A 288,358-nucleotide genomic window follows, 5' to 3' on the forward strand; every position below is an offset into this window, starting at 1 on the left:
ATCTAAACAGTCTTGAAAGACACAAAAGAAGAGCAATTGAAAAGACATGCCCTGCTCTTGGATAGGATGAGTCAACATTATAAAGATGTTAGTTCTCCCTATGTTAATTTGCAATTTCAATGCAAATTAAAAATATGCCCATTAAAAATAACGGCAAGCTATTTTACGAAGACAGACGAATTGATGCCAAAGAGCATATGGAAAATAAACATGCAAGAATAGGCAAGAAAACACTGGAAAAGAAAAAGCGAGGTCTTACCAGACTCAAAATGTCAGAGCACCTGCTGGCTCAGTGGGTAGAGCGTGCGACTCTTGATCTAGGGGTCGTGAGCTCGAGCCCCACATTAGACATAGAGCTTACTTAAGCAAAATCTTTACCAGACATTAAAATAATAAAAGCTTCTGTAATTACAAATGGGCGGTACTGGTGCGTGAAGAGACAAATTGCAACAGGCTAAAAATTTAGAAATAGACCCCAATACGTCGTCCCCCGGTGATTTGAGATGCATCTTTGTTACATACCAAAGATAGACTTTGTTATAAATGCTACTGGGTACCATCTGGAAAAGGAGAAAAGTAGACCCATATGTTACGCCCAACAAAAGAATGAGCTAGGTGGCGTAGGGCTCTAAGCGTAAAACTGAAACCACACAAGGACCAGAAGGAAACATGAGTGACCTCCTCAAGTGTCATGGTTGGGAAAGGCTTTCCAATGATGATTCAAAGCTCAGAGGCTGTAAAAGAAAAGATGGATAAATCTGACCACATGGAAATAAAAAAACTTTAAATGACACAAATCACCATAAACTAAGTACATAGACAAGTGACAAACCAGAAGAAAATATTCCCAACATTATACCACAGACAAACGGCAGATCTCCCTAATACATAAGGAACTCTTAAAAGTTGAGTGGCAAGACCCCAAAATCCAGTAGTAGAATGAGGGGAAGGGCAGGACAGACAATTCACCAAAAAAGATATAATAAATGGCCCTCAGAGTCATTGGTCCACGTCAGGCTCCCTGCTGAGTGCTTCTCCCTCTTCCTCTGCCCCTACCTCCCCCCTCCCACCCGCCATGGCCGCCCCCCCACCTCAAATAAATAAAGTCTTTTTAAAAAATGGCCTTCACACATATGGAAAAAAAAATGCTCAAGGACACTCACTATTAAAGAAAGGCAAATTAAAACACTCTGAGAAAGATTCCATTTCTCAGCTACCAGACTGACAAAAAATAAAAAAGATCACAACACATTCTGCTGGCAAGGTTGTGGGGAAACAGACATTTGAACACATTTGCATACGTCACTGGTGGGAATGCAAATTGACGCAACCCTCTGGAAAGAACTTTGGCAATACCTCACAAAATTAAATATGCACTTACGCTCTCACCCAGCAGTTCCACTTTCATGAATCTCCCCTGAAGATGGGACTCCAGCCTGTGAAGATACAGATGCAAAAGTTTTTCCGTGGAAGCATTATTTTTAATTGCAAAATCTTGGAAACAACCTGCCGTACTCGGGAGACTGTTGAATATAACCTATAGTTGAGCCATACAAAGAAGTACTGGGCAGTTGTAAAAATATAGTAAAATGAAATGGAATGAAATGGAATGAAATGAAATGAAATAAAATAAAATAAAATGAAATAAAATAAAATAAAATGAAATTGAGGACCATCTCTGAATTGATATGGTATGAATTCCAGAGACTCTATTAAGTGAAAAAAAGCAAAGGCCAGAAGAGTGTCTCTATCGTATGCTACTCTTCATATCAGAAAGAAGAGAATATAAGAACACACACAGGGATCTGCTTATTTGGACAAACGAAATACAGGAAGGACAGACAGCCTGTGGAGACTGGTTCCTGAGGGGCAGGTGGGAAGGGGTGGGGAGGGGGGGGGAATGGGAACAGAAGAGGAAGGAAGTGGAGAGAGTGCTTTGTCTCCAACCCATCTTTGTAAATGTGTGTTATTGAGATGCAATTTACATACCATACAATTCACCCTTTTGAAGTGTAAGATTCAGTAGATTTTAGTCTATTTGCAAAATGGTGAGATCATCACCATGATCTCATTCCAGAATATTTTCATCTTCTTGTTAGCAGTCACTCCCCTTGCCTCCCCCCAACCCCTGGTGACCACAAAACTACTTTCTGTCTCTACGGACTTGTTGTTCTGGACGTTTCATACAAACAGGCTCATACAATAGGTGGCTGTTGGTGTCTGACCGCTCTTGCCCAGCAGAATGTGTTCACGGTGCCCGCATGTTGCAGCATGGATCAGTCCGCATACACATTCCATCTCACGGCTGGCTCATATTCCACTGTATGTATACACTGCATTTGCTTATCCATTCATCTGTTGACGGACCTTTGGGATTTCTCCACTTTGGGGCTATTATGGATAATGCTGCTATGGACATTCACGTACAAGGATTTGTACGAACCCATGTTTTCAGTTCTTTGGGGTTTATACCGGAACAGAATTACTGGGTTACAGAATTACTCCAGGTGACATTTTTTGAGGAACTGCCAGACTATTTCCCAAAAAGCCCAGAGCATCCTCCTAAGAACCTTGACCCTCCCCACCAAGCCTGTGAAGTTGAAGTTCCTGGGTGAGACCGAACCAGCCTTGCTCCCTCCCATGCCTTCTGCTAGCACTCCAAAGCTCCAAGCCCTGCCCATCACACCTGCCATGACCTCTGCTTTGGGCTCCCTCTACTCCTTTCTCCCTCCCAGGTCAGGCATTCCCTTGCTCCCCTGCTCCCCATCTCTTCACTCTCCCCGGGAGCCCCTCCTGACCCTCAGATCCCTTCACCTGCAGCCGAATGAACTTTCTGAAATATAAATCCAATCTCCTACTCTATTGCTTCAAACTCTTGAGAGCAGCAGAAAGGAATAAAGGATGACATTTGACAAACTAATGTCATTTCTGGGTTTTGGGGGGCATCAGAATTGACCTTCTAGAAAGACTGCTCTTCTACTGGGCAAATATGTTCATGAGCCTGTTGATTACTCAAAGGCCAGGCTGAGTCTAGGCGGGAGGGAAGAAGAGGGTCACCAACCCTACAGAACAATTCTGTAAATGACCGTCCTGGGGTGGAGAGGGGCCAGCTCTAAAGATCTTTATAATGTTGATTTAATGCAGAGAGATTGGCAGTGTCCCCTGGTGGCCTCCAGGAGCAGGGGCGGGGGCACCCAGGTGGGGTTCTGGAATTGAAGGAGTGGAGGGCTGGGAGGAGAACAGGAACAGGAACGGGGGATGGTGAGGAAGCTGGGGTGGGCCTGACCTTGGAGCTCCACCCTCCCCTCCCCTCCTGCCTCAGAGGGCTGAGGACTCCCGCTCCCAGTGCCACCGAGATGGGTGGGGCTAGGTTTCCCTCCTTCCCTCCCCCCCCTCCCTCCCTCCGTGTGTGTGTGTGTGTGTGTGTGTGTGTGTTGTGTGTGTGTGTGGGCGCGCGTGCACATACACACAAATTGCTGTTTGCCTCCTTCTCTCTGGAGCCCAGAGACCAGGCTCTGGCCGCGTGCAGCTGCGGCTTTGGTCTGGGTGTGGCTGCCATCAGCATGGCAGCTAGGGCAGTGGTCAGGGCCCAGGAATGGCAGGCAGGAGGCCTGGTGTGACCTTGAGCAGGTCATTCTCCTACCTGGACCTCAGTCTCCACATTTGGCCAGGGGGGATGATAATAATCCCTGTTCCCTGCGTGGGGCAAGGAGTCAAGGCAGTCAGGGACTTAGAGGTGCTTTACAACCCGGTATCTCTCCGTGTTTATTTAGACATTAAAAAAAGAAAAAAAACTATTAAAATAAGTTTTTGTTATTTTCTCGCAGGTCTTTTATTTTCATTCTTAGGTAGCTCTTTGTTTCTATTATGGTTTTTTTTTCTTTTCTTTCCTTTCCTTTTCTTTTTTTTTTTTAGAGAGAGAGCATGTGAGTGGGGGGGGGGTAGAGGGGAGGAGGTGCAGAGGGAGGGGGAGAGAAAGAATCTTAAGCAGGATCCCTATGTGGGGCTCGATCTCACGGCCCTGAGATCATAACCTAAGCTGAAATCGAGAGTCGGACCCTTAACCAACTGAGCCACCCAGGCGCCCCTCTATTTTGGCGGTACTTAAAAAAAATGGACTTTTCCTGACTGCTTATTACTACTATACAGAAATTAAATGGATTTTTGTAGGTTGATTCTGTATCTGGAAAACTTGGTACTTTTAAAAATTAATCCTCAGGATGTTTTTGTATGTGTGTTTTGGTGGGTTTTCTCTATGTAGACTAATGGTTCTCAGTGAGGTGTACTGCCCCCTGGTTAAGAGATTTGGAAATCTGTAAGGGTTTTTTGTTGTTGCTGTTGTGCTCAAGAAATTACACATTACAATTCATATTATCTTATTTTAAAGTATTTTCTTACATTAATCTAATATTAAAATTAAAGAATTGGGGCGCCTGGGTGGCGCAGTCGTTAAGCATCTGCCTTCGGCTCAGGGAGTGATCCCAGGGTCCTGGGATCGAGCCCCACATCAGGCTCCTCAGCTAGGAGCCTGTGTCCTCCTCTCCTGATCCCCCTGCTTGTGTTCCCTCTCTCGCTGGCTGTCTCTGTCAAATAAATAAAATCTTTAAAAAGAATTAAAGAATTATGGTGGTTTTTGGAAAATACGTGTGTGGACAGATTAAATTATCCACGAATTTCGCTTCAGGACAGGGAGTATGGCATTCATTTGTTATAGAAAGGGGAAATTGGAGCTGATAGGGTTGCAGACCTTGAGGTTTTGATCATTTTCTTTCTTTTTTCAAGTCATTACATTTTTTAATCTTTGTCTTGCTTTGCTGTGCTCTCACGTCTTGGACAGAAGTGGTGATGGTGGGCACATCTAGTCTTGTACCAAATCTTAAAGGAAGTGCTTTCAAATGCTTTCACCTTTTATAAAGTTTTTTTTTTTTTTTTTTATCACAAATGGCTGGAGCTCCTGGGTGGCTCAGTTGGTTAAGTGACCGACTCTTGATATGGGCTCAGGTCATGATCTCAGGGTGGTGAGATCCAGCCCCCCCCCACTCCCTACTGAGCATGGAGTTGGCTTGAGATTCTCTCCCCCTCCCCAGCTCGCGCCCTCTCTCTGTATCTGAAAAAAGAAAAGAAAGAAAAGACAAGAGAAAAGAAAAGAAAAGAAAAGAAAAGAAAAGAAAAAAGAAAAGAAAAGAAAAGAAAAGAAAAGAAAAGAAAAGAAAAGAAAATCACAAATGGATGTTGAATTTTATCCACTTTTTTCTCCTGCCCTGGAGATACATTTCTCTTGATATGATGTGCCCCATTGACAGATCTTCCTTTTCTAGCCATACACAGTGACTGCTTTTCTAACGCTAAATAAAGCCACCGGGAATTTCTGGGATAAACCCATCCAGATGCTGCTACATTTTCCTTTTTTACGTATCGTCGCGCTCCATCTGCTGGCATTTTATGTAGGATTTCGCAAGCGTGTTTGTGAGACAGGCCCATCATTTTCTCTGCTTCTGTGGTCCTGTCAGCGCCAGTGGGGTAACGGTCGTTGGGAGCACCCGCCCCCGGGGCCCAGATTTTCACCTATGCAGGAACCCGCCGCCCTCCTCACCACCGAAACCGTGTGCGGGGCGCGCCCCCTGGCGGCCGTGGAGCGCAAGAGCCTGAGGAGCCGGGCGGGGTGAGTGGTGGCGGGTGGTGGGTTGGGGCCCTACCTGAGGGCCAGATGAGGCGAGATGGTGCCAGGGCTCTGCGGGATGCTGCTCTTCCCTGGGCCTGGTGACCAGAGCAGCTCAGCTTCAGAGGAGGGGTGACCAGGACCCAGAGTGACACAGCCGGCTCGTAACTACAGAGTTCTAACCCTCTGAGCTGTGAAGTTCCTGAGTCTTGATCTCTTTACCTGAAAAGTGGGGATAATCTATCTGCTTGTCAGGAAAATGGGAGGAAGCTGTCAAAGCACAGAAATCAGACTTTCTAGAGAATAAGGAAGGTGTCCTCTCCCAGCCTCAGCATCCTTGTTTTCTTGTCTGTTACAAGCCCTTGATAAATGGAAGCTAGGAAGAAGGGAATTCAGGATTCGTGATAATGGTGCAGCATGAGAATCTGCGTCAGGGAGATCTGTGTTCCTTTGTTCATTTATTCATTTCAGTTTATTATTTAATCATTGTTCATTTATTCAACAAATATTTATTGGACACTGGCAGGCAGAATAATGTCCCCCAAGAGAGGTCCACACCCTAACCCTTGGCGCTTACGAATAGTTTAGGTTACAAGGGAAGAGGCAAGTAAGGTTGAGGCGGAATGAAGGTTGCTGATGAGCTGACCTTAGGATAGGAAGATAATCCTGGATTAGCCAAGTGGGCCCAGTGTGATCACAGGGTCCTTAAAAGCAGAAGGGAGAGCAGGAGAGTCAAAATTGCAAGACTGCTGCTTTTGAAGATGGAGGAAGGGGCCTCTAGAAGCTGAGAAAGGCCAGGATAGGGATTCTCCCCAGAGCTCCAGTAAGGAAAACAGTCCTGCTGACACCATGGTTTTAACTCCGAGAAGCTTGTGTTGGGCTTCTGACCTACAGAACTGTAGGAGAATAGATGTGCATGGGTTTAAGCAGCCCCGTGCGTGGTCGTTCGTCACAGCAGTGGGAAACTGTTGCCGGCACGGTGGCAGGTGCTGGGACTCTGGGGAACTCAGAGCTGGAACAAGGTGGAGTGTGAGGGGCCACGTGTCGAGTAGCTCTGTGTCCCAGGACTGGGGGGTTGGGAAGGGCTTTTCCACGGAAGTGACATTGCACCTTTATCTCAAGGTTACATCGAATGAAGCAAGAGTGGGGGGGATGCCTGGGGGGCTCCGTCAGTGAAGTGTCTGCCTTCAGCTCAGGTCATGACCCCGGGGTCCTGGGATCGAGCCCCGCATCGGGCTCCCTGCTCAGTGGGGAGCCTGCTTCTCCCTCTGCCTGCCGCTCCCCTTTCTTGTGCTCTCCCTTTCTCTGTCAAATAAATAAATACAATCTTTAAAAAAAATATGAAGTGAGAGTGGAAAATGTTTCGGGCAAGGCAACAGCATGGTGGAAGGCCCAGGGGCAAGAGAGAGTGCACCGAACCTCCAGAGGGACAGCAGAGTGAGGGGAAATCAGGCCGGAGAAGTCAGGGGTCCCAGAAAGCGTTTGCTTTCTATCCGAGGACAGTAGGGCTAGATTTTGAGAATGGCCACGTTATGACCAGATGGGCCTTTTGGCTGCTGTAAGGTGGAGAGTGGATCCCTAGGGGGCTCTGGCCCACGTGAGAGCTGGTGCTTACCAGGCCGGACTGGCGCCGTGGAGAAAGAGATGGACAGATGAGAACCGACTGGAGAGAGATTTTGGAGGGCAGATCAATGGAACTTGGTGATGGAGCAGATGGGCTGTGAGGGAGAAGGAGAGTCTGAGAGGCATCGTTACCTCCCGCCTCCTGGCGCGGACAAATCAGGGGATGATAGTGCTGTTTACTGAGCTGGGACCATGGGTGGGGGGCAGGCCCAACGTGTGCCCGCAGCACGTTCAAGCTGAGGTGACCCTCGAGGCGCTAGGATACGCATCAGGAGTTGGGTGAAGGTCTGTTGGGGATTCGGGGTAGACTCTGGGTCCTTGCAGAGAGAAAAAGAGGTTTCTCAGCCTCAGCGCTATTGACACTTTGGGTAGAGCAGTTCTTTGTTTTGAAGTAGGCCTGGAGCGCCGTCCTCATCGGCCGGGTCAGAGCTGGGTCACGGGCCCACCCATGCTCCAATCCAGGGGAAGGGGAAGGCGAGCGCAGGCGAGGCAGGGCTCAGGTGTGCTCCTCGTGGCGTCCACAGTCATCTACGCCTGGTCACAGGGCCAGGCCTCCTTGCGACGTTAGCTGGGCAGTGTAGTCTAGGCGTGCACGGGGAGGGACGGAGGGAGGGAGTGGCAGGTTTTGGCGCACAGCTGGCCACCACGCTGCAACAGACGTGGATGGTGGCCGTGGTTGGAAGACGTTTCCTGCGAAGGGATGAGAGCTTGTGTGGACACGCAGAGGCAGGAGGAGCCCCACAAAGCAGGACACTGCATGTGCTTCTGTCCGGATGGACTCCGCCAGCGGGGAGGAATGGACCTTGTCCTGAGCGCAGGGAAGGCCTTTGGTCAGCCTCCTGACTTCCCACCCGGGCTCCTTCCTCCTTGAAGTTGTGTCCCTCCTGTCTGTCTCCCACAGCTGGGACCTTGATACACATTTCTGCCTCACCCTGAACGGGTTTCCTTGATTTTCCAACTTTGCCAAGATGGCTGACAGCTCCTGGAGGTCAGGAGCACCGCCCGATCCCCAGAGTCCTGATCACTGAGCCCCCAGCCTCCTAACTGAGGCTCACAACAGACTCCAGTCACCCCTGCACACTCCCTAATCATTGTCCCTCAAGGCTACTAAGCGGATTCCCCACCCCCGACATAGTTCCGTACAGTGACCTCCACAGGCTTTCCAAATACTGTCCAGATTTCCCAATCAGCGTCTTTCACAGTTTCACCATCACTGACCCCCATGCTGATCCCACCCTGAACCCCCAGCTTGGTTCCCCAAGGCTGACCAACCCTGAGGCCCAGACCCTGACAAGAAGCCTATCTGTGCCCCCAGCCCCACCCCCATCCCGGGAGTAAGTGCTGGTGGGGCAGGTGTGCGTCGGCAAGGCCATTAGAAGAGGCTGTTAGCTGGGGTCCGTGAATGTGGAGGGGACCACAGCAGTAGGAGGACTGGGAATGACCGCATGGCCCTGGATCAGTCACTGTTCTTCCTGAGCCTCACTTTGCACAGTCGGGAATTTGACCTCACAGACGTGTTGGGGGGTGGGGGAGTGGCGGAGAGAATTGGGTGGGAGGAAGGCTGTCAGACCCCCCAGGCTCTGACTTGGTTGCTTTCCAGGTCCCAAGTGTGAACTGACTTCAGGGGGAGGGGATCCGTCTGCTGACCGTCCGTCCAGCTCGCTCCGTACTCGCTTGCGGAGCGAATGATGGCAATGACTCCCGTGTACTGCACCCAGCAGGTGACGTTCCATCCTGGCTCCTCACACGTGTCTTGCTCCACGGTCCGCACTGACAGCGCAGGAGCCGGCGGCGGCAGGCTCCTAGACGGGGCGATGGGGCTGCGTCCGGAAGGTTCAACGACATGCCTTGCCCAGTGGCTTCATTCCCAGCTGTACATGCGGATCGACTGAGGAACTTAAAAAATATCCGGATGTCTGAGGACACCCCAGGCCGATATAGTCAGAAGCTGTGGAGGCGGGGACAGGACGCCCACCTTTTCCACCCCACCCAGGTGACTCCAGTGTGCAGCTGGGGATCGGGGGCCCCGAGCCGGGGGGATAGAAGGTATCCATAGCGGGGAAGACGCGTTCTCAGCTCGGAAAGCGTCACACGTGGAGGCTGCTCCCCCTCCCGCAGTCCGGCCCAGCCGTCCTCAGGAGATCCTCCGGCCGCGGCCGCAGCTCAGCCCGGGGTCGTGCAGCGCCTTCCCCATGAGCAACATCTCGTAGGGCGCGGAGCGGTGCCGGAGCACCAGCTCGCGGTACAGGCGGGGATGGAAAGAGGACTGCCAGGCAGCTGCACGTCGAAGGGCCGGATGGATGCGCTTGCGACTGCTGGCGCCAGGCCCGCGCGCTTCAGACACAGGGCGTCTTTGGTGGGGAGGGGCGTGGCGTGGCGGGCGGCCGTGCGCGGGGCCGGACAGCAGGAAGCCGCCGCGGTACACCGCTTAGGCCTGCCCGGCGAAGAGCTGCGGGCGCACGGACTGCTTGCTCCAGCGGTCGCGGATGGGCACCGAGCCGGACAGGAGCCGTCCCGCGAAGAGCTGGCGGTCCGGCCGCGGCGTCTCCAGGAAGGGGAGCCCGTGCACCAAGACGTCGTCGTCGCCGCCGAGCAGGAAGCGCGGGCAGCCCTCGGCCAGCCACTTGAGCAGGTGTAGGTGCTGGAGCGTGAGGTTGAGGAAGGTGAAGGCCCCCTGCAGCACGTCGCCGTGCTTGCGCGCCTCCAGCCCCACCAGCGCCGCCAGCCACCCCGCCCGCAGGGCGTCCTCCGGCTCCCGGGTGCCCAGCAGGGAGAGACGGCGCACCTGCCGCCACGTGCGGCGGATGAGCTCGCGCTGGTCGTAGTTGGCGGGCGACGACTTGACCGCCAGCGGCAGGAAGACCCCGCGGCAGCCCAAACACTTGGCCTGCGCGTCCCGGAGCAGGGGAAAGGGGCGACAGTGGCGGTACCGCAGGAAGTCTTGGATGCGCGGGCAGCTGCTCGAAGTTGACCGTGGGGTTGGCTGAGTCGTTGGCCACACCTCGGAACCCTGAGCCGAACGCCGACGGCTGTATGGCCACAGGGGCAACAGGGGCAGCCTCCGCAGAGCCATCCCTCTTCTTCTCCCGCTGGGACCTGGAGGCTTGGAGGAACCAGAGATGCAGGGCCAAGAAACTCACACCCACCAGAAGGAGGGTCAGAGTCTTGGGATTCATGGACCTGCGGCAGGGAAAAGCCATCTGTGGGGGAAACCGAGTCAGAGGTGAGCCAAGAATCATGTTTGACATCAGTGGAAGGGCGTTCTGGCCCCATCACGTCTCTCCCAGAACCAGGCCCTTCTCAACTTTGCTGCTACAAGGTCAAAGGAAATCACAATTCAAGATTACAGGGAAGCATCTCACGGCTCCCAGTCTGGAGTGGTCCGACCTTCAGAATCTGATTGTCTCCTCACGTCTCCCTGGGATGCCACCTAGGCCAAGCAGACTCACGTCAAAGTCAAAATTTTCATTTCCCCGTGGATTCATATCCTGCTTTTCCACTTCAGTAAATGGTACCACCAGCCACCCAGTTGCTCCACCCAGAAGCCTTGACTCTCTCCCCCCTGGACTTATATCCGCGCTCCATATCCTGGAGTCTCTCCATGCTTATTCCCTCCTCTCCATCCCTGTCAGCCCTGACTCTCTCTGATCTATTCCCCCCTTCCACCTTAGTCAAGGAAGCATGAGGTGATAGCACCGGACTCAGACCCAGGTCAGATTCTGGTGTTCCCACTTCCGCGTATCCTCTTGAACAAGTCACTTCCGATCTCTAGGGCTGAGTGTTGTTTGTAAGAAAGGGCTAGTAGCTTCCTACTTTGCAGGGTCGTTGAGAGCATTAAATGAGCATAAAGTAGCCAATCTGCGAGTGACACTGATATTATGACTTCTTCCACTTCCTCTGGCCCCACTTCTTTTTCTTCCTGCCTGGCATTATTTTCTGTTCCCCAGACATGCCAGGTCAGGCCCTCTTCGCTGTGTATCTAACTCCTGCACCTGCCCAGCGGCCCCTCGAGCCCTGCTCTCGTGACAATCCCTGCAAGATGAACTCCAGATCGCAACAGCCTCTCTTGTATTTGCTCCCTGCGAAATTCCTTCGCACTGGGTCCTGTCCTTCTTGAAACACACTCCACTCTGTTTCAGAGATGCCACTCTCTCCTGCCTTCCTCCTCCCTCTCTAACCATGTCTCTCAATTCCCTGTGCTCATTTCCTCCTCTCCACCTAGCGGACGTCCTCATCTCCGTCCAAATGCAGCAGTAATTCTTGTCTCAAGGAAACTTGCATTTACTTTGATAGAGCTGATCCAGGAAGCTGAATCAGAGCCACTTTTTGATAGGAGTAAGGAACAGGTTGGGCGGCGTCCTGTTCCTGAGGGTGGCACTGGTGTGCAGAACTCTGTTCCTAGATGCTGACACCGTGGAACCTTGGGTGTCCTCCGTGGTTCTTTTTGCTGGATGTCCCCCTTTTCTCAATGCACTCTTCCGATCTCCTGGAGTCACCACACCTTAGGCTTTCACAGACTCTGCCGGCCCTGATCCCTTGTCCCTCAGGACCCAGCCCAAGTACCACCTCCTGCAGGAAACCTGGTACTACGAGCTCAATTCAACTGTGTGTCCTTGTTACCGTGGCTGCTGAGTAGCCAAGCTGGTAGAAGAGGACAGACCCCCACTTAGGTGACCCTTTTAAGCCTCACGTTCCTCATGGTGGGAACATGGGCAAGTCCTTTATCTCAGTGCCTCGGAGGATGATAGGACTTGATTCGTGTGAGGTGACCCATGCACGGCACGCAGTAAGTGGGCACTATAGCAACATTAGCAACTAACACAGGAATGTTTATGGGGCAGAGGAGGATCATATAAAGCTCCTCTGTGACCCTGTCACTTCACTTCTTTCTCCACTTATTGCTCCGCATGTATGTGTCCTTTCCTTTGCAATGCTATTTACTCTGCCTGGGATTCTCTTTCTTGTGTTCCTAGGAACAGGAAGTTTCTCTTGGTTATTCCCTCTGGTTTCATGCCGAGATGGATGAATGGAACATGGATTCCTGGGTCATCCACCAGCCCCCTTCCACCCTAAGGTATTCCTGGGGAATATGTGCACAGTGGAGATGGCAGGCAAACACATTTTTTATTACTCTTGTCCCCAATTCCAAGCATGGAGCCCTAACCCAGAAGCTTTGTCCTGCTTCCTTTCCCTCCCTGTCCTCCCTCTGGTTCTTGCTTCACCCTCTAAGGAGAAGGGTGCAGGGAGGGGGAGAAGACGCACCTCCTTGCTGATGGGAAGCAGCCCAAGCCCCCGTCTTACCTCGAGTGTCTGAGAGAGAAGAAATAGACAGGAGCCGTCCCCAGACTGGGACCTACCTTTAACCCCTGCTTTCACATGCTGAGGCCCCACCCCCAGGACTGGGCTTGGTTCCATATTCTTGAATCTGACCAATCCATGACATCCGTCCTCCTTGGAGGGAGGGTGAAGCGGGGGACAGCTACAAGCTTCCTCCCTACAGTGACTGCTTACCCTTTGTGGTGAAGCTAAATGCCAGCTCTCCTGGTTTTTTGACTCCACCCACGACAGCCTTGGCCTCTCCAGCAGTATGCCTGACTCAAATGCTTGAACACTCTATTTTCATGATCAGTTCTCCCTGAGGGACTGCAGGCAACTCTAGGGCCTGGGGCCTGTTCTGTTAACATAGTATGTGCTCTGGGATGCCTGGGTGGCTCAGACAGTTGGCTTAGGTCATGATCCCAGGGTCCTGGGATAGAGTCCTGCATCTGGCTCCTTGCTCAGCAGGGAGCCTGCTTCTCCCTCTGCCTGCTGCTCCTCCTGCTTGTGCTCTCTCTCTGACAAATTTATAAAATCTTTAAAGAAATTTAAAAAAACATAGAATATGCTCTGAAATTTTTGTTGGGGAAATTGTATGTAAAATGTTCATACAGGCATATTTTCTAAACACATTAATGACATCCAAGCATACAGTATTTGGCAAATGACCATGGGCTTCATCCCATTATCACTGTGAGGGGTCAGGTGAGAGGTGATTCAGACTTGGTCTTGGTCCTCAAGAGCTCACCGTCTCTTGGGAGAGCCAGATATTGAATAATTATAAAGGGTTGAGATGCATACAAAACACAGAGAGGGAGCTTGGAGAAGGGAACCTGAGCGAGCCAAGGAAGACTTCACAGTGGAACTGGATTATATCAGCGGCGCCTGGGTGGTGCAGTCGTTAAGCGTCTGCCTTTGGCTCAGGGCGTGATCCCAGCGTTCTGCATCGGGCTCCTCCGCTGGGAGCCTGCTTCTTCCTCTCCCACTCCCCCTGCTTGTGTTCCCTCTCTCGCTGGCTGTCTCTCTCTCAAATAAATAACATCTTAAAAAAAAAAAAAAGAACTGGATTATATCGGTTATCTAGTGCTGTGTCACAAACCATTCCTAAATGTAATGGCTTGAAACTACCAACATCTAGTATTTTTCAAGATTCTGTGGGTGGCCTGGGAGGCTCTTGTGCCGGACCCGCCTGGCTCTCTCCTGTGGCTCCAGTCAGTTAATGGGTCAGCTGGGGACAGCCGGGCCTCGAGCTCTTTGTGCTCCTTCATCCTGGGCTGCCTCACGGCACGGCGGTCCCGGGGTTCCAAGATGAGAAGGGCAGCAGCCACAAGGCCCCTGTGGCCTGGCCTTCAGAACTTGCGTCGTATCACTGCCACCACATTCTGTTGGTCAGAGCAAGTCACAAGACCAGCCCAGATAAAAGGGATGAGGAGGGGCTCCAAAAACCGATGGCCCTGTTGAACCTACCACATGGGTTTTGAGATGGTAAGGACTTGTGCCAGCAGGCAAGGAGAGGGCACTCCCGGGCAGAGCTACAGAGGTGGGAATACACAGGACATTTCTGGGAACATTTCAGGCTTAATGTGGTTGGAGGGGTAAATACTGGGAGTTGAAGATATAAAGATAGATTAGAAGTACCCTGGGAAGGACTTTGAATGCCATACCTGCAGTTTTAATTTGGTCCTTTGACGGTCTTGACAAGTCTCTGTTTTCAAGAGTTCATTATAGCACCCCAAATGGTGGTGCAGTGGCTGGGAAGGGGAGACTGAAGGCAGGGACCCCAGAGGCAGATGGTGATCCATGGGAGCGAGGGTAGCCCAGCCTAAACTGGGCAGGGTCTGTCAAAACAGCAGGATGGTGTCCTTGGACACTGGTGCTTTACTGGATATTCTGTGAGAGTGTTCACCTCTCAGGCTCCTTGTCCTTCTTGCTAATTTAGAGGGTCCTGGGTCGGGGGGAGTGGCTGGATGAGAGAAGAGTGTGGGATGAGGATGAGGGGCAAGCGAGCAGTGGTAGGAAGGAGGAAAAAGGGGGAGGGGGCTTGAGTATAGGTTTCAGTGGTGATGGTAAGAGATAGCTGGAGGATTACGGAAGCCCAGACTCCCTGGAAACTCTCTGGCAGGTGAAGGCCGAAAGAGGATGGTAGCACCAATTAAATCTGGGGCACACGAGGCCAAAAGTACAGCCCCAGGGAGGGACCTGACTGGATTTTTTCCCAGACTGAGAACTCCTGTCACACTCGATGGCTGAGAGTCCAAGGCCTGGCATGGAGCACACGACCATCCGGGTGGGCAGAATGACATAACGTTAACTCATCTTCTTTAAGCCCCCTAAAGACGCATCTTTTTTCCTCAGCAGAAATGTCTTTGGGGAAGTTTAGGGGATGAATCGAAGTGGGGAGAGAGTTAGACAGGGGTTAAATTTATTGGAGTAAATTGAACAGACTTCAGGACAGGCAACTATGACCTCTCAGGAAGGTTCTGGAGTGGCCAGGGAGAAACCTAGGGAGCTGTATGTAGTGGATATGCGTGGCAGGGTGACCTCAGAAATGTGTGTGCTGTTCAGAGGTCATAACAATCTTAACTCCCTTCCAGCCCACCTCTTTACAATGGGTGGGTGTTTTACTCTAGTGTAAGAAGTCTCAGTCTAGTGCTTGTTCAGCCACACCTGAGTCTGAAAAACGAGTGGGATAAGGCAGAGGAACCGTCCCCACCTCTAAGACAAACAGGTTCTGTGAGCACAAGCTGGCGCCTGACGACCAGGAAGGGGAGGAAAGTTGGTTGGTCCCTTGTTCCAGGACAGACTGGTCAATGGGAGAGGGACCTAGAAGAGAGGCTGACTCCTCAGGGCTGTCCACCAGTTTTGAGGTACCCCTGGCAGGCCCAGCCCAGACATTCTTCCAGGAAGGATCCTATTCAGAAAGCCCACTATAATTACATACACGTTACACCATGGTTCTAACCCTCTAGACAGTCCTACATTTTACAGATCCAGAATCCAACACTGAAAGTTAAGTGACTTGGCTAAAGTCAGACACCTTTTCGGTGGGGGCCCAAGATCCTAAGCCAGGTCTTTAGACACCAACGAGGACACGGAGTACGTCAGGACTCAATGCCAATGGGCTACCCTTGGAGCTGCTGCCTCAGGGCAGTGCTGGGTCAGGGCTCCTGCCTCTCCCCCCACATGCCTCGTGGAGCAGAGCTAGCCTTGCCAGCAGCCACGGCTGCGCCAGCCCAGCCTCTGGCACACACAGACCCTGAGGAACGAGAACTCGGGCTCTCGCCCCCGGATTCCTTCCCGAGTGGTGATTCTCTTTGGTTGGAGGTGCCCCTGCCCTTCATGATTCCTCTACCTAATCCTTAAATGCTTTGGTTTAGAGGACTCAGCCCGAGACTCTCTTCTTTCCTTCCGTGATCTCCTCCACACTCATGGCTTCAAATATCATGTGTTTTTCTCAGAGTTCTGTTTTCAACAAAGTTGCTCAGCTGAGCTCCTGATCCATAGTATTTTACTACCTTTAAGCTCTCCGCCAGGATTTTCTCTCACACAGACCTCAAACTCAATGAAGCCCAAACTCACTCACGAACTCACCCCAAATCCGCGACTTCCCATATAACTCAGATATATTTGATCTTCTATCTGGTACCCCTGCACCCACACTGGGTCCCTTTAGTCTATTCTCCACCCTTTCAGGAGCTTTCCAAATTCAGGTTCTCAACGTGGCTTTGAAAGCCCTGCGTGATTTAATTCCTGCTCATCTCTCCAGACACTCACTTCTTGCTCTGCTGTAACCAGCCTTTCTTTTCCTAACTCCTCTTACTCTTCAGTTAACATAACGTTCCTCTTCAGAGAAGTGTCCCCATCTCCAGTTCCCGCCTGCACACTCCCAAAGCTCTGTTCCCTCCCTCCATGACACTTACCCAAATGTAACTGGCACTTACTTGTCGGGCACTACAGTGTAAGTGCCTAGGGCAGGATGTCTTGTTCTCTCCACGTGCTCCTAGCACCTAACATGGACACAGCATTCCAAACTTTGCTGAGTGCATGGCACAGTGCCATATGGTTCCCACATAGCAAGGTTCGAGAAACGAATTTCCTTTCTCTTTATATGCTTTCTCCACATTTGAGAATCAGCCCTATTTTGGGACTAGGCTGGCTTACCAAGTGAGACAGGTCCTGCTTTCTCTAGCACCTACGTAGTCCTGTATTCCAGTCCAGGGCTAAAGGAAAAAAAGGAAGGAAAAAAAGCTGGGGGATGGTAGGGGGAAAAAATCCCCCCCCCCCCACCCCGGCCCCGGCATGCTAGAGCTAAGACCCATCAGCTCAACAGAAATTCACTCCAACGGTGAATGCCTGTGTTTGGAGGGTGTATGTGGCAGGCTGGCTTTAGAAAGACATAAACTGCTCTGAGGTGGAATTAAAGCTAATCCCAACCCCTGAAAAGTCCTTACTTTTGCAAAGCAGCGTCCAAATCACTTTGCTAATTTGCAGCTTGTTTTCGTTGGCAGCCTGTTGATTCAGGCATGGATGGCCCTTCCTGACACAGAAAGGAGGAACCAGTTGACCTATCTGCCATATGGTCAGCAGCGATTCAAACTACGCATTCCAGCGGGTTTGGTTAGGAAAACTAATATTTGAAAAGCCATGGATTACTGAGTGAGAAGTGGGAAATTCTAGTTGCGTTTCACGTCTTGCTGATGGCACTTTGGCCATTGCTGAAGACAGAAACCACGGAAACCACAGACATACAATGGCTCGTGCAGCATGTTTTTTCTTTTTCTTTTTTTTAAAGATTTTATTTATTTATGTGACAGAGAGACAGCCAGCGAGAGAGGGAACACAGCAGGGGAGTGGGAGAGGAAGAAGCAGGCTCCCAGCGGAGGGGCCCGATGTGGGACTCGATCCCAGAACGCCAGGACCACGCCCTGAGCCGAAGGCAGACGCTCAACAACTGCGCCACCCAGGCGCCCCAGTATGTTTTTTCTGTTTTTGATCTGTACCCCTTTGTTGTGTGAAGCTGTAGGGTTCCTGTGTTTACTCCAGAGCTCCTAAAGTTGAGAACGCTGTATATTCATAAATGTTTAACTAGCTTTTGCTTTGCAAATTATCTAGGCTTGGAGTAGAAAGGTACTGCGGCATAGTTCAAAACGCTAAGGATAAAGAAGATCTTTCCCGTGAACAGGATTGCTGTTGGCCTATACAGACCGTTTCACCCAGAAACTGGAAAAGGGTGTCCCAAGATGCAACCCTACCAAGGCACATACCTCGACAAGCTGAGCACAGGTTAGATTTTGGCCTCCACTAACCCCCCTCCCTCAAGTGGGTGCTTTGTGCAGTGCACAGACCGTACAACTAAACATGGTGGCCCTACCTTTATATAAATGTATATATTAATATAAACCAGGGTAAAACATTACCAGAAGTCTTATTTCAAAAGTTATCATTTTAATACTTTCACCTAGAGAGATAATGAAACATAGCCTAGATTATAGCAGATTAGATAAAAATACATAATTCTATCTTCTAGAAAAATGATTGTGGTATTGGCAAATCAAATGGAAAAAGTCAATAAGCAGATCTGAGATCATCTGAAAATGGTTAGTTCCTTGTAAAGGTTCAGTACAACCTATGCTTAGTAAATAATTGCTAGTAGAACAGACACATGCACCAAAAGGAAACTAGGAACCTTTATATTAACGTGAACGGTTTATCTGTCACATTAACAACTCAGAAATACTACATGTGTGGAAATGGTGGACAGTAGACAATGCCTCATCAGTACATTAAACAGAAACTGATTTAATAATACCTATTTATTGAAACAGACTTATTAATTGGTATTAAGTACTTAAGCTCTAAAAAGAAAAGCCAAAAGGAAACAAGGACTAATGGTGGAAAGGACTTTGAACTTTTCCTTTTAGAAAGTTAAAAAAAAAAAAAGTACCCATGACTGTGAGAGCTTATTAGTTCCTTGACAGCTGCCACACGACATATTTTATATGGCGTGAGGGAAGATGGTCAAAAGATCTCAACTTTTTGGAAGTCAGCTTAAAAAGTGAATGCAACTAGCATCTTTGGACTTTACAGTATGGAATGTAATTCCCTTCATAATGAAAACAAAATCATGTAACTTTATTCAAAGGTTTAGGCACTTTGCAGCAGGCCATTAAAGATCTAGTAAAACTGGTACGAAAAAATAATTTTATGGTGTAAATATTTAAACACAAATGCTATTACATTCAACAAAGAAGCGAGAGAGGTCTTAAATATATAAAATATTTTCATTCTGATGAATACACACTGGAACCATCCTGCAGAGAAGTGCACTGGCAAGTACTATACTGTATTTCCATTATGGAGTTATTTGCTGAAGGCCTAGAGAAGAGGAGGCAAACTCCCAGAACCAGATAGTGAGTATTTGAGGCACCGCAGGCCACATACATCTCTGTTGCATATTCGTCTTTCTTTTTGAATGTTTAAACAATTTTAAAATGTAAAAATCGTTCTTACCTTGCAGGCCATACAAGTGCTGGGTTGGTCTGTGGGCTATAGTTTGCCCACCCCGGTCTAGAGCCATATGATACCATAAAACATTTTTATCATTTTCTTTAAGGTGCAGATGACCTCAGAATGAGTATCTGTAGTGAACTATATTTACGTGCTTAAAGATCTCCCTAAGAAATGTGCTCTGATGCAATCTTAGTTACTTCTCCAAACTCAGTGTAAAAGTGATGTTCTGCAAAGACATTGTCAGCAGTTTCAAAGAAAGCTTCTTTTATGACAATTTTGTGAATAAATCACCAGCGACTAAATCTAGTTCAAGTATCAGCATTGTATTCTTTAAAGCAATGAAGCAGGTCTTGTTAAGAAGGGTTGAAAAGGAGTTGTGAGCAAAGTATGACCTGTGGCTGGTGCTGTAATAGCAACAGCTGCTGAGCTAAACAGAGTGGGGCAATTTTAGGTCACCCGTGACAAAGTTTTTGTTTTTAGGGTCTTCTAGGAGAAATATTCTTGTGATCATTTTCTACACTAGCTGCCAATCAAAACAGGTAGTCATTTGCTGGATTTGATAATAAATGAAGGTCTCGTGAAACAACACTGGCTATTGAAAGTGAACTAAAATGGGGATTGGTACTGCTTACTGCAAATGGCCAAGTCTACGTCTGTTACAGCAGAAATTCTGTAGCTAATAATTCCACTTACATTCTTTAGTGCCCGGTCTTCTCCTTAGCTGCTCTGATTGCCTATCAGGGAAAGAACTGTTGCTTGGCGAAACTTGCTATCCCTTACACGTTTTCCACTTTTCCCTCAATGATGTGAAGGTTTCATTATCCAACGTCAAAGTTTACTGTCTCAAGCCAGGGTTTTATCTTCAGTTCGAATTTCAAGTGAAGCAGTTGTTTGTGTCTGTGTCTAGGTCATTTCCAAATAAAATAAAATACTGAAATGTCAATTACTAAACATAAGTTTATCTTCTGACTTATTTTTGATTAAAGATATTTGGACCTGTTATTTGGCTTAAAGATTATTTTGACTAAAGATATTTGGGCCTGTTAATAAACATGTTCTTTCATCACATGAAGAAACTGTACTATGAAGACACATATGCCTCTAGAAATTGAAGTGGGACATTCATAAATGTGCTAATGCACAGAATGCTGGTATGTGACAATTCACAACTGATGACTTCCTCATTTTCACTGGAAATAAAGGTTACTAAGGGCTAAGAATGCTAATCAATACATGTAAGTCAAAAATACTAGAAACAATACAGAAAGGAAGCAATCTCAAAAGGCCTGAAAGAAATGAAGGATGTGTTTTTGTTAAGGAAAAAAGAAGAGCAATTTTGTCCTCAAGTAGGTGCACAGAGGTTGTTGAAAGGTTGTTCCAGAATGAGGAAGGGGAAAGGACAAAATCCTGCATGGGCATAAAGTTGTAAAGGGTCTGCCGAAAAGGGCAGGGGGCAGGGGGTGGAGGGGAGAGAGAGAAGGAGGGGGATATCTTATTCATGTGGGCAAACTGGCTGAGATTGAATACATTTATTTATAATCTATTTTTTTTAAAGAAATGAGCTCAGTAGTATACGGATGCAAAACTACAGGTTGAAATTCCCCATTAAAAGGACACCGTTTCTTGGATTATTGGAAATTTGTCAATGTCCTAGCTGTCCATATCCTGGCAGAATGTGATCATTCATAACTTCCATTATCTTGAAATGTTGAATGTCACAGAGACAATTACATTTCCTTGTCAACTGCATTATAAAGAACTCTCATCAAATCTTAAACCATGGCCATTTAAAGCCTTTTGTCGCTCACAGATACTATTCTATTCTGATGTCTTCCTGAAAACTCTTGTAATCAGCTGCAGGGCTTAATCTTCAATAAAAAAGGATTGTCTCAGGGACCCACAGTAAGACTCTAGCATGTGCTCTGGGGTACAGGCTTCTGATGTCATTGTTCAGGTAATTTTAAGATCATACCCTGGATTAATGATTTTTAGAACAAATAGAAAAGCTCATAGGTTCATAAAATCCCAAACTAAGAAACACCTGAATTTATCACATGGCACTGAGTAGCCTGATAAAGAATGACCTTTGTTCAGAATATTGCTGGTTCTTTAATGTTTCATTTTCTGGATTTAAGAAACCCTCTTTCTCTTAAGCTATCTATAAATTATAGCAATTTAGTAGATTATGTCTTTGTAAACAAAAACAAAACATTTACCTTTTTCTCCCTGCCTGATCCATCCAAAATTTGGAAACCCTTTCTGAAATTATTTTCATGGCAATATAGTTACTTAAGTTCAGTAAGAATTTGTTCTTCTAATAACAGGACACAACCGGAAACACTGGTTATATTAGGCTCTGATGGAGTGTCATGTATGAGAATGGTGTGCATAGCATCAGAGATGACCAGGTTTAAGAAACTAAGATGGACTTTAAGGAGCCAGTGCTTATAAAGCCTTCCTGGAAAACCCACCTGGCACCTGGCTTACAGGATTCCCAGCCTTACAGTTGAGTAAGGAAGGCTACTTTCTGGCAGGCTCAGAAAACTTAGGATATTTTGGAGACCTTGAGAAGGAATTCATCCAAATCTGTGGGTACTACAAGTGAAGTCTGATGGCAAATTCTCCTAGCCTTGAGCCTTTTAAAAGTCCAATCTGAGATTCCTAATAGAAGTTCCAGCGAAACAAAATTAAAAAGGCCTATGTTGTCAATTACCATTCTTGCTACATTTACATAAACAATCAGGCCAAGTTTGATGAGACGACTTGTTTTGCTAACAAAAATAGTCTTACCTTGATTATCTTTGATAAAAATGGGGGTGATTACAGAGAAATTTTATGTTTCAATGGAAAACTATAACCCACCATTGCGGATTATCAGATTCTAGTCCTGTTCATTGTCCTTGAGCTATTTTCACCTCTTTGTAAGCTGAATCCTGCCATCTTGTGCACTTTGTCAGCACTTAACTTTTCCAACTTTCTTCCGCCCTCCTGACATGGCACCACTAAGAACTAAAACTGTTTTCCAAAGCCCTGCAAGCTGAAGGGAACCTTAAAGGCTTTATCCCAACAGTTTGGGCCACTCGGGAAGTTCACCAGAACATGGTCCTCTGAGCTCCAAGAAATGCCCACGACTGTGAGATTGCCACTACCATCGTGACTCTGCCACTTAAAGACACTTCAAGACTAGTATCTAGAAATCATTTGGGTTGACTCTCTCTGAACTCAAGAAACTGAGTTTATAATCCACTCCAACTATTAGTTTTGGTTTTTCCTTTTCTTTATCCATATGTCTCTGCCTTCTTTCCCTTTGCATATCTCTTACCTCCCAGCTTTTAACCTGAATCTCTTCTCCACAGCCACTACCTCAGCTTCTGCTCCTTGAAACACCTTGGGAAGTTTTAGATGGGGGAAATAAAGGGGTCCAGAATACACCACTGTGGCATTAATATAATAATAATAATAATAATAATAATAATAATAATAACAATTATTTTGAGCTAAGGGCATCTGAGACTCAGCAGATGCAGGAAGAAGCTCTTCTGCACTCCCTCTATCTGCCCCAAAGTAGAACCTCCCCCAAAGAACTCAACTGTTGCAAATTCTCTCCCTGAGACTTGTGGGGCCACAACTAAGCAGACATTGTCATTGTCACAAAACTATCATATCTCCCTTCTTTCTCCAGAGGACCTATTTATCCTTTCTGAAAGCCATTTGTTCTCCCCTAAGTGCCCTTTCTCCCCTCCCCTTATTGAGAAAGCACACGAGCCCGAATTATGCCTTGTTGAGTCACCCTTTCCTCTGAATTCTTGTGCACAGATATGAATAAAAAATCTACATTTTCTCTTGACAATCAGTTTAATTCACAGGCCCCTAACTACTAGATCTAAGAGGGTGGAGAGGTTTTTCTCCCCAGCAGGAGAAACTGTTAAATCAAGTGGCATGTTCACATGAACCTCAGCAAAACTGCCAACTTCTCATCTACAACCACAGTTAGACATTTAGAAGTTTCTTATTCTTAAAGGAAGTCCAACAGCATAAAAAACAGTGTTGAAGTTTCCCATTCAGGTGGGTCATGACTTTTTTTTTCCCACTTTACAGCCCCCTCTACAAAGGGGTTTAGCTTTTAGCCAAATTTTACTCATTATTTCCAAATGTTTACAGCATAGTGAATAAGCTGTAATTTTAGACACTGAAAAACAAGACAAAGTCATCAAACTAATTATATTACGGCACTGATAAGATGCAAAATGTAAGACCCAGGCAGATCTACAAACTGCCACATACTTGCAAATTCCAATTATAACGGATTCTCTTGGAAACACCCGTTTCATATAAATATGTATCCAGTAGCACATCATAAACCACAGGGTTAAAAGAATTTCTTCTGTCATGGAAATGTGGACTTGAGAGCTACAACTGTGCAACTTAGCAACAAATTAGTTTTTTCAAGAGCAAAGTGATATGGAACCCACAGGGCTCATAAGAAAACCTTAAGCTAGATCATTATACTTTAAGGGGCATTGGCTAAATTCTGAAGGAGTTGGCATTAAAACAGAACTTAGTTTTGGGGCACATGGCTGGCTCAGTCAGTAGAACACATGGCTCTTGATCTCAGGGGTGGAAGGTGGAGCCCCACGTTGGGTATAGAGATTACTTAAAAATAAAATCTTCAGAAAAAAGTAGAACTTAGTTTTTTCAGGCATTTAAAGATTTTCACGCATTGTGTACCTAAAGTTTTTGGTCTCTTGATATTGACTCCTACCTCCTCTTTAGTATTAAAAAAACCTTCTTAGTGTAATGAAAGCCTAGTTTAACAGTCCTAGAACTTGTGCATTTAGGGTAAACCATAATATTTTATCTAATTCTGCTAAACCAAATACCACTATTTGGGGTTCTCATTTGTAAATTATTCCAAAACGAATGTTTCTCATCAATTTATCACCAATCATCAATTTATAAAATAATGCAAGGATAAAAGAGATCACTTCGGGTGTTGGCAACGTTTCATGAAAGCACCAAGGTGGGGAGGGGTGGCGAGAGTGACTAACCAGATGAGTCCAACCACCTTTCACACAGTTTTTCCTTAAAAAAAAAAAAAAAGTCAAATTGCTTTCAATTTTTTTGAAAATGGCAGGACATTAAGATGTGCAAGCAAACTGCTTCTTTCAGTCTTCTTAAGGTATTAGTGTTTTCTGGAAGGTAATTTGCTATAGGACTCACAGGGGAGCACCTTTCCCATCAGATGATGTGTAAACAAACTACTGTTTGCTCAGCAGAAAACAGGTTTTCAGGAAGTCTGCCAAGAAAATAAAGGGAAGTCGGGGGCGGTAGTAATCCAACCCTATAATACCCACCCAGAATCCTAGAAGGGAAAAATAAAGGCGTTGAAATAAAGTCGATGTAGTGATATCCTGAAGGTCAGCAGTATTTCCGTAATACTTGCTACGGCACAGAAACAAAGTCTTGAGTGTGCAAATACTTAGGCTGCTAGAAAGAGAGCCGTATGTGAGGCACAGACTAACTTGGAGAGTTAAGAGTCTGGATTCGGTCTCTGCTTTCTGCTCAACACTTCTAAGATGCTTTCTGCTTTCATGTCACTGTTTTCACAGCAGGAACAAGGGTCTCTGAAGAACTGGCCACAGCAATACAAGTCATCCAGCAGTGGCCATGCTTCTCCAGAGGTGCTGGACAACTTTCTTCAAGCGACTACAGGGGGTTGTGGCTGAACTGCTCATTCAGCAAGCTGCTGGAAAGGACCCCCGTGTCAGTGGGGGGCTCTCCACGCCCTGTGTGACTGGGACACACAGAAACTCAGCTGCACCTCACTAGCTGCACGGTCAGGAAGGCTGCGCCTTTGCTGCCACATAGATTCTTTACACAGAAGTGTATCTTGAGTGAAAAGTACGAAAAGACAATGGTGTGAAACAAATGAACTTAATAAAAAAATGTAAGATGGCTGATAGCCCAGGTAGCTGCATGTGAAGCGTAGCCAGCAGTCAGAATCTTGTGGCAAAAACAGTTTTGCGGGCTGTGTGTTGGAACGGCTTAGACTTAGATTTTCTTAAGGCACAACCAAAGGTCTCTAGATCTGTTTTGGCAAGGGTTTTTCTTGCTGGAGGATCATAAAGGTAGGCAGAAGTATCAGCCTAATGGCATGTTGGCATGCTAAGGTAAGGAAAATACTATTTCGACTAAAACTAAGGCTAGTCGGTGAAGAAAAACAACAAAATTTGTATTGGTTTTTAATTTGTACCAAGGAGACTTACTGGATACTGGAGAAATGACAGGAGTGTTTCATACCTTTGCATAAGAAAAAAAATGACTTTCCCTTTGAAGCTGTAGCTTCAGGATTTAACCTGGTCAATGTCACCACGTGGTAAAAACAATCTGGATTTTATAATGCATGAGCAGGAAAAAGTTGCAAAAATGCTAAATGGTGTGGAGCTACAAATATGGTGATACATCAGCAAAGGGGTCAAATAAGCTTTTTACTCCAGATAGGTGTTATACTTGTGAAAAGTGATCCAATTTGTTATACATTCAAACCCAAATTAGAACTAGCTGCCTTACAATGATATTTCACTGCCATTTCTTAGCACTTTAATTTTGGTGAGTTCTGTTACAAGTTCAAGTACGTTAGAGCTGTTCTCAACTCATATCTATTTCCTTCAAAAAATGAAGGTGCAGATATCCTAATAAGCTTTAGGTAAATAGGATCCTGGGTCATTTTAGCTCTAGTTAACCCGAAACATTTCCCTGGGCATAACCATAGCCTCTCCAAAAACTGGAAAATATGGCATAATTTAAAAAGTCAAGAGTGTAACAACATTCACAGGTAACTTCAAGTAAGTTACACTAAGAGGATGGAATATGGGGGGTAGGCCAGACCACCAATCATGTTTGCCTAGCCATAAAGCCAGTGAAAACTTAAAGATCTGCAAAGATCAAAGAAAACTGAGAAAACACCTTTAGCTGGCTGAAGGTATAACATTCTACAGGTGTCCTCATGGTCATCATAAATATTATAAGGTGACCCACCAACTCAGATTGGCTGTGGCCGCACCCAGACACCTCAGAGCAAACTGCAAATCTGGGATACGGCAGGTATGGAACCTGGTGGCAGGTTGGAGCTTGCTCACGACATACTGAGGAGCACAAAGGCAGACAGCGAAGAACTACCAGAATCCCACAGATGGCTCTTTTTCACCTTGGAAAACCATTCATGAGGTTACTATGACAAGAATATAAACCAAGGCTGACAGCACTAAGTGCTGGTTCCACGGCTCACCATCTGGATATGGGGTTTTGCCAGTACTTAGCTGTTTTGATTATTTAGTCAACTATTAAGCAAAGTATAATTCACATGCAAACTTTATCAAAAAAGGGAAAAAAGTTAATTTCCTATGACCCGCACAAATTGTTAACCTGTTAAGAAAAGCCTCATTTTTCCAGCACTCAAGTATATACACACACATCATGTCTGTGTCTTTTTAAACATCTTAGGGTGAGGGTGAGGAGGAGAAGGATAATGAGATAAAGACACTAAACATCCAACAAGCCCCATTCCTTATTCTCTGTGTGACTGGCAGCATTACTCAGAAAGTCACTCCTTTGCTCTGATGGTCATGATATATTTGAATGTGTAGATCTTTAAGGATTTCCTTATTCACTTGGCCAGACCTATGGTAGGTGCTTTTTTGTTTTCTTGGTGGAATAATTCATCAGTGCTTCCTTAGAGGCTCAAACAGGATCACTGGCCAGATTCCGAAGAGAAACTGTTTGGAAACAAGTGAGGACAAAATGAAAGAAGGTAACTGCTGCGTGTTATCCCTGAAAAAGAACGTATGAGCTAGGTGTGCTAACAACTGTCCTGGTATTAGTAGCTTGAGTATGGCATGGTCTTTCCAGACTTGCACCAGATCTCAGAAACTATTTTTATTTAATTTATTTAAATGGATTAAGCTTCTATTTTGTCAGGCATGGAGCTGGGCATTTTAATCATCTCAGATTCTTAAAACAACTCTGTAATGTAGCTATTAACAGCTTCATTTTATTGTTGAAAAACTAAGGCTTAAAGAGAACAGACTTGCCCAAGGTCATAGAGCAGTACATGCAAGAGCTAGGATTCAAGAGCATCTGGTTCACTCTATCTACTACCTTTCCACCCCACCCCCTTCTTCCATCTGTGGCCCATCCTCCCAATACCCTGCCTCTCCCAACACATCCACATGCGGGCACACACGCACACACACCCACCCCAGGAAGGGAACTTACCTTTACTTTTGGCCTGTATCTCAGGTAAAGAGTTCTTGTATATAAACTGAAAGAAAAGGGGAGGGGGGAAAGCTCTTCAGATTAATTTTTAATTAATAAAAACTGGCTTACTGACAAATTTAACCATAGTGCCTCTGTACAAAAAAAAAAACAACACTAGCAGACTCTTTGTTCATTTAGCAACCGTCTTCTGAGCAGCTACTCTATGCAGAACACTTGGCAAGATGCTAAGGAAGGCAGAAATGAATATTCTCAGACTGTGACCTCAGGATGTTTGTAGTTTAGTGGGGAGCACTCCACTCATACTTGATGATTCATATCATAATTGCCAGTTTCATCTTCGAAGATATATGGTAGCAAGGATTAAAGTAGAGTATTCTTAGAATATTTTGGAAGTGGTTATACCAGCTCCAGAAGGATTACAATACAGGTATGAGATAATCAGGAAGGCCACGAAAGTCTTCCTCACAGTAGCCTTTAGAATAAGTAACCTATGAAGACGAGACTGGATTCTAAATCAGTGCAAGTAAATAACTTGGCTAAGATCGTTACACAGTTATGAAGGGATGGAGCAAAGCTCCAAGCTCAGATCTTTTTACTTCCCTGTGTTAACTCTTTGTTTGAAACAAACATTTGTACAGTACTTAAGTCTTAAAAGGGCACATGTGTTGTATTATTAATAATTCTCAAATCATCCCTCTGAAATATTATTTGCATACTTCATTCAATGAGGTACCCAAAAAACCAAAATTTCCAAAACTGAAGCTTCAATACCCAAGCTTCTTTTATTTTAGTTATTTAGGATGAAATATGTCTAAAACATATTCTATCTTCGCTGCCTCCTTAAAGAAAAATCAAAGTAAAACATTTTAACATTAATAGAAAACAAAACAAAAAAAAAGTAAGTCAAAATGCTGCCACCAAATATAGTCAAAATGCTTTATTTTTTTTCTGTATTTACTTTAACCCTTGTCTCCATACAAATTAGTTTTTACACAGGATTAATAAATTACCTACATATGATTTTAGTCTGTTTCACTTAAAAGTCAAAATTATGCAAATATCTTTCTATGTGTTATAAAATTTTCACATTTATAATTTTAAACGGCTGAATAAAAGATATACTATAATTTACTTTATAATTCTACCTTATTGGGTAATTTATTTTTCTTCTGTTATCATTGTTGCTTTGCTAATTAAGTGACACTGTAATAAACGTATTTGAGTGTACACACACATTTTCACTTTTCTGGGTTGTTTAGGATAAATTCCAAGGAATATAATAACTGGGATAAAAAATATAAATATTTTATTTTCACAAACACATATAGTATCGAATTTCTTTCCAAATGGGTTACATCAATTTACAATGACAAGTAATGGGTGATCATAGCATTTCACTGCAACTAAAGACTGCAGTAGGAAATTTCAAAATACTACAGAGCTCACTTAATGGTTATAAAAAATATCTCACTGTTTTATTAAAATTTTTTTTTCAATAGGTAATATAATCATTTGGTAATGATTTGAAAGAGTACATAGTAAAAAGGTCTGTCTCCTACCTGGTACCTTCACTCGAGAGATAAATGCTGGTACTTACCAGTTAACATATACCCTTACAAAGATAATTAAGTATTTTTGAGCACATATATATATTTAGCTGTCACTTTTTCACAAAAATGGATATTCTGTTTTAGAAGGCATTTTGATTACCATTTAGACGATCAGTTTTCTATTTGCTTATTTACACCAAATATCCCCCCTCACCCCCCTCATCATCTGGAGGACTGGCCTTTCCCTCTCCTCTGTTATTTTTTAAATTTAAAAACAGTTTCAAACTTACAGGGAAGTTGCAAGGTTGGTAGGAAGAATTCCGTATCCCTGTCTCCCAGATGCCAAATTGTTATCATTTAACCACATTTGTTTTACACACACACACAAACACATGTCCAAGTGTATATATTATCCTATACATGTATGACATGTTGTCCATCTTTGTATGACATGATGCCCATCACCCCTAAATATTCCAATATGTATCACATAAAACAAGGACAGTGTCCTAAATTACTATAATACATACAACCCTTCCACTCAGGAAATTAATACAATGCTAACATCCAACTCAAGACTTCATTGTAACTAATTTTGTTGACTGTCCCAATAATTTCTCCTTTTTGTCCTTTCTGATCCAGGTTGCTATCCAGAAACACGCACTGCATTTAGTTTTCATATCTTAACACTTTTTTTCTAACTAGAACAGGTCTTCAGTTTTTCCTTGTCTCATGAACTTGATAGTCTTAAAAAGTATAGGACTTTCATTCTGTAGAAGGACCTTCAACATAGGTCCATCAATATTTCCTCATAACCAGACCCAGGCCATGCATTTTTGGCAGGAATACTAAAGCAATGATGCTGAGCTCATTTCAGTGCATTTTATCAGGAGATACATACACCATAATGACCTGCTCTGTCATGGGCAATGTTAACCTTAAATGCAGGGTCAAGTTGGTTGCTGCCAGTTTTCTTCACTGTAAAGTCACCATCTCCCCCTTTGTATTAGTATTTCATAGGGAGAACATCTAAATTACACCAGTATGTGTTCCTCATCATACTCCCCCCTCTCAGCCAGAGCATCCACTGATAAATAATACATATCAACTATCCCTAAGATGGTTGCCAAATGGTGATCATTCATGTCCATTGTTCCTTCTACATTTGTTATTTGGCATTCTTTTGTAAGGAAGAGCTTTCCCTTCTCCTCATTTATTTATATTAGTATGCACTCACAGATTCTCATTTTATTCAATGGGTTGTAACTTGAAACCCTTGCTATTTAATTTTGATACTGACACTATCTCTGGTTTAGAAGGCCAAAGCTTGCCTTTCAGCCCTCACAGGGGTTCACAGTGCTAGGCAATACATGGATGTGTAAACATACGTATACACATATATTTATAATTTATACAACACACACATCTTTTTCCATATCTGTGTGTACATTTATGTTCGTGTCACACACTCATGAGCTCACGCTAATATTTTTTAAAGATTTTTATTTATTTGAGAGAGAGTGGGAGTGAGGGGAGGAACAGAGGGAGAGGGAGAGTGACAAGCAGACTCCTCAGTCAGCAGGGAGCCTGATGTGGGGCTCAATCCCAGGACCCTGAGATCATGACCTGAGCCCAAGTCAGACGCTTAAATGACTGAGCCACCCAGGTGCCCCTGATAGTTTAAATTCCAGTCTAACCTCTTCAAGATTCTGTCTAGCTTTCCTTCCTTCCGTATTTGTAAATCCTTTCTGAGACAGTGGAGAAATCAGGTTTTGCTATCCCCAATATATTTACTTACTGTTTAATCAATGATTTACTTGTTCAGTGTAACCCATTTCCTAACTCCGGCCACCTCCTCCACCCACCCTGCCATATCCCTTCCCCTCAACACTGTGCTTCCGTGCAGTGCACAGCAGCCACTTCCCCGTCACCATCAGATCTTCTCGGAAGCTCAGCATGCTGCTACCTCTGACCTCCTTTCCTCGCTCCTTAGACACTGAATGTTGCCACCTCAGCACAGCACTTCTTCCCCTCATTACCCCACTTCCCTGAAGGGTTTCCATATCAGGACAGAAGGAGAAAGTGAAAGGGAGATGGAAAGGGAAAGGTGAAAAAGGGAAGTGGGAATTGGGAACCCTAACCTTTTAAAATAGCATGGGATGAGTAGACTTTCACTTATTTATTAGAGACCTTTATTACTGTATTGTATCACGCGGCAGTAATGTCCTCGGGACCTCCCGGGCAGTGTTACGTTTGTAATTGTCAGGCTCATTTTATAGTTATTCTTCTTTCTCCTTTTCCATCATTTTTCAATTTCCTCAAACATTGCCTATCCCTTCCCTGTTAAATTAGCTATTTCTAATGTGCTATGGGCTGAGAATCCAAATAATCAACGTAGTAACCGGTTGTAAAAAGTAAGAGAAATATACTGACAGTCAGAGTCTAAGAGCTCTTTCATGATTAATAACCTTGAGCTCTTCACAGCATAAATGCAATGATTCTTATTTAGCTGCCCAGAAGTTCTTTTTCCATAATTCTCAGGTAGTTGTATTTTAGATAAGTCAGATTGCCTAAATAAGTTGATCTCCAGAGAGGTGCGATGCAAATGTTATTTTGAGGAAGTATTCTACAAATTTCAGTTGAGTAAATTTTCACATTGGTTCAAAGGAAAATTTTCTTTCCCTTTCTAGAAATATTTCAGCTCTTTCAACTCTTGAGAAGAATTTGAGATTAAACATATTCTGATCCCCTAGTAAAGAGATCAGTAGGTACACATTCATTCATTAAATCATTTAACAATATATACTGAATGCTTACTATCTGATAGGTATTGTTCTAAGCATTTGAGAGGGTAGCAGTGAATAAGATAAAGTCCCTTATCTCAAGGAACTTTAAGTCTAGCTGGTGGAGGCAAACAAATATATATAACTGTTCATAAATGTTTTGAAGAAAAATAAGGCCTGGTAAAGGGAGAATGATATGGAGGCATTATTTGAATAGTGTGATCAGAGAGAATTCTAATTTCATTTTTGTTGTAAATGATTGACCTCCAACAGACTCTTGAGCAAGGGAAGAGAAGTGGCAACCAATTTTATCTCGGGGAAGGAGACAAATTAAGCTGGGGACTTCTGATACTCATGCTTTCCCAGTCTGCTACTCTGGCTGCTTTTTCCCCTCTAAATTTGTTCTCTATAAACAAAGATATGTTGATAAACAAGAAATGGAAATGTTTACGTACTACTTGCTCTAAAAAAGGAAATGAATGATTACTTAAAATGTAGATCACGTGTCAGAGGTCAGTTAGTATAACTATCTCACTTTAAGGAAAACTAGGGACACTTGGGTGGCTCAGTCGGTTAAGCGTCTGTCTTTGGCTCAGGTCATGATCCCAGGGTCCTGGGACTGAGTCCCACATCGGGCTCCCTCTCCCTCTGCCTGCTGCTCCCCCTGCTTGCTCAGCCTCTCTCTCTCTGACAAATAAATAAATAAAATCTTAAAAAAAAAAAAAAAAGGATGAGAAAACTAACTAAGCTTCGGAGAGGGTAGGGACTTGCTTAAGGTCACCCAGGGGCAGAGGGAAACCTAGAACATCAAGTTCTTGATATTTGTCTCTGACGTTTTATGTTTACACCATCCTATTTGAAGGGTAAAGGAAAAAACACTTCAATACTATGTTAAAAAAAAAAAAAGTCTCTATTTCCTACCTGAAAAGGATGTGAAGATAAGAACCAAGGCCAGTTAAAATATGCCACCATGCATGAAACTGTGTGGCAACCCCTATGACAGGTGGCACCTTCTTTCGAAAGTTCCTGTGTAAAGAGGGGAAAAGAAATCACCGTATTATTATTTTTTCAATATTTAGCAACTAATGCTAACAGCCTTTTAGCATTTTGAAATGTTATTCTCAGATATGGCAATTATTTAATTTCCTTGTTAGCTGTAGTCTGCATATTGTTTTCCAAAGTATATTTTGAGGAATAGTGTTCCTAGCAGAAGTTCCATGAAGAATTGATTCTGTGCTCAAAGAAAAAATATAGAAAATAGTACATAGTTTATTGCCCTCTTGGAGACTGCAATGTCTATTAATAGAATGAAGGTTTTGAGAAGTCCCAGCAGAACTATATAAGAGTTATTTTCATTTTCTTTTAGGTAATGTGCTAATGGACAGAACCATTTTTTATTTTTTTTAATGTTAGTCACCATACAGTACTTCATTAGTTTTTGATGTAGTGTTCCGTGATACATTGTTTGCATGTAACACCCAGTGCTCCAGGTAATACGTGCCCTCCTTAATACCCATCACTGGGCTAACCCATCCCCCCACCCCTCTCCCCTCTGACACCCTCAGTTTGTTTCCCAGAGTTCACAGTCTCTCATGATTCGTCTCCATGAGATGAGCCATATGATAATTGTCCTCTGCTTGACTTATTTCACTTGCATAATCTCCTCCAGTACTATCCACGCCGATGCAAATGTTGGGTAATCATCCTTTCTGATGGCTGAGTAATATTCCATTGTACATATGGACCACATCTTCTTTACCCATTCATCTGTTGAAGAGCATCTCGGCTCCTTCCACTCCAATAGTTTGGCTATTGTGGACATTGCTGCTATGAACATTGGGGTGCATATGGCGTTTTTTTTTTCACTACATCTGTATCTTTGGGGTAAATACCCAGCAGTGCAATTGCTGGGTCATAGGGTAGCTCTATTTCCAACCTTTTGAGGAACCTCCACAGTTTTCCAAAGTGGCTGCACCAACTTGCATTCCCACCAACAGTGTAAGAGGGCTCCCCTTTCTCCACAATCTCTCCAACACTTATTGTTTCCTGCCTTGTCAATTTTTGCCATTCTAACTGTGTAAGGTGGTATCTCAATGAGGTTTTGATTTGAATTTCCCTGATAGCTAATGATGTTGAACATTTTTTTCATGTGTTTGTTATCCATTCATATGTCTTCTTTAGAAAAGTGTCTGTTCATATCTTCTGCCCATTTTTTGACTTATTTGTTTTTCAGGTGTTGAGTTTGAGAAGTTCTTTATAGATCTTGGATACCAGCCCTTTATCTGTAATATCATTTGCAAATATCTTCTCCCATTCCATGGGTTGCCTCTTTGTTTTGTTGACTGTTTCCTTTGCTGTGCAGAAGCTTTTTATCTTGATGAAGTCCCAAAAGTTCATTTTTGCTTTTGTTTCCCTTGTCTTTGGAGACGTGTCATGAAAGAAGTTGCTGTGGCCAATGTCAAAGAGGTTACGGCTTATGTTCTTCTCTATGATTTTGATGGATTCCTGTCTCACATTGAGGTCTTTCATCCATTTAGAGTTTATCTTTGTGTATGGTATAAAAGAATGGTTGAGTTTCATTCTTCTGTATATGACTGTCCAATTTTCCCAGCACCATTTATTGAAGAGACTGTCTTTTTTCCATTGGATATTTTTTCCTGCTTTGTTGAAGACTAGTTGACCATAGAGTTGAGGGTCCGTATTTGGACTCTCTATTTTGTTCCATTGATCTATGTGTCTGTTTTTGTGCCAGTATCATGCTGTCTTGGTGATCACACCTTTGTAGTATAGCTTGAAATCAGGCAACGTGATGCCCCCAGCTTTGTTTTTCTTTTTCAATATTTCCTTGGCAATTCTGAGTCTTTTCTGTTCCATACAAATTTTAGGATTGTTTGTTCCAGCACTTTGAAAAATGGCATTGGTATTTTGATCAGGATGGCGTTGAAAGTATAGACTGCTCTGGGTAGCATAGACATTTTAACAATGTTTATTCTTCTGATCCATGAGCATGGAATGTTTTTCCATCTTTTTGTGTCTTTTTCAATTTCTTTCATAAGTGTTCTGTAGTTTCTGGAGTATAGATCCTTTACCTCTTTGGTTAGGTTTATTCCAAGGTATCTCATGGTTTTTGGTGCTACTGTAAATGGAATCGACTCCCTAATTTCTCTTCCTACAGTTACATTGTTAGTGTATAGGAAAGCAACTGATTTCTGTGCACTGATTTTGTATCCTGCCACATTACTGAATTGCTGTATGAGTTCTAGTAGTTTGGGGGTGGAGTCTTTTGAGTTTTCCACATAAAGTATGATGTTATCTACGAAGAGACAGAGTTTGACTTCTTCTTTTCCAATCTGAATACCCCTTATTTCTTTTTGTTGTCTGATCGCTGTTGCTAGGATTTCTAGTACTATGTTGAATAATAGTGGCGAGAATGGGCATCATGTCATGTTCCTGATCTTAAGGGAAAGGCTCTTAGCTTTTCCCCACTGAGAATGATATTTGCTGAGTGCTTTTCATTGATGGTTTTTATGGAATTGAGGAATGTACGCTCTATCCCTACACTCTGAAGAGTTTTAATCAGGAAAGGATGTTGTATTTTGTCAAATGCTTTTTCTGCATTAATTGAGAGGACTGTATGGTTCTTGTCTCTTCTCTTATTATGTTCTATCACACTGATTGATTTGCGAATGTTGAACCACCCTTGTATCCCAGGGCACCTGGTCTTGATGGATAATCCTTTTAATGTACTGCCGGATCCTATTAGCTAGGATCTTGTTGAGAATTTTGGCATCCATATTCATCAGGAATATCGGTCTGCGATTCTCCTTTTTGATGGGGTCTTTGCCTGGTTTTGGGATCAAGGTAATGCTGGCCTCATAGAATGAGTTTGGAAGTTTTCCTTCTGTTTCTATTTTTTGAAACGACTTCAGGAGAATAGGTATTATTTCTTCTTTGAATGTTGGGTAGAATTCACCAGGGAATCCATCAGGCCCTGGACTCTTGTTTTTTGGGAGGTTTTTGATAACTGCTCCAATCTTATTACTGGTTATTGGTCCATTCACGTTGTCAATTTCTTCCTGTTTCAGTCATGGCAGTTTATAGGTTTCCAGGAAGGCATCCATTTCTTCCAGGTTGCTTAATTTATTGGCATATAATTGTTAATAATAATTTCTAATAATTGTTTCCATTTCCTTGGTGTTACTCATGACCTCTCCTCTTTCAATCATAATTTTATTAATTTGGGACCTTTCTCTTTTCTTTTGGATAAGTCTGGCCTGTGGTTTATTGATCTTATTAATTCTTTCAAAGAACCAGCTTCCAGTTTCCTTAATCTGCTCTACTGTATTTCTGGTACAGTAATCTTAATTATTTCTAATCTTAATTATTTCTCTTCTCATGCATGGCTTAGGCCTTCTTTGTTGTTCCTTCTCCAGTTCTTTAAGTTGTAAAGATAGATTGTATATTCCGGATTTTTCTATTTTTTTGAGTGAGGCTTGGATGGCTATGTATTTCCCCCTTAGGACCGCCTTTGCAGTATCCCATAGGTTTTGGACTGATGTGTTTTTGTTTTCATTGGTTTCCATAAATTGTTTAAGTTCTTCCTTGATTTCCTGGTTGACCCAGACATTCTTAAGCAGGATGGTCTTCAGCTTCCAAGTGTTTGAATTTCTTCCAAATTTTTTCTTGTGATTAAGTTCCAGTTTCAAAGCATTGTGTCTAAGAATATGCAGGGAATAATCTCAATCTTTTGGTATTGATTGAGACCTGATTTGTGACCCAGTATGTGGTCCATTCTGGAGAAAGTTCCATGTGCATTCTAGAAGAATGAGTATTCTGTTGTTTTAGGGTGGAATGTTCTGTATTTATCTATGAGGTCCATCTGGTCCAGTGTGTCATTCAAAGCTCTTGTATATTTGCTGATTTTCTGCTTAGGTGATCTGTCTATTGCTGAGAGTGGAGTGTTGAGGTCCCCTACTATTAATGTATTATTATCAATATTATCTCTTTATTTTGGTTAACAGTTGGCTTATGTAGCTGGCTGCTCCCATGTTGGGGGCATAGATATTTATAATTGTTAGATCCTCTTGTTGGATAGACCCTTTAAGAATGAGATAATGTCTGTTTGTATCTCTAACTACTATAGTCTTAAGCTTTAAATCTAATTTTGGACAGAACCCTTTCTTCAAGTAGTATCTTACTAACACTTTATGGAACAAGTGTTTCTTGGAACACAATTTGGGAAACATTGGTCTACTTAGCTATTCACTCAAGAAACCAAATACATGCTTTTCCTTGCCCTACACACAACCATCATCTTAGATGAGCACCATACAGTCTATAAAGTGCTTTTGTAAATATTATTTCACTTCATAGTAAGTCTTTGAGGTAGCTATTACTACTTTTGCTTTACAGATGAGGAACCTAAAAATCAGAGACCAAGCTGCCCAAGTTACTAAGCCAAGTGGCACAGCTGAGTCTCAAATTCTACATCTTTTGATTAAGTGTGTACTATATTAATATTCTCATTTATTAGAAGGGAAAAAATCAATGTAAAACTATTTCTCTAGATATCCTATGAATTTTTGAGAAAACTACCATCTCTAAGAACCTACTTTATTTCTTAGTGGCTCTTACCCAGAGGATGATGACTATCTCAGCAGTGTAAACACTGGGGCATCTGATGGGTAATTCTGATTCAGAACCACTCATTCAGAACTTAGTTTTCTAAGCAGGGTATATTACTTGTTTGTTTGTATACATTTAAAATATACATTTACTTATTTAATTTTTTATTATGGAAAATTTCAAACATGTGCAAAAGTGGGTAAAATTATAATGAACCCATAATCCAGCTTCAACAATTATAACTTACAGCCAATCCTCTAGACTCTCATCCACTTCTCCCCTTCCATATTTTGAAGCAAATCCCAGATATTATATCATTTTAACTCTAAATATTTCAGTATGTGTCTCTAAAAAATTAAAACCTCTTTAAAGGGGTGCCTGGGTGGTACAGTCAGTTGAGTGACTGACTCTTGGTTTCCGCTCAGGTTGTAATCTTGGGGTTGTGATCTCAGGGTCATGAGATCAAGCCCCAAGTCGGGCTTCGCACTTAGAATGGAGTCTGCTTGGGATTTTCTCTCCCTCTCCCTCTGCCCCTCCTGCTTGTGCACGCTCTCTAATAAATAAATAAATAAATAAATAAATAAATAAATAAATCTAAAAAAAATCTACTTTTTAATTTTTTTTACGAAGAACTTTTCTTATAAAGATTTTATTTATTTATCAGAGAAAGAGAGAGAGAGCACAAGCAGAGGGAGCAGGAGGCAGAGGGAGAATCAGGCTCCCTGCTGAGCAAGAAGCCCGATGTGGGACTCGATCCTAGGGCCCTGGGATCATGACCTGAGCCGAAGGCAGACGCTTAACCAACTGAGCCACCCAGGTGACCCAAAAAAACCTCTTTAAAACATAACAGTAATACCATTTTCACACATAAAATATTAACAATAATCCCTTAATATCACAAAATCTTCAATTATAGATTAAAGTTCCAATAATCTCATAAATTTAAAATTTTGTTTTGCAGTTTGTTTGCTTGAATCAGAATTAAAGAAAATCAACACACTTAAGTCTCTTATTTATTTTTAAATTCTTTCTTTCTTTCTTTCTTTCTTTCTTTCTTTCTTTCGAGAGAGGGAGAGCACGTGCACCTGTAGGGGGAGGGGCAGGGGGAGAGAGAGAATCCCATGCAGACTCTGTGATGAGTGCAGAGGCTGACACACAGGGCTCCATCTCACCACCCTGCGATCATGACCTGAGCCAAAATCAAGAGTCAGACACTTAACCAAATGAGCCACCCAGATGCCCCTTAAGTCTCTTTTAATCTATATGTTCCTCTTCCCTTTTTTACCCCCTCTGCAATTTATGCTGAAGAGACCACGTCATTCATCCTGCAGATTTCCCACAGAATTCTGCTCATTGCCTCTCTCTTGTGCTTTTCAATTTATGTGCTTATGCAAAACTTTAGGGCACAAAATTTTGAGTTGGAAGGACCCACTAGTTTAACCTCTTCAACATGTTCAGTTTATGGAAACTGAGGCCCAGAAAGATATTTATCTTAGTGACAGACTAAGGTGCAGAGACGCAAAATCAAACTCTAGTCAATATATTATTGTTGACAAGATGGTAAAAGAAACACTTGCCTTTCTTAGAAAATAACATTAAGTATACTAAAGTACAAAATTATATACATGTATCTTATTATTTTTTTTTAAAGATTTTATTTATTTATTTATTTATTTGACAGAGAGAGAGACAGCCAGCGAGAGAGGGAGCACAAGCAGGGGGAGTAGGAGAGGAAGAAGCAGGCTTCCAGCGGAGGAGCCTGATGTGGGGCTTGATCCCAGAACGCCGGAATCACGCCCTGAGCCAAAGGCAGACGCTCAACGACTGCGCCACCCAGGCGCCCCGTATACATGTATCTTATATGCTTCTTACAAATCATTAGTATTTCTTCAACACAGCAGATTAGGGAGATTTCAGAGGCCTAATTAACATCTGATCAACTCTATAATTCTGTGGTACATACACACAAAAATCCCTACAGATATTACAAAATTGTCTTAGGTCCAAATTTTTAGGTTAATTAAACAAGTATTCTCAGAATTTAACTTCAACAACGGCAAAAATTCACTTCATGGCACTAACAATTCTATATGCCTATGAAATTTTCTGCTTAATAGATTGCTTCTAAAAATATTTCTCAAAGATTGAAAATATATCTTACCTCAGTGAATCACAAAAGATGTTATCTATGTTCCATAACAGAAATCCCATTAAAAATATACCCAAGGATGTATAACCCAGTCCTCTGAGCCATGGATAAACCCTGTGGGGAAAAAAAGGAAAGCAAACTGAAATTTTGTTAAGTCGTGTCATGATCAGAGCTTGAAGCCACTGCTTTCATGAGAAGGAAAGGTTTTCGTTAGTATTAAAAGCAAACCTATCTATTAAATTCTCTAATACATTTGCCTATTACATTTAGCCATTAAAAAAATGAGAAAAAATGTGCCATTAAGACTTTGCTAAGTGTTTCCAAAAAGTAATCTGAAGGCCCCCAATAACTTCAACAGTCCCCTGGAAGAGGCAGCAGATGCTGGAACAGAACTAACATTGACTGAGTCACCTGCTTGGTGTCAGGCAGGCACCATAGTCAATTAGATACACAAGCAAATGAATAAAATCTTCAGATAAACCCTGTGAAGAAGGTATTATAATCTTTGCACTTCACTGATAAGGAAATTGAAGCTTGGTGAGTTACCCAAAACAAGAACAGTAGCTTACATATTTTTATAGCTTCAATGATGTATCACTGACTTACACTTACTGAATATAGTTCAAGTGTACATTTTATCGGTACATTTGTATATATTCATGAAACACTACAATCAAGGTGATAAACATATTTATCATTGCCAAAAGCTAGTTTGCATTTTTCAGAATGTTATATAAATGGAATAACACAGTACATCCTCTTCATTGTATGCCTTCTTTCACTTGGCATAATTATTTAAAAATTCATCCATGTGGTTATGTGTATCAATCCTTCATGTCCTTTAATTGCTTAGTAGTATTCCATTGTATGGATATACCAAATTTGTTTATCTGTTCAAATGTTGGTGGACATTTATATTGTTTCCATTTTTTTCTGTAACAAATAAAATAACTATGACCACTGATAAGTAAGTTTTTGTATGAACATATGCTTTCATTTCTCTTGGGTAAAAAGCTAGGACAGGAATAGCTGTATTGTACAGCAGGTGAATGTTAAACATTTTTAAGGTACTGTTAAACTGCTTTCCTAAGTGACTGTATCATTTTACATTCCCACCAGCAGTGTACGAATGTTTTTTGTTCTATATCCTCACCGACATTTGGCATAACATGGGTATTTTTTTTTTCATTTTAGTTGTTCCTCGTAGGTGTTAGTATCTCACTGTCGTTTTAATTTGCATTTCCCTAATGACTAATGTTATGAAACATCTTCTCATGTGCTATTTGCCATCCATGTATCTTCTCTGATACAGTTTGTTAAATCTTTGCCCGTTAAAAAAATTGTTTGCCTTCTTATTGAGTTGTAAGAGTTCTTTATATATTCTAAATATAAAGTCCTTTGTTGGATATATATTTTGTATTTTCTCCAAGTCTGTGATTTGCCTTTCACTTTCTTAACAATGTCTTTTGAAGAAAAATTTGTTATTTTGATGAAGTTCAATATTTCAATTTTTTCATTATAGTTTGTATTTTTTGTATCCTATTTAATAACTTTGTCTAACCAAAGGCTGCAAAGACTTCTATCCTTTCTTCTAGAAGTTTTATAATTTTAGCTTTTACATTTAGGGATATGATTCAATTCTAGCAATTTTTGTAATGGCATTAAATTTTGTAATGGCATGAGTTTAAGTTCATTTTGAAAATAAGAATATCCAGTTGTTTCAGCACAATTTATTGAAAAGATTATCCTTTCCTCTACAGAATTACCTTTGAATGTTTACTTAACATCAGGTCAGGATGGATGAACGGTTTACTGTTGGGTGTTTTATTGATCTATATTTCATTCTTACCACCAACACCACATTGTCTTGACTAGTGCAGCACAGAGTAAATTAAGGAGTGTAAATGCTTTTTGTCATTCATTTTTTTTTTTTAAAGATTTTATTTATTCTTTTGAAAGAGAGTGCTCGTGGGAGCACGGCGGGGGCAGGGGAGGGGAAGGAGACAAGAGAAGCAGGCTCCGTACTGAGCAGGGAGCCCCACACGAGGCTTGATTCCAGGATTCCGGGATTATGACCTGAGCTGAAGGCAGTTGCCTAACTGATGGAGCCACCCAGGCGCCCATGTCATTCTTTTTTACAACTGTTTTGGTTCTTCTAGATCATTTGCATTCCCATGTAAATTTCAGAATCAGTTTCTCAATTTTTACCAAAAAGCCTGCAGAGATTTTGATTGTGACTGCATTAAACCTATAGGTCAGCTGGGGAGAACTGACATCTTAACAATATTGAGTTTTTGAATCCATGAAAATGGTACATCTATCTGTTTATTTAGGTCTTCTTAAATTCCTCTCAGCAAAAAACTGTTCATTGTTGTTTCCCATATGCAGGTCTTACATACAGTTGCTAAATTTAATCCTTAAACCTCTGATGTTTTTTGGTGCTACTGTAAATTGTACTTTTGAAATTTCACTTTTCAATTGTTTGCTGCTAATATATAGAAATATGATTTTTGAATATTCATTTGAATTCCATGACCTTGTTGAATTCCAACTTACTACTTCTAGTAGTTTTTTGGTACATGTCCCATGACATTTTCTGTACATGATCATGTGATTTGCAAATACTATATTGGACAAGCCTTCAACCAGTATAATGTTGAATAGAAGTGGTGATAATATTCTTGTTTTATTCTTCATTTTAAAGATAACTTTTTAAAACATTTCATGACTATATATGTTAGATGCTGTAGAGTTTACAGGTTAAGGAAGTTCCCTTCTATTAACTAATTTGTAAAGGGTTCTATTTTGTTTTTAGTTTGTAAATAGCTGTTGAATTTTACAGAATGCTCCTTCTAAATCTACTGCTATCTTCATGTATTTTTTCTCCTTTTAAGTATGGTGAACGACAAGAATAGATTTTCTCAAATACTTTCTTTTTTTAACTGGAAGTATCTGTATATAAATGAATGAAAAAGGGTAATTTAAAAACCATCAGGAAAGCACAAACCTGGCTGTGTGTGGAAAAAGCATTACTGCCACTGTCTGATGAAGGTTCTCAGAGAAGATTAGGTTAAAAGAGTCACAGTCTGTCTTCAGCTTTTCAGAGTTTATCATAACCCCATTTAGGGGAGGCAAGAATGAGTCCCAGGAAACAAGGCTCAACATAGTGAAGGCATCTGGCAGAGTTGCAGTGTGGGCCAGGTGCTGAGATGTGACAGAATATGCTCGATGGGAGTAGGGTACTCTCTATTTTCTGCTTCTAAGCTTACTTACCAGGGCCAATCTTCAGCTCTCAGCAGTAGTTCAAAGCAAAATTCTTCTGTGGGGTGAAATGAATGTCTTTGGTTATCCAGGCAGCAGGGTACACAGGAGAGAGCAAGAATTTCTCAGGACATGGTCCCTATAAGCTAAGTACAGATAAGATTCTGGGGACAGACTACCCATTATTATCAGGTATAAGAATATAAAATACAGAAGGCCCTCAACATATCTGGGTCTGGAGTCACACTGCTTCATTCTGGACTGCCTTCCTCACTAGTGTATAGCTATAATATGAGAAGTCCCTTCCCCTCCTCTTCACCCTGAGAATTACCTTTACCCCTCTCGACACTGGATTTCCTATGTCTTTTATCTCATGTCTTCCTCCTTTTTGGTTTACTCTCTCATTATACAGCCTTCAGTAGGTTTCTGAGTAATAGTTTATAGGCTATAAGCTTTTTTGAGAACTCAGATATATGAGTTGGTAGTTTGGTTGGCTGCAGGATTCTAAGTTAGAATTCTAGCTGCCAGTTTTGTTTTGATAAGCTCCAAACCATTCTGATTCCTGACCCTTTGTATGTATGTCTGCCTTCTAACTCTACAAACTTGTGGAATCTTCCTTATCAAGAATTCTGAAACTGTCATGGGTCTATTTCTACCCATTGTGTTGAAGAGCCAGTGGGTTGTTCCAATGTAATAATTCATGTCTTTCAATTGCAGGGTATTTTCTTAAGTAATTTTGATAATGGATTCCTTCTCTTCCATTTTATCTGCATTGCCCCCTCCCCTTTTTAATGTTGGTCCTTGTATCTGGCCCAGTAATATTTCTATTGAGTCTCTTCTCCATTTCTTTCTCATCATCCTGATGGCACCCAGGTGTGTGTGTGTGTGTGTGTGTGTGTGTGTGTGTGTGTGTTTGCTTCTGCCTTTTCTGCTGTGAAGCCCACAGACTTGAGGAAACACTTCATTGTTTCTCCACAGCACTGGTGATGAGTGGGCCCAAGGGTCCTGAGGCCTCGTGTTGTCTTATTTACTCTGGAATATACCATGGGTTTAGCGTCTTTCGTGCGGTAGATTCTTACTGGTGGATGGGGGATGATGGACCATAATGCAATCACAATGTGTGTTCACGAGAAGGAATTCCAGTGGCTTCTTTAACTGTATTTTTCAAACCATTCACTTCAGTTTTCCATTTTACCATATTTTTAGTATCTTTGGCAGCGGGGGGGGGATCCTCTGAATGTTCCTTTTTTTATATTGCATTCCACTCTTGACTCATAGATATAGTGTATTTCTAGAAATATGAATGGATTAATGACATTTGTTGTTTTGTTATTTTTGAAGTTTTCTTCTTCATGCATAAGTGTTTCTCCTAAGTTGACCACCCCCCATTTGTTTTGGCCTCTATCTTTCATATTGGATGCATTCATCATGTCTGGTACTGTTTCCTCATTCTTTAGAATGGGAAACGAAAAAGGTGACCACAAGCTCTAAGTATGTGGTTGAGGCCCTTAGGTAAGTAACCTTTATTGTAGGGCTATTTTGCTGGGCCAATTCTTGGGGAACCCCTAAATCAGTATCTTTAAGTCTTTTAGGCTTCTCATATTCCCTAAAAGAAGATTCTCTCAATTTTCTGCTTAGAGGTTTCTACATTCAACATTCAAAATGCATAAGGTCACCCAATTTCTCTGATTTCACCATGATATTCACATGCTCAGTTGTGTTTGGCAAAACCCCATCCAGAGACATCGTTCACCCTTCCCAGAGAATAAACCTATAGGCTCCTGGCATTGTTTAGTGGTGTGGAGTAGGTGAGGGGATGTAAGCATTTAACAGCTTAAGTCTTTTAAGCAATTGTCTTTATTTTAGAGCCCTCTTCATCTGCTTTTCCAAACTGTCTGTTGCTGTTAATGCTTGATACTTGATACCTGAGAAAATTCTGATGTAAACTGGAGGTTCTTTGTTTAAAATTAGCTTTCTTGGGTTAGCAGTAATCCATTTACTTTCCAGCTTTTAAAATTTTATTGAGTCTTCTTGTGGGTTTATGATTTATAAATAAATTCCTTTGTTGGAGTCTTAGTAGGGTTTCAGAAGGGAGCAAAATTAGATTGAAGATGTTGATCTTCAATATTATATCTGTTTTAATTTCTGCCCTTTATTTCTGTGTGGATTGATTCTACTGATCCATTTTCTAATTATTGAAGTTGTATGCTTAGTTCATTATTCTTCAGCTTCTCTACTTCTAAAGTAAACATCTAAGGCATAAATTTCCCTCTAAGAACCAGTACTTTGTAGTACTTGATTTGTAGTACTTTCACTATGATTAGTTTATAAGTATTATTTCTACTGTGATTTTTTTTTACTTGTATTTACAAGTGTGGTTTTAAGTTTCCAAATATATGGGCTATTTTGATGAATCCTGTTTTAACTAATTGTACTATAGTCAGAGAACATGTTATACTTTGAAGTTTGCTGAACCTTGCTTTTAAACTAGTGTCTGGTAGATGTAATAACTACTTCATGCCTGCTTGAGAAGACCACCTTCTTTAACTTAAATATATTAAATCAACTTGTTATTGTATTATTCAAATTTTGTCTGTATACTTGTCCATATGGTTACTGTATTAAAATATTTCAGCATGATTGAGCACTGATATACTTCTCTGTAATTCTGTCAATTTTTGCTTAAAATTTTCCATACAAGGTTTAGCACTGCCTTTTTTTTTTCCTGGTAAATCAAATCTTATAATAATAATGTAGCAAACACATTTGTTTTAAATAATGCCTTAAATTTTTTCTGTTATTAAAATAGCTAGTCCAGCTTTCTTTTAGTCAGTATTTGTGTGGCACATATTGTTTTTATATTCTTTTCTTTTAAAAGTACTGTGTATTTATGTGGATTTTTTGGAGACTAATCAGGTGGGTTTTATTATCAAATGCAATAATTCTATAAAAGCTCAGTAGTATTGTAGTATTACTTTCTATCTTAAAGTCTTTCAGAGCTTTGGGCAGACAGCATCTTAAGCATTAAGTATAAACAGCTCTTCTTCTGATCTTAAGTGCCAGTTGTCACCAATTTTCATAGAAAATGGTTTTTTTGTTTTTTCCTACTGCAGTTAAATGACCATTGCTAGTCAGCTGAAGAGAGAATCTCTGGCTCTCCCCTCAAGGTACTAAAGTAATCCTAAGTAAATGAAAATAGCAGCCACATAAATCTGCATGACATTGCAGCCAAGCCAAGGATAATAGCAGTTACTTAAAGAAACGAGCACTTAGTCAAGTCCTGCTTTCCCCTTTGGAATTACGTAAGGCAGCAATACTAGCTAGCTAGAGTCTAATACTACACTTTCGTACCATAAACACAGCTAAACACATAGTGCTAAACACTGACAGCATCAGTACCTGCTCTAACCACTTCAGTGTTTACCTCTCGGTCCAGCATGCTGACTATTAATACCATGCTTTTAAAAGTTTTCATCATTAGACAGTTAAGGCATTAGAGACAAAGGTTTAACGCTATATCTTAATATATACAAGCATTCACTTCAATTAGTATATTGCTTTCTAGAACATACTGTTGAATATTCTCATTTTATGATATTAAAAACTATGGAATTTCTTTTATTAATGCCCAAACTATCAGTGATGGGAAAAGTATAATATAAAATAATACATATAAAGCCACAATGTTCAGTTACAGTTTAAACTAGAAATTACTAACTACACGTGGCTGCTTCATTTTTGGTTTCACATTTTGGCTCCTAGTTCATTCCTATTTACAACTGGTACCCACTGAGAAAAGAGGTACAACTCTTAAGCTATGTATGTTTTGTGGTGGGTGTGCAACATACTGTGTATTTATGTTTTAGTAACACTTTTTATGAATAGCACATAGCTGGATTTCTTTTCCCCTGCTTGAGAGTCTTTGTTTTTAATTGCTTAGCTTTGTCCACTAATATTTATTGTGATTATCGATATATTTTGAATTATTTCTACCCTTTTATTTTCTGCTTTGCATTTGTTCTGACTTCTCTCTGCTTCCCTTTTTACTCTTCTTTTCCTAATTTCTTTTGGATTGAGTTTATATAACTCCATTTATTCCCTCATGTTTTTGAAAGTCACAAGAAAATCAATTACTGTTTCTAATGGTTGTCAAAAATACACATGTAAAATCTAAAATTAATCACTGTCTGTACCTTCTTTCCAAATAAAAAGGACCTTAGGAACTAACTATGTAACTAAGATTATCCTCTTGTATCTCTTATTATTTTGTCCTTCACTTTAGTTTCATTTAAAAATATCTCAAACTAGATATTAGTCACAATAGTTTGTTCAGATAATCCCACAGGTTTATTATTTTTTCTCTATCAGCTAAAGTAGTTTCTAAAGGGAAAGTCTTTCAGTGAGGTGTATTGGTAAACTTTCCCCATTACTGTTTGTTTTTAAATGTCTTTATCTTGTGCCTGTTTTTGAAAGATATTTGGGTATACAATTCTGAGGTGACAGTTAATTTCTCTCAGCATTTTGAAGATAATAGTCTACTGTGTTTTGGCTTCCACTGTTGCTGTTGATAAGTCTGCTGTTGACTATTCCTTTGTTGGCAATATAGCTTTTATCTCTGGTTGTATTAAGATCTTTGTCTTTGGATTTCAGCAATTTCAGTATGCTTTTTTTACAGGTAACAATCAGGATTCAACTGCAAATAATATCTCTTTTTAGAGCAGAAAAGCATTTAATATTCAATTCCAACCAAAAGATGAATGAGCAAGGATTAGGCTCTCTAGGAATGACTCATGAACACTACCACAGAATTATCTTGCCAAAGGAACTTTTTTCTTTTTCACATTAGGAAGCTGGAGAATTGGGAAGCCTCTGGACCACTGCTGCACCCAGCACCATACTGAAACCTTCGCTATAATTCATAGATCAGGAAGCTATCATCACATTTGTTTCCAGAGTCATGATGCACACCCTAGATCCACACCAGTAACTGGATGCCTTATATACTACCATTTCTCTCCCTCACTTAAATTGGTTCTGAATTCAATCTTATGTGAATACATGTGATTGGCTGAACCTGAAGGTATCTGGAAACTTATCGGCAAAAGAAATAAGGGAAATACAGCTTTTAGCTTTCTAATATCTACATTACACCTACTGTCTCTTTGAATACTATTCTGTCCCAATTTTTGCTATTCCTTCCCTTGGAACTGCAATAAGAAGTGTTATTTCTCTATAGTGCTTTCTGGCTTATTTCTTTAGATTTGCCTTCCAATTTAATTAATTCTCTCTTCATCCGTGTCTAATCTACTTTTTAGCTTATCCATTGAGTTTTTTATTTCAATATATATTTTTTAATGTTAGAAGTTCTTTGATTCTTTTTCAAATTTGGAATTTCACTTTTGATAATTTCCTGTTCCTTGGTCACCTTTTCATTTTCTCCTTCATTTCATTAAGTATTTCCTAAATAGTTACTTTATATTTCAGCATCTGATTTGGGGGGTTTATGTCTACTGATTTGTGTTTCTCCTGACTTTTACTTATGGTAGCTTATTTCCTCTAGTTTTGGAACTGATTGTGTACACTTGTTTGATCTCCATTCAATCTGCAGAAATCCTAAGGGCTTACATGAAACTACGTTTCTTTAAAGATACTTTGCTTTTGCTTCTCTCCGATATACTGGGGCTCTAGGAATGTTGGATCAGTTTAAGATAATTTAACACCTTGAAGTTTCCCAGACAATAAAGGTAATGTGTATTTGAATCCAAAATCTGTGGGAAGGCAGAACAGTGATTATAAATTCACAGGGGAGTCATTTTTCCTACCTAAAAGTCCATCTTTCCTGAGGCTGAAAGACAAGGTGCCTTGTAACTGCTCATGATCTCAGAACTCATTTGTCAGTTTAGTTTTCAGCTCCTTCTTTGCATTTGATGCTTTAGAATTTTCTTTACATTTTTTTGAGTTCAGCTATGCATTTAAAAGGATGTTTGTTGTGCTTTATCCATAATTTCTAGATGTTTTGTTATAAAAGAGATTTTCAGATATATCTCGTCATAGTAAAAAACAAAAACAAAAACAAAAAACAAGTTCTAGAGTTTCAATCTGATTTTAAAATATCTTTACTGATAAGCACTATTCTGAGTTCCAGGGGTTACTATGATAACTAAGACTTCATGAAACATAATCTAGATGGACAAGACAGGTAAACAATGAACAACACTAAAAAAATAATCACCAAATGGACATATAAGAAAGAAGCTGTGGCAAGACAGATAAAAGAAAGATGTTTTATCTCCTAGGACTTCCACTGTTACACACTTTTTACAGATCTGTCATTTGTGTTTCTAAAAGTATTGGTATCCTATCTTTTGGACTTGATTTAAGGCAAGAACTGTATTTTATGCTTCTTTACACTTCCCTAAGGTGCCTAGATTAAAAGCAGAATAAATTAGGGACTTCTGCTTCTGGGAAGATGAAACAGACACACTTTCCCCTGCTCTTCCCACTAAGTACAATTAAAAATCCCGAACAATATAAAAACAAACATAAGAAGACTCTGAAAGGTGGAGAGAAGAAGGCCAACTGGCTAGAGACTTTGGGACCTGAGTTACACTACAGTGGTAAGTTCCATGTATTTTCTTTTTTACCTCACATATCCCAGAATTGGAACTGAAGATGCTAGCAACCCAGAAACGCCACTGGGTATAGACAAAAAAACAGCCCAACAAAAGCCTGCTCTCTCTAGCCAAATGACCAGGAAAGAGGCAGCCTAGCAAGAGCAAAAACTTACATAGTAACTACTCTTCTATAGCCAAACACCTCAGAAAAAACTCTAGCCTCACCCCCATCCATGCTGCAAAGATGGAGTGGGGAGTCTAGACTTCCTTCCTCATCGGGCCATAAGAAGGCAGGACTGTAACAAAAGATCTGGCATTCATATTATTGGTGTACTGGAAGGAGAGAAGAAAGAAGGCAGGGCTGAAAAGTACTTGAAATAATGCCGGAAAACTTTCAAGTTTAGCCAAAAAAACTCCTCCCCCCATAACAAAATAACATTATAAACCCACAGATTCAAGAAGCTGAGCTAACCTCAAATATGTTAAACCCAAAGAAATCCACATCAAGACACATCACAGACAAAATCTGAATACTAAAGACAAGGGGAAATCCTGAAGAGTGAGAGAGAAGCAACACTTTTCCTATACTATAAGAAATAAACTATTTGAATGACAGGATCTCTCATCAGAAAACCTGAAGAGAAAGTTGCACAATATTTTTCAAGTTCTGAAAGAGAACTGTCAACCTAGAATTCTGTATCCAGTGAAGAAATCAAGACACATTCTCACATGAAGAAAAACCTAGAGGATATAATGCCAACAGATCTACCCTAAAAGAATGGCTAAGGAAGTTTTCTAAACAGAGAGGAAATGAGGAGAGTAGGAATCTTAGAATGTTAGAGAGGAAGAAAGAGAAATGGAAAGAGTAAAAATATAAATATAATACATTTTTCTTTCCCTTTTGAGTTTCTAAATTATGTTTTATGGTGGGGCAAAAATCATAATACTGTCTGATGTAGTTATAAATGCATGTAAAATGCATATTTTAAGAGGTGCAGGGAAAAGCACTGCTGTAGGTTAAGTTTTTCCCCTCAAAAAGGATAGCTGAAGTCCTAAGTCCCAGAATGTAACCTTATCTGGAAATAGGGTCATTGAGATATAATTAGTTAAAATGAGGTTATACTGGAGTAGAGTGGGCTCCTAATCCAATATGACTGATAATCTTATAAGAAAACAACCATGTAAAGACACGGAAACACAAGGACAACACTGTGGCATAACAAAGGCAGAGACTGAAATTATGTGGGTAAAAGTCAAGGAGTGCCAGAGATTGCCAGCAAATCACCAGAAACTAAGAAGTAAGGATGGATTCTCCTACAGGTTTCAAAGGAATCATGGCCATACTGACACCTTGATTTCTGACTTCTAGCCTCTAGAACTGTGAAACAAAAAATAAAACTATAAACAATACCCTTCATGATTATAGATGTAAAAATCCTTAACAAAATATTAACAAGTATCATTTGGCAACATATACAAATAATTTTATACCATGATTAAGTTGGGTTCATTCACAATACAAAGCTGGTTCAATATTTGAAAATCAATCAATGTAGTAACACCATACTCATAAACTGCAGAAAAAATCATGATCAAATCAATTTATATAAAAAAATTTCTGATGAAATTGAACAACTTCTTCAACTTGATAAAGAATATCTACAAAAACCATACAGCTAACACTGCACTTAAGTTAATGGTGAAAGACTGAATACATTTCCCCTAAAATTGAAAAGGATATCTACTCTTACCACTCTTATTCAATATAGTCCTGGAAGTTCTAGATAGGACAATAGGCAAAAATGGAAATCAAAAGCACATACATTAGAAAGGATGATAAAAACTGTCCCTATTTGCAGCAAATCTCAAGGAATCTATAAGTCTTCTAAAACTATTAAGTTCAGCAAGGTGGCAGAATACAAGATAAACATAAAAAAACCCAACTGTATTTCTATATAATAGCAATGAACATGCGGACACCCAAATTTAAAAATAAAATACCATTTATAATTGTTCAAGAAAAGTAAACTCCAAAATGCTGAGGAACAAAATCAAAGACGATCAAAATAAATGGAGAGACACATGTGTTTATAGACTGGAAGACTCAACATAGTAAAGATGTGAATTCTTTTGCAAATTGATATGCAGGTTTAATGCAATTCCTATTAAAATCCCAACAAAAATTTTAAATATACACATATTTTAATATATATTGTAAAATTTATATGGAAAGACAAGGAACCTAAACAGCTGACACAATTTTGAAAAGAACTGAGAGGAGTCAGTCTACATGATTTGAAGAGTTGTTTTATATACAGCTACAGTAATCAAGAGAGTGTGGCACTGGTGGAGGGACAGACACACAGATCAATGTAACAAAATAAAAAACCAGAAATAAATCTACACAAATGAATAATTTTTGAGGAAACAGCACAAACAATACAGTGGAGAAATTTCAGATAGCCTTTTCAACCAGTGGTCCTGGGGCAGCTGGATATTCATAGGTAAAAAAAATGAACCTTGACCTAGCCTTATACCTTATATAAAAATTAACTAAAAATAAATCATGAACTCAAATGTAAAATGTAAAACTATACAAAACTTTTAGAAAAAAAAAAACAGGATAAAATCTAGGTTTAGGGAAAGAGTCCTTATATTTGACACCAAAAGTATGATCCATAAAATGAAAACTGATAATTGAACTTCATCAAAATTTTTTGCTCTATGAAAGACTGTGAAGAGTATGAGAAGACAAGGTGTAGATGAGGAGAGAAAATATTTGTGAGCTACATATTTGATGAAGGATTAGTATCTAAAATATATAAAGAACTCTCAAAACTCAACTAAAAAAAAGAGAGAGAAACAATACCATCAGAAAATGGGTAAAGACACGAACAATCATTTTAACAAAGAGGATATACAGGTGGTAAATAAGTATGTGAAAATATGTTCATCTTTAGACATTAGGGAAGTGAAAATTAAAACAAGAGATCAGTGCATACCTGAAAGAAAGGCTAAAATAAAAAATAGTGACAACACAAAATGCTGACAAGAACGCAGAGAAACTGGGTTACTCATATACTGCTGGTGGAAATGTAAAATGGCAGACCACCCTTGAAAACAGTATGGCAGTTCCAAGAAAAACTAAACATATAACCATGATACAACTCAGCAATTCCACTCTGGGCATTTATTCCAGAGAAGGGAAAATTTACATTCACACAGAAACCTATAAGCAAATGTTCATAGCAACTTTATTCTTTATAGTTAAAAACTAGAAACAATCCAGATGTCATTTAAGAGGTCAATGGTTAAACTGTGGTACATCCATATCACAGAATACTACTCAGCAATAGAAAGGGATGAACTATTGACACAGTCAACAACTTGTACTTATCTCCAGTAAATCATGCTGAGTGCAAAAGGCCAGTATATATATATTATATATACTGTATGATTCCACTTATATAATGTTTTAAAATAAAAGAATTATAGAAATGAAGGACAGATTAGTGAATGCCAGGGGTTAAGGATAGGTGGTAAAAGGATGGGGTGGAGAGAAGTGGGTATGGCTATAAAAGGACAACACAGGGATGCTTGTGGCAATGGAATTGCTCTGTATCTTGACTCTGTCAATGTCAAATCCTTGTAATGTTGTACTATAGTTTTGCAAGACATTATCACTGGAGAAAATTGGTAAAAGGTATAGGAGATTTCTATTATTACAATGCACGTGCTTCTATAATTACCTCAAAATAAAAAGCTTCATTAAAAAAGATATAAAAGGAAAAACCCATAAATCATATCATTTGTTTATTGAGCATATACTATATGGCCAGGTTCCATGGAAATTACTCACATGAATATTTATTATTTAATTTTCATAAACTCTATAAAGATTATGACTATTTCCTAAATCATCTCTTTGGAGTACTGATTCTCTGTGACACTGTCTTCCTTATTTATTGTTTTGTAAGAAGGGTCCTGAGTCAAGTAGCTTGAGAAACACAAAAACAATTTTTGTTTTTACTGTAGGGATTTTTCAAGGCAATATACTAATGTACATTACAAATATTCAAAAGGAGGCCATCATACAGTTTTCCTCAAATTAATGTTGGAATTTTTGTTTTTACAGGATGCCAATTAACACCTTGCTTAAAGAACTAGTATTCATTAACTTATACCACAATAAATATTGGCCTAAAGTTTTCTATCAATATCACTGCTAGAATTGGGTTTTATTATTTCAATTTAGGCTATAGATTTATTGCTTGAATGTAATCTAATCATACCATTGATCCGAACCACTTACCATGTAACAATATAAATAGATCGAAGTACTAATGTGAAGACCAACATTCCATACATGACCTGAATAAGAAAGGGAAAATCAAGTTAGTAAAATCATTATTCTTTGGCAAAGGAAGTCTATTTTGCCTATAAAAACAGCCCTCTCAATAAAATGTAAATATTTTTTATCTTTTGTTTACATTTTAAAAAACAGACTTTTTGCAAATATCTTCTCCCATCCATAGGCTGCCTTTTAGATTTGTTGATTGCTTCCTTCACTGTGCAGAAGCTTTTTATTTTGATGAAGTCCCAACAGTCTGTTTTTGCTTTTGTTTTCCTTGCCTCTGGAAACATAACTAGAAAGAAGTTGCTATGGCTGATGTCAAAAGAGGTTACTGCCTGTGTTCTTCTCTAGGATTTTTATGGTTTCAAGTCTCAGATTTAGGTGTTTAATCCATTTTTAATTCATATTTGTATATGGTATAAGAAAGTGGTTGTTTTATTCTTTTGCATGTGGCTGTCCAGTTTCCCCAACACCATTTGTTGAAGAGACTGCCTTTTTCCCAGTGGAAATTCTTTCCTGCTTTTTCAAAGATTAATTGACCCTATGGTTGTGGGTTCATTTCTGGGTTTTCTATTCCATTCCACTGATCTATGTGTCTATTCTTGTGCCAGTACCAGACTGTTTTGATGACTACAGCTTTGTAATATAACTTGAAGTCTGGAATTGTGATGCCTCCAGCTTTGCTTTTCTTCTTCAAGGTTTGCTTTTGCTACTTGGGGTCTTCTGTGGTTCCTTATAAATTTTAGAACTGTTTATCTGATAGAGGGTCAGTATCCAAAATACATAAAGAACTTATAAAACTTGGGGCACCTGGGTAGCACAGTTGGTTAAGCATCAGCAATCTTGGTTTCAGCTCAGGTCATGACCTCAGGGTCATGAGATCAAGCCCCAAATTGGGCTCCATACTCAGAACAGACTGCTTGAAGTTCTCTCTCCCTCTCCCTCTCCCTCTGCCCCTCCCACTTATGCTCTCTCTCCCTCTAAAATAAATGAATAAATCTTTTAAAAAAACCCATAAAACTCAATACCTGAAAAACGAATAATGCAGTTAAAAATGTGCTGACGACATGAAGAGACATTTCTCCAAAGAAGTTTACAGATGGCCAACAGACACATGAAAAGATATTCACCATCACTCATCATCAGGGAAACATAAATCAAAACTACAATGAGCTATCACCTCACACCTGTCAGAATGGCTAAAATCAACAATATAAGAAACAATAGGTGGTAGCAAGGATGTGGAAAAAAGGGAACCCTTGCGCACTATTGGTGGGCATGCAAACTGGTGCAGCCAACTGTAGAAAACGGCATGGAAGTTCCTCAGAAAGTTAAAAATAAAACTACTCTATGATCAAGCAATTGCACTACTATGTATTTACTCAAAGAATACAAAAAAAGTAATTCAAAGGGATATCTTTACCCCCATGTTTACAGCAGCATTATCTCCTATAGCCAAATTACAGGAATAGCCCAAGTACCCATCGACTGATGAATGGATAAAGATGTGGTATATAGAGGGACAGCTAGGATGGCAGCATAGTAGGAGGACCCCAGGCTTGCCTTGTCCCTCGAACACAGCTAGATAACTATCAAGTCATTCTGAATATCCAAGAAATCGACCTGAGGACCGATACAACAAATTGCACAATTAGAAGAGAAAAGGCCACATCAAGGAAGGTAGGATGTGTGGAGACATGGTTTGGGGGAGAAGCACTTCATGGGTGCTGCAGAGGGGAGGGAGCCCTGGTCATGGAGAAAGGTGAGAGAGAGAGAGGAGCGCACATTGACACACCCAAGGAGAATACCTCCCCAAAGCTACTGGCTGGGAAAATGAGAGGGGCAGATTTTCATGAATTTTTGCAACCAGCAGGGCTCAAAGACTGGAGTTATGGAGGTCCGTAGGTCTGTCTGGTTAGAGACTGAGGGAACTGCCCTGCTCCTGGAGAGAAGGCAGGCAAGTGTCTCTGGGGCAGAAGGCATGATCTGAGGATCACCTGGGGCACATGGCAGGAGTGTATGTGACTATTCCCTCTTCTTGGAGTGCATCTGTGAGAGGTGGCATTGCCACTGCAGGGACAAAGGAGCCAACAGGTGCCATTCTGCTCCCCTTCCCCTCGCCATAGGCCCAGAGATACCTGCTGAAGGTGGCTAACCTGGACACTGACTGTTTAGCCTGTGTTGCTTCTGGTCTGGTGCAGCTGTCCTGGGTCAAACCTGCACTGGTCCCAGCATGTCGTGACCCTCACCCAGAAGCCCAGCATGGGTCCCTGCCACACAGGTACCTAAAGTCTGGAGTTTTGAAAGTCAGCAGGCTTCACTATGATAGAGCCCAAAGTGCACTGTGCTGCTCCAGGCAGGCAAACAATGTGGAGACAGAGTGTGTGAAAAGTGATTGAAAAACACACAGGATGCATGATGGGAAATTATTCCCTCTTCTGGGAGGGCTTCCTGAGAGCAGTGAGCATGGACTATTCTCCCAGGGGACAAAGGAGCTAGCTGGCACCATTCCCACCCCCCCACACCCCTTAGCATAAACCAACTTCAGTAAACAGCACAGCACCAACACTGGTTGCCTAATGCTTATACCAGGTCCCATCCCTCTGTACTATGCTGGTACTGCTTTTCATGGGCAGGTGTGCCTAAGGACCAGCACAGTGGGCCCCTTCCCCAGAAGACAAGCACACCCGCCCCCAACACATCTACTAACCAAAGAGTTCTGCAAAGCTTCAGTTCTAGTGGAAATGGCATCAGGTCTCATTTAACAAGAGGACCAGAGCACACCTTGTTAAAATTTGCCACACTCTGGCCAAGGTCCAAACACTGTCCACTACAGGCAAGGAGAGCCTCTACAGACAACTGACCTGAAGGACAGAGCAGCCAAAACACAGCAGCAGAGTACTCACAGCACACAACAGAGACACTTCCTGAAGTGCCAGGCCCTGGACATTATATGACCTCTTCTTCATAAAGCCATTACTCACCGAGGCAGTAAACATAACAGGATTTTCTAACACACAGAAGAAGACAGAGACTTCGATAAAATGCCAAGATGGAGGAATTCATCCCAAAAGAAAGAACAAGAAAAGGTCACAACCAGAGATCTAATCGAAAGAGATATAAGTAATATGCCTGATGCAGAATTTAAAGCAATATTCGTGAGGATACTTGCTGGGACTGAGAAAAGCATGGAAAACATCAGGGGGACCCTTACTGCAGAGATGAAAGAGCTAAAAACCAATCAGGCAGAAATGAAAAATGCAGTATCCGAGAGAAGCAGAGGAACGAGTAAGTGATACAGAAGACAGAATTGTGGAAAATAATGAGGCTGAACAAAAAAGAGAAGGTAGAATGATGGATGACAAGAGTAGACTTAGGGAACTCAGTGACTCCATCAAATGTAACAACATTCCTATCATAGAAGTCCCAGAGGAAGAGAGAGAAAGGGAGGAAGGTTTATTTAAGGAAATAATAGGAAAGATAACGTCCATAATCTGGGGAAGGAAGCGGACATCCAAATCCAGGAGGCACAGAGAACTCCCATCAAAAGCAACAAAAGCAAGCCAACGCCAAAACATATTGTAGTTAAATTGGTAAAATATAGTGATAAAGAAGATGTGGTGTGTGTGTGTATGTAATAGAATATTCTGTGTGTGTGTGTATATATATATATCATATATGTGTGTGTATACACACACACAAGAATATTATTCAGCCATAAGAAAGAATGAAATCTTGCCATTTGCAATGACATGGATTGAGCTATAGTATAATGCTAAGCAAATAAATTAGTCAGAGAGACAAATACCATATGATTCCATCCAAATGTGGAATTTAAAAAAATGAGCAAAGGGAAAGGGGGTGGGGGAGAGAGAGAGGCAAATCAAGAGTCTCTTAACTGTAGAGAACAAACTGATGGCTACCAGAGGGGAGGTGGATGGGTAAAATAGGTGATGGGGATTAAGGAGGGCACTTGCTGTAATGAGCACTGGGTGTTGTACGGAAGTGTTGAATCACTATATTGTACACCTGAAACTAATATTATACTGTATGTTAACTAACTGGAATTTAAATAAAAACTTAAAGAACAGATTTTTTTTTAAAAAAGATCTATTTATTTTAGAGAGGGAGAGAGTAAAAGCCTGAGTAGGGGGAGGGGCAAAGGGAGAGAATCCCCAAGCAGACTCCCTGCTTAGCACAGAGCCCCTCTCAGAGTATCAGGGATCCATATCACAACCCATGAGATCACGGACCTGAGCCAAAACCAAGAGTCACACACTTAACCGCCTGAGCCACCACCCGGCACACCCAGATTTTTTTTTAATGTATAATTATGTAATTAAGAGTCATGCTGATCTTTGAGGAAAAATTAAGAGACTGCTTCTGAATAACCAGTATCAGAAGTCCTATGCCAATTTTAAATCTGAATGGTTACATGAAATTTGAATATCTGGTAAAATCTGAACAGATGCTCTAATTTTGCCTCAAACTCCGTAGATCCTTCCTTTTTCTTTAGCTTCACTTTCAGCAAATGAGTCTACTTCCCATTTTATAACAGTATAAATCTGAACTTTTATTATTATTATTATTATTTTTAGAGAGGGAGAGAAGGGGAGAGGGAAAGATGCAGAGAGGGGGAGAGAGAGAATCTCAAGCAGGCTCTGCACCCAGTGCAAGCCTGAGGTGGCACTCGATCTCACAACCCTGAGATCATGACCTGAGCGAAATCAAGAGTCAGACTCTTCACTGACTGAACCACCCGGGTGCCCCCTGAACTCTTTTAAATTCTCCTTCTAAATATTTCTGCAGTCATATGCAATTTCTCTTTACATTCTTTCTCCCATTCCTCATCTCCAAAGAGATGCCCATTTGTTTTTCATTGATGTTAATGTATTCCCGTGTTTTTTTATTCTATATGTTCCCACATCTTCCTAGACTTGGCTCCATCAACTCTTTCTCTTCTATATTGAGCACTGGATAGGTTCCACTATCAGGAAAACTGAACCTAGTGGAAAATTTTAACTTTTAAAAGTGTGAAATAGTAAATGTTAAAAATTACATAGAATGGAAATGGACAGCTTTACAATTATTTATAAAGTCAATAGCTGGGAAAGTACGATTCAGGTCAAAAACAGACACCTGTTAACATTCCAGAAGTACCAATCCTCTTAGAGGAAACCACTCTCTTGATTTTTATAATAAACATTTTTTTGCTTTTCTTTACATATTTACTAACTTAAACTGGTCTCCTAAATATGAATTCCTAAATGCTGTTTTTTGAATTTTAATAGAACTGAATTTTAATTTACAATAGAATAATAATGCACACATTTGTTTTCATCTTGTTTTTTTAAGATTCACTTACATAGTGTATGTAGCCATATTTCATTCATTTTTTATATTAAATACTACTTAACTGGATAAAAATACCACAACATTCTTATGTTCAATATTTTGGGGTTATTTCCAGTTTTCACTGCTATGAACATTCTTATATATCCTAGTACACAGTACACAAGTTTATCTAGGGGATGTACTTAGGAGTGTAACTGCTGGGTCAGAGGTTATATGTATTATCAAAATAACTAAAAAAGCCAAACTGTTGTCCAGAGTGGTTTTATCAATTTTTACTCCAACCAATGTGTGCTTCTTTTGTGCTACATTCTCACCAACTGATATAGTCAGATGTCTAAATTTCTGTCAACCCATGAGGTTTTTAACATATATTTTCCAGGTTACAGGTTGAACGCTGTATGTTATGTTTACTGGCCGTTTGATGTCCTCTACTGTTCAAACCTATGTTCTCATTTGGTTGCCTATCATTTTATTGTTCCTTTAAGTTTAAAAAACTTTTAAAACTGAAAACACACACACACGAGTGTTCAAAAGATAAACATGGTTTAATGATTATCACAAAACAAGTACCTTTGTACTTTTTGACTTCGTAAGTAAAAAAATGGACCACTGACAGCATACCATAAATCAACCTCAATACCCCTCTCAAGCCTTATACCCTCTTCCCCAAGATTCACCACTATCCTCACTTCTAATATTAGAGTTTAATTTTGCCTATTTTGAACCTCATTATAAATGGAACCCTATAATATACATGTGCCAAGCTTCCTTTACTCAATATTTTGTTTGTGAGCTAATTCAACTTGTTATGAGCTGTGGTGTGTCAATTTTCACTGCTATTTAATATCCACTTCATTTCTATCTAATAATTAATAATGTCTAAAAATTAAATATAATTTATTAATAATTATGCTTTATTTAAAATATTTAAAATGAAAATAAGTTTACTAATATTTCATAAAATTAATATTATTTAAATATGCACATTTTATTTTTCTTGGTTATCATATCTATCTGATAATGAGGGACCTATTTCAATAAATAGGGAATAATTATTGCAAAAATTACTTCAGGTTTTTTTTTGTTTAAACAACAGAAATTTATTTCCTTAGTTTTGGAGGCTGGAAATTCAAGATAAAGGTGCCAGCAAGTTTGGTTTCCTCTGAGGGACTTTATTTTAGGCTTGTAGATGGCCATCTTTTTCTGATGTCTTCATATGATCTTCTTCTGTAATCTCTCTTTATAAGGACACCAGTCATACTGGATTAGGGCCCATCCATATGACCTCGTTTTACCTTAATTCTTTCAAGGACCTGTCTCCAAATACAGCTGCATTCTTTTCTTTTTTTCCTATTAATTCCAGTATAATTAACAGTGTTACATTAGTTTCAAGTGAACGATATCACAATTGTTGAATCAGTATTCATCAATTCTATACATTAGTCAATGCTTATCATAAGTGTACTTTTTTTATACTAATTTTTTATTATGTTATGTTAGTCGCCATACAGTATAGCCTTAGTTTTTGATGTAATGTTCCATGATTCATTATTTGCGTATAACACCCAGTGAACCATGCAACATGTGCCCTCCTTAATACCCATCACTGGCCTACCTAGTCCCCCTCCCCCTCCCCTCTGAAGTCCTCAGTTTGTTTCCCAGAGTCCACAGTCTCTGATGGTTCATTCCGTCTCTGTTTACCCCACCTTCGTTCTTCCCTTCCTTCTCCTACCGATCTTCCTGCTATTTCTTATGTTCCATAAATAAGTGAAACCACAGGATAATTGTCTTTCTCTGCTTCACTTATTTCACTTAGCATAATTTCCTCCAGTCCCGTCCATGTTGCTGCAAATTTTGGGTAATCGTTCTGATGGCTGAGTATTATTCCATTGTGTATATGGACCACATCTTCTTAATCCAGTCATCTGCTGAAGGGCATCTTGGCTCCTTCCACAATTTAGCTATTGTGGACAATGCTGCTACGAACATTGGGGTGCATATGGCCCTTCTCTTCACTACATCTGTATCTTTGGGGTAAATACCCAGTAGTGCAATTGCTGGATCATAGGGTAGCGCAATTTTTAACTTTTTAAGGGACCTCCACACTGTTTCCCAAAGTGGCTGTATCAACTTGCATTCCCACCAACAGTGTAAGAGGGATCCCCTTTCTCCACATCCTCTCCAACATTTGTTGTTTCTTGCTTTGTCAATTTTTGCCATTCTAACTGGCGTAAGGTGGTATATCAACGTGGTTTTGATTTGAATTTCCCTGATGGCTAATGATTTTGAACATTTTTTCATGTGTCTATTAGCCAATTGTATGTCTTCATTGGAAAAGTGTCAGTTCATATCATCTGCCCATTTTTTGATTTATTTGTTTCTCATGTATTGAGTTTGAGAAGTTCTTTGTAGATCTTGGATACCAGTCTTTTATCTGTAGTGTCATTTGCAAATATTTTCTCCCATTCCGTGGGCTGCCTCTTAGTTTTGTTGACTGTTTCCTTGGCTGTGCAGAAGCTTTTTATCTTGATGAAGTCCCACAAGTTCATTTTTTCTTTTGTTTCTCTTGACTTTGGAGATGTGTCATGAAAAAGGTTGCTGTGGCTGATGTCAAAGGGGTTGCTGCCTATGTTCTCCTCTAGGATTTTGATGGATTCCTGTCTCACATTGAGGTCTTTCATCCATTTGGAGTTTATCGTTGTCTATGGTGTGAGAGAGTGGTCAAGTTTCATTCTTTTGCATGTAGCTGTCCAATTTTCCCAGCACCATTTATTGAAGAGACTGTCTTTTTTCTACCAGATGTTTTTTCCTGCTTTATCAAAGATTAGTTGCCCAAAGAGCCAAGGGTCCATTTCTGGGTTCTCTATTCTGTTCCATTGGTCTATGTGTCTGTTTTTGTGCCAGTACCATGTTGTCTTTGTGATCACAGCTTTGTAGTATAGCTTGAAACCCAGCAACATGATGCCCCCAGCTTTGTTTTTCCTTTTCAACAATTCCTTGGTGATTCGGGGCCTTTTCTGGTTCCACACAAATGTAAGGGCTGTTTGTTCCAGTTGTTTGAAAAATGTCATTGGTATTTTGATCAGGATGGCATTGAAAGTGTAGATTACTCTGGGTAGCATAGACATTTTAACTATGTTAATTCTTCCGATCCATGAACATGGAATATTTTTCCATCTTTCTGTGTCTTCTTCAACGTCTTTCAAGAGTGATTTGTAGATTCTAGACTATAGATCCTTTACGTCTCTGGTTAACTCTGAGATAACATATGATTTTTGGTCTATTGTAAATGGAATGGATTCCCTAATTTCTCTTTCTTCAGTCTCATTGTTCGTGTATAGAAATGCAACTGATTTCTGAGCATTGATTTTGTATCCTGCCACATTACTGAATTGCTCTATAAGTTCTAGTAATTTTGGGGTGGAGTCTTTTGGGTTTTCCATATAGAGTATCATGTCATCTGCGAAGAGAGACAGTTTGACTTCTTCTTTGCCGATCTGGATACCTTTTATCCCTTTTTGTTGTCTGATTGTGCAAGGACTTCTAGTACTATGTTGAATAATAATGGTGAGAGTGGGCATCATTGTCGTGTTCCTGATCTTAACGGAAAGGCTTTCAGCTTTTCCCCATTGAGAATGATATTAGCTGTAGGCTTTTCATAGACGGTTTTTATGAAATTGAGGAATGTACCCTCTATCCCTACACTCTGAAGGGTTTTAATCAGAAAAGGATGCTGTATTTTGTCAAATGCTTTTCTGCATCAATCGAGAGGACTGTATTGTTCTTGACTCTTTTCTTGTTGATATGATCTATCACACTGATCGATTTGCGAATGTTGGACCACCCTTGCATCCCAGGGATGAATCCCACTTGGTCATGATGGATAATCCTTTTAATGTACTGTTGGATCCTATTAGCTAGGATCTTGTTGAGAATTTTGGCATCCATATTCATCAGGGATATTGATCTGTAATTCTTTTTGATGGAGTCTTTGCCTGGTTTGGGGCTCAAGGTAATACTGACCTCAAAGAATGAATTTGGTAGTTTTCCTTGTTTCTATTTTTTGAAACAGCATCAGAAGAATAGGTATTATTTTCTTCTTTGAATGTTTGGTAGAATTCCCTGGGGAATCTGTCAGGCCCTGGACTCTTGTTTTTGGGGAGGTTTTTGATCACTGCTTCAATCTCTTCATAATTAATTGGTCTGTTTAAATAATCAATTTCTTCCTGTTTCAGTCTTGGCAGTTTATAGGTTTCCAGGAAGGCATCCATTTCTTCCAGGTTGTTTAATTAATTGGCATAAACCTGTTGATAAAAGTTTCTAATGATCCTTACTATTTCATTGATGTTGGTGTGACCTCTCCCTTTTCATTCATAATTTTATTAATTTGGGTCCTTTCTCTATTCTTTTGAATAAGTCCTGCCAGTGGCTTATCGATCTTATTTATTATTTCAAGGAACCAGCTTCTAGGTCTGTTGATCTGCTCTACTGTGCTCCTGGTTTCTAATTCATTGATTTCTGCTCTAATCTTGATCAACTGCTTTCTCGTGCGTGGGTTAGGCCTGTTCTTCTGTTCCAGCTCCAGCTTCTTGAGGTGAGAATATAAAAACTGCATTTTAGATTTTTCTATCCTTTTGAGTGAGGCTTGGATGGCTATGTATTTTCCCCTTAGAATTGCCTTTGCAGTGTCCCATAGGTTTTGGACCGTTGTGTTTTCATTCTCATTGGTCTCCATAAATTGTTTAAATTGATTTTTGATTTCCTGGTTTATCCAATCATTCTTGAGCAGGATGGTTCTTAGTTTCCAAGTGTTTGAGTTTCTTCCAAATTTTTCCTTGTGATTGAGTTCCAATTTCAAAGCAATGTGGTCTGAGAAAATGCAGGGAATAATTTCAGTCTTTTGGTATCGGTTAAGACCTGTTTTGTGACCCAGTATATGATCTATTCTGGAGAACGTTCCATGTGCATTCAAAAAGAATGAGTATTCTGTTGTTCTGTGGTGTAGTGTTCTATATGTATCTATGAGGTCCATCTGGTCTAGTATGTCATTCAAAGCCCTTGTTTCTTTGTTGATTTTCTGCTTAGGTGATCTGTCTACTGCTGATAGTGCAGTGTTGACGTTCCCTACTATTAATGTATTTTTATCTATATGTCTCTTTATTCTGGTTAAGAGTTGGCTTGTGTATCTTGCTGCTCCCCTGTTGGGGGCATATATATTTATAATTGCCATCTCCACTTGTTGGATACATCCTTTAAGAATAATATAGTGTCCTTTTGTATCTCTAACTACAGTCTTTAGTTTAAAATCTAATCTGTCTGATATGAGAATTGCTGCCCCAGCTTTCTTTTGAGGTCCATTGGCATGAAAAATGGTTTTCCATCTCTTCACCTTCAGTGTGGGTGTATCCTTAGGTTCAAGATGAGACTCCCGTAGACAGCGAATGGATGGGTCATGTCTTTTTATCCAATCTGCAACCCTGTGTCATTTTATGGGAGCATTTAGGTCATTTACATTGAGAGTGATTATTGAGAGATATGATTTTAATGATGTTGTGTTGCCTGTCAAGTCTTTGTTTCTATAGATTGTAACTTTCTGTTCTGTATCACTCTTGGGGCCTTTTTACTTTTATAGAACTCCCCTTAATATCTCTTGTAGATCTGGCTTGGTGGTCACAAATTCCTTCAGTTTCTGCGGGTCTTGGAAGGTCCTTATCTCTCCATCAATTCTGAATGACAGCCTTGCTGGATAAAGGATCCTTGGCTGCATGTTCTTCTCAGTTAGAGCTTTGAAAGTACCTTGCCAACCCTTCCTGGCCTGCTAGGTCTCTGTAGACAGGTCTGACGTTATTCTGATATTCTTCTCTTTGTACGTAAGGATTTTCTTCCCCCTGGCTGCTTTCAAGACTGTATCCTTGGATCTAATATTTGCGAATTGCACTATGATGTGACGTGGTGTAGGTCTGTTCTCATTGATCTTGGCAGGGGTCCTCTCTGCCTCTTGGACACGAATGCTTGTTTCCTTTGCCAGATTAGGGAAGTTCTCAGCTACAATTTGTTCAAATATCTCTTCTAGACTTCATTCTCCACCCCCTCGGGGATGCTGATGATTCTGACATTGGAACGTTTCATTGAGTCAGTATTCTCCCGTAATCTACATTCTTGAGATTGGATTTTTTTGAGCCAAGTTTCCGTTTTTACTTTCTCTTCTACCATCCCATCTTCCAATTCACTAATTCATTCTTCTGCCTCATTTACCCTGGCCGTCAGAGTGTCTAGTTTAGACTGCATTTGATTCATAGCATTTTTAATTTCAGCCAGATTCACTCTCATTTCCTCCCTTAGAGATTCTATAGTCTTGTTAATATTTTCATTAATATTTTTTTAAGCCTACACATCATCTTGACCATTGTTACTCTGAACTCCATTTCTGACAATTTGGTTATATCCATATCCATCAGTTCTATGGCAGAGGCCACAGTCTCTGTGTCCTTTCTTTGCTGAGGATTTCTCCTCCTCGTCATTCTGATGAGGTTAGGTTGTAGGGATGCACAGAGCCCAAATTATTGACCAGGACCCAGGCAGCGTGCACTTGTTTTATAGGGACCTTAGGGATGTGGGCTTCTTGATTTTTCAGCGTGCCTTCTGGGGGAGGGGCCTGCCGCGCTGATACTCAGGCAACCTTGTCTGGGTAGAGTTGCCCCATACCCTGCGAGGGGGGATGGGGATGGGCACAATGTGAACCGGTATTTCCGGGCTTTTGTTCTCTGGCGGCTTTCCCTGGAGGTTTTCTGTGCCTCTTCTGAGAGTCAGAGCAGCAGTGGCTGTATCCTAGCCTCTGCCTCAGAACAGGGAGATCACAATCTGCTCTCCACTGAGCTCTTCTGGCCACTTAAACTGTTTCCGTCGGTGCTGCTAAAAGCCCTGCAGCTTCCTGGGGTGTGCGCCCCAAACCCACTCTCCCAGCCCTCGCTTCGAGGGCTGGCACGTCTCTGTCCTTTGTGCTTCTAATACTGCCAGCTGCCCCTGCTTCCTGTGCAGACTCCTGAGCACCCTGTTTCAGTGTGGTTCGCACGCTCCTGAGCTCCTGGTTTCAGTCTAGTTCGAGTGTGCACTCCGGAGTTCCTGGTCTCAGTCCAGTTCTAGTGAGCGCTCTGGAACTCCGGTTTTCAGTCTGGTCGCATGCTCGTTCCTGGGCTCACAGTCTCAGTCTGCTTCCTTGCAGGTGCGGGTCTGCGAGTCTGGCTCCCCAGTGCAGGTGGCTACTGCTTCCCGGCGCCCGAGCACGGCGGCTCCCTCCCCCTTCCGTTTATCTTCTGATATCTGTGCGTGGATTCACGGCTCCCCGCTTCGTACCTCAATACTCAGCACTGGAGATGTTCATTTGTAGAGATCCAGATGTATCTTCCTGCGTCTCAGGCTGATTCCGTGGGTTTTCGGGATGGTGTGGTAGATATCCAGCTCGATTCTGGGGACCGGCTAAAAAAAGGGGTCCCCTACTCCTCCACCATCTTTTCCCCCTCCTCCCATAAGTGTATTCTTTTTTTTTTTTTTAAAGATTTTATTTATTTATTCGACAGAGATAGAGACAGCCAGCGAGAGAGGGAACACAAGCAGGGGGAGTGGGAGAGGAAGAAGCAGGCTCATACCAGAGGAGCCTGATGTGGGGCTCGATCCCATAACGCCGGGATCACGCCCTGAGCCGAAGGCAGACGCTTAACCGCTGTGCCACCCAGGCGCCCCCATAAGTGTATTCTTAATCCCCCTCACTGATTTCACCCATCCCCCCTCCCCTCTGGTAACCATCAGTTTGTTCTCTATAGTTAAGTGTCCTTTTTTCTTTTTTTTGCTTTGTTTCTTAAATTCCATGTATGAGTGAAATCATATGGTATATGTCTTATGATTTATTTCCCTTAGCATTATACCCTCTGGGTCCACCCATTTTGTTGCAAATGGCAATGGTTCATTCTTTTTTTATGGCTGAGTAATATTCCACTGTATATACGCCACTTCTTCATCCATTCATGAATGGATGGACACTTGGGCTGCTTCCATAATTTGGTCATTGTAAAAAGTGCTGCAGTAAACACAGAGGTGTATATGTCTTTTCAAGTTAGTATTTTCATTTTCTTTGGGTAAATACCCAGTAGTGGAATTACTGGATCATACAGTAATTCTATTTGTTTTTTAAGATTTTATTTTATTAGTAATCTCTACACCCTATATGAGGCTTGAACTCACAGCCTTGAGATTAAGTCCCATGCCCCACTGACTGAGCCAGACAGGCGCCCCCAGTAATTCTATTTTTAATTTTTTGAGGAACTTCCATATTGTTTTCCACAGTTGCTGCACCAGTTTGCATTCCCACCAACAGTGCCTTTTTCTCCACATCCTTCCTACCACCCGTTGTTTCCTGTATTGTTGATTTTAGCCATTCTGACAGGTGTGAGGTGATATCTCATTGTGGTTTTGATTTGCATTTCCCTGATGAGGATCACTGATGTTGAGCATCTTTTCATGTGTCTCTTGGCCATCAGTATGTCTTCTTTGGAGAAATGTCTGTTCATGTCTTCTGCCCAGTTTTTAACTGGATTATTTGTTTTTTTGGGTATTGAGTTGTGTAAGTTCTTTATATATTGGATAGTAACCCCTTATTGGATATATCACTTTCAAATATTCTTTCCCATTCACTAACTTGTCTTTCTGTTTTACTAATGGTTTCCTTTGCTGTGCAAAAGCATTTCATTTTGACATAGTCCCAACAGTTTATTTTTGAAGTTTATTTTTTTTGTTTATTTTTTTTGCTGTTTTACTAATGGTTTCCTTTGTTGTGCAAAAGCATTTCATTTTGACGTAGTCCCAACAGTTTATTTTGAAGTTTATTTTTTGCTTTTGTCTCCCTTGTCTCAGGAGACATATCTAGAAAAACGTTGCTATGGCCAATGTCAGAGAAATTACTGCCTATGCCCTCTTCTAGGCTTTTCAGGGTTTCAGGCCTCACATTTAGGTCTTTAATCCATTTGAGTTTATTTTTGTGTATGGTAGAGAAAGTGGTCCAGTTTCATTCCTATGCATATAGCTGTCTAGTTTTTCCCAGCATCATTTGTTGAAGAGACCTTTCCCCATTGCATTGAATATGCATATTTTATTTATTTTTTTAAAAGATTTTATTTGACAGAGAGAGAGGGAGAGATAGCAAGAGAGGGAACACAAGCAGGGGGAGTGGGAGAGGGAGAAGCAGGCTTCCTGCTGAGCAGGGAGCCCGATGTGGGGTTTGATCCCAGGACCCTGGGATCATGACCCAAGCCGAAGGCAGACACCCAACAACTGAGACACCCAGACACCCGAATATGCACATTTTATATATCCATTCTACTGCTGCTGGACATTGGGGTCCAATTTTAGATATTTATAATAACCCTGATATAATCACTTTAATATGTATTTTTGGAGTACATGTTCAGAGATTTCTATTCAGCATAAGCCTAGGAACCAAATTGCTGGATCAGAGTATGCATAAATTCAACTTTAGTAGTTTATACAAACTGTTTTCCAAAGTGGTTATGCCAATTAACATTCCCACCAATACTGTATGATGGTTGCGTAATATCCTTGCCAGTGAGCACTAGATACTGTAGTCTTTTTGATTTTAGCCATTCTGTTGGGTTTGTAGTAGCATCTCATTTTGTTTTTAATTTTTACTTCCATGATGACTAATAGATTGAGCACCATTTCACATGTTTACTGGCCATTTGAATACTATCTTTTGTTAAGTATCTCTTAAAATCTTTTGTTCATTTTTCTATTGGGTCTTCTACTTTTACTGGTTTGTAAGGGGTCTTTATATATACTAGTCTTTGCTTGGTCATATTTGTAAATATCTTAATCCACTCTATAGCATTACGTTTTCACTCTTATGATGTCTTTTGATGAACCCAAATTCTTAATTTTAAGATAGATGATTAGTGTTGTGTCTTGTAATGATGGCATAATTACCCATTTACTTAAGTACTCTTTAATGTCTTCAAATGTTTTATCACTTCTTCCATTTATAAGTCTTAGACGTTTATGTTACATTTATTCCAAGGTATTTCATATTCTTAGATGATTACTATTAAGTAGTACTTTCAAAAATATTTTCTACCTGTTTGATGCTGTTTTATATATATAAATACAACCATTTTTTGCATACTGTTTTCATATCATGTGACTTTGCTTTGTAAAATCTCTTCAAATTTTAGAATTTATCTGTAGATTTAGATTTTCTAAAGATACACATTTGTGTATCACTTGTGAATATTTACCATTTTATTTCATCCTTTTAAATTTAATTGCCTAACTGAGCCAAACCCTCCAGTACAATGTGAATAGAACTGCTGATAACAAGTTTGCTATCTCATGCTCAATCTGAAAGGAAAACTTTCACTGGTACATCACTAAGTGTAATATTGGTTGTAGGCTTAAAAAAATTTTTTTTAAATACTCTTTATCAGTTAAAGAAGATCTTTTTTATTTCTAATTTGCTCTGTTTTTTAAATAATAAATTAACATATTTTATCAAATACTTTTTTCTGTATCTCTTGAGATAATTACACAATTTTTGCCATTTAATCTTTTAATATGATTTTTTTTTCTAAAGATTTTATTTTATTTATTTATTTGACAGAGACAGCCAGCGAGAAAGGGAACACAAGCAGGGGGAGTGAGAGAGGGAGAAGCAGGCTCCCAGCGGAGGAGCCTGATGCAGGGCTTGATCCCAGAATGCCGGGATCACGCCCTGAGCCAAAGGCAGACGCTTAACGACTGAGCCACCCAGGCGCCCCTTTTAATACGATTTTCTGATATTAGTTAATAGTCTACCCAACTTAACATTCCTGGGATATAACCAACTTAGGCATGATGTTTTATCCGTGTGTGTGTGTGTGTGTGTGTGGACAATCTGGTTTACAAATATTTTGCTTAGGACTTCTGCCTAATTAATTTTAACTCTTTCCTACTGTTCTTATTGGTATCAAAGTTTTGCTTGCCTCATACATGAGTTGGAGAATATCTGTCCCTTTTGTTCTGTTCTCCATAAGAATCTGTTTAAGACTGGAATTACTTCTTTTACTGTGTGGTTGAATATTCTAGTGAAGTCATATTCGTGGGAAGATTTCTGACTACTGATTCAATTAATTTTAATGGTTATAGGGCATTTCAGATTTTCTATTCTTTATTAAGTTTCTGCAGGTTATACTTCTAGGAAATCTACTTAAGAAAATACAACTTTAAATTTATTGGCATAAAGTCCCTCATAATATTCACTTAACTTTTTAATGCCTCTAGGATTTGATGTAATATCCCCCTTTCATTTCTGATATTATTTGTGCTTGCTTTTTTCCTCCTTGATCAAATTCGCTAAGGATATATGTTAATTTTACTTGTCTTTTTGAAGAAGCAACTTACGGCTTTGCTTATTTTCTCTACAGTATATTTGTTTTCTGATTGTATTCATTTTTGCTTTTTATCTTTGCCTTGTTTCTTGAACTATATGCTAAAACTTCCCTTTTGGGCCTTTCTTCTTCTTCCTCTTTTTCTTTTTTTGCTATACACATTTTAAGGCTAGATATTTCTCTCCAAGTGTTAATTTTGCAGAATCCTACAAGTTTTAACATGTATTTATTTTCATTATGATTCAAAGTATTTTCCAGTACCTATGATTTCTTTGATCTATTATTATTTAGAATTATATTACTTATATTTAACATAATTGCATTATAGTCATAAATTATATTCTGATTTTAATCCTTTGAAATTTAAGACGCTACATGGGCAAATGTAATTTTTGTAAATGTTCTCTAAGGGCTTGAAAAAAATGCGCTTCTGCAATTGTCGGATGCAGTATTTTACATTTGGCTTATGGGTCAAGTTTATTTTTAATTAGTTAATTAATTAATTTCAGGGAGAGAGAGAGAGAGCAAGCATGAGTGAGGAGCCCAACATGGGGCTGGATCCCAGGACCCTGAGATCATGACCTGAGCCAAAATCAAAGAGTTGGCTGCCCAACTGACTGAACCACCCAGTACCCCATGGGTTAAGTTTCTTAAATACGTTAACTATTTTACATCGTATATCAATTACTGAGGGGTATGTATTAAAATCACCTAAAATTACAGATTTGTCTATTTTTTCTTTTAGCTCTGTCAATTTTTGCATTATATATTTGAGACACTACATGTATTAGAGATACATATAAATTTTAATTATAATTTTCTGATGAATTGAATATTTTTAACACTACAAAGTAAACCCTTAGCAAGAGAAATGCTTTTTCCTTAAAGTCTATTTTGTTCTATAATAAAACTATATCACATATACATATGACACAACTATGCTTAGTGTTTGCATGGTATATATACCTTTCCATACTGTCACTTTCACCCTTTCCATATCTTTATATTTCTGGTGGACTCTTTTATAAGGCCTTGATATATCTCCTGCCTACTACTTGTAGTCTCTCTACAATAGTAGAATCCAACAAATATTTATTGAGCATTGTATTAGACCCTGGGGATATAATGGTGTGGAGTAAAGGATTAATATCATGCATCGTCTTGATGTAGGCCTGGTTAAGAATGACCTCAGTCTCCCAGTTGAATACAACAGTTAAGATAAATGGAAAATATTATGTCTGTTTTGGTTGTGAAGGACTACACCTAGGTTGGAGGCTTGGGGCCTGCGTGAGAACAGTATGAAAGGTGCTCATTATAAAGAATGGTACAAAAAGGGGCTGTAGCCTCTATGTGTTACAATGACCTCCACCACACTTAGCTCTCATCCCTGGCAGCTGTACATAACTTATGTGGATGAGAGAGCAAAAGAATCTGTGTATATAAATAGCTCTGGATCTCCTGATTAAATGGAAATGTTATACCTGCTGTATTTGCACCATGTATCCCTTTATAGAGCTAAGTAAACAAAGCATTAGATTAGAGCTGATTAGAGGCTGATTGCCTGCTTAAATCTATAACTGCAGCCATGATGCTCTAATCGTGAACAAGGCAGGCAAGATCCCTGGCCTCACAGCCATTACAATCTAGTGTGGAAAGAGGTAAGTTATGAGGGAATTAAAAATGTAGTACTTAACTCTGTGACAGGGACTGTACAGAAGCCACTGTGAAAAGCCACCTAATCTAGACTTATGCAGATCAGAAAGACTTTAATGGAGGATATAATTTTTAATTTTATAATCGAAGCATTACTAGAAACATCATTAATAATCACTGAAATATTATTAAGAGAAGCTAGAAGTTGGGACGCCTGGGTGGCTCAGTCAATTGAGTGTTGGACTCTTGATTTCGGCTCAGGTCATGATCTTCCGTTTTGAGATTGAGTCCCCATGTCAGAGTCTGCTCTAGGTGTGGAGCCTGCTTGAGATTTTCTCTCTCCTTCTCCCTCTGCCCCTCCCCACCCTGTGTGCAAGCACTCTCAAAAAAACAAAAACAAAAACAAAAAGCGATTGGAGCTGGAAGAAAGTAACTGGCATAGCTTATAGGAAAAAAAAAGGACAACTAGACTATATTGTTGGAGGGAAGAGAGGGAAAAATGAAGTCAGAAAAGTACAACCAGAGGTCAAGTCTGGCTTTTCAAGTCACTTGAGTTGAACTTTATCTTATTAAGCAAAGGGAAGTCAATGAAGTTTCAGCAACAGCACAACATGATCACTTCGTGCATTAGAAAAATAACCCTCTCTTGCTGGGTGGAGAATGTAGGCAAGACCAATGGAAAACAAACCAATGATGAGGTATTACAGTAACCCAGGTGAGTGATGGGGCCTGAACCAGGTAATATCAGTGGGAACAGACAGAAATAGATTACAGAGCTATTTAGGGCTTGGACCGATAATAATTTGATATGGCAGTCAGGAAGAGCTGGGAAAGTCAATGATGGCCTGGTTTATGACTTTAGCAGTTAGGTGCCATGGTGAAATTGTTCCTTGGGTTAGGGAATACAGGAAGAGAAGAAATACTGGAGAGAACATGGTGATTTCATTTCTAGATATGTTGAGTTTGAGGTGGCAGTCAGATATCCATGTAGATATCTCTGAGAACAGATGTTAGATAGCCGGGTCTAAATCTTAGGAAAAAAAAAAAATCTAAGCTGAAGAAACAGATTTACGAATCATCACCATACAGAAGTCAAGGGGAACAGATTGTTCAAGGAGTATATTAAACACATCAAATAATGGATAAGTTCAAACCTATACTCTGGAAGTGCACTGAGTCTTTTCCAAATTAATTTTCTTCTTTTCACAAGCACCTCCACCCCATACATTCTGATTCTCTCCTAGGATCTGTGGCAGACCCTGCTAGTGACCCACTCAGTATCCAATCTCTCCTTTTATTTATTTTTTTGTCTTTATAGAAGACTGATTTTATTTGGCTGACAATGTCCAGCTGTAAATTTGATTTCTCAGTCTCTCTTGCAGCTAGCGGTAGCCACGTGACCTTCACAACTTTTTTCTGTGCATATTCCTGTGTTAGTCATTTTTTAAATAAAAAAAGATAATAGAATGCATACTTTTTGCTCCTTGTAATTTTCACTTAAAAATATTTTCATTCTGATAATAAATTAAATTCCAAAGTAATCTACTACATCATCATATCACAGAAGGAATATGGGCTTTGGAATAAAAAAGACCTGGGTTCAATGTTCAGCGCTGCTGGTAACTAGGTGAGAAACACTGAACAAATTATTTAACCTTTCTGACTCTCCCTTATCTCATCTATAAAATGAAGATGGTAATTTCTATACAGGTTTGTTGATATTTAGTAAGATAATAGGTAAGTCAATCTATATAAACTACATGAAAGCACGGTGCCTGGGTGGCTCAGCTGGTTAAGTGTCTGCCTTCGGCTTAGGTCATGATCCCAGCTCCCTGCTCGGTGGGGAGCCTGCTTCTTCCTCTGCCTGCTGCTCCCTCTGCTCGTGCACTCTCTCACTCTCTCTGTCAAATAAATAAAGTCTCTTAAAAAAATTACAGAATAAAATTTAAATAAATCTGCTTAAGTTCCTGCTTTTCAAATTGTTTATTGTGTTCTTTCTTACAAACCGTGAGAGTTAAATTAGAAGGGAGAGTAGTAAAATACTGATATGTCATGTCTAGAAATAATCTCTAGGAGATATCTACTTCAGTGAGAAGATTTTAAGCAATAGTACTCTCTGAGGTAAACTGCTTTACCAATTGGCTTAAAGAGGGTTCATTAACTTCTTAAAAGTTCTTTTAACCTATTTTCATGTATACTTTTTTTGTTGTTGCTTTCTTTTTTTTTTTTTTTAAAGATTTTATTCATTTATTTAACAGAGATAGCCAGCGAGAGAGGGAACACAAGCAGGGGGAGTGGGAGAGGAAGAAGCAGGCTCATAGTGGAGGAGCCTGATGTGGGGCTCGATCCCATAACACCGGGATCACGCCCTGAGCCAAAGGCAGGCGCTTAACCGCTGTGCCACCCAGGCGCCCCTGTTGTTGCTTTCTTACTTAAGATATATTAGTATTTCTACTGAACGTCGCAGGCATATGATTTTAGTATTACCCTTGGAGAGGCCATCGAATTAAATAAACAGCATTTGGCTCTCTTTTGGAGATGTCGGATCACCTTGGATTTAATACAGAAAAGTAGAGCTGTTATCAGTATTTTCTCCCTCAGGGAAGCTAACTGATTAGCAAGACAATCATCCTGGCTGTGACAGATACTTTTAAAGTGTTTATTAACTCTTTCCTTCTAATTGTATATCACCACCACTTACCTGTCTAGTCCCTACTCAAGTATCTCCTTTCAGAAGCCTTCTGTGATTATCACAGGCAGAAACTTACCCGTGTCATCTTACACCTTCGTATGTACTTTTAGTGACGCACTATTATTGGATTTATTGCCTTGTGCTTTACCTTATATAGTATTTTTATATTATCCTTGTGAAATAAAACCTCTCCTCGCTTCAAACATTTCATAGACGAGGAAACTGAAGAACAGGCACAGCATGTCCATGGATAACGAAGCAGCAAGAAATTGAGATCTCAAACTTCAAGAAATCGAAGTGGTAAGAAATCAAGATTCTAAACTCTCAAGCCAGAGTTCCTTTATATTAGATAACATTGCTCTTCCCTCCTTTTCCATTATTTCTAAGATCTTGACACTTACTGTAAATCTAGTTACAAATTCCAAAACAATTTTTCCAATTACAAATTTCAAAACAATTTTTCTAAATTTCTGTACGTAATATTAACAGTGACATAAAAGAATGAGAGTGAGGGGCGCCTGGGTGGCACAGCGGTTAAGCATCTGCCTTCGGCTCAGGGCGTGATCCCGGCGTTATGGGATCGAGCCCCACATCAGGCTCCTCTGCTATGAGCCTGCTTCTTCCTCTCCCACTCCCCCTGCTTGTGTTTTCTCTCTCGCTGGCTGTCTCTATCTCTGTCAAATAAATAAATAAAATCTTAAAAAAAAAAAAAAAAAGAATGAGAGTGATATTCCACAAACTTAGAAAAAAACAAGATTCTCAGAAAAAGCAGTTCTCTTTTCTAAAGAATGATATGCAGAAACTCATTAGGAATAGATTTTTGAAGTCATTAAGTATAAATAAAAAGCATTGATTCTGGGGAACCTGGCTTAGGTGAGTCGGTAGAGTATGACGCTCTTGATCTCAGGGTTTTGAGTTCGAGCCCCACATTGGGTGTGGAGCTTATTAAAAAGAAGAAAATCAATTCTAATTACTTAACAGGACAGCAAAGAATATTCCAGATTAGACTTTCCTCTTCAAGTAAAACACTACGAATAGCAAGAAATATTACTGCATCACAATAGTAGGCCATCTTCCCTATTTTGTTTTTCAATATTAGAAGAAGTAATAATTTAGCTATATGCAATAGTTATATTTTGTAACCCTATCCTGAGTCATCTAAGCAGACAGACTGCACACTTGTCTACATTAGCACTGCTTTTACATACTGTATTATAAATATTTTTTTTACAGGTCTATCTTCCTGACCAGTGAGCTCCTTGAGACCAATAACCATGTCTTATTTGCCTTGGCTCATTAATATTAGTTAATATTTACTGACTACTTAGCATGTGGTAGGGGTTTTATATGCATTATCTCATTTATTTTTAAATTTATTTTATTTTTTAGAAGATTTATTTTTAAGTCATCTCTACACCCAACATAGAGCTCAAACTTACAACCCCCCAGATGAAGAGTCACATGCTCTATTGACTGAGGCAGCCAGGCACCTCTGCATTACCTCATTTAGACATTACCTCATTCAGACAACCTTAGGAGATTATTATACCAATTTTAGAGATACAGTATAATGAGCTCCTCAAGAGCAAAGACCCTGTTATTTTATTCACTAATATCTTTCTTATGCCTAGTACAGCACCTGGCATACTGAAGGCACTTAAAAAGTGTTTGTGGAATAATGAGGAAACCAAAGATCAAAGAAGTAAAGTAACTTGTCCAGGGTATACAGCTAATAAGTAGAGACTTGATTTGAATCCAGGCCTGCCTGATTTTAGATATTTAAATTTTTGCTCCACTGCCTCTCTATTTCCAACTTCCAGCTCAGAATCTGGTACGGAGAAGGTACACACTGGACATCTGTTGAATGAATGAATGTCTTCTTCCTTCAGATTAATTACCTACTTCACCCTACCAGTTCTCTACTTCTTCACTTCTCTCCTGAGAAGGCCTAGTATATAACCCATAGCTATAAGCTTTCATCCTCCCTCCCTCCCTTCCTATTAGCAAACATTTACCACTATCTACAGAAAAGAAAATATGTATTACTGAAAAAAACACATGAGAGCTGCAGCATGGGAAGTTAGATGAATAGTCTGTTACTTTTATTACATAAACATAGTGTAAAATAGGTCTAAAACACAAAATGGAAAATCGATGGTCATAAACTTACAAAAATTAACCCCAAATTTCTGAATTTTGTTTTTTTGTGCTTATGATTTTTCTTTCTTATGAAGACAAATAAGAAATTTACAAAAGCTGAAGTATTCTTCATATAAATAAACTTCATCCTCTCCACTGTATCAATAATAAATAAAGAGGTAATTCCATAATGACATACTTCAAGCTAAAATAAACAGAAAGGTGAGGATGTCCTCTCTTGTAACATCTACTTTCAGCTTGCCTATAGAAAAGCAAGGCACAATAATGTGGTTTTGGAATTCATTTTAAGTAACAGATTTCAGTTAGATGATTATTATCTAGCTTAAGTTTAAAAAGATACAGGGACACTTAACTTTTATATAAGCACAAAATATTCTAAAACTACAAGGCTTCTGATATTCCTGAAATGTGTCCTCATTTATTGTTTTCTAGTTTGTTAAAAGAATTGTGATAGGAGTCAAACAAATCTAGGTTATAATCCTGGCTGTGCCCTTGAATAACTGTGTAACCACTGGGCAAATTCTTAGTATCTCTGAGCTCATTTCCTTTAAAATGAGCTCAATAATACCTAACCGTAGGACTGCAGGGGAGATAAGAGTCTGTGCAGTAATGGGCATAGCACCAGGCACATGATAGCATTCAATTAACAATGGCTCTATTTAGGGTCTGCTATTTTATTTTCCTCTGGTTTCATTATGGGATGCACTTAAATTATTATTTCCTACAGCAAAGTTTCCTATGTCTGCTTTCCTCAATGTAAATAATCTTCCACCTTAAAAAACTCATAAAATATTAGGGGGGAATATTCAAGGAATTTTCAGTCTATCTTTTCTAGAAATAATGTCATAAAAAGGACTCTGTATGTGTATGTGCATGAATGCTTTCGGGTTTTTCTGTATAAGAGCAATGCTACACCTGCATTACTGACTACCAAAGCCAGTTGGGCCTGGGCATTGGCATCCTTTAGGCACTGGAGTTTGCAAACTCTGTTTCATTTTTTTATTTTTTAAAATATTGTATTTATTTATTTGACAGAGAGAGAGTGAGCACAAGCAGAGGGAGTGGGAAAGGGAAAAGCAGGCTCTCAGTTCAGCAGGGAGCCTGACACAAGGCTCAATCCCAGGACCCTGGGATCATGACCTGAGCCATATTCAGAAGCTTAACTGACTGAGCCACCCAGGTGCCCGGCAATCTGTTTTAAACACTTTCATAGGATATCTGCCATTTTATTTTCAGAAATTGTATTGCATATAATTTATCAGAAAAGGAAACACAATGCAGGTAAGTACTATTAAACAATCAAGTGTATAATCATTTTTTAAAATTACCTGATGGAATACAGGCTCCTTTACCTTAAGGTAAACCTACAAAATATTGAAAGAAACAGCATGTGAATGAACTGCATTATTGAAGGGGAAGAAAACTTATTCCAACAATTCTGCAAATCCCAAACCTCTCTTGCTTCCCTACTCCTGCTACTTAGATCTGACTCTAGCCATGTAAAACCAATCAGATTAAGGTGGCGTGCCAAAAAAGGGCTGGTACCTACAGGTGGGTCTCCCCCAGGGCTAGCTTTACCATGGTAAACTAAATGTTTCAAAGCTATTACGGATTACTCTGGCCTCTTGGTTGCTATATCAGCATCAAGGAAGGGCAATTAAGTAATTTAATGTTACTCATGAGGGGTGAAGAGGTTCTGTTGACAATGTCTATGACACATTTTTTTCACAACAGAAAGAACAGTGGACTTAGAGACAGGTGATAAATTTCAGAGTCTGCCACTTACTTGCCATATACCTTGAGCAAGTCACTTAACCAAAAGACTCATTTTTTTCCTTATCTGAATAATAGGAATAACAGTAGTGAGGCATAATAAGCTAAAATACATGAAAGTTTTTAGTATATAATGCATGCTCAATAACTGAAAACATTTAAAACAAATTTCTTGTGCTTTCTTTTACTTCCAAAACCTCTAACATGCTCACCTAGATGTATAACTCATCACCTAAATGTATTCCCAATTACACATACCCTAGTTTTAGGCTCCAATATCATGTGGGTGATTAAGTTTGATGCCTTTTTAAGATTTAGCATGCATTTACTGTCCTGTAGGAGTATGCCTTTAAAATGACATTGTGGAGAGGAATCAAAATTCAATCATAATCCTGAAATGGCTTCCATCATTTACAAGACAAAGTCCAAATTTCAAAGCTTTCCATGATTTCACTCCTGACCTTCTGCCTGGCCTCGCTGCTCTCCTCTTGTTCCCTTTTCATCCTAGGCTCCAGAAAGTACAGTGCCTCCACATCTTTAAACATGCCGCTCTTAACTTTGTTCAGAAATCCTCCCCTGCTGGCAAACATTCATCTTCCAAGATCCAGCTCAAACTATCCATCTTTCTTGAAGCCTTTCCTGGTCCCTTCTCCATGCAGCAGAAGCAGCCATTTACCCTCCTTTGTGCCCTCACTGACCATGTATAAACGTCATGTAATTTACTGGTTTGTTTCTCTACCCTACAAGGCAATCATCTCTTTGACAGCAAAGGCTGTGTTTAGATATCTCTATATACTCAGTTAATGTAGTGCTAACCTCACAAATTTAATGTATTTTTTCAATGTGGCTACAAAATTTCTTATTCCAGGAGGAAGTTCCTACCCTCACCACAATAAGAGCAGATTATTTCCTTTAGGCACCCACAGAGCTTTAATAGTAAGATGTATATGAGCCACTATATATCTGTAACTCTAAACTCAGTAAGGAAGAATGCTTTTCATCTCTGAAACGTGTTGTTTCAAAATGCTAATTTCCCTTTGTATAGTTTCATATCCCCATTGCTATTAATAAAAGAAATGCAAAAGGATATGCCTCTTAAAGACATTTTTTAAGGCAAAAGAATTATGGAGTCCTTACTGTGTGCCAGGTATTAATTTTCACAACTAATATGAAATGTATGCTATTATTATCTTCATTTTACAGACAAGGAAATCAACACAGAGAGATTAAGTAACTTGCCCAAGGTTCCCAGTTATTAAGTAACAGTGTTGGTCTAAACTCAGATCTGACTGACTCCCAAGCCTATATTTCTGACCACATCAATTCTAAACTTACAGAGGGGTCCAGTTTTGACTCTGCCACAAATTCTCCATATAAACTTGGTTGGACAGGCAAGTCACTAAAACTCTCTGGACTTTAGTCTCAAGTCACTAAAACTCTCTGGACTTTAATCGCTTCTTCTTTTTCTTTCTTTCTTTCTTTCTTTCTTTCTTTCTTTCTTTCTTTCTTTCTTTTCTTTCTTTGTAAGATTTATTTATTTGAGATAGAGAGGGGGGAGAGCACAGAAGGAGAGTAAGAAGAAGCAGACTTCTTGCTGAGCAGAGAGTCCGACATGGGGCTCGATCCCGGGACCCTGAGATCATGACCTAAGCCCAAGGCAGAACCTTAACCAACTGAGCCACCCAGGCGCCCCCTAGTCTCTTCTTTTATACAGTAATAAGCTTTCCTTTCACCTATGAAACACTAGGATTCTCTAATGATCAACGAGTATGTAGTTTATGTGAAGGACTATACAGTGCAGTGTTGAAGCATAAGAAAACAGTGTATCTGTTCTTTCAACCTCCTATTCACCTTCTCAGCTAACTTCTGCCTCCATCAACCTATTGTTGACAGTATCTTTATTACGGTCACTTGGTCTTTTAATTGAAATTTTTATAGGTCAAACCTCAATCTTTATTTTACTCATCTTCTCAGAGGTAACTAATACTGTTACTCCTTCTAGAAATCTCTTTGTACTCTGTGATATCGGGCTCTGCCTTTTCATAGAGCTCTGATTACTTATTCTAGGTCTCATTTGCTGGCTCCATTTCTTCTATCTGACCTTCAAATGTCAGTGTTCCCATGTACAGCATGGTGATTATAGTTAATACCGGGTTGAATACTGGCAATTTGCTAAGAGAACAAATTTCAGGTGGTCTCATATCTCTCTCTCTCTCACACACGTGAGAAGATAGGTTAATTAGCTTGAATAATCATTTCACTATGTATATTTTACACCTTGAATGTATATATAGTTTTTATTTTTAAAGTGATGACTTATTGAAATCCTTACGCATACTGACAGGCTGTGAATATCAAACAGACAAATCAACTGTAACTTTTAGGGTAAAGTATCATAACTGCATACTCTCGTTTATCTCTGTTTAAAAAAAAAAAAGTGTTCCATAGGGTTGCATCTTTGGTCATCTTAATGGTTCATGTTATCTCTGTGTCAGTTCATCTATTCCCACATTTCTAGTACTACTTACACCCTGACAATTCTCCAATCCACATCATATTCTTAATCTGTTAGAAACAAAATATGACTTACTGTGGTTACTATTAAACTGAATAGAACTAAGATAAAAAGCAGGTGGTAGTTTACAGAGTTCTTCATCTTGAAACATTCAAACCTTTAAGAAAACAGAGAACGAAAGAAACTTGTTTTAGAATACATAAGTAGTAAAACAAACAGAATGCTGTATTACCACTTATACACACACTTCTGGGTCTAGTGATGCCCATCATTTCCTCCTACCCAAACTCTTATCTCAGAGAACTTCCACCACGTACAGCCTCCAAGAGGCTGGGGAAATCAGGAGAAGGCACCTGGCTTAAACTGGGTACAATGAGAGGCTCTCTCCTGAAAACTTCGGAGTTTAGGAGTCAGAGACTAAATCAATTAAGTGTGAGGGTCAAAGTATAAAGCCTCATGGATTGAAAGTCTTATGCTGATATTTGGGCATTTAAATTGAGTGAACAAGAAGATGAATGAGCAGAGAAGTGATCTGCATGGAGGGAAAAATAAAGCAAATTCAAAGAACTGAGACCATGCAGAGAAGAAGTGATGGAGATAAAAGGGTGGGAGAGAGAAGCTGCCCTTGAGTTGTAGTCAGGCTGCACTTCCTGCTATTGGGTTTCATACAATTTCCTCATGTGCTTAAAATAAATAAATCTCTCTTACCTCAAGCTGGCTTGAGTAGGTTTCTACATCTTGCAATGAGCCATCCCTGACTAAGGCACACTATTACAGAAAATACCACTCTATTAAAATTGTCTCTTTATAGTCTCCTCAACCAGACTGTGAACTCCTTGTGTGCAGGGATAAAATCTTTTTCTCGTGTATCTAATCACTTGGCTAGCAAATACTCAGTAAATAAGGAAATATGAACAAATATTTCACCATCAGTTAGGTATCCAACCTTTGAACCTATGTTTTAGTAGAAGCAGCAGGAGAGTTTTCAATTTACTAATTAACTGGCTGCAGGATTTGGACCCAACTCCTATTTCCTTATCTCTACAGAAAGGCAGTTGGGCCCAGATGATTTCTAAGATCTCTTTTACCTTCCAATTCTGTGACTTGATGACTTATTTTAAAAAAAGCTCACATGAAAGTATTTTTGAGGGGGCAGCAAACTATTGCCCAAAGGCCCAAGCTTGTTTTTGTAAATAAAATGTTACTGGAACAGTCACACTCACTTGTTTACATATCATCTATGGCTACTTCAATGCTACAGTAGCAGAGCTAAAGAGCTGCAACAGAGACCATAGGCCCATAAAACCTAAAATAATTACTACTATCTGTTCCTTTACAGGAAAAGTTTCTGATGAGCTCTTTTATTTTTTTTTTTTAAGATTTTATTTATTTGAAAGAGAGAGAGAGAAAGAACAAGAGCAGGGGGAGGGGCAGAGGGAGAGAGGGAGAGAGACAGAAGCAGACTCCCTGATGAGCAGGGAGCCCAACACAGGGATGGTTCCCAGGACCACGGGATCATGACCTGAGCTGAAGGCAGATGCTTAACCAACTGAGCCACCCAGGTGCCCCCAGATAAGCTCTTTTAAATAATACATTTTCTCAAATGATCCTGATTTTTAGATATCTTTAGAAGAAAATATTCTGGGGGTGCCTGGGTGGCTCAGTCAGTTAAGCGTCAGACTCGTGATGCTGGTTCAGGTCATGATCTCGGGGTCCTGAAATCGAGCACCACATCAGGCTCCATGCTGAGTGTGGAGCCTGCTAGGGATTCTCTCTCTCCCTCTCCCTCTGCCTCCCTACCCACCTACTGCTTGCACTAGCACACTCTCTCTCAGAAAAAAAAAAAAAAGAGAGAGAGAGAGAGAAAGAGAAAGAGAAAGAGAAGAAGACGAAAATATACCTGAGCTAGCAATAATGATCATATTGAAAAGGGATAACCATCACATAAGGGGTTTGGAGAAATTTTAAGCACTAGTGCTAGGGAATGAAACGCATACTTAGAAAGTAAGTTTATTAAATTTGTAGTTTAATTTCCAACTCTGACACTTACCAACTACATGGCCTTAGGCACGTCACCTAAGCATAAGTTCTGCTTATATCCTCAGACAAGTTACTAAATCTCTCTGTGCTTCACTTCATCATCTATAAAATGGGGATAATACCCATTTACCTTGCACAACGGAAAGAATTAGAGATGATTGTATAATACCTACCACAATTACAGGTAAAAGTACATAACTATTATTTTTATGGCATAATATATAAAATTTTTATCTATATTTATATACATTCATAACTCAAGGGAAGGCAGATTACACAAGTCAAAGTTAAGTAAGAGTATCTAAACTGGCCATAGGGTTTTGAGATCATAAAAGTTAATAAGCAACATGATTATAACTTCCCACAGATTATACTCTACATGGAGATCACAGAAGTTATAACCTTTTACACTATTACCATCTCCCAGTATAATGTAACAGGGTTAACTATGTTACTTAATCCCCTATGAGGTGAAAATAAATTTTAAAATATATTAAACAACTGAATTTTAACCATAAGTACTTACATGCAGTACACAAATATACAACAGCTGTAAATCATTGGGAGTTCATCCAATAGCTATAAGAAACAAAGAAAGAGGACTTGAATATAGAGGTGCAATTATTATACAAACCAAAATAAAACATCAGAATGATTATGATAGTCACCTCTTATTATCTAATATCTTTTACCAAGTCTTTCGTATATTTCACATCTAAGTACTCTGAGTGTTGGGGAAGGTCACTGGAAGGACGTGAGTGTCAGCTGGATGTGAGCTGGACTCAGGTGACTGGAGGATCCTCACGCCCTCCTATCCTTGGAAGAGGAGTCCCGCTCATCTTTCTTGCTCCCAGAGGCTGTTCCAAGGACAGAGTCTTGAGATAGTGATGTGGTGTTGAAAACACCTGTATGGTATACTTGACTGAACCGACTTAAGGCCTCTTTACAAACTTTTAGGGTTTGGTGGGCTGGTGGGGATCCATTGTGGCCACCCAAGATGAGCCTTGTATGTAGGTACTCTCTGCTTATTAAAACTGCTATCTACCAACCAGGAGTGGCCTGCCTCTTTCTACCACCTTTCCCTGCCCTCTCCTTATGAGGGCTGGTTTACCGTCACTTAACAAACAAGCTTGTCCGTCTATCTATCTATCCTAATGTACACACCTAAGTAGGATGCCTGACTCACTGGACCACTCAGATCATTCAGTACCACAAACTATGATGTCATACCTCCAGGAAAGAATGTCTACCATCTATAGGTCTGTGGGTCCTATCAATATTCTTTTGCATTTTCCCTTTTCCTAGAACACCTAAGATGGATAAAATGACCACTAATATATATAAGAAGGGATATTAATGGCTGGGAAAGTCATTTAGTTAATCTAAGTAACCTATGTTTCTGAAAAAAATTATTATTAGCAGTAATAATAACAGCTATTATGTATTAAACTACAAGCTAGATTATGTATTAAACTACAAGCTAGACACTAAGCTAAATGTTATTTAGGGTTATTTCTAAGGTTATTCACTAAGGTTATTTCTAATCCTTAAACCAATCCTATAAAATTTACTTATTCAGTAGATATGCATTTAATTAATTATTTAATAATATATCTAATATGTACCAGACAATGTGTTAGTTGCTGAGGATATAATGAAAACAAGACACAGTCAATGCCTTCACAGTCTAGTGAGGGAGGGAAATGAAAAACATGTGATTAAATATAAAAGATTCCAACAAAAGGGGCACACACAAGCCAGAGAAGGTGGTGGCAGGAAATGAAATGGGGTGGTAGAGAAATACATTCTAGGAAGAAGGAAGAGAGTTTACGCAGAGTAATTTATTCTGGTAAATTACTGGAATAATGAAATAGCATATGTGCAGGGTCTGACGGTTAGGTGTTTTGCATTCATTAGCTCATTTAAGTTTAACAACAATTCTAAGGTAGGTCCTATTATCTCCATCCCAAGACGAGAACTCTGAGGTTTAGACAATTTTAGTAATTTGTTCAAGATCACAGAGCTAGTAAGTAATGGAGCCAGATTTTAAACTGACTCTGGAGCATACCTCTATATTATGTTGCCTCCAAAACCTTTCACTTGAATCACCTTCACATGTTCAAAAAAGTTGGCACAGTATCACAATATGCTGCAGATAAATCTACCACAAGGTTTATGATACACAGAAGATTCTTCTATTTAAAATTTTGAACCATGATCTCCTGGCTTTATATTAAACATCTTCTGCATTTATATCTTCTTTATTTCAGTTTTCGTGTGCTAGCAAAATAGTTGTGTAATTATTTGGCCTTTCCACAATGTATTACTGGGGTATTTAAATGGCCCACTTTGGGGGATCGTCTATTCCTGTATTTGGAGGATAGGACATAAAAAGATCTGCTTTCTCCATATTATCCCATAGGTCTATCTATACAGTCTATAAAGGCAGTTGAAATAATTGTCATTCTTTTATTCAATCGTTGGACAAATATTTATTAAGCACCTACTATGTGCCTGAAACAATGCTATGTGCAGGAGACAAGATAACCCTTGCTCTTACGATGTTTTTCAATCTAGCCAGGGTGAAAGACACTAGACAGTTAACTGCACAAAAATAAATATTTAATTACAATTATGATAAGTGCCATGATGGAAAAGTACAGAGTACCATGACCAAAAAACAGTGGTCCTCATGTAAGGAGTCATGAAGATTTTCCTTAAAGAGGTGACACATAAACTGAGTCCTGAAAAATATGCAGATATGAGTAAGGTGCAGAGGGTTTGAGGGGAAGATGAGAACCCCTAAGCAGTGGGAACATAATGTGCGAAGGTCCTGCTGCAGGAAGGGAATTTAAAAAAACTGAAAAATGTCCATTGTGATTGAAGCTTAATTAATGATGAAGAGAAAGGATATAAAATGAGGCTGGAAAGATAAGCAGCAAATAAATCAGGCAAATGTTATACGCTGAAAGGGATTCTTAATTTTATCTTAAAAGTAATGGCAAGCCACTGAAAAGGTTTAAGCTGGGTGGCGATCTTCATCAGCTTGGGCAGCAACAAAATACCTTAGACTGGGTACCTCAAAAACAGAATTTATTTCTCACAGTTCTGGAGGTTAGGAAGTCCAAGATGATGGCACAGATTTGGTGCTTGGTGAAGTTTCTCTTCTTGGCTTGCAGACAGCTGCCTTCTCACTTATTCTCACATGGTAGAGAGAGGGGAGAGAGAGCCAGCTCTCTGGTTTCTTCTTAGAAGGGCACTAATCCCATCATGAAAACCCCACTTCATAACCTCATCTAAACTTATGACTATCTTAAGGCCCCATCTCCACAAATACTGTCACACAGGGGACTAGAGATTTAACATATGAATTCTGAGGGGATACAATTCAGTCCACAGTGGTGGTAGCAGTGTGTTTAAAATACATGTTTTATTATTTTTCAGGTATGGTGAAGCCAACAGATCAGGAGATAACTGCCATTGAAAAGAGAGTTTGTTATTCACAGTTCCTAAGAAGAGACATGCCACGCCAAGCAGGGCCACATGGGAAAGCACCAGCATCAGTCAGGAGGCAGAACGAGCAAGGGGAAAGCATGGATGACAACCTTTACTGTGGTTTCCCAAAGAAAGGCCACGTAAGAGAGGGCAAGCAGGCTTAGCATTGGCTAATTTGAATAACTGCATCAGGCTGTAGGGTCTAGGGGCTATCTTTAGTTGTCTGGTACCTGGCCCTGGGGTGATTAGAGCAGAGGAATACTATCTCCTGGAGTGTAAGAGTCAGAAAAAGAAGGTGGTTTAGAGTATAGGCTCCGGATTGGTTAGTCTGAATATGAAAGGTGCCATCCAGGGTGAGTTATTTGCTATATCTAAGAAATGGCCACCCCTGGAAGGGACAGTCTCTCCCTACTCAGTGAGGCTCCAGATGCCAGAGTATCAAGAATACAAAAAATAAGAAAATACAGTTATTACGGAATGAATGTTTGTGTCCTGCCCAAATTCACATGTTGAAACCCTAATCCCCAATCCAACAGTATTTGAAGATGGGGCCTTTGGGGGGTAATTAGGATTAAATGAGGTCAAAGGGTAGGGGCCCTTATGATGGGATTAATGCCCTCACAGGAAGAGATACCAGACAGCTTGCAAGAACCCAGAGAAAGACAAATACCATGATTTCACTCAAATGTAGAATTTAAGAAACAAAGCAGAAAACAAAGAAAAAAAAATAAAAGAGAAACAAACCAAAAAACAAACTCTTAACTATAGAGAAGAGATTGTTACCAGAGGGGAGGTGGGTGGGAGGATGAATGAAATAGGTGAAGGGGATTCAGAGTACGTTTATGTTAAAAATAAATAAATAAATAAGAGTACAGTTATCTTGATGAGCACTGAGTAACATATTGAACTGTTGAATTACCATATTGTATGCCTGAAACTAATAAAACACTGTATATTAACTAAACTGAAATTACAACAAACAAACAAAGGTCATTTAACCAAAAAACAAACCAAAACAAAACAAAAACGAAAAACAAAAAGGAGTGGCTACCTGTAAGCCAGGAATACAGCTCTCACCAGACCCAACCATGCTGGCACCCTGATCTCAGACTTCAAGCCTCCAGAACTATGAAAAAATATATGTCTATTGCTTAAGCCACCTAATCTACAGTATTTTTGTACGGCAGCTCCAGCTGACTAATACAATAATAAACATCAGATGCCAGATCAGGTACGTGTGGAGAGCGTTCTGCAGGGAAAGAGCACAGTTGTGGGAGGGCTACCTAGTAGGTTATAGCAGGCCAGGTCAAGGAAAGTGGCTACTTGGATTAAGGTCGTGGAATTGAGAATAGACATAAGTAACTAGACTTGAGAAATATTTAGGAAGTAAACTAATCAGGGATTTGTGATTGATCTGATATAAAGGTGAGGGAGAAGAAACTCCCAAGGATAACTCCTAGGTTTCTTGCCTAAGTACCACAGTTGATGACAGTACAGTTTACTGAGATTGTGAGAACAGAGAAAATTACAAGAACAATTTCGACATGTTGAGTTTGAGGTACCTGTGAGACAGCCAAGTGGAAATGTCAATCAGGCAACTAGAAATACAAATCTGTAGCTCAGAAGAAAAGTCTGGACTCCAGATGTTGGCTGCTTGTTTATTTGTTTAGAGAAACTAAATTAAGCATATGTTAAAAGGGCATGGATTTTAAAATCTGGGTAATACAAATACAGAAGTCTTATTTCAAAACTGTAAGTAGCAAAATTATGACTGGTAAAAGAGCACAGAGTTCCAGGTTGAAGGTGGGGCGCGTGACTGAAGGTGAGTCTGGAGAGGTAGGCAGGGGCCAGATCACAGCCTGAGTTTCAAATTCATGAGCCTGATCTATGGGAAGTATTAAAGATGGTTTAAAAAGTGGTATGCAGGGGCGCCTGGGTGGCACAGTGGTTAAGCGTCTGCCTTCGGCTCAGGGCGTGACCCCGGCGTTATGGGATCGAGCCCCACGTCAGGCTCCTCCGCTATGAGCCTGCTTCTTCCTCTCCCACTCCCCCTGCTTGTGTTCCCTCTCTCGCTGGCTGTCTCTATCTCTGTCAAATAAATAAAATCTTAAAAAAAAAAAATAAAAAATAAAAAAAATAAATAAAAAGTGGTATGCATCCTGGAGAGCAGAGACTGCATTTTACATGTCTCATGTCTAACACTTAAACAAAGCCTAGCAAACACTGCTCAAAGAATGAAAACTATTAGTTTTGTTTGTAGGAACAGTATTTCTGTTCCGGTGTGACAAATGGATAGGGGACGCAGGGACACCAATTAGGAAAGAGTTACAGAAATCCGGATTGGAGATGATGGATTAAGGTCGTGGCTGTTTAGATAGCAAGAGCTAGATGTATTTCAGCTTTCAGTGTTTTTAGAAGTGAGAAAGCCGAAGAAATTAAAGATGAATCATGAGTTTTAGGCTTGGGCTTTCAGTGTAAGGTGGTTCCATTCACTGAGATAGAGAGCAAAGGAGGAAGAAGGATAATATTTATAGCCAGAACATCTGTTATTTACATTATAAAATCTGAATTAGCTTACATGAATTACCTAGCAGTTATGCAATTTTTGTTTTTGTATTACAAAGAAAATTATAGGTGAACACACATTTTTCGTTGGTTTTATTTTATTTTTACTTATGAGAAGAGGGTGAATACATTCATTTTTTTAACTAGCATCTACTTCTTTTTTCTAATATCAAACATATATGCTCAGTAAAGAATACTTAGAAAAAGCAGAAGAACACAAAGAAAAATTCCACATGGCTGAAGAAATTAAGAAATTGCCTTTAACTTTACCCTCCCCAGGGTTATCGATAACTGTATATATGTCAGTTAGTGAAAGCAAAAAAGAATGAGTTGAATGAGTGAATAGATGAAAAGAAAATCTGGGAGAAGTCTCCTAAAAACTTGAAACTTTTATACTCCAACCACCAGCAATGCAAGACAAAGTCCTAAGATAGGTAAAGGAAACACAAATAAGTAAGACAAAACGTAGGTCCTCATCTTGTCTCTAACTTTCTGTGTAACTTCTAGTCAATTTACTTCACCTCTCCTGGGCTGTTTTCCATTTGTAAAATTTGTAGATTGGATGACATTTTAAAAATCCCTTCTAGGGGCAACTGGGGTGGCTCAGTCAGTTAAGTGTCTGCCTTTGGCTCAGGACATGATCCTAGGGTCCTGGGATTCAGCCCCATGTTGCGCTCCCTGCCCCTGCTCAGCGGTGAGCCTGCTTCTCCCTCTATCCCGTGTTTGTGCTCTCTCTCTTAAATAAATAAATAAAATCTTAAAAAAAATAAAAATAAAAATCTCTTCTAATATTAAAGTTCTATGATTCTAAATTGTTCTTTGGCACCTTTTACCCCTTACTTGAAGGCCATTCCTGGTGTCTCTATTCCTTCTTTAATGTTTTCCTCAAACCCATTCCCAAATGCATTGCTCTTGGCTAGTTGCCAAAAGGATGTGACATATTAATCAAGAGAAAGGAGTAAGTAATAGCTTAAAATATTACCCTTCACAGGGCACACATAATAGTACTCAAAGGAATGAATTACTAACAATTAATCAATAATGGTGGTTTCAGACATTCTAACTGGCTAAAGAAAAAGGAAGGAAATTAATACTTATTAAACACTTATTTACCAGATCCTATGATGACACTTTCACATATGCCAATCAACTGATCCCTACAATACTCCTACAGGTATTATTAAATCCATTAGATAGATGAGGAAACAAGCTCAGCAAGATTAAGTGGCATATCTATGCTCAAACAGCCAGCAAAGTGGTAGCAGAATCGGAACTGGAGCGAAAGCAGCCACTTAGCAATAGTAAATCTGGAGAAAATACCATCTAAGCTCCAAATCACTCTTAAGACAGAACTGTTAATATCTGCTTGTGCTCAGTTTAGGCAGAAGTAAAGAATGGGCATCCAAAGACAGCTATAACCAGCTAAGTTCAGGCTGGTGAAATGGTTCACTGACCACCAGGGTCTAGTAAGTGACAGCACTGTCATTTTGGACTTTGCGTCAGTGACTGTGCATAAAAAATAACGGCCTAACATAGCTGAGGCAACTTTATCCTGAAAGGAAACAAGAAGCCTTCAAGGAGTATTTACAATCATTTTATGTTTAAATTAGAGAGATGGGGAAGCTGTTTTAAAAAGCCCTTTAATACTGAGGATTCTTCCTTCCTAAATCATTGGGAAATTGGGTCATATATCATTTCTGTCCAGATAGGCAAGCACATAAAACCACAACTTTGTAGACCAAAAGAGGCAAGAAATAAGGCATCTATATAATCTGTCCCCAAAGTTGACAGAGTAGTATTACACTAATGATAAAGCACAAAATCAAAGATCTCAGGATGAAAGGCCATCTGGTCCATCCAAATGCTGTGTTATCTTGGTAACAATCTTATCACCAATTAAGTTTATATACCAATGAAAGTGTGCTTTCACTTCTGCTCCAAATCTGTTAATGGCTTACAGGGGATAAAGTCCAAGAGGCTTAGATCTGGCCTCTGATTAGCTTCCTAAACCACATCTCTTACTATTTAGTTCAATGGCTACTCAGAGCAGGTACTCAATAATGTAACAAATGTTAGCTATTATTACTGTTAGAACTGTCACCATCATCACCACATATTCCCATTCCATCCATGGCCACGACCACAAAGTGTTATTTGCAGTGCCCTGAGATGCCAGACATACTCTCAACTCTGTAGGTTCGAGTTGGCCTGGCAAACTCCTATTCATCTTTGAAGATGCAACTCAAACATGTGTCTGAGTCACCTGCGTGAAACCCGTTCTCTCACCTCCCTTCCCTAAATAATTTCTCTTTTCATTTCCATAGCATACTGTAGGTCCCTTTACTACTGCATTCACTAGCATAGTACCTTCACTCCGAGACCACAGATTCCTTGATGAAAGGACTATATCATCTTTACCTATGCATACCTCTTGCCCAGGTACTAATTGCTGAACTAATAAAAGTGTCTGTCCAGCTTATGCTTGGGCACCTCCAAGGACAGAGGACTCAAGATCTCTGAAGGAAGCTCTTACCGTCTACTAGCTCAGGAAATTCTTCCTCATGTTGAGCAAGATGTCTCTTTACCTTTAATACCACTAGGACCACAAAGAATAAATCGAATCCTTTTCAACATGTCAACCCTTCAAACACTGATTCATAAAACATTTATGTAGTGCTATGTGCCGGGTAAGTATGGGATACGTCAAGGTCAACCAGAGAGAGTCCCTGCTCTTAGGTAACTCACATTCTGATACAGAAGAAAGATTTAAATATATTTATAAAACAAAAGATAAGGGCAGTAACAGAGAAGCACAGAGTGTTGTAGAACATACGAACGGTACATATCCAACCCCAGGGCCATGGAAGGCCTCCTAGAGGAGCTGCCACTTTGGCTAAGACTTTAAAGGATGAACAGGAATTGTCCAAGGGAGAGAGGGCAGTGCAATAGGGCCAGACATGAAAAATGCATAGAACTGAGAGAGAGTCTGATATGTACAGCTGAGTGAGTGGCATGTCTTCTCGTCTTCAGGCTAAATGTTCCCAGTTCCTTCCCCTCAAGCATCATGACTGGAGTTTTAGTTCTTTCACCATTCTGGTGTTTCTCATTTGAGCACAAACCAGGTCAGTCCTCGGAAGTGAAATATTGTCATGATCTACTCAGCACACAGTAGGGGAGCCTATCCCTTCCCTCACTCAGATACTTAGTCTAGCCTTGTCTCTGCACATTCATGCAATTGCTTCTTTATATATGTGATAGACACACACTACCTTCCAGGGTTTCTGTTTTAGGAATAACATGATGGACAACAGGAATGATCCTAGAAATTTAAAAACTTACCTAAGTCTTAGAAAATATGTGTTAAAGAAAATGTCACAGGTAGCCATATGTACAGAATTAGAATAGATATGTTTTGTAAATTGTTCTGGTTATCTGTTACTGTATACCAAACCACCTTAAAACTCAGTGGCTTAAAACACCAATAAATACTTTGCTGATTAACATGCATTTTGAGCAGAACTGGGAGGGAGTAGTTCATCTCTCCTTCATTCAGGGTCAGCTGGGACAGCTCAAAGGCTGGGCGTGGAATCATCTAAAGGTTTACACACTCAAATTTGGGGTAGTTGATGCAGCTGCAGCCTGAGGACTTCAGGTGAGGTTCTGGTAGGAACATCTATACATGGCCTTTCCATATGGCTCACTGGCTTCTTTACAACATGGTGCTGGATTCCAGGGTAAGCATCCCAAGAGGATGAAGAAGAAGCTCTATTGCCTTTAGTGACTCACTCCTGGAAGTCATATAGCTTCATGTCCACCATAGTAACAGTCTTGCCCAGATTCAAGGGCAAGTAACAAAGATCCCACCTCTTGAGGAGAGTCAATATCACATTGTAAGAAAAGCAAGTGGGAGATATATTGGTGTTAACATCTCTGGAAAATACAATAATCTGCCACATAAATAAAACTTAAAATTGAATTAAATACCCACCTCCCAAGAACGGAAGGTAGTCTGCTCTAGGATGAGGGGTATTCAGATTGGCTTATTATCATTACTATTCCTCCAAAGCACATTTGGAGTCTATTTTAAAGTCCCTTTTCTTTTAAAACAAGCACAAACATGTATTTTTCTTATTAACAAAACTATTTCATGTTTATTACAGAAAATCTGAAAAACATAGAAATGCAAGAGAGAAAGAAATATAATTCCCTGTAACCCCACAATCCAGGGATAACTACTATTTAATACTTTAATGGATCTCTTTAGTTATTTACTCATGTGTTTAAATAAATGTCCTTCCTTCCCTCCTTAAACCCTTCCTCCCCTCCATTTACATATTTATTGGGCATATACCATGTGCCAGCACTAGTCTATATGCTACAGTACAGTAGTATTTAAGAGAAGTGGGATCTCTGCTCTCAAGAAGTCTACATTCTAGTCGGGGGAGACCGCGCAGTGTGACTGGAATGCAGTAAACAATGCAGAGGAAGCGTAAAAACTGAAGTTGTAGAACTAGACCAGGGCCAGATCAAGTAGGCCAAGGTGAAGAATTTAAATTTCACTTTAAGTGCAAAAGGATGTCTTGGAGAGTCTTCAGCAGAACAATGCGATCTGATTTAAAATTTAAAAGACTACCTTGGATGGCTGCATGGGCAACCTATGTCTATTGCAGCACCCAGGAAATGAGATGGTGACGGCTTACACAAGGGTAGGCAACGTGAAAACAGAACACATTTTGCAGTTATATTTTTAAAATAAAACCAGAACAACGGCTAACAGATGTGATGTGAGGGATGAGGAGAAGAAAGCAGTCAAGGATGATCCCAGGTTTTTAGCTTCACCAACTGGGTGGATGATGGCATCACAGTGGATACTAGGGGAGGAACTGGCATGGAAAACGCAATAAAGAATTACATATTGCCCATATTAAAGGTTGAGATTTCTACTAGACATTGAAGTGGTATGTCAAACTTACACTTGATTATACAAATCTAGAGCTCAAAGATGACGTTAGAACTGGAGACGGATGTTTTGAAATCATCAGCATAAAAATCATACTTAAGGCCATGATATTATATAAGATCACCTCGGAGAGAATACAGAGAAGGTAGCCTAGGACTAAAAGAGCAGCCAGGGGTCCTCTCTACCTCAGCGCTGCCTGCAGAGGTGGCAGCCATCTCCTACTCAGCATCATGGCTGCCCTCAGACCTCTGGTAGAGCCCAAGATCATTAATTTTATAATGGACCAAGAAGTTCATCTGGCACAAGTCAGACTGATATACAAAAATTAAGCGCAACTAGTGGAAACTCAGGGGCATTGACAATAGGGTGCACAGAAGATTCAAGGGCCGGACCTTGATGCCCAACACTGGTTACAGGAGCAACAAGAAAACAAAGCTTCCCAGTGGCTTCCTGAAGTTCCTAGTTCACAACATCAAAAAGCTTGAAGTGCTGGGGTGCCTGGGTGGCTCAGTCGGTTAAGCATCTGCCTTTGGCTCAGGTCATGATCCCAGGGTCAAGGGATCTAGCCCCTCAACCAGCTCTGCACCCAGCAGGGAGTCTTGCTTTTCTCCTCCTCCCTCTGCTCCTCCCCCTACTTGTGCTCATGTGTGTATGTGCGTGCTCTCTCTCAAATAAATAAAATCTTAAAAAAGAAAAAAAAAAGAAGTTTGAAGTGCTAACATGCAACAAATCTTACTGTGCAGAGATTGCTCACAATGTCTCCTCTAAAAACCACAAAGCCATTGTGGAAAGAGCAGCCCAGCTGGCCATCAGAGTCACCAATCCCAATGCCAGCGAAGACAATGAACAGACAGCTTCTGTGCATGTCATATTTGTTTTAATACAACCATAAAACTACACACACACACACACACACACACACACACAAAGAGTCCAGTGAGGTCAGGAAGAAGGCTGAGGGAATTTTCTTTTATATAAAGGAAGAAGGCTGAGGGAATTTCCTTTTACATAAAGGAAAAGTGGGAAGGCCAAACAAGTGCTTCACAAAGAAAAAAGCAAATACTGTGTGGAATGCTACTGAGAGGTCAAATAAGATAGAAATGTATTTATTGGTTTTGGCAAGATGAAGGTCACTGGTGACCTTGACAATAGCAGTTTCTGTGAAATGAAGGGAATACCTAACTGGAATGGGAAGAAAAGAGAGGGAGGTTATGTGTAGACAGAGCAGAGACATTCAAGTGCTTTTGATATGAAAGGGAACCAAAAAATGATTCAATAGCTGGAGCTGGACACAGTGTCAGGGAGAAGTAATTTTTAAAGAAGGGGAGTTATTTGAGTATGTGTGTAAGCAGATGGCAGTGAATGAGTGTGGTGACTTTCTAAAGACTGGGGGAGCAAGTGACTGGGCTGGAGCATGTAACTGCAGGCTTGAGTCTTTGGCTTGAGTCTTTGAGATGGAGAGAGGGGACACTGGCCTTTGAGAGGAGTTGGGACATTTCTTCTACAATAATAGGAGGAAGATGATAGTGGTAAAAAGACGAGGGAGTTTTTTATTAACTTCTTCTATATTCCTGGTGAAATATTGAAGATATCAGTGAGGAGAAGGGGATATGAGGCAAGAAAGACATAAATAGAAATCTAAAAAGAGCAGCAAGTGTGAAATAATAGTTCTGAAGAATGGAAATTGAAACTGTCAAGGAAATGTAATGGTACCATCTTATGGCACTGAGTGGTTATTTGAGATTTTTGTTCAATAATTTAAAAGTGAGATCACTTAAAAAAGGGATATAATTTCTAGGGGCGCCTGGGTGGCACAGCGGTTAAGCGTCTGCCTTCGGCTCAGGGCGTGATCCTGGAGTTCTGGGATCGAGTCCCACATCAGGCTCCTCTGCTATGAGCCTGCTTCTTCCTCTCCCACTCCCCCTGCTTGTGTTCCCTCTCTCGCTGGCTGTCTCTATCTCTGTCAAATAAATAAATAAAATCTTTAAAAAAATAAAAAAAATAAAAAAAAACAAAGGGATATAATTTCTAAAAGCAATATTTAGCTACTCAGTTCAGACACAGGATACACAGATAATTGAGCTTGATCAGAGCTGAATATTGCTCAGAAAGCAAGGGGCAAGGCTTTACAGATATTTTATGGGTGGGTGGGAGTTATTATAATTTTGAGCCACACACAGATTACATACTTTGTAACAAAGGAAAAGAAGTGAGGCAAAATGTATTTCCTTCCAGTCTTTTTTCTATTGTTTATAAAACTGAGATCACATTACATAAAGTTTTGTCTTTATAACAATAGTTATAAAGTTTTCAATAGTTTTCAAAATATTTTTTTAAAGATACTCAACCAGAGATCATGTTTACTTTTTTGTAAGATCATGTTTATTTTTAAAGTTAGCTTTATGACCAATGTGGGGCTCAAACTCATGATCCTGAGATCAAGAGTCACATTCTCTACTGACTGAGCCAGCCAGGTGTCCCTTAAAATATTATTTTAAATGGCAATAGTACATTTCAACACATAGATATATCACAGTATATACAACAATTTCCCTTTTGTTAAACGTTTGGATCATTTAAAAATCTTTACCATGTGTAACACTCTCACATATGTAACATACTTGTAAAACATCTTTTCTCTGTCTCTGATTACTTTTTTAGGAAGTATTCCTAGGAGTGTAATTACTGGGGTCAAAGAACATGTATACTGTTTTTTTTTTAATTAAAAAAAAGTAATGTTTTGAAACAACTTCAAGGTACAGAAAAGTTTGAAGGACAATATAAGGAACTTTTTTAAATCTCTGAACCGTTTCAGTAAGTTGCTGACATGAAGTTCTATTACTCCCAAATACTCTAGTGCATGTTTCCTACAAAGATACTCACTTGGATTATATGCCTTGACCAAATGGAACTTATCACTGGAATGCAAGGTTGGTTCAACATATGAGAACCAATGTACTAGACGATACTAATACAATAAAGGAGAAAAATCACATGGTCATTTCAAGACATTCAGAAAAAAAAAATCTGAAAATTTCAACATCTTTTCATGATAAAAACACTCAGCAAACTAGGAATAGAAGGGAGCTTCCTCAGATTTAAAAAGGACATCCACACAAAACTCCAGCCAATACTATAATTAATGGTGAAAAACTAAAAGCTTTTTTCCTAAGATCAGGAACAAAACAAGGATATCTGCTCTCTCCACTTCTATTCAACAGTGTACTGGAAGTTCTATCCAGGGCAACTAGGCAAGAAAAATAAGTAAAAGGCATCCAATTGTTAAGGAAGACATAAAACAATCCTTATTTGCATATGACATGATCTTGTACACAGAAAGCCCTAGCAAATCCACATATGCACACACACAAAACTACTAGAGATAAAAAACAAGTTCAGCAATGTTTCAGGATACAATAACAATATGCAAAAATCACTGTTATTTCTATAAATTAGGCACAATAAATCAAAAAAATGAAATTAAGAAAATTCCATTTACAATACCATCAAAAACTATAATGCTTATTTATACATTTAACAAAAGAAGGTATGATTTGCAAACTATAAAACATCACTGAAAGAAATAAGAGACTTAAATAAATGGGAAGACATCCCATGTTCACGGATTGGAAGACAATATTAAGAACAGTATTAAATTTATAGTCTGCATAAAGTTATAAATTAGCATAAAATCATCTAATTAAAAGTTTTTAAAATATTTTATTACCAAAATGATGTTTATTGTAGATCATATGCAAAATAAAAGTAAATACAAAAAAAAAATAAAGATAGCAATACTCTCCAAAGTGATAAATTCCAGTTAAGTTTTGGAAAAATTGATAAGCTGATCCTAAAATTCACAAGGAAATTCTTCAACAATTTTTAAAAAGAACAACAAATCTGGAGGACTCATAGCTCCTGATTTCAAAACTTACTACAAATCTACAGTAATCAAGGCTGTGTGGTACTGATACTGACATAAATAGAGACATACAGGTCAATGGAATAGAACCAAGAGTTTGAAAGTCAAGAAATAAATTAATACATTTATGATTGCTTGAGTTTAGACAGGGGTGCCAAGACAATTCAATGGGGAAAGAACAGTCTTTTCAGTGAATGATTCTGGGGCAACTGGATACCCACATGCAAAAGAATGAAGCTAGACCCGGACCTCATATCACATTTTAAGAAAAATTATTTAAAATGGATTAAAGAATCAGGAGAATATTGTTAAAATGTCCATACTACCCCAAGTGATCTATAGATTTAATGCAATCCCTGTCAAGATATCAACAGCATTTTTCACAGAACTAGAAATGGAAAAACAATCCACAGAACGGAAGAAAACTGTGAATTATGTATTCAGGAAGGGTCTAGTATGCAAAATACATAAGGTACTCTTACAACTCAATGATAAAAAGGCAAACAACACAATTTAAAAATGGGAGAAGGATCTGAACAGACATTTCTCCTATGAATATACAAATGGGCAATAAGCACGTGAAAAATGTTCAACATCACTGGTCACTAGGGAAATGCAAATCAAGACCACAATGAGATATCACATCACATCCAGCAAGATGGCTATAATCAAAAGGAAGAACAATCACTAGTATTGGCAAGGATATAGAGAAAATCGCTGGTGGGAATGTAAAATGGCATAGCCACTTTGAAAAGCAGTCTTGTAGCTCCTCGAAAGGTTAAACGCAAAAAAATAAAATAAAATAAAAAATTTTAAAGGTTAAATGCAGAATTACCATGTGACCTAGCAATTCCACTTCTAATAAATATATATCTTAAATAACTGAAAACATATATCCACATAAAAACTTGCACACCAATGTTCACAGAAGCATTATGCATAAAAGCCATGGAGTGGAAATAACCCAAAGTCCATTAATTGATAAATGAATAAACAAAATGTGGTATATCTATGAATTGGAATATTATTCAGCCTAAGTCAAAGAAGCCAGACATAAAAGGTTACACACTATATGATCCATTGTTATGAAATGTCCAGAAGAGGCAAATCCACAGAGACAGAGAGTAGATTAGTGGTTGTCAGAGGCTAGGTGGAGGGAGTAATGAGGAGAGATAGTTAATGGGCATGAGGTTTCTCTCTGGGGTGATGAAAGTGTTCTGTAATTAAATAATGATAATGGCTTCACAATTTTGTAAGTATACTTAAAACAATTAACTTACATACTTTAAAATGGTTAATTTTATGGCATGTGAGTTATATCTTTAAAAAAAAAAAAGACACTCATCTACATATCCACAATACTACCAACAAAATCAGGGTATGAAGATTGATTTACTACTACCATATAGTCCTCGGACCTCATTTACGTTTTTCTAAGTGTCCCAATAATACCATAAATGAAAGCATACACACACACACACACCCATCCAGTCCAGAATTGCACACTGTATTTAGTTGTCATGTCTTTTTGGTCTCCTTCAATCTTAAACAGTTCTCTAGTCTTTTATTATTTATTATAAATATGTGTTGAATATCAGAATCAATCCTAAGAATTAATTCTTATACATTTAAATAGTGTAATCAATAATTCACAAATCCTTCTGGAATAGCACTATCCTATATAGCAGCCACCAGCCTTATGTAGCTACTGAGCACTAATCTAAATTGAGATATACACCTTATTTCAAGACATGAAACATTTCATTAATAAATTTTTATACTGATAACATGTTGAAGTAATATTAGAATATATTGGGTTAAATAAAATATATTATTATAATTAATTTTACTTATTTCTTTTTAACATGGACTTTCTTAATGCAGCTATCAAAAAAATTTTAATTACATATATACTCCCATTATATTTCTACTGCACAGTGCTGTTCTATGAGTTTCTGGGTTAGCGATGGGGAATAAAGACGTCAAAAGATTGAGGACTAGATATATGGCCTCCTAGAGCAAGGACAGTAAATAAAAATCCTTGCATAGCTCTAAAACTTTGCTAGCTAGAGGAACTAACCACTCAAACGGATGCCATTAGAGAGACATGAGGAAACACAGGCATCACAGAATATATTATCTTAGTGAATTGTCTTCTTAAAATGTCTCCAGGGGTCTCTACTCTCTAATTCTGCTCTAACATACATGTCTGCACAGAGGAGGTCAAAAGCTATAGTGCTCTCACTTGTTTTCTCTATGGACAACTAATTTATTTGCTTGCCTCTTTACTTCACTTAGCCAATTTGAATCCTCTGGCCTGAAGTAAAATCTCCAGAGATTTGCAATCTCTTTTTTTTTCCTTTGGTCTCTTATCTCAATAGCACCCTCTAGCAATGTACTCTTTCCTCACATCTGAAGTATCTCTGGGTGAAGAGAAATAAGCATTTAGTTAATTTTGTCATTACTGACCTGCATTTCATATTTCAGAGTCATGTGGAAGCACCAGGATCCCATTCCTACCACTGAAATTAAAACAAATAAAAGAAGACGATTAGCATGAAATTCTTTGGGGATGGTCAGAGTGACGTGAGAAGATAATAAGACAATACAAAGCACTGAATTTTAAGAACAAAGTTTATGAAATCAATGGCAGGATACAGCAGACTCTGCATAAGTTCTATAATTGATGAAATTTTGGTATAGAAAAAAAACCAAGAAATTCTCACAAATTCCCTCCACTAAATGGACTTACTGGATTAATCAACATTCTCTATTCTTCCTATAAAATATACTACCTGATACTCAGGATAAGCTTTTTTTTTTTTTTTTTTTTTAAATAAAGGAGACAGAAGTTTATTGACTACACCACAAGGGAGCAGTGGACAGGACAAGCAAAGGAGAAACTGCCTGCCTCCCAGGATAAGCTTTACAGCTTAAATATTACAGGATAATGTTTATAGCTAGTTAGCTACTCTAGAACTTTCTTGTACTTTTATCCAAATAGCTGAATTGTATACTTACTAAGAGCCAGTTACGTTTGTTATAGGACATCTAAATACGACTGCAAAAAGAGAACTGCTGTTTCTACAAAAACTATTTAAAATGCTTAAAACAGACTCAATAAAAGAGAGTTGCTAACGAAAATTGCTGTGAATTAAGTGTGGGTAAGATACCTGTTAAATTGAGAAAAATGGTAAAAATCTAAAGAGTCCACATTTAGGTCTCAAAGTTCTTCCCAAGTGCCTCCATTTTAAATAAACTGTTTTCATTTTAGGGTTTTTAAAAATTTTGTTTTTTAATGCAAAAAAAGCTAAGTAGAAATATAACTAGGATCCCATATTTAAAGGCCACGCCAGATTATATAACTGTTTTAATTAAAATAAAATTTTAAGGTAGGTACATACATAATTTAACGATAACTCTGTTTTGAATTTTTAAAAATTAGCTGGCCAAATATCAGTCCCTATTACACCTATCCTATACCCTGTCTCCAATCCTGTAGTCTATGTCTCTGCTTATTGAAATGTTACACAACTTTGGGGCACCTGGCTGGCTCAGTCAGAAGAGCATGAGACTCTTGATCTTGGGGTAGTGAGTTTGAGCCCCACGATGGGTGTAGAGATTACTTAAAAAAAACACACATAAAAAAACCCTTTAAAAAAAAACCAAACTTTAAAAAAACCATGAAATCTTACACAATTTTTAGATCCAATTTGCTCATTCCTGTTAGCTTCTTCTTTTGAAACAATTTCAAACTTCAGAAATGTTTAAAGAGTAGTAAACTGCTGTGTATGTTCTATTCAGAATCACCATTTCTTTCTTTTTTTTTTTTTTTAAAGATATTATTTATTTATTTGACAGAGAGAGCGAGCACAAGCAGGGGAGCAGCAGGCAGAGGGAGAGGGAGAAGCAGGCTCCCTGCTGAGCAGGGAGCCTGATGTGGGGCTCAATCCCAGGACCCTGAGATCATGACCTGAGCCGAAGGCAGACACTACACCGACTGAACCACCCAGGTGCTCCAGAATCACCATTTCTAACATTTTGATATCTATATCCACATACATATGTGTGTGTATAAATGTATATATGTATATATATGTATATGTACATATATAATTATTTTTATGAACCATTTATGAGTAAATTAGATACATCATATCGCTTTACCCTTAATACTTCAGTGTGTATCCCATATCCATTTGAAATATCACCTCCTAAGTCAAATCTTCCTCTGCTTCCTCCTCCATTCAGACAACCATATAAGGCATGTAAGAAATAGTGTTTGGCTAGGCCAGTAGTTACCAGATTTGGAGAATTCTATTTTACCTAGAGCCCCTTGTTCTAGAAACTTCTGACTCAGTGGCTACTCTGGTACCCGTATTTTAAAGGCCCACCAATGATTTTGCTGAACATCAAAAGCCAAAGATCACTGTTAAATTCTAAAATTCATTAAGGGCAGGGTCCAGGTCTCTAGAGTTCACTAAAGAATCTCCAGAACCTAGCACAGTGCTGAACATATAAAGAACGCTTATTAAGTACTTGCTAACTGGTTGATTTTTTTTCTTCCTCCTCAATGATCCAGCACTTCACATTAGAGTATGTGTATTGGTAGTAGAGGGTGGTAAGGAATGTCCCTGAATTGAGAAAATAATAGAAGAAATGAGTTCCAAAGAGGAAAAAATGTTATTTGGGTAGAATGTGCACAATAAGAACAGAAAGGTTTGCCTCACAAGGTGACATTTGAGATAGAACTTAAGAGAGATTTGCAGGCAAATAAGGTGAGTGAGAACATGCAAGTGGAGAATATACATACAGTTGGAGTAAAGGTGTGGAGATATGGACAATATTTAGGAATAAGCATGTCATTCAATAGGGCTGGAGTGAGTATCAGACAGGAACAGAAAAAAAGGCAGAAAGGTGAGCTGGTAGCATAGATGGTGTTTTTTAGGTTGCACCTGTAATACCAGTGCCAGGTATGGTACTTTATATACTCTACCTCCAAACGTTTCAAAATATCTACAAGGTATTCCCACATTATTATTCCCATTTTGTAGACAGGAAGAAAGTGATGTTTGGAAACGTAAATAGCAAGTAGCAGAGTTCAGATTAGAAACAAAGACTGTCTGCCCTAAAGCCTTTCCTTGTATCACACCTACTCCTGGGAGCAATTAAGAGAAATATCAGAATTTTGATAAGGTTCTAGGGTGGCAAGTGTCCAAAAGAATAGAATTTTTACTTAGGAGAAGAATGCACAGTGTCCTGCGCCACCTGTGAAGTTAGTAAGGAGAAGTCTAGGTAAGAAAAAAATACAGATTCTCAATTAGAATGAGGACGATAAAAATGGAAATAAAGAGGCTGTTCTAGAGATCACAAAGATAGAACCCGAAGACTTGGCTTATGGAGGGATATGGGAGTTCTGAGAGTGGGAGGAAGGGGACTAGTCAAGGATGAAATTGTGGTTTTGTGCGCAGGACCTAACGAAACTTGCAGCACAGGAAACGAGAGCAGGAGGTGGTTTGCAAAGGGAAGGAGAAAAATAAACGAGGATGCCCAGAAGCGTGCCTCTGATGTGAGCCAGATGGGCAACTCAGCCACATGCCCACATTCCACAAGAAATCAAAGGAGAGTTCAGGAAGCATTTTGGTTACTTCCCCTCTAATCAGTGGTTAACCTAGGTGCTCTCCAGACACATTAAAATACTGGAAAGAAAATGAGGAGTGCCTGGCTGGCTCAGTCAGCAGAGCATGGGACTCTTGATCTCAGGGTTGTGAGTTCAAGCCCCATGTTGGAGGGGCTTGTAGAGATTACTTAAAAATAAAACCTTCAAATATACAGGAAAACGAGACCAAGAGGATTAACAGTGATAACTGAATCTCTTAAAATAATTTATCATACTGACTATACCCAGATCCCGGGGAAAACTATGACGTGCTTATATGCTTTAATGGGGAAAAATGGAGTAATAATCCTTTTAGCTGTAAATCCCAAGTAGTTACAAAAGCAAAAGAACAATTTTTAAAACCCCACCAAAATTAGTAATATCTACATAGTTTATTTTACTAAAAACTTTATTTATGAATATGAATCTTAAAATGAAAAATAAGTTTGTAATTTAAGGCTGTACATAAAATTGTCTTGACAAGATACAGGTATCTAGAAATTATTCTCCAGAAACTACTGGTTCTGCTGTATAAACTTTAATAAGTCAAGGCTGATCCAAAACTTAAGAAGAGATTATTTTGTGGTAAGAATATGAATCAAGACAGAATCAGAGACACCAAATAAAATCCTTTCAAAAGCAAGATGTGGAAATATAAGATTCAAACTTATTTTCAGTAGATAAGAAATGAGAGCAAGGTATGATTTCAGGTTTTGTTATTCAACTCAGGAAAAGACAGGAGAAAGTATTCTGTAGATTTTCAATATTATCTTTTTCTCAAAAGAATACATTTTCTATGGTTTTAAGAAGGCTATCGAAAGAAAAATCTCCAAATCAGCCTTGGAACCTGTTTTTTCCTTTTTAAATTCTGAATCACAGAGGTGGTAAAAAAACAAATTCAGTGTAAGCATATTCTCCCAACCACAATGCTCTCTAAAACCTGATAAAAAAAAAAAAAAAAACAATTAATGTTCCCTTAAGATTAAAGTACATGGCTAGTTCACTTAGATTTTAGGTAAGTAAGTTAGAGATATTGGTATGTCAGGAAGAATGTAAGACTGGAACTCGTGATGACTAGGGGTTGAAGCCCCACTTCTGCTCAATGGGCAATCTTTTTTTTTTTTTTTTAAAGATTTTATTTATTTATTTGACAGAGAGACAGCCAGCGAGAGAGGGAACACAAGCAGGGGGAGTGGGAGAGGAAGAAGCAGGCTCATAGCGGAGGAGCCTGATGTGGGGCTCGATCCCAGAACGCCGGGATCACGCCCTGAGCCGAAGGCAGACGCTTAACCGCTGTGCCACCCAGGCGCCCCTCAATGGGCAATCTTAAATCCACATATCTGATCCTCAGTTCTTACCTATAAACCGTAAAGTAATATTCTCTTTTTCAATACTATTAGAATACATGTGACTATTATGTGCTCTTTAAGAAAAGTAACAGAGTTTTACAGATTAAATTCCAAAATCCATGTTTAGTCTAAATAAATCTATATAAATCTATAAATCTAAATGTAAGTCTAGGGGTCCCTGAGTGGCTCAGTCGGTTAAGCGACCAACTCTTCATTTTGGCTCAGGTCATGATCTCAGGGTCGTGAGACAAAGGCCCAAGTCAGGGTACATGCTGTGAGTGGAGACTGCTTAAAATTCTCTCTCCCTCTCCCTCTTCCCCTCCCCCCACCCATCTCCCCCTCTCTCTTTAAATGAACGAATGATTGAATGAATAAAAGTCTGTATTTAGTCTAAATCTTTAGCCTAAGATAATTCTCTGGCTCTGTGTGAACACTGAAGATTCTCATTTTTATCTATCAGTATTCCATATTGTCATCACCTCAGGACCGACACTCTCCTTCATTCCCTGAAGCAGCATGTCTCCTTCTAGCAAAGGCCAATCAGGCTCTCTACGATATCATCTGTTCTCCTAAATCTTTATTGTCACCTTTCTCTCCTGCATCATTAATGTCTACTTCTCTAGTGGATTGTTCACATATCCGCTAATATCTCCAAAAGCCACCTTGTGCCCCATTACCTACGCCTCTTCACTTTCCTGAGTTTTCAAAAGAACTGCCTCCATTTCCTCACCTCTCTTTCCTATCTAGTCCTCAAACCCATTCACACCACTACAACAGCCCTTTTCTGTCTTCATCTTACTCAATCTCTTAGTGGCATTTAGTAGCTGAAACACTTTCCTATCTAGTTTTCAGTAATGCCCTATTCTGGTTTTCTTATCTCATGACTGCTTCTTCCTAGGTTCCTCTGTTAGCTCCTTCTATCCTTAAGGTCTAAATCAGGGGCTGTAAATTCAAATAGAGGCATTTGAGTAAAATAGCTAAATGAAGAACAATAAGGGAACAGTAGAGTTTGTGGTCAACTATTCAGACCATTTGAAAGAGAACAGCTTGGGCTGATTGCTCCCATGCAGAAACACAGGCTCAGTGATGTTGCATCTTCTAATTATTCAGAGAAGGCAAAGACCTGGATTTCTTTTTTTTTCTTTTTTTTTTTAAGATTTTATTTATTTATTTGAGAGAGAATGAGAGCACACATGAGTTGGGGGAGGGGCAGAGAGAAAGGAAGATGCAGACTCCCCCCTCCCGCTGAGCAGGGAGTCCCACTTGGGGCTCAATCCCAGGATCCCGGGATCATGACCTGAACTGAAGGTAGATGCTCAACTGACTAGGCCACCCAGGCACCCCAATGATCTGGATTTCTATGGGAACTCTCTCAATTTTCCAATATGGGCAACTAATTTTAAAATGGTTAAATTTTAAATATGGGCCAATTAAGACATGTCTGCATGTCAGATTCTACCTTTTGGGTGATGAACTTTTGATGTTATTTATATTCACCTTTGCCCATTTTTCCTTCCCACATTCCCTGGGTGATCTCATCAGTTTCCACAGCTTTAAACACCAACTTTATGACAATGATGCCTAAAGCCCCCTCTGAACTCCAATCTCACATATTTTAACACCTTCATTTAATGTCTCACAGACATTTCAAACTCAACATAATAAAAACAGAATGCCAGATCTTCCCTCTACACACTTGCTCAAACTAGAAACCTAGAAAGTCATCTGAAAATCTTTTCTTTAACTCCCACACTTAACATATTAATAAGCCCTATAGGCACTATCTCCAAAATATGTCCCAAGTCATCTACTTCTCTCCAGTGTCTCCACTGTCCTAGTCTACACCACTATCACCTCTCACTTGCACCGCTGCAACAGTCTGTTAACTGGTTGCCCAGCTTGCACTCTTACTGTCCACCAATTCATTCTCCACTAAGCAGTCATGGTGATCTTTTAAAAACATAAATAGGATTATGTCACATTCCTGCTAAAAACCCTCTAATGGCTTTTAGAATAAAACCCAGACTCTTTACTCTGGTCCTGCATGATCTGGCCCCTGCCTAAATCTCTCCAACCTCATATTCTGCCACTTTCCCCCTTAACTACTAAAGAACATTAGGGGAGAGTCAGAAAGTAAACAGATAATTACAATATGGTATATTAAATGGTATAAACATGGTCTATTCAATAGTTATTCTAAATGTAAATGGGCTAAATGCCCCAATCAAAAGACACAGGGTATCAGACTGGATTAAATAGCAAGACCCATGGATTTGCTGTCTGCAAGAGACTCATTTTAGACCCAAAGACACCTCCAGATTTAAAGTCAGGGGGTGGAAAACCATTTTATCATGCTAATGGACATCAAAAGAAAGCTGGGGTGGCAATCCTTATATCAGACAAATTATATTTTAAACCAAAGACTGCTTTAATAAGAGATGAGGAAGGACACTATATCATAATTAAAGGGTCTATCCAACAAGATCTAATAATTGTAAATACGTATGCCCCTAACAAGGGAACAGCCAATTATATAAGCCAATTAATAGCAAAATTAAAGAAACACATAGATAATAATACAATAATAGTAGGGGACTTTAACACCCCACTCACTGCAATGGATAGATCATCTAAGCAGAAGATCAACAAGGAAACAAGGGCTTTGAATGACACACTGGACCAGATGAACTTCACAGATATATTCAGAGCATGCCATCCTAAAGCAACAGAATACATATTCTTCTCAATTGCAAATGGAACATTCTCCTGAATAGATCACAAGCTGTGTCGCAAATCAGGTCTAAACCAATCCCAAAAGATTGGGATCATTCCCTGCTATTTTCAGACCACGATGCTTTGAAGCTGGAACTCAATCACAAGAGGAAATTTAGAAAGAACTCAAATACGTGGAGGCTAAAGAGCATTCTAGTAAAGAATGAATGGGTCAACCAGGAAATTAAAGAAGAATTAAAAAATTCATGGAAAGGGCAACTCTTACCCAACATTTCATCACGGTGTTTCCTTAAAAAGTCTGAGGCATCAAAGTTAAGATCATATTCACGTTTTTAAAAAATAATAAAATAAAATTCACATTTGTAGGAATTATCTAGAACATCCCAAAAAACAAGTAGGGACAAGTTTCCCTACATGGCTATGGCTAAAGTGAAAGCTGAGGCAGTCGAAATAGTAATGAAATTAGAATAGAAAGGTCACTGTACAGGGGCGCCTGGGTAGCGCAGTCGTTAGGCGTCTGCCTTCGGCTCAGGGCGTGATCCCAGCATTCCGGGATCGAGCCCCACATCGGGCTCCTCCGCTGGGAGCCTGCTTCTTCCTCTCCCACTCTCCCTGCTTGTGTTCCCTCTCTCACTGGCTGTCTATCTCTGTCAAATAAATAAGTAAAAAACTTAAAAAAAAAAAAAAAAAAGAAAGGTCACTGTACATCTTCTAATTAGATGTTTATATTCACAGCACTTCAGTACAGTTTTAAGAGTCTCTCAAGCATATAACAGAATTTCACTGAGTTGGAACCTCTTGATTCAAATATTTTGGCATGCTACCAAAGTTTTTCAAGGTTATAAGAGAATACAGATATGTTCTGATAACCATTTATTTTGATCCATTTGACTGACCACACCGTGGAAAGTGTACAAGGGCTTTGGAATCAGATCTAAACTAGAATCCGAAGTCCATCACTTACTATTTATCAGCTTTGGCAAGATGTTAACCCTTTTTGAGACTCAGCTGTCTAAGCTGCAAAATACGGATAACAATGTTTATCATGAAAGGTTGCTATGAGGATTGCCTAGCATGTACCTGGCATATAACAGGCATCAACAAATTTTATTTTCTAATCCCTAACTCAAGCTATTAAAAAATTCATGTACATAGAGAACGGAGTCATTAGATTTTAGAAGTAGGTTAGGTTATTTGCCACGACAGAAAATTAAAGGCCCAGGAAATACAATGAGTTCTTTTTCAAATTCCATCATGATTTACCAAAATGTATAAGAAGGGACCTAGAATAAATGAAAAAGGAGAAGGGCATATTACTATAAAGTATCAAAGGCATTACTGGTATAAGGTGTGATTATTTAAAATTATGACCTCGGGTTAGAGATTTTGGTGTTATTTGGTGGTGTCACAACAATGCCAGCTACAATTACAGGGCATGCATGATCCTACTTTACTTGTGAAGTTAGCATTCACATGAGAAACAAAATCTCCTACCATATTAGAGAGGAAGCAGAGTGTAGTGATTAAGAGAATGAGCTTTGGAGAGTTGTCCTAAGAAGTCTGGACTTTATCCCTAAACTGATGGGAAGCCATTTAGGATATTTAATAAGAGCTTTTCTAATTGTTTCCCACCTATCCTAAGGGGAATTGATCACATTCTCTTTTCTAATCTACTCCTTACCTAGTATATAACCTTATTATAGTAACAAACATATATACAGAGGCCAGTATGTCCTCTTTAGCCATATCAGTGTATTCTGGATTACTTTCTCCCATCCCATCCCACTCCCATCCCACTTTGCAACATTAGTAGCAGATGGGCTGCTACATTAGTTTTTTTTCAGAAGATAGTTGCCAATCAATTATTGTCAATTTAGTCTCCAGCCTAAAACACTTAAAATAAGTCACAACTGAGGCCACAGGAACCAGATGAAGAGTCATTACAGCTGCCTACTTTCTGCCTTAGTCTCTATCCTTTCAGGCTTTCTACTGGTTATTTTTACTTACTACCAGGCTACTTTCCTGGCCACATTTCCTCACTTCCTGTTCACTAACTACACAGGCTACTTAGCTATCTCTGGTTCCTGCTTCTCTGGTTGAGCCTGTCCCTGGGTTTTGGTTACTAGGCTGGACATGTTCATTCAAAGTACAGTCATGTAAAAACCACGACTGCATACATGCAAAGATAAGAAATATTAACCAAAAAATGAAAACACTGTTTCTGTTGGGTGATGTTACTATCACTTTACTTTTTCAACAAATTAGAAAAAAAAAGATCACTGGTGTTTCTGGCAGTGTCTGAAAAACTGGAACTAAAATAAAGGGTAATAAATAAGTTATAACCTGGTTATAAAATGATTTCCAAAGGTCTTTTCCACAGCACATTGATTTTATGTCTGTTTCACTGCTATAATCTAAAAGGTTATTAATCTACTATGCAATCCACTTACTTCCCCCTAGACAAAAAGCATAACGTTCTTAAGATCATTTCAGATGACTTTGACTTAGCCTGGTAGTGACAGACTATAGGTAAGATCATACTAAAACTTAAGGTACTCCATACAAAGAGTTTTCAATGGTCCTTTTCACAAGGAAATGACTTTGTATTTCTGTGACATTTTTATTTCAGTAGAAATGGACTTAGAATGGACTTTGACATAAAAATCTTTAATAGACTTTTTCCTGCTCTACTTTATGTTTTGACTATTTTACAATTCATTTTATTTTTCTTGTTGCCAATTACCTACTTACTTAGATAAACACACAACAAATACATTTGTGCAACTACAAATAGATTTTGTAGATTTAGGGGTAAAGAGAAAAATTAAATCTCATATGAGAAAAAATTAAATCATGTGAAAAAAGTTTCTTTTGGCATGGTTCTATTTTAGATTATGGACAGTTTTAAATTATTGGTTTATGGTATAATGATTAAAAGTCAGATCTGAATATAGATCTGAATTCAAGGTATTGTTCTATTTTCAAATTCTGTGATCTTGGTCAAATTATTTCTCAAAAATTGTTTCTCAAAAGTATTGTTCTACTATTTTCAAATTCTGTGATCTTGGTCAAATTATTTCTCAAAAATTCATTTATAAAAGAGGTTAAAGAATTCCTCATAGGTTGTGGAGAGTTTTAAATGACATAATATAAATTAATATACTTCCCACAGAACCTGGTATATTATAAATGCCCTGTAAATGATAATTACTATTGTCTCTTCAAACTCCACCAATGTTAACAGCAAATTTTATGGCCTCATAAAAATTAATGACTAAGCCATAATCACATGAAGCTTTGAAAATTCTAAGAGTCCTAATATCAAACAGTAAGTAGCAACCAGGCAGGCAGAACTCAGCTTCAAAGAACTTGTCTTTGCTTTTCAATTTATTCTCCTAGTTTTATCATGGGACAAGGAGTATTAAACTCATTTGAATTCATTATCATCTCTCTATATAAATAATTTTGCTGGTTTCAAAAATATTTACTTAAATACTAGGTTCTTATTCTCCCCTCAATTTAATAGCATTCCTACTTTTCTAATAGACTTATCAGAAAAATAATCAGAGGCGACATTTTTGATTCTCCTATTGATCTTTACGAGCATCTCTTCCTTTCATAAAATATGTATACTCAGACTATACTATAGTAAAAAAATAAACAAAAAGAGAAAGAAAGAGATTTTAGACAACGGGACTGAGTGGTTCCAAAGCAGCTATAACTGGGATGGTAAATTAAACTGAAATCAGGCTTACCAGAAGAACTGGCAATTGCTCAGGGACACAAGATAAGAAAAAATATGAAAAAGTAACATTTTAAATTCTTCTTTATTCTTCCTCACTGTAGTTGATATCTTTTCTTCACAATACTGAACACAACTGTTAGTATATACTTAATTATAAAATTATGTAATGTCTATCTCTGCTGCTGAACTATTAAGCTCCGATGAACAATGATCTGACAATGATACCTAGCACATAACAGATTCTCAGTAAACATTTGTTGAATGAATTAAATGACTAAATTTAGTGGATTTAGGCTCCAAGCCATAACACAATATACCTCATGAATTACTAACAGTTTGTCCCTAATATGCTTCAACACAATGCCAAAGTTCCCAATTCTTTCTGTAAAATCTCCCTCAACTCCAAAAAGTGCATCTCAAGCAGTTATTAAGGATTTTTGATCACAAAATTAAAATACTGAAAATCTTATTCAAGTATTTACTAAATTTCCTTGGGATTTGTTAATCAAATCTTTATTTCCAGGTGAAGTCTGTTCTGTGTACATGTGTGTGTCTCTCTCATATACACACATATTTTCAGTGGGGAGACTTATCTCAGTGAAAAATTCAAACAAGTACATATATGAAAAAGTCTTAGCAAAACATGCCTGCTGTTCAAAGCGTTTAAAAGAAAGCACTCATTCACTCATCGAACATTCTCACGTGTTTAGCTTGCACCAGGTATTGCTGAATGCCAGACACCCAGAAGAGTAAGACTGAGCCCTGCTTTCAGGAAGCTCAGATGGAACAGACACTTAAAAACAGATTATAACAGTTAATATGTACAGTGATAAGACTGCAATCACAAAAGCAAGCAAAATAAGTCAAACAGAGAAAGATAATTATCATAGGATCTCACTCATATGTGGAATTTAAGAAACAAAACAGAGGATCATAGGGGAAGGTAGGGAAAAATAAAACAAGACGAAATCAGAGAGGGAGACGAACAACACGAGACTGTTAATGACAGGAAACAAACTGAGGGTTGCTGGAGGGAAGGGGGGTGGGAGGATGGGGTAACTGGGTGATGGACATTAAGGAGGGAGGGCACATGATGAAATGAGCACTGGGTATTATATAAGACTGATGAATCACTGACATCTGCCTCTGAAACTAATAATACACTACATGTTAATTAATTTAAATTTTAAAAAAAGAAAAAAGACATTGCAGAATTTATAAAAGTATTACAATGAACTCCTATGTACCTTAACCTAGATTTACTAATATTTTGCCATATTTTATCTCTATATTCATTAAAAATGTACATAAAACAAAGTAATACACACATTAGTGTTATTTTGTTGAACTATTTAAGAGTAAGTTGCTGAGACTATGACCTTTTACCCTTAAATTCTTTAGCATTTATCTCCCAAGCAGGGACATTCTATTATATAATCACAATGCAGTGATCAAATACAGGAAACTTACGTTAATACAATATTATTATCTAATATACAGTCCTTATTCAGATTTCACTGATTTGCCCAATACTGCCCTTTAGACTTTCTTCTCATGCTACAAATCCCGTATTTCATTTAGCTGTTAGTCTGGAACAGTTCCTCAGCCTTTCTCTGTGTGTCATGACTTTAACATTATTTTGAAACTTGAACATTTTTTGAGTTGTTTCAAGAATGCACCTCAATTTGTTGTGGGGGTTTTTTTGTGATTGTTTTCGCAACATTTGATTCAGGTCATGCACTTTTGGCAGTAATACCGTATAACTGGTGTTTCCTTTTCAGCGCATCACACCACGAAGAACCAGTTGTTAGTTTGTATCGTTATTAATCATGTTAACTTTAATTTCTTGAATAAGGTGGTATCTACCAGATTTCTGTGTTGTTACCATATTTTCCATTTGTGATTGATCAGTAATCTGTCAGAAGATACTTTCAGGCTGTATAATTATTTCGCAAACACTTTCACCCAGTATTTTTAGCATTCACTGATGACTCTTGTGTGAATCAACCATTACAATGATGGTTGCAAATAGTGATTAAATAAAAAAAAAAACAACTGTATCATTCTGTTTACATTTATTAGTTGGCAATTAAATTTTTATTTAAATTCCAGTTGGTAAACATACTAATATTAGTTTCAGGTGTATAATATAGTGACTCACACCTCCATACATCACCAGGTGCTCCTCACAAGTGCCCTCCTTAATCCCCACCCCTCCTCTGGTAACCATCAGTGTATTCTCTATAGTTGAGTCTATTTCTTGGCTTGGCAATTCTACTCTTAAAAAAAAAAAGTTTCCCTTCCCATACCATTTGTTTGTTTGGTTGTTAGTATCAGTAAAACTTGTGGATTCTTTTCTCATACCATTTATTGTAAACCAATTCTGTTATTTTTCATTTGGAAGTTTAACTTGTCCTGGCTTGGCCAACTGCCTTCTGTGTTATTTTGACATGATTCCCTCATTTTTTGGACACTCTCTTACTTTCTGGCATCACAAGATGTGTCAGACTCATCTTGTATTCTTCTTGCCTCACCCCAGAAATGGTCATTTCTCCAAGAAGTCTTCATTACTTCAGTGAGGAAAGATTTTTAGAAACCAAGACCTCAACTAGATGTGTTTGCTCCTACTTAAGACTCCCTGCTTTCAGGCCCTTTCAGAATATGCAATCTTTTTCGGGGCGCCTGGGTGGCGCAGTCGTTAAAGCGTCTGCCTTCGGGTCAGGGCGTGATCCCGGCGTGCCGGGATCGAGTCCCACATCGGGCTCCTCCGCTATGAGCCTGCTTCTTCCTCTCCCACTCCCCCTGCTGTGTTCCCTCTCTCACTGGCTGTCTCTCTGTTAAATAAATAAATAAAATCTTTAAAAAAAAAAAAAAAAAAAAAAAAGAATATGCAATCTTTTGTTTGTTTAATTATGCGGATACCAAAATCCAATCGAATACTACAGGGTTCTTCCTTATCTTCCCCCATCGAAATTTATATCTTTCTTCCATATGAGAACCCTCACCCAACAATACAATTTCAATAAATTTCCTCATTTGCTTAATCCTAAAAGGCATACAAAACTAACTTCAGAATTGCCATACTCACTCATACCCCTACCAATAATAAACAGTAAATAAATAAATAAAAGTTAATAAAGTTAGTAAAGTAAGGTTCAAGATTTCATTGAATTTCCGTTTGTTTTCAAACTGGGGACATACAATGAAAATAACATTCAAAGTTAATTGGATTAATATTTTCACTTTCCTCCTTTGTGGTTATGTTCTCTATTCGATAAAGGGTACAGTACTTTTTAAATTATTATCACGACTTTTTCTTTTTACACAGGATTTCATTTCACGGCAAAATGGAGCAGAATGTACAGATATTTCCCATATAATCCCTACTCACCCACGTGCATAGCCTCCCCTATTATCAACATCCCTAGAGGCACATTTGTTACAACTGATGAAACTATATTAACACAACATTATCACCCAAAGTTCATAGCTTACATTATAGCTCACTTTTGGTATTGTACATTCTATGGATTTAGACAAATTTATAATGGCATGCACCCAGCATTACAGTATCATAGAAATATACAATAGTTTCACAGTGCTAAAAATCTCTGTGCTCTGCCTATTCATCTCTCCCTCCCCCAAACTCCTGGCAACCCTGAACTTTTAACAGATCTTTTCACTGTCTCTATAGTTTTGCCTTTTCCAGAACATTCTAGAGCTGGAATCATATAGCAGGTAGCCTTTTCAGACTGGCTTCTTTCACTTACTAATAGACATTTTAGGTTCCTCTTTGTTTTTACATACTTTGATATCTCACTTCTTTTTAGCACTGAATAACATTTCATTGTCTGGAGATACCACAGTTTATCCATTTACCTACTACAGGACTTCTTGTTTGCTTCCAAGTATTCGCATTATAAATAAAGCTGGTATAAATATCTGTGTGATTTTTGTATGGACATAATTTTTCAACTGTTTTGGGTAAATAACAAAAAGCACAACTGATTGGTATGGTGAAATTATGCTGAGCTTTTGCAAGAAACCACCAAACTGTCTTCCGAAGTGGCTGCTCCATTCTGCATTCCTAGCAGCAATGAATGAGAGTTCGTATTGCTCCACATCTCAAAAGTGTTTGGATTTTGGCCATTCTAATAGATGTATAGTGGGATCTCGTTATTTTAATTTGCATTTTTCTGATGATATACGATGTAGAGCAACTTTTCATATTATTTACTATCTATAAATCTTTGGTGAGGTGTCTGTTAAGGTCCTTGGTCCATTTTTTAACCAAGTTGTTTCCTTAATGTTGAATTTTATATTTACATTTTGTATACCAAGAGTTCTTTATATATTTTGGATAACAATTCTTTATCAGATGTATCTTCTGCAATTTATTTTTCTTTGTATTCGAAGTCAGGGTCCCTCCTCCTAATTTCCACTACTCCTGTTCTGCCAGATCTAATTGCATTTTTTGAGTATGTGAAAACACACTATGGTTCCAAATATAAAAACAATACTAAAAGGTATACTCTGAGAAGTGTTAAACACTCCTGTATCATTTTACAATATACTTTTACACTCTGCATCTTTAAAAGCATATATGGGTTTTATGTTTAAAGCTTATATGGGATCTTAAGTTGTAATAAATATCCATGTGTCCATTTAATTTTGAATCAAGAGTATACATCCTAACAGAAAATTCTTTAAAATGTGAACGCTGAGGGACGCCTGGGTGGCTCACTCGGTTAAGTGGCTGCCTTCAGCTAGGGTCATGATCCCAGGGTCCTGGGATGGAGCCCCATGTTAGGCTCTCTGCTCAGGGGCGTTGTCTGGTTCTCCCTATCCCTCTGGCCCTCCCCCCGCTTGTGCTCTCTCTCTTCTAATAAATAAATTCTTTTTAAAAAAGTGAATGCTGAGTCAAAGGGTAATTGCATACATAGTTTTGTTAGATATTGCCAAATTCACCTACAAAAATTTTGTGTTCTCACCAGCAATATCTGAAGAGTGCCGATTTCTACCACAGCTTTGCCAAGAATATGCTGTCAAGCATTTCACTTTTTGCCAATCTGACAAATGAGAAATAATACATCAGTATAGTTCTCATTTGCATTTTTTTTATTATGAGTGAACTGAGTATCTTTTCTTAAATATGTTGGCTATTTTTAATATATATTTTGGAGAATTTTCTGTCTGTCTCTGACGACTTATTTCTATTGGATTTTTGGTCCTTTTTATCCTCAATTTTAAAAGTCATTTTTGTGTTAGGGATATTAAACCTCTACCTGTAGTGTACATCATAAATATTTTCACTGTTTGGTCTTTTGCTTTGAACTTTGCTTATGGTATTTTTTTTGCCAAGCCAAAGTTTTTATTTAATTGGTCAACATTTTCCTTTATTACATCTGGACGTCAAATCACAGTTACAAAGACTTTCTCCACACACTGGATATAGAAGAATTCAAATGTATTTTCTTCTAGTGGTTACAAGACTTTAGTTTTTATAATTAGGTCTCCGATCAATTTAGAACTTTTTCTTATGTATAAGGTATACATACATCCATTCTATTCTTCTGAATACCATTTATTAAAATATTCATCTTTCTCCCAGTGATTAGAGATACAATCTTTATCAACTCTAAGATGGACTTGGGTCTATTTATGCCTTTTTATTTTTTTTTAAGATTTTATTTATTTATTTATTTACTTTAAAGTGAGAGAAAGCACAAGTCAGGGGGAGGGCAAGGGGGAGGGAAAGGGAGGATTCCGTGCTGAGCACAGAGCCCCACATGGGGCCTGATCTCACGACCCTCAGATCATGACCTGGGCTGAAACCAGGAGTCTGACGTTCAACCAACTGAGCCACCCAGGTGCCCCTATTTATGCCTTTTAAAAAAAAATTCCATTGTACTATCTATTGGAATACCAGTACTATATATACACTATTTTACCAATGCAAGTTTTAAAGTATACTTTAACATATACAGAAGAGTTAGTTTATCCTTATAGCTCTTCCTTTTTAAAGATTTCATAAATATCTTTGCATGTTTATATTTTCCTATGAACTTTAGTATCTACTTGTCTTAATGAAAACAACTTACTGGTTGCTCTATTAGTATTATTTATTTTAATAAATTAACCTAGGGGCGCCTGGGTGGCTCAGTGGGTTAAGCGTCTGCCTTCGGCTCAGGTCATGATCCCAGGGTCCTGGGATCCAGCCCCTCATCGGGCTCCCTGCTCAGTGGGCTACATGCTCAGCGGGAAGCCTGCTTCTCCCTCTCCCTCTGCTGCTCCCACTGCTTGTACACTCTCTCTGTCAAATAAATAAATAAAATCTTTTAAAAAATAATAATAGATTAACCTAGACTAACAGACATGTTTAAGTTGTCTATCTAGAAACAACTTTTTATTTTTTCATATTTACTTTCATGTCATCAAGTGTTCTAGTTTTTTTCACACAGATATTACATATTTCTCATTAAATTTATTCCTAGGTATTTTATCTTTTGCGATTATATTTTAAATGGGGTCTTCTTTACTATTATATCTAATGGGATATTGTTTGTAGTATGGTTATTGCTTTTTATAATTTTAAACCTGATACCTCACCAAATAGTTGCACTGAGTTAGCTTGAGAATTGATTCTCTGGATGACAGTTTTCAGGAATACTATGGTATCTATTAACAGAGATAGTTTCCTTCTTTCCCAATTCCTAGGTCCTTAATCATTTTCTCTGGTATAAATGCACTGATTAATGTCTCTAGTGCTTCTAGTGCTTCCACACTGAGTAAAATGCTGGCTTTAGGACTGAGGTATTATATTACCATATTAATACAGTATCCATCAATTCCTAATTTCTTGAGTTTTCTTTTTAATCAGAAATGGGTACTGAGGGGAACCTGGGGGCTCAGTTGGTGAAGCATCTGCCTTCAGTTCAGTTCATGACCTGGAATCGAGCCCTGTATCGGGCTCCCTGCTCAGCAAGGAGCCTGCTTCTCCCTCTCCCTCTGCCTGCTGCTCTCCCTGCTTCTGCTCTTTTTCTCTTTCTCTCTGTCAAATAAATAAATAAAATCTTAAAAAGAAAAAAAGAAAGAAACAGGTACTGAATTTTGACAAAGGCTTTTCAGCATTTACGAAATCACATGGTGATTTATGATAATGACATGGTTTTCCCCCTTGAATTTACTCCTGTAATAAATTGTATTTATTGTATGTATTAATGTATCTCCTAAATTTGAATGATCCTGTACTCTGGGGACCAAACTCCAGTTGTCATGGCATATTATTTTCCTAATGTGGGGCCAGATTCTATTTATTATCTACTACTTTTTAAAATAAGAAAAGAGAGAATTAAATTAATTTAAATATCTTGTTTAATAACTCAAAAAAAAAAAAAGCTTTTAAAACCAAAAGTTCTTTTGTTCTTTAAGTTTGGCACAAACTGATTTGACAGTAAAACCTGACCTGATTGGACATAAGGCTACTAATATAAGGCTACTTATAATAATTATTTAGCCCAGTTACTGTAAATATTCATGTTAAGCAGCAAGATGAATAGCTCACCTATGGAGTGCTGCCTCAAGTCTTGGTGGGCTTAGTAGGTATACTGTAGTATATACAATCTATTAATTTTCTAAAATCCAAAAGCAATCTGAATTCAGAAATACTTCTGGTTCCAAGGAACTGAATAAGGATTTATAATCTATATTAGTAGTGTAAATGGAAGAAATTTTTTTCTTTAATTGAGCTCAAGGGCTTTCTCTGACCTTCAAAGAATAAATTTCATAAGGATGCCTTCCATGAAGAGATACTGATACAAGAGGCCCAAGAATTTCATTATGATGCCTCTATTGTGCTGTATTTTTTGTCTCCCTTAAGCACCACTAAACCTTCTTCAGTTGGAAAAAGATTACAGGAAAAAGTAATTTAGAAAATATGTACCTCCGTATATTCACAGGAATATCAGAAGACAGCAGATTACCACAATATGTGGAATAGTTACTCAAATCATCATATATGTATCAACATAAAAAAATGCCTTTTGGTCACTAATATGCAAATGAATTCACTTAAAAGACACTGATCCCTGTTAAGAGAAAATCCTCAAACTCAGGGTGACAAACAGGATTCATCAATCTTCAACAATTAGGAGTGGCTGCCTGGATCCTAAATGTCAGGTACAATGGGAAAAGTAGCTATACCCCACCAGAGAAGAGATACAGCTCCTATACATGATATTGCTGATTTCAAGTCTTCTGTATCTATATTCTCTTCTACTGTTTTTCTTCCTTCAGCCCCACCCAAGATATAAACACTCAACATCTCATTCTCTCTCACAGTGTGCACATTCCTCCATTTCCTGTGTCCACTGGTTTTTAGTTTTTAATCAAGTATTGAGATATACCATTAAACTCACTCAATGTATGACTTTATGAGTTTTAGTAAACTTAAAAACTTATACAACCATCACAATCCAGTTTTTGTGATAACTGCATCACCCCGAGAAGTTCCCTTATGCCCATCTGTAGCCAACATCCAGTCCCACCTTAAACCCCATGTAACTAATGATTTCCTTATCTCCATAATTTTGCCTTTTCTAGAAATTTCATGTAAATAGAATCACATAATCTGTTTTCTTTTATATCTTTTAGTTTCTTTCTCTTGGCATATTTCTGAGGTTCCTCCTTTTTGTTAAATGCATCAGTAGTTCACTCCTTTTTGCTTGCTAATAATTTATGATATCTGCATTGATATTCATATTAGCCCTTAATTTTCCTTTTTACGGCACTTTATCTCCTTTTTTACAGCACTTTTATCACGTTACATTAACACTTTGCTTCATAAAAAGAATTTGGAAATTTTCCTTTCTTATTCATGCTTTGAAAAAATTTATGTAATATTGGAATTATCTGGTCTTTGTGAAGTTTTAGTAGAATTCTCTGTGAAACTCTCCGGACCTGGTATTATTTTGTGGAGCTCCTTGACAGCTTATTTTATTCTTTATACCGACATTGGCCTGTTCAAACCTTTCTATCCTTTCTGGGGTCAATTTTGGTAAACTATTTTCTTAGTAAATTATCCATTTCTAAACGTATTTACATAGAGGTTTTATTTTTATTTATTTATTTACTTTAGAACAAGTCAGCAAATAAAAATTCCGGTTTATTGTTGGACAACACTGTTTCACACATACATCAAAAAAGTCAAAAAGAGGTTTTAAAATTTAATTCCTTTGCCTCAGTGGATATTTCCCTTTGCCATTTCTTATTATGTATGTTCATGCTCGCTTCCTTTCTTAAGTTAGCTAGTTGTGTACTTTTTCTTTAAAGAAAAAAATGGATTTGATGTATTAATTAGAACTATGTTTTTCTGTCCTCTATCTTGTTAATTTCTGCTTATGTCTTTATAATTTCATCCCTTGAACTTTCGTTTGGTTTACTTTGTGGTCTTTTTTCCTTGCCTTTTGAGATCTTATATATATTTCACTTTTTGGGTGGCACTTGAGTGGCTCGGTTGGCTAAATCCATCTTTTGGCTAGGGTCTTGATCTCAGGGTCCTGGGATCCATCCAGCACCAGGTCAGGCTCCCGCAGGCTCCCAGGGCTCCCTGCTCAGTAGGGAGTCTGCTTCTCCCTCTGCCCCTCCCCCTGCTTGTGCTCTCCCTCTCTCTCTCAAATTAATAAATAAAATCTTTAAAAAACTTCACTTTTTAACCTTTTATTATTAAGTGTTTAAGCCTATGGATTGTCCTCTGATGGCTGCTTTACATAAATCCCCATAGAATCTGATAGGCAAAATTTCTGTTACAACTCTATTTTAAGGATATCATAATTTCACTTTCCATTTTCCCTTTCAATCAATAGTTAATAGAAGATTTGAAAATTCTGAAAAGGAAGAACCTTTTTCTGGTTTGAATTTGTTGTTAATTTTTAGCATGAATGCATTGTAATCAGAGGATATTATTTTATTATTTCTTCTTCATGGAACTCATTCTTTTGTTCTTACGAATGTTTTATGCACACTTGAGAAGAGGGCATATGTTCTATTAGGGTGTGAAGTTCAGCATAAACCCACTGGTCTGCTTTACTGGTTGTTATTAGGTCTTAGATACTGTTGATTTTTTGCTGTTGTTCACTTTACCTGTCTTATACTGAGTGTGGCATCTTCTATTATTATATTCCTATTTCTCCTTGTATCTTTTGTAGTTTCTGCTATATAAAAATAGTATTTGTATTATTTGGTGCAGAGATATTCGTAACTGTTCTATTTTCATTGTGAATCATGGTTTCTAGAATTATAAAGTCTTTGTCACATTTAATGCTTTTTAATGAGAATTCTACTTTATATGATATCAAGATCACTACCCCTACTTCCTTATGATTTCTAATTTCCTGAAATCATTTTGTTTTAGGTGTGTCTTTTGTATAAAGCATAAAGTTTGGTTTTGTTTAGTAATCAAATTTGAAAATGTTTTTCTTTTGACAGTTAAGCTCATTTGTGATTGGTATGACTGATGTGTTTAATCTCAACTCACACTGTCTTACTATAATTGTTACACATATTATTTTATATTTAATGTACTTCTCTAAGTGATAAGTCTTTTCTGCTCTTTAAGAAACTTCTTTTGGTATGTAGAAAATGCATTTTTTTATTCTAAGGGTTTCTTTTGTATTTAGGCGTTTTATAGTACTGAGTCCCCCTTTGTTTTCTTACTCGATCTTTTACAACCCAATTCTTACTTTTAAATCATATTCTTTAGTACTCAACTTATTACCTAGGCAACAGTCAATGAACTTATTCTACTTTGCCCTTTCCTTTCCCCATTTAAAAAAACTTCATTCTTTCTACTTATTACACCACATAATGTGTCCATATGTTATCCTTCAACCCTATCCCACCTGTAGTAGCCTTAGATCTATAGTTAAATATATTAAAGACTCAACATTTTGCCAAAAGTTTTCCCAGTCTTCTCTTAGTTGGATGAACATCACTCCCTGATATAATGTAGTCAGCAGAACTTTCTGTGATGATGGACATGTTCTTTATCTGCATTGCCCAATACGGTAGCCACAAGCCACATATGAGTATTAAGCACTTGAAATGTGACTAGTGTGACAGAGGAATTGAATTTTACATTTTACTTCATTTCAATTAATTTAAATTTAAATTGCCACATGTGGCTAGTAGCTACTAAATTAGTACAGTGCTCACAGATTCATGAGGAAGGAGTCATGTATATAATAGTCAGTGAGACTTGCATGTTTAAAACTGTCTTTCTATAACCTGCATATCTGAAAAACAACTTGATTAGAAAAGAAATCTGTGGCTGACACTAAAAATGCTGTTCCACCTTTCTTTGTGTTGCTGATGAGGTCTAATGCTGGCCTAATTTACTTGCTCTAGTCAGTAACCCGGCCTTTTTTGCTAGAGCTTGAAGGATTTTTTTTTTCTGTTTTTAAAATCCAGCAGTTTTACAAGGCTGTTTCAGAGTTAACCATTCCAAGTCAGTTTTAAGAGGCAAAAATGGACCTTTTAATACGCAGATTCATTTCTTTCTTCTTTCATTTCTAAAAAGGTTCTTGAATTATAGCTTTAAATGTAAGTTCTATTTCTTCTTCTTTTTTTTTTTTTTAAAAAGCTCAGGCTTTATTTATTTATTTTTTTTAAAAGATTTTATTTATTTATTCGACAGAGATAGAGACAGCCAGCAAGAGAGGGAACACAAGCAGGGGGAGTGGGAGAGGAAGAAGCAGGCTCATAGCAGAGGAGCCTGATGTAGGGCTCGATCCCACAACGCTGGGATCACGCCCTGAGCCGAAGGCAAACACCTAACCGTTGTGCCACCCAGGCGCCCCTGTAAGTTCTATTTCACTGTTTTGTTTTTCTTCTCCAGTGACTCCAATTGTATGTTTATGAGGTCTTCTCTGCCTCTCTTCCACTTCAATCACTTTCTGTCAGACCCTTTTCTTTATCTCACTTTCCTTCTTTTGCTTATTTCTCTGCCTTCTTAGGTAGTCCTTATTAAATATTCAACACCTTGTAATTCAGCCTCAACATTTTTCGCTATGTTTAATCCTAATTTTCTTTCTTTTAGAAGAAGGGGATGTTATTTGTTTTTAAATTTTTGATTCATTTTTTTGAGGCTAGTTAATTCAGCCAGGAGTTTTATGTTATAGTTTCCTTCCACTTGGTAACGAGTTGTGGGGGAAAGATGCCCATGCACCAAAAAATTTTGATTTTCATTTTCTGTTTTCTTTTTACAGTAATATTATATGGACATAGACTGCTGCTTTTGGTCCATTTTGCAGAAAGAGTAAAGATTTTGGGGGGCTTAAGCATTCCTAGCTCAAGACTGCCCCCTTCTGGCAGAATAGTGAGGTTCGGTGCCCTTTTTCATATATACTTACTTGGGCAATAGACGGAGTGAAGGGGGAAGGGGCTGATAAGTTTTATAGTTCCTTTGTTTCCACAGGATCTTAATACCTCCCTCTAGCTTCCTTCTTTCCCTTCACTGACATATCTCTAAAAGTTCCCTCCCCCTTTCTTTATTTAAATATTTTTTTTTAATAAGAAAGAGAGAAGAAGAGAGAGAATCCCAAGCAGGCTCCACATTCGGCACGGAGACTGACACAGGGCTCAAATCCCAGTTCCCTGAGATCATGACCTGAGCCAAAATCAAGTCAGGCACTTGACCTACTGAGCTACCCAGGTGCCCCAGTCCCACCCCCTTTCTATTTATCTCTTTCCCAGAAGTGGTACCTTTCCAAAAGTGCCACCTTAGGTCTTACACACTTTTAAGTCCCTTACCTTTAGCCAGTACTGTAATCTACCAGATCTTAGACTGCTTTCAGAAATTTTGCAATTAATGTGGAGCTTTATTATTTTTTTTTCAGACTTAGGCTCTCAACCCCTCTCCTCTTCTTCATGCAGTTTTTCAAACGTCCCCAACTCTAAAACATCAAAGATGGTTCTGTTGGAAATTGGTGTTTTTACTTATTTAAAAACGATTTGAAATTCATAGTATTCTTTCTCTCACAGTAAGGCTGAAAGTATTGAATAAGTGTGGTACTATGTACTTTCTTTCTTAATCTGTATGGTTTTCTGGGAGGATGAGTGGACAAACTCTAATTAAGGCGGACACCCTTATCCTAGGGCAACCAGGAAGTCCTGTAAATCTTTTTATTCTTATTGTTATTACTGACTGTGATTTGTCCGTATTTTATAAACATTTTTAAAACATCCCTGGAAATAGGGGCACCTAGGCAGTGCAGTTGGTTAAGCTCTAACTCTTGGTTTTGGCTCAGGTCATGAAATCAGGGTCCTGAGATTGAACCCTCGTCGATCTCCATGCTCAGTGTGGAGTCTACATTAGAATCTCTCTCCCTCTGCCCCTACATGCCTACACACTCTCTCTTTCTAAAAAAATAAATACATAAATCTTAAAAAAAAAAATCCCAGGAAATAAAGCAAAGTGCTAAGTTTGTGGACAAGTCTTCCTTTTGAAGTAACTTTCTTAAAACAAATAACTTTCTTAAAACGTCATGCATATGAGAAATGGATTCAGAAACTGAAGTCTCTCATATTCAATGATTAATTATGGTAGAATCTGATATGACACATTATGGCTTATTGATTTGTAGTAATTAGAAGTCATTTCTACCCATGTATAAATAATACTTTGGGCTAAAACAAGAAATTGTGTTTAGAAGGTTATATATAAAAGAAAAAAAAGAATTAACTTATTATTTTTCTTGTATGATGATGATGATGCAAGAACATGACAGATTTTCCCATCTTATGCTCTTGTGAAGTTCATTTATCCACCCATCCAACACTCATTGAAGACCACTAAATTGCCAGTTAGTAGGGATACAAAGATAACCAAGACACAGTCCCTGCCTCACAGACAAGGCAGAGAGAGGAATATGAGTAAGTTGCAAAAGGTTAGATACAGTACAATATCCTTTAAAAAAAGTTTGAAAATATGCAAACCATATTATATATACTTTTAAGTATACATATATATGTAGTCATATATATGTAGTATAAATACAAAAACACATGAGAAAATGATAATTAAATTAAGTAGAAAGGTTAACTCTAGGAGGATGAGCTAGAAGGACGAGGGAAATAAAATCAGGCAGGAATACAAATGTAGCTTCAATTTTATCCATGGTAGTTTATTTCCTTAAAAAAGAAAAAAATCTGAAACAAATATTGCAAAGTACTAACAACTGACAAAGCTGAGTGGTAAGACACATGGGTATATTTGTTATATTCTCTCTATTCTTTTCTGTATGCTTGAAATATTCAGATTTTTAAAAAACTGTATTCAAAATGCAGTTCAATTTACTGGAGTTTTAAATCAGAAGTTTCAGAATATGTTCAAGTTGTGTAATAAACGACACAAAATTAAGAACCAACTTTAGGTATGAACGAGAAAAATAACCCATCTGAATACTGTACATCATTTTTAGACGAAGTGTTACACATACCTGTGAGTGCTAAATAAGAAGCAATGTATCGCTTTTCCAGTCCATCTCTAACACTCTGAATTGCACCAAAAATTGGAGGTATAATCATAATCAGGTTACTCACTGTATTCCCTATAGGAGAAGAACACAAGAAAATAACTATATTAGTCAATACCACTTTAAATAAAATACATGAACTTGACCCTTAATAAAAATTAAATAGGTGACTTCTAAGAAAGATGGTGGAAACATATTCACAAGGTGCTAAAGGAAAATAATTCTCTACTCAAAAAAATCCTGTAAAATGATCCAATTAAAATAAAAATAACCTTTGACAAGAGAAACTAAGATTATTCTTTCTTTTTTTTTTTAAGATTTTATTTATTTGTCAGAGAGAGAGAGAGAGAGAGAGAATGAGCAAGCACAAATGGGGGGAGCATCAGGCAAAGGGAGAAGCAGGCTCCCCACTGAGCAAGAAGCCGGATGCAGGACTCAAACCCAGGACCCTTGGATCATGACCCGCACTAAAGACAGACGATTAACTGACTGAGCCACCCAGGTGTCCCTAAACTAAGATTTTTTGATCAGAAGTTTCACTAAAGAAAATTCTTTTTTTAAAAGGTTTTATTTATTTATTTGACAGAGAGAACACGAGAGAGAGAGAGAAAGAGAGAGAGAGAGAGAGAGAGAACACCAGCAGGGGGAGCTGCAGAGGGAGAGGGAGAAGCCGGCTTCCTGGGGGAGCAGGGAGCCCAATGCAGGGCTGGATCCCAGGACCCCAGGACTATGACCTGAGCCCAAAGCAGATGCTTAACCAACTGAGCCACCCAGGCGCCCCTTAAAGGTAATTCTAAAGATAAAAGTATCTCAAAAAGAACCTCAAAGATACAGCAAAAAATTAGCTGGAGAAGGCAGCCATTGAGACTGAAAGAGTGGTCCATGGATACACTAATGACAAGACAAAATACAGAATTGTGTTACTTTTGTCTGTTGAATCAAATAGCAACAAATTGGGGTATGCATTTCGCATGTATTTTTGAAATTTCATTTTATGGTGATATATTTAATTTGTTTCTAGCAATGGATCCTCATCTGAGTTTTGTTCCTGTCTTTACAAAAACAAAAACAAATCTCAAACATGAAAAGCAAAGAAATAATAAACACCCAAAAGCAGAAATAAGTAGTAAAATGGGAAAAGAAATGGATAAACTATTTTATAAATTGACTCTGGGTAGAATAAAGTGGCACAAAACATTCAAAATTCCAAATGAATGATTTTCAACACAGGAACTTATAACAAGACATATATCAATTAATGGACATATACAGAACACTCTACCATACAGTATATACGTTCTTCTCAAGTACACATGGAACGTTTGGACAGACCATCTGTTAGACTATAAGTTCTCAACAGACTTGAAAAGAGATAACATACAAAATACCTCCTCCAACCACAACAAAAGGAAGTTAAAAATAACCAAGCAAAAACAAAAATTCATAAGTCTGTGGAAACCAAATGACATATTCTTTTTTTTCCTTTATTTTTGGGGGCTATTTGCCTTCCCAATATCACTCTCCCTTTTTTCTTAATAAAAAAAAGAACCCCAATTTTTAACCTGAATACATTGCTACTCGCTAAGAAAACTACATTTCTAAGAACTCTTTGCAGCTTGGAATGGTCATGAGACTTGAGTTCAAGATAAATGGAAGTCTGCCATGGTACTTTCAAGAAAAATGGAGGTTACACCCTTCTTGTTTCCTCTTCCCCTTCTCTACTATAGGAAATGTGGATGTAATAGCTAAAGCCTTCTTGGTCTCTGAGGGGACACTGGGAATCTAAGCCCATGTCTAAGCCCATCTAAGACCTACCTCTGCCCTATGGTCCTTCTAACTGGACTTAGAATCAAATTGACAGGGGCACCTGGTTAAGTTATGAAGGTAAAGGGTAGTCTTTCTTAATAGCTCTCTTCCTGTTATATACTCTCCTTTTCAATGTAAATTTAGGTAGCTGCCCGGAGGCAGAGAGCTTTTCCTGTATCTGCTGTGTTTTAATTACTTTTTAAAAAGATGTATTTATTTATTTTAGTGGGGGGGCAGAAGGAGAGGGAGAGAGAGAATCCAAGCAGATTCCCCGCTGAGTATGGAGCCCAACACAGAGCTCCTTCTCAGAATCCAGAGATCATGACCTGGGCTGAAAACAAGAGTCAGACACATAACCGAATGAGCCACCCATGCACCCCTTGATTACTTTTAACTCAAAATAATCTTTAGACCAAGATGGCCCATCTTGGGCAGCCTGCCCTAGGCCCCTATACCAAAAATGGCTAAGCAACAAAATAAGAGAAGCTTGTGTCCCTGATACCGTAGAGCTGCCATCCAAACCCCAAACTGCCTTTCTTCAGATGGAAATAAATCTACATCTTCTTTAAGGCACTAATTTTCACATATTTGTTACTCACAGCCAAACCTAATCCTAACTGATGCAAAAGATGCAGTGCACCTTATTTCATTTGAATTAAAAATGCTAACAACCTTTTCTCTGTGAACACAAAGCCCGATACCATCCCGAAACTGAACGACAAATGTCTGTCTTTGAGTCATTACACATCTTTGGTAAATTTATTTATTTATTATTATTATTTTTTTAAAGATTTATTTATTTATTTGACAGAGAGAGAGAGACAGCCAGCGAGAGAGGGAACACAGGCAGGCGGAGTGGGAGAGGAAGAAGCAGGCTCCCAGCAGAGAAGCCTGATGTGGGGCTTGATCCCAGGACTCCGGGATCATGCCCTGAGCTGAAGGCAGACGCTTAACGACTGAGCCACCCAGGCGCCCCACATCTTTGGTAAATTTAATGCTGTTATATGAATGATAAACTTAAACTAATACAAGTGTTTTTTATGAAGAATGCTTTCATTTTTTATTTTAACAACATTAAAATGAGAAGATAAGTATAAACATGAAGTTAATATCTTACGTCAGCTCCCTTTTTTTTTTTAATTGAGAGGAAGGGAGAGGGTGAGCAGGGTGAGGGAGTTTGGAGGTCGGGGGGAGGAGGAGAGGGAGAGAGAGAATCCTAAGCAGACTCCCTGATGAGCCTGTAGCCTGATGCGAGGCTCAATCTCACGACCCTGAGATCATGACCTGAGCCAAAATCAAGAGTCAGAAGCTTAAACAACTGAGCTACCCAGGCACCCCTATGTCAGCTTCTTTTTAAATTATAGTTGATACATAATATTCCATCAATTTCAGGTGTATAACAGTGATTTGACCAGTCTATACATTATGCTGCGCTCACTACAAGTATACCCATCACCATCTCTCACCATACAATGCTAATTACAATACCATTTCCTATGCTGTACCTTTCATCCCCGAAACTTATTCATTCCATAACTGGAAGTCTGTATCTCCTACTTCATGCACTTTGCCCATCCTCCCTGGCAACCATAGTTTGTTCTCTGCATTTATGGATCTGTTTTTGCTGTGTCTTTGCCTGTTTTGTTTTTTAGATTCCAAATAAGTGAAATCATATGGTATTTGTGTTTCTCTGATTTATTTCATTTATTAGCCTAATTACATCTAGGCCCATCCATGTTGTCACAAATGCCAAGATAACATTCATTTTTTTATGGCGGGCAATATTCCATTATATATATGTACCATATCTTCTTTATCCATTCATCTATGGATGGACACTTGGGCTACTTCCATCTTGTGGCTGTTGTTAATAATGCTGTGATAAACACAGAAATGCATGTATCTTTTCAAATTAGTGTTTTCATTTTCTTTGGATAAATGCCCAGTAGTGGGATTACTGGACCATATAATATTACTATTTTTTATTTGGGGGTATTTTTTAAAGTAATATCTACATCCTCATAACCCTGAAATTAAGAGTTGCATGCTCTACCAACTGAATCAGCCAGGTGCCCTGATATCTCTAACTTTTTGAGGAACCTCCACACTGTTTTCCACAGTGGCTGCACCAATTTACATTCCCACCAACAGTGCACGAGGGTTCCCTCTTGTCCACATCCTCACCAACACTTTTTTTTTTTTTTAAAGATTTTATTTATTTATTCGACAGAGATAGAGACAGCCAGCGAGAGAGGGAACACAAGCAGGGGGAGTGGGAGAGGAAGAAGCAGGCTCTCAGCAGAGGAGCCTGATGTGGGGCTCGATCCCATAATGTCGGGATCACGCCCTGAGCCGAAGGCAGACGCTTAACCGCTGTGCCACCCAGGCGCCCCCTCACCAACACTTTGTATATCTTATTAATTCTAGTCACTCTTGCCTTTTCATTTTGTTGATGGTTTCCTTCACTGTGCAAAAGCTTTTCATTTTGATGTAGTCCCAATAGTTTATTTTTGATTTTGTTTCCCTTGCCTGAGGAGACATATCTAGAAAAATGTTGCTAAGGGTGATGTCAAAGAAATTACTGCCTATGTCTTCTTCTAGTAGTTTTATGATTTCTTGAATCCATTTTGAGCTTATTTTTGTGTATGGTATAAGAAAGTGGTCCAGTTTCACTCCTTTGCATGTAGCTATCCAGTTTTCCCAGCACCATTTATGAAGGGGTTGTCTTTTTCCCATTATATATTCTTGCGCCCTTGTTGGAGATTAGTTGACCATATAAGCATGGGTTTCTTTCTGGACTCTTTATTCTGTTCCATTAATCGATGTGTCTGTTTTTGTGCCAGTACCATACTGTTTTGATAAACACCATATTCTTAAACAACCAATGGATCAAAGAAGAAATCACAAGAGAAAATAGAAAATACTTAGAGATGAATTAAAATAAACACAACACCCCAAAATTCATGGGATGCAACAAAAGCAGCACCAAGGCAAAATTTACAGATATAAATGCTTATATTAGAAAACAAGATCAGTGGGGCACCTGGGTGGTTCACTCAGTTAAGCAACTGCCTTCAGCTCAGGTCATGATCTCAGGGTTCTGGGATTAAGCCCCACATTGGGCTCCCTGCTTAGTGGGGAGTCTGCTTCTCCCTCTGCCCCTCCCCCCAATTGTGCACTCTCTCTCTCTCAAATAAATAAATAAAATCTTTAAAAACAAACAAACAAACAAACAAACAAATAAGATCAGGGCACCTAGGTGGCTCAGTCAGTTAAGTGACCAACTCTTGATTTCGGCTCAGGTCATAATCTCAGGGTCATGAGATCAAGCCCTGCACATTGGGCTCCATGCTCAGCACTGGGATTCTGTCTCTCTTCTTCCCCCCCTCTGCCCCTCCCCCTCCCCTGCTCATGCTCTCTCTCTCTCTAAAAACAAAAAGCAACAAGATCTCCAAGCTGAAATGAAATAATGCTAATTAGTAAAATGAATATATATAAAAATACACAACATACTGGTGAAGGTAAGTATATGGTCCAAGTCTGAATGCTCTAGTACCATAATATGATGGTATATTAATCACTTACCTCTATAACTTAAAAAAGTGAAAGGACAAAAATATTAAAAATAACTACAGCTGCAAAAAAAAAAAAAACCCACACACAAAATAAAACTATAGCTGCAAATGACATATCCAATAGTTAGTATCCAAAATATAAAAAGGACTGATACACCACCCAAGAAATCAAATACTCTAATTAAAAAATGGGCAGAAAATATGAACAGACATTTCTCCAAAAGAGACATGCAGATGGCCAACAGACACATGAAAAGATGCTCAACACTATTCATCACCAGGGAAATGCAAATCAAAACCACAATGAGGTATCACCTCACACCTGTCAGAATGGCTAAAATCAACACAAGAAACAACAGGTGTTGGCAAGGATGTGGAGAAGAAGGAATCCTTGTGCACTGCTGGTAGGAATGAAAACTGGTGCAGCCACTGTGGAAAACAGTATGGAGGTTCCTCAAAAAGTTAATTAAAAGTAGAACTACTTTATGATCCAGTAATCGCACTACTGGGTATTTACCCAAAGAATATGAAAACACTGGGATGCCTGGGTGGCTCAGTTGGTTAAGTGTCTGCCTTCAGCTCAGGTCATGATCCCAGTGTCCTGGGATTGAGTCTCCATCAGGCTCCCTGCTCCGTGGCACGCCTGCTTCTCTCTCTCCCTCTGCCTGCAGCTCCCCCTGCATATGCTTTCTCAATCTCTCTCTGTGTCAAATAAATAAATATTAAAAAATAATAATTAAAGAAATTTTTTTAAGAATATGAAAACACTAATTTGAAGGGATATATGCACCCTATGTTTATTATGGCATAATTAACAATAGCCAGATTATGGAAGCAGCCCGAGTGTCCATCCACAGATAATGGATAAAGAAGATGTAGCAAATATATACACAATGGAATATTTTCAGCCATAACAAAGAATGAAATCTTGCCATTTGCAACACACAGATGGATCTAGAGTATAATGCTAAACAAAATAAGCCAGAGAAAGACAAATACCATACGATTTCACTCATATGTGGAATTTAAGAAACAAAACAAATGAGCAAAGGAGAAAAGGAGAGAGAGAGAAACCAAGAAACAGACTCCTAACTATAGAGAACAAACTGATAGTTACCAGAGGGGAGGTGTGGGAGGAATGGTTAAATAGAGGATGGGGATTAAGAGTGTACTTATCATAACAGGCACTGAGTAATGTATAGAACCGTTGAATCACTACAATGTACACCTGGAATTCATATAACACTGTATGTTAGCCATACTAAAATTAAAAAAACTATAGCTACAATAATTTATTAATGAAGAGACAATAAAAAAACAGGTAAATTGTTATGTCAAAAACTTATAAGGAGGAGAATAAAAGGGTAGAGTTTTTAGTAAGCAAAGATGTTATCAGCAGAAAAAAAGACTGTTATATCTATAAGTTGTCTTATGTAAGCCATATGGTAACCACAAAGCAAAAATCTACAGAAAAATAAAGAGAAGGGAATCAAAGCATGTAACTATAGAAAATCATCAATTCACAAAGTAAGGCAGCCAAAGAGGAAGAAAGAACTATGTAACGGCCAGAAAACAATAAGATGGCATTAGTAAGTCCGTAACTATCAATAACTACTCTAAATGTAAATGGATTAAATTCTGCAATTAAAAGGCACAGTGGCTAGATGGATAAAAAAAACAAAGACCTGACTATATGCTTGCTAGCTACAACAGATTCACTTCAGCTTTAAGGACACACATATGCTCAAAGTGAAGGTATGGAAAAAGATATTCCATTCAAGGGAAACCAAAAGAGAGCAGGGGTAGCTACACAGACAAAACAGACTTTACGAAAACTGTTAACAAAACACAAAGAAGATCATTATATAATAACAAAGGCTTAATTCATCAGGAGGATATAATAACTGTAAATATGTATGCACCCAACATCAGAGCATCTAAATATATTAAGAAATACTAACAGATCTGAAGGGAGAAATAGACAATACAATTAATAGTAGCAGACTTCAATACCACACTTTCAACAATAGTAAACGCAGATGGAAAACTAATACAGAAAAGTTGGACTTAAACTATGCTTGACACCAAAAGGACCTAACAGACATATATAGAACATTCCATCCAAGAGCAGCAGAATACAGATTCTCCAGGATAGATCATGTCACAAAACAAATCTTAGCAAAAATTTCAAAACTGAAATCATACAAAGTATCTTTTCTGACCACAGTGCTATAAAACTAGAAATGAATAACATGGAGGAAAACTAGAAATTCACAAATATGTGGAAATTAAACAACATATTCCTGAACAACCAATGGAGCAAAGAAGAAATCAAAAGGTACATTTAAAAATATCTTGAAGTAAATGAAAATAGAAACACAATATACCAAAACTTATGGGATGCAGCTAAAACAGCTCTAAAAGGAAAGTTTATAGCAATAAATACCTGTACTAAGAAAAAAAGAAAGATCTTGGGGCACCTGGGTGGCTCAGTTAGTTGAATGTCAGACTCTTGATTTCAGCTCCAGTTGTGACCTCAGGGGTTGTGGGATGGAGCCTAGAATCAGGCTCTGTGCTTAGCACAGTCTGCTTGAGATTCTCTCTCCCTTTCCCTCTGCCCACCCCCATAAGCATGTTCTCTCTCTCAAATAAATAATCTTTAAAAAAAGAAAACTCTCAACTAAACAACCTAACTTTATACCTCAAAGAACTAGAAAAAAACAAGCCCAAAGTTAGGAGAAGGAAAGAAAAAAAAAATCAGAGTGGAAATAAATGAATTAGATTAATAAAACAAAGAGCTGGTTTTTTAAAAGATAAAAACGGACTTCAGCTACATGAACTCAGAAAAAAAGCAAGAGAATTCAAATAAATAAAATCAGAACTAAAAGAGGACACTGCAACTAAAACCACAGAAACAAAAAGGATCATTAGAGACTACTACGAACAATTATATGCCAACAAATTGGAAAACCTAGAAGAAATGGATATATTCCTAGATATATACAATCCACCAAGACTGAATCAGGAAGAAAAAGAAAATGTTAATGAAACAGTAACAAGTAAGGATATTGAATCTGTAATCAAAAATCTCCCAACACATGGGGTGTCTGGGTGGCTCAGATGGTTAAGCATCTGCCTTCAGCTCAGGTCATGATCTCTAAGTTCTGGGATTGAGCCCCATGTCAGGCTCCCAGCTCTCAGGGGAGTCTGCTTCTCCACCTCCCTCTCCCTCTCTCTAAAAAAAAAAAGAAAAAAAACCTCCCAACAAAGAAAAGCTGGGTACAAGTAGTTTCCTTGGTGAATTCTACTAAATATTTAAAAGAATTAGCACCAAACCTTCTCAAACTGTTCCCCAAATATAGAAGAGAAGGGAATACTTCCAAACTTGTATTCATGAATCCAGCATTACCCTGATACCAAATACTATGTGACATCATGTAAAAAGCCAAACTCAGAGAAATAGAGAACAGAACGGTAGTTACCAAGGGTTGGGGCTGGGGAACTGGAGAATGAGGACATATTGGTCAAGGTGTACAAACTTCCAGTTACAGGGATTAACAAGTTCTGGAGATTTAATGTACAGCATGGTGATTATTTTTTTTAAAAGATTTTATTTATTTATTTGACAGAGAGAAAGACAGCCAGCAAGAGAGGGAACACAAGCAGGGGGAGTGGGAGAGGAAGAAGCAGGCTCCCAGCAGAGGAGCCTGATGCGGGGCTCGATCCCAGGGATCTGGGATCACGTCCTGAGCCGAAGGCAGACGCTTAACGACTGCGCCACCCAGGCGCCCCCAGCATGGTGATTATAGCTAATAATTCTATATTATATACTTAAAAGTTGCTAAGAAAGTTCACCTTAAACGTTCTCACCACACACACACACACATAATTACTTGTAATTATGTGACAGGTAATTATATAATGCTATGCGGGTAATCATTTTACAATATATGTTTATCAAATCAACACACTGTACACCTTAAACTTATATAACATTATACAGCTGACCCCTGAACAACAAAGGTTTGAACTGCACAGGTCCAATAAATATAATACAGTACTGTAAGTACATTTTCTTTTCCTTATGTGTTTCTTACTAATATTTTCTTTTCTCTAGCTTACTATATTATAAAAATATACTATATAATACATATAACACACAAAATATGTGTTAATCTACTGTTTGTTATTGGTAAGTCTTCTGGTCAACAGTAAGCTATTAATAGTTATATCCTGGGTGAGCCAAAAGTTATATATGGCTTTTTGACTGTATGGGCAGATCAGTGTTCCTCAACTCCATATTATTCAAGGGTCATCTGTTTTCAATTATATCTCAATAAAACCAGAGAGGGAAAAAACCAAACCTATTTCTAAGTAATTTAACTGAATCCTAAAACAAAATTCAAGGCTATTTCTGGTAATACAAAAAATATCCAGCACCCAACAAGGTAAAAAACACAATGTCTGGCCTCCAATCAAAGATTACCAAGCATATGGGGTGCCTGGGTGGCTCAGTCAGTTGGGCGTCCAACTCTCGGGTTTCAGCTCAGGTCATGGTCTCAGGATTGTGGGATTGAGCCTCATGCCGGGCTCTGTGCCCAGCAGGGAGACTGCTCAAGGATTCTCTCTTCTTCTCCCTCTGCCCCTCCCCCCTGCTTGCTCTCTCTCTCTCTCTCTCTCTCTCCCTTTAATTAAATAAATAAATCTTAACCAAAAAAAAAAAAAAAAAGATTACCAAGCATACAAAGAAGAAATACAACCCATAATGAGACAAATAATCCAGTAAAACCAATCCAGAACTGGCATATACGTTAGAGTTAGCAGACAAGACTTAAAACAGTTCATATAAAAGTCTAGAAAATACAAACTAACCTATAGTGTCAGAAAGTAGAACAGTGGTTGTGGGGTAGAGCTGAGGTGGAGGCAACAGTGGGATGGAAAGGGAGGACTTACAAAGGGACATGAGAAAACTTGGAGGCAATGGATATGTTCATTATCTTGACTGTGGTGATGGTTTCACATGTGTACACATATGTCAAAACTTAATTTATACACCCTAAGTATGGACACTCTGTTGTATGTCAACTATACCTCAATAAAACTGTTTTTTAAAGTTTTGCCTCTGAGGAGAATTAGAGGGTAGAGAGAAAAAAGGGAAAGTCACTGCTTTCTGATTTTATTACACCTCCTTTACCACTAGCTGGATTTTTATCTATTTTTTAATGTACTGGATTTTTATATTTTTAACTTATCACTTTGATAAAATAAAAATTAATTAAAGAAACTTTAAGGAAAGGGAATAAAACAGTTGGGGATAGTTTCATAGATGTGATAAGATTTGAGCTAGATCCTGAAAAGAAAGGAACTAAAGTCTATTGGCATATTAAGTACCAAGTACTGGACTTCACATTATACATGTGCTAACTTGCTTCTCACAACAACCCTGTGAAACATTACTACCCCATTAAACAAACAATAAAGTCAGGCTAATAGATTTTTTTTTTAATTATTAGTGTTTTTGAGAACTTTTTTTTTTTTTTAAGATTTTATTTATTTATTTGACAGAGAGAGAGACAGCCATCGAGAGAGGGAACACAAGCAGGGGGAGTGGGAGAGGAAGAAGCAGGCTCCCAGGGGAGGAGCCTGATGTGCGGCTGGATCCCAGGACCCTGGGATCACGCCCTGAACCGAAGGCAGACGCTTAATGACTGAGCCACCCAGGCGCCCCAGAGATTTTTTTTTTTTTAAGATTTTATTTATTTATTTGAGAAAGAGCAAGACAGAGAGCGAGGATGAGTTGGGGGTGGGGCAGAGGGAGAAGCAGACCCCCCGCTGAGCAGGGAGCAAGTCCCTGAGTCCCAGGACTCCAGGATCATTACCTGAGCCAAAGGCAGACACTCAACCCACTGCGCCACCCAGGCATCCCAGGCTAAGAGATTATTTAATTTACCCAAGTTCTCACAGTAAACAAATGGCAGAGTCAAGATTGTATTCCAGGTCTACCTGTCCTCACAGTCAATCTTCTTACCCTTTAATGTACTAGCACAATGTTTGTATAAAGAAGGCCCTTTTTAATATTTTAAAAATTATATCAAAGATGGTATGTATAGGTGGCTCAGTTGTTCAGGTGACCAACTCCTGATTTCGGCTAAGGTCATGATCTCGGGGTTCTGAGATTGAGTCCTGTATCAGGCTCCACACTCAGTGCGAGAGTCTGCTTGGAATTCTCTCTCTCTCTCCCTCTTCCTCTCCCCCTTCCCTCACTCACGCTCTCTCTCTAAAATAAATTTAAAAAAATCTTTTAAAAAAATTATATCAGAGAGTATTCTATTAAAAATGTTTTAAGTAAATTCCGAATTGTACAAATAGCAAAGTAACTTGCCTAGGTGGAGTGTGAAAAAATAAGGTGGGGAAATAGATTGATAGTTACATATTCAAACGGCAGTTCTCAATAGCTTTAAGTAAACCTGCAGAAGACCCTGAAACCTGCAGAAGACGCCATTCAGGAGGGCCCTAGGATTCAAACTAACGAAAATCTTTACTGATGGCTGAGATAAAGGAATCAAAGTATGCCCAAAGGTACACATAATATTAAATTCAACTGAGATGTCAATACTATGGAAGTGAGAAACGCATTTCAAATGACCTGGAGACAGGGGGTAGGAGTCTTTACAAATTACATAAAACTCAATTAAGGACAACGCAGTTTTACAAATTAGAATGAGAAACTGCAAACCACAAATATAAGCTGCTGTGAAGAGACAGAATAAGGACAACTATAAGAGAACAATCTAAAGACAGAAAGATGACAGTAGACTATTCTTGGGGAAAATCTGAATATACCACCTCAAAGCAAAATTCAGAAGTAAAAATGGAAAGAGATGGGTAGTGGTCATCCTTCTCTCTGCTTTAGTTCAGTTTCTCTTTGGAAGCCTATTTGTGGCACCCTATTTTAAACAAACATAGATCCTAAGTACTGACAGAAGAGACTCAAATAAAGAAATCATTCACTTAATTAATAAAACACATCATATGAGAACGGCATGACTGTAGTCTTCAAATATCTGAAGGATTGTTAAACTACGGGTGAATGAGGCTTCCAGCAGCTGTAAAATATCAAAATTAAAATCAATGAAGTTACAGAGAAGCAGCTTTCTACTCAATATAAGGCAAAATATTCTAAAATTAGAACTATCCAAAGAAAGCATAACAAGCTGCCTTGCTAGACTATGAACTTTTTTGGACAGGGGCCACGTCTTACTCATACTTGTAATGCTTTTCACTTGGTACAATACCAAGGACAGAGTAGGCTCTCAGGAAAATCGGGTAGAATAAATAAATCCATGCATGCATGCTCGATGAAACCAGAGTATATAGTAGTTTCTCCCTATCCTCTGGTATTATTCATAAAATTAAGTGTTTCTTTCTCTTTTGATTTAACAATGGTTATAGCAGATGGCAGTTTGTTTTGCTAATAAGCTTTACGTATATAGAGAGATGAAAGAATGGATGAATTAAGAAAGAAAAGACCAAGTTTTACAGGATATTAGACATACCTTTTTTTTAAAGTATTAGAAATACACTAATTTAAAAAACAAAGTAAAACTGAATATGAAAATGACTAAAAGAGGGGCACCTGGGTGGCTCAGTTAAGCATCTGCCTTTGGCTTAGGTGTCCTGGGATGGAGCCCCACATCAGGCTCCCTGCTCAGCGGGGAGTCTGCTTCTCCCTCTTCTTCTGCCCCCTCACCTCCTCCCCCACACGGGCACACACTCTCCCTCTCTCTCTTTCTCTCTCAAATAAATAAAATCTAAAAAAAAAAAATGACTAAAAGATTAAAGACCTGATTTTTACATGGTTTTGATAGCATCCTTTTTTTTTTTTTTTTTTAAGATTTTATTTATTTATTTGAGACAGTGTGTGTGCGAGCAGGCAAGGAGGGCAGAGCAGGGTGGAGCAGAGGGAGGGCAAGCAGATTCCATGCTGAGCTGGCAGTGTACCAGGGCTTGATCCCATGACCCCGAGATCATGACATAAGCTGAAACCAAGTGTCAGACGCTTAACCAACTGAGCCACCCAGGCACCGGTAGAGCAAATGCATCTTTGCTGTGAAACATAAAAACAATTCACGCTCCAAAATTTCCTCCCACCTCTCTTCCCCTACTTACTTATTTTTATTAGTCATTTCCACATTGCCAAGGGCTATATATTTCATATTGTCAAGGATTTACATTTAGTTCTGCAAACCACATTTTCCATCCTTGTGGGTTTAATAACTTTATCAAGATATAATTCACATATCATAAAATTTACCCTTTTCATGTATACGATTCAGTGGTTTTTAACATATTTACAGATTTGTGCAACCATCATCAATTTTAGAACATTTTCATCACCCCAGAATGAAACCCCAGACCCATTAGCAGTCATTCCCCATCTCTCCTCCCCACAGTCCCTGGCAACCACTAATCCACTTGCCATGTCTATGGATTCGGCTATTTTGGATATTTCATATAAATGAAATCATTCAATATATAGTCTTTTGTGTCTAGCTTCTCTCAGCACAATGTTTTCAAGGCTCATCCATTTTGTAGCATGCATGTATCAATAACTTCATTCTTTTTTATTGCCAAACAGGTCACTGGGTAGATATAACACATCTTATTTATATATTCATCAGTTAAGACATCTGGGTTGCTTTCCACTCTTTGGCTATTATAAATAATGTGCTATGAATATTCATAATACAATTTTTTTGTGTAGACATGTTTTCAATTCTCTAGGATACATACCTAGGACAGGAATTCTGCATCATATGGTAATTCTATGTTCAGTCTTGTTTTTACCCTCAAATCTCTATTTAAATACATATAGTGCCTACCACTAGTCTTCCCCCCGCCACCCCGGCCTTTTCTTCCCATTTCCATGATCTACTTGCTACAAAGTTTTTCAGGGAGTTATACATGTTGTATTCCCTGACATCTTGAGTGTTTGCGAATATTGTGCTCTGCTTTTATCCTCAAAAGATGACTTAGCTATAAAATGTTGAGATCTCTCTTTCCTTCAAAAGTTTGTAAGTATTGTGCTGTCATCTTCCAGATTGAACATTACTATGGAGACGTTTGAAACTAGCATGAATTTTTCCCTTGTAGAAGACTTGCTTTCTTGCCTAGACTCCCGAAGTATTACTGCATTATACTTGAATCTGTGTATTTGGGTAGATAATAGGCCTTGAGATCAGATAATAATGCTACACCTGCTGTATCTCTCTATACAGCTCAGAAAACATAGTAATAAAGACATTTTTGACTCCTGAGTCAGACAACGTGAATCTGTAACTGCAAGCTACACATGTAATTTTCAGTAGCATCAAAACATGTCACATACCTAGATACAAATCTAACAAAAGAGGTTTAAGACTACACTCCTGGAAGGTTTTTTGGGTCCAAATTGAGAAACTGAGTCTCACCTTTATATGAAAATTCAAAAGGCCAAGAAGAACCCAGACAATTTCAAATTACAACAAAGTTAGAGTATGTATACAACTAGATATCAAGGCCTATTAGCAAGGACAGACAAATAGAACAGAAAGATCCCAAGAACCAACTTGTACAGTCACCTGATTTATGACAAACATGGCCCTGCAGTGTAGTACAGAAAAAAAGTTCTTTTCAATAAAGGGTACTGGATCAACTAGATACTTACACGGGGGAAAAAAAAAATCTGGACCCCGAACTCACATTTTTTATACAAAAATAAATTCAAGATGTACTGCAGATCTAAATGTGAAAGGTAAAACAATATAACTTTTTAGAAGAAAACACAGGAAAATATCTTGATGACCTTGGAGTGGCAATGAGTTTTTAAATAGGACACCAAAAGGTTTAACTACAAAGGCAAAAAAACTATAAGGTCAAGAAGCTAGGACTATAAAGTCAAGAATAGAAGGTTGTTTTTAAAAAGCTGATTTAAAGAACAATAGATATGAAATTGCTTTGTAAATAAGGAGATCTATAAATATTAGCTAATTTAACTTTACTGAACAAAAAAAATGCACATAAAATGATCACGGACTGAAAATTTCTGCTTTAAAAAAATGGTGTAAGGGGGCGCCTGGGTGGCGCAGTCGTTAAGCGTCTGCCTTCGGCTCAGGGCGTGATCCTGGCGTTATGGGATCGAGCCCCACGTCAGGCTCCTCCGCTATGAGCCTGCTTCTTCCTCTCCCACTCCCCCTGCCTCTGTTCCCTCTCTCGCTGGCTGTCTCTCTCTCTCTGTCAAATAAATAAAATCTTTAAAAAAAAAAAAAATGGTGTAAGTTGGGCGCCTGGGTGGCTCAGTTGGTTAAGCATCTGCCTTCAGCTCAGGTCATGATCTCAGGGTCTTGCAACTGAGCCCTGAGTCGGGCTTCCTGCTGAGCAAGGAGCCTGCTTCACCCTCTCCCTTTGTCTCTCCCCTGCCACTCTTGTGCAAGCATGTGCACGCTCTCTCTCTCTAATAAATAAAATCTTTTTAAAAAATGGTGTACGTGAAGGACCAATCAAACTTTAAGTAGAATTTAGCTTTTATTCTCTATCATTCATGTATATTAATATTTTAAATTATAAAAACAATATAGCCACATTATAGAAAATACAGGGGAAAAATGGGGGAAAAATCCATTATTTTACCATCTTAAAATATCCATTTTTATCATTTTGGTGTTTAGGGAACCCTCACCAAACCCCAGAGTAATTTGAACAAGAAAAGTTTACTATAAAGAATCATTAACTATGAGAAAATTGGAGTAATGAAGGATTGGCTAGTAAGAAGAGAATACTTCAGAATATAGGAATAGGAGATGTAAGGAATGGCCACTATTCCTAGGTTGGAGATAGAATACTGAAAGAAGAGGTCCCAGCCAGGGCTGAGATCTAGACCTTGTGGGAGAGGGCATGACCACAGCTCACAGAACAGCAGAAAAGTTGCTGTAGTGCCACAACTGCAGAGCTTACTGAAAAATCTACCCTTAAGAACTTGTTCTTCATATGCCCTCTAGGGAGCCAGGGAAAGCTGATCACATGGAGAGGGGAGCTACTGGCCAGTAGGCGCTGCTGATTGCAGTGCTCTGCAGGAGCTATCACTGTAAAAGCTGACTAAGCTTTAAGATCTGGGCACTAGAGGAAGTTTCTTGCACTGTCGGAGAGACACTAGATAAGCCTCTACTGCAAGAGTCAGGCACTGGAGGAGCCACCAGGCCATCACTCTCCAGTGCCCTCTACTGGCAAAGTTTAACATTCGGCCAGCTATCAAAGGAAACGTATTTAAACGGCTGAGTCCATTTTCACAGAGCATGCAATGAATCAATTTGGAGCTGATGGATAATAAGTTGGTAACCAACACAACTATAAAACTATGTTTTCATTAATCATGGCTGGGCATAACTATGGTTGGTGAAGGTTCCCCCAAACACCAAAATGATAAGAATGGGTTTTTTTAAGATGGTAAAATAATGGTCTTTTCTTTTTTTTTTCTACATGTATTTTCTACAATGTGGTTATATTGTTTCTATAGTTTAGAATTAAAATATTAACAATATAAATGACAGAAAATGAAGGCTAAATCACTTCTACTTATAGTGTAATTGCGTTTGGGATGCTCCCAGAAAATTCAATTAAAAATTTTGTTACCAGAAGTAAAAACTAGAGATTCATTCATATGCCACACAATAAGTATACTAAAACATTAGAGCAAAAAAATATTTTTTTTCATAGAAGGAATCCTACTTGAATATAGACTTAAGGAATTTTTTTAAAGTCTGAAAACTACAATATTTTTATACCTCCAAACACAATTTCTTTGTATTCTCCCACCAAATAAAAATTATAGACGTTAACAACATTCCCATAATTTAGAGATTTCTTAATAGGTAAAACCAAGTTTTGGTAAATGAAAAGAAAACTCTATTATCAAAATCAAAGGAAAGAAAGTCGGGAAAAAGGCAATATGCAAACGTTAATTTAAAACAACTCTCAATGGAGAAACAGTAAGATGTTTTTCTCAGCATGACAGTAGGTGGAGCCAGTGCGCTCAGCAGACCTAAGGGTTCTTCCGAATTTTGCCTGATACAAGAGAGCCCTGGGGCAACTGAGTAGACAATTGAGAGCTCAGTTGCATTTAGAAGTGTATAACCATGACCCAGAAGGAAAGATAAAAAATGAAAGCATTAAAACCCGGTGAAGCTGAAAAAATGATCGATATTGCTTCATTCCCACTGTGAGGAGCCCTCCTGCACAGTCAGCAAATGATCTCCGTGAAAGCAGTAACTGGTTTGAGCTTGAAAGCAACCCGACACTTTCCCCAAAACAAGTTCATTTTGTCACATATTTTACTGCTTATGCAAATATTCAAATAATGTTAAAGATTCCCAGAACTTCAGAGACTTTGGAGCTGAAAGAAGACAGGGAGATCATCTAATTTAATCCCCTCAATTTATATTCGGCAACATTTTATTCATACCTAACAGGACTTTCTAGCTGTGTTAACTTGGGAAACTTATTTATGCTAAGGACTTAGTTTCCTGAGACTCCTGGGTGGCTCAGTAGGTTAAGTGTCTGCCTTTGGTTCAGGTCACAATCCCAGGGTCCTGGGATCAAGCCTACATCAAAGCTCGGCGGGGAGCCTGCCCTCTGCCTGCCGCAGCCCCTGCCTGTGCTCTCTCTCTCTCTCTGACATATAAATAAGTAAAATCTTAAAAAAAAAAAAAAAAAAAAAAGGACTTAGTTTCCTGACCTGTAAAATGGGAGGGGGGGTCAAAATATTTAAATTCTTTAAAGAAGTATGATTAAAACAGTATGACCCAAAAAAGATCATTTCTGACATGACAAAGATCCACTGAACATTATACAAGAATTTCCACAATCCAGCTATGTTAAAAATTAGGTGCTGGAACTTAAGAAACAGAACAGATGAACTTAGGGAAAGAAAGGGGAAAATGAAATAAGATGAAACAGAAAGGAAGACAAGCCATAACAGACTCTTAACTCTAGGAAACAAACTGAGGGTTGCTGGACGGGAGGTGGGGGGGGGGGTACGACAGGGTGATGGGCATTAAAGAGGGCACTTGATTAATGAGCATTGGGTGTTATATGCAACTGATGAATCACTAAACTCTACCTATGAAACTAATAATACACTATATGTTAATTAATGGATATAAAAATAAAATAAAATAAAAATTAAGTGCTGTCTGGGAATTGTTTTGGTACTTAGATCAGCTCAGAACAGTTGTCAGAAGGGAGAAAGTTTGCCCTCCAATCCAGAACAGTAACAAAGAAAAACAAAGAAAACTGTAGTATATGCTGTTTCACCCAGTTTTTAAAAAATCATATAAATGCATATTACAGCATTAGATACTCCTTAGTAGCTTTCAAGACAGATACCAGAAGAAAAACAGGAAACCAATACAGGTATGTCTTACTTTAAAGAATTATAAGCACAAATTCAGTTCAATTTGACAAATATTTATTAAGTATTTTCTATGGGCAAGGCACTGAGATAGGAGATGGGAAGAAAGGGTTAGCAAGTGGTCCCTGGTTCCTGTTCTGAGAAATTATATACATAATTTTGTAGAAAGAGAGACAGGTAAACAACTATCAAGGGAGAATGGCAGGACCAAGGAGTACCCAACAACATACTCAGGAAGGGAGGGAACCCAAGAAGAGATTCAGTAAGAAGCTAGCACTGGAGCTATGCCTTGAAAGAAGGAAATATAAGAAGTATTTATATCACTACTAATACAAGTCATTCTATTTTCTTTAGAGTGCATATAGTAGCTTCAAAAAATTATTTATGAAAACTGGTTTACACATTATTTTTTAACACATACATTCTATTTTCACTTTACTACATATATGTTATAATAAAAATAAAATTTAAAACCATTTATTATAAAATAATAAAAATGAAACTGTTCATATTATGTTCAAGAGGAAGTACATTTTAGGTTTGGGAAGAAAGGCCAAGTACATAGTGGTATCTTAAAGAGATAACAGAAGACCTTGGGAGTTCCTCATTAGTTACGGTTCAGGTAAACTATAGTCCATTAACATGGAGGTCACAGGGAAAGGGAAAGACTCATAGCTAAAAAAGAATATTATCTTTATATAATGCTGCTTTGAAGAAGGCTCAAAGATGAGAGCTGAACAGTGAGAATAAACAATTAACAGAAAAGAATGATACAGAAGACATGAATTAGAAGAACAAAGGAAATAAGATGGTCCTGATGTCCCTAGAGAAATATTTGGTGAAATGAAGATTTCAGATTTATGCAAAGGTCAAAAAAGGGGACGTTTCCAAACCATATTCAGGATGAAGAGGCATTTTGAAATAACAAAATCAGAAAATGATTATTTTGATAAACCCTAGTTCGTCTCCATTTTCAATGAAACTTTCTTTTCAGGGTCCAATTCAATAATTTTTGCTTAGTCACCCTCCTGAAAATGATCACTCCCTCTTCTTACAGCACTGACTGTTCTAACCCCTCACCTGGCACTTAGCACAGACTGCCCTGCACAGATAGCTTCTTTTCACCAAGTCAAAATGCTAAGTATTTACATCTGTCTTCTTAAGTTAAATTTCCTAAGAGCAACAGCCTTACATTTATTCACTCATTCAAGAGCAAGTATTTACTGAACATCTACTATGGAAAGCACTATAAAGGAATACAAAGGAAAACCAGACAGACTCTGCTCTCATGCAAATTAAACTGGTGCCAAATTTACAAAATAGTAAAGATATTAAAAAACTAACAGAATTCTTTTAGAAGTAGTTCAATTATGATGTAATGGAGTAATTCTTTACTCACAAATTAATCTCATTTATCAGATTTATCCTTTACTCAAAACTAGTCTCACTATAATTTGTCACTCACTCTTCATTTTACTTAAGAGCTGAAATGCATTAGTTAAAAATCATGAATATATAGAAGGAAGCAATCAACAAAACTAAAAGGCAACCTATGGAATCAGAGAAGATATTTGCAAATGACATATCTGATAATGGGTTAGTATCCAAAATCTATAAAGAACTTATCAAACTCAACATCCAAAAAAAACAAATAATCCAGTTAAGAAATGGGCAGAAGACATGAATAGACACTTTTCCAAAGAAGACATACAGATGGCTTACAGACACATGAAAAGATGCTCAACATCACTCAGCATCAGGAAAATACAAATCAAAACCACAATGAGATACCACCTCACACCTGTCAGAATGGCTAAAATTAACAACACAGGAAACAACAGATGTTGGTGGGGATGCAGAGAAAGGGGAACCCTCTCACACTGTTGGTGGGAATGCAAACTGGTGCAGCCACTCTGGAAAACAATATGGAGGTTCCTCAAAAGTTAAAAATAGAACTACCCTCTGATCCAGCAATTGCACTACTAGGTATTTACCCGAAGCATACAAAAATGCTAATTTGAAAGGATATATGCACCCTGATGTTTATAGCAGCATCATCAACAATAGTCAAATTATGAAAAGAGCCCAGATGTTGTCCACAAAAGCCAAATTATGGAAAGGGCCCAAGTGTCCACAGATAGATGAATGGATAAAGAAGGTGTGATATATGTGTATATATATATATAGACTAAGCCACCCAGGTGCCCCGAGCACCACGAGTTTTATGTAAGTGTTGAATCACTAAGTTCTACACCTGAAACTATTATTACACTATATGTTAACTAACTGGAATTTAAATATAAACTTGGCGGGGGGGGCGCCTGGGTGGCTCAGTCGGTTGGGCGTCTGCCTTTGGCTCAGGTCAGGATCTCGGGGTCCTGGGATCAAGCCTCACGTTGGGCTCTCTGCTCAGTGGGGAGTTTGCTTCTCCCTCCAACTCTCCCTCTGGGCTTTCCCTTCTCACTCTCTCTTCTCTAATAAATGAATAAAATCCTTAAAAATAAAAATTAAGAAATTAAAAATAAAAACTCGGAAGCTTTAAAGGGGTGCCTGGGTAGCTTAGTAGGTTAAGCGTCCAACTCTTAATTTTGACTCAGGTCAGGATCTCAGGGTCATGAACTTGAGCCCTGCATCAGGCTCTGTAGTCAGAGGGGAGTCTGCTTCTCTCTCCCTCAGCCCCCCCCCTTATTCTCTTTCTCTCAAAATAAATAAATCTTTAAAAGAAAAAAAAAAAAAAACTTAGGGGCACCTCAGTGGCTCAGTCAGTTAAGCATCTGCCTTCAGCTCAGGTCATGATCTCAGGGTCCTAGGATCAAGCCCCAAGCCAGGCTCCCTAATCAGCGAGGAGCTTCCTTCTCCCTCTGCCCCTCCCCCTGCTCATGTGCTCACGTGCACACACACTCTCTCTCTCACTTTCTAATAAATAAATAAAATCTTTAAAAATCAGTCAATAATAAAAACTTGAAAGAAAAAAACAATTAAACAACACAGGTTTCCCAACAAATTATTTGACATAATGTCTAGTGAGTTGTAATCTACAGAAGACTTTGCAAGTGCAAAAACTGTAACAATGAAACAATACAAAAGTTACTAGACAGGACGCCTGGGTAGCGCAGTCTTTAAGCGTCTGCCTTCGGCTCAGGGCGTGATCCCGGCGTTCTGGCGTTCCAGGATCGAGTCCCACACCGGGCGCCTCCGCTGGGAGCCTGCTTCTTCCTCTCCCACTCCCCTGCTGTGTTCCCTCTCTCGCTGGCTATCTCTCTGTCACATAAATAAATATAATCTTAAAAAAAAAAAAAGTTACTAGACAGGGTATATTGGTATTTCTCTTAAGAACAAGTTCCTGGCCCAATCTGTCATAAAGAATGTTTATTTCCTGAATTTGTACCTCAAAATGTATCACCACGGGGGAAGGGGGTATCTTTAAAGTCGCTGGAGAAGCTTTAAATAACTGGGATATTGAACTGGCTGTGTAACATCACAGTTATTTACTGAAACTACACTGATCCACTCCTCCTATAGGAACAGTTGACAAAAACAGAGAAAACTGAAATTCATTTTTGTGCCAGATGCTATACAATGATCTTTAATTACAGAAACTGTATAATCCAGAAAAAAGAAAAATGTAACAAATACATCCCCCAATGACAAATGATCATTATTTACATTTTGCCATGTCTGCATCAAGCTTTTTATTTTAATAAAGTAAATGAACTATTACCGATATAATCAAAATCAACCATCTCTCCAGTCCAATTCTCCTTCATTTCTGGAGATAATGGCTAGTGTTAATTTGGGGGCATAATTGTAATTCATTTAAAAATTATTTCACATATATATATGTCCACAAACATATAGTTTTGCTTTGTGCTTTTTATTTTTATCTAAGTTGGATAACTCTGTATCACTCTGCAAATAATTTTTATCAATAAAAATTACAGTTGAGAGATCCGGTAGATAATTACAATAGTTCATTACTTTCAACTGCTCTACAGTATGCTATTATAGGAATATACCAAATTTTATTTATCTAGTCCCATGCCACTGACATTCTAGGTTGTGTCTATGTTTTTTTTATTAAACAATATTTCAGAGACCATCTTTATGTACATTTATACAAGTATCTTGTTTATTGCTTTATATGCATATAAAACAGACTTCCTAGTTGGGGAAGGCGAAAAGGAAAAGAGGAAAGAGATGGAAGGGAGTCCTGAGCTATCACAGGAGGCAGAAGGGCAATGAGCAAGGGTTGGGAATGTTCACTAGAGTTCCCTTACCTTCATCTTCACTATCACCACCGTATTTCAGGCCCTCTTACCTTAACTTGTATGAGATTTAAAAAAAAAAAAAAAAGTAAAGTAAGTGAAAAGTAAAAGAACATATGTTCCATGTATTACTTCACATGAGGAGGGTGAACAAATATTTTTTCATTTTTGATAGAGAAATGTAGGCTCAATGCAATTTTTTTTATTTAAAGTAAGCTCATATAGAATAAAATAAAGTTTATCTTCTAAATAACTTTTTAAAGAGTAGAAGTATTCATTACATTCACTGAGAAAATCAGGCCACAAAATATTACATAACGCATAGTCATATATTTTTATTTTAAAAATATGTGCGTGTGCAGAGAGTGAGAAAGAGATAAAGACAGTATGGAGGATATACAGCAAACAATTTACTCCTAAGAAACGTTCCATGAGGCCACAGGTGTGGGTTGAGAGTGAGGTGATACAGTAGTTGGTAGCATGGAAGCTAAGCCACCGCCTATGCAGATTAATTGTGCCTCATGGGCCTGGTTGGGCCAGGTCTGATTTTTACATTTCATTTTGTAATGTAATGCTGAGCAGAGTGATTACTGGTGCTTTTCATTTTCTTTTTCTGCTTCTTTGTATTTTCTACATTTCCCTTCACAACATTTTGAAGAGCTGAACTATTTAAGTACTTCCCCAAGTCTAAACTATACACTGAAAGAAGATTTCACCAGTTTCGCCCTGGCTTAGCACTGTGCCTCGCATATTGAAAGTAATCAGTCAATATTTGCTGACTGATCCAAAATTTTCCACAATAAAAAAGTAATTACTCTCTAGTAAGAAAAACAAGAAAAGTGGTTTCCACAAAGGAAATCCATATGAACATAACATCAGTAAAAAACAAACAAACAAACAAACAAAAAAAAACCCATAATGAAAGTTCATAGAAAATGGTATCAATTCATTAACCCTTGGCTTGGTATAATTGATGAAAATTTCATAGAAGAGAAAGTATTTCAGTGTGCCTTAAAGGGTGAATAGGAGTTAGACAAGTGCAGAGAACAGTATTTGAGGCAGAGATAGCACACGAATGTACAAAGCAAGAAAGAACATGCTATGCCTAGGAAACCATGACAAGTAACTTTTATAAAGTCTAGGAGGCAAGTTGTATTGGGAGGTACCTATAGCTACTCTGATAAAGTGGAAAGAATATAAACATGGACAACATGTCTATGATCTCCCTACCAAACTGCACAAAGTCTGAACCCTATTCCAGAGAGAGCAAATGGGAAGCAAATGATGCAGAGGAATGATAAGGAGACAAATAACTTTAACATAAGCTTGATAGACTGGATATGGTAGGAAGGGGGCAAATAAGATGACTGCAATAATCCAAATAAGTGATGATAAGGAACTGAACTAAGATCACTGTGAGATGGGAGAGAGGGAGGGGAGGCATGAATGACTAATTTAAGAAGAGTTTTCTATGAGGAAAGAATATATTCCCAACTGGTTACGCAAAAGGCAAACAAAAGCATGCAAATATATATTTATAACTTTGCTGAAAAACTAATAAAATGTCGAAAGTATTAAAGTTACCCACTTTCTTTCCATAGAAAGAGGAAATAACTCTAAATATGCAGGACCATCATCATAAATACTCCCCAAACAGATTTTTCATTATAATTAAATAAGGTGTTTAGCATGGTGGTTGACACATAGTAAGTGCCAATAAATATGACCTGTTAGGTTAATATTGTTTTTTTTTTTTTTAAAGATTTTATTTATTTATTCGACGGAGATAGAGACAGCCAGCGAGAGAGGGAACACAAGCAGGGGGAGTGGGAGAGGAAGAAGCAGGCTCATAGCGGAGGAGCCTGATGCGGGCTCGATCCCACAACGCCGGGATCACGCCCTGAGCCGAAGGCAGACGCTTAACTGCTGTGCCACCCAGGCGCCCCTATTGTTTTTAACATTGTCAAAAAAGGCCACCAAAGAAAGTAATTTTTTCCTAGAAATCTATATATTCTTTAACAAATAGTGGTTCCTCCTTAAAACCCTTTTATTAAAATTATAAATTTTTGATTGAAGTATAGTCAACATATAATGTTAGTTTCAGGTGTACAACACAGTGATTCAACAATTTTATACATTATCCTTCCCATAAGTGTAGCATAATATTATTAACTGTATTCCCTATGCTGTTTGCCTCCTTAAAATCTTTTCATGAGTTCTCAGAATTTAAACCTTCCCTGCTGCCTAGAGCATAAATAATTTCATCAGATCTAATTGTTAAAAAAGTCATTAAATAAAAGAGGAAGCACATAAAGCTATTCAGCAGTGGTAGGGAGGTTACCAATGAGGATTTTAAATGTGTCTGTGCAGGGGCGCCTGGGTGGCTCAGTCGTTAAGCGTCTGCCTTCGGCTCAGGGCGTGATCCTGGCATTCTGGGATCGAGCCCCACATCAGGCTCCTCAGCTAGGAGCCTGCTTCTTCCTCTCCCACTCCCCCTGCTTGTGTTCCCTCTCTCTCTGGCTGTCTCTATCTCTGTCGAATAAATAAATAAAATCTTTTAAAAAAAAATAAAATAAATGTGTCTGTGCAGAGTGGGGCCCATTATCTGAAACTAATTCTATCTTCTTACTTGCTGCCAAAATATTGAATTCTTTCTTGGCTGTCGGCTCCGAACCCCAAAAACACACTCCAAAACACATCACTAAGACTGCCACTTGCCAAGTTTGGTATACTATCAAAGAAGAACATCCACAATTATCTAGAAAGGCTATTATTAAAATAGTTCTCTCTTTTCCAACTACGTATGTCTGTGTAAACCCTAGATTTCTTTATACACTTCAATTGAAATAACATATTACAACAGATTAAATGCAGAAGTAGATATGAGAATCCAGCTGACTTCCATTAAGCCAGACATTAAAAGAGACCTTCAAAAATGTAAAGCAATGCCACTCTTATAACTAAATTTTGTTTTGGTTATTTTTCATAAAAATGGTATTTATATTAACGATGTAGTTTTTGAATGTTGGTGAGGTCTGGTGCTAACCGCCAAGAAATAATTCTTTTTTTTTTTTTTAAGATTTTTATTTGTTTATGAGAGAGACAGAGAAAGAGCAAGCAGGGGGAGGGGCAGAGAGAAGGACATAAGCTCTTCTAACTGAGCTAGCCAGGTGCCCCAAGAGCTTTAATAATCTGTCCCTAAATCACTTTGCCATTACTACCATGTGTTCTTTGCACAGCCATATTAGATCATCTATTCCCCAGAAAAGCTTTGCACTTTCATCATATATGGATTTGAACATACTGTCCCCTACTTTAGGTGCATAAATATAATAAATACATCAAATATTACTGATTGCCTACTTGGCTAGGCACTTGCGCAAGACATTGGCAAAATTTTACGCATCATTTAAAACCATCTAAGTTGTTACTTCCTCAGTGAAGCCTTACATAAGCAAGCAGGAAATCACCTAGACACTGTGACAGAGTTAGGTGCTAACTCCCCTAACTGCCAATATCACTTTGTTGATTTTCTATTTTTTTCTTCACTAAACTTTCTAGTTGTCAAGGATGATGTCTTAATGCCAATTCCAAAGGCATACCATATACCTTGTGCATAGCAGGTGCTTTGAATCTAATTGTGTATGATAGGGTCAATTTAGAGCTGGACTGGAAAAGCTCTATCTTCATCTCTGCAGACATCTGGATATCTGGCTCTTGAAGAAGATAAGATCAATTAGATTTATGATGTGCTGTTTAAAATCCAAAACTCCCCTGGCGACCTGTAAACCAGTTTGTTTACTGACAGGTTTTCATCTGATAGAACTGGTTAGCCAGCCTGGCTTGACTACATGATCAGAGCAACACAACAATACCCCACTGTGAACTGCCTTGAGCTCTCCACAACCCAAGATATCACACAGATCTTGGTGGTTCAATCCAGAGATGAAATGGACCTGCGTACAAATTAGAATTCTAGAAAGTTTCCCCTTGAAGTCCCCCACATTCTTAATGCTTGTCCACTCTACTCTCTCTTTCTCTTGCTACACCATATACTTTAACTTTAAATAAAAGCCTTAGGTGAATATGCTCTATGGAGACCCATGAGTCCTTTCAAATACCCAAACTTGTGAAATCTTTGCAATACTATTTTCTGTACACTTTCATGAATGTAAAAATAAGCCATATGGCTCAATTCATATCCTTGTCAATCTTAATAAAACAAAAATTTCTGTATTTTACACTGCTTTATAATCTATAAATACTTTCACATATACTAATATTAAATTCCCAAAGTAACCCTGTTAAGGAGTAGACTACAGAAACCAGACTCAAAAGATTAAATGACTTGTCCACCTTTGCTCAACCAGTAAGGGGCAGAACTGGACTCAAGCCCAAGGTATAGGTCTAGCAGTTAAACTAGGCTGCCTCCCAAGTCTGCAGCAATTACATGCCTATGCTATTATTTGAGGGCTTAAGGTAATATCTCTACATCTTGATGAGGCTTATTGAAATAAGTTACAAAGGTATCTGCATCCATCTATCTAGTAAAGAGGTTAATAACAGTATACAATGTTGATATCAAGAGGCTGAACATATTCATTCCTTCACTCCACAATTACATGAGCACCAGTTATGATGCTTAGACACTGTGTTAAGTAGAGCTTAGTTGTAGCAAAAAGTGAGACATTTTAAAACAGAAAAATCAATACTTTTTCAGTTCATGGATGAAAAGGAAGTTTAAATTTAAGTGCATGGTCTGATATTCTAAATTCTTAAGAAAGCCATTAACCAACATTTTATATGGTACTTTAGAGGCATAAGGTCATTACTTTGTCTAACTTAATCCTCAAAACCAACCTATAAGGTATTTTTAATCAAATTTGACAGCTAAAGAAAGTGAAATCAAAATTAAGCAATTTGTCCTAATATACACAAGCTCACACAAGATCACAATTTGAACAAGGCAAAGTCAGGATTCAAATGCAAGGGTACTAATAACCTGTTTTCTTTCCATTTTATGAACTATTTCTTAGTCTTATGTTGATTTGGATTGAAATGTCCTACTTCGGGGTGCCTGGGTAGCGCAGTCGTTAAGCGTCTGCCTTCGGCTCAGGGCGTGATCCCTGCATTCTGGGATCGAGCCCCACATCGGGCTCCTCCGCGGGGAGCCTGCTTCTTCCTCTCCCACTCCCCTGCTGTGTTCCCTCTCTCGCTGGCTGTCTCTCTCTGTCAAATAAATAAATAAAATCTTAAAAAAAAAAAAAAAAAGAAATGTCCTACTTCATTTTTTTAAAAAATCCACAAAATGAGGGGCACCTGGATGGCTCAGCTGGTCAGCTGGTTGAGCATGTGCCTTCAGCTCAGGTCATGATCTCAGGGTCCTGGGATTGAGCCCCACATCGGGCTCCCTACTTAGGGGAGAGTTTGCTTCTCCCTCTCCCTCTGCCTCTCCCCTCCCCATGGTCTCTCGTGAACTCTAATAAAATCTTAAAAAAAAAAAAATCCACAAAATGAGGGGCCCCTGGGTGGAGCAGTCAGTTAACCATCTGACTCTTGGCTTTGGCTCAGGTCGTGATCTCGGGAATTGTGAGATGGAGCCCCATGTGGGCTCCAAACTCAGTGAGGAGTCTGCTGAAGTTTCTCTCTCCCTCTGCCCCTCACTGCCCTCACTCTCTCTCTAAAGTAGATGAATGAATCTTTAAAAAAAAAAAAAATCCACAAAATGAAAAAAACTAAGTAAAACATTCTTATTTTATCATAATAATTGTAAATAATTTAGAATTTAAAGTAAAATAATTTAAATGTCTTAGTGACTTTATTCTCTAATTGATGGTTATAAATATGTTTCTTAAATATTTATTGAATTACGTATCTTTTATTTCCTGGTAATTTCAAACAGTTTTCTGGAAAATGAAATAAAAATAATTCATTTCTTTTAGTCAGCTTCCAAATCAATATGAATAACGAAAACAAATCATTGAGATATGTATTTTCTAAACATGAAAAGCTATCTGAGTTGTAGAATTGTTTTTGAAAATGTATAATTAGTTCTTAATGTTTAGCACTATCTCATTCTTTAACAGTGTAAGCAACTAAATACTTGCTCCAATAGAACATGTTAAGTGAAATATAAGTTTATGAATTTATTTCATTTAACTTAAAGTCTTAAGCAGTGTTTAATTTAAATCAAATTCCTAAGCAATAGGGAAAAAATTAAAGACTATAAAATACAAGTTTTTTAACTTTTTAATTCCCAAATCTCTCAAATGAATTGTTCTAGGGGCGCCTGGGTGGCTGTCAGTTAAGCGTCAGACTCTTGATTTCAGCTCAGGTCATGATCTCAGGTTGTGAGATTAAACCCCACATTGCAATGGGCGTGGGGCCTGCTTAAGATTCTCTCTCTCTCTCTCCCTCACCACCCCCCTCAAAGAACTGTTCTAGTTCTACCCAAATAACTTTGGGCCAATTTCCACTGGAACAAGCTTTTTTCAGGGTATTCATTGCTCAAGTGTCAGCTCTAAAGGTCTAAAAAAAACTGCTTTAAAGAAAACCAGAGAAAATGAGATAGGTCAGCCAAGACAAGTGTCCCATGTAGCAAACAAAGGTTTCTCTGTGATCCAACTAAAACAGCAATGCTCTTACAACCACACATACATATAACTGGAATATTTCCATGGTTTTTTCCATTAACCTTTAATCTAAATACTGACTTTATTTTAAAATTGATTTTTATTTTTATTTAAAAAAAGAATGAGAATGAAATCGTGAAAAAAAAATCACACAAATTAGATAATGAAAGAAAAAGAATAAAACAGAAGAGTACTAATATCTATTGAGTTTATATGCCTGGAACCAAACTAGTGACATTATTTACATAATCTTTCTAATATAAAATATCACCTTGTGAACTGGGTCTTATCATTCTTATTTCACATATTAGTAAACTGAGCCACAGAAAGATTAAGGAATTTTCCGTGTCATACAGCTCCCAAGTGGGAATATCTAGAATCAATCTCATGTTATTTCTCTTGAACAAGCTGTGTTTCTATCACCACAACATGCAAAAAGAAAAAACGAAAGGAAAGAAAGAGAATAAGAGAGACAAAATCATAAGTATTGGTCTATCCTAATAAATCTTAAGAGTCAAGCAAGCCATGTAATTCTGACAACTGTCCTAGACTCATCTGAACGTCTACAGAATTTGTTCATTTGTGATCCATATGACCAAGGAAATGATACTGTCTTAAGACAATTATTTCACTGCTGAAACAAATCATTTATCTTTTCTGCTAGTCACTTTTAGACATTTTAAGTTCATGCCTCATGTAGCACATAACCTATTGGGGAAAAAAATCCATCATACAACACTGCAAAGTACGATACATATAGTAGGTATTTAGTAAATATTTGTTGAATGCTTTGTATATTCACAATGCCCTGAAATCAGTTAAGCACTTGAATAGTTGATAATGTGATCAGCTTTCTGTGACACTGGACTTCAAAAGTTCTGGTTTTAGGGGTGCCTGGCTGGCTCAGTTAGAAGAGCATGTGACTCTTGATCTTGGGATAGTGAGTTAGAGCCCCACGTTGGGTGTAGAGATTATTTAAACAAATAAACTTAAAAAAAATTCTGGTTTTACAGTTCAGTCTGAAAAAAGGTTCTGCTTTAATCGATCATGATCATGACATACTACTGGTTATCTTCGTTGATTCATCATTTCTCTAGTATCTCCACTAGTAATGGCTTCAAAATGACAACCAGGCAAAAATAAATCTTTTCAATTCTATAGATTACAATGGACAGAATATGCCAAGCAATTTCTCACTGGTTTAACTAACATTTACTGAGAACTTAATCTATATTAGATATTATGCTAAGTGCTATGGATACTGAGTTACAGCTAAAAAGTTTTTTTAACTTGAGGCATTATCAATATAGTGGAGAATATAGACATATATAAATAATTACAATACTATGTGAAACATACACACATCATTCATTCAACAAATATTTGTTGAAATCCTCATGTAGTAAACACTGTAACAAGCCCTGGGATACAGCAATGAACAAGATCCTAGGGCCCCTCCCTTCATTGACTTTACAACCTAAAATGGCCTCAAAGACTTCCCAAGTCTAGAAAAAAATGAACTCATCGTCAAAAATCATAAGAACACATAAGAAAACATGCAGCCATAAAGGAAGAACAGCAAACAAACAACAGAAACAGACAAGCAAAGATGAAAGATATTGAAGTTAATGGATACAGGATATTAAGTATGTTTGATACGTTTAAGAAATAAAAGCAAGCAACAAAAAATAACCAAAAAATAGGGACGTCTGGGTGGCTTAGTCAGTTAAGTGTCTGCCTTCAGCTCAGGTCATGATCCCAGAGTCCTGGGATCGAGTCCCACATCAGGCTCCTTGCTCAGTGGGGAGCCTGCTTCTCCCTCTGCCTGTCACTCCTCTTGCTTGCTCAGTCTCTCTTTCTCTCTGACAAATAAATAAATAAAATGTTTAAAAAATAAAAAATTATCACAAACTGTCAAGTAGATTTGAAAAAGAAAAACTTTGGAAATGAAAAATATAATAATTAAAAATGCTAAAGAGAAAAAATGAATGTAAAAGAAAAAAATAATAAAAGGCTGAATTAACCAAGCAAAGAGAGATGAAAGAGATAAAGCAGGACATTCCAGATCAGAAAGAATAATGTATGCAAACACAGGAAACTATGAGGCTGCATTCTGTGTTTGAGGAAATAAAAGCTGAATTATATTGCTGAAATATAAAGTGCAAGTGTTTAGAAAGGCAAGAGATTACATCAGAAAACTCATCAAGGGCCGGTTTGTGAAAGTCTTTATCCATTATACTTCTCAACTCTATATTCCACATGTGGCAATACTGATTATCTGAAGTTCTTATCTTATGTATCTGTAAGTATACATTTTTATGTGTATATATAGTTAATAGTATTTCTAGTTTTGAAACGTATAAATAAAATTAAATTTAAAAAATACAAATAAAATAAGATAAACTAAAGAAATAAAAATAAAGAAATAAAATAATATGAAGAAATAGATAAAATATTTATTTTAAAATAAAATAAAAATAGAAATAAAATAAAATAAATAAAAATAAAATAAAGAAATAAAATAAAATAAAATAAAATAAAGAAATAGCTATTGAGCAATATGCCTGACATCCCAAAAACCCTCTCATTACAAATACCTAGACATGCTGGATAAGTTTAATACTGTATTTTTCAATGCACAGCTCAACTCCCAAAAGACTAAAGGTAATTCCCAGAGGGAAAAATTGAGAAGAACCTGAAAAATCAAAATGGTGGCTGGGTTATGACTGTCATATAGAGAGAAAAGAGGTAGGGCAGTGAATTGCCTGTCTCATTATTGTAGGAAGTAGAGTTTCAAATGCTCACACAGGAATAGGAGATAAGGCACTGGACCATGGAAGGATGAGAACTGGATTTGAGATCATCTATATGAAATGCTTGAGGGACTACCTACTCAGTAGTTAAATGAAATAGAAAAGTAACCACCCAGTACCACAGAATAAGAGTAAGAAAGTTGTTCCACAGTGATCTAATTTAAGGGAAAAAACAAATTAAACAATAAAAACAATTACCTTGTTTGGAAGTATAAACACAAGGTTTGTGACAAGCATATTCTACAGTGGCCACCAGGGGGTGCTGGGGTGGCTTAGTTGGTTGACAAGTGACTTGATTTTGGCTCAAGTCTTGGCTCCGGTACCAATCTCAGGGGACCATGGGATCCAGCACAGCATCCGCTCTGCACTCAGCCAGAGTTAGCTTGTCCCTTTCCCTCCCCTTCACCCTCTGCCCCTCACCCTGATTGTGTACACTCTCTCACTCTAAAATAAATAAATAAATCTTAAATAAATAAAGTGGCCACCAAGATCCTCACCCCTTAGTATCCAAGCCTTTGTGTAACTTCCTCCCTTTGTATGTGGGCAGAACCGGTGACTTGCTTCTAACCAACAGAATACAGCAAGATGACAAGATATACATAAGTACAAGTATGTGATAATATTATATGAGATTGTAGCACCCATCTTGCTGGAGTCTCTCACTCCCTTGCTGGTGCCGAAGAAGCAACCTACCACACATTGGTGGGTTGCCTATTTTAGGGGTCTCAAGTAGCAAGGAACCAAGGGCAGACTCCAGGAGCTAAGACTAGCCTCCATCGAAATGCCAGCAAGAAACTGAAGCCTTCCCTACAACCAAAGGGAACCAAATTCTGCTAATAATGTCTTCCCTCTTCAAGCTTCAGATGAGACCACAGCCCCAGCCAACACCTTGACTGCAGCCTTGTGAGACTCTAAGCAAGTAACTCACCCAAGCCAGGCCCACACTCCTAAGCCACAGAAAATATGACATTATAAATGTGCTACTTTAAGCCACTACATTTGTGGAAATTTGTTATGCGGTAAAGACTAATACAAAGTGGAACTACATACTGAATAACGATAAGTTAAGAGGAGCATATACAAAGTTAAAGTAGCTTCTTTCAATTACCTAAAAGGAGAGAAGAAATAAGTTTGGATTTTAAGTCAAACATGTATTCAAAAAATATTTAAATAATCACCAGAAGAAAAGAACTATAACAAACCAGTAGCTTCCAAACCAGTGGAGGGGAGAAGGGAATAAAAAAACCTATCGCTGCCAAAAGAAGGCAAGAAATATAGATGTAGGATAAAAAGCATTATTATAAAGGATAGGGTAGAAATAAAAATATATCAGTAATCACAGAAAGACAGAAAATGACACTGAGTTTTAAAAATAAAAGAAACATCTATCTGCTGTTTATAAGATAAACACCTTAAACATAAGGGCACGTAATAGCTGACAGTAAAAGCCTGGGGGAAAATATGTCAGGCAAAAGAAACAAAACAGATTTTAAAGCATAAGTTCAATATACAACTTAAATTTTAGGTCATTTTTAGAATTAGTGCCATTGTTTTTGTCTAATCTCTTAAAGAAGCAAACCATTTATTGATAGTACACATGGCTTTGTACTAGTTTCATAGCTGATAGAGCAATTTTACGAAGATACCTACATAGCATGCTTACCAAATGATTAAGGAAGACTTCTAATGGAGGGCAATAATAAGCAAGATAGGCTGTATACAGACAGGATTAAAAGTAATGAACATTACACTTCCACCCAAAATAGAGTGACAAGGACCAGATTTACTCTCCTACCTGAAACAACTAATGAAGCAACAAAGGTGCACAAGGAAACTTTTTGGGATGATGAGTATATTCAAATCTTGATCGTGGTGATGGGTTCACGGGAGTACATCTGTCAAAATTTAGCAAATCATACACTTTAAATATGTACACTTTTTTCGCACAGCAAAGGAAACCATTAACAAAATGAAAAGGCAACCTAATAATGAAAGAAGATATTTGCAGAAGACATATTTGATAAGGGGTTAATATCCAAAATATATTTAAAAACTCATACAACTCAATACCAAAAAACCCTCAAACAATCCAATTAAAAAATGAGAAGACCTGAATAGACATTTCTCCAAAGAAGACATACAGATGGCCAAGAGATGCATGAAAAGATGCTCAACATCACTAACCATCAGAGAAATACAAATTAAAGCCACAATGAGATTATCACTTCACACCAGTCAGAGGGGCTAATATCAGGAAGACGAGAAATAACAAGTGTTGGTGAGGAGGTAGAGAAAAGGGAACCCTTGTACTATTGGTAGGAATGTTAATTGGTGTAGCCACTATGGAAAACAGTATGGAAGTTCCTCTAAAAATTAAAAATAGAAATGCTATAAAATCCAATAATTCTACTTCTGGGTAGAGAAAGAAAAAGAAAAAACTAATTTAAAAAGATATATGCACCCCTCTGTTTATTGCAGCATTTACAATAGTCAAGATACAGAAGAAACCCAAGTATCCATTGAAGGATGAATGGATAATAGATGTGGCCCACACACGTGCGCGCGCACACACACACACACACACACACACACACACTGAATATTACTTAGCCATAAAAAAGAATGAAATCTTGCCATTTTTGACACCATGGACGGACCTAGAGGGAGGGTATTATGCTAAGTGGAGTAAGTCAGACAAAGATAAATACCATACGATTTCACTTATATGGAGAACTTAAAAAACAAACAAAACAGAAACAGACTCATAAACACTGAGAACTGGTAGTTGCCAGAGGGTAAGGGGATGGGGGAATGGATGAAACAGTTGAATAAGATTAAGAGGTACAAACTCCAGTTATCGAATAAATAGATCATGGGTATGAGAAAAGTACAGCCTAGAGAACTACACTTAAAATCCGACATTTAGGGGTACCTGGGTGGCCCAGTCAGTTGAGGGTCTGACTTTCAGTTTCAGCTCAGGGAGAGATCAATCTCAGGGTCCTGCGATCGAGCCCTGAGACAAACTCCATGCTTAGCATGGAATCTGCCTGAGATTCTCTCTCCTTCTCCCTCCGCCCCTCCTGCTACTTCTCTCTCCCTCTCTCTCCCTCTAATAAATAAATATTTTTTTAAAAATCCAACATTTATATATACTTACATATATATATATATATCATGAAATGTTTGTCATATAGATATAGATATAGATAGATAGATAGATAGATAAAAGAACTAGAACTAGAACAAACCAGTAGCTTCCAAACCAGTAGAGGGGAAAAGGGAATTAAAAAAAACCTACCACTGCCAAAAGAAGGCAAGAAATATAGGAGATGTAGAATAAAAAGCATTAAAAAGGATGGAAATAAATAAAATGTAATCAGTAATCAAAATTACTAATAAAAATCAGTAATCACAGTAAATCAGTAATCAGAGAAAGACAGAAAATGAGACTGAATCTTACTGTAATAATTTTGTATGGTGACAAATGGCAACCACACTTTTCATGATAAGCATTTCATAATATATAAATGTAGAATCACTACGTTGTACACATGAAACTAATATAATACTGTATGTCAACTATATTCTTCAATCACAAAAATTTTTTTAAAAACAGATTTTAATGGGCAAGACACTTCACAAAAGAAGATACGGTAATGTTCAAGAAGCAATGAAAATGTTCTCATTATGTTTATTCATCAGGTAAATGTTAATTAAAACCACAACGAGATGGGCTCCTGGGTGGCTCAGTTGGTTAAGGTCTGCCTTCAGCTTGGGTCATGGTCTCAGGGTCCTGGGATTGGGCCCCTTGCTCAGGCTCCCTGCTCAGCAGGGCATCTGTTTCTCCTCTCCCTCTACTCCTTACTCTCCCTTTACCCAATCGCCCTCCCCCGCTCATGCTTTGTCTCTCTCTCAAATAAATAAATAAAATCCTTAAAAAAAAAAAACCCAACACACAATGAGATACCACTACACATAGTCCACAGTGGATAAAATTTCAAAAAGACTATCAGCAAATGTTGTTGAGGATATGGAGCACCTAAAACTTCTACAATAAAATGATACATCACTTTGGAAAAAAGTGTTGCAGTCCCTTAACCAACTCTATGACCTGACAATTCCAGTCCTAGGAATTTACCCAAGAAAGATGAGAATATATGTCCATGAGAAGACTTGCATAAAAATTTTCATAGGCTTATTCATAATAGCCAAAAAACTGGAAATAGTCCTGGTGTTATCCATGAATAAGACAATGGATAAACAAACTATACTATAATCATACAGTGGAACACTACTCAGCAATAAAAAGAAACAAAATATTGGGGCACCTGGCTGGCTCAGTCGGTAGAACATGTGACTACCGGTCCTGGGTTGTGGGTTTGAGCCCCACATTGGGTGTGGCGATAACTTAAAAATAAAAAAAATCTTTGGGGTGCCTGAGTCAGTTAAGCATCTGCCTTTGACTCAAGTTAAAATCCCAGGGTCCTGGGATTGAGCCCCATGTCAGGCTCCCTGCTCAGTGGGGAGCCTGCTTCTCCCTCTCCCTCTGCTTATTCCCCCTGCTTGTGCTCTCTCTCTGTGTCAAATAAAATAAATAAAATCTTTTAAAAAATAAAAATTAAAAATAAAATTAAAAAATTTTGTAAAAATTTGTTTAAATTTTAAAAATTAAACAAATAGGAACGAACTACTGATACAACAGCATGGTTAAATCTTATTTCTCCGAATGAAACTTTTTTCAGGGGGTTTACTCAATTCTTACACAAGCATTAATCTTAAATGGATTAATAAAAATCTTAAATCTTTTCAATTTTAACTTCTAATACAGTAAATACCAAAAGATTTAACTCACAGAGCTCTTCAGGGTCCTCAGTAATTTTCAAATGTATAAAGGAAGTCATGAGACCAAAAAAACGTGAGAACTTCTGATCTACCAAAATTTGAATATGGGCATGCCCTAATACTACTCAATAGATACAGGAACTATTAATTTGTGTGTACTAGAATACATACAAGAAGGTTATAAATTATTTGTAATAGCAAAAACCTGAAAACAACAAAACATCCAATGACTGAAGAACAGATAAATCCATATAGATTCAGAATTCAAAACAGTAAAAATAAATGAACTATATCGAAACCCATCAACAAAGATAATTCTTGGGAACATGGATGATACATATTTGACCACAATGAGTGAAAAAAGCAAGTTGAAGAATAAACACACACACACAGTACAATTCCACTTATATAAAATATAAAACAAGCAAACCTAAACAGTATATTTTTAGAAATGCACAGGGTAAAAAGCTAGGAAATGAGAAACACTAAATTGAGAATAGCAGTTATCTCTGGAGAAAAAGGAAGAAGATGGAATGAGGGAAAGGCACAGAGGGGGTTAAATGTTTACTTAATGAATGCTCTTAACCAAAAAACAGTCCTCCTTTATCAAGGTCATAACTCTCTTTGTCAAGCTTTAAGTTGAACTTTTTTTTTTTTTTAAGATTTTACTTATTTATTTGACAGAGACACAGAGAGAGAACAAGCAGGGGGAGGGGCAGATGGAGAGGGAGAAGCAGATGGAAGCCCAATGTGAGGCACAATCCCAGGACCCTGGGATCATGACCTGAGCCGAAGGCAGATGCTTAACTGACTGAGCCACCCAGGGACCCCTAAGTTGGACATTTCTAGAGTAGTGAAAGAACAGAGAACATTCATCGGATTGGCAAAACTAACTAAATGAACTCCAGTGATCAACTGGATATCAGACAACAAAACCAGAGTGTCCTCATGTCTGGTTTAAAAAGGGGGTGGGGAGGGGTGGGGAAGGGTGGGGAAGGGATTGGTACCCTGCAAATAAAATAGCCTCAAACCATAATATTTCATTTTGTGGAGACTATCTTACCTAGAATATCTCCTTATCATTTTGTAGAAATGAATGAATTCCAGTTGTAAAACAGTTTTACAGCAGTATCAACATTTTAACATGCAGAATTTTAGAGTTCTGTTTTGTTTCTGAATCCATTCAGTCTTTCCTCTTGCTGTTAAAAGCAGCTTTCTCTGAAAAGTTAAAGGACTTTAAGATGGAGTCCACACCTTTAATGAGTCAAAGATTTTTCCAGTCATGCAACTGAATACTTTCAACCTTGAAGTAGTTCTTTATTTTCATTGGGTAAAATACCTCTTTTGAGTCTTATGAGTGCATCAGAGGGATAAATAAAATGATGCTTATAAAAATTCTTTGAAATTTTCAGAGAGAGAGGGCCTATATCAAACTTTATTATTATTTTTAAAGTTTCATCCTCTAAGAATAAAATGTACGGTATAATTTGGCTTACTCTGAGTTTAGACAACAGGAAATCAAAATTGCTCAAAACTCAACTTTAGACACTACTTCAGTTACTTATTGCTGAAAAACAAACCACCCCCAAACCTCATGGCTTTAAAAAACAATTTATTATTATCTCTCATGGGAAGAACACAAACAATGAAAAGTACACCGGAATATAAATGTGATATATAAACAGTCTGTTTTGGAAAGAGTACAGTTTATGCAGGGAAAGCAGGAATTAAGATAAAAGGAGGAACAAAGACTGAAGAGTTTAGAATACACTGGATCCCACAATGAGTTAAAAAAAAAAAAAACTACATAACTACCAGAATGGCGAAAATTGAAGACACACCAAATGTTAGTGAGGAAGTGGATGAAATGCTGTGAATGTAAAACACTACAACCACTTTGAGAAAAGGTCTGGCAGTTTCTAATAAAATTGAACACACAACTACCCTCTGATCCAGTTATTCCAATCCTGAGTATTCACCTATGAGACATGAAAATATATATCCACAAAAAGACTTGTGCAAGAATGTTCATAGCAGCTTTATTTATAATTGCCAAAACCTGAAAACAGCCAGGTGTTTAGCAATAGGAAAACTGATAAACTATGGTATATTCATACAATGGAAAACTACTCCGCAATAAAAAGAAACTACCAAAACATGCAACATTGGTGAAATCTGAAAAACCATATGCTGACCGAAAGAAGTCTTATACCAAACAGTAAACACTGTATGATTTCACTTATATACAGGCACATCTAATCTATGGTGGGGGAAAAAAAATCAGAACAGTGGTTGCCCTAGACAGAAGGGGAAGGTGGAGGTGAGGATTAACAGGGAAGGGGCATGAGGAATTTTCTTGCTTGATGGTAAAGCTACATATTCTAATAGAAGTTTTGGTTACACAAATGTATGCATTTCTCAAAATTCAGCAAATATACCAAAAAATCTGTGCATAACATCAAATATAAATTTTACATCCAAAAGAAAACCCAAAAAGAATTGATCTTTAAGGGTGCCTGGGTGGCTCAGTCAGTTAAGTGTCTGCCTTCAGCTCAGGTCATGATCCCATAGTCCTGGGATTGAGTCGCACCATGCTCGCTGCTCACCCCTACCCCCTGCTAGTGCTGTCTTCTCTCTCACACTCTCTCTCTCTTAAATAAATAAATAAAATCTTTAAAAAAAAAAAAAAAAGAATTGAACTTTAACTGATGATATCCATGTTGAAGGATTTAGGGGAAAGTATACAGATGTCCGCAATTTACTCTGAAATGTATCAAAAAATAAAATGAATTGATAGAAGAATGGATAAATGGACAGACATGCAATAAAACAAGCACAGCGGCGCTTGGGTGGCTCAGTCAGTTAAGCAGCTGCCTTCAGCTCAGGTCATGATCCCAGGGTCCTGCTTCTCCCTCTCCCTCTGCCTGCCACTCTCCCTGCTTGTGCTCTCTCTGTAAAATAAATAAATAAAATCTTTAAAAAAAAAAAAAGTATAAAACAAGCACAATAAAATGTTAATAATAGAATCTAGGCAATAGGTGAACAGATATTCACTGCAAAATTCTTGACTGTGGTAAAAATATTCATTAAAAAAAAAAAAGAAGAAGGGGTTTTCATGCCATGTTAGAATTTGGCCTTTATCCTTCAGTTAACAGAAAGTCCTCCAAGGGAGGGGTACCCGGGTGGCTCAGTCTGTTAAGCATTTGGCTCCTGATTTCGGCTCAGGTCATGCCTGATCTCAGGGTTGTGAGTGCGAGCCCTGCCCTGCACTGGCTCTGCACTCAGTACTCTGCTTGTCCCTCTCCCTCTGCTCCTTCCCCCTCTTGGGCGCAGGAGCGTGCACTCTCTTTCTGTTAAATGAATGATTTTTTTTTTAATTGTTTTAAAAAGTTCTCCAAGGGAAAGAGAGGCACCTAACTCTGTAAGGAGTAATCAATCAAGGTTTAAAGAGGTATTCACAGAGAATGTAGCTACAAATGACAAGGGAAGATCATGTGCAAAAGCCATCCCACTGAAAACATCCAAAAATTCTGGCATATTCTCAATATATTCAAACAAATGAAAGAAAGGATGAAAGGGAGGAAAGGAGATGAGAGGAAAGGTCCACTAAAGTGAGGAGTCAAGTAGGTCCACTAAAGTGAGGAGTCAAGTAAGTCATGGAGGAAACCTCTCCCCAAAAAGTTTAACCATCCCCCACCCTCCCCAAACTCAGTGTTTGCTCTTAAGGCCTTTCAACTGACTGAATAAGGCCCAACCACATTACTGAGAGTAATCTTTACTTAAAGTCAACTGATTGTAGATGTTGACCACATTTATAAGATACCTTCACAGCAACACCTAGATTAGTATTTGATTAAATAAATGGATACGATAGCCTAGCCAAGTTCGCTCATAAAACTAACCCTCACAGATGAGGAGGCCACAACTATAACATAGCATGATTTACTTTTTAGACTTATTTGACTAGATTCCAATTCAATTACTATTTATTGAGCACCCTGTATTTGTCAGGCACTTCACCTCACTGTGCTCTTTCACATGTATTATGCCAGTTAATTCTCATAACCCTCTTGGATATCGTTATAATGTTATAGAAAATAAACTGATACAAAGAATGCTTAAATGATTTGCCCAAAGTCACAACATTCAACAGCGCAAAGTTCAAATAGGAATCTTGATCCTGGCTCCAAGTCATTATACTATGAACTTTCCCACAGTAAACATGTGGGGCTTTTGTGTCACTACTAATTGCCTTGCTGTCTCTTTTGGGCTCTATCATTTTGCTGGGTACTAAAATGTTTCTCCATGCTTCTACTTTTAAAATGCTCTTCTGCACTACCTAAAACTCTCCAGGTCAGGTTTTTTTCCCCGCTAATGAGGAAACAGTTGGCAAAGGAACAGGGTAAACCCAAAATCAAAGGAACAACTTAAAATTTTAACCTGAGCTAATCATGCACTGGGCAAGACTTTCATTTAAATGTTCACTATTCTATGTATTCTGGCTTAGTAAAGTTCTCCAAATTACTATCTGAGGTATTCATTCTTTTTATTTACCCATATATCAATTACTGTTCCATTAAAAAAAAATCTGTAATTTCTTCCAATATATGCTACCAAATGACAATTTTTCCTAGTTAATATCTTGGACAACATGAGTAAAAACTAAGTTAAGATGAGACTTCAAAATGCTCTTTGCCTTCAAGTATTACTAAACTCTAACTATAGACCTAAGTCTAAAAAGTGGTTTGAGGGGCGCCTCGGTAACGCAGTCAGTTAAGCATCCAACTCTGGATTTCCGGCTTAGGTCATGATCTCCAGGTTGTGAGACTGAATCTCGCATCAGTCTCTGCACTCAGTGGGGAGTCTGCTTGAGATTTTCTTTCTCCCTCTCCCTCTCCCCTCGCCCCCTACTTGCACGCTTGCTCTCTAAAAATAAATAAAATCCTTAAAAAAAAAAAATCAAGGCAAAAACTGCTGGTGATTATTCACTGTACTCTGTTATTCAGGTCATGTACAGACAGCAAAGTGTGTAGCTGAGTTGCCTCCTTGCCTCCTGGTGACAAACGTATGTGACATTTTACAAAAATGAATAAGCAAAAGAGGGAAATAGCCAACAATGATGAAAGTGTACCAAAGAAACAAAAAGTGATAATTTTGGAAGTGAAATTCCAATCAAACATAAACAGAGTTATCAAAGAAATAGCTGACAATGACAATGTTGACTGCTGCCATTGAGAGATTCTAGATATGCAGAGAGATTCTAGATATGCAGCCAGAGGAACTCCATGAAGGCGAACTTATCAACATAAATGTAAAAAGTGGTTGTGAGAAAAAGATGAAGACGGACCAGAAGAAGTGACGCCAGCAAAAAACTCTGCATTAGAAGAACTCTCAGAGATATTTCACAATATTGAAAGTGCAAAGAGCAAAATGTTGAAGCTGAACCAAACTTAGAAAGGAGTATGACAATTCATCAAGGCATAGAAAAATTATTCATTCCATATCATACATTATATCACAAGAAAGCCAGCACTGTTCAAACTACTCTTGATAAGTTCTTTTACAAAGAAATAGCACATTTTAATTCTCAGTGTTTTTAATGTTTTAAATTACAGTGTACTAAATAATAGCTTTGCTATTTTTTCATTTTTCTCTATATTTATAACCATCAATAGGAGGGTTTACAGTGCTTGACAAAAAATTTTAAAGGTCACAGAACAATTGTAACTTTTCCCATTGGCTATTAAGACTATTTTGCCAGGTTTTAACTTGCACGGTTACTACCATAAAGAGTGAAACTGCCTGTACCTATAACTTCTGCCACACCAAGGAATATATTATTTCACAATTATAATTAAGAGAAAAACTCTACCTTTTCCCCTGTCCTTACAATCTGCTCAAACAAAAAAGGAATTTGGAAAGAAGAAGAAGGAGGAGAAGGAGAAGAAGAAAGAAAATGAAGAAAGAAGAAGAAGAAGAATTATTTGAACTGATCTTGGGTGATACTAAGAAGGCAGATTTTCAGGTATTTCAGTGACTCAGAACTGTTGCCATCTGAACATGCAATTCCAGAAACTCATCTTTTTATTATTCAAAATACACACAGCCTGGTGCTAAAAGATAGGATTCTTTTTTTTTTTTTTTAAGATTTTATTTATTTATTTGACAGAGATAGAGACAGCCAGCGAGAGAGGGAACACAAGCAGGGGAGTGGGAGAGGAAGAAGCAGGCTCATAGCAGAGGAGCCTGACGTGGGGCTCGATCCCAGATCGCCGGGATCACGCCCTGAGCCGAAGGCAGACGCTTAACCGCTGTGCCACCCAGGCGCCCCTAAAAGATAGGATTCTTGAATAATTACTCAATTTGTCCTTTGTGATAGTATACTATTTCACCTGTCCGCATCCCTTGCATGCGGGGACAAAACAACGGAAGTGTGATAGAATATGGCATATAGTAGCTTTAGAATCAGACCTCAACTTGAATACTATCTCTACACCACATTTTGCAACCTTAGGTAAAAAAATCAAAGAGGGACACCTGGGTGGCTCAGTACGTTGAGTGACAGACTCTTGATTTCGGCTCAGGTCATGATTTCAGGGTCTGGGATTGAGCACCCCCCCCCCACTAAGCTCAACAGGGAGTCTGCTTAAGATTTTCTCTCTCCCTCTCCCCTTGCCCCTCCCCTCACAAGCAGGTGAGCGTGCACTCTCTCTTTCGTGCTCTGAGCTCTCTCTTTCGCTTTCTCTCTCTCTAAAATAATAAATAAATCTATAAAAGAAAAAAAAAGAATGAGAGAAGACAGATGAAGTGCTTAGCAAAGCGTGGTATACAGTAAGCACTTAGATATAGCTATTATCACCATTATTATCTTTTTAAAATTTCTATCATTAATGTAAATATTATAACAATGATAAAACATTTGTTTTCAGCACATCATTATTAACCAGTGTATTTTTCAAAGATCAAATTCTCTTACTCCAAAATACAATAGATACCCACTGCCTCCTGGGTAAGAAGACTTAACCTCAACTTCCTCCAGATAATTTTCTCCCAAGGTACATGTGCAAAGGAAAACCAACATTCACTTACCCTCTTCTTGCACCCCCTGATCCCTATGTCAAAACCCTCCCTGAAGTCTGCTCAGTTTCCTCCTCTGAGGACAGTAAGACCAAAAGCCATTTCCCATTTCTCAGAGCTATCTGGCAGAACAGTAGTATCTTGCACTCTCATAGCTCACATGACTTAACTGTCAGTTTTCTCTTGATTCTAATCCTTGGCTCTACACTAAGGGCCTTCTTATCTATATCCACCCATAAATATGCAAAGGACCTAAAGGCCAACTAAAGCCAACCTCTTTTCTTTACTAAAAATTAATTCCCCACAAAATATTCATGTGAGTTAGTTGAGCAATGTCTGTTTCAACACTTTCAGTGACCTTCTACCTCTCCTCAAACCATCTCATGATTCTTTGGTTTAAAAGTTTCCTTATGTTGAAGCAAAATCTCTCCCCTTACGGTTAGTTTCCATCCATACACTCTAAGTCCACATTCTAGAGAAATACGAAAGCTGAACTACTCTATATGACAGCCCATCCAGTGTTTGAAGACCCTTGAGTTTCTCTTTTTCATGTTACACACTTCCAGTTCAGAAAGCATGGTTTTAAGCCTTTTCCTCTCATGGACCTTCTCTGGACCATGTATGGGCTTGCCAACATGATCTAACAGCAAACTGATAAAGCGCTTCCTTGCCAACACTTGGGCTGCCAAGTAATTACACTACAAATGATCCCTTTGCCCATATACTTCCATTACTACGTAAAAATTATTACTTCAAACTAGTAGTTCCGGAGAAGTGACTCTCAGCCTAAATCATGGTTTAAAAGGAATGGTTTAAAGTCTTGAACACTACAAAGAGTTCGTTTTTGTTTTTTTTTTTTTAATTTAGTCAATTACTGTGAAGAGAATAAAGTAGAATCAGCTGGCATGACACTCTTGCTTCTTTCCTATCAAGCCAAACAAATGCCTGGGCAAAGGACCCAACAATGGGTAGGTTAGCGAAGAAGAGTTGCTTCCTGTCCTGAGAAAGTGGACTCAATTAAAAGACGAAATAGCCAAAAAATATTCTCTGTACTTTGCCAGAAGCAGGTGGGTACTGGAAGAAGGATCAAACATTGTGCTCTCAAACTTTAACCAAAGTAAACTGCATTTAAAAAAGTGGCAGATTTTTCCTGTGCTCCCCTAGCCTAGTGGAATGAGATCTGGCGAAACACACACACACACACACACACAGACCTAGGGGGCAACTGGGGACTGTCAGGGGCAGCTGCTGGAGAAGGATGTTCCCCAAGTTCTCAGAAGGGGCAGTCAGTGGAAGTAGTGTCCTCAGATGAACCCTAACCCTTAGGTAGTCGTAAAGGAGGCAGAGTGGCGCAGGGACATGGTCCCATGTGCTCTTGCGAGCCTGGCACCTTCCCTGGAGGTGACCGAAGAGGTCCGACGAGAACAAAAAGGAAGGGAAAGACCTGGGAATTTTCACGGTTGCGGTAGGACGAGGCCAGGACCTGTTCCTTTCTCCTGTGCCCTTAGGCCGAAGGTGGCGGCGGCAACAGTAGGAGCAGGTGTCCCGGGCCCTCATTCTAACGAGCAGAGTCCTCCACTCTCCCAACCTCCTCTCGGACCGCCCCAGCCTGCCCCACTCCGCCCCTCAGACAGGAATTCCCATCCCAGCCCTACCCTCAGGCCTCCCTTCTGGTCCAGCGGGGGCTCCCCACTTCTCTTCCACTCCCGCAAACTCAACACCCCCCCCAAACCGTTCAGACCGGCACGCCTCACCCGACACACTGGATTCCCCCATCCGCTCCCCTCCTCGGCAGCGCTCCCATTCCTGCCCCCAGGCCAGGGCTCCCCACCCCACCTTCCCGGCCAGGCCTGGTGCCTCCCCTGGCAGCCAGGTCCGCCCTCTGCTTTCCTCACGCGGAGTCTCCCCTCAGACCTCCTTCCCTGCCTCCCGCCTCAGGCCCGGGCGCTGGCGCCCGCACTCACAGAACTCGGCGATGTACCAGGTCACCGCGTAGTTCTCCTCGCACCAGTCCAGCGTGGACGTCGTGGGACCCCAGTAGCCCTCGCGGTCCGCGGCCGGAGCCATAGCGCACGCTGCCGCCGCCGCCGCCCAGACGCTCCGCCGCTCGCTGCGCTCGGCTCGGCAGGCTCCCAGGCCGGCTCGGGCCCTGCTCGCGCGCTCACCGCATGCCCCTCCCGCACGCCCTCCCCGAGGGGCGGGGCCGGCGCCGTCAGCGGCAGTGCCCGGCGGGGAAACCCCGCCCACCGGCGCCGCCAGGCCGCCCGCGCCCTGCCGGCGCCCCGCCCACCCCGAGGGCGCTGGGGTTTCCCTCCGCCCCCTGCTTCCCAGGGAAGGGCTGTGGTCTGGGCACCCGGGCAATGGTTCCCCGGGCTGCCTGCCCCGCTCAGACACGCCCCTGGCTGTATGTTCGGGGCTCCTGATAACCCTGACGCTGTTCCCTGTCTGGACGTGTCTGAGCCTCTATCTCTGTCTGTGTGTGTGTGTGGTTTGATTTTTAACTAGGGCGGGGTGGGTTGAAGCCATCGACATGCCCTGGCTTGATAAAACCTGTGCAGAGACGCACCTCAGTGTCTTCCTTGGAGGGCAGACCTCAAACCGAGCCCGGAAACAGAACTCTCCCAGCTCCCGGGAATTCTAGGAAATAAACAGCGATTTTTTTGATAAAGATATAGGTAAGTGTGTCTTGGGAACAAAGGGAAAGGGCAACAACCCTGGAGGGGGAAAAAAAAAAAAAAAGGAGGGGCGTTGAGATCCTATAAAAGAATGCAGCCAAAGCACTGAAGCAGAGCTGCTTCAATTTGGGCTTCCAATCCCAGAGGTTTCCGCAGGCTTCCTATAATTTTGCCCTACTCTCCAGGCAAGCAACAGCCTCCCCTACTTCCAGCCTGAAGACTATTGCGACACAGAGCTGCAGGAGGGATCTTTTAAAAACGCAAATGCAACCGTTCCTGCCCCTTGTGTTCAACTACACAAACTCTTCCCCAGCTCAGAAGGTCCATTCCCATCTCGGCCCTTGTCCCTGCTGTTCAACTGGGACTGCCTTCCTCTGTTATCTATTTGCCTAACTCCCACTGGCCCTTTAAAATGCAGCTTCCTGGGCGCCTGGGTGGCTCAGTCGGTTGAGAGTCTGTCTCCCTGGGTGCTCAGCAGGGAGTCTGCTTCTCCCAGGGCCTGCAGCTCCACTGCTTATGCTCTCTCTCAAAAATAAATAAAATCTTAAAAACAAATGCAGCTTCCTGAAGCACTTCCTAATAGTCACCCCACAAAGCTCCCTTGCCCTTTGTTCGCACCCTCCAGTGATACATCCTGATAAGAAAGCTTGCTGTTTATTCTTTATGGTCAAGGAGCGCACTCCACCTGACCATGCCTGACCATGCCGTTTGAAATGAAGATTATAGTTGAGGATGATACAATTGCCGTTTTCTAAAGGAACTAGTTGGATAAGGCGCAATCACAGGTAAAAGAGAAAACAAGGGGAGATGGGCCCACAGACTCTCTGTAAAGTGACCCTAGCAGATGGTAGATGCAAAATCTATACTTTCAGGGTGCGGAACTAGGAGTAGAGGCAGTGTGTATTAATAGAAATAGTAGGATAGCTGAAAATTTTCTTTTGAACAACAGACATTGAGCTTCTGCCCTTGGCTGGGTGCTGGAACACTCTGAAGTGAATAGGAAAGATCAAGAGGGCAATCTCCAGAGAAATAAAAGCCATTGAGGTGTGGGAAAACTTCTATTTCTAAGCATTTTTAGAATCTCAACCTCTAAAATGTTTTGTGTATATTTTTAAAATGTATAATAATCATGTATATATAACTTATAAATGAATAAATATACATATATTTGTATATTCAAAGTGAACATGCAGAAATACATACTCAAGTTATTTGCTGGTGTTGGAGTGCCTGTCTGGCTCAGTCAGTAGAGCATGCGACCCTTGATGTTGGGATTGTGAGTTCAGGCCCCGTGTTAGCTGTAGAGTTCACTTAGAAAGAAAATCTTTAAAAAAAAACAACAGTGTGATTTGCTGATGAAATTACTATGAAAACAGTGTACAGACCACAAAAATAGAGTGTGATAGTATTTTGCTCGGACTAAATAAAAAATTAGCGTATTGTGGGGCACCTGGGTGGCTCAGTTGGTTAAGGTGGCTCTGGTTATGATCCTGGGGTCCTGGGGTCAAGCCCCATATCCAGCTCCCTGCTCAGTGGGGAGCCTGCTACTCCCTCTCCCGCTCCCTCTGCTTGTGCGTGCTCTCTCTCTCTCTTTCCCTATCAAATAAATAAATAAAAATCTTTAAAAAAAAATTAGGGTGTTGTGGAAAGAACCCCTGACCCAGCCAAGTGACTCAAGTCAGGAGATGAAGTCTTGACTAAATCAAGACCCTGCACATTTCATCACATTTTCATCAACAGTGAAAAAAAAAATCTACCATGAACAGGACAAAATTTAGGAGAGAAAAATTCACCTGACCAAGAAAACAGGTGCACTGCAGTAATTTCCTTCTCAGAAAACAAAATGGAATTCATAGTACCATCAGCAGTATCTATTTTTCTCTCTTTCTAACAAAATTTTCCCAAGTATAAAAACAATGCATGGAAATGTAAGGGACCCTGAAAAGCCAAAACTATCTTGAAAAAATCAAAGTTGGAGGACAATTTCATACTAAAAAGCTACACTAATCAAGGGAGTGTAATACTAGCATAAGGATAAACATGTAGATTAATGGAATAGAATGAAGACCCCAGAAACAAACCCTTAAGGGTTTTTTGTTGTTGTTGTTGTTTTAAGATTTTATTTATTTATTTGACAGAGAGAGAGAGACGGCCAGCGAGAGAGGGAACACAAGCAGGGGGAGTAGGAGAGGAGGAAGGAGGCTCCCAGCGATGCAGGGAGCCCGATGTGGGGCTCGATCCCAGGACCCTGGAATCAAGCCCTGAGCCAAAGGCAGACACTTAATGACTGAGCCACCTAGGTGCCCCACAAACCCTTAAGTTTTTGGTCAGTTGATTTCCAAAAAGGATGCTAAGACAATTTAATAGGGAAAGAATAGTCTTTTCAATAAATGGTGCTGTGACAACTGGATATCCACATGCAAAAGAATGAAATTAGACTCCTTCTTGCCACAGTAAACAATAACTCAAAATGTATCATAGAGTTACATTTAAGTACTAAAACTATAAAACTCTTAGTTTACATAAAAGTAAATTTTTGTAACCTTGGGTTAGGAGGTGGTTTCTTATATAAAATAACAAAAGCACAAGTAACAAAAGAAAAAACAGATAAATTGGGCTTCATCAAAATTAAAAACTTTTTGTTGCAAGTAATACCATCAAGAAAGTGAAAAGACAACCCCAAAATGGAAAGAAATATTTACAAATAATATATCTGATAAGAGACTTGTGTTCAGAATATAAAAGACCTGTTACAACTTAATAAAAACACACACACACACACACACACACAAACAATTAAAAATGGGCGAAGAATATGGCTAGACATTTCTCCAAGGAAGATAAATGCCAATAATCACCTGAAAAGATGCTCATGTTTGCCATTAGAGAAATGCAAATCAAAGCCACAATGAGATATCACTTCACATACACTAGGGTGACTATAATAAAAAAAACAATAACTAATATTATCAAAGATGTAGGAAAATTGGAACCCTAATACATTGATAGTATGTAAAATGATATGACCACTTTGGGAAACAGTTTGGCACTTCATCAGAATACTCAACAGGGTTACCATAGGACCTAACAATTCTACTCTTAGCTATGTATCAAGAAATCCGAGGGGCGCCTGGGTGGCACAGCAGCTAAGCGTCTGCCTTCGGCTCAGGGCGTGATCCCGGCGTTATGAGATCGAGCCCCACATCAGGCTCCTCCGCTAGGAGCCTACTTCTTCCTCTCCCACTCCCCCTGCTTGTGTTCCCTGTCTCGCTGGCTGTCTCTATCTCTGTCGAATAAACAAACAAAATCATTAAAAAAAAAAAAAAGAAATCTGAAAACATGGCCACAAAAAAAATTGTACAAGGATGTTCATAGCAGCTTTATTCATAATAGCCAAAGAGTGGAAACTGATGAATGGATTAATAAAATATAGACTATCCATGCAATGGAATATTATTTGACAATAAGAAGAAATGAATACTGATGCAGGATACAATATGAATGAACCTTGAAAACATTATGCTACATCAAAGAAGCCAAACACAAAGGGTACATATTGTAAGATTCCATTTATATAAAACATCCAGAATAGGCAAATCTTTAGATAGTAAGTAAAGTAAAGTAGAAGGTAAATCAGTGGTTGGCTGAAACAGGGAATGGGAAGTGATTGCTAATGGGTACAAGGTTTCTTTTGGGACAATGAAAGTGTTCTAAAATTAGATGTGGTAATGGTTGCACAACTCTGAATATGCAAAAAAAAATTGTATACTTTTAATTTTTTTTAAGATTTTTTATTTTTTAAAGTAATCCCTATACCCAACATGGGGCTCGAACTCAACCCTGAAATCAAGAGTCTCACGCTCCACTGACTGAGCCAGCCAGGTGCCCCCAAATTGTATACTTTAAAATGCACAGTGGGGCACCTGGGTGGCTCAGTTATTAAGCGTCTGCCTTCGGCTCAGGTCGCGGTCCCAGGGTCCTGGGATTGAGCCCCACGTTGAGCCCCACATCGAGGCCCGAATCAAGCCCCACATCGGGTTCCCTGCTGGGCAGGAAGCCTCCTTCTCCCTCTCCCACTCTCCCTGCTTGTGTTTCCTCTTTTGCAGTCTCTCTCTGTCAAATGAATAAATAAAATCTTTTAAAAAGTAAATAAAATAAAATGTACAGTAAGTATTCTAAATGGCTGAATGGTATGGTAGCTTAATTATATCTCAATTAAGCTATTTTTTTAAGATTTTATTTGAGAGAGTGCATGTGTGAGCATAGAGGGGTTATGGAGGCAGAGGAAGAAGCAGACTCCCCACTGAACCAGACTTGGGGCTCAATCCCAGGACCCTGGGATCATGATCTGAGCCGAAGTCAGACACTTAACCCATTGAGCCACCCAGGTATTCCAATAAAGCTGTGTTTTTAAAGAAAGTCAGATATTATTATACTGGAAAATTTAGAAAACTGTGAAAAAATAAAGGAAATCACTCATAATCCCACCAACTAGCAATAACTGTTGTTAACATGTAAGAATATTTTTTTCCAGCATTTTATCTATGGATTTTTTACATGCTAGAACTAATATTGCCTTTGTATTTCATATTTCAGAAGCATTTCTCATGCCATTAAAAAATCCTTGTAAACATATTAATAGTTATATCACATTCAGTATTATAGATATGCCACAATGTACTTTTCATATATCCATGCTACTATTCCCTTTTTACTGAGCATGTATGTTATTTCCAATCCTTGTATTTATTTTTCAGCTAACAAATGAGAACCCAAATTTTGGGAGCTTTCAACCAGATTCCTAGTGAAAACCCTTTTTACTAGTTTCCAAGACAAAAGAAATCCAGGGGCGCCTGGGTGGCTCCGTTGTTAAGCCTTCGGCTCAGGACGTTATCCCAGCATTCTGGGATCGAGCCCCACATCGGGCTCCTCCGCTGGGAGCCTGCTTCTTCCTCTCCTACTTCCCCTGCTTGTGTTCCCTCTCTCACTGGCTGGCTCTCTCTGTCAAATAAATAAATAAAATCTTATAAAAAAAAAAAAAAAAAGACAAAAGGATTCCAAGCTGTAAGCCATGTTTTCCACATGAGATATGTTGCACCATTCCATAACTGCAAAGGAAAATTTGAAACCACAGAAACCAAATGTGTAGGCTTACCACAGATGAAGTGATTTTATGATCTACACGTTACCTCTTGGCCTCTTACGGCAAGGCACATCTATGGTAGCCTGTCAACACTTCCTAGGTCCTGTATATGGGAATATTAGCATGTTGCCCACGTGCAGCAGACCACAACCCGGGGACACAGCCCCAAACCTCTGTGGGAAGAGCCCCTGCCCCCAGGGTTGGCTGGGGGGAGCCCATCTATACTCCTGCAGCCCTGGGTTTCCCTCCACCATAGCTTCTCTCCGGTTTCACGGTAGTCTAAGAATCCATCTTCCAGACTCGGTCTCATTCTATCTCTGTATCACCAGTCCCTCATGGGGCCTGACACAGAACTGGTCTCGGGGAATATTTAAAGAACAAAAACAATAACAATAGATATCATTTATGGTACATTTACCATGAGCCGGGTCCTGTCCTGGGGTCTTTATATTCTATTAACTGAGTTAAACCTTACAACAGCCCAACGGGGTAGACACTATTCTCTCTCCCATTTCATAGTTAAGGTCATTAAAGTACAAAGAGGTTAAGTTACTTGCCTAAATATGTGTAACTAGTTAGTAGCGGAGCCAGGATTTGAATTTAAGCAGTTAGCTTCAGAACTCAGGTGCTTAACAGCTACCTTAACAAAAATTGCTGACGAACTTGTAAAATATTGATAGTGAAAGCCAAACTCTGAGAATTTGACAGGGACACAGAAGAGCACCCAGGAGGGTAAGTTTCATGAGTGTAGGAACTATGTAACATCACTGTATCCCCAACATACAGCTTGGGACAGAGTAAGTCCCCAGTGAACATGTGATGAATGAACAATATGAAAAGGCCAGGGTAAGAAAAACTATAAGAGAACAACAGTTTTTAAAATGCTATGGCATTTGTTATCTTTCTGTTTAATATCACCGTTTGTACTCATGTTCATTATGGGAAATTTCAAAATATGGATTAAAAAATAGTTTCATTATGGAATATATAATATATAAAAATAATAGATAACTGAATATATTAAGAATAATTAAGAGATAGAATCTGATTAAGATAGAACCTATATGAGAGCTAGAACCTGGCTGATGCCTTAAGCCCCGTGTATCCTTCTCCAATCTCATTACTTCTCTCCCTCCAGAAGCAACCACCTTCCCGGATTTTTTTTTTTAAGATTTTATTTATTTATTCGATAGAGATAGAGACAGCCAGCGAGAGAGGGAACACAAGCAGGGGGAGTGGGAGAGGAAGAAGCAGGCTCATAGCGGAAGAGCCTGATGTGGGGCTCGATCCCATAACGCCAGGATCACGCCCTGAGCCAAAGGCAGACGCTTAACCGCTGTGCCACCCAGGCGCCCCCCGAATTTTTTTTTTAAGATTTATTTTTATTTATTTTAGAGAGAGAGAGAGAGCATGAGCCTGAGGGGCAGAAGGAGAGGGGGAGAGAATCCCAAGCAGACTACACTGAGTGCGGAGCTCAGTGCTTTCTAAAGTGGTTGTACCGATTTACATTTCCACAATAAAGTTGTATTTCACAATATAAAATATATTTATAAAATAAAAATATAATCCACAATAAAAATATATATATAAAGAATCATCTGAAATTTCATCACTCAGTAGAAAGCACTGACAATATTTGGTATATGATGGGCCAAACATCTTTCTGTGTGTGTATGTGTGTGTGTTTTATTTAGACCTATACATACGTATGTTATATTAAAATAGAGTTTAAAAACACAAATCATTTGGGAGTTTCTTTTTTTTTTATTTGAGAGAGAGAGAGAGACAGGGTGGAGGGAGGGGCAGAGGGAAGAGAGAGAGAATCTTAAGCAGACTCCTCGCTGAGCAGGGAGCCCAATGAGAGGCTCGATCTCATGACCCTGAGATCACGACCTGAGCTGAGAGCAGAAACCAAGAGTCTGATGCTTAACCAACTGAGTTACCCAGGCACCCTTTGGGGTTTCTTGTTTTCACTTATAATACATGACAAACATCAAAGAATAAATTTTTATGCACCTGCTGATGCTTAGGCTTCCAGAAACATCACTAGAGTAATCATGACTCTCAATCCCAGACTTTGAGACTCAGCTGCTGCCTCTGTAGCTGGATCCCAGGCCCCACTCTCCAGGTGGCGTTAACGCTTTCTTTTCCTTGCTCCCTAGCCCCCTGTGCGTTTCCCACACTTGGCCTCGCTGCCTGCTGACTAGCTTGTACCCAGAAGGCAGCTGTGAGTTCCTGGAAACAAAGGATCACCCATATGTATCTCTATGTTCCCAGTGCCTAGCACCAGAACTAGCATGTGAGCAAGTCCACAGACATTTCTCAAATGAAGTAAAACATCCACTTTTATGAAGCAATCTGGCATAGCGTTAAGAGGTTAAGAGTATCAGCTCTGGGATGCCTTGGTGGCTCAGTCGGTTAAATGTCTGCCTTTGGCTTGGGTCATGGTCTCAGGGTCCTAGGATTGAGTCCCACATTGGGCTCCCTGCTCAGCAAGAGGCCTGCTTCTCCCCCTCCCTCTGCTGCTCCCCCTGCTTGTACTCTCTTTCTCTCTCTCTGCCAAATAAATAAATAAAATCTAAAAAAAAAAAAAAAGTATCACCTCGGGGACACCTGGGTGACTAAGTCGGTTGTGTCCCAACTCTTAGGTTTAACTCAGGTCATGATCTCAGGGTCATGGAATCAAGCCCCATGGCCAGCTCCATGCTCAGCAGGGAGTCTGCTTGAAGATTTTCTCTTCCTCTGCTCTTCCGCCCCACTCACTCCCACTCTGTCTCTCTCTAAAATAAATAAATCTTTATTTATTTTTTTAATGATTTTTTATTATATTATGTTAGTCACCATACAGTACATCCCCGGTTTCCGATGTAAGGCTCGATGATTCATTAGTTGTGTATAACACCCAGTGCACCATGCAATACGTGCCCTCCTTACTACCCATCACCGGTCTATCCCATTCCCCCACCCCCCTCCCCTCTGAAGTCCTCAGTTTGTTTCTCATAGTCCATAGTCTCTCATGTTTCATTCCCCCTTCTGATTACCCCCCTTTCTTTATCCCTTTCTTCCCCTACCGATTATCCTAGTTCTTATGTTCCATAGATGAGAGAAATCATATGATAGTTGTCTTTCTCTGCTTGACTTTAAAATAAATAAATCTTTAAAAAAAAAAAAAAGAGTATCAGCTCTGGAACGTGGCAATCGTGACCCTCTATCGCAAACTCACTTCTTAATATGCTGTGATTTTGGTCCTATTAACCACCATAAACCTCAATCTATAAAATGGGGAAACAGGGGCGCCTTGCTGGCTCAGTTGGTAGAGTGTGTGACTCTTGATCCCGGGGTTGTGAGTTCAAGCCCCATGTTGGATATGGAGATTACTTAAAAATAAAATCTTAAAAAGAAAAAAAAAAAAAGCAACAGTACCCACTTCATGTTTGGATTAAATGGAAAAAAAAAAAGGTTGCAAAATACAGTGCCTGGGAAATGAAATGAGATCAAAACACTTCATGGTATTGTGGTATTATTATCACTTTGAAGAAAGGAGAAAGCATTCTTGGAGAAGCATGGGGAAGCATACTGTCTACCATGCACAAGAGAGATGGTGGGTAACATCTGGGCCTGATTTTCCTGTAAGACCTATCTTCTAAACTAAGCTGAAACTTGGGTTACAGAGAACAGAAAGTCAGTTTGTTTGTTTGTTTGTTTGTTTTTATGAAGGCTCCATGCCCAACATGGAGCCCAACCCAGAGCTTGAACTCATGACCCTGAGATCAGGGCTTGAGCTGAAATCAACTGTCAGACACTTAATGGACCAAGCCACCCAGGTCCTCCAAAGCCAATTTTTGTTGACTTGAGCTAAGTAAGCTTCATTGGCCCCTAGTTTCTCAGCATTTCCCTCAAGGCTCCCTGGCCCCCTTATCCTATCCACAAGCCATCTCCTACCATGTCTTCTGCACTATTCTAGGTAATAGAAGAGGAGAAAAAGACAAATTTCAAGGATCAAAATGAAATGTAATAGTTGTAATAGCTAACACTTAATATAACATTTACTCAGTTTCTGACACTGTTCTGAGTATTCTTCAGTATTCCCTTCTAAAATCTTTCTAACAACCCCAAGGATGAAGGCTACCTTTAGCCCTCATTTACCAATAACGAAACTGACACGGTGAGACTAAATAGTTCACCCAAAGGCGCCCAGCTAATAAGTGGCTGAGTAGAGGCTGGAATCCAGGCTGTCTGGTGCAAGAGGCCATGTTCTTAACTCTTGTGTCTCACTAGCCCTGAGGAGCGCTGGAGCCGGGGGCTGTGCAGGACAGAGGGCTGAAGGCCAGCCTTGGGTTTGATTTCTCTCAGTACCTGGAGTGTAGGAAATGAGGCTTGAGAGGTCTGCAGGGATAATGCCATCAGGGATGGACAGGGTTTTTAGGGAAAGAGTGACATGGGTAAATTTGCAAAGAGGAGGACGGATTGATTGAATTGGGCAAGACTGATGACATAGAGGTTTCCATAGGGACTTGCAGTGATTTGGTTAGCAGCAATGGTGGCGGCGAAGAGGGGACAAATTCACAGATGTTTAAGGGGTTGAGTCAACAGGATTTGGAGAGATAGTGGGGAGAAGGATCAAGGAGACGGAGGAGGTTGATCACTCCTGGGTTCCCCGCCATTCCCAGCTGCCCAAAGACCAGAAAATTAACCTGGCTGCTGGGGGTGGATGGGGGTATCCTTCAGAGCAAGAAGCAGAGAAAGCATTATTGGGCAAGGAAATAGTCTTTGAGGACTTGAAAGGGCGAGAAAGGGGCGCCTGGGTAGCTCAGTTGGTTGAGAGTCTGCCTTTGGCTCCAGTCCCTGGTCTCAGGGTTTTGGGATCGAACCCCACATCAGGCTCCCTGTTTAGCAAGGAGCCTGCTTCTCCCTCTCGCTCTGCCCCTCCCCCCCCCCGCTCGTGCTTTCCCTCACTCTCATATAAATAAATAAAATCTTGAAAGAAAGAAAGAAAGAAAGAAAGAAAGAAAGAAAGAAAGAAAGAAAGAAAGAGAAAAATGTGGTCAGAATGAGACATTCAGAGTGGCTGACCGGTGTGCGGAGATGGGAGAGAGGTGAGGACATTTATCGGGAACCGAGGAGGGAAAGATTGAGGCCTAATACACTGGGATAAGGTGTTTGGGCTTTATCCTAAAGACAACAGAAGGGTTCAAGAAAGGGTATAACATATTTCTATGTGTTAGGGAAAATAGATTTCTGGTTTTTGGATTTTTGTGTAGGGGGCAGGGCAGAGAGAAGAGAGGAATCAGGAAAATTAGCCTGATCAACCTTCTAATTAATTAGGAAACTGTGGCAAATAATCTTGGCAAAAGATAGGACCATTAGGTTAAATTGCAATACAGGTCCTGGGCAGTCCTCATACAGTCTTTCCAAAAGGAAACTCCAAGGGCACTTGCTTCATGGAAAACAGAGAACTGTGGTTTACCAAGTCACCTCCTGAGCACCAAACACACCACACCCTGGGACATAAGTCGCCACGTATATGAACAGTCACTGCCCTTGGGTAAGCACTTGGAAAGTTGTTACAAAATAAATGTCATGGGGTTGAGTAGTAATTGAATAGCCCTAAATGGATTGTTTTGTGTTGAATGAGGTTATGGAAACATCAACAATAAAAAAGTAACCTAAAGACATTTGCCCTGTGAACAGGAATTCCTTCTTTCAACATTGCCTACAAATTAAGCCCTCTGTCCTTCAACTTGTAAGAATCATTTATATGTGTGCCTAGTCAGGTGCTGGTTTTCTTGTATCCACCCAAACACTGTCAGTTACCATCTAGATGCTGACCCAAATCTCTATCTAACCCAGATCTGTCCCCAGAGCTTTAGCCTTGGAGCCCTTTAGCCCTAATCAATTAGGATCATGTTTTGTTCCAGGTGGTAGAAAACCAAACCCAGTGGCTTAACTAAATTAGGGTTTATTTTTCTCGGACAGCCCAGGGCCATACAAGAACTCCACAATGCCAGAATCCTTCTGTTTTTCTTCTCTGCTTCCCTTAGTACACTAAGAGGCTTCATCCTCATGGTCACAGAAGGGCTGCCTCTTGTCCAAGCATCACAATGCTGTTTAGGCAAGAAGGAAGGACAGGGGTAAAAGGCAAATGCCAGCTGGACCTGCCCATTGTTATCAGGAAAATAATAGCTTTTCCAGAACCTCCACCCAGTGATGTTCGGTTAGAGTTTATTGGTCGGAACTGGATCTCATGACCAACTATAGAGTCTGGGAAGACTGACAAGAGAGTCTAGGAGGGCGGATGTTTTAACTAGGCGCATCGCTGTCCCAAACAAAGTTGGCTTCTGTTAGGGAGGGAGGGAAAGAGGCTGTCGAGTGGGCGACTAGCAGGATACCCCATAACCCTGCAAGTCCAGTTGTCTTGGACAGATCCACATGGATACTTCGAGGATCTCAAATTTCGTGTGTCATAAGGTGATCTTATCGTTTTCCCTCCAATTTGGTTTCTCTTCCAGTCATTTCTTACTACAGTGAAATTCACAACCATTGACCCAGTTTGCTAAAGAAGGAAGCCTTGACTTCCCCTGTCCCCATCCAGCCGTACCCAATCAGTTACCACCGCTGTGGGCTCTTGGGTCCGTCCACCTCCCTCCTTCTCTCACCGCCATTGTCTCTGTCCAGGTCCTCATTGCCTATGCCCTCCCTCATAGCCCTGAGGAAATCCTCGCCCTGTTCCAGTCCCACTACTATTCTTCCCACTGCAGCTGCCAGAAGGCTCTTTCTTAAACTCAAAACTGTCAATGCTCTCCTCTGAATCATCACAAATTTCAGTGATTTTCCACGACCTGTGGGGAAAAAGTCAAAACTCTTCAATATGACCAGCGAAGCTCTCTGTGACCTGGACCCTACCCACCTCTCCGGCCTTGTTGCCACATCCCACACTCCGGTCACACTAAAATACTTTTTTTAAAAAAAGATTTTATTTATTTTTTGACAGAGAGTGAGAGAGAACACAAATGGGCAGAGTGGCGGGCAGAGGCAGAAGCAGGCCCCCCATTGAGCAGAGAGCCTGATGCAGGGCTCCACCCTAGGACCCTGGGATCATGACCTGAGCCACCCAGGCACCCCTAAAATACTTTCAAATACTCTTCCCTAGAAGAGTCACTTCTCTCACTGCTGGATTTTGTGGGCATCTTCCCCTCCCTTCCTGTCCCCTCAGCTAACTTCTTATCTTTCAGGTCTCAGACCACTCCAGGCTTCCTCCAGAAGCTCTTCCCAGACCTGCCATTGTAATTCCTAGCACTCTGCAGTTTAGCCACCTGTTTACTTGTCTTCCTCGTCAGCTAGATCAGTGGCTCTCAAACTTACGAGAATTCCAGAATTGCTGCTGGTTATGTTCCTTCAGAAACCTGCAGGCCCAGCCTGGTCTCTGGGGGCCCAGGCATCTCCATGTCAGACAAGCAGCCTGGGTCACTGTGAGACCGATGGTCCCGGAACCAGATCTTGAGAAATACCGAACCAGACTCTAGGCAACCTCAGGGCAAGCAAAGTGTCTTGGGCCCCAGCATGTCCCTAGCACCGAACACAGGGCCGGGCACAAAGTGGGTCACCTCTCTAGCTCCAATCCTTTGTCCTTCCTCTCCTCCACATGCCTCATCCACATAATAATGATGGTTACTATGTACAGGGTAGCATGCACTCTTGTCAGATAGACAAGTGAGCAAACAAACAAAAGTGATTCTCCTTCAGTGATTCTCCCTTGTCTGCAGGTGCGAGCGTAAGCTCCCTAACAGACCAGAGATGGGAATCCAGCAAGGCCTCATGTTACCTCTGTGACTTTGAGCAATTTGCTTGGCTCCCTCACCTGAAAAATAAAGCTAATACTTGTACCAGCCTCCTAAGGTTGCTATTATGAGTAAATGAGATAATGAGCTTAAAACACTTAGGACAACGGCTGACACATGGCAAGAACTCAGTACAAACTAATCATTTATTATCGTTACTGCTACTACTATTACTATTTATGGAGTGTCTGTTATATGTTAGCTAGGCATTTAAGCAAGCATTTATTTTTCAAAGATTTTATTGATTTATTTGTCACAGAGGGAGAGAGCACACAAGCAGGGGGAGTGGCAGGCAGAGGGAGAAGCAGGCTCCCCGCTGAGCAGGGAGCCTGATGAGGGACTCGATCTCAGGACCCTGGGATCATGATCCCAGCCGAAGGCAGATAGTCAGGGGACTAAGCCACCCAGGCATCCTTAAGCAAGCGTTTTTATATGCATTCTTTCATTTAATTCTCTCAGTCTAGCAAAGTAAGATCATTATTCCACTTTGCAGATTAAAATACCAAGGCTTAGGGGCGCCTAGGTGGCTCAGTTGGTTGGGCGTCTGCCTTTGGCTGGGGTCCTGATCCTGGGGTCCTGGGATGGAGCTCTATGTCGGGCTCCTTCCTCAGCAAGGGAGTCTGCTTCTCCCTCTGCCTCTGCCCCTCCCCCTGCTTGTGCTCTCTCTCTCTATCTCTCTCAAATAAATGGATAAATAAAATCCTGGAATCGAGCCCCACATGGGGCTCTTTGCCCGGCGGGGAGCCTGCTTCTCCCTCTGCCTGCTGCTCCCCCTGCTTGTGTGCCAGAGTAGTAGGGTGGTGCCCCTCCAGGAGCTGGGTCCAGCCTGGAACCTCAGCAGCTTGACCTCTGCTCCACCCAGCTCTAGCCCAGCAGGAGAGCTCTCCGCTGGGCCCAGCATGCCCGGCACTGAGCCCGCGGTCCCTGCCTCGGCGTTAGGAGCGAGCGTCAGCCGGAGCTGACCCGGGCGTGCGCTGGATTCCCACTCAAAAAAGTTCATCTCTGCTTTTTCTTAGTGTTAAGGGCTTGTAAACCACCTGAACGCCATCAGCACCATCAGGTCTGTATCATGCACATGAAAAGATGTGGTAGTAGTCGTAAGATGCGGATAAGCGGGCGGGGAGAAGCAGGTTACAAAGCAATATGTGTAAATGTGATCTCATTTTAAGCGCGCGCTTAGAAAAAAAGCCAGAAGTGAGTATTTATGTAAAGTGGGATTAAGAACGATTTTTTATTACTGGCTATATTTTCTAAATGTTCTACTATGTTTTAATTGGTTTTTAAAACTATTGTAAGGGTGAGAAAATAATTCTTCCTCTCTTCTAGGTTCTTGGCTGAGACCCCACCTATATCAAAAAGACAGCTTAACAGGAGAAAAACAAGTCCCCACAAAGAGATGAGATTCAAAGGCAACAACGCAGTTGAAGCTTATATACCTTGCGAAGCTAAGGACAAGGATAGAGGTCTGGGATTTCAAAGGGGAGAGTCGGGGGAAGGCAATTCACAGAAAGGTGAGAAGAGCACATGTTTGGTAAACAAATGCTTGCCCTGTCCTGCAGGTAAGTCTCTCATATCGAAAATGTGATCTTAGATAAGAGCTCTCTTCCTGGTTACAGGCCCCCTTTCTAAATTCTTTTAGGCAGTTAAGGGGGAGGTAAAAAAACAAAACAAAAAAAAAACAAAAAAAACTTTTCCTGAATCTGCTGGGTCTTGATTGCTTTCAGCATAAAATAATCCACTTGCCAAAGTGGCACATTTTGGGTGGCATTCTACCCCATGCCCCCTTCGTTAGGTTAAAAAAAAAAATCACACAGGTAGAGAAAATTCACCAAGTACAAAAAAAGTCCTCAAAAAGTAAATAAATCTTCCTCTCCTCCCAATCCTTAATCCTCCTCCTGCAGAGGAGGACTATTGTATTCAGAACCAGATTTTATCATCAGAAACAAAGAAATGAAGTATTTGTTTCTGGGTTTGTAAGTCCCATTAACAGACTGGGGAACTTCTGAGGGCAGGGAGAGGAATCAGACAGGGTTTCCAACCACAGCTCTGCGACTAGCAGCGTAGGCTTGAGCAAGTCACCAAACCTTTCTATTTCTCGGTTTTCTCATCTTTGAAACGGAGATAACCACCCATCCCAACATTTTGTTGTAAAGATAAGATGAGATCATGTGTATAAAGCACTTAACTCCATTGCACACACACAGACGCCCGGTAACTGACAGTGCAGTCATTATAGTAATTGTCACTCGTGTGTGCCATGTGACTTTATGAGCTAGGGAAACCGAAGGATGCATAAAAACCAGCTTTTTGCTCCTTTCCCTGCTTCTATTCTTGCTAGAACCTGCAATCCCACTTTACACATGCCTCAGAATGCAAACACTGCATGTCCTCCTTCTAAGGGACAAGGCGTGAATGCTTTTATTAAGTAGATAACATCTAAGCAGAGGCAGCTATCGTTATGTGTATTACAGACCACCCGGGCTAGGCTGCGCATCTCCACGATCACACCCCTGGGCTCCAAGGAATAACACCTGGGCCCTTGTCTTTGTTCTAGGGGTTTCTAGGTGCCTGAGAAGACAGGTACACCAGACGACAATCCTCAATAAAAAACCCTGAGACTCCAAACAATCCCAGACTCCCTCCTTTCCTTTCTGAGTCTCCCAGATATTCTGTAGCTGAACTTTCTCTCTATACCTACAATAAACTCTGCTCTCACTTCCTGCTGGCTGGTTGTTCGATTTCTTTCCTGTGCTCAGCAGGGATCCTCTTGACTAGTCCCATGGGACCCCCTCTGGGTCTGAGGACCTGACATGCCCCCATCATTTGCACTTAGTTAAGTCTTCAGAAATGGACTGATAGACCATTTGTCTGGCAGGGAATAGTTTCTGAGATTAAAAACAGCTATAAGAAATTTCCCCTGAGGCTGATGTGGGCTTCAGGAACCACCAACTCCTTTGGAGCTTGGCAGCTGGTGGGTGGGGGAAAGAGTTCAGTATGGGAGAAGCAAGGCTGAAACCACGCTCTGCAGCTAACGCAGGCCATGTCAGGCTATGGGCAAACCTAAACGTACATGCTCTTAAAAATCTCAGGGAAGGCAAGCAAGCAACCAGAGGAAAATAAAGAACTGCGCCCAGGAATGAGGAAATTAACATACATTCATCCTTTGTGCTGAACTCATTGTCCCATCTTCTGTGGGTGAGCAATCCCCTGCATGCACGGACTAATAGTTTAGGGCACAGAACTTGGACTATTGGATTATTGTCACAGAGATCACAGTGGGGCCAGGTGAGGGTCTCAGGCTTACTGAGTCCTAAGTATAAGGCAATGTATACACATTTTTTTCCCCTTTGAATCTTCATCACCTTGTGAGGTAGATGTTACTGCCTCATTTGCAGATGAAACACTCAGGATTAGGGAAGCTAAAGGCACTGTTACTAGGTCAAACTCCAAGGGTGACTTATTCCTAGCTGGCAGCCTTTCCCACTCTACCATGCCGACTTGTCAACTGCCATGAAGATTTCTATAGTGGAAAAGCAAGGGCTCTTGCTTTAGAAAAGTTGGATTCAATTCTGGAGACTTTCTGTGGGGACCAGGGAGAATCATTTGCTATCTCTGGACCTTGGTTTACTTATTTGCAAAATGGGGATCATGACACCTGCAGTACTCACTGAGTGGCTGGGCAGGTTAAATGAGTCTGACAGTTCTGCTTAAACTTGAAAGAGCTTTGTGAATATTAGTGTTTGTTATTAGGGGCCAGACTTTTAGGAGGTCCCTGAAGGAGACTATGCCCGGGAAGGTAGGTAGGCCCTGTGCTTGAGCCTGGAGAAATGAGATGGAGGGGGTGGCTTGGCGGCCCAGAAGAGGGGGGCTGTGCACAGTATTTGGTACTTGAAAGTAGATGGGTAAACATTAACTGAAATTAATCCAAGCACAGCACGGGAAGTGGTTTGGGTGAAAATGGATTCTTTCATTAAATATTTGTTACTCATTCTGTGCAAGGCCCTGAGGTGAGATCTGGGGAGATAAACGAGAATAAAACAGGTACGTTACAACATGAGATAGAGGGGGGGCTGGCTGGCTCAGTCAGTAGAGCGTGAGACTCTTGGGGTTGTGGGTTCGAGCCTCACGTTGGGTGTAGAGATTATTTAAAAATAAAGTCTTTTTTTTTAAAGATTTTATTTATTTATTTGACAGAGAGAGAGACAGCCAGCGAGAGAGGGAATACAGGCAGGGGGAGTGGGAGAGGAAGAAGCAGGCTCCCAGCGGAGGAGCCTGATGTGGGGCTCGATCCCAGAATGCTGGGATCACGCCCTGAGCTGAAGGCAGACGCTTAATGACTGCGCCACCCAGGCGCCCCCAAAATAAAATCTTTAAAAAATTAAAAAAAAAAAATAACATGAGGTAGAAAGTGCTAAATAGCACCAGGGAAAACTTCTCTGGATCTGCTGGGGAAACAGACACGAAAGACCAGACCCTTGTTCGAAGAGCTCCCAACTGGGAGAGGCACGTGCTACATCCCAGGCCAAGCGATCAGGTTCAACAGAGTAGGGCAGAGCTGTGGGTGGTCGGAGGGGGAGGGAAGACCCCTGTCGGGAGGCAAGAGGCTGAGGGATAGGGAAGGTGGGAAAGGGTGGGTGGGAGATTGAGGTCCTTGGCCCTTTGTTCTAATTCTGTGAGTGGTCAACATCAATTTGAAAGTGGACAGTGGTGGGTTTTAGGGCTGGGGAGGAGGGGACAGGGAGGAATGAAGCTGGGAGGAAGGGACTGGTGGTATGCTGGGAAGAATGGGATATGGGGGTGGGGGGTCCATGGGTAGGAGTTGTCCAAATAGGAACCCTTTGCTTAGAGAATGGGTCAGAGCCTGGGTTTTTCTTCTCATAGACCACTTCATGCTATGGGGAGATTCAATGTATGAAATCTTGCACTTCTTATTAGATTCATATCCTTCGTTATTTAAATTTTCTGAACCTCAAGTACTTTATAAAATGAGGCTAATTATTTGCACTTCATAGGATTGTTGTAAAGAATGAATTACACTGGGACACCTGGGAGGCTCAGTCGGTTAGGCATCTGCCTTCGGCTCAGGTCATGATCCCAGGGTCCTAGGATGGAGTCCCCACATCAGGCTTCTTGCTCAGTGAGGAGCCTGCTTCTCCCTCTGCCTGCCACTCCCCCTGCTTGTGCTTTCCCTGACAAGTAAATGAAAAAATTAAAAAAAAAAAATGAATTAGACCAATTCCATAGCATCTGTGCCCCAGGAGATATATCCACGAATCTTCCTAGCGACACTATGTGTAATGGGAAACACGAAGCATTGTAAGTGTCCTTTAATTCAACAAATACATAAGTTATAATGTATTCATAAAACAGATTACTATATGGCCAAGAAAATGAATGAATTAGATTGTATGCATCAGGGGCACCTGGCTGGCTCAGTCAGTGGAACATGCAACTCTTGATCTTGGGGTTGTAAGTTCCAGCCCCATGTTGGGTGCAGAGGTTACTTAAAAATAAAATCTTTAAGGGGCGCCTGGGTGGCTCAGTCTGTTAAGCATCTGCCTTGGGTTCAGGTCATGATCCTGGGGTCCTGGGATCTGAGCCCCATGTCAGGCTCCCTGCTCAGTGGGGAGCCTGTGTCTCCCTCCCCTTCTGCCTGCGGCTCCCCCTGCTTTTGCTCTCTCTCTCTCTCTCTCTCTCGCTATCTCTCACTGCCAAATAAATAAATAAAATCTTTAAAAATAAATAAAATCTTAAAAAAAAAGAATTCTATGCACCAACAAGAAGGAATCTCAGAAATATAATATGAATGAAAAAAAAAAGTTACAGAAAAATATATATATTCTAATTCCTTTTATTTAAAGTTCAACACATAAAACTAAGAAAATTTGAGGGTACAAATATGTAATATAAAGAAAAGTGAGGGAGAAAGCAGAAAATCGAGGAGTGTGATTAGCTCTAGAGTGAGGTGAAGGGCAATGGGATGTGGGAGGGGCACTAGAGTTTCCAAGGTAACAGTAATACTCATTTTTAAAAATTTATTTATTTTACAGAGAGAGAGCAGGGGAAGAGGAGAGGGACAGAGAGAATCTCAAGCAAATTCCCTGCTGAGCGTGGAGCCCGACATAGGGCTGGATCTCATGACCCTGAGATCACGACATGAGCCAAAATCAAGAGTTGGACATTCATCTGACCGAGGCACCCAGGTGCCCCAGTAATATTCATTTTTAAAAACTGGTTTTGGGTGCAGGAGTTTTGTTGTATCATTGTTTTTTATGCCTTATGCATATTTTTATAAGTTTTTTTTCTGTACTTAATACAAACAAACAAAAAAACCTGTCCCATTTAATACCAACTGCTATAAATTACACAATAGTTTTGAAAGGAAACAAGGGGCGTCTGTGTGGCTCAGTCAGTGACGGGTCTGACTCTTGATTTCCGCTCAGGTCATGATCTCAGGGTCCTGAGATCCAGCCCTGTGTGGGCACTGTGCTGAGCACGGCGCCTGCTTGAGAGTCTCCCTCTCCCTCTCCCTCTGCACCGCCCCCCACCCCGTGTTCCCCTGCTCGCACATACATGCACTCTCTCTCTCTCTAAAAAAAAAAAAAAAAAAAAAAAGAATAGATAAAATAAAAGGAAACAAGCAAATTTAGGAATTAGTTTTGAATGATTTGGCTTATTATGAGTTAGCTTCTGGCTTATTAGCCGTTTGGCAAAGTGATGGTTTGAGGAATTATTCATTTGGGCAGCTGGCTTCTGTGATGTGCTTGTTGGAAAATTGGCCTGGAATCTGCTGTTGAGTAAGATCAGGGCTATTAGAAGCAAGCAAGGTGGCCAAGCCTGGAGGAGCCTAGAGGAGGAGGGGAGGGATGTGGGAGGCCTGGCAGAGTCCTGAAGAATGAGTAAGCGCTAACCAGTCTGTCAGCTCCGCTCCTTAATAGCCCCCAGAAATGCCTACTTCTCTCCACCCCACGGCCAGCCCCCAGGTCCAGGCTCCTGGCATCTGGCCCCTGCTGCCCTACCGTGGAGGCCTCCTGATGGGTGTCCTGGCATCCACTCGGACCTCCTTCGGTGTCCCACACCAGAGCCAGACGGGGATTTCTCATATATAAATCTGATTTGTTTTCCCTGCTTGACACCATTCAATGGCTTCTCAGGGCTCATAGGATAATAATCACAATTAACCTCATCGCTTATTGGGCCAATGAAAGGAGGTAATGCACGTGAAGCGTCTAGAAGAACGCCTGGCCCGTAGTGAGTGCCACACTCACGTTAGCTCTTACTATAGTGACGAGGCTGTGCGCCTCCCCTTACCTCCACCTTGCACAAGGTGTCCTGTTTCACCGGGGATCTTTCCCTTTATCTCCAGGTACCCCTCACTTGTCTTCTTGCCATTCTTAGAATGCACCGGTTCCTCCTTCCTTCAGAACTAGCTCTTTGGGACTTCGCCGTGTGGTGACTTACTTGTTCCGCAAAGTGTCTCGAAACACACGCCCCGCTTCCGCAGACAATGCGTTTCTCCAGGGCAGGGACAGTCTGATTTCTCTCCCCGTTCTCAGGGCCAAGCACGAAGTGAGCATCAGCAAGCCTTGTTAAAGAACCGAACGGACACACTGAGGCTCTGAACAGTCGAAGCCAGAGCGTCCTTATTTCCTGCCACCCTAGTGGTGACGGAGCTGGTGTCACACTGTGTGGGGCTGTCAGCAGCCTGTGTGACCCGTTCACTGGCCCAGCATTCTGCGGGTTGCAGGGAAGTTTCCTGAGGACCTTGCCCCCGGGAACCACTCAACCGAAGCCCGAGCAGGAGTCCCAGGACAGCCAAAGCCAAAGCATCTTTTCGCTAGTGATTGGCAAGATGGCAAAATAAGAGGCAAGGGACCGTGTCAGCCTTGGTCAGATCTTGGACGTTGTCCTGCTCCGTTCCACACTTGCCTTCCTCGGTCTTCGGAAATGGACGGACGGACCATTTGTGCCTGCGGTGCGGCTCATTCCTGGGTCTTCCCCACGTGTGAGCAGCGTGTGAGCACTCAGTGAAGGAAGGAGGAGACTAAGAGACAAGAGCCAGGAGCTGCCTGGAGCTCAGCGCTCGGGGGGGGGGGGGGGGCAACAAGGCAGGTATGAGCACCAGTCACATCAACACGGGGTGCCGACTGCACCCACAGGGATCCGACCAGTACAGGAGCTGCCTAGAAGGACGGTCTGAGAGTCCCCGATGTGCGCAGGGCAAATGTATGGTTAGGGCGGGGCTGGGGGTGTTCACGTGTCAGCCATCGCCTCCTGCACAGACGGAACTGCCAGCAGAACTGGGTTTGGAGGCATACGCAGCTGTTTATCACGTGATGGGGACCGGGATGGCAGGTGGGGCGTCATTTGAAGAGGAGGGAACAGCATATGCTAAGACACAGAGGCCTGAAGCAGCACAGGATTGCTGTGGTATTATAAGCAGGTCTGGAGGAGTACAAGGAAATGTGGAAGGAGGAAGGGGATGGGGGAACAGAAGATGAGGCTGAAGAGGAAGACAGCTTTATGCCATGGCAGTGGGGGGCTAGTAAAATCTTTTCAGGAGGGGAAAGGCATGATGAGATTTTTGTTTTAGCAAGGTCACACTGGTAGTCTGTGTGGGGCTTAGAAGGAAAGAAGAGAGGCAGCTAGGAGGCTGTCATATCGGTCCCGGTGGGCCTTGATTCGGTCTGACTTAGGGCAGCAGCAGGGCTGAGGACAAGAGACTGATTCAAGACACCTTTGCACACGAGAACACACAAGGCGGGGAGACTCATCTGTGGAGCATGTATTATGCTCCTTCTTAACATTTCAGAAAGCATGTTCGTGTGTGAGAGAGGAGAGGCATGAAAGATGAGGGAGGCCCATCCTTACCCTGACAGGGGCGAGGCCAGCACAGCTGTTCATCGCGTTGACCGAGTACGCACTTGGCTCAGGCACACAGATGAACACACTACAAGGCCCACAGCAGCACGTGTGCGCGGAGCAGTCCCGTGAGGTGCCGTAGCAACAGGTGCGGGAGGGACGATTCTAGCTTCTGGAACTGGGTGAGGCTGGATGGAGAGGCGGCATGACAGTGGTACCTTGCATTATGGGGTACATGATGCTTCAGGAGGCCACTCCAGGCCAGGGAGTGGGGGTATGAGCAAGGGCACAGCGCTGGCAAGGCCCAAGGAACTGTGATTCGGTCTGATGCCGTGTGTGTGTGTGTGTGTGTGTGTGTGTGTGTGTCTAAGGTTAGAGAGGGAGAGAGGACCTGGCACAGCCAGGGGTGGGCTGTGGTGTGCCTCCACCACCAGCCTAAGGAGCATGGATGGGTTGGGTCAGCCCTAGAAGGTCACAAAGGTTCTGTGCAAGGCAAGGGGCATGGTCTGAGCCGTGCTTTAGGAAGACCGATCTGGTACCGTGTTCTGTGCAGCCGGAGGGTCGAGCCCTTCCCAGAGTGGGGAGAGCAGTAGGTGGTTTTCGGCATAGCCACCGTGAGAGACGATGATGCTCTGGACAAGATTTCTAGCAGCGAAAAATGAAACTCGGGGGATAGATATGTGAGATATCGCCAAGGCAGCCTACGTAAGTCAGAGTCCACAAGTGTTTATTGTCTGTTTGCTGCTTTTGTCTGTTTGCCGTTTATTGTCTGTCTAGAGGGCCAGGCTCTGTGCTAGGCACTGCGGGTGTGGGCAGCTTCAGGCCCATTTAACAAGGATCCCTGGCTGGGCTCGCTTGCTGAGCTCACAGGCCAGCGGGGAGAAGAAAGGAAACATTTGTTGCCTTTTGAGTAGGTGCCAGGTCCTGGGCCAGAAACTTGATACACATAATCTCACTTAATTTCAAAGCTAGCTTCCAATGGGGGAAGTGAGATGACCTTCCTTTTTCAGATTTGGAAACAGATTCTTTTTTTTTTTTTTTAAAGATTTTATTTATTTATTTGACAGAGAGAGAGACAGCCAGCGAGAGAGGGAACACAAGCAGGGGGAGTGGGAGAGGAAGAAGCAGGCTCCCAGCGGAGGAGCCTGATGTGGGGCTCGATCCCAGGACCCTGGGATCACGCCCTGAGGCGAAGGCAGACGCTTAACGACTGATCCACCCAGGCGCCCCTGGAAACAGATTCTAAAGGGTGAAGTGACTTGCCCAAATTCATGCCAGCCAGTTAGGGGAACGCTCCACAGACAGGGCTTTGACTCCAATACCAGGAGCGGCCATTGAAGCCATCTGGACCTTTCTTGCATTCATTTTTCCCACTGCATATGTAGATATCAGTAATAATATCAATAACTAGTAGTCGGGAGGTACCAAGAATTGTTCCAGGCACTTCATGTATCCTGACTAGTTTAATACTCGCAACAACCCTATTAGATGCTATTATTATCTGAATTATATAAGCAAGGAAACTGAGACACAAAGGGGCTAATAACTTATCCAAGGTCCAACCACTGGCAAGTGGAGAAGACAGGTTTTTGACCTAGGCAGTCTGGTTCAATGCCCATGCTCTTAACCAGTGTGTTGTACCCTAGTGATAACCAGACGACTCTACAGAGGCATAAAGCAGATCGCCCAGTCCGCTTGCTCGCATGGTTTTATATCTGTACATGTTTATTCCTTCAGCAGTTGTTGGGTTTTTTTTTTTTTTTTTTTTTTTTTGCATGCCAGATCTATGTTCAGCACCCCAAGCATCAGGGATATCTGACAAGAGCCTGTCCTCACGTGTGGTGGGGTCACATAGAAATGAACAGTTACAGCGAGGGGCAGGGAAACCCTCAGAGGGTTTGAGCAGAGGTCTGACATGATCTAGACTAAGTTTTAACGTGCTCATTCTGCCTGCAGTGTAGACAATAAGCCTTAGGAGGATAAAGGTGGGAGTCAGAAGACCAGCAAAGGTTGGCGCAATTGATCAGGACAGTTCTATTACAGCCACAGTGTTACTGGTTTGGCCAAGAGCTCTGTTTTAACACCCTGGGGAGGAGGGAGACCATGGTCTTCCACTAACTCTTGGCTCCACCACCAACTGACTTTGTTGGGTGTCCGGACAGGTCTTTTCAGCTGGCCCAATGTGAGATGCTTGGGTCAGAGTGTCTCTAAGGTTGAATGTCATGACCCTGCTTACCTTCTGCCGGTGACTTTGTCTAGCCATCTAAACTATGTAATGGCCTCACGATGCCATCTCCCACATTGTTTTCTGCCACTTTCCCCATTGTTGACCTACTCCAGCCACACTGGCTTCCTTTTTGTTCCTCACATAGTCAAGCTTGTCCCTACCTCAGTGCCTTTTCACTTGCTGTTCCCTCAGCCTCCAAAGTACTTTCCCTTGATCATCCCGTGGCTGGTCCTTCTCAACCTGATCTCAGCTCAAATGTCGTCTGCTCAGAGAGGCCACTTCTAACTACTTGGACTTGGACCTGCAACCTGCCCTGTCGTTTTTCCTAGTTCACATTTCTCCTAGGACTTACGATAAACTAAAATCATCTTATTTAGTTGTTTGTGTTTTCATTGTCTATCTTCCCAGTACAATGTCAGTTCCATGAGAGCAGAGGCCTCATCTGTCCTTGTTCATTACATTTATCCAGTGCTTCGAACAGTGTGTGGTCAGTACATAGATACTCGGTAAATATCCGTTGAACAAATGTGTGAATGAATGGATGGAGGGATGAATGAGCTATCTTTCAGCTTTTTGTCACATATAACCTAGAATAGGACATTATCCATTTTCTGAATCAGAATCCCTTTTTCATTTAAATGATTAAAAGCAAAGATCTAAGGGGGAGATGAATATACATTCTTCTGAATTATTATGTTTTTAAATCACAGAGTCCTAGACCGTTCAGGTGGGGTGGGAACCGTCTTAATCTTTGGTTGGGCAGACCTGGGTTCAAACGCCAGCTCTGTTGCTTGCCAGCTCCACAAACATGGATAAGGAACTTAACTTTTTTTTTTTTTTGGGAGAGAAAGAGTGAGAGAGCATGAGCTGGGGGGGAAGAGGGGCAGAGGGAGAGAGAGAGAATCTTAAGCAGGTTCCTTGTGGAGCGTGGAGCCTGAAGCCCGTTGGAAGGCTCCATTTCCTGGCCCTGAGATCATGACCTGAGCCAAAATTAAGAGTCCGACGCTTCACCGACTGAGCCACCCAGGCGCCCCTAAGTCACTTAACCTCTTGAGCTTCTGTTTCTGCGGCTATAAAATGGGGATAATAATGCCTACCTTGAGGGGCGCCTGGATGGCTCAGATGGTTAAGCATCTGCCTTTGGCTTAGGTTGTGATCCCAGGGTCCTGGGATCGAGCCCCGCATCAGGCTCCCTGCTCGGCAGGGAGCCTACTTCTCCCTCTCTCTCTGCTGCTCCCCCTGCTTGTGCTCTCTCACTCTCTGTCAAATAAATAAAATCTTAAAAAAAAAATAATGCCTACCTTGGAGGAGGCATTAAATTAGATATTAGATACAAAGTGCCTGGGACACCCTTGGTCCCATCAGTAGAGGTTAATTCCTCTTCCCTCCGCGGAGGGACTGTGAAAGTCCTGAAGACCAATATATGTTGAACAAATGGTGGGACCTACTCCGAGGCCCTCCTCCTGCAGACGAGGAAACTGGAGCCCAAAGAGACCCTCCAGGTCACACAGCATGTGAACATCGGAGTGTGGCTTGGAGCATGGCTTACTTACCAGCCTGGCACTTTTCTATCCTCCCTGTGCTCTCCTGCTTCGGTTTTCTTCGCTGTTCCATGCAGCATTCTGGTCCCGTCCTGGGTTTTGTATGCATCCACACATCGCCTCCAAACCTCAGGGGGGGTTTTAGGCCTGTGCCAGAGCTAGTAAGCAAAACTAAATACTTCATGAACTTTGTAAAAAGTGTTTACACACAGGCTTACTACTGGCTTAGAGGGGTAAACGGCCGCCAAAATACAGTCTCACCAGCTGCAAGTACAGGCAGTCACACTGTTCCACTCACCAGCCCCAAGCCGTGTCCCTGTGTCATTCTGTGCAGTGCACAGTGCTCCCTGATGCCACCCCGGTGCCTGGCCTTGTGCTGGGCCCTCGACCCCCAAGGACCAGTGAGACGGGTGCAGAGGTGGAAGCAGTGACCACGCCATGTACTCTGAGCCGAGACAGAGAAATGCAGGAAGCTGAGGGAGCCCAGAGGAGGGCCCCTAGCCCAGCCTGGCAGAAGGCTGCAGAGAGGGCTTCCTGGAGGAGGTAAATCTGAATTTTACTTACATCTGAAATTATCTTTTTTTTCTATATGAGGAGTATTCTCTTGTTCTGGTAACATGGCTTTCACCAAACCTGGAAAACATGTGGTTGAGGGGACATGAACTACCCCCAAAACAGTTTACTTTTTGCTTTCTTGGAGGTTTGGGTAATTCTGATCGGCTCATGGGATCCTAAAGTAGGCATTTATGTCCTAATACGGTCATGCCATATGTAGTCATGCCTAATGGGGTCATGCCATATGTATGACCCTGAAAAGAAAACAAAACAAAGAAAATCCTTTTGCAAAATCTCATGGTGTAAAAATTATAGGGTTTACCAAAGACACAAATGTTGTGATCTGAAGGGGCACGTGCACCCCAATGTTCACAGCAGCAATGTCCACAATAGCCAAACTATGGAAAAAGCCCAGATGTCCATCGACAGGTGAATTGATAAAGAAGATATGGTGTACATATACAATGGAATATTACTCAGCCATCAAAAATGAAATCTTGCCATTGGCAACAACGTGGATGGAACTAAAGGGCATTATGCTAAGAGAAATAAGTTAGTCAGAGAAAGACAATTATCATATGATCTCACTCATATGTGGAATTTAAGAAACAAAGCAGAGGACCATAGGAGAAGAGAGAAAAAAATAAAACAAGATGAACTCAGAGAGGGAGACAATGACTCTTAACCATAGAAAACAAACTGAGGGCTGCTGGAGGGGACAGGGGTAGGGGGGTGGGGTAACTGGGTGATGGGCATTAAGGAGGACATGTGATGTAATGAGCACTGGGTGTTCACTGATGAATCACTGATCTCTACCTCTGAAACTAATAATACATTATATGTTAATTAATTGAATTTAAATAAAATAAGTAAATTTCTAAAAGGGAAAAAAAAAGAAATTAAGGAAGGGCTCAAAGAATAATAAGGCCCCACTAGCCAAGTAAAGGCTTATTTGGGCATCAAAATAAATAATGGAAATGATGGATTAAAACCCCTTGAATAAAATAAAATTCTCTGAAAAAAAAAAAAAGATAGGGCTTAACCACAATGAAAGAGTAAGTTTGGGGCAGAGCACTTAAAACCTATGGGTCTTAGGAAGCAGAGCTCTAATAAAAGCAGCACCAATCCTAATCAAGGGCGGCTCGCTGGCATCAGCGCTTGCACCCAGCGCCCCGGTCACTTCGTGCTAACGGCCTCAAACCCGAGGTGCCTCCTCCCAGATGTGGGATTTTTACGGCATTTGCCTCTAACAGAGCTGGAGTCACCAAAGTGAAAATAAAACACGTTTTCGTCAACACAAGAGGAAGTATCTCCACAGCTTCTTCATCCGCAGATCCGCTTCCCCGGAGAGCCTCACATAGTGGAGAGGACGTTGGTTCCTGAAGCCACCGCGTCAGCAACGACACGCACCAGAGGAAAGCACTTCTGCAGGATTGTCAGCTTTTTGTAAGATCTTCATAAAATGCTGCAGCTTCCTCTTTAGTTGTGAGAAAGCTTGTTTAATTGCTTCAAAACACGGACATGCTGGAATATATGACATAAGAATCAATATGGCGAGGGGAGGTGGGTGGGGGATGGGTAACTGTGTGTCGGGCATTAAGGAGGGCATGTGATGTGATGAGCACTGAGTGTTACACACAGCTGATGAATCATTGAACACCACATCTGCAACTAATGATGTACTCCATGTTGGCTAATGGAATTTAAATAAAAAAATGAATCAATATGGCTTCCACATAATATGGACACTGTACCTCCCTTTACCAACTGTGTACAAACGATTCCTGAGAGAAGCACACATTTCAACAGAACAGACTGCTTTGAATCTTCCTTGGGGAGCAAAATTGAAAGTGGCTTCTTCTTCAGAAACTATTCCCAGAACTTCTGGTCTCTTCTTTCTTCCTGCTAATGGTCAGGGCCTGCTCACCCTTTACAGTGCAGGCGACCTGGTACAGGACACTCTTTTCTTCAGCCGTCACAACCGTTTTGTGGATGAAGACATGCAGGTGACAGACACCATCTGCACTGCTTCCTCTCAGGGGGAGGAGGAGGGAATTAATCACTGCTGAGGGCTCCTTGTGCCAGACCTGCCATATGCCACCTAATGTCATTCTTACAACAGCCCCCTGAGACCAAGGAAGGGTTATTTCCAAAACAGCTTGATATTGTCTTAACTTTTCAGGGGAGGGACCAGGAGTTCAGAGATATTTAAGGTCACCTAGCTGAGAAGTGATGGGGTAGAGAGGGAATCCGCCCTGTGTGAAGGTAACCCCTGTGATCTTTCCCTACCACTCCTCAGGGAGTCAAGCTGGCCATGGGCAGCATAATGGATGAGCTAATCCCTCTGCAGAGCAGCCCTGGAAAGCCTGGATGCCTCCCAGGCCCAGAGCAGGAAGCTTCCATCTGAGCAGGGCCATGTGAATAATGATTCTCATTTAGTGAACATTTATTATAAGCGAGGCACTATGCCAGATGCTCCACAATATTGTCTGTTTAAACTTCTTCCAAACTCTGTGAAATAAGGATTTTGAAACCCAATTTGCAAGTAAGGAATCTGGGACCAAGAGAAGTTCAGCAACTTGCCGAAGGGACTTGTTAAACAAAGGGTAGGGATCTGAATCCGTACCCCACAGACTCCCTGTGTCTCTGGAAGATGTTGGAATCAGTGAAGCCTGACAGGGCTGAGGCAACTTCCTGTTTTTCTCAGAGAGTTCATGGAGGCACTACAGACCAGGGGAAGGACAGTCTCCATGACACTTAATAAGAGACTAAAACCCCTGCCGAAGATACACAGCAAGCTGGATAGAGAAGGGGGAGGTGAGGGTTTCACTGGAGACTGGATAGTGTTGTCCATCTCTGTCCCTGCCTGCACCCTACCTCGAACCCCAGATGGGAAGGCCAAAGGGGAGCCTCTTCCTTACTTAAGCCAGCTGAGGGGGGCTTCCTGGAAACCTTCCAGAAAATGTAGCCTGTGTGCCTGGACATTTAGCGAGAGTACAGATTGGTACCTGACCACACCTGAAAATGTCTATTGGCCAGAGGCTTGATTAGGGCGCCCACTGGTGGCCAAGTCGGGAGATGGTGGTGCTTTAGGAACAGCCCAGATTCAGCCGGGCAAGGATGCCTGTTTTTCCCAATGGGCCAGATGTGCCCCCATGGACAGGAGGTGGATTAAGAGGACCTCCTAGAAGGGCACGTGGCACCTCAGAGGGGATGAACTGGAGATGAGCTGAGGAAAAAGCATAGCTTTCAGCCAGAGAAGGCAAAGCCAAGTCAAGGATTTCCCCAGGGAGGGGAAAGGCTGTGAGGGGCCCACAGACCTTCCTACAAGACAAATGTCAATGATTTTGCACAGCTATCTTGAAGAAAGACCCAATGCCAAGTTACATCTGCAATAGTCAAGTTAATCCTTGTCTGCCCCTTATCCTCCTGTCCAGTTGCACCTAATAGGGTGTTGGAATGGGATGGGGGTTGGGGGCCAACAGCAGCTAGAGAATGGGGATGGAGGTGCCCAGCCCACCAAGGGGACCCACTTAGAGACCACTACCTAGATGCCACACCCCTTTATTTTATTTTATTATTTTATTTTGTTTTATTTTATTTTAGTTTTTTTATTTTTTATTTTTTATTTTTTTTAAAGATTTTATTTATTTATTTGACAGAGATAGAGACAGCCAGCGAGAGAGGGAACACAAGCAGGGGGAGTGGGAGAGGAAGAAGCAGGCTCATAGCGGAGGAGCCTGATGCGGGGCTCGATCCCAAGACTCCGGGATCACGCCCTGAGCCGAAGGCAGACGCTTAACCGCTGTGCCATCCAGGCGCCTCTATTTTATTTTAGTTTTTAAAGAGTTTTATCTATTTACTTGAGAGAGAGCAAGAGAAGAGAGAGAGAGAGAGAAGCAGACCTCTGCTGAGCAGGGAGTCTAACACGGGGATAAATCCCAGGACCCTAAGATCATGACCTGAGCCGAAGACAGACGCTTAACCAACTGAGCCACCCAGGCACCACGCCACATCCCTTTAGACACTGGACTCAGTCACACCCTTCTGAGGCAAAGGGGACAACCATTTAAAATAGTTAATTTTCTTATAATGATGAAATACTCTACATCTGGAATGAATCATATATTTTTTTGTATTAGTAGGGTTCAGCCTAATATCCCTTTAAATGTTGTCATTCCTGGGGCACCTGGATGGCTCAGTGGGTTGAGTGTTCTACTCTTGGTTTTGGCTTGGGTCATGATCTTGGGGTCATGGGATGAGCCCAGTGTTGGGCCGCATGCCCAGTGGGGAGTCTGCTTGGGGTTCTCTCTCTCCCTCTCCCCAACCTCCCACCGATCCCGCCCCACTTGCGTGCACACTCTCTCTCTTTCTCTAAAATAAATAAATAAATAAATAAATAAATAAATAAATCTTCTTAAAAAATTAAATGTTGTCATTCCTTTGTTCTGGAATAGGAGTGGGAGGTGCCTGTTGCCTTAAATTAGTACCTGGTTACTTTTAAGATTTTGTTTATTTATTTGTCAGAGAGAAAGCGCAAGCAGGGGGAGCAGCGGGCAGAGCAGGCAGAGGGACAAGCAGGCTCCCCGCTGAGCAAGGAGCCTGATGTGGGACTCTGTCCCGGGATCCTGGGATCATGACCTGAGCTGAACGCAGACGCTTAACCGACTGAGCCACCCAGGCATCCCATAGAGTCACTGTGTTTCTTTAATATCCCCAGGGGGACTGTGCCAAGCTAAGCAAGCCCAGGGGAACCCCCCCAAGCAAGTGTCACTTACTTCGAGATCAGTGGGAGGCATGTTGCTCTTATAAAAAGATAGATATTATTTTTTTCCTTTTAATATATGCGTTCATTTATTAAGAGAGATTTATTGGCATCCACTGTGAGCCTGACACTGTGCTCCATTCTGGGTATAACTTGCAGACTTAACAAGGGCCTTTTGGGAAGATGAGAAGTATCAGCTCACTGAATGACCATGTCAATTTCCAGATGTTGCCCTCCATTTCAAAAATCAATGCAAGGAGGGCAATGCAGGTCTTGGGGGTGAGGAGCTTTGGCAGCTCTCTTGGGTGGAAGTGTTCTGGTGCCATCCTGGCTCTTACCAGGCCTCCTCCAGAGCTGGACTCTGCACCTGGTTCCCCCCTACCCCCTTGGCCAGGGTCCAACTCCCAAGCTGCCTGGAACCCTGGGAATCAAATGCTTAGGACCCTGCCAGGGCCCTACCGACCATCTGGGCAAGCCCTGGATGACAGAACAGGGTGGGGTCCCTGCCTCCAGACCACTCCTGTAGCCAGACTAAAAGCAGTCCGTGAGCATTCTTGCACTGACACATCGGACTAGGATAGCACCATACTCACAGCGTTTGCGGGACCAAGGGGTTCAACTTGGATGACAAAGAAATACAGTGAATTCCTTTTAATTGTTTTTTGTTGCTGTTGCATAAGTCATATATGCCCCTTGTTGACAAGTTGAAAAATGTAGAGAAGGCAAAAGAAAAATAGCTATTAATTTCACTACCCCAAAATAAGCACTTTTATCTATATATCATCTATCTATCTATCTATCTATCTATCTATCTATCTATCTATCTATGTAAGCTCCATGCCCAACATGGGGCTTGGACTCATGACCTCGAGATCAAGAGTCTTATTCTCTATCGACTGAGCCAGCCAGGAGCCCCAGAACTTCTCTCTCTATATTTTTTTAAGATTTATTCATTAATTTTAGAAAGAGAGACTGCACCCGTTCAAGCAGGCGGAGGGGCAGAAGAGAGAGAGAGAGAGAGAGAGAGAGAGATTCCCCACTGAGTCCAACACAAGGCTCGATCTCACGACCCTGAGATCATGATCTGGCCTGATATCAAGAGTTGGACAGTCAACTGACTGAGCCACCCAAGCGCCCCCCTCTCCAGCACTTTTGTCTTTCAATGTGCAGTGTGAGAAACTGATCCATCTTCCCCCTGCCTGCTGCCCTCCCAACACACATACACACACACACACACACACACACACACACACACACAACACATGCACGCACATCACACATACAATAGACACAAAACACACATGCACACATATATATTACACACACGCACACACACCACATACGCACATATGCACCATATACACGCCCCTCATACACGTACACACACCCATGCACATCATGAGAACTAAAGAATTTTATAAAATCCTTTGACCAGAATGGTCAGTAAGTCTTTCCTTTATTTGAAAGAGAGAACCGGGGCACCTGGGTAGCTCGATTTGGTTCGGGTCATGGTCCTGGGGTCTTGGGATCAAGCCCTGTGTTGGGCTCCCTGCTTCTCCCTTTCCCCTGCTTGTATTCTCTCTCTCTCTCAAATAAATAAATAAATAAAATCTTAAAACAAAACAAACAAACAAAAAAAGAGAGCGAGAGAAAAGAGGGGCAGAATTTTCCGAAACTTGACAGGCCTAAAAATCACCTGGGAACTCTACGAGAAGCACAGATTTCTGGCTTCTCCCCCCAAGGATTCTGACTCGGCAGAGGAGCAGGTTGGGGTAAGGCTGAGACATGTTAGTAAGCACTCATGCGATGCTGACAGAGGACTTGGGAGACCTTAACCTAGAGAGCCACTGTGTTAAAGGGTGATGGGGCACATTTCGGTTCTTCTGACAGGCCCCCAGATAGAGTAGAAAATAAACTCACCTCATCGCTCTCAGCAGGACAGGGGCTGCGGCGGGGAGCTTGTGGACTCTGGCCCTACTGCTTAAATAAGACTATCTTCTCTCAGCTTTGCCTTTCAGGATGGCCCCAGCCATCTGTGTGGAAAGGTTTACCCCCTGCCCAGGTAAGGCGTATAATCTGGGGAGACCGAAGGGATGGAGCAGTGAGGGAAAGGAGCCCTGTCGTCCCTCCAGGGCTTCTGTGGAGAAGAGTATGGCTAGCGGGCAGCAGCCCCAGACAGCCGAGGGTGCTTCTCCGTGGACAACCTGAGAGACCCAAGAAGACTGACACTCCTCTGGGGGCACTTGGGTGGCTTAGTTGGTTAAGTGTCTGACTTTTGATCTCCGGTCAGGTCTATTATCTCAGGGACGAGAGTTCAAGCCCCACGTTGGACTCCATCCTGGGTGTGGAGCCCACAAAAAAAAAAAAAAGACTGAAGCTCTTCTGATCCTTGCCTGATATAAAGAGTTTCACTTTTTTTTTTTAAAAAAGATTTTATTCCCACCAACAATGTAGGAGGGATCCCCTTGGTTCATATATACAATGGAATATTACTCAGCTATCAGAAAGAATGAGTTCTCAACATTTGCTGCAACATGGACGGCACTGGAGGAGATAATGCTAAGTGAAATAAGTCAAGCAGAGAAAGACAATTATCATATGGTTTCTCTCATCTATGGAACATAAGAACTAGGAAGATCGGTAGGAAAAGAAAGGGATAAAGAAAGGGGGGGTGATCAGAAGGGGGAATGAAGCATGAGAGACTATGGACTCTGAGAAACAAACTGAGGGCTTCAGAGGGAAGGGGGGTGGGAGAATGGGATAGACCGGTGATGGGTAGTAAGGAGGGCACGTATTGCATGGTGCACTGGGTGTTATACACAACTAATGAATCATCGAACTTTACATCAGAAACCAGGGATGTACTGTATGGTGACTAACATATAATAAAAAAAATATTAAAAAAAAAAGAATTTCAAAGAGAGAAAAAAAATAAAAAAGGTTTTATTTATTCATTTGATGGAGAGAGAGTACAAGCAGGGGAAACGGCAGGGAAAGGGAGAAGCAGACTTGCCGCTGAGCAGGGAGCCTGATATGGGGCTCAATCCCAGGACCCTGGATCATGACCTGAGTGGAAGACAGATGCTTAACCCAATGAGCCACCAAAGGGACATTTAAAAAAAAAAGATTTCATTTATTTATTTATTTGAGAGAAAGAGAGACAGAGAGAGCAAGAGAGAGCATGAGTGGGAAGGAGAGGGAGAAGCAGACTCTTCACTGATCAGGGAGCCTGGCTCTGGACTCAATGCCAGGACCTTGGGATCATGACCTGAGCCAAAGGCAGACGCTTAACCGACTGAGCCACCCAGCCCCGGAGTTTCACTTCTGAAAGCAGAAAGACACCACGGGTGCCAGGCTACCTGCAGCACACTTGGTGCCTTTGTGCAAATTAGTAAAAGGCACCCCTCCTCACGACACTTTACTTCTGTCACAAAGTGTCACAATACTTCGCGAAAGCAAGCACTTGACTCTCGCTTGCTGGAAAACTTGCATAACAGGCATACGACACTTAGCAGTGTAGGACACGTCCCGAAAAGGACCGCTGAGACAAACTGCAGGCTGCGAGCGACAGCCTTCCTTACAGGAGCCTGTGAATCTTACAGGTGAGGAAGCCGAGCAGAGAGAAGGTGAGTAGCTTGACTAGCGTCACACAGAGGGGGATTCCAACCCAGCCGGTCTGACTCCAGAGCCCAGGCTCTGCACCTAGAGGCCACTGCTTTTGTTGGAAATGTTTGTTACCCCCACATCTCCCTGACACACCCTCGACTATTATCTTCAAAATATCAACTTACAAATTCCAAACCTCCCCTCCTCTCACGATGCCTTCCTTGAGCTCACCAAGTGCAATTGGCTTCTCCATCCCACACTCCCCTCTCCTGGACTTTATCTGGCCCTCTACGGAAGCCTTATATTTCTGAATGAATGGGATATGTTTACAGGGTCTCTCTACCCTGTGAGTGTGAGCTAATTCTTCAAGGACTGCTGGGGAGAATGCAGAACCCCAGCTCTGTGCCCCCAGAACCTGGCTCTGGGCCCAGCACAGAGGAGCCGCTCGGTAATGATGGATGGAAAGAATGGAAATGAATTCGCATGTGAGACGATTGGACCCACTGCCCGCTCCCCCCCCCAACCCTTCCAGCTTAGACCTTCATGAGTCCATGACTCAGAGTTTGATTCCAAACCTCTGGCAGCATCAGGGGCAGAAACCACAGTGGTGCAGAACAGGCAAGATGAAGAATTAGTGCCAGGAAATGGTAACCTCGTCTGCTCAGAAGATGTCTGAGTGATTGGATGGGAATTGGTCTAGAAATCGTGGAGCTCCTCGGAAGGCTTATGGGAACCTATGAAATACCACTGAATGCCCGAGGGCACCGCGGGCAGAGCGGCTGCAGAAACTGTCAAGGTCATTGCCAACTTTGAAATCCCCCAGATGCTCCTACATTAATAGGTTTTCAGGGAAGGAAGAAAAAAAAAAAGCACTGAGCTGTCATTCTGGAGTCAGAGAACATTAATAACGCTCTCATTAGGAAAAGGTCAGGGGCTTTCTGCCAATTTCAGGCAAGTGTCCAAGGACGTCCCACGTGTGCAGAACTTCTGGAGGGAAGTATGAGAAACTAATGAGCTCAGGGGGGTCACAGCACAGCTAGTGAGGCCCTGGTTCCATCCCTTTCCCTTCACTTAGCAGAATGTAACTGAGTTGCCACCACGGACTGGGCTCTGCCATCAGGAAAGAACAGAGCTTGATTGGATCTCAGGGGCCAGTGCTGCATCTCACTAGGACCTACTTGGATCTTGCTGGGACCGCGCACTTCTAATCTGGGGCAGCTGATAGACTAGCATTTGGTGTTGAATTAGTTTCTTTATACTTCTGTTTCATTCACTTGTCATTTGGAAAAAGAATTCCCAACGTATCCAAAAGATTCACAAAGTTGATCTTGCCCCTTCATTAAGTCATTCGATACATTTTTATTGAACATTTTATTGGTCTTAGCTATCCTGTGCACCTGGGCCAGCTCGACAGCACCTCACCTTTTCCTATTTCTCTTCCGGGCTCTTGGCCTTGGCAGGTTGGCCTCGCACCACTGGAGAAAGCTCCCAGGGCCTTTCTAGGCCAGAGATCCTGATGTAATTTATTGGTGGCCTCTGTCCTCCATGGACTGGGACCCAAGAACCAAAAGGGATTGTGCCACTTAGAACCCAGAGAAGCAAGCACCTGGCTATACCTGGGGCCAAGGGGCTGCTTCCCTACAGGACAGAACACATTAGGTGGGGGGGAGGGGGCGGGGAGGGACGGGACACATGGGGGCAGAACTATCTTCAGACTCTTTGTTATTGCTTTAAGGAACTGTCAGTCCAGACTCCATATCTTTCTCAGAAGAGAGCACATAGATAAGTAACACTTGTTGTTCCTTATGAAAGAATGTGGGGGCGCCTGGGTGGCTCAGTCGTTAAGCGTCTGCCTTCGGCTCAGGGCGTGATCCCGCGTTCTGGGATCGAGCCCCACATCAGGCTCCTCCACTGGGAGCCTGCTTCTTCCTCTCCCACTCCCCCTGCTTGTGTTCCCTCTCTCGCTGTCTGTCTCTATCTCTGTCGAATAAATAAATAAAATCTTAAAAAAAAAAAAAAGAATGTGAAAAATACACCAAGAAGATAGCAAAAATCCCCAGTGATTCATCACCAAGAGATAACCACTGGGCGCCTGGGTGGCTCAGTCGGCTAAGTGTCTGACTCTTGATTTAGGCTCAGGTCATGATCTCAGGGTTGGGGATTAAGCCCCCCGTTTGGCTCCGTGCTCAGCACAGACTCCGCTTGGGATTCTCTCCCTCTCCCTCTGCCCCCCCCCATTAATTAAAAAAAAGAAAAGAAAAAAGGGATAACTGCTTTTAATGTTTTGATGTTTACTACTTCAGTTTTTTAAAAATTTGTATACAGATATGTACATCTCCTTTTACAAAACTAGGATTATTATGCAATACTCTTTTATGACCCACTTTCAAAACATAATTTACTGAGACTCTTTCCCCATATCTCCTGTTTTATAATATTGTCTAGTATGGATTTAACAGTTGATTTAATTTACCTCTCTACTGACTAAGTCAGTCGTTCACAGTTTTTTTCCTATTATGCAGAAGGTGAAATTTTGAAGGAGATGATGGGCATTTGCTGCTAGCTCATTATGTAGCCCTGGCTTTCTCTTCTGCCTTTCCACCACCAACGTGTGAGCCAAGCCAGCATCTGGAGTCGGCCCTGACCCCTCACTGCTGGTCACCCCCACATCTAATCAGTCATCAAGTCTTGCGGTGGCTTCCTCCGCAGGCCCTCAGCCCTAGCTCAGACATTCTCTGGGGACCTAGCCTCCAGGAGTTGCCTCCCCCCCAATTGCTCCTAGTCTCCATTCTGACTCATCTTGGAGCCAGGATGATGTAAATTTACCCACCTGCCGTCCCTGAGGGCAGAGAGAGAAGCCAGAGGCTCCTAGTCCTGGCAGAGGAGGACTCTGTGATTAAGGGGATTGCTGTACTGGTGTTTTAAGGGGACAGGGGAGAAATGGGTAACTGGGCGTCCATGTGAGAAAGGGCCTCTGCACCGCTTGGGAGCCAGTCGGGAGTCCTGGTGGTTAGGGCGCTGGCTGGGCTGCTCCGCCGCTGGAGGCTCAGCCCCTGGCCACCTGCCCGCAGCCCGGCCCGGCCCTTCCCCACCCACAGCTCTCTCCCAGGTCTTCCCTCTGGCAGGAGGCGTGGGGCCCAGGCCCTCACGGGGGACTTCGGAACAGGATGCTGAGCTGAATTCTGGGAAGACGAGGGCCCTCAGGCTGGGAAAGGCCACGCAGGTTTGAGGCTGTGGCAAAGGCATCCAGATTCCACGGAGGGTTTTGTCATCGTGTAGCTTCGGCTCGAGATCCTTCTTTAGTCCTGAAATGTAATACTGCTTCTCAGGCACAGAGGGGAAAAGGACCTTCTAATCGGGGTCAGCTCAGAATTGCCGCCCTTAGAAAGACCTGAAAGGCCTTGTATTCCAGTGTCTCTCTTCTCTGCTTCAGGTTGTCTCTCCAGAGCCTGGCGCACAGAGGCCGCTCCTTCCGGGGAGTCTTTGCAGGGAAATTTAGAAAGCTCTTCTTGGGCCAGGAGGGGAGCCCTTTCTCACGTCCACGCCTCTGCTCTATGCCCTTCTCCGTCTTGTCCACCAGCACAAGGAGGACCCTCAAAGTCCAGCCAGAGGCCACCTCCTCTGTGTATCTCACAGTCTGACCGGATTCCATTTCTCCGGACTCTCTCACTGTGCCCGAGCTTCTCGTTATCATTTGCAGTTGTTGGTTTACTTGCCTGTATTCCGAGCCCCTTCTCCACCCTCCTCCTGCCCCCGCTCCTGCCACCATGGACTCCTGCGGTGGTACCCTGGCCTACGCGTATCTCTCTCTCGCTGGAGCCTGGCCCAGGGCTTGGCCGAGAGAGGAGGCTTGAACGAATGAGAAGGGAAGAAAGGAGGGTCTCGAATCACTTTAAACAGCCATAGCTCCCGCACACTCTGTTATCCCAGGTCCCCGATTTGTCTAAGCCCTTCCCTAGTCTGGATCCCACTGGCCCCTCACAGCAGGATCTGCGAGGATTTGGTTTCAGGTGGGGACTTGCACCTTGGTGGGCAAATGAGGAAGCTGAGATCCCAAGAGAAGAATTGACTTGCTCAAGGTCACCTCAGAGCCCCCTGTGAGGGACCGGGAACCGTTTCCTTCCTTCCTCACATTCCCTTCCTCAGCCCCTCCCGCCTGACTCATTTCCTCAGGACTGCAAGAGCAGAGCTGGGACTTCCGGTGGGATCTGAGGGATTTGGGAGGCCTGGGAGGAGCTCTGGGCAGTGAGGTGTGTGGGTGGAACGCATTCAGACTCTCTGGTGTATGTGGGGTGGGGGGAGGGGGATTATGGCTCCCAGAGGACCCGGAAGCAGGTTTGGCACTGAGATACATCTCCTTTTCACACCCTACTCCTGCAAAGGGGATCCCAGGTGGTCCCCCCCGTGTCCAGGTCGCTCCAGCCATATCAGCAGAGTCAACAGAGTGTGCTGTACCACGGCCCACACTCAGTAAGCATCTATTGAAATCGCTGTGTGACCTTAGGTAAGTCACTCGATTTCTCAGGGTCTCAGGGTTTGGGTCTAGAAAATTAGAAGTTCAAAGTCCTATCCTTAGGAGTGAAGGACAGGGGAGATTGTCGTCTCCCAAATTCCACAGGACTGCCACAAGAAAGAGGCATCATATGTATTCGTGTAGCCCGACAAGCAGGATGAAGATGGGTGACAGAAGGTGGAGGAGTGGGGGTCAGTGAGAATGCTGGGCAATTCACTTCACATAGAGCTGTTCTAGAATGGAAGGGGCTGCCTTAGGAGACAGTGAGTCCCCTGTCACTGGAGGTATGCAAGGAGAGACCAGGTGGCCATTCTGGGGCATGATGGAGAGATGGTAGGATTGGACTGAATGAGATGTGAAGGCCAACTCAGACAACTATGATTTTAGTTACCATTGAAGTCCCTTTGTGCCCAGCATGGTCTTTTGCCATAGGGACAGCTCAGTGTGGGAGCTGGAGACCTGAGGTTAGCCTTCGCTCCATGGGTAACCGTGGTGAGGCCTTGGATAAGCGGCTCCCTCCCTGGGCTCTGCTGTTCCCTGATCTTTGAAAGGGGAATAATCATCTCTGTCCTGTGGATCTTTCTAAGAACATGGTTATTAAAAAATATTTATAAGCTAGGGAATTCCATACAAATATCGAAGGTTAGAATTTAAAACAACTCTGTGCGTGTATTTTTTCAAAAGTGATACATCGTTATCATAGCGAATATGGAAAATACAGAGCCAAGAAGTGAGTTTAGATGAGGCATTACCCCATGAGACAGAGGCAGCCATAATTAGCAACCTGGCATATCTTCTTAGTCGTTTCTCTACACATACATACATTTATATAATTTTATCTATCTATCTATCTATCTATCTATCTATCTATCTATCATCTATCTATCTATCTATCTATCTATCTCTTTATGTAGGCTCCATGCCCAACGTGGGGCTCAAACTCACAACCCTGAGAGCAAGAGTCCCACCAACTAAGCTCCACCAACTAAGCCAGCCAGGTGTCCTTACATTTATGTGATTTTATTTTAAAAAAGATTTTATTTATTTACTTAAGGGAGAGAGAGAGTGAGCAGAAGGGAGAGGGAGAGAGAATCTGAAGCAGACTCCGTGCTGAGTACAACCCCCCGCCCCGCGCCCCAGTGGGGCTCGATCCCACAACCACGAGATCATGACCTAAGTGGAAACAAAGAGTCAAAGGCTTAACCGACTGAGCCTCCAGGCGCCACTCTATTTATATAATTTTAAACCAAATATTGTGTCAAATAATATACACTCCTTTGTGCCCTACTTTTTTTTCTACTTAAGATATTTATATATATGTATGGACATTGCCTCACATCTTTAAATGTTCTCCTGTGGGTTTAGCCTTAAAAAACCCCTTTGTACTGAAGTTTAGTATAGATACAGAAAAGCACATGTATCAAAGGGCACAGCTCATTGAATGTCACAACTCATCTGTGTACCCAGCACCCAGATCAATAGGACAGGATCTTACCGTCCTGTCCACCCCCTGAGGGTGCCCTCAGGTCCCCTCCCCGCCACTGTCCACTCCCTGGCTGGGGTTGCAGCTTCATTCAGAATTTTTATTTTGAAATCAGCATGGGACATTGGGTACATATGGCCAAACTTGAGCAAAGTCGTGCCAAAGTTCTCTCGCTTGAGCCGGGCGTGAGACAGCCTATTTCCCACCCTGTCCCCTAAGGAGACAGCACTTCCTAGAAACGAAACAACAACAGCGCAAATGGGATCCCACAGTGTCTTTGTTGGCATGTTTTTTGTTACTAAGGGCAATTCTGGGGGGGCAGACAGGAAGATTCTGTGCTCCCATGTCCTTCCCTGTCTTCCCACTTTCGGGTTCTCGCCAGGCCAGGGGACCAGGACCAGAGTTTGCTCTCCTCTCCGCCACCGCACGTATGGCCCTGGACAAACCACACACCTCCTCACTGACGCTCGGTTTTCTGTTTTGTAAAAAGAGCTAATAGTGCCATCCGAGCTCCGCACGAGCTTTCTGTTGAGATCAGAATTGCACGCACATGCGATTGCTCTGAAATACACATGCTGGTCAGAGGGTAGATAGGCATTACTGATTGCACTGTTAATTTTAGTTCCTTTAACTCCGTAATTTCTGGCTACACGTTACATTAATTTGCCTTATCAGTGTCCCCGGACACCATGACCCAAGCCTCTGGGGTCCCCATTAGGCCTAATGGCACAGAGAGTCACAGGATTTACGTACCAGTGTGGTACCAGTACTGCCCAGTCAAACCCGACACAGGCCCGATCCTGGGATATGCGCCCAGAACCTCGGCCTCGGGAAGTGGAGGAAGTTGCTGGCACTCCCTGAGGCCCGCAGTGCGCCAGGCCATGTGATGGAGGCTCTGAGGGTGGTGTGAATGTGCTGCAAACAGGGTTGGTATCCCCACTTTCTGGTGAGGGGCCTGGAGCTCCAATGTCTTGGCTGGGGTGATGAAGTTATGAAGTGGAGGGGCAGCTGGCATGCACGGTGCCCCAACTTTCCCTGCCACTCTGATCCCAGAGGCTAAATACTTTCCCTGCTGACCAACCTTCGTGCCTGGGTATCCCCCCATGACCAAACATTTTTTAGTTAAATCTCTGAGGTCCTTGTTAAAGTGCCATGGACGTGAGTGGGGACTATGCCACAGCTTCATCCACAATTGGCAGTGGCCCATGAAATGTCCTTGGTACACCCGATATTGAACAATGGCCCCGGGATGGGCAGGGAGGAGGCTTGGACAGGAAGGTCAGAGGACCTGGGTTCAAATTCAGACCCCCTGGGCTTGAGCGGCTTACCTAAGAAGGGGAAGAATGAAGGCTTGGGCCCACAGGGCCTTTCTCTGAGGGGCTTCCCAACCCCAGAGGAACTGCCCTTGGCCAGTAGAACAACCAAGCAGGGGTGACGAGAAGTTGCTCCCGACTGGCCCTGCTCACAGGCCAGTGGATTGGGTTGGAGCCCGGATCAGAGCAGTTAAATCACGGGCCACAGGACCTCAAGTCTCTTCCAAGGTCCCCACCAAACCCCAGGCTCAGCTACCGCGAGGAAGAGTCAAGGAGGCTGACACTCTAGGACTCTCTGTTTCAGATTCTGTATGGTTGGCATGTGTTTCCCATCTGTACACTTAGTTTATTTATGGGCTCCGGAGTCAGACAGACTTGCTTTTAAAATCTGAAATCTGGGGGCACCTGGCTGGCTCAGTTGGTGGAGCATGCAACTCTTGATCTCGGCGTCATGAGTTCAAGCCCCACATCAGGTGTAGAGCTTCCTTAAAAAAAAAATCTGAAATCTGTCCCTTACCTGCTGTGTGACCTTGGGCACATCTGGTAACCTCTCTGAGCCTCAGTTTTCTCATCTGTCAAACATCTTTCTGCGCAGTGAGAATGAAGTAAGTCAACATATAAGCAGCAACTATGTGATGAATTAAAAAAAATATCACCTGAATAAATGTTAGTTTTTAAAGATCGAAAGTGATTTTACCAGAGGGGAAGATATGAAGGCAATGCGCTCTTTGGTGACTGCCAAGAACGACTGCTCACTCAGCCTTCTACTTCCCGAGCTCCCCCTCTGCTCTGTCCTCGAGGGGCTGCCTTCCCCCCCCTCCCCGCCCCGCGCCCCAGGCCTGGGACTACAGCATCGATACCAGAAACAGGGGTGTAAGAAAAGTGGCCAGTGGGTGGGGAGAGGCAAGGGGCGTGCTGTTGGCCTGGCCCTCTGGGGGGACGGCACTGACGGGTCAGAGACCGGGCTTCTGCTCCTGGCTCCGCCAGCACGGCATGCTTGCAAGGATCCCCAGCGTCCCCTCTGTCAGATGGGAACTCGAGCTCCAGCCCCGCCTAGGGAGCCATTCGCCGCTTTCTACTGCAGTCCACGAGAGCCCCAGGGACAGGGCGGGGGTCGGAACACCTCTGGGGCCCTGTGGCCAGGACTGCGGGTGACGTCTTTCTGACAATCGCAGGGCTTCCAAGTGCGTGTGGGTGGCTCCTGAGCGCTGAGGCCTGCAGGCTCACCCTGGGCCGCCCTAATCCTTTGAGTCACTCTCTCAGCATCCTGTTGCCTTTGTCCCAGGGTTTTATTATTCTTGTCACCTCTCACCCCCATCTCCTAGAAAACGGGCTTCCCACCAAATGATTTCGCTCCCTGCCAGGGCTGAGCAAGCTCTTCGGGCAGGTCTCTCAGCGGAGTAATTACCTCTGGCCTTTTTTCTTTTTTCTTTTTCCTTTTTCTTTTCTTTTCGTTTTTGAAACGGAATCAGTCTAGGTGGAGTGGGAAGAGGGCAGAATTGGGACTAGGGCTTCTGAGTCCAAGTCCCAGCTTCTGCCACCCACTCTCTGGACTTCATTTTCCCCACCTGCGAAAGGGGTTAGTGATAAGCCCTGCCCTGCTTCCTCAGGAGAAGGTTGTGAAGAGCAGACGAGGTGTGGGTGTGACGGGTAAGCTCTGTGTAAACCCTGAAATGTTGCCCAAACCTGATGATGCAGCAGAATCATCTGGATTTGTTTGTTTTTTCAAACCTGAAAACTACCACCGCCACCATCCATGCACACACACACACACACACACACACACACACACACACACACACGAAAGTTAGAAACTGGTGTAACGTTGAAGTGAAATTTTGGTACATTTGAAAAAAATGAGATTTCTGGGCCTTTCCGGTGAAGGTTTGTTCTGTGTGCCATGCTGCAAGCATGATGGGGCTGGCGTGACGCCTTCTTCAGTCTTTTTCATGGGGGCTCACAGACCCTCTGTTAGAAGGAGCCCCTGATCTTGGAGGTTGACCGTGTTACAGCTGGGGAAGCAGGCTCAGACGAGGGGGACTCAGCCTTCGATTGCCAGTAGGGCAGCCGTTGGGATGGGTGAAGCAGGGCACAGACCTAGTCACCCGGGGGAGAGTCAGAGCAGAGGTGGTTCCCTGTCAAGGAGCTGGAGAGAAGGAGGGGGAACCTCACAGGGGACTCCTTCTCCATCCCAGCTTCAGGCAGGTGAAGCACACATCTGCCATCTGAGGAAGAGGGGAGGGGAGAGGGAAGGGAGGTTCCTATTGCAGAGGAACTGGAAATCTCAAGAGCTGGTTTCTGCCATGAGCTCGCTGTGCTGCCGTGGGAAAGTCACTTAACCTCTCTGGGCCTCCATTTCACTGTCAGTAAAATGGATGCAACAGGCACATTTATTTATTTTCGGGAATGTATCGACAAACAACTATGTGCCAGGCACCAGCCTGGGTGCCAGAGACCCTTTGGAGGCACAGTTCTTGCCCTCAGGGTAAAGTGTAAGCTGGAAAAATACACAGAAAAATAAATGCGATCAGTGTCCCTCTGGAGGGAAGAGGAGGTACTGGGTTAGTGTCGAGGAGGAACATCTGACCTTGCCTGGGGAAGGACGTGGGGAGGTGGTGCCATGGATGCTGAGATAGGAAGGATAAGTGGGAGGTAATCAGCCTGTTGGGTGTGAGGACAGGGAAGCATTTATTGCCCCCTCCCCTACTCCTTCGAGGGTAACCTTGTCTTTAAAGCATGTTAGTGAAGGGAAGTTCTGTGTAGCCACTCCTGAGTGCTCAGACCCCGAGAGAACACTCCCTTCAAGCCCCCATCCTGGTCCCTACGCACTTCTCACATGTCCGTACACGAGGTTGGATTTAGCTGGTGGGTGGGGCAAGTCAAGGGAATTACAGTGTTTGTGTCTGCGTGTGGGGAGAGTATTTTTAAAGCTTGTGCTAAATATGACTTTGCCCACAGTCTGCGGGAAAGAACAAAAAGCTATGCCTTTTTCAGGGGCCGTTCTGGGAGCCGCTGCATTCCAGACCAGCGCCCCTCCCAGAGCCCCCCCCGCCTGTGACTGGCCTCACCCCAGCCCCGGGGCCCCTCAGAGAAGTCCTGACACCTGGAGGAAAGCTGCTGCGGGTACAGGGAGGGCCTGTTAGCTGGACTGGGGGGCTAGGTCTTTATTCTTCCAGGTCTGAGGTAGGACTGGAGGTGAGACAAGGGGAAGGCCCTGCTTGAGAGGCGTGTCCGTCTGGGGACTTGCGAGTCCCCTGTCTGGGCTAGGAGGAGAGTGTGAGGCTGAGGGGAGCTGGCCAGGCCCCTGGGAGGCCGAGAGACGCACACAGATCAAGAGATGAGCTCACGTGCAGGGAGGCACCTCATAACCTTGAGATCACCTGCGACATGCATTTCCTCTCAACGGTGCCCCTCGCCGCGTCCCTCCGAACCGGTCACCCCTGAGGAGGCTCTGGCCATCTGGCTCTGTCATTTGGCCTTTTTGCATCTTCAGCTGCTTTGGCCCCGGGCTTGGTTAGCATTTCTTTTACCAGGGAAGCTAGAGGGGGTGGAGCCGTGTGATGGGGCTGGGGGCACAGGGAAACTACGACTGGATTGTTTTGGTTATTTATTGCCATGGAAGAACCCACGCTGAAGAATAATGGCTTAGCACAATCACCGTTTTATTTCCTCACGATCCTACAATCAGGGCTGAGATCGCCTGGCTAGTTCTTCTTCTGCTGGTTTTCTTGGGGTCACTCGCGTGTTAGGCTGGGGTCCAAGATTTGCTGGGCCACAGGATGGTTGAGATTTTCTGTCTCCATATGGCCTTACGGCCTCTCTACATGGTCTCCCCAGCCTCCATATGTGGCAGCTTCAGGATCCCAAGATTGCAAAAGTGAAACTCCCCAGGCCTTCTGAAGACTGAAGACGTAGGCCTGGAACTGACCCTGAGCCACTTCTTTTGTGTTCTGTTGATTAAAGCAAATCTGGATCCAATCCAGATTCGGAAAGAAGGGTGATAATGCTAGGAGGTGGGTCACGGGGGTCATCAGTAGAACAGGATATCACACTGGTTGGTAGAGAAGGCTGCGTACGTAAGAGACCTTCTCCTTCAACTACCTTCTTTATGGATCTCACGATCTGGCCTCGAGCACAGTCGTCTCAGCATCATCACATAGCCCCTTAAAGTCATCTTTTAGGATATATCACATTTGGAGACAGCAGTCAGGGTCCCCTTGCTCCCCAGGAATTCGTGAATGCCCGAATCCCGCACAGACACTTTTCATCTCCACGGCTTAAGCCAAAGAATAATGGCGGAATTTCAGGCGCAGTGAGGCTGTCAGGGACGCCGACAGCAGTGGAAGGCTTCTCTGCATTTCAAATCATAGCAGGGTGGCCATTCCATCTGTGACCCGCCAGGCCCGAGGAGGACGAGGAGGACGGTTAGGAGGATATTACCTAAGCACTGCTCCCTCACGAGCGTTGGGTCAGAAGGAAACTGTATGGGGAGGACAATTTTGAAACGTACTGGTGTAGACGGTAGAATGCCTTTTCAGCCAAACTCCTGAGCATAACAGCTTCTGTGAGGTCACCTGCAGAGAGCTGACAGCCACGGAAGAAAGTCTGCCTGAGAATATTTCGAGTCACAGCAGAGTTCTAAGTTTGTCAAAGAAAGAATTTTCAAGGCAATAGTATTTTATATTATTTATTACTTATTCTAGGCCAGGCACACGTCTAAGTGTTTTATGACGTTGACTCACTTATTCCCCACCACAAGCCTGTGAGATAGTTACCGACTCCACTTCCCAGACGTGGAAACTAAGGCTCACAGAGAGGTTAAAGGGCTTACCCCAGGCCACTTCGCTGTAAGGAGCAAAGCCGAGCTTCGAGCCTTCGCAGCTGGTTACGGACGGGACTTTAAGGCGCCCTGTGTCAGGTCCTTAACCTTATTAGGAAACCTGGCTCTTTGTCCTTCTTCACCTGAGCAGGAGAGCGGACGCCTTGAATCATCGCTCAGCTTTGGAAGATGTTGCTAAGAAGCAACGAGTTAGCACGTTTCTCTCTGCTTGACGCTTCTGCCCTAAAACCTTGTTCTCTTTTCTCTGCCTTCTTGCATCTTGTATAAACGATTACATATACGTGTTACATGTTACACATATATACGTGTATATTTCAAGAAACATAAATGTGTATTGTTACATCAGACCATTTTGACTAACAGGTATGCAAACTAAAATAAGAAATCGCTTTTGGAATTAAACAGTAAACACAGGAAGAATTTCCCGCTTGGCTCAACAAACACAATCACATCCATAAATACAACCGCTGGCACTTTAATAAATAAGAGAAGAATAAACACAGGACACGTGACCTCACTGGATGGCCATTTGCTGTTGCCCGATGCTGAGCTCCGGACTGACATTAGGTACTGATGTACTTGTCATTGCAATCAGCTCCCCGCAAACACGGGGCGTTGGTATTTACTGAACAATAGCGGACATTACCGCCACTGGCCATTTTCCCTTTGTGGATATCAGCGGTTGGTGGGGGCTGTCGGTGATGGACATTAGGTATTGATAAATACTAGTATCAGAACATCTTCTCCCTTGTGGGCATTAGCCAACACAGAACACTGCGCATCGACAAGCAAGGCCCTGTCAGCCTATGATGACCTCTACTGTCCGCGTGAGTATTAGGTAGGAGCAGAGGGTAGGCCTCTGTCCCAGGCATGCTTGGCGGCCTAGAAACACCCTGTGAGCCGGTTTGGAAGCAGTTGGTGGGTGCTAGGATCCATATCTTCATCTGCCTTCTCTGAGAGCCCTTTGGCCATGATAGCTTGGGGACATCAGGGGGTGGTATGATAAGAGCCATGGAGGGAAATTCCCAGATTTCAAAGAATAATTGGCTCCCAGAGGGATGACATGACACACGAATCCACAGGGACTCTCTACCTGCCCCTGGTCAGCACTGGGTGTTTGCTGCTTCCTTCTCTGCGTGATTAAAGTGCAGCGGGGCTGGCTTCGTGGGCAGTGGGACCTTAGAAGGCCCTTGGGCTCGGTTGAATGCTCTGCTCTTGCCATGTGGAAATTCTCAATAATTTTGAATGAGGCTCCGTATTGTCATTTTACACCGGGTCCCACAAATTACGTAACCGGCTCTGAAGCACAGAATCCTGGTCACCTGTCATGCGACCTTGGGCTGCTCTTCTCTGGGCCTTAGTCTCCGCATTCGTGAAATAGGGTCATGGGTGGGGGCGGGGGAGGACTTTGGCTTTGATGTTTGGCTTTTCATGCTCTGTGATATAGAACCAAGGGTCTGACTGAAGGTATTTAGAATTGCATAACTTCCCTGATTTATTTTCAACAGAAAAATAGATGGAATCCCAGTGTTTTTTGGGTTTCTCAGAGCACCTCTGCCCACTCTGACGTGTGGGATCCGCACAGCTGGCCCAGCCACCGAAGTAGGACACGCAAGGATGACTCACCCTCGGTCAGACGAAGCCAGGCCCAGGCTGGTATCCTCGTCGGTATGGTGACAATATCAGCTGGGGCAGTTGCGGTGAGGAGGAAATGGTATTAGTCTGAGGAACATGTGTCCAGTAAGGGGCACCCGTATTGTTAGTGAAATGGAGGGAGATGTGTGGGAGCCAGCCTGAGCCGGGATGACACACTGCGCCTCAGTGGTCTGCCCATCCCTGAACCTCAACTGACGTGGGCTGAAGGCCTATTCTGTGTTCGGCACCCAGAGCGAAGATCTGTGGATTAGAGCGTCGTTCTGCAACTCTACAATCCGAAACCTTTATGACATTCTTCAGTCCTGCCTCAGTTATGAAAACATGAGTCTAAGACTCCCTGATTCTGTAATCTATTTCCTAATTCTGTGGTTCGATGAAGCCAGGAGCAAGCATTTATGAAGCGTTAATTTTGTGCCGGGCACTGTGCTTGATTCTTTACAAATGTTACTTCATTTACTCATACAGTCCCGTGGAGGGTGATATTCTCATCCCCCTTCTCCAGGCTCGGAGCCGTAAAGCGAGGTAGCCAAAGTCACACGACTGGTTCATGATGGACCCAAGGTTTTAATTAATCCTTTTCTGTGAACTCTAAAACGGGACCTCTGCACTCATCTTTATAATTCCGTAAGGTTCTAACGTCCTCATTCTCAGCCTCAGGATCCCAGGAGGGCTGACTGTGACGGCATGAAGGCGGTGTGGCTAGGGGGTGGAGGTGCTGGCCGGGCAAACTGCGCAGGTCCCCTTTGGCCTCCAGGGGCCCCGGGCCTTGCTTCGCAAACCCTCGGACCCGGGGTGTCTGGCCATGTGCGGCCACATGGTGGCGCTGCGGGCTGGGAGCCTCAGGAGGGCCGCTGGCCCGCGGGGCTTCTCTGTTTGCCGGAGGCCAGGGCGGCACAGTGTGACGGTCCCGTCCTCGCCTTGGAGCTTTTGCGGATATGAAGCTGCAGCCAAAGGCAGAGGTGGCCTGCCCCAAAACTCACGTCTTCTGCAGGCCTGGCCTCCCCACCCTGCCTTCAGCACCGCTTTGTCCCCTTATTAATTAATTAATTAATTAATTACCTTTTTCAAAGACACCTACATTCCATGTCCCCCACACCCTTTCCCTTCAAGGAGGACTTTGGGAGGGCCCAGCCTCACCGGGTTAAAGTCCCTAGGATCCCTCCCCTGCTCCTGCATTTGAAGGCTCTCTTATCCCAGGGGATGAGGGAGGGATGGAGAACCAGTCTGAGGACTGGGAGTGCTGGGGTCTCACCCTGATACCTACTTCCATATTGACTGATGGGTGCTCATGAAGTCCAAGTGGCGGGGCGGGGGGGGGGGGGTAAGTGACATGATGGGCAAGCTTCCCAGCCATACCTGTAGCCTGAATGTTCTGGGCTCTGTGCCATTGTTCACCCATGAACCCTCTCCCCCTAGGTGTCATCCCCCTCTGTCCAGGTCCCCTTGTCCTCAGCTCTGTGGACCCACCTCCTCCAGGAAGCTTTCCTAGCCCCACCACAGGGCTCTCACAGCTCCCTGTGCAGCTCTTACGGCCAGGTATCTTCTGTGTGTCCTTCCCACTCACACTCCGAGAACATGAGTCCCCCGGCACAGAGCAGACAGCAGAAAAAACCTTGTCATTGTTGGTGATGATGGTGATGGATGTTCCCGCGGACCTTTGCCAGTTAGGACGACAACTTAGAGACAGCACAGGCATTCAGATGAGCTGGAAACCAGTTCCCAGAACTGGAAGTATGCAAACGGGAGTTAGGGTAGGCAGCAGCCAAAATGCCAAGCAGGAACCAGGTACTGCTGGAGCTCAGGAGGGAGGGGAGGGGGGACCTTAGGGAAACCTTCTGAGAAGGTGAGGGAGGAAGCAGGTCTATTAGAATGGGGAGGAGTGGAGCGGCAGGGGTGGCGGAAGGGCAAGGCCCCGGAGGAACAGCCTGAGCAAAGGCACAGCTGTGCCAGGGCCTGACGTGTTCCTGGAGCTGGGGCAGCAGGGACGGGGGAGAGAAGGCCAGACAGGGTACCAGCTACAGCGAAAGGAGCAGCCACTCCTGAATAACTGCCTCCCTCATGTCGGCTCACCGTCCAAATCCTGCGAGCCTCCTGGGCTTTTCTGGGAGAACAGGCTGCCCAGGGCCAGGCCGTGGAGTGAATGCGGGTGGAAGGATGGAAAGAGGGACTCTTTATAGTGTTTATTCAATCAAGGACCAGTTAGGTGTAGCGTGGGGCTGGTGGGGGAGGACAGAGTTCTCATTGTCCTGTGGGCATCTCTGTGGGACCAGCCCCCTGAGGCCCAATAGGCCACAAACGCCCAGGCTTCCACCCAACACCTCCCCCTTCAGCGCATCCCCAGGACACAGTATTACAAAAGTGAACAAATGCAATGTTTTTCTTCTTTTACAAATGACAGGTTTCCATCCCCTGCCGGCAGGGGTGGGGGGTGGGGTGGTTGAAGTGACAGTCCTTTACAAAAGCAACAACTTTTATAAAACAAAGACTAAGGAAAGTGCCCAGGGCTGGGAAGCTGAGATGTCATCTGGGGTGCAGCATAAACTCTGATGGGCGTACCTGCCTCCTGATGGATGGGGGAGACAGGCTGTGGGGCTCAGGGCCAGTGGGGGCTGCATCCAGGAGGCCCCTTGGGGTTTCCAGGCCTGCCTCAACTCCTTGCAGTACACCTCAGGGGTCAATGGATGAATTTCCAGTCTTGATGCTGGGGGACCCCATGCCAGAGTGGGAAACTGGTAGGGCTGGGATAAGCTTCAGAGGCTTGGCGGTGAACTGACTTAACCTGGGCCGCACAGCTGGTCTCGGGGCCCAGAGTCCCACCTCCGAGGCCCTTGCTGGTCCTGGGAATACAGGGAAAGCGCACAAATGACAGGATGGGGGAGCCCAGGAGGGGACAAAGGGCATGATTCAGAGAAGACAGAAAAGTGCAAAGGGCCTCACTGCGAGGCAGGGCGCTGGGCTGGTTACGCCTCCGCCGTGGCGCCTCAGAGTAGCCATTTTCCTTCTCTAGACCTCAGTTGCCCCGTCTGTCTCATGGGGCAGTGCACTTGACTTTTTCTCCAGCTCCTTCCATGACTAAGGTCCTACCCAGGGTTCCAGAGGAAAAGAAAAGGATGAGGTGGGCCTCATGTGCCCAGAGCAAAGAGGGGGCTACCTCAGAAAGGCAGCCCGTGCCCCTGAGTGACTGGACCGCGGGCCCAGGGGGATGCTCAGCCGTGGCCTGACCTCCGCCCGGCAGCAGTGGCTCCCTTCCACCCTCCTCCTGTCACGGGTCAGGCTGGCCCAGGCCTGAGGGAAGGCACTTCGGGGACAAGTGGGGAAGGACAGCAGGGGACTGCTGTCTGGTTTGGCATCGAAGACCTTCTACTTATGGTTTGGGGGACGACACAAAGGGGCAAGACTTTGTTCCTGCTCCAAAGCCTCTCCCCAGGTCCGCAGCTCTCTTCCGAGGATGCTGCCACAGACGCCCGCAGGGTGCCCCCTGGCATTGGCACATGAAAATATAAGTTACCCGGGCCCCAAGGGAGCCCAGGGCAGCAGTCCGTTATGTGGCCCCAGGCTACGCCATTTGTCACAAAGTGTCGGGGCCCTTAGCAGCCGAGTCCCGGGTGTCCACGCAGTGCAGGGCCACCTTGGGGCCGGAGCCAGGCTGCCGAGGGTAGGCGCCCCCCCGCACCAGCCGCCGGCACCACAGCCCCTGGCCGGCGCGGACGCTCTGCAGCGCGGGCAGCTGGAGGAGCAGCGTGTCGGGCAGAGGCAGCAGGCCCGTGCCCGACAGGTCCAGCTCCTGCAGGGCGCCCAGGCCTGAGAACACCTCGGCTCCCGCCCACTTGAGCTTGGGGTTGCCCGACAGGTCCAAGACCTGTAAGCTCTGCAGCTCGCGGAAGCCGTAGGGCGCCAGCTGGGGGAGACCTTGCAGGCTGCCCAGTGACAGGTGCGTGAGGCCCGCCAGCCCCCTGAAGGCGCCCGGGCCGATGGCGGCCAGCGGGTTCCCATCCAGGCTCAGGTAGCGCAGGGGCAGGTCCCGGAGGTCGGGTACGGTGCGGAGCCGGTTCCAGGCCAGGTTCAGGCTCTGGATGGCGGGCGTGGGCAGGCCGGCCCCCGCAGGCTGGGGCACCAGGCGGTGGAGCAGGTTGTGGGAGAGGTCCACGTGCAGCGCCGGGGCCTGGCTGTGGGTGGAGAAGGCGGACACCGAGACCTCCCGGAGCCGGTTGTGGCTGAGATTCACGTCGCTCAGGGGTGAGCTGGTGAAGCTTTCCGCCGGCAGAGCCGCCAGGCCATTGTGGCTGATGTCAAGCGACTCCAGGTAGCGAAGGCGGGAGAAGGCGGTGGGCGAGATGCTGGCGAGCAGGTTGTGGCTGAGATCCAGACCAGCCAGCGTGGTGTAGCCCGGCCCGGCCAGCACCGACTCGTTCACGGTCTCCAGCCGGTTGGAGGACAGGTCCAAGTGCGCCGTGTCCAGAGGGATGGGCACGGGCACGATGTGGGGGCCCAGGCCACTGCAATCCACGCGGGTCAGGCTGAAGCTGTCGAAGAGGCCAAAGGTCTCCACCTCGCACTGGCATCCGGGGAAGCATGGCCGGGTCGTCTGGGCCCCGCTCGCAGCCAGCAGCAACAGCAGCGGGGGCAGCAGCAGGGGCCACGGCATGGTGGGGGCTGGAAAGAGAGCCACAGGTGAGGGACGGCAGCGGGTACCCCATACCAGATGGTTCTCGCCCTAGCACAGAAGCCTCGAGCCGGTGTATCTAGGCATAGCCGAACGTTGCCACTGCCAGTCCTGTCCTCCCAGGTTGCTCCCCCAAACACCCTGGTCCCTGCTCCTCTCTGGCCTGAGTCTCTCCACCTGTATGGTGAAGGGGTTAGGCCAGATCGGCGGAGCAGCGGAACACTTGCTTAAAAAAAGATGAGCACGTAAAGGCAGGCATGCTCTGGCTGGTGTGAGGGTGGGCACTTGGAACCTTCCAGCCTGCTTACCACCCTGCTGGAACCCTCCTGGACTGGATGGGTCTTTGGCTGCCCTCTCCAGCTCTGACAGCCTCCGGTGCTCCATCTGTCTCTGCTGAGCAAGTGCTGGGTGCTGGGCGCTGCACTACCCGCCTCCCGGCGCAGTCCCACTTAACCCTCATAATGGCAGAAACTCAAGGCGCTATTCCGTGGCCACTTCACGAAGAGGGAACTGAGATGTGGAAGGTTCAGAGAGCTATGCACGGCCACATGTATGGGGGAAAGGACCTGGATGGAGTACAGAGGAAGCATGACTCACTGTCGTGGTGTGGCAGTGGCTGAGCCATGTCTGAGACCCACACTCCATCCCCGAGACTGAAACCTCTCCCTGTAAGGGGGGCCTGCAGTGACTGTTCCCACCCTACCCCTTTCGTGGGTAACAACAGCTGAGTCCCTAGTCCTGAGTCCACTCCCTGGCCTGTTCTCCAGAGGCAGGATCCTTATTCCAACTGGGGACCCTGTGCCTAGACTTTCAGATGGGTTCTGGGGACACCTGTCCCAAGCCCCTTCTCCCTTGCCTTGTCCCTACCCACAGCTGATGCAGCTATTATGCCCTGTTGGCCCTTCCTTTGACCAAGGGCAGGCAGCTGGGCTGGTTCCTTCATTATACAGATGAAGAACTAGAGGCTCACAGAGGAACAGGGTTTTCTCCCAAACTAGGAAAAGCAGGGCAGGATTAGAACCCAGGCCTGCTCAATCCCAATTCCCCTCTTTTCATCTGCTTCCTCCAGGACTGGGGAGGTGGCCAGCGGAGAGAAGCCCAAGAGGGGCTTTTCCCACTGACACATGCTATAACACAAGCTACTTCCCTCCCTGGCCTCAGTTTCCCTCCCTGTACAATTATAACAGTAGCTGCCGGCGATGCCGGGCACTCCATGTATGTTGTTGCATTCATTCCTCACACCCACCCACAGCCTGAGTTCACACCCACGGCAGCTCTGCAGACAGAGGTGCTGAGGGAGGGGCTTGCAGGGGGATGAGAGAGGGTTGAGTTGTGAAGCCTCTCACAGCACAGTCTGTGGTTACCTCCCTCCTGCCACACAGCGGCCACTCTGCCGGGAGACAGAAGGCACTCAGCCTCACCCCAGCAGGTCTCTTCATCTGGGGTGGCCCTGCCCTGCCCCCCTGCTCAGTCTTCCCCCACACCCATCCCTCCCACTGGCCCTCAGGGAGGGGTGGGTGGGGAGGGAACAGCAGGATAGCATTACCAGCCCTACATGAAACTTTAAAGGGGCAGCCATCTGATCCGCACTCCGGCTCTGCCCAGGGTCAGCGAGAAGTGGGGCTCTTCTCTCCGCCCCCCTCCTTGTGGGCCTCTCCTCTCCCACCCCTTTCTTTTGTAGAGTCCAATTTGAGGATTAAACCCGGCCCAGGTGCATCCTGGGCTTGGTCCCAACTGAGGCAGGACAGAGTGTTCCAATGTCTGGAACCAAAAGGAAAATATTGAGTTGCTCCAGGCCCCCTTTGTTCTGCTGGGTGAGTTTCTCACCACAGGGGTTCATTACCACTCAGAGCCCCACCTTCCCGGCCAAGCCGATCTGCCCACACGCACCCTTCCTGGGGTTTAAACAAACACTACACACACACACACAAAGGCCCCGAGGTTACCCTTTGGTTCCCAAAGGTGATTATACAATGTGCCTATTAAATGCCAGATGGCCCCTCGTGAGCTCCTGCTTATGTAACCGGCAGCCCGACAGAGCCCCAACCCTCTCCTCCAGAGCAGGGCCTCTTACCGGCCTCCCCAGGCCCCCGCCTGTCCTCTGTTCCGCAAGGCGGTCACTCCTGCCCTGCCCTCTTCACACGAGGCGATTCAGCTCCCACCAAAGCGCAATGCGAACTGTGAGGAGCCGGGCACGAACGCAAGGTGGTCATCACCAGGCCACTGGAGACAGGACAGCTGACGTAAAGGGAGCGGGAGCACAGACCGAGGCCCACCCGCATAACTGCGCTGGTCCGCGCTCAGCCCTGCACAGCGGCCACCTCTGCCGGGGCCCCTGTTCTGGGCCAGGCCTGGCCATTCCCGGTGGCAAATGCTGACGGGGACAGTCCGAGCCGGTCCTCACGACGGGCCAGTGCTGGACGCACATTCCCCCCCACATCTGCAGTCACGCCAGGCGGTCAGCAGTCTTGGGTCCACTTTAGAGGAAAGGGACGATGAGAACTGAACCCAGGCCTTGGTAACCTCCGACCTGGTTCGGGCCAAGCGGAACGCGCGCTTCTGTACTTGGCTGGGAAAGGAAGAGCGACACGGCCACGACATGGCCAGAGAGCTCAGGCCAGGCTCTGCTTTGCCACTGGCAGCTGTGAAGACGCGCGTGCCACGGTCTTTAATACTCAGTGGCTCCGGGGCTTTTGTGAGCTCGCGACACAGCCCAGAGGCCTCTCCGGGGTGTCCCACGCAGTCAAGAGGAAGGAAGAATCCCTGGTGCCTTACGACTTCTGAGGTGTGGGCCGGTGTCCCTGTCCTGCCCAGAGGAGATCCCCTCTGGGGTGACATCGGGAGGGGTGCCTTTGTGTGAGTGTCTCAGAGATGCTAGGGCCTGGCGCTGTGGCGCCAAGCCCTTAGCAAAAGGCTCAGGAGCCAAGGGGAAGGCAGAACTTTCTCAGGGGGAGACTGAGGGAAGATAAGGAATATTCTGGCCAGGGGTGCGGCTCTTTATAGTTCACAAAAGGCCTTTGCTGTTTGGATGGCACGAGGGCCACAGAGCAGGGTGTGCCACCAGGCACTGGAGTGATGTGGAGCCTGTGACCCATCGTGCAGTGACTTGTCCACGGCCCCTAGTGAGGGGGTGGTGGCCCATGTTCAGGCTCTGGTCTCCTGATTCCAGACTAGGACTTCCCAGCCCACTCAGGATGGACGTTGAAGTCTCCTGGGGGTCTTACGGAGTCCATAAAAATCATGCTCAGAAAAGTTGGCAGCCTCATAGAGGGGGCTGATGCCATAATGTTAGGTATCATAAGGACAAATTGCATGTCTAGGAAAATTATAACTATGCATTAAAAAAAACCCCACACACAACCAACCCAAATCCTAATTTTGGAAAGTCTAGAAGAAAATATATCCACATAACAGTAGTTTTTCTTTAGATGGTAGAACTTTGAGCGATTTAAACATGTCTTAATCTCCTTTTCTCCCCTATTTCCTCTCTTACAGGAGAAATATATATAAAACACACTGACAAACATACTCACAGAGCCTCCTAAAAGACCATGGCCATCTCGGCTTTCTCCGATCTTGGCTAGCCACAATCTCTGAGCCTTAGTCTCCCCATCCGGAAAATGGAGATGTGAATAGCCAGCTCACAGGACTGTGGTGGAGACGAAACAGAATGGTTTCGTCTGCCTAGCACATGGGAAGACTGCAGTGTGGGTTACCCTGCCTTCCCCCACAGACAGGGAGCAGGTGGGTGGAGGCCAGCAGGCAGGCCTGACCCATCTCTCTTCCTCCTTCCTTCAGCTCACACATATGGAACATGTCAAAGCTCTTATGGGCATCCCCTGGGAGAGCAGTTTTTTCCCAGAAGGTACACTGTTTCTCCATAGGGCTGCTGGATCTGAGAAGGGATGAGGAATGTTGAGTTCCCCTTGATGGAAACCACCAGAAACCTTGGGTGCTAACCTGCAGTGTGAACCAGGCGAGTCACTTTACCTCTCCGGACCAGTTCCTTAGACTATGAATCTGGGACAGTGATGCTGGCCCCATCGGCCTTAGAGAAGATAGGTGTGAAGATGAGACTGGGAAGCTGAATCTTCCCGTAGAGAAATGAGGCCCCGGGGTGGGGGGAGTGGAGGCCACATGATGGAAAGAGCGCCTTTCGATCGGACCTATAGCCATATCCACTGTGGAGGTCCTTGCTCAATCACAGCGCCCCTTCCTGGGGAAACTGTGCAGCGCCCCAGAGCTTTTCCCGACTTGTTATTCTAGGAGGCCTCTGCCACCGGTCAGGGGTGGCCCTCCAGATGTCATTCTGGGATCCATTCCCTCTGATCAGTTCGGCTCTGAAGGAGCTACGATCCTGGCAACTTCGGGAAGTGACTTCCTCTCTCAGCTGTTTCCTCACCTAAAATGAAGACAACACCACCTTCCTCAAGGGGTCGTTGTGAGGACCAGAGACCACAGCGCCAGGACGAGGCAGACATGCGGTTGATGAGTGCCTGTGCCTCTCCCCCGCTGTGGCACAGGAGTCCCCCAGGGGCCCTCCCCCAATCCCTTCATCACTCTCTGGGGGTGAAGGGGAGGCAACAGGACGACTGTGCATGGTGACAAGACTGACCCTGGGGGACAGTCAGGAGCCCCAGCCTGGCCTGCTCACACCTGTGGACAAGTCCCCTCTCCTCTTTGAGCCTCAGCTCCTCCGGCTTCGCGGGGAGAGAGACGTTTAGCCCAGACCGTGCATCTCCAGTGTCTCAGGACGTCAACACGTACCAGAAGCATTCACTAAATCTCTACCGAGTGCAGGGCGCCGTGCGAGGCCACGGGAGGTGTATGTTGGGGGGGGGGTGGCGGGACAAGGCCCCCGTCCTCACGAGGCTTACATACCAGCAGTGGGACAGGAGAGCAAGTCAGAATAAGATCGCTAACACCTGCCTTGGACCCAGAAGAACCGGATTCTAGTGCCCAGCATTCCACCTGTGTGACCTTCACAGTTTTCTTTCTTTGAGCCTCGGTTTCCCCATCTATGTAACGGTACGGACTCTGCCTCCCTCTGGGACCTGTGATCTACCCTGGGGAGAAAGGGAAAGGCAGACAGGTGACCACCATCTAAGGAAGGGAGAAAAGGGATCTTTGGCCCAAGATGTAGCACTTCTTCTCCAAACCCCACCCTGCAGATAAAAGACCCTGGTCAGCCAGCCTACAGAACACGAGGGCTTAGAAACTACCCACCCTGGGTTAGGGGCACATAGCATAAGGTCCTCTGGGCTGGGGCCAGGAGTTATTCCTTGGTGACTGTGACTCTAAGGAAAGTTGGCTGATGGCCCTGAGAGGTCAGAAGCAAGAGCCACATGGTTATTTACTAACAGACTCGAGGCAGCTCTCCTTCCCAGCGAGGGCCTGCTCGGACAGCCCCCAGGACAGCTGTGGCCACATCACTCCCCTTCTCAAAGCCCTCCCAACCTCTCCTTCTACCTACAGACATCAAGTTCACTCTGCCACAGAGGCACGCTGTCCCCACGGTCCTCCCTCCCCCAGCTGAGCCCCCATCTTGACCTGAACCTACGGTGAGGAGCTCTGAACAACTCTTGGCCCTTGCTCGCACCTCCTCAAACTTGGAGAATTCAGGGTGGGGAACTGGAAGGTCCCCCAGAGATCATGGGAAACAGGCCCAGCGGGGGTAGTGACAACAAGGAAACGGCAGAGCAGGGCCCAGGACCCGGGTCCCCACGCCTGACTGCAGCGCCTGCATCCACCTGGCCCGCCGTGGCCCTGGCCTGTTCTGTCCACTCGGGCCCCAGAGCTGCGGCTCCCGCCCTGGGCCTCTCACGCCGTCCGCGCGCCTCCTTCGGGTGCATACGGACTGCATTCTCTCCTGTGATTTACCTGCCTGTCTCCTGACTTCAGGTGTGAGCGGCTTGGGCCGTGACCCTGCCTTCCTCACCTGTTCATCCCTTCCACCCGCTGGGGTCAGAGCCAGGCCGGGAGGCCATGGCGGACACTCGGCTGAGGGAGCAGGCCAGCAATTCAGGATCAGCTGCGGCACTCAGACCCAAGTGGAAGGCCAGCCCCGGGCCTGCACGCCTTAGCAAGTGCCAACCTTGTTGGGTCTCGGTGTCCTCAATAGGGGCGACGACAAGGGGTTGGTCAAAGCATTATGGGATAGCATGTGAAACACTCAGCTCAATGTCTGCCACATGCTAAGTGCTCCATGTGTGGCAGTTGATGACGGCGATGAATCATTGAGCTTCCAGAAGGCAATGGCCGTGTCATTCTTCTTTATGTCCCCCCCCCACCCCCGTCAAGGACCCAGCGCAGTGCCAAGCCCCGGGCAGGTCTGTGACTGCTTATACTAACATTCTCTGGACAGCGTGCTGGTGTTGGCTGGCCAGGCCCCAAACTCCCTCCTTCTTCTCTGAGACCGACCTAGAGCTTGGGGTTCTGGCTTAGGTCTTCCTGGCCCCAGGTGCCTACCCCTGGTGCCCTACCGCAGCATTTCTGGGCCAAAGGTCTGCCAGCTCCTCACCACAACTGCAAGAGGGAGCCGCTGGCACAGGCAGAAGGTGGGTGGGAGGCTGAGCCTTGGGCTGGACCAGGGCCCCAGCACCCACCTGAGACAGGCCGCTCAGTGCTGAGCTGCCTCCCACCCTGTTCTCTCTGCCATGAGCTCACTTGGGCCGATGCCAGCGAAATCCCCAGGTGGAAATTCCGCGAACGTCCTGCCCCCCACCCACACCCCCACATCAGCTCTGGAAACGCAAGGCAGAAAGAATTTCAGGGCCTTGAGGGCTGACTCTCCCAACAGAATCACTAATGCCACACATCTGTACCAACACGTCAGCTCACCACGCACCTTCTATGCCGCCATCTTGTTTCTACCTCATCACAGTCCTTGCCCATGGGGATCACTGTCCCTATTTTCGCAGACGAGACTGATAGTATTCAGCTGGGTCGTAGAGGAACCAGGGCTCAAACCCAGACGTCTGAGCTCCAAATCCCTCCTTATACCACTGGGACTCAACTTACAAATGGGCCTGTGTGGGCGACGGCTAGAGCTGATCGTGCTGGACTGTGATTACGTTTCCCTGTCTGTCCTGCGAGCAGGGCTGGAGTCGCATTGATGTGTATGTCCTTGCGCTGAGCACCGGAGCTGGCAGAGCGGGTAACACAGGGAGAGGCACCAGGCATGCCGAATACTACCACTGCACCAAAGGACGCCTCTTAACCTTTCCGCCGCCTCCGCTATGATCCGTTCAGTCACCTTGCAGGATCAGCAGGTTGGCTGGCACTGTGTCTCTCTTACAGCTCCGCGAAGAGACCCAGAGGGGTTCGGTGCTCTGTCCAGAATCACACAGCCAGTGAGGACAGGGGCTGGACTCAGGCTCCAGGTCCTCTGACAGCCAGTGCCTGGCCTCCTCTATGACATTATCCCTGGCACAGTTGGGCCCAGTGACCTTGCCCGAGGAGGACGATCTACAGGGAAATGGACACGGCTCCCAAGACTATTACCTCCGTCCAGCACGTCTTCTTCCTGAAGCTTGCCAAGTTGCCTTCGCTGGAAGGCAGCCTGTGTGGACTCACGGGGAGGCAGTCTGGGGCGAGGGGATGGGTTTTGCAGCCAGGCGGACCGGACTCCAACCCGAGAGCCTCTCCTGCTGGGAGGCTTGCGTGTGCCCTCACCCGAGTCCGAGGCTTCCTCTGTAACGTGGTGAGAATTGTGGTATTGCTCCCAGCAGGTCACCGGGATGATTACACAACGTAAAATGAAGACACAGTCCCGGGCCTGGCGCACATTGGTGCTCATTGCACGGGGGTTCCTGCCCCCTCATGACTGCTTTCAGGGGCCAGGAAAGGAAAAGGAGCTATGACACCAGCAGATCTGAAGGTGAGGCAGGGGCAGAGTTTAAAGAATCCGAAATGCATCCGGAGCCTTGGATTCTCTCCTGGCGCACCATCCAGGGCCCTGTCTGCGCTACGAATGCCGACCAGGATCTATCAGGGAATTGGGAAGGGGGTCTCGCAAGGTTGCAGAGCCAAAGCAGGCTGAAGCGGGAGTGTCATCTGTGCACAAGGAGGACAGAATGCGAATTGGCGGCTATCCCTGCGTAGGTGGGTCACCGTCTTCACCTCTCTCACCCCGCAAGCCGGGCAGTGACCTCGCCCTGCCCAGGTTCAGCTCAGGAGCCCTCCTGGCCTGGACCGCTACAACAGCGCTGTTCCTGGCCCCCTGCCTCCAACTGTCAGCCTTACTGGGCGCCACAGTACAATCCCAACAGAAGCCTGGGACCTCACCATTGCTCCCACTTGAAACCCATCCCACAGAGACAGCTTGCCAGACTAGAAGCCTGGCTTGCTTCTAGGGCCCCACGCCTTTGCACAGGCTGTTCCTCTGACAAAGATGAGAAGATGACAGAGCTGCCTTTCTTTTCTTTGTTTAACAAGCACTGTCGCCCTAGGCTCCCCTGGCCCCTGGGCTGCTCATGTCAAAATATGATACACTTCGTGGTCTGTGACCATCTTTGGATCGGTGTCCTCCTCATCGCCTGCGTGGGGCCTGGCCACACGAAAGGGGATACACCAGATGAATGAAATGTCCTGGACAGAAAGCTTCCTCCTGCTTGGTGAGGACGAAACTGGCCCAAGCTTGCAGGAGACTCTGGGCTTTGCCAGGTGGTGAAATCAGGTTGAGGACCGCAGGTGAAGCTGTCTCTGCCTCCGTTGACAGTGCAATCCAGCACTGTAAGGCACAGCACAAACTCGTCCCATTTCGTTAGCACGGGGACTCATCATCCTATTTGGCATTCACAATGGATCAGTGAGACAGGAATTACTGCTGCTCACATCTGAAGGATGAGGAGACAGAATCTGAGGTAAAGTTACTTGCCCAAGCTCACAGGGCTAAGAAGCCATGGAGCGGGAGTAAAATCTAGATTCTTCACTCTAACTGTGCCTGCAGAGTGGTCTCCCAGTCTCCAGCACTGCCCACAAGACAGAGGAAGGTTTCCTGAAATTACCAATCCCACCCTGATTGGTTTAAACGCTCCAGCAGCTTCCCACCTGCAGATTCAAATCCCAGCTCTCCGGCCTGTCATTGAAGGTCCTCATATTTGGCCCCTCCCCTCCCTCCCAGAGGAATTCCAATCCCCACCCCACCCCACCCCAACACACACCTTACATCTTATAGTCCACAAGGCTGACCACCTCTGTGGTGTTATCAGAATACACAGCCATGCAGTGCTAGACACTTCCTGCTTCCCTGGCACAGTCCCCTGGCCTCCCCCCACAGCTGCATTCCAGCCTTCCTTTCCCGGGCTGCAGGGGCTCCAGGCCCACCTCACTTCATCCCTCCCTAACTTCAAAGCCACCTCTCCCCATTCAATACAGCAAATTACTGCCTGGGGAACTGCTCAAGACAGAACGGAGGCGTGTGTTAAACATCAAAGTGTTTCCAGGTTCTGAGGTCTCAACCAGTCAGCCACAACAGAAAGGGAGGGGAGAAGTTGTTCACACCTTCCTTTCCAGAAGGGAAACTGAGGCCCGGAAAGGAAAGTGCCCACGGTTGCCTTCTTCCCAGGTGAGTGGCTCGTGGCCCTCCTTCACATCTGCAGCATCCCCAAAACTCGAGGTTAAAGACTGCGCCAGGGTTGGGGGGCGGTGAGGGGGCAGGGAAGGGAAGGTGTTAGGGCTATCTCTTCGACTCAGGATCAAAGGCCCAGCAGGCTCCCACCCCTCAGCGCTCCCGCTCGGGTCAGACCTAAGGCTCCGCAAGTCTGGACTTATCTGAAGGGTAGAGCAGGCAGGGAGGAAGGATCGGAGAAGTTCCTGAGTCACCTCAAGTGTGGGCGGCACGGCTCTCAGGCCGAATCCCGCAGCGCGGGTAATCCCGACTGCACGCTGGGCACCCAGAGGGAGTTCTCTCGCCCCAACCACAACAGGGTGACCGCGACTCCGACAGGCTCAGCAGCTCGCTCAGAGCCGGACTGTGGGCCCGTGGCGTCCCACTGGGAACCAGTAAGTGCCGGGATCCCAGAAGCCGTCGCCTCCTCACCTACTGGGTCGGAGGACTGCTCCCCCCACCCCCCGGGGGCGGGACGCCAGCAGAGAGCGGATCTCAAAGCGGAGCCGGCGGCTGGGGCCGGCCTCTCGCCAAGCAGACACGTCTCTCTCGGTCACATACACTCCCTCCGAGAAGCGCGGGGCGGGCAACACCGGCTGCCGTCTCCACTCCTGTCTCCAGCCTCCCCCCCGCCTCCCGCCCCCCGCCGGAGCCCAGGACTGGCCGCTTACCTCTCCTCTCCCAGCTGAGTCGGCTGGGGTGTCCGGCACGCTCCGCCCAGCCCTGGCCTGGGCGAGTCCCCTAGCGCGGCTGATCACCCCCCCATCCTATTCTATCCCCTCGCGGCTCTAAGGACCCCAAGAGGTGAAGGAGGGGAGGGCTGCCAGCGCCCCCGCCCCGGCTGCAGCGGGAGGGGGACGGGGGCTGTTGCCTGAGGAACCAGTAGAAAAGTTTGAAGTCAAGTCGGGGGCCCGGGTGGACAGCAGGGGAGCGAGGAGTTGGGGCGGTGTCTGGCTCTCGGCGCGCACACACTCCACGGACATCCAACCCAGACACGTCGACAGGCACAGACCACGTACGCGGACACACGACGATGAGCCCACCCACACCCACAACCAAACGCGGGCCCACAAAACGTGGACACAGGCACGAAACAGCCACACAAAGCCACGGACACACAAAGGCGCGGGCAGATGCACGTCCCTGGATCCAAATCTACAAAGACCCACAAACGCGTGATGCACGTGTCCGCACAAAGACCCCAGAGGCGCCGGCCCCCGGCCCGCGCCCAGAGCCTTTGTCTCCTGGAAGCCCTCTCCCCTTGGTACGGGTTCCCTACCCCGGCCGAGCCCCGGGCGCCCCGCAGCCACTGCCGACGCCCTGGATCCAGGAAAAGTTGAGGGGCCCGGGGACCGCCCCCAGAGTCCAGCGCCGCCCGCCCGCCTGCCCGCCGGATGGGGCCGCGAGGTTGAGGTCGGGGGCTCCGGACCTTCGCACGCAGCGCGGACTCGGGCTCCGCCCGGGACCCACACCCACCTGGAAGCCTGCGCCGCTGCCGCCTCGGCGCGCTCACCCAGGCGGCCCGGCCGCGGGCCCTCCGGCCGGCGCTTTTCTCGGCGCGGCGCGGCCCGCCCCCCAGCCCCCGCCCGCCGCTGGGAGCCCCCCCGCCCTCCTGGCGCCCAGTGGCGGCTCTGGCCCGCCGCCCAACGACGTAGGGAGTGTCGCCAAAGTGCCGACTTTCCCGGCGCGCGCCCGCCCCGCCCCCCGCCCGCCTGCGAAGCCCTAGCAGTGCCCGGGTTCCACCCTAGGGAGCGTCTCAAAAGTGCGCACGCAGCTCTCGCCCACTCCAGTCGGCCTCGCTCCCAGCTTCCTGCAACCGGGATCCCTGCCCCCTCCCCTAGAGCGCCTGAGCAACCTCAGCAGATGGCCGCACGGTCGGGAACATCTGGAGGTCGCGAGAGTGCGTGTGTGTGTGTGTGTGTGTGTGTGTGTGTGTATATGTGTGTGTGCGCGCGCGCGCGCGCGCGCGAGTCAAAGAGAGGGTGGGGGACGTTGGTAAGAAAGAGATTGGGTGGGTGAGGGTTCCCTCTTCTCGCGTTCATCCCCTCCTTTTTTTTTTTTAAATGAGTGAAAGAGGTCCAGAGACATTAGCGAGAAGCAGACTGGCTGAAAGACGAACCCGCAGAGGGGAGAGAGGCAGGCTTCCGCAGAGAAACTAGCCGGAGAGGAGAGGGAACGCAGCGGACTTCTTTTTTCTGAAGGGAACCGTGGACTTCTGGTCGGATTTCTAAGAAGGGAAACTGCGTGTGTGACGAGGCACCATTTATTCCTCCCTCTGCAGCTCATCCTCTCTTCACCCCCTTTATGTTTATAAGGTCAGGAAGGCATCTCAAAACAAAACAAAAACTTTTAAAAATGAGGATTGGGAGAGGAATTGCCTGGTGGATGCATTTCTAATGTGGGGCTGGGGCTGGGGAGGGGGGTGAGTTTGAGTCTCAACACACGTAGACAAGTTGTCAGGCACCCCAGAGGTATCAAGCCCAGGGGTGGAAGGAGTCTTTGGTCTTGAACCCTGGACCTCCCAGGAACCCCCTGTTGTGGAGAGGGCCCCTGGGTGCAGAGATTGGGCAATGTTCTCCCTGCAGTGGCCCAGACTTGCACTCCCAGTCTTTTTGCTTCTTATTTCTTTATTACTTTTTTTTTTTTAATTACAAAAAGTTGCTTGGGCTTGTGTGTGTGTGTCTGTCTGTCTGTCTGTCTGCCTGGGAAACGAGGGAGGTACGTAGAGATGGGGAAGGAGGAGTAGAGGCCGCTACCCCAGCCTCAGGGCAGCAAACCGGAATCGCTACCCGGAGCACAAAGTGCTCTCGCGAGGCTTCCCCTGCAGCCAGTCCCTGTGTAGGTCCTGTAGACGGTGCTCACCTGGGTGAGACCCCCAGACCCTGCCCATCAGGGAGGTGCGGGGAGAAGGCTGGGAGCCTGGTCTTATCAGTGTGGGACCGGAAGAGCTCTCCTCTGTCCTCTGCCTCTGCCCATTGTCCTCCCCCAATTAGAAACCCAGCTGCCCGAACTAGGAGGCCGGAGGGCCGAGCAGCCAGACTTCTCATCAGTGTTTGAAATTGTACTCCTTTGCGTCCGGTCACTTCCTCACAGTTGAGCTCATAATAAATGCGCAGCTGCGATTCAACTCGGCACCCCCTAATCGTTCGCTGTGCAGCCCGGTGCTCTCAGGAGGACGGAGAGCCCTTCCCAGACCCTTCTCCCTGCCTGGGGGAGGAGACCCCAAGAAAGCATTTGGTGAGGGCCCTGAGCTTGGACAGGGTTTAGAGCCCCGCCGCTGCCCGGCTTTGCGTGATCTTAGCAAGGGGCCTGTGCTCTCTGAGGTTCTGCAGCTGCAAAAGAGGCTGTTAGGAGAAGTGAACAGTAAAGTAAAGCAGTATCTGGCTCACAGGAAGCACCGTCCTGCCGTGTTAATTGCCAGGATTCTTATACCTCGACATCTCCCATCAGAGGCAGGCTTGGGAGGGGAAGGGACTGGGGAATGGCCATCTGACTCTCTAGCCCCCTTCCCTGTGGGGGAGGGGGCTTTCTTTCAGTACAATCCCCCTGGGCCCCGGCCTGGAGACTTTCATCCTCCCCTCCCTCGATGTGGAGTTTCTGGAGTTTCGGAGTGAGGCTCCTGCTGGGCATCTGAGAAATGGAGATAAATAATCAACAATCAACGCCCCCAACTCAGGGGGTGGGGGCAAGGGGGATGCTAACTCCCACTGGCCTTTGTATGCAGGGCCTAGCTGGCTGGGCTGGAAGGATCCAGGCTCCTGCAATACACAAGATGAACAGCCCTTCACACCTTGGTTGGTGGCTGGAGGCAGTTTCTGAAACTCATTTCCCTCATCTTCCCTGACTTGGGCTTTGGGTGGGGAATGTCCATCAGCCCTACCCACCTCCCTTGTCCGCTGTCTACACTGCAGCAAAAATAACCTTCCTAAACTCCAAATCTGCAAAACTGATCATGACACTTGTCTACTTAAAACCTTTCAGTGGCAAAAGCCAGACTCCTTGGCTTGGCATTCAAGGCCCATGAGATATGCCCCCGCCCCTTACCCCCACCTCTTCAGCCTCATTTCTGGGCACCCCTTCTTACACATTTAAAGCTCTAGGCCTTTAGGCACCTGGAACTGGGGGAGGGAGATGAGGGAGGGGAGCACCTCTACATTCTTCAAGTCTCTGTCCAGGTTCCCCTCCCGCAGGAAGCCCTCTGCCTGGCAAAGTTGGTCCTTTGTTCTATTACGTTGCCACTCCCTTTGTCATCATTCTCCCCCCCCCCCCATCCTGACTGTTAACCACATGCCAGGGGACTGTGCTGGATACTTTAAAAGTCATTACATCATTTAATTCCTGTTGAATAATCATTTAACAACCACACAGATTGACTGTGGTGAGGCCCAGAGAAGGCAAGAGGTCCGTCCAACGTCACACAACCTGTTTTTTGCAGAGCTGCACAGTAGTCACGGCTCCCGTGCTCCTTGTACAATCCACACAAAAGCAAAATGTAGCATAGTAAGAGAGACCTCGGGACCGAAGTGTCCCAGAGGCAAACCATGGCTCTAGCCTCGCCTACCTATGGACTTCGGGCTAGTCCCTTTCTTCCCCTGAGCCTCAGTTTCCTTCCCTGGAAAATGGGAATAAATAAAAAGCCCTACGTCACAGGGACATAGGGAGGATCAAATGAATGAACACAGATGCAAAAATGGTGTAAGCTGTAGGCGCTGCGTGCTTTTCATTGATTTCCTTGACCAGCCACACTCCAGCAGAGGGTCATTGGGTGAGGATTTCTTTTTTTCTTAGAACTCTCCAGACTGGAGGTCAAAGGCACCAGGAGTCCCTTCCGTTGCCTTGCTCATTTCCCCTGTTTTGAGAAAGCTAAAAGGTCTTTTTCTCCCCCTTATCGTAGCTGTCAAGCCCTGACCAGAAAACCCGCCAAATCCAACGTATTTCCACGAACCTCCCGAATCTATTTTTCTTGCTGCGTTTTCCTCTTTCCAGCGGTCAGAAGCTGGCAGATCTAAAGTTAATAGAGCATCAGGACCACGTGAGGAAATAATAGAACAGAAGAGCTGGAAGACAAAGGCTGCCTGTCCAAGCCCTCTTCTGATTCCACGGGGCTGAGCTGCCTTGTGCTAGGCCGTGTCTTTTAAAAGCTTGCGTGGTGATTCTGCTGGCAGTGTGGGGACCGGCGGACAGGGCGAACTCCTTAGGGTTTACAAAGTCCTTCCACACACGAATTCATTTTTGAGCCTCTGAGCACACTTCTTAGGTCATCTCTTAGCTCCATTTTACAGATGTGGAAACCGAGCCTCTGAAGCGACCCATCCAGCAGCACACAGCTGGGGCCTAAAACTGTCTCTGACGGAACTCCAGCCAGTCCTCGGCAGGGCAGAATTCTGCGCCTGGCCTTTGCCGGTGTCTCAGCAGTCACTGTGCAATGAACGCTCTTCTCCTCCTGCCAAATCAAATGCTTCCCTAAATATTTCTCTCCCACTCTCCCACCTCCGTGCTTTTTCCCCTGCCTGGAATGACTTTCTCAGCGCAGTCTGCCAGCTGCAGTCCTCATGGTCTTCCAAGCCCGGCTGCCTCCTCCACAAAGACATTTTCATTTCCCCCAGTTTCTCTTCCTCTGAGCCTGGAAGCGCTCTGTCTGCGCTTCTGTGCCGCCCCCTCTCCAGCCCCGCCCCCTGCTGCCGCTGGAGGCCCCAACATCCCTAGCTGTTGGGTCCCCTGCAGGCTCTGGCCCCAGCTGTTGGGTCCCCTGCAGCCTCTGGCGGTCCCTCACTGCCTCTCTCTGTTCCTGCTGCGCCCCCCCTATAGAAGGGCCCCTCACTCCACCCCATCTCTCACTGATTCAAAATCTAGCTGAGTACCACCTTCTCCAGGAAGCCCCACCTGACTTTCCCAACCCTTAACCTGACCCTTGGAGGCCCTCCTCCTTGCGTCCGTGGCGGAGCGAGGATACCTCTGTCATGAACAAGGTTTTTCGTCCATTGTCTATTCACTATGGCAAGGGGCAAACTTTTGGGCTGAACTGCGGAGGTATGAATCCCAGCTTCACAGTAGGGAAGTTCTTAAACTTCTCTCTCTGACTTACATTTCTTTTTTTTCAAAGAGGATTTTATTTTTAAGTAATCTTTACACCCAACGTGGGGCTCAAATCTACAACCCTGAGATCAAGAGTCGAAGGCTTCACCGCCTGAGCCAGCCAGGAGCCCCTGCCTCACGTTTCTCATCTGTAAAGTGAGAAAAATAGTCCCTACCTCAAAGGTTATTGTAAGAATTAAATGAATTAATCCACGTGGGCTGTGTAGAACAGTGTCTGGAATATAGCGAGCACTTGATGAATGTTGGCGACCACTATTACGATTTATTCGTTCACTCTACAGCAAACGTTTGTAAAACTAGACAGGGAAACTGAAGCAGAAACCTGATTGTATGGCCCAGGAGAACACAGTGTGGGGTATGGGAAGTTTGGCAGGCACAAAGATTTGTTTTTCCCCTGCAGAGAAAAAAAAATGGAAGGTGGCTTTGGCCTCAGGAGTAGGGAGGGGCCCCAGTAGAGAGAGAGGCTCCCTCTGTTGGACCCATGGATCTCTGATGGGCCCTCTCAGCAGGAGACCCTGGTTTGCACAGAGGCTCAAGACTGTTAGTCAAATCTGCCAGGGCCTCGGCCTCCAGAGTTCCCAGTTTGATGTCAGTGGTAGGGGGTCAGGAACAAACTGTCTCCCGAGCAGCTGTCAGAGTTGGTCTTCTGCCAGGAGGCCCAGGCCACATCTCAAGGGCTGCCTTTCCCTACTGTGGCTTCCAGGCTTCCTCTGACCCCCGAACCTATACTCCCATCCCTGCCTCAGGGAGCTGAGCTGACCTGCACGTTCAGACGGAAGGTGACACTCCTGTCACCGCAGAGTCAGCATGGAAGCCTAAGGGCCCTTGGGGATCAGATACCAGGCTTTCTGCCCTATTGCCTCCCTCATTTTGCTGGTGGGAAACTGAGGTCCCAAGAAGGGGAATGACTTGTCCAAGGTCACAGAGCTAATGAACAGGAAAGCTTCTAGACTCCCAGTCAGAAGTCTTTTAATTTCTTTACATTGCCACTATAATGACATATTTTTCCATTGCCTGTGCCATCCTTCCATCCCTCTGTCCTACTGTCTTTACTCTCTGTCCATCTGCCCATCCATCTGTTCATCTGCCCATCCATCTGTCCATCCGTCCATCCATCCATCCGTCCATCCATCCACCCAGCAAGTGTTTACCTGTTGAACTGACACATCAGGTCTGGTGCTAGGCTCCGGGAACCCACAGCTGGGGTGCGGGACACTGACACAGACACATCTTAGGTCCCAAAGAGTTTTGGGTGCTCTGATAAAAACCCACGCAGAGGGGACCAGATTCTAGTCAGAGCAATGAGGAAAGGTGTCATCAGGGAGGGGATGGTTGAGAGACTCCTGCTGGGCATAGAGGGGTTGGCAATATGGGGTTCGGGAAGAAGTTAAGGGGATTCCAGCCAGGAGGAATAGCGTGGCCAGAGGGGAGAGTGTGAAGCAACAGTGCTTCAGTGTGGCTGGGGTACCAGGCAAGAGGGGGCCTGGTCTGAGGTCTGAGAGAAGGCGAGAGAGTCACAGGGCAGGGGGCCCTATGTGCCGGCGGAGATGTCAGTCCTTGGTGCCACATGCGTGGGAACCTCAGATGATCTATTCCATTGTCAGGTGCTCATCTGAGAGAGCCCCAGTGAAGGGCGCTCAGGGAAGAGGGAAGGCTCTGGGGACTTTGTCCCCTTCCTGTTAGCCTATCCCTCTCCTCCCTGAGACCTGATAATGCTCTCTTGACCCGCCCCATCCCCCACACTCATTTCCTCCTCCTCCTCTGCCCTCCTCTGTCCCCCCCCCTCTCTCCTTTTAGCCTATTAGTCCTTATCAATGACCTGGACCGTCCCCCCTTTCCTCTCTGTCTTTCTGACAAGAAACAGATTGTATCCCACCACCACACTGTGCAGGCAAAGAGCCCCTGCCTGGAGGTCAGGACATGGGATTCCAGTCCTGGCTTTGTCACCAACCAACCTGGGCTAGATCAGCTTCTTAAAAACAATATATTTGCAGGGCCATTACCAGCTATGGCCAGTCCCACCAGTGTCTCCTGGGCCTCTCGCTGCAGCGCCCTCTCTAGGGAAGATATCTCATTTACACCATGGTGCAGAAGCCTTCATGACTAGGTTCAGTCGCTGAGGGCCAGTGAACTCTGGAGAACTTTGTTATCACGCTTGGGTTGCATGATTACATTATTGCGTGCAAAGGGCTGTGTGCACGGTTTATTACCTTCTGTCCCAGGACAAACAGAATGCTACCCCCACAAGTTGACTCAGAGAACAACAGAATCGTTCCTATCCATAAGCAAACAAGTTCTCTGTCAAAGGGGTTTTCAGGCTTTTTTTCTTTTTCTTTTTAATGACAGCCTATCATAAGAAATGCATGGTGTCACACACGCAGGGACACGGGTACATATACGTATCCACAAAGCAGAAGCAAACGTTTGGCAGAACAATACTCACCCTTACCACATTTAACACACGCTGATATTTTCTTTTCTATCTTGTTCTATTCCATTAGCTATAACAATGGTGGTCAGAACCCTGTAAATCGATTTCACATCCCACTAACAAGTTAAAATGGGAAGTCTGAGAACCTCTGTTTTAGTGTCTCTGGTGTTTAAGCCAAACAAGCCAAGAGAACAAAAGAACACCTCCCCCAGCCTAGCTGCTCTGCACTTACTGCTCTCTCTCTCCAGCTGAGCATTTACTGACCATCCTGCCTTGCATCCGTTAAATTTCTTGAATGACAGTCTGGATTCATTGTTTCCGCTTTCTCACTCCCGTTCATCCCCTCTAGAAAACCATAACCTGGGCTTTGCCACTGCTAAGCTGCCGACGGTGGCTCACCGACCCTCACCGAGTGACGTCTGTCATAGCTGACTGTCTTTATCCTTGGCTTGCCCCCTACGTTGTCCCAGACCACGGGCTAGCCCTGTAGTTCCCCAGGCTCTGCTCTGAGTCCCCTCCGCCTCTCGCGCTGCAGGGTTTCCAGGGGCGGCTCACCCCGCCCTGCCCCATGCCTCCAGTTGCTGCCCGATGCTGAAGAATGTGTTGTCTGGTGACACCGCTCGTGCCAGCCTCTCAGCCACCTGCCTGCTCGTCTTCGCTGTGAGGGAGTCCTACAGGCCTTATACTCCATTCACTGAGGTCCAAGCTTCGGCTCCCACCCAAATCTGCCCGTCCCGAGTCCCTGTCTTAGGGAAAGGTGCCACCACCCCCCTAGCTGTAGAAACCCCGAGCTTGGGACCCATCCCAGAATCCTTGCTCTTCCTCGTCCCCAGAGCTGATGCATCCCCAAGCTTCTCAAATCTGTCCCCTTCTCTCTGTTCACCTCACCTAAGCCGAGTCCAGGTGACAGCATTTCTTGCCTAGACCGTGAAAATCACCTCCTTGAGGTCTCCTGCCTGCATGTCATCACCTTCAGACCAAGCTCTTTGGAACCGTGAGAGGGTTTCTTTTATTTATTTATTTAGTTAGTTAGTTAAATTGTATATTTAAATTTAAATTCAATTAATTAACATATAGTGTATTATTAGTTTCAGAGGCAGAGTTCAGTGATTCATCAGTTGCAAATAACACCCAGCGCTCATTGCATCACGCGCCCTCCCTAATGCCCATCACCCAGTTCCCCCATCCCTTCACCCCCTCCCCTCCAGCAACCCTCAGTTTGTTTCCTATGGTTAAGAGTCTCTTATGGTTTGTCCCTCTCTCTCCAATATCATCTTGTTTTATTTTTTCTTCTCTTTCCCTATGATCCTGTGTTTTGTTTCTTAAATTCCACACAGGAGTGAGAACCTATAATTGTCTTTCTCTGATTGACTTATTTCGCTTAGCATAACACGAGAGGGTTTCTTTTAAAATGCAATAAGGACCTTGCCTCTACTTGGTTTTAAAATCTGCCCATGACTGTTGCTTTTACGATGAAGTTGTAGTTATTTCTGGTGACATAAAAACGCTGTGTAGTCTTGCCCCAGCCTACCTTTCCCGCCTCACCTTTCACCTGCATCTCGGAGCTCTGCGACATACACAACCATCGTCAGTCCCCTGGACACGGTGCCCTCCCCCTCCCGGCCTCCGTCCCTGCCGTTCTCTCTAACTGGAACACTGGCCGAATGAAGCCCACCGCCTCCTCCGGTCACAGCTTAGCGGACGGTTGTTCAGAACGCCGTCTCTGGCCCACTACGTGTGTTTCCTGTGTTCTGCCTTCTGCTTCTTCTGTCATGGTCTTTATGATGCTTTCTCATCATTGGCTCACACTTGTCCTCTCTGCCTCCCGACCGGAAGCTCTGTGAATCTGGGGACGCCGCTGTGCTCACTGCTGTGTCCCTAGCCCTGAGCTCAGGACCTAGCACACAGTAGGCACTCAGTATCTGTAAAAGAATGAGCTTTTAGTGGCACCTGGGTGGCAGTTGGTTAAGATCAGGTAATGATCCCGGGGTCCTGGGTTCAAGCCCCGCATCGGGCTCCTTACTCAGCGGTGAGTCGGCTTCTCCCTCTCCCTCTGCCTGCCGCTCCCCCTGCTTGTGTGCTCTCTCTCTCTCTCTGACAAATAAATAAGTAAAATCTTAAAAAAAAAAAAAGAACGGGCTTTTAGATTTCATGTTGGAAGCAAAACAGAACCACTACAGTGTTAGGAAGGGACAGTAACCAGATGTTTGGAACATTGACTGTGACGATCAGAGTCCCAGGACATCAGAATCATGGAAATACACTGAATGGATTCACAGAATGTCGATGCATGGGACCAGAGAGTATTTCAGTCCTACCGCTTGTCAGCTGTAATCTCAAGCAAGCTGACGAAGCCCTTTCTCTGACTTTCCATTTGATTTTTTATAAAGTGCTGATAAGAGGCCCTGCCTGCCCTGTCTGGGGGTGTGAGCAATGAGACCACGGAGCCCGACGTGGAGCGTATACAACTGCTCCCTCTGATGGGGGCGTTGGTGATGGTGTTGTCTGATCTGAGTCTCTTTGTAGCCAAACAACTGTCCTGGGGTTCTGACTGGGAGACCTTGGTGGTCGGGTTATTTTAGCTAACCTGACTATGCTTCAGGGCCTATTTTCCTCAGGGCCCAGAGGACAGAGCTCCTGTGCCCTGGCCTGGCATGCATCAGTGCTCAGGATTAGGGCCTGAGGGAGAGGACAAGCACCCTTCAGGAAGAATTCTCTACCATCAGGATAGGCTGAACTGCCTTAGAAACCTGGATTTTACGGATGGGGAAACTGAGGCTCAGTGAAGGTAGAGGCTTGTCCAGGGTCACAGAGCATGTTGGGGCAGAGCGACAACTAGAATCCACTCCTTTGGGCTCTGATTCTTCAGGCTTCTTCTTAAATTCCCAACCTCCCTTGGTCTAGACTATCTGAAGGCATTTGTTTGGTCTAGAACAACAGGAATGATACTTGGGGTTTCTGAAGACAGGGATGTTCAAGGTCTTCAGATGGTGCCAGATGATTATATTCTGGGTCTACCAGGCAAGCAGAAAGTTCTAGTAGTTATTTGCTACATGACCAGCAAGGTCATGTGCACAACATGGTCCTCACATCCCTGTGTGAGAGGAAGAGAAGGAAAGAGGCATTCAGGTCAGAGCCTGGGCTGAGTGCACACATCTGTTACTTCATATGATCTCTGTTGTTTAGACGAAGAAACTGAGGCTCAGACAGGCCCACAAGTCAACTTGCCCCAAGTCACTCAGCTCACAAGTGGGAGAGCCTGGGCTTGAACCCGGGTCTCTGACTCTGAGGCCCGCTCTGTTTCTGCTGTACGATACAGCCTTCCTTAGGCACTCACTACCTCATACTCTGGGAAGTGGACAGAGCAGGGAGGCTTCTGGGAAAATGGACAGAACAAAAAATATGGTGGGAATAGTGAGAAAAAGTGGGGAAGGGCTCAGCTCTTAGACCACACAGACCTGGGGTTGAATTTTGGCTCTGCTGCTTCCTCTAAGACCCTTAAAGACTCCATTTCCTTTTCTGTAAAATGAAGAGAATGACTACCTTGCAAGATGGTGGAAGAGATTCAATGGGATCACTTATGTAAAGTGGTTCACACAATTCGGACACATAGTGATTGTTCCGTAAGTGTTTATTATTATTAATAACAATAATCCCTTATAATAAACGGTTTAGAAGTAGGTGTTCAGTAAAGCCTTGTTGAATAACAGAGGTGACTCAGTTCACACACCTGCCCTCAGAGCTGAGCCCAGAGTGTAACGGAGCAGCGGGCAAGAGGAGGGCCTTCTACTTCCCGAGCTCCCCCCTGTGTGCCGGGCACTGTGCTAAGTGTCCATCAGCGCCAGCATCACCTCTATGAGCGCTCACAACAAAGTGGGTACAATTAGTGGTCTGATTTTATAGTTGGGGAAACTGAGGCTCAGAGAGGGGAAGTTGTTCTATGGCTTGGGAGTGGCTGAGTGGAGGTTTAAGTCTCAGGCTATAGGACCTGAGAGCCCTGGAGCACGTGACCATGCCCCTCCACGCTCACACCCGCCCAGAGCACCTCAGAGCTGGTTCAGCTTTGGCTCACCCGCTGACCGGTGCCTTGCGCCATGACCCCTGCTTGGACACAACGGACCCTCGGAGTGGGCTCCCGTCCCAGGGAGCACAAGACCATCAGGGCTTTGCCCCTTTGCCTCTGCTACTCTGAACCTCTCAGTGTTCTGGAGGGACCTGAGGTGAGGCCCGCATGCCCGTCCGGCTCAGATCCCACCACCTGTCTTCCGGTCCCATACATAGTTGATGGCCCCCTGCACGAGGGCACAGGCCCGCAGACATTTCGGTGCTTTCCATCCTCTAAACCTTTGCTCTGGAGGTTTCTAGGGTTCACAGTAACCACTCCCCCAACCCCAAAGAGTGAAATACAGAATGTCTCTAATTAAAGGCCAAGAACTGGGAGGTCAAGGTCTGTCCTCACAACCAGGGCCTGGGGGGAGGAAGTAGGACGGTCTGAGTTTGGGGAGGCAGAGAGTGGAGAATAAGAGGGGAAGGCAGAAGGGGGGAGGGGAAGGAGAGAGCGTAGCGGGTGAAAATGCGGGGCAGGACCTGGTGTGCGTTTCCACAGGGGTGCGGGCCCAAGGCCAACGCAGGGTGGAACTCAGGTGCCCTGTCGGTTAGGTGAAGGCAGTTCATCAGCCATGGGCTTTGTGCTATCAGAACAGATATCCTGGGACCGATTACACAACAGAGGGGTACTTCAGGCCACAGTGACCTCTGTGAGTCAGTGTCAGTGACCTGCCCGTGGCTGAGGCCGTGGCCTCCCTCTCACCCCAGCCACCTCCAAGTCCTACTATTTGAAGCTGCAGGGCAGGCCCCGTGCCACAAAGAGAAAAAGGATACTTGTCTGTCAGCCTGCTTTCATTTTAATTTTCTGGTGGCAGTCACAGGAATTAAACACGTATGGAGTAGATTTTGGGGTTCATGCTGTGGCCACCTGGGTGCTCAACACAATGACCCTGGGAGGGGGGCTCGTGCCCTCATTTTGCAGACGGAGGCTCAGAGGCGGGAAGTGGTTGTCCAAGTTCACACAAGGAGGAAGAGGCAGAACCGGGACTTGAGGTTGGTTTTCATGCTCCTGGCACCTGGGGGGGTGCCTCCAGTAAATAAAACTTAAAGGTAAAAGACTTAGCTGAAGCTTATAATGGGCTTGGTTATGGCAGCCCTCAGTAAACGAATATTCTCATTGGGCACCCTTGGGCATAGCCCCTTCACCTTTCTGTGCTTCAATAAGAGATTAAAGGACGTCATGCCTGAGAAAGCACAAGCACATAGTAGGTCCGTAGCAAATGCTGGCGTCGCGTCCCCTCTTAGCACGGGAACAGCAGCTGGCTCTGTCAGGGGAGGGGAACTGGGATGTTACTGAGTCATCGTGCCTCAGCATGAACCTGCAGGACCCCTGACCCTTGACTGGCAGTCCTGCTCTCAGCACCACCCTCGGCTTTGACACTGGCTTTCTGTCTGCCAGACTGTGAGGTCAGTAGGGTTCACAGAGGCTTTGCCTCTGCCTAAGCTCGGCAGCAAACCTGCTGTGAGCGGTTGGCTAGCTTGGCTTAGGCCCCAACACCAGGGCAGGGTTGGAAGGATAGGGAGGGGGGCCCAGGGGGCCCTCAGGGTGGTGCAGTTGACTGTTGTGTTGTGGTATTTCCTAAAATACTTGCACGGTGAAGCTCATCTGATACTCTTAGCAACCCTTTCAGGTGAGTGGGGCTAATGGGCTCCCCTTGACACGAAGAGAAACTGAGGCCCAAAAGACTTAAGAGGCTCCCCCTAACTCAGCAAGCCCATGCTGAGACTAGGACCTTGGAATCCAAACTCAAGCCCTGGCCCTTTTCATCAGGGGGGCCTCTTGCTTGGGGGGCTATGGGCTGTGGTGGGAAGTACCCGGACCCAGGTGTCACCAGACCGAGGCCCAAATCCCAGCCGGGTCAGGGACTAGCAGTGGGAGCCTGGACAAGTCCCCCACCTCACCAGGCTGTTGAGAGGCTCCGGGAGAGAGGGAGGCCATCTCTGCCCCTGGAACTCTCCAGACCCACAGTAAATGGCAGCTATTGTGACTGTTTCGTAACTAAGTGCTCAGTAACTGTTGTTGAATCGAATTCCTGGAGAGCCAGGAAGTGTGTCTGTGGGTGGGAGAGACGTCTGGCACTTCCAGGGGGCCCCCAAGGCTTCCTTCCTGCATGCCTGCTTCCCCCAGCGCCTGGCAGCCCGTGAGAGAGAATGCAGCAGAGAGCCCTACAGGTGAGCGGAATTTACCTCCCTCCGGCCCCCAGTGCTGGAGCCCGCCGTCCTCTCTGCGGTTCCTGGTTCAAGGAGCACAGTCCCACCTGCTTCACAGCGCCTGTCACCATGCAAACTGCCTTGGACTGTTAGATTTCTGTACCGTTTACCTCCCATCACCCGCCCCCCCTAGAATGATGATCCTGCAGCAGGAATTTTGTCTGTTTTGTTCCTGCTCTGTCTCTGGCACATGGAACCGTTCCTGGCACATGGTCAGAGTTTGGTCGTTATTTGCCGAATGAATGAATGAATGAATGAGTTGATCCTTTGTGGTCAGCTCTTTGCTGCATCTGAGGATGTTGCCTAAATCAGAGCCCAATCCTGTTTCCTAGAGGCTTCTGTGCTAGTCTGTTGGGAGTGGCAGACACAGTGACCATGGTGTGACCTGTGCTGTGACAGAGGGAGGAGCCACCTGGGCTGGGGGGAGCTAGAACAGATGACTCTGATCCATGTCAGAGAGCTGGAGGGGCTGGGTGGGAGGGCCAGGGAAACCTCAGCTGAAGGAATAAAACATGAGTCAGACTTAGATGGACAAGGGAGGGAACAGCTCTCCAGGCAGGGCACAGCATGCAGAAGGCACGGAGTCATGAGAGATCATGTTGAGTTAGGGTTGTTTGATGATGTAGAGACAGGAGAGGGCCAATGAGTGCAGCAACTGAGAGGATAGGTGCTGGGGTGGGGAGGAGGTCCCTGAGGGGTCAGTGGGGGACTGATGGGAGCCCAGCTGAGGGATGTGCAAATCCGAGCTGTTTCCTTTCCCAGCTCTCAAAGGGTAGGCCTGCCCCCCTCCTGTCTGACTTTCCCAGGTCAGGACAATCTCCCCTCTTGCAATGGTGTCTGTCTCTGCCTCTCTCCTGAGAGAGACCGGGCTTGGGGTCAAGGCCCACCTTGCCAGGCTCCTGTGGCCGTGAGGTCCCAGAGCAGCCACTCCCCATTCGGAGCCAGTTTCCTCCTCAGACTCTCTGTGGACGGGTAATAAGTGCCTCGTAGGCCTCCCCTCCCGGAGTTTTGGTGTTTGGGCCAATGGAGCTGGGCTGGGGAGAACGTAGTGGCTTTCCCAGCCAGAAGACACTGCCCCGTGTCCCCAGGAAATATGACTTACTCCAGCCTTGCTAAGGGTGGGGATCAGCCTTCTGGCTCCTTTTCCTCCAGCCAAAAACCTTTCAGCGCAGATAGCCCTGGCAGAGCCCTGAAGCCAGAGAGACGGGTGAGATCTATCACACACTTTCTTGGTGACCTCAGCAAATTTCTGCCCCCTTCTGGGCCTCACTCTCTTTTGTAAAATGGATGTAACCGTACCCACCCTCTCTCTGTAGAGCCAGGAGACCTGCTACTCGTCCTGGATGTAGCATTGGCTCACCTTGGGTCCCTGGGGGCCTCAGTTTCCCCATCCGTATTTTGAGGAGCTGGGGCTTGAGGGCCTCTGAATGGCTTTCCAACTCCGACATTGTCCTAGGCTCCTAGAGTCTATGGAGCCACTTGGTCCTTGTGATCATGCCCACCCGGGTTCTGCTTGAATGCTCCCGGGAGACTCACCGCGTCTGCAACTCCCTTCTGCCTTCGGAGAGTTCTAGCAGAAAGGCCATCCTCACATTGTATTTGCCTTCCTCCATCCCCCAACCACTGGGGTCGGTCTGTCCTCTGAGGCTACAAAACTCCACTGCAATCGACCCTTGGCATTGGACACCCTGGCAAGCTCTTGTGCTGGATTCCAGGGACACAGAAGAGCCAGAAATGGTCCTCTAGGGGGTCATTGTCAAGTTGGGGAGACAGACCTGAAAGCAAAGATGTACTTTCAATAAAATCTTATGATATGACAGAAAATGCTGGAACTACTGGAACAAGCCATGAGTGAGGAGAGGTGAAAAGGCAGGGTCAGTGTCCTAGGTGCCAGGCCAAGAAGTTTCTGTGTTGTCTGTGTTGTCCAGCCAGGACTGGAGAAATGTGGACAAATCTGTCTCTGTTTGACCCCAGATTCAGTTACGATCCAACCGCCACCTACGTCTCCTTGTGGGCACCAGGCCTGTTGCCGCATCAAACGTCCTCAATATCTGTCTCATCGAATCCCCACAACCTTGCCGATAGGAGCTCTGATTCCCATTTTGTAGCTGAGGAAACGGAGGCCCACAGCAGTCAGATATCCTCCCAGAGTTCCCGTGGTCTGTACACTTGGAGACCGAATAAAACCAGTCTGGCTAAATCCTCTCACTAGGTTGTGTTGCCTCTTGTTCGTCCGTCTGTCCCTGTCACAGCCATGTTTGGGGTTTCCTCACCCCAGAGCCTCCTCAGAGTCAGTCCCTGGTGGCTTGCGCATTTCCAGAGGAGCCGAGGGAGTCGGCGGGTGGCTTCCAGCTGGGGTGGAGCTGGGGTGGAGACTTTGGGCCTGAGACAAGGGTCAGGACGCTCATCACCCTGGAGAGATTCCAGGCATCCCTGCAGCCTGGGGAGGTAGGCCTTCGTGTGGGCGAGGAGGGGCTCTTCCCTGTACCCTCAACCCCCCCCCACTTTAAAGATTTTATTTATTTATTTGACGAGAGAGAGAGAGAGCGAGCGAGCGCGCGCACAAGCAGACAGAGCAGCAGAGGGAGGAGAAGCAGAGGGAGGAGAAGCAGACTCCCCGCTGAGCAGGGAGCCCCATGCAGGACTCGATCCCAGGACCCCAGGATCATGAACAGAGCCAAAGGCAGACGCTTAACCGACTGAGCCACCCAGGCGCCCCTGCTCACATTCCCCCTCAAAGGTGGCATTTGCTGCAATAGCCTGGCAGTGGGCAGGGCCCTGGTCTGGGAGCCCAGAGTTCAGACTGTAACCCTGGCTGGCCCCTGACACACAGTGTGACCCTTAGGGCTTCAGATTCCCTTTTCACAGCCAGGAGGAGGGGACAGGCTTTCCAAGCAGCACTCATAGCCGTAGCTGAACCAAACACCATATTGGACTCATCTAGAAAGACAGACGTGATTCTGAGTGTGCTCCCCCACCCTCCACCGAGACCCCTCCCCAGTCTCTTGGGGCTGCAGCTGGGCCCACCCTACATCTCCTCAGCTGGCTGTCCTTTCATTTAGGAAATAACGTTCCCGCAGAGAGTGATGGGGACGGGAGGGGCAGGAAGGGATGAGATCAGTGTGGCCCAGCTGCCTGCTGGTGAGGTGAATAGTCCTTGGGCCAGACAGACCATTAACCAGCTCTTTGACCTTGGGCAGAGCTCTTAACCTTCCTGAACTTAATAATAGTACCTACTGTTGGGGGTTATTAATAGTGAGGATAAAATCGGGTTAAAGGGAGTGTGCCCACAAAATACTTGGCCCAGAGCCTGGTATGTAGTAAGCACTCAACAGTGTGGCCTTGCCGACACCATGCTGACGGTGACGATGGCGGTGGGGGGAGAAGGATGACAAGGACAGTCCTGTTGGACAGTATGAGACACTGCGAAGCCCTCCCCCGCATGCGCCTGGGCTCTTCACTTTCCATTTCTTCTCTCTGCCTGCCCTTCCCGAGACTCCGCTACTCCGGCTCCGCGGAGGGCCCTTGGGCTGCCGAGGTGCCTCCAGGCCCCGCGCCCGGGGATCTGACGCGCCCTGTGGATCTGAGCCTGGACGAAGATCTCCGCAGCCTTGGTCGTGGTGGGAGCAGCACGTGTGGAGGAACGAGTAGAAGGTTTCCCGGGGGGGGGGGGGGGGGGGGAGGCAGAGCTTGGCCAGAGTCTCGCCGCAGGAGCAGGGAGGGGCTGGAAGAAGAGAGTAGGATTTCTTCTTCCATTTAAAGGCATTGCAGGCAGATGAAATAACGTGTGTGAAAGCAGAGGTGTGAAATGGCATGTGGGGCTTGGGAAACTGCGAGAAGCACAATATGGGAAGAGTGGAGAGCAAGCGGGAGGGGGGAGATGAGAGCCAAATGGAGAGGATGTCTGGGGCAGATCAAGACATTCAAAACGTAACGTGAAGGCAATGGAGGGTTATTCTTTTCATCATACAGCAAACGTTCCCGCGGATCGACTCTACCCAGAGCACCTTTCATGGGCACGGCGTACGCTGCTCAGATGTCCTCGCCTCCCCCCTCAGACCCGAGCTTCCATCCCTCTGAGGGCTGGCAGCTTGCAGGCTGAGACCCTCCTCCCTGCCGTTCGTTCCCTTAGGCTGAAGAGACCCTCATCATCTAATGTCACTCCCCTTCCTGGGACCGGCCCGCATCTACTGACCATCCATAGGGGGGTCTACTGCCCAGCCCCCATGCCTCAACTTGGCCCAACTGTGAAAATTCATTCCAACTGCCGAGCTGCCTGAGACGGTGGCTGAGGCCTTGGCAGGGTCTGCCTCACAGCCCAACTTGTCCCTCTGCCCAGTCCTGCTTCAGTCACTCCCTGACAGGTGTCGGTCTTGAGATCAATCCCCAGTAAGGCCCCTGTCAGCCGGTATTTACCCCAGAATCTCCTTCCCGGGAGCCCGACCTGTGACAGCCAACCCTGAGGGGGGTCAGTGCGTGAGAATGAAATGCCAGGGGGGGTCTGAGTGCGGAGGCCGGTGAAGAGGCTGTTCTGATTCAGCGGAGGACTGAGGGGGGCAGGAGGTGTGTGGGGGCGGGAAGGAGGGCTGGATCTGGGGGACATCGGGGACACAGAGTCGCCAGACAGGGACGGGCTGGGCACGGAGGCGATCCTACGGAGCAGCCGAGAAGAGGTGGGGCCAGTTCCTGCACTGGGTTTACCGGGACCCACTTCAGTCTGGGAGTGGGGAGCGTGCCATGCCCCCGGGGCATCCAGATGGGGGTCCAGGAGGCAGGGCAGACTATCCACGATCAGGAGACAGATCTGAGACGAAGGTGTGGATCTAGGGGTTAGCCAGCACCCGGCAGTCATAAAGCATTTTCTCACACCCCCTAGTTTAATATGGGCACCAACCGATCAGAAGGGGCACCGGGGTCCCGGAGATCCGCTACTGAGCTAGAAGTGAACCCTTCCGTTGCTGAAGCGTGGTGGGGGTGGTGATGTGTTGGGTGGGATGGGCGCTCAGGGGGCTCTGAGCACCAGCTTCTAACCAAGCTTAGGTTAGAATCTGCATGGCCGCTGGAGATCTGGTTCCTCATATAATCCTCAGAGGGATCTGCTGAGGCAGATACTATATCCCTTCTTAAGAGGAGGAAACCAGGGCTCAGGGAGGTAGATGGCTTGCCAGAAACCAGACAGTGCCTAGGCAGTAGAGCTGGAGTTGAACCCAGGTCCACCCGACCCTGCATCTTATGCCTGGAATTGCTGGAGTGGGCATCAGAACCGGCCGCTCTTGGCTCTTCAGTCGGGGTTCTTTTCCCATCGTTCAGATGGCCACTTCCTGTAGTGAATTCCAGAACTTCTGATCATAAGCCAATATCTCCTTCCAAGAAATGGTGCTGAGAATGTCCAGGCCTGTGGGGGAGGCGGGGTGGAATGGGAAAGCCTAATGCCAGGCACGAGGGATTTTCCAGACCTGGGGATCCCCCAGCTCCTGGTTTGAAGCCCAGGCATGTGTGGGAAGGTTCGTAGCCTCTCCAGTGGATAGCGCCTCCCCAGGGGCAGAAGGAGACCTGGGTGGCCAGCTGTGCCTGCCTCGGCTCGGGCCCACCACTCCTGTTTCCTTCAGGGAAATGGGCTCCCTGTGAAGCAGTGAGCCTGGTTCCCGAAAACGTTCCTGTAGAGCCTGGCTGTTCACTCATTTGTTCATCCTTTCCCTTAACACTGAACAACTGTTCAGGGAGTACTTGCCACATGCTCTATGTCACCTGGGTCCTGCCTCACCTGCGTCTAGCCTTAACCTGTGTCCAGGCTGGTAGAGAAGTTGTGTGCTTGACTGGGGAGTGGACAGGGGCTGTTCTGTTTGTCCCTGTGTCCCCTGGGCCAGCACATGGACATGCGATCAGAGGCTATCGATGGATGGATAAAGGGAGGAAGGGCTGAGGTTGGACAAAAGGGAGGCTTCCTGGCTGACATGAAGGAAAGCCCTATAGGGGATGAAGATTGGGGTGGCATCTCCATCCTCGGAGGGTGCCAGCCTCTGCCCTCAGGGTCTGACAGCCGCCCATGTAGAGGCAGGAGGCTGGACTCAGAGGTGAGGTGCCTGCCCAGGCCTGGAATCTTCAGTTCTGCTATGGCTCCAGGTGGCCTCCAGCTGCCCAAAGGACATTCTGGTAATTTGCTCAGCTATGACCCAGAACACACCGAACTGACTGTCTTGCTGAAGGCCGCTCAGGCAGGAGGCGGGGAGTGGAGCGGGGAGTTTCTCTCCGCAGTGCTCTGGTCTCCAGTCCCCGACACCTGAAGTCCCAGGCACGGCTTCATAAGGTTGCACTGTGTCAGGTTTTTGACAACATGACCTGGTACGTTTTTTCTTTTAACTTTTCACATTTCCCCGAGAAAATGACTTTTTCTAGAAGGCGGCTCTTTACTCTTGCCCCATCTCTCAGTCACGATCTCATCCTCAGCCTCACGGGGCCGTGGTACTCAGCAGAGAGGACAGGCCCCCCTGTACCTCCCACGGGGAAAGTGATTGCATGAGGAGGGGAAGGCGCCGGGGAGGCCAAGCTCCAGCGAGCCCCTAGGTCTTATGCAACATGCTTTTCATCCCCGGTTTCCTTTTTTTGGATGAGGAGACCGAGAGATTAAGGAATACGTGTGAGAGCACACAGTTGATAATAATTACGCTCAGACTAAATACAAATGATCATTAGGAGGTGAAACCATCATTTGAAAAACGGACAGTTTCTTCCGTTCAACCTAACTCATGTTATTCAGACACAAAACCGGAGATTCTCTCCATTCTCTTGCGGGAGGGAACTCTGCAAGGAGGAGTTATTCTTCTGATTTCAAAGCTGATGAAATTGAGGTCAAGAGAGATCAGGTGACTTGCCAACATCTCCCAGCAAGCAAGCCGTGGGGCCAGGCCTTGAGCTCAGGTCACTTTCCAAAGCCCCTCAATTCCCTGGCCTCAAGCCATGACCCACTTTGTCTCCTTTCCCGAAACTCTCACTGACTTGGGAGATGGAAAGACAGTGGCCTGGTAGTTGGAAAACCGGGTTGGAACAGGCTCTGCCCCAAAGTGGTGGGTGGCCTTGGGCAGGTCCCTCCCCTCTCTGGGACTCACGGTCCACATCTGTACAAGTGGGTTTGAATTCATCCATTTCCCACTGTGACCAGCTCTGGATGTGTGTTATGCCTTTGGAAGGCTGGGACCACGTCTGCCTCATTTGGGTCCCCAGTGCCTGGGGTGGCCCTTCACTCAGAGGGGACCTCAGTGAACTTTCGCTGACTATGGGGCCAGAGGGAGTGTGTGTGGCTGCACCGGGGGTGGGCAGCTTGCAGGTACCACGCGAGGGGCAGGGAGTTCAGGGTTGTTCCTTGTGGAGTGGAAGGGTGACCCCCCTGGTGACAGGGCCGTTCCTCCCTGTCTAGGCCTCTAAAGAGGGAGATTCTGGGGACTCCTCTCAGCCTCACTGGGGAGCTCATAGCCTGAGATGCCCCTCACCGGAAAGGCCTATGGCTCTTGAACTTTGCTGGGCCTCCTGAAAGGTGGGGGATGGGAAGCTTGCTAGGGGGCTGCAGTGTCTAGAGCCGAACTGCTACATCGTTGATGTCGCTGAGATTCAGCCATGCCCCCCACCCCCACTCTAGAGAAAGAGGAGCAAGATCATAGGAATGCCTAGCGGGAGACAGACAGAGCTGTCTGTCTGCCCACCTCAGAGAACTGCCCACCCAGCTCACGGAGAAGAGTGGGAACAAAATCAGTGCTTTCCACAGCCAGGCTCAGGGGAGGGAGGGAAGTCTGGCGGCACCCCCCACCCGGGGAAAGAACTCACAGATGTTTTACACCACAACCTGGCTTGACCTCACTGAGGAACGTCAGGTGGCTCAAGTTGAGGGAGGCAGTGTGGGCCTTCATCTTCCCATCTGATTGGCCAGCCATTGTAGCAGTGGTGACCATTTATTGAGCACTTACTATATGCCAAGCAAGATGCTTAACTCTTTGCGTTTATTATCACATTTGATCCTCATGACAGCTCTGTAAGTTACTATTTTTAATCTCATATTACAGCTGAGAAAACAAAATCTTAGAGACATTATATAACTTGTTCAAGTTCACACATCTAATAAGTAGTAGAGCTAGTATACAAATCCAGGCTATAAAATTTGGGCTCTTAACTACTCCATTATGCTAGTTCTATCCACCCATTCATCCATCCATCCCTCCATCCAACCATGCAGCCACCCATCCCTCCATCCAACCATCCATCCAAACATCCACCCACTTATCCATCCATCCATCCATCCATCCATCCATCCACCCATCCCTCCATCCAACCATGCAACCACCCATCCCTCCATCCAACCATGCAACCACCCGTCCATCCATCCAACCATCCATCCAACCATCCACCCACTTATCCATCCATCCATCCATCCATCCATCCATCCATCCATCCATCCAACCAGTTATCCATTTGTATCAGATAGACTCCCAGTAGAAAACAGATTTATACTTAGAGTTCAAGGTGGGCTTAATAGAGGGACTATTTATTAAGATGAGGAGGTGTGGTGTGAAGGGAAACCACACAGGATTTTTCAGTGTCCTAGAGTTAGGAACAGCAAGGTTGATATTACCTAGAACCTGAAGGAATGAGGAGAGGGCGACATTAATGGAACCTGGGGAGAGAGGACCTGACAGGAGCAGTTCCCTTTGTCAAGAGATCTGTCAGTCTGAGACACCACACAGAGAGGGGGGCCTGCGGAATAAGAACCCCAGCTTCTTCCCTTTCTCTCTCTACTTTTCTGTCTCCTGCTGGGCTTCCCTTCAGCTGACCCAACCAGAAACCAAAGGGCCCTGCGGCCAGTGGATGCAGTCCCTTCAGGTCAGCCTCTGGGACATAGAGCTGGTGTGGAAAGGTGGTGAACAGAGCTGGTGGAATGAAGGGAAGAGAGCACACCATCCATCCATCCATCCTACACGCCTCTCCTGGCACTGTGCCATGTCATATGTGCTCTGTTATTGGTATGGGGATATTATACCAGGCAAAACAAACATGGTTCATTCATTCATTCATTCATTCATTCATTCATCATCAGGTACGTTTGAGGCCCTGTGAGAAGCTCCGTTCTGGGTGCTGGGGACCTGGGGAGGGGTGGGATCGCCCTTGAATTGCTCACAAACCACTGATGGATCAACCTGAGACGTGCTCTGGGCAGCCTGCTTCCTTGTGTGGGTCTGGAGAGTTGGGGCAGGGGAGTCAGATGAGATGGAAGCAGTCCAACCATCAGAAAATCTATCTGCTGAATTTGACCAATTATTCTTAAGATTGCATCTGTCTTTTTGGGATAGGAGATGTCGTCAGGGGAGGAGAGCCCAGCCCAGGGAGGAGGCTCAGTGCCTTGGTCTCATTAACATCATTAGGTTGTGATGAAGAAACAAAGCCCCAGCCACGTGGGAGCAAGTCAGGAGCCTGGAACTTCCATGGCTCTTGCAGGGCGTGGGGAGGTAGGAAGAGTCCTCTTACCAAAACACTTGGCTTCTACTCCAGTTTAGCTCTGTGCCTTTGAAGGAATCCCTGCCTCCACCCTGGACCTGCCCTCTCCACCATCCAGAGGCCGCCAGGACCCGGAGTGCTGCGGTGTGGTGAGTCTGGAAGGGCTCCATAGCTGTGGCCTTCCCTGTGCTGTCCCCAGAGCTCCAACCTGGGAGGTCCCAGGGGAGTGCCTCTGGGCTTCTCTTTTCCTTCTGGACCTTGAACTTGCTGCTTCACTTCCCTGCACTCAGTTTCCACCCCTCCTCCCGGCCCTGATTTAATTACTGGGCCAAACCCCTTGGAGGGGTGCTCAGACTCACTGTGAGGCTAACGGTGCCAGCCGTGCGCATCCGAGGTTGTCCAGGTGCGCTGGGGCAGCTGAGAGCCCACCTGGATATGTGAGGGCTGAGGCCTCTGCCTCTCCAGGGCCCCTGACGTCCTAACACCTTAGTGCGTCTGATGCAGGGAGGCCTGATGCTCACGCAGTGACGTATTCTCAGCCCTGGGGACTGTGGCCTGGCACGGATGGGGACAGTTTGTCTCTGACTTCCATCTCTGGTCTTCTTGTTTGCTCGGGCAGTTAGCGGGCTTCCAGAATAATTTCTTACGAGACTACATCTATGGATCTGCCTCTCTATCCCTGTATGTCAGTCTTTGTCATCTGCAGTAGCCTCTGGAGCACCGGGCCCAGGTAGGGGCCCCTGGCCCGGATCTAAGATGGGTCCGATCAGATGGCAGTGTGTGCCCTTCAGCAGATGCCAGTGGGGACAGATGCCAGTGACTGGGGCCACCAGTGGGCAGGAGGGGACAGTAGGAGTGTTGCTATCATGGAATGTAGGGGACCAAGGATGGGGGGCTTCTTGCCATTGCCCTAGCACTATGCACCCTACCCACCACCAGAACTCTAGCACCCAGGGTCCTGAATCATCTGAGAGAACCTTCACCTGACCAAAGTTATGTCCAGCAGCCAGAGAAGCGAAGCATGGAGGTCACACCCCTGCAGCCAGAAGCATGGCTGCGGCAGCCCATCCCTCTCTCCAACCTGAGCCTGTGTCGGCTCTCCCGCTCTCCGCTCTCCGAGGTGAGCGCCTCCCAGCTATTGTACTGTAAAGAGCATCAAAGCCCCTCCCACCCGAAAGCATCACTCCCTTTTTGGAGTGGGGGTGCTGACACAGGACCCCGTTTGGGCAGGACGACGACATTTCCCTTGTCACAGAATTCTGCATCCTACCTGCCGGCTGCCGACAGCACCTTCCCCTCAATTGGCAGTAGGTGACCCCTCGGAGTATATACTCTTGGGTGTGTGTGTGACCGTGGGCTTGACTGTGACCCAAGTGTGAGTGAGGCTTGCAGGTGAGAACATGTGTCCGCACGAGGAACCTCATTGAATTAAGAAAGTCCGAGAACACTGAATGAAGACCCATCAAGTGCTACCGGCCCATCAGCCTTTGAGTCAAGGTGTGCATTTCACACGAGGTCCCCAGCAGTTAGCCCGTTCGGTAGGCTGGTTTGGTGGCTCTGAGCCAATGCTCTAGCCCTATATATTTTTTCTTCGTAAGGTCTGTCAGTGTCTTGGGGCAGGGGCCCCTCAGGCTGAAAGGTTTTGGGGCTGTTAATGTCAGGGTCCAAGGAGATATTCTGGGTTACCCAAAGCAAACATGAGCCCTTGTTCAGATCTCACGGCAAAGACCACCCCTGGAGCCATCCATGCAGAGGACCAGGTCTCTGACAGGAAGGGGAGGAGGGAGGTCCAAACATGGAAACCAAAGAAGGAGTGACCAGAACCCGATGCGCTGTTTACTCTGGGACATCTGCCCTCGGTCCTCGTACAACTCGAGTTTCTCCTCACCGCCAGCCTGGCAGGTTAGATTATTATCCCTGCTTTATGGAGAAAACAGATTTTCCAAGAGGGGGGTGACTTGCCCAAGGTCTGCAAGCCAGTAAAAACCTCCACTCTATCACAGCGGCCCTTTTGTTCCTGAATGCACAGTAGAACTCCTGCTTCAGGAAGTGGAAGGAAAGGGGTAGGTCTGGGCTTTCCCAGAGGCTGGAGTGGGGGTCAACAGGACTCCGAGATTCAAGGAGCGTGGGTGGAGACACTGGGTGGGGGTCAGAGCACCCAGAGGCTCTGGAGTCGGGGTCCGCAGCCTCCTGGCGGGTACATTTGGGCAGGTGCTTCCACTTCCCGGGTCTCGGTTTTCTCGCTTGTAAAACGGGGGTAATGATGCTCTCCACTCTCTTCCTCGGATTCTCTTGAGAGTTGAAAGAGAGGCTGTGAGGGAAGCACTTAGCCCAGGGTCCCGGCTCGGTGCTCATCTGTGGCTGTCATCTTTAGCGCTGGGAGGGAGGTGCCCGGGGTTGGCGTGAGTGCCACAACTGGGGAAGGGAAGGGGCAGGGTGTCCCCAGGAAGGAGAGGATCTGGACAGGGACCCAGGTTGCTTTGTGTCAGGAACAATGCTTGGGGAATTCTTTGTTCTCATTCTTATCTCAAGAAGCGATTCCCATTTCTATACCCTCTAGTAACCTTTAAGCTTCAGATAAACAACGGAGCTGTTGAGAGACTTGCCTGGCCCTTCAGGCTTAACCCCTTGGCATCACCTTCTCCTCCACAGCGTGGGCCCGAGCACAACTCCTTCTGAAGCTTGGGAGGGTGCTGGGGAGAGGGGAGATGGAGGGAGGGGCACACGGCACCTGCTCCTTCCCGGCCTCTGGGGGGCTGATTTCAGTAAGATGGATGTCAGGCTTCCAGACGCAGGGCCGAGCCCTTTAAGCCAGTTGCTTATCTCTCTCCTGCTTCACTGTGCGGTGGCCTAGTGTGCAGACTGGTGTGCTCACCAGCCCCACTGACCGTGCCCTCCGCCAGGTCCCCCCAACGCTCTCGTCAAATTCAGTGGACACCTCTCGTTTGGTCCTAATCGGTGGCCCTCTTAGCGTCTTCGGTGCTCTAGACCTGCCCTCCTTCCTCAGACACCCCCCTTGGTGCCTATGACTCGCCCCCTCCCCTGGCTGGCTCTTCCCTCTTTCCTAGGCTGTCACTTCTCCGTAGCCTGTGAAGGCTCCTCCATCTCCATGGCTCCCTCACCATGACTGCGTCCAGAGCCTGTCCCTGGTCCCAGTTCTTCTCTACCTCACACGTTCTCTGTCCCCTCTGCTCTGACCACTCCCTGATCTCCTTCTCCAGCCGAGGTGGCAACTGCCCCCAGCTCCCTACCCACCATCCACCAGCCTCAGGGCAGCTCCCCTGCGATGTCCCTGTGCCCCTCACACTCTGCCTTTTCAGAGAGGGGTTGCCTCAAACTGCCTTCTCTTTGCTTAAAACTTCTCACCTGCAAACACTTTGGAAAACTCTTTGGTGCCGCATAGTAAAGCTGAACATGTGTATACTCTGAGCCAGCAATTCCACTCTTTGAAATATTCCCCCCAACACGTACGTCTGAGCTCTAACAGACACGCAAGGGAACGCCGCAGCACTGTGCCGGAGTGCTCAGACCTGAGACGGCACACGTGCCCATGAGCAGGGCGATGAGCACGCAGAGAGTAGAACGTTCGCTCAAGCCACTGCTACGGCACTTGTTCCAATGCCTCTCACGGACACCACGGCGTTCGTGCTGTGTGATTCTACTTTCATCACGTTCAAAACAGGTGAGACGAAACTGTGGTGCTGGAAGACGGGACAAGTGGTTCACCTTGGGAGGGGGCATAATGACTGGAAGAGCCCGGGGAGTACCTCTGGGTACTGAAAGTGCTCTATATTTAGCTTTAGATGCTGGTTACATGGGTGTACTTCCTGTGAAAATTCATCGACATGTACACTTACGTGAATTTTTCTGTAAGCGTGTCAATAAAAATTCGAAAGAAAGAAATAAAATTCTCTGTGGGCTCTTGATTGCAATCAAGATAAAACCTACAAGCTCTTTTCTAGCCTAGTAGATGCCAGGCCCTTTGTGACCTGGCCCTTGTCTTGCTGCCTCCCTCCCATCCCCCACGCACCCTGTCCTCTGGCTCTAACAGCACCAGGGGCTTTGCGGTTCCCCAGAAGCAAGATGCTGTCTCTGGCCTCCGAGTTTTTGCACAGCTGTTCCGTCTGTGTGAATGCCCTTGACCATCTATCCCATATGGCCACATCCAGAGGTCCTTTGGGAACTTCTCCTCTGCCTCAGGCAGTTAGTTACCCACCTCGCTGCCTCCAAAGTGCTTGGGTCAAACCTCTGTTCCAGCTTTATCTTCTGTAGGATACAGTGTGGCCCACCTGTCCTCTCCTATGGCCACGAGCTTCATCTTGAATCAATGTCCAGCGTCTTTGTGCTTGTATCCCTCGCTCTAGCTCAGGGCCTGGGACAGGGTTAAATGTGAATGACTTACAAAAATTAAACCATAGGTAGTCACAAGCTTAATAAATAATTTCACTGAAAAAAAAATAGACTGATATAAAGGGAGTACAAATTTTGGTTATGCAGATATCAATTAATATAATATTTTAATATTTAGAATCAGGATGTTCCTGGAAAATCTGGGCTGTTTGGTTGTCATAGTTTTTCTTGTCACAGGGGGACCCAATGATAATCTAATTCATACTAAAGCATAAAGAGTGGAATATGTTTGCACTTAAAGAAAGCTCCCCAAAAATGCATATTACACAAGGGAATGACATTGTGACATACATATGGTGACATTTCAGGCACAGCGGTTGATGGGTGCTACTCTGAATGTCTATATGCACCTTAGTGGTCACCCTAGAATTCAGATAGGCAGTGGGCTCAGAAGGACTGTCCTGTAATGAACGAAGTTATATTGTCTTTAATAAGAGAAGCTCCAGGCAGAAAATGACCTTGGAGTTCCTGAGTGTGGCCTTTTTTAGAACGTTGCTGCAGGAGAGGCCTCCGGGATGTCCTACAAGAATGAGGGGTCCTCAGGGAGAAGGGGCATCGGATCAGCGTTTTTGAGAAGGCAGATACTGAAAACAACCTGAATCCCTGGCTCAGGGGTTACCTGGGAATGAGAAGGGAGAAAGAGGACGCTGAAAACCTGCACAGCATGGGCTCAGGCTGTCAGGGTGTGAGGGGCTGCAAGGGAGGGAGTGAGGCAGACGCCAGAGCATGCATTTTCTGTCCGGCTCTGGGGAACGCAGCCACCCCTGGGTGGGGCCAACAGCGTGGTCAGGGACAGGGAGGGTAATTAGAGTGTAATTAGAGTGTTTTGTGGGCTGAAAAGGAAAAGCTGCCAGATCCCAGAGGAGAAAAAGGGACCAAAGTCTTATCCACAGGAAGATGGAGGCTGAACCCTGCCCCACTAGGACTGCCCATGGCCTTGGTCCAAGGAGGCAGACCTGCCAGGCAAGGAGCCGGGGTTCTGTGCACCCTTATCTGAGCTTGGTGTGGAGATAGTGGGGCGGCCCCTAGGAGGAACATGCGGCCTGGCAGAGGGTTGTGCTTTGGCTGTTGGATCAGTGGGGGGCAGATGATGCCAGGTGGCAGACAGACAGGAGCGATGGTGGCAATGGCTGCTTGGGCATGGGTGTGCTCTCACTGGTGGGGAAAGTTGGACTAAGTCCTTTGTGGGTCAGTCACTAAGGCCCTTGTGTGGGAGACCATTTGGGAGACCTGAGCAACTTTTAAGTTTAACTCAGAAAAAATAAGGTATAAAATAAAAGACAATAACTCTAAAGGATAAGTTTGCTGCAGTTGACTGCCTCTCAGTTAGGAATGTCTTTGTAAAAGGAGACAGCATAATGTCAAAACTTGAATGACAAATCAAGAGAAATATTTGCCACATACACAGGAAGAGATCAATGTCTGGAAAATAGGACATCTATAAAGCGACAAGAAAAGATAGGCAACCTGATAGAAAACTGGGCAAAGTGTTGGAACAGGAAAGTCATAAGAGAAATAAAATGGATTTATGTCTGCAAAGATGCCTGCCTTGTTGCTCCTCAGAGAAATGGAAGCTAAAGGGAAATATTGGTTGGGAAATTAGTTTGACAAATAAGAAATTTTGAAAAATTTCAAAAATTTAACAAATTTTGAAAAATATCGATGATATCCAATGTTGATGAGTGGCAATGTAAGTTAGTGTAGACTTTTTGGAGCCCAACTCATAAACTCAGTTCGGAATTTAGAATACTCATACCTTGGTGTATTTGCCCCAGTGATTCACCTCTCGGCATCTACCTCAGAGAACCATTTGCATGTGTGCACAGAGAGAGGTTCAAAGACGTGTATTACAGGATTGTTCATAATAGTGAAAAATTGGAGGTGAATATGCAAGAACAGGGGATGGTGCATTCGTTCTCTGTAATACCATGCGGCAACAGGGGCGTGCAGCCTCATGCTGCGGTCCGAGAGAGGGAGTCCTGAGCGCTTGTTTTCCGGGTACCATGCATTCCAAGTAACCCGGAGGCTGAATTGAGAACAAGTGAGCAAATAGTCCCGGGAGGGTAAAGGCCCCGAGCAGCAGAGGTTGAGGGGAGACCACTGGGCAAGGGGCAGATGGGGAACAAGCGAGAGACTGTGGTTTTGTAAGCACCAGCAGCCAAGGTGCAGCCAGACCAGCCAGGACCACCATTGCGCCTGGGCTGGAGACCTCCTGAGAGGACCCCATCCTCACCCTGGAGAGGGAGACGGTACGGATCCCACCTGCTCTTCAGGGCACCCGGCATCTGCCTGGTTGTGCACATTAGGGCCCCCTCCACACACTACACACACACACACACACACACACACACACTCCTGGGGAGGCAGGTGGAGGTGGCAGCGACCTGAAGGATGGAACATTCTTACACAAGACAGCCTGAGCACACCTAAAGAGATCAGTTACATCGGATCAGACCCAGCTTTAACCCACATTCGATGACATTATGTCCTATTTTCCTGCTAACCGAGGCAGGGCGTGGTTTGGGAGGAAAGTCAGATTAGTAACAAACAAAATAACTGAGCTTCCTTGTGCATTGGGATGCACCGTGAGCTGAATTTTGTGACCCGGATGCAATGCACTTTGTTCATTCTGTTGCCTCTGCTGGGCATGCCCCCCCCCCTTTCCTGGTTGGTTCCTGTTCAACCTCTCAATTTAGTCCTGTTATTCCTCCTTGGGGAACTACCCTTGAGCCCCCAGACTGGCTCCACACCACAGAGCTCCCCTTCATCACAGCGTTTAGCGCACTGGGCTGTCACGCTTGCCTCTCTCTGGGGAGGGGAGGCCATCTACTATCCATCAGTGTCCCCTTAGTCCCTAGCACAGCACTTAGCACGCGGCAGTTGCTCAGCCAATGTTTGTGGCATAATTGAGTGAATCAGTGAATGAGTGACTGAGAGGGGCTGCAGTTCTAGAAAACCTGGAAACCGTGGGACCTTGGGCCAGACGTTTTCCCTCCTTGGGTCTCTGTTTTCCATCTGCAAAGAAAGGAGTGGTGGTGAGGGAGCCGGGCTTCTCTCTGGGACAACCTTGCCCACCCAGTCCTTCTCTTATGGAGCCCAGGACTGCCCGGGGTCTCTGTCCTTCTGCCCACTGCGAAATCAGACCAGAGAACCCAGTCTGCGTTACCTCCCTGCCCTGAGCCAGTTCAGGCCTTTGCAAAAATCCTGCCGCTTTCTCTTTTCAGACGTGGCTCATGTCTGGCTTCCTCCCCACACCCTCCTCCCTGAGGGACCCTGAGTGCTTCCAGATGGGTGCGGTCCCTGCCTCTTTCCCGGAGTCCAGCAGGCTGTGGCCGAACCCCAGCTGAGGAGCTGCCCGAGGCCTCTTCCTGTCCTGGAGGTGGGGGGAGTCCCTCTTCCCTGCTCTCAGGCTCTTCCTCGCCTTCTGTCTGCGTGTCTGTCTCTTGGCCTCTGTGATCTTTGTCTTTTTTTCTCTCTACTTGTTCTTTGCCTCTGTGTTTCCTTCTCTGTTCCTCTCTCCTTGTCTCGGTTTTTCTGTGTTCTCTCCAGACCCCTTTCCCACCCTAGTGGCCCCCTTAACCTTCCCTGCCCAGTGGAGGGGTGGTTTTAGTCTCTCCCAAAGCCCCTTCTTGGCTCCTGACTCAACCCAGCCTGAGCTTGGCAAGCTTGACTTCCCACCCCAGCCCTCTGCCAGGCAGTGAAGGCAGCACCAGCACAGCCAAGGGGAGCCTGCTGGACCCATGACATCCTGGGAAGGAGGGCGTGGCTGTGCCCCTGGTCTGGGTGGAGGGGCCTTTTCAGGCCTGAAGATACCCCACCCCTGCCCTGCATAGGAGTGCAGCAGCCTGGCCCCCTTCCTGTCCCTGACTGTTCCAGTGCCCTGGCCAGGCAGGGGTCCCCCAAACAAGCGCTGCATTCATGGGCTCCCCAAGGGGGCTGCTTCCCTCTGCTGCCGTCCTCCCACAGAGCCTGCTGGGAGCAGGGCTATTCGATATCAGGGCTGCTTCCATTGAAAGGAACAAGAGGCCAGGACCCAGCCAGGTGGAACGAGGGAAGGCAAGAGCAAGTGAGACTGGAATGTGAACCCTGAGATGACGACTGAGCACGTGGGGTCTCCTGGGCCCTGGGCTCTGCCCCCTACCCGTGGGGTAGTCTTAGGTCAGCCACTTCCTTCTGAGCCTCTGTTTTCCTGCCTGTAAAATGAAACAGCAGATCCCCTCCTGGGGCACTATTGCGAGAATTCGGTGTTAAGATATGGATCAGACAGCCGACACTGAAGGCTCGCAATAAATGTTAGCTGAGATGGAATGTGCGTTCCGATCCCACCTGTGCCCTCCCAGGGCGGCCCGGGGTTGGGCAGGCGAGGGTGCTCAGAAAGCCTCCATGTATAGATAAAGGAAGGTAGGAGGGGGTGAAGGCCTGAATCTCAGTCACCGACTGGTGGTGGCCCTTCGTAAACCACAGGTCCCCCGTAAAATGGAGAGGTCAGCTTTACCTTGCAAGGTTGTTTTAAGAATGAAATGAGGGGCGCCTGGGTGGCTCAGTCAGTTAAGCATCTGCCTTCAGCTCAGATCATGATCCCAGGGTCCTGGGTTTGGGCCCCCGTGTCTGGCCCCTGCTTAGTGGAGAGTCTGCCTCCCCCACTCCCTGCCCACCCCCAACTTGTGCTCTCTCTCGCTATCTCTCTCTCAAATAAACAAATAAAATCTTAAAAAAAAAAAGAATGCAATTAAGTAGGGAGTGTAAAAGTACACAGTGTTCGATAAATCTTAATCCTCATGAATTACGATAATCATGGCACAAGAATTACAAGAAAACATTCAGTATATAAGGATCGACCCTTATCCTTACATATGGGGCCAGTTGCCCCATTGAAACCAAACTGCTAAGGAGTATGGGGAAGGGTCTGGTTTTTAGTGTCCTTCAGGCTCACAGCAGGCTAAGTGAAGGTGCCAGCGAGTTGTTTCTGTAGGCTGTTGACCAGGGCAGCTGCTGAGGGGCCGGGGCTCTAGAGCCAAGGAAGCTACAGCCTGGAGTAGACCCAAGTAGGCCGGGGTCAGGGGCTGTCCCTGCCAGTGAAAGTGGAGGCCAGGGGGAGGCTATTTCTGTGGCTGCAAGCTTTGTCCCATCTTGGTAGTAAGCCCGATGGGCACGTCCTGTCTCCAGGCTGGGCACCGACCCCTGCCCACCTGAGTGGGGGGCCACAGTGGCAAGCCAGATAGATCTGCCCTTATCTGAACCTGGCTGCCCTTGAACACATCCCACAAGCAACCACATCTGTGCCTTGGGGCCCGTTGTCCTTGCCACCTGGGCTGTGCCGTCCAGCCTTCTCTTTCTGCGACTCTCCTGCCAACCCTTCAGAAGCCAGCTCTACTGCAACCATCCCAAGATCGCCCTGAGCCAGACTGAGTCTCTTGACCTTGGGCAGTTTACCTGACTCAGTGAGTTTAGTTTACTTACTTGTAAGATGGGACTATTTGTGTCTACCTGTGGGTCTCATGAGCATTTAGTGAGAAAACTCAGGAGAAAGTGGGAAATCCTTGAGGACAGGATTTTCCCATCCTCAGTGCCTAACGCAATACAATGCATGCAAAGGGAAGTGGTCCCCGGCCCCCGACAGCCATGTTCTCTGAGCATTTACTATGAGCCAGGCAAGGTGGGGAGCATTCTCTGAGCATCATTCAACCGTCTAACAAACACCCGGTGAATTTCTACACCATGTCAGGCCCTGCTGGCAGCACTTGAGTAAGATCGGTGAGCCAAGGGCACAAATCCTGTCCTCGGAGAACTTGCTTTCTAGCAGAGGGAGCCGATGACAAACAGCAAACGTGAGTGTTAGAAGGTGACAAGTGCTGCAAATAAAAATAGCGCGGTGACACGGGGAGCGTGGGGAAAAAGGGAGTGGGTTACGATCTTAAATAAAGTGGTTGGTGTATGACGCCTTAGAAGAGGAACTTTAAGCCAAAGCTTGAAGGAGGTGAGGGACTTGGCCAGACAGTTATACCTGTGCGGGCGGGGAGGGGGTGGTTCTTGACCAGGGAACAGCCAGGGCAAAGGCCTTAAGGTGGAGCTGACCGGGTTTGTTGGGGTGGAGAAGGAGAACAGGAGATAGGGCATGAGGCCAGGGTGGTTACTGGGCTAGTTCACCAGCCCTTATAGGCTACCAGAAGGACTTTGATTTTTGCCCTGAATGAGGTAAGGAGTCATGGGAGGTTTTGAGCATAGGAATGACATGATTTGATTTGATTTGATTTATTTAATACTTATTTTTGTGGAGATATACTTTGTATATGATATTGTAGTTTCAGACATATAATATAATAATTTGATACATGCCAAATAATTATCATAATAAATTTAATTAACATCCATCGCCACTCGTAGTCATAAAAAAATTGATTTTTCTTGTGAGGAGAACTTCTTTTTAAAGATTTTATTTATTTATTTGAGGGAGAGCGAGCCTGTGCAGGGGAGGGTGGGAAAGGGGCAGAAGGAGAGGGAGAAGCAGACTCCCTGCTGAGTGGGGAGCCCAATATGGGGCTCAGTCCCAAGACCCTAGGATCGTGACCTGAGCCAAAGGCAGATGCTTAACCGACTGAGCCACTCAGGTGCCCCGTGATAAGAACTTTTAAGATCTAACACTCTTAGCAACTTTCAAATACACAACACAGAATTATTAACTGTAGTCACCACACTGTGCACTGCAACCCCAGGACTTGTTTAACTTATAACTAGAACTTTGTACCTTTTGATCCCTTTCACCCATGACTTATGTTTTAAAACGATTATTCCGCATGGCTGTTCTGTGGGTTCAAATCTCAGCTCTGCCTCTTTGTAGCTCTCTCACTGGGCGAGGCATTTAACACTCTGCTTCATTTTTCTCCTCTCTGTAAAAAAAGCAGATTAAGACTATGCGTCTAACAGATCCTTGGCAGAAATTCCTGTCTGCTTTCGGGCCTAAGAATAGCCATCCTTCTGAGCAGTTGGTCCGTTTCACTCTCGTGAACTGCGGCTGCGCTGCTCGTGCTGACTGGCTGCTGGGAAGCCAGACGCAAAGCACGTGCCCTTCCAGAGCAAACGCACTGACCTTTAGGTAGTCACAGCTTTATTTCTGCGCTTGGTGCTTTCCTACCTGCTTGAGAATTGTTTTCTAATGTTAAGCCTCTTAAATAATTTCTTTACAATAACAATTTTTCCTCGATTACAAAAATAATACATGTTCATGTTAGGTATTTTGGAAAATGGACATGCAGAATATAGCATGGGGAAATACATGTGACTCAAAGATAACTACCGTTAGTCTTGTTTCTGGTAGGACTTCCATTTGATTATGCATATATATGTACATATATGGACAAATTACATGTATATTACATATATATGACATACATGTGTAACATTGAGCTACTCGACATTTATTTTCCTTCTTCCATAGTTCCTTTAATCCCTTGCCTTTTCCCTCGCCCAGGCTCCCAAGGGATTGAACCTTCATGACACGGTGGAAAACAAATAATAAAGGAAGCAAATATTTGGTTTTTGAGGTTTGAGTGTAAGCAACGCATTTGGAAGAATTGAGGAGGAGTCCAGACCAGACAGGAATACTCTAACGGAGCCGGGGGACAGCGCTGGAGGGAAGGTGAGGAAGTGTGGGTGCTGAAAAGGAGCCCTGTCTCCCACCTGTCTGTCCCATCTGTCCCCGGCCCCTGCTTTGTCCCAGGAGGTGGGGGCATGGGGGCCCCCGCATGGCAGAAGGGTGCTGTAGGACTCCATGTCTGTGCCCTCCCTGTCAGCACATCCTGAGGAAGCCAGGGCACCTGGGTTCCTGGCAGCTCCCCTGAGGTGCTGGACAGCGGAGCAGAGCGGAGATGACTGGGAACTCCAAGCAGCTGGGCAGTGAGAGCCCTGCAGGATGTCCCCCAGCCCAGGAGAGGCCGGGACGGGGGAGGAGAGGGAGGCCCTGGGCCCCTGGGAGGTTGTAGGGCAACCTGGGAGAGCTCCGGGGGTTCCTCTTGGCTCATGCACACGAGTGTGACCATCACAGTGCCCCGATGTGAGGCTGTACCGGTTTCCTGGGGCTGCTGGCTGTAACACATTACCACACACTTGCTGGCCTGAGACAACAGAAATTTATTCTCTCACAGTTCTGGAGGTCAGAGGTCCACAGTCAGTTTCACTGGACTGAAATCAAAGTGCTGGCAGGGCCACCCTCCCTCTGGAGGCTCCGGCGGAGAATCTTCTGGCCCCCTCCAGCCTCTGGTGGCTGTTAGCTTGTGGCTACGCCCCTGTTCTGTCTTCATGTCCATCTATCTCCGTCTGCCTCTCGCTTACAAGGATACATGCGACTGCGGTTAAAATTCATCTGGGTAATCCAGGATAAGCTCGGTCCTTATCCTAAACAGAAGGAAAAATAAACAAGTGAGACGACATCAAACTAAAAGCCTTCTGCACAGCGAAGGGAACCATCAACAATGTGAAGAGGCAACCTACTGAATGGGAGAAAACATTTGTAAGTCATATATACGATAAGGGTCAATATCCAAAATATATTACACCTACAATAACAAAATATGTAACTCCAACAACTCAGTAACGAAATGAAATAAAACAAAAAGCAATCTGATTAAACCATGGGGAGAGGATCTGGACAGACATGTTTCCAGAGAAGACATCCTGATGGCCAACAGCCACACGAGAAGATAGTCTACGTCCCTCATCATCAAGGACATGGCAATCCAAGCACAGGGTTAGTGAACTATCTCCTCACACGTGTTAGAATGGCTATCATCAAAAAGGCAAGACATAACAAGTATTGGGGAGGATGTGGAGAAAGGGGAACCCTCATGCACGGCGGTGGGAATGCAAACTCGTGCAGCCACTCCGGAAAACAGCGTGGAGGCGCCTCAAAAATTTAAAAATAGAATTACCCTACACTCTGGCAGTTCCACTTCTGGGTATTTATCAGATGAAAATGAAAACACTAACTTAGAAAGATACATGCATTCCCGTGCTCGCTGCAGCATTATTTACAATAGCAAAGATATGGAAGCAACCTGAGTGCGCTGATGGATGAACGGATAAAGAAGATGTGGTGGACATATAAAAAAAAATGGCGTATTTTTTGGCCGTGGAGGGACTTGGAGGGCATTATGCTAAATACTGCATGATCTCATTTATACATGGAATCTAAAAATCAACTCCCCCAAACTGAACTCTTGGATACAGAGAGCAGATTGGTGGTTGCCAGCAGTGGGGGTATGAGGTGGGTGACATGGGTAGAGGGGCTCAAAAGGCACAAAATTCCATTTATAAAGTCCCAGAGATAATAATGTACTGCGTGGTTACTATGGTTAATGAAACTATGTTGTATATTGAAAAGTTGCTAAGAGAGAAGATCTTAAAAGTTCTCATCACAAGAAAAAAATTTTTTTGTATCTATGTATAGGGAAGGATGTTAACGACTTATTGTGGTGATCATTGCACAATACACACAAATACCAAATCATTCTGATATACACCCGAAATTAATATGATATTATATGTTAAGATAAAAATAATTAAGGGGATCCTGGGGGGTCTCAGTCCCTTAGGCATCTGCCTTCTGCTCAGGGTTCTGGGATAGAGCCCCTTCAGGCTCTCTGCTTATCCAGGATCCTTTTTCTCCCTCTCCCTTTGCCCCTCCCCCCTCTTGCTGTGCACCCTCTCTCTTGGTCTCTCTCTCTCTCAAATAAATAAATAAATTCTTTAAAAAGAATCAAACACAATTTTAAAAATAAGTAAAATAAAAATTGTAAACAAATACATAATAATTTAAAATGGGCAAATCATTAAAAATTGTGAATAAGTAATAATTTAAATACACCAGTAAATTTCTGTCCTAGGTGAGAATAAAATAAAGACGCCAGTCTCGCGCTCTTCATCGGTCTCTATCCACGTGCGCATGCGCGGGCATTGTCCTTACAAGTCCGCCTCTTGTACAGGAATCAAAGAAGAGCTGAGTGAGGTGGGGCTTCAGTCGCTGCTGCATGAAATATGCACAGAATAAAGGGCCGAGAACCTTTTATTGGCCTCTGATGGGTCGGAGAGGCATCTGTAGGGTTTTTGGATAGAAAAGACCGACTGAACAAAGGTTAGGAAGATTCCTTCTCTGCACGGGAACCTAAGCTCTTTGAGGGCCCGGGTCCTCGAGCCCCAGCGCTTAGCAGAACTGTGGTATGTAGGTTCCTAGTAAACGCTGAAGTTATCAATGAATTCAGTTTGCCCACTGATGGCACTTTTCCACATTATCATGCCCCATTATGTTTTATTCTGATGTGATAAAGAGAAGGGGAAAAATCAGGAGCCTCTAGGGGTGATCTGCGGTAAGGGAACTCTTTTCTTTGGACCTCAGTTTCCTTTTTGAAATTACGGGATGGGATTGAAAAAAAAAAAGATCTTTATCTTAATCACATATTTTTCCATATAAGGCAATATTCATCTTTTGCCATATAAGGTACTATCCACAGGTTCTGGGGATTAGGAAGTGAATATGTGTTGGGGGAGGGGGTATTTTTTCTGCCAACCTGGGCCCCAAGAAAGCTGCCTGGACTGAAGGGTCGGGTGGACAGAACAGGCCGGCCGAAGTGACAGCCGGCTCCGCCAGGCTCACGGGATGTCTCAGGGGACATTCCACCCTTGTGGGCAGATGGCACTTGAGGACAGGGAAAAGGAAGTAGAGTTGGTTGTGTGCTTGGGGACCCAGAAATGACTGAGGTTAAGTTTCCATCTCACAGAATGGGGGTTTGTAATACAAATTAAATTTAGGTAGAAAAATGCAGTTACCACTTTTTTGTGTATATCTGAACGGTCTGCATTGGGAATCCATTCCATACACCCATGTATATATTCCCACAGTTAGAGTTCCTCTGTTCTCTTGCAGGCTAATTTTTCTCAACTTAATACAATGTTGTAAAGAGCTTTCGTGTCATTAAATATTCTTCCACATCATTGTTTTCCCAACTACCTTTAACACTCCACTGATTGATGCACAATCCTATATATACCCTATCCTGTATTGTTATAAAATCTTATAAGCCACTTTAAATCTCATGTTTCCTTCTGACATTATGAGAAATCAATACACTTATGAATGTCTCACAAAGTTGTTATATATATCTATAATATATATAAAATTTGAAATTGTAATCCACTCAAAGCTGGTCATACCTTTTTTTTGCCAAATTTACTTCACCATTTCTTTCTTTCTTTCTTTCTTTCTTTCTTTCTTTCTTTCTTTCTTTCTTTCTTTCTTTCTTTCTTTCTTCCAAGATTTTAGTTATGTGAGAGAGGGAGCATGTGGGGGGAGGGGCAGAGGGAGAGGGAGAAGCGGACTCCCCGCTGAACAGGGAGCCTGATGCGGGGCTCGATCCCGGGACCCTGGGATCATGACTAGAGCCGAGGGCAGATGCTTAACCAACTGAGCCACGTAGGTGCCCTTCTTTCTTTTTTTCAGATTTTATTAATCTGTTTATTTGAGAGAGCACACGCGTGCATGTGTGCATACGAGGGTGAGTGAGTGAGTGAGTGAGCAAGTGGAGGGGGCAGAAGGGGAGGGAGGGAGACTAGCAGACTCCACATGCTGAGCTCAGAACCCCATGCGGGGCTCCATCCCTGGATCCCAGATCATGACCTTGAGATCATGACCTGAGCCAAAACCAAGAGTCAAACACTCAAAGAACTGAGATACCCGGGCGTCCCTACTTTACGGTTTCTTATGGCCATAAAGGTGTTGCTCAAATTAGAAACCCAAGTGTCACTGTGCCCCTCCCCCCTTTCTCACCCTGTCTGCACATCTAGCCACGGTGTCCCCGGCTGAACTGTATGGAAATAAGGAAGCAGGTGGAGGGGTGGTGAGACAGACTGGCTCCCACAGTGGGGCTCACTGAGAACTGCCCTTTGAGTTCTCTCCAGGCTGAGCTAAGCTGGGCCATTCTGGGCGGGAACAGGCCACAGGTGTGTGAGCAAGCCTCGGGACTAAAAATTCATTTGATTCAGATGAAATTGGAAAGATCGAATCTTCCGCATCAGGTGGGAAGAGGAAGTGACCCAGGAGGCCCAGGGAGGCCACCTGGGAGTCCACACGGGCCACAGACAATCCACATGCAGATAATGGAGAGTTTACCCTGGGCCATTTGACTGTGGCACGAAAGGTATGAAGATGTATTTAAAGCAGCACTAATGACAATTAATATCCTTACATATATCTGTAGATCTTACCAGGGAAAAAAAAAGTATGCCACCCTTGGAATATTGCCACTCTTGGAAAATAAATGAATAAATGAGAGACTCATGTGTGTCATGAGATCAGCTGAGAAAGCAGCTGTCTGGAAGCCGGTGACTTTCCCCGACAGCCCCGTGACTGGCCTCACTGACGGGAATCTCAAAGCAGACTGGGACTTGGTTCCCCATCTGACTCTTGTGTGGCCTTCAGCCAGAACAGACCCTTCTGGGTCCTCTTAAATGAACAGCTTTCTTTATGTGCTAATTAACTAATTAGTTCAGCAGCCGTTTCCTAGGCAGGGTCTTGGGACACAGAGGGTTCAGATATGATTTCTGCTCTCAGAGGGCTCACCGTCAGGAGTGGCTGAGATGGGAGACAGAGTTTAGTCCTGTGATAGAGGGAAGCACGGAGACCCCCAGGTGGCTTGGTGAGTCACAGGAGACTTACTGCAGGGGTGATGCGTGAGATGGCTCTTGACAAGTGACCCAGTTTACGGGGTAGGAAAAACGCGGGGGACAGGGCGAGAGAGCATTCCTTCAACTCCATGTATGGGGCACCTGCTCCATATATCCGACCCCCTGCTAGATATTAAATGTATGGAAATGATGAACACAGGAACCCTGGTGTTAAGGAAGCTGAGACCCAGAGAGGCAAAGTGACATGCCCAGAGTCACACAGCATATGAGGGGCAGAGCAAGGGACGTGGAACTCTCCAAGTCCCAACCTTTTCCCACCTTTACTGAGCATGATGCTGGTGGACAGCCCTGGGGACTGGGTGGGGACAGGGTTCTTCATTCTAAGTGTCCCCAAGCATGCTTTCTCCAGGCCAGCCCTCGCTTCCCAACTCCTCAGCACCAGTGGTTGTTGGATATGCCTCTGACTTCTACGCCTCTCTCCACCTCTCAGGTTGGAGACTGTGGAAATATATGTCCCAGGTAAGGCCAGGCAGGTTTCCAGGCCAGGTGGTCATGGGGGCGGATCTTGCAGAGACAGTGGGAGAAGCCGAGCCCGAGCAAACATGAGCATATCAGATGTGATGGAGACAAAGTCTGAGCCAGAAAGCTGCTCCGAGTCACCTGCGAAGTGCAGGTGGGGAGAGGGGGAGAAGGCTCGAAGCAGGGGGGAGGGGGTTCACGTGGATGGCGGTTTCATGGCTGAGCCCTGGCAGACAATGGCATCACTTCAGCTGTCCCTTATTAGTCAAGGCAGTTCCAAGCGCCTGCCGGGTCCAAGGGCAGAGGGTATAAACTCTACTTCTTTTTTTTTTTTTAAGATTTTATTTATTTATTTGACAGAGATAGAGACAGCCAGTGAGAGAGGGAACACAAGCAGGGGGAGTGGGAGAGGAAGAAGCAGGCTCATAGCGGAGGAGCCTGATGTGGGGCTCGATCCCACAACGCCGGGATCACGCCCTGAGCTGAAGGCAGACGCTTAACCGCTGTGCCACCCAGGCGCCCCTAAACTCTACTTCTTGATGGGGAGTGGCATGGTTCTAAAAGAGCGTGCGGTTTGGGAGACATTATTGCAGCCCTCTGGGGAAAATAAAATCTGCCGCACCCACTTTAAGGCTCGTGTTTTGACTTTATGGTATCTTTTGATGAACAGAAGTTCTAAGGTCTGTAACAGTCAGCCTCACCGCACTCTTCCCTTTGTGTCTGCATGCTTTTTTATCTCTTGTTCCGTAAAGGAAGTTCATAAAGGAATGTTCCTATGTTTTCTCCAAAAATTCATGACAAAAAAGTTGGTTCTCGTATTTGAACTTTTTTTTTTTAAAGATTTTTTATTTATTTATTTGACCGAGAGATAGCCAGCGAGAGAGGGAACACAGCAGGGGAGTGGGAGAGGAAGAAGCAGGCTCCTAGCGGAGGAGCCTGATGTGGGACTCGATCCCAGGACTCTGGGATCACGCCCTGAGCCGAAGGCAGATGCTTAACGACTGAGCCACCCAGGCGCCCCTCGTATTTGAACTCTTAACCCATCTGGAATTGACTGTTGTGTACGGTGTGAGGCACAGATCCCATTTCATATTTTTGCAGAAGGATCGCCAGAAGTGTCGGTGCTATTCGGTGAATAGTCCTTTGTTCATCTGCAATGCAGCTGTCAGATATCAAGTTTCACACAGGTGGGGGCCTACGTCTCGGGTCTCTATCCTGCTCCATCACTTCAGTTGTTTATCACCTGCGCCAACATCCACTTTCTTAATTTCTATGGTTTTTCTGATAAGTCTCAGTAGCTGGTAGGACAGGACTTTCACCTTCTTTTTCTTTTTTTGGGGAGTATCTTGGCCTTTTTGCTTGTCAATTAAAAAAAATGTTAAAATCAACTTGCAAAATTCTCCAAAAGATTTGCTGAAATTTTTAGTGGGATGATATGGAATCTACAAATCGATTTGGAGATAATTGACACTGATAATTGATCATTTTTTTTATCCACGAATCTTAATTATGTCCCCACTTTGTAAAGGTCTTCTTTAATGTTTTCAGTAGAGTTTAAAATCTTTCTCCATAAAAGGGCTTGTATGTCTTTGTTAAATTGATTTCAAGTTACATTTTAATTTTTGTTGCTATTATATACCCATCGTTTGAAAAGTTACGGTTTTGAACATTATGTGGCCGGCATAAAAGCTGCTGCTGCTTTTTATGTATTTATCTCATCTTCACCCATCTTGCTAAACTCTATGATTTTAATTATTTGAGGGTTGTTCGTAGATGGTACATAGACAGTAATATCTGTAAACAATGAGAGTCTTGTTTTTTCCCTTTCGTATCTTTGTACTTCTCATATCTTCTTCTTATTTTGTTGTGCTGGCTAGGGACTCCAGAAACCAGTTCCATAGATGCTGTGACAGCAGGGACTCTTATCGTGTTCCTGATTTTTTTTTTAAAGATTTTATTTATTTATTTGACAGAGATAGAGACAGCCAGCGAGAGAGGGAACACAAGCAGGGGGAGTGGGAGAGGAAGAAGCAGGCTCATAGCAGAGGAGCCTGATGTGGGGCTCGATCCCACAACACCGGGATCATGCCCTGAGCTGAAGGCAGACGCTTAACCGCTGTGCCACCCAGGCGCCCCTTGTGTTCCTGATTTTAAGGAGGATTTTAAAAAAAACAACTCACTATTGAATATGGTTTGCCGCTGGAGGTTTTGTAGGTATTCTTTGTGAGATTTAAGTTTTTCTGCCCTCTGAGTCTAAGAGCTGTTTTGTTTGTTTAGTCATAAGTGAACATTGAATAGTACCAAATCCTTTTTTTTCATCTATGGAATGAAAATATGGCTTTTCTCCTTTAATCTGCTATTGCTGAATATTAGGTCAGATAAGCTTCGGCAGTGAATGACAGAAAAGCCAAACTAATAGCAGCTTAAACATAAGAGGAGTTTATGTCTCCCTCACATACAAGTCTGGAGTAGGCTTTCAGGAGTAGTTGGGCTGTACTCCAGGAAGTCCTCAATGCCCCAGGCTCTCCCATTTTGCCCCCTGTCCCCTGTCAACCAGGCTGGCCCTCATGACCCAAGATGGCGCCCCAGCCTCACAGAATCCTCCTCAGGAGCGAGGGGTCAGCCAGCTGGCTTGCAGGAAAGACTCCTGGAGTATGGTGCCCTAGACTTTGCTTGTGTTTTATTTGGGATTTTTTTTTAAAAGATTTATTTATTTATTTATTTGAGAGCGAGAGAGAGAGATAAAGCCGGGGAAGGGGCAGAGGAAGAGGGAGAATCTTAAGCAGGTTCCATGCCAGTGCAGAGCCTGATGCGGGGCTTGATCTCTTGACCCTGAGATCATGACCTGAGCCGAAACCAAGAGTCTGACATTTAACCGACTCTGCCCAGGCACTCCTATCTGGGATTTTTACAAACATGTTCGTAGGTCCTCTAGGCTTATAATTTTCCTTTACCACACTGACTCTGATTTTGGTATGGAAGTGTTGTATGAATTCAGGTTATTAATTCCTTGAAGGTTTGGCATTGCTCATATGAAAAATTCTTTATCTTGAGTCATACTAAAAATTTTTATTTAAAAATTTTATTTTTATTTTTTTATTAAAAAATTTAAAAGTATTTATTTATTTATTTGAAAGAGAAAGAGAGAGAACGAGCAGGGGGAGAGGGAGAGAGAGGATATCACTCAGACTCCCTGCTGAATGCAGAGCCCCACATGAGGCTGGATCTCACCACCCTTAACTGATTGAGCCACCCAGGTGCGCCATTATTAAAATCCTTTAAAACAATTTTCAGGGGCACCTGGGTGGCTCAGTCAGTTAAGCATCTGCCTTTGGCTCAGGTCATGATCCCAGGGTCCTGGGATTGAGTCCGGCATCGGGCTCCTTGCTCAGTGGGAAGCCTGCTTCTCCCTCTCCCTCTGCCTGCTGCCCTGCTTACTTGTATTCTTTCTCTCCCTCTCTGTCAAATAAATAAATAAATAAATAAATAAATAAATAAATAAATAAACAAAATCTTGTTAAAAAAACAACCAACAATGTTCACTTTTACAGAAAAGTTGCAAGTACACATAATGTATTTTTTTCCTGAGTGGCTGTTTCAGTGTTTCCTACAAACAAGGGCATCTTCCTACATAACCACAACAGGAGCACCAAAGTCAGGAAATGAACATGTGTACAGTCCCATCATCCACCCCTTAGGCCCCATTCAAGTTTCTCCAGTTGTCCCAATCCTGTCCTTTATAGCCGAAGGATCCAGTTCAGAATCTCCTGTTACGTCTCTTAGCGTCCTTCAGACGGAAACAGTTTCCCAGTCCTTCCTTGACTTCCATGATCTTGATACTTTTGAAGATTATAAGCCAGTGGTTTTTGCCTTGCCCTGGTAGAATGCCCTTCAGTTGTGGTTTGTCTGATCTTCTCTCATGATGAGCTTGTTTTCGGGTCTTCGGCAGGACTCTCCCAGAAGTGAGTATCACAGAAGCGACGCTGTGTTCTCAGCGCACGCTATCAGGAGGCACGGGATTTCAGTTGGTCTCATTACTGGTGCTGTTTGATCACCTTGACTGTGTTTGCCAAGGGTCTGTGCAGGAACATTACTCAGGAAATTATTCCTTTTCCATTTGCAATGAGAGAGTATTTTTTGTGGGGAGGTATTTTGAAATGATATAAATAACCCTTTCCCCATCAAATTCTCCCTTCGTCCTGCTCCCTTCCCTTCCTCCCTGTTTGGACTCATGGTTTCTTATTTTATTCAGTGTGCTATAATCTATTACCATCATTATTTATTTTGATGTGCAAAGCGTTCCAGCTCAGACACAGTGACTTCTGTGTCATTTGGATACATCCCCATCTGTAAGTACTTCCCCACTTTCCAGAACAACAGGCTCACCTTATTCTTTCTGGGCCTCAGGAATAAGCCATTTCTACAAGGAGCCCTGGATCCTTTAGAAGCCAAGATCTAGGTATTTGGGGTGCTCATGGCTGCTGGGGTGTTACTTCTCCCAGGTCTTCTCAGTGGAGAAAGCTAAATCATATCTCTCAGTAAAATTGTTGAGTTCACCCCACTTCCTCCAATTCCACTCCACCACCACACAGCTCATTCTATATTTCTCTTTCCATATTTGTAACGTTCTCCTCCAACAGTGAGAAACCTGGCTCCCATTATCCTGAATGTATTTACTTATTCGATCTCTGTAACAAATCTCCCATCACGGCCCCTGCCCCCTCCTTTGTGTGGATGCCTTTCTCACCCTTTCTGTGCTCTGCTACCCCATGCCGGCCCAGTCCCCCACGTGGTCAACATTGGTTGAATTGATCCACTCAAAGCTAAGTCTTTCTTGAGTAACCCTCACCAAGAAATTCAAGCTTTATTCTACAAATAATCTCTTTTAATTTTGAATTGTCAGTGAAAAAGAGACCTTTGTTTTCATAACTGGTAAGATAACTTTTTGTTTCTTCTTTTTCTTTTAATTCCGGTGTAGTTGATATGCGGTGTTATATTAGTTTCAGGTGTACGATACGGTGACTCGACAATTCTATTCATTATTCGGTGCTCATCATCGGTAAGTGTACTCTCGATCAACTGAGAAGAGAATTCTTAAAATAATATAAAATAAGGAAAACACAGTTAAAAGTCCACTTAGAAAACTCGTACCCTCAGAATACATTGCTGGACCCCTGATTTGAGACCCTCTTCCTCAAATGCATGCAGCACTTCCACATCTTTGTAACGAGGTTCACTAAGGGGGGTTACCCGTTCTCGAGAACTCTGAATCTCAGGGAAGCACACGCCCTGTTACAATTTGATGCTCCCACTCTGCGTGGTCCCACATCAAGAAACGTGGTCACTTCTGGCATCTGTTGCTCTCAATTTTACCATCTCCTACTTTGCGGTCAGCTGACATTACTTAGACCTGCCTGGGCGCCCACCTCCATGTGCTCCCTTCTGATAAGTGTGTGAAAATGGATATCATCACACTGGTGTTTCTTCAGCCCAAACCATGCCGCCGGGTTCTCTGCCTGCACCTGGGACCTGGGTCAGGCAGGAGGTCCTTAGCCCCCAGCTGAGGGAGAAGTGGGTGTTCACCGCTCTGGGCACCCAGGTCTCCCTGCTCCAGCGGCCTGGTCTGCAGCCAGACCCCAGCCCCGTCACCCCCATCTTTTCTTGCCCCCCTCTCCTTTGGGGCTTTCTGTCAGGCTGTCATCTTTTCTCCGGGTTTCTTCCTCTTTTCACCATCTTTGTCTCCTGTGTGCTAAGCTTGATTCTGCCACTGGCTTGCTGGGTCTCAGTTTTCTTATCTGGAAAATGGGGGGGGAGGGTTGAATGTAGATGTTAAGGTCCCTCCTGGCTCTTCCTCTCCTCCTTCCCATCTCTGCCACCTCTCTTTTTGCTCCCTGTCTACTTACCATATACTCTTTCCTCTCTGCCTCTGATTCTCTGGGAGTCTCTCTCTTTCCTCTTTCTGTGACTTTATTCTCTTCTATGACTCTAAACATTGACTTCCTATCTGAATTTTTCTTTCTTGAGTCTCTTCTTCCTCCCTCTCCCTTTCTCTGTTTCTACTGCCTCCGACCCTCTAGTCTCTGTCTCTCTCTGCCCTGCTCTCTGGCTTTCTACCGCGTTCCTGTCTGTAACAACCTTGTTCTGAATTCTGTTTCTCCCTCTGATCACTGCCTGCCCCCCTTCCCTGGCTCCCTGCCCCACATTGCTTTCTCAGCCTATTCCTGAACCCGTGTTTCTGGGTCCCCACTCTGTCCTCGTCCCTGCCCAGAGTCCCCTTTTCCAGCCATGCCCTGGCCTGGGGCTAGGAGCTGGGCACCGCTGCCACGTGGCCCCTAGCAGAGCCAGGCTCCTCCCCTATAATGGAAGAAGCAGCTTTGAGGCGGGCTCCAACAGGCACGCTGCGCCCTGTCGGCTGCCTCTGCCTCGAAGAAGTCTCATAAAGTCACACGCAGCGCTCAGAGAGGATGTCCAATCCTGTCACTGCCCAAACCCAGAGAGCGGGCGTTGGCCGCCAAGCAATCTCAAACTATGTGTGCATGCACACACGTGCACACGCGCACACACACAGCCACACACACACACGGCTGGGGCGTGAGCATGGGTAGCCATTTCTCATCAGGAACTGCTGCTGGCACTCAGGTTCATGGAAACAGTGTTTCCATGTCTATTCTGGCCTGAACTGTAAGCTTCCAGCCCTTGGAATGTTCTCCGTGTAGACATGGATCAAGACTCAGTCGGGAGAGAAAATTCTGACCCCTTCTAAGGGTTAGGATCTGGCTTCATTCCCATCAAACCCACAGGTTTTGCACTTTGTGGTCTGGACCCAGGCTTTCCAGAATCCAGGCCTCACAGACATTTACAGCGCATCTCCCGACCGGTGCCAGGCGCGCCTGTCACCCCACACAAGCCTCACAGCAGCCTCGGGAGGCCGGCGCAGATGTCCTCCGTTTCACAGGCAAGGAGGCTTAGGCTCCCCAGGTCGCAGGCCCAGCGGGCAGGTTTTCAGCCCCACACCAGTCTGACCTGCCTCCGCGCTCCTCTACCCACTGAGACAACCCCAGGATGCAACTGTGGCAGTGGGAGGAGAAGCCGAGAGATCCTGCGAAGCAGCCCTGGACGGCTGGTTCGGGTCCTGGAGAAGGCACAACAGAGAGACAGTTAGTCAGAGCTGACATCCCGGCAGCTGCCCTGGGATCGCCAGAGTTCTGCCCAAAGGCTTGAGATTGACATTTTAGGGGCAAGGAGTGTTTCAGTCAGAGTTGGGAGTGGGCCACATCACATGTCCTGTGTCCTTAAGGGAAGCAAGAGGGGCCCGCAGAGTGGGCTCAGATGTCGCAGTGCGAAGGGGCAGGCTGCCTGTTTGGAGGCGACTGGCTGGTGGGCTGCCAGCAGAGGGACGAGCGACCTCCTTCCCCCGCTCACAGCCCAGCGCCCCTTGACATGGGGTCACAGTGGGCTCCTCAGGCCTCCATGGCCTAGTGTCGGCTTTGTGCCTTCAGTCCTGTTCCCAGAGCCTGGTTAGTTCTACAGACACTGTGCTGGGCCTGCCCTGTCTGGGGTACTGCAAACTGTCAGCCCCATGCCCTCCAAGGCCCTGTAAGGGGCCCACGGGACAGGGTGGTTCACCTTCTCATCACACCGGCAGACTCCGTGACCCGCACACGCACGGGGGTGGGGGGGCTGCGAGATTCACAAGATCCCTTCCGAAGCACTGTTCCCATCTCCTTCTGGGCTTCTGCCCTCCGCTAGGTTGAAACCCTCTGCGTCCCTCGTGAGATGAGATTTTAACAGGGGCCTGGCTTGTCGCCCTGTCTCCTGGTACCAAAGACGGAGCTGGCCCAGAGTGGGACATCAGAAAATATCTACATTCCAGATGAATGAAGAGGTGAATCCCAACAAGCTGGATTCATGAACGGGATGTGCCCGGAGGAACTTCATGAAGAAAGACCGCAAAGATCCTGCTTGAGCCGGGGCCAGGGCGTCCCGGGGCCAGGGAGGAGACAGACCCACCAGAGACAGACCCTCTAGGTGGCCGAGGCTGTGGCCTTACCCCACCGAGCAGTAGTGGGGGCCGCTGCTCCCTGAGCCGTCCCCAGGGTGGGGTGGGGGCAGCAGGAGCAGGCTGGCCCATGTCCCAGCCACCTCTACATGGCCTGCAGCGTCTTGGAAGGTTCTAGACGCTGCCTTACAAGAGGAAAAAGGGCAAAACAAAGCATCACTGCTCCACTTTTGGGTCCGCTCGCGAAAAGGGAGGCCGATACTGTGCAAGCCACTTTGAGAAAGACGAGCACGGCAGTGTGGACAATATTCTTGCTCAGGCTCGGGGCCGCGGTCCAGGCCAGGGGACCAGCTTACTGCTGTGTTCGGACCCGGACACTTCCTCAGCCCGACAAGGCCGCTTGCTCCTCCAGGGAAACACGGCATTGGTTTTCTGTTTATACTTTTGAGACCATCTAGGAGGGGGCTTTGCCTTCGGCAGGGGGCCACCCGTCGTCAAGCTCATGCTGAGGCAGCTTGAGCCAGGCCTGGTCCTGCGATAAACCCCTGGCAGGGCTCAGGAGGGACAGCAGCACAGAAAAATAAACGCCGAAGGAGAACCCCTGAAACGCCCACTAAGATGGCAAATTCACACCCCCCTGCCAGAGGACGCGAGAGTCAAATTCAGGTTAAAATCTTAATTTCCTGCACTGCCAAGATGGGCCTGGAGCTCCTAGGCTGGCTGTCAGGAGGGGGCGGGACAGGGGCTCGCTTAGCTCGGAGTCTCCAAGAAGCTTCTCCAGCCTCTGAGCAGCTTCCCTCCCCGAGGACTGCCACACTCACCGAGAACTCACCCTATTCCCCAGAACCACTTTTACCCCAGTACAACTCTATTCTCATAGACATCTCCTTAGGGTCCTCAGAGACCACCTCGTACTTGCTGGGTGGCCTCGCGTAGGTCAGACAAACCTCTCTGAGCCGAGAATGTGCACCTCCTAGAGTATATCTCATCGAATCCTCAGGGCAAGCCTAAAAGTACTCGTTTTCCTGTTTTACAAAAGGGAACGACGCTGGGTGTGAAGTACTCCCTAAAGTCCCTATTACTGGAGGTGGACTCCTGGGGCTTGTCTCTAGCCCTTCACCCCGCAGACTCCGGTGTGGTCCCCTTGTCTCGTTTCTTTAATTGGCTAGAGTGGCCAGCAAGCCCCCTGCCGGCTACAGTGCCCTCCTGCAGGGCCCAGCAAGGCTCCTTGGGCCAATGATTGGAGTCTTGGTGCCCTCTGCTGGATAAAGGCTAAAATACTAGCCCGGGTCCACACTGCCACATTAACGTCTTCTTCAAAACGACACTTATTTCTTCATCCATCCATCTGTCCAGCCTTCCATTCACCCACCCACGTGCCCATCCATCCATCCATCCATCCATCCGTCCGTCCGTCCGTCCATCCGTCCATCCATCCATCCGTCCATCCATCCATCCCAGTTTTGCCTGTAGCATCACCCTCGCTCTCTGGGGCCCCCCGAAGTTCCCCAGCTCCCGCTCTACACCTGGCCTTGCATGGGCCTCAGCGATGAAGAGAAGGAACCAGGAAGCCCCACACCATGTGTCCCTTTCTTGTGTGCAGAGCACCGTCACACCCTTTGTATCCTTTGTCCCCACAACAACCCCGAGGAGGCTTAGAATCCCATCCCCATTTCACTGATGAGGAAACGGAGCCCCAGAGACGCGGGGCAGCACGGTGCCCGAGAAACAGTCTCTAGGGACAGAGACTGATTTCAAAGCAGGGCTCTGGCACTTACTAATTCTGCCACTTCAGGCAAGCTTCTTAACTCTACGGACCTCAGTCCCTCATCAGTAAAATTATCCCACACAACTTCCACTTATTATGCACGTGCTATGTGCCAGGCATGGCTTTGGGGAGACGGCACCGAGCGGGCCCGGGCCAGCCTCTGCTCCTCCGAACCTCACACTGGAGAGGCTACAACAAGGCGTCAGAGAGACGAGAACCTATCACAGTGCCATCTAAGTGCCATCCATGTCACGTCATTGTCATTGTGTCTATGAGGAACAGGAAAGGATTTGGGGGTGCTTTGCTGGGAAGAGAAAAGGTAAGGGAATTGTTGACATGATGTTAAAAAAAAAAAAAGGCGGCACCCACGGGAGCTGAGGGCACCCACGGAGCCTGGAGCTAGACCTCTAAATGAAATCCCAGCATGGCCCCTTCAGATTCAGCTGTGGGATCTGCAGCAAGTAATACCTTCTCTGTGCCTTGGTTTTCTCATCACCGAATAGGGGTAACAATTCAATGTACACATGTTATCTAGCTAGTAAGTGCTGGACAGGGTCTCGGGGACCCAGAAATGAACAAGGCAGGGAAGGTCTGTCCTATCTCCTTGGAGTGTGATGAGTAAAC

At 43.6% G+C, this 288,358-nt stretch overlaps 3 protein-coding genes across 7 annotated transcripts; all 3 read right to left on the bottom strand.

Annotated features, from left to right (window-relative positions):
• Positions 1–6,129: 6,129 nt before the first annotated feature.
• On the bottom strand, positions 6,130–12,795 carry B3GNT6 (UDP-GlcNAc:betaGal beta-1,3-N-acetylglucosaminyltransferase 6). Its single transcript, XM_057316673.1, is given in 5 exon segments — positions 6,130–9,550; positions 9,553–9,674; positions 9,676–10,233; positions 10,235–10,482; positions 12,584–12,795. Coding segments are annotated over 5 exon segments (1,176 nt in total). The 5' UTR covers positions 12,698–12,795; the 3' UTR covers positions 6,130–9,416.
• Positions 12,796–18,026: 5,231 nt separating this feature from the next.
• Positions 18,027–172,925, bottom strand: ACER3 (alkaline ceramidase 3). 3 transcript variants are annotated; one of them, XM_044390962.3, is made up of 12 exons: positions 172,716–172,790; positions 160,628–160,727; positions 126,262–126,372; positions 100,750–100,802; positions 83,865–83,917; positions 81,374–81,455; positions 78,339–78,374; positions 53,680–53,738; positions 39,505–39,606; positions 32,640–32,744; positions 27,383–27,428; positions 18,027–26,883 (listed from the first exon to the last, which is right to left on the bottom strand). In XM_044390962.3, exons 3-12 carry the CDS (start codon positions 126,347–126,349, stop codon positions 26,830–26,832), a joined length of 678 nt encoding a protein of 225 aa, XP_044246897.1. In that variant the 5' UTR covers positions 126,350–126,372; positions 160,628–160,727; positions 172,716–172,790; the 3' UTR covers positions 18,027–26,829. The 3 variants fall into 3 exon arrangements, with proteins under 3 accessions (XP_044246897.1, XP_026373932.1, XP_057172657.1); XM_026518147.4 differs by lacking the exon at positions 160,628–160,727 and having other exon boundaries at positions 172,716–172,925; XM_057316674.1 differs by lacking the exons at positions 32,640–32,744; positions 160,628–160,727 and having other exon boundaries at positions 172,716–172,925.
• Positions 172,926–223,933: 51,008 nt separating this feature from the next.
• On the bottom strand, positions 223,934–237,607 carry TSKU (tsukushi, small leucine rich proteoglycan). 3 transcript variants are annotated; one of them, XM_026518145.4, is made up of 2 exons: positions 237,518–237,607; positions 223,934–226,421 (listed from the first exon to the last, which is right to left on the bottom strand). In XM_026518145.4, exon 2 carries the CDS (start codon positions 226,411–226,413, stop codon positions 225,337–225,339), a length of 1,077 nt encoding a protein of 358 aa, XP_026373930.1. In that variant the 5' UTR covers positions 226,414–226,421; positions 237,518–237,607; the 3' UTR covers positions 223,934–225,336. The 3 variants fall into 3 exon arrangements, with proteins under 3 accessions (XP_026373930.1, XP_057172785.1, XP_048073317.1); XM_057316802.1 differs by lacking the exon at positions 237,518–237,607 and adding an exon at positions 236,713–237,510; XM_048217360.2 differs by lacking the exon at positions 237,518–237,607 and adding an exon at positions 228,506–232,712.
• Between the last annotated feature and the right edge of the window lie 50,751 nt (positions 237,608–288,358).

Source organism: Ursus arctos, unplaced genomic scaffold (genome assembly GCF_023065955.2).
Source record: "Ursus arctos isolate Adak ecotype North America unplaced genomic scaffold, UrsArc2.0 scaffold_22, whole genome shotgun sequence".
NCBI lineage: Eukaryota > Metazoa > Chordata > Mammalia > Carnivora > Ursidae > Ursus > Ursus arctos.

What these genes read in the sequence shown, in the direction of transcription:
- ACER3 (XM_026518147.4), bottom strand. Translation starts at nt 172,818, where the DNA reads ATGGCTCCGGCCGCGGACCGCGAGGGCTACTGGGGTCCCACGACGTCC. An exon ending in TTCTTATTTAGCACTCACAG is followed by an intron (nt 100,803 to 126,261) that starts GTATGTGTAACA and finishes TTTTAATTTCAG; the next exon opens with TGGTAGGAATGGGATCCTGG. An exon ending in ATCTTTTGTGATTCACTGAG is followed by an intron (nt 32,745 to 39,504) that starts GTAAGATATATT and finishes CTCTTTACACAG; the next exon opens with GAACTTTCGAAAGAAGGTGC.
- TSKU (XM_026518145.4), bottom strand. Translation starts at nt 226,413, where the DNA reads ATGCCGTGGCCCCTGCTGCTGCCCCCGCTGCTGTTGCTGCTGGCTGCG.